Source organism: Bos javanicus, chromosome 18, assembly GCF_032452875.1.
Source record: "Bos javanicus breed banteng chromosome 18, ARS-OSU_banteng_1.0, whole genome shotgun sequence".
NCBI classification, from domain to species: Eukaryota; Metazoa; Chordata; class Mammalia; order Artiodactyla; family Bovidae; genus Bos; species Bos javanicus.
Genome location: NC_083885.1, coordinates 45,640,924 through 45,876,723, shown reverse-complemented (window position 1 = coordinate 45,876,723; position 235,800 = coordinate 45,640,924). Strand labels below are relative to the sequence as shown.

General features: G+C 42.0%; 5 protein-coding genes, 3 long non-coding RNA genes and 2 pseudogenes across 17 annotated transcripts in view; 7 read left to right on the top strand and 3 right to left on the bottom strand.

Annotated features, from left to right (window-relative positions):
* Window positions 1–17,055: 17,055 nt before the first annotated feature.
* Window positions 17,056–18,212, top strand: LOC133230463 (calmodulin-1-like). The gene has a single exon (XM_061387952.1). It carries the CDS (start codon window positions 17,250–17,252, stop codon window positions 17,589–17,591), a length of 342 nt encoding a protein of 113 aa, XP_061243936.1. The 5' UTR covers window positions 17,056–17,249; the 3' UTR covers window positions 17,592–18,212.
* Window positions 18,213–23,355: 5,143 nt separating this feature from the next.
* On the top strand, window positions 23,356–62,722 carry ZNF792 (zinc finger protein 792). 3 transcript variants are annotated; one of them, XR_009730870.1, is made up of 6 exons: window positions 23,361–24,316; window positions 33,422–33,548; window positions 34,274–34,396; window positions 38,527–40,172; window positions 52,738–52,962; window positions 53,401–62,722. XR_009730870.1 is itself a non-coding variant. In XM_061387941.1 (4 exons), the coding sequence occupies exons 1-4, from the start codon at window positions 24,281–24,283 to the stop codon at window positions 39,981–39,983; spliced, it is 1,743 nt and encodes a 580-aa protein (XP_061243925.1). In that variant the 5' UTR covers window positions 23,361–24,280; the 3' UTR covers window positions 39,984–41,552. The 3 variants fall into 3 exon arrangements, 2 of the variants coding, with proteins under 2 accessions (XP_061243926.1, XP_061243925.1); XM_061387941.1 differs by lacking the exons at window positions 52,738–52,962; window positions 53,401–62,722 and having other exon boundaries at window positions 38,527–41,552; XM_061387942.1 differs by lacking the exons at window positions 34,274–34,396; window positions 52,738–52,962; window positions 53,401–62,722 and having other exon boundaries at window positions 23,356–24,316; window positions 38,527–41,552.
* A 10,607-nt stretch (window positions 62,723–73,329) lies between these two features.
* Window positions 73,330–74,737, bottom strand: LOC133230461 (histo-blood group ABO system transferase-like; annotated as a pseudogene).
* A 20,426-nt stretch (window positions 74,738–95,163) lies between these two features.
* LOC133230460 (histo-blood group ABO system transferase-like) lies at window positions 95,164–97,395 on the top strand (annotated as a pseudogene).
* A 4,032-nt stretch (window positions 97,396–101,427) lies between these two features.
* On the bottom strand, window positions 101,428–111,186 carry LOC133230465 (uncharacterized). The gene is made up of 3 exons (XR_009730872.1): window positions 110,855–111,186; window positions 108,557–108,673; window positions 101,428–105,984 (listed from the first exon to the last, which is right to left on the bottom strand). It is a non-coding gene; the product is annotated as an uncharacterized LOC133230465 (long non-coding RNA).
* A 6,128-nt stretch (window positions 111,187–117,314) lies between these two features.
* Window positions 117,315–127,860, top strand: LOC133230464 (uncharacterized). The gene is made up of 3 exons (XR_009730871.1): window positions 117,315–119,222; window positions 119,897–119,947; window positions 121,274–127,860. It is a non-coding gene; the product is annotated as an uncharacterized LOC133230464 (long non-coding RNA).
* Window positions 127,861–132,038: 4,178 nt separating this feature from the next.
* LOC133230462 (zinc finger protein 549-like) lies at window positions 132,039–164,752 on the top strand. Of its 3 annotated transcripts, XM_061387951.1 has the most exons (8): window positions 132,090–132,234; window positions 132,357–132,493; window positions 133,322–133,359; window positions 135,667–135,793; window positions 137,093–137,163; window positions 154,770–154,896; window positions 157,101–157,195; window positions 164,608–164,752. In XM_061387951.1, exons 3-7 carry the CDS (start codon window positions 133,327–133,329, stop codon window positions 157,181–157,183), a joined length of 441 nt encoding a protein of 146 aa, XP_061243935.1. In that variant the 5' UTR covers window positions 132,090–132,234; window positions 132,357–132,493; window positions 133,322–133,326; the 3' UTR covers window positions 157,184–157,195; window positions 164,608–164,752. The 3 variants fall into 3 exon arrangements, with proteins under 3 accessions (XP_061243932.1, XP_061243934.1, XP_061243935.1); XM_061387948.1 differs by lacking the exon at window positions 132,357–132,493 and having other exon boundaries at window positions 132,039–132,136; XM_061387950.1 differs by lacking the exon at window positions 132,357–132,493 and having other exon boundaries at window positions 132,066–132,234.
* A 13,273-nt stretch (window positions 164,753–178,025) lies between these two features.
* ZNF599 (zinc finger protein 599) lies at window positions 178,026–204,872 on the top strand. Of its 3 annotated transcripts, none has more exons than XR_009730869.1 (5): window positions 178,026–178,523; window positions 180,709–180,835; window positions 182,250–182,345; window positions 190,905–192,492; window positions 204,231–204,872. XR_009730869.1 is itself a non-coding variant. In XM_061387940.1 (4 exons), exons 1-4 carry the CDS (start codon window positions 178,506–178,508, stop codon window positions 192,428–192,430), a joined length of 1,767 nt encoding a protein of 588 aa, XP_061243924.1. In that variant the 5' UTR covers window positions 178,026–178,505; the 3' UTR covers window positions 192,431–196,228. The 3 variants fall into 3 exon arrangements, 1 of the variants encoding a protein (XP_061243924.1); XR_009730868.1 differs by lacking the exon at window positions 204,231–204,872 and adding an exon at window positions 195,917–196,228; XM_061387940.1 differs by lacking the exon at window positions 204,231–204,872 and having other exon boundaries at window positions 190,905–196,228.
* Window positions 204,873–208,200: 3,328 nt separating this feature from the next.
* Window positions 208,201–219,591, bottom strand: LOC133230458 (zinc finger protein 181). Of its 4 annotated transcripts, none has more exons than XM_061387944.1 (5): window positions 218,677–219,585; window positions 217,733–217,808; window positions 211,760–211,880; window positions 211,403–211,501; window positions 208,201–210,416 (listed from the first exon to the last, which is right to left on the bottom strand). In XM_061387944.1, the coding sequence occupies exons 2-5, from the start codon at window positions 217,739–217,741 to the stop codon at window positions 208,930–208,932; spliced, it is 1,716 nt and encodes a 571-aa protein (XP_061243928.1). In that variant the 5' UTR covers window positions 217,742–217,808; window positions 218,677–219,585; the 3' UTR covers window positions 208,201–208,929. The 4 variants fall into 4 exon arrangements, with proteins under 4 accessions (XP_061243928.1, XP_061243927.1, XP_061243929.1 ...); XM_061387943.1 differs by having other exon boundaries at window positions 218,715–219,585; XM_061387945.1 differs by having other exon boundaries at window positions 211,403–211,498; window positions 218,715–219,584.
* An 11,090-nt stretch (window positions 219,592–230,681) lies between these two features.
* The window catches only part of LOC133230466 (uncharacterized), a 16,988-nt gene continuing 11,869 nt past the window's right edge, over window positions 230,682–235,800 (top strand). The window contains exon 1 of the long non-coding RNA XR_009730873.1: window positions 230,682–235,800. This exon is cut by the window's right edge and continues 2,528 nt beyond it. This is a non-coding gene — a long non-coding RNA (uncharacterized LOC133230466).

Genomic DNA, 235,800 nt, shown 5'->3' with positions numbered 1-235,800 from the left:
CTCCTTGCCTTCTCCAGCTTTCGGGGGCTCTCCGCAGTCCTTGGCTTGGAGCTACATTAACACAGTCTTTGATGCCTTCTTCACATGTGTGTCCATTGTGAGGACACTTATTGGATTTAGGGCCCACTGATATGGTCCAAGGAGCTTCCTAAGTAGCTCTAGTGGTCAAGAACCCACCTGCCAATGCAAGAAACTTAAGAGATGTGGGTTCAATCCCTGGGTTGGAGGATTCCCCTGGAGGAGGGCATGGCCACCCACTCCAGCATTCTTGCCTGGAGAACACCATGGACAGAGGAGCCTGGCGGGCTATAGCCAGGGTTGAAAAGAGTAGGACACAACTTATGTGGCTTAGCATGCACATATGATCCAAGATAATCTCATCTCAAGATCCTTAATTATATCTGCAAAGACTCTTTCTTCAAACAAGGTCACACTCACAGGGTCTGGGGGTTAGGCTGTGGATATATCTTTTGGGGAGACTGCCATTCAACCCACCATATCACCCAAGAAAAAAGACTGCAAATATCCACTAAAAGACATGTATTGAGTTGGCCAAAAAGTTCATTCAGATTTTCTCCTAAGATGTTACAGAATACCTGAACAAACTTTTGACCAACCCAACACAAGAATGACGATGACATCATTTGACATTGTTCATAATAGCCCAAAACCTGAAACCACCCAAATGTCCAACAACAATAGAATGATCAAATAAAGTGTGATAGAGTCATGACATGGAATACTATACGAGAATGAAAATGAGCCAACTATCAATGCAAGCATCAGCGAGGAGGCATTTCCATGAATATGATGTTCAATAAAATTTGTATCCTACTGTTGTGTGAAAATTGTATAAATCTTAATTATGTTGAATCGGTCCACAGTGACTTTCAGGTCTGGGTGTCTTTCTACTTTTCTATATATTCTTTCTATTGATTTTTGAGCATTTGATATTGAAACTCCAACTAAAAATCTTAATTTATCTACTTAGAAAACGAATTGTAATATGTGAAAATTGCTCAGTCATGTCCAACTCTTTGCGACCCCATGGACTATATAGTCCATGGAATTCTCCAGGCCAGAATACTGGAGTAGGTAGCCTTTCCCTTCTCCAGGGGATCTTCCCAACCCAGGGATCAAACCCAGGTCTCCTGCAGTGCAGGCAGATGCATCAGGGGAGCCACAAGGGAAGCCCAAGAATACTGGAGTGGATAACCTATCCCTTCTCCAGGGGATCTTCCCGACCCAGGAATCAAACGGGGATCTCCTGAATTGTAGGTGGATTCTTTACCAACTGAGCTATCAGGGAAGCCCATTGTAATATATAGTGGAACTATATGTAACTTTGTTCTGTTATTTGTCAAATCTCCTGTAACTGTGTTACCATACTTTCAAATAAAAAATAAAATTTTTTAAGTATATAAAAAATATGAAGTTAAAGAACAGGCAAAGCTAATCCATGGTGCTAGAGGTTGGAATGGTGCTGGCTTCTTTGGGGTAATGACTGGGAGGGCACAAGGGCACTTCTGAGGTGTTGGACGTATTCTATGTTCTCATATGCATGGTGATGGTATACATGTGAAAAATTACTGATACCATACATATAAGACCTAAACATATGAGAGATACAATGAGAAATAAGTTCTTTGTATTGAAGAAACATAGTGAAATCATTATCGTATTGCTAACACACATTAAGAATTTACTCTATACCTGGTGAACTATCAAAAATGAGAAGTAATATAAATCAGTGGGCATCAGGTAGGAGATAATCAAAAATTCCAGAATGACGAAACAAACCCTCCGCTTGGGGGAGGAGAATGGAGAAGGAAAAACAAAGACAAAACCCCCAGAAACACTCCCAGTGAGGAAAGAGAGGTCAGAAGTTGGATTTTGCCACACCCTGAAGCCACCAATAATTTTTTTTTCAGTCACACAGAGAGGCATGCAGGATTTTAGTTTCCCCACCAGGGATTGAATGTGTGTCCCCTGCAATGGAAGCATGGAGTCTTAACCACTGGACCACCATGAAGTCCCTGGCTATTGCCACATCCTGGAAATAGCACTTAGAAAATCAGAGAAGTTTTCTAATTGTGACTCATTCTACAAATTTCAGCATATCTGTTCACACCCCGCCCCCCCACCGTCGCTCAGTTTTCCACTACTGTTAATCGACTCTAACAACACAGATGTGTACTGTGAAAATGAAAGAACGCATGTAAAGTGTACTGGACTGTAAAGTTCTATGTAAATAGGGAAGAAAAAATATTTCAAAAAGTCCGTCCTAACACTGCCAAGTTCCTTTAACCTCCAGGCAGCTTCTTTCTTGAAGTTGGGCTCACCTGTTTCACCACCAGTGGAGAGATCTGCCCAGCTTACCATAGCAATTGTGGAGGGTGCTTCACTGAGCACACACTCGCAGAGGGGAAATGACACACGTGCTGCTCTCAAGAAGTCCCTGGTGGAGATTAGGAGGCACCATCATCAATCAGGGAGCACCCTTCAGGGAATATCTTCACCAAGCATGGCAGGGGCGGGGGGTAGAATTTCTGCCTGAGAAGCTGATGGTTTGACCTGGGTCTCTGAAGCACTTTGAAAATAAGGGCCTCATCCTGGGAGATCCCCAAGGCTGGTTATGTCCTTCTCCAACGTCTACACCCAGGTGGACTACACTGCATGCCCAGGGTTCTTAAGAGTGTGGAATGCGCTGCAGCAATTCTCAACCTTGGCTGCGCATTGAAATCCTCAGGGAACTTTCACCAGTCCAGACCCCAGGACCGGTATAACCAGAATTCCTGGGGTGGGAGGAGGGTGATGGTACCTCTCCATTAAAGGGTTTTTAAAGCTTCTGGGGTGATTTCAACATGCAGCTGAGGTTGAGAAGCACTGAACTGGAGTGCCTCTCAAACTTCAATGTGAACACAATTTGCCTGACAGAATGCAGATTTTGATTTAGTGGGTCTGAATTTGGGGCCTGAGCTGCTGACTTTCTATCAAGTTCCCAGATGCTGCTGGAATCTGTATCAAGGCGACAGAAAGAAGCCGGAACGCAGGCCCCCGCCTTACCCACTACCCGCTTCCATGCCCCAGGAACTGTGATTCTTGCGCCATCTGGTGGTCAGAACTCCCCTAGCAGCACCTAGGAAGAGAAGACCAGATGATGTTTGAAACCTGCGTAACAGATACAATTTCTGCAGTTCTACACATTCTTCCCCAGAGCCCAGCCACTGACATTTTCATTTCAGCCTTGTAATAACTTGAATACAAACTGCTTAGACTACTCACCCTGGACTCCCGGCTTACAAAACTGTGAAGTAATAAATAGGTATTGTTTAAGCTGCTAAATTTGTGGTAATATGTTAGCCGCAATACAAAAATAATACAGAGAATTTTATAGGCTTTGCAATAACAGGCCAAATGAGAAACCCAAGCCCACAGTTATGCACAATGCCTATTTTCTATTCCAGGCCAATGGATCCGCTCTTTCCTTTCTTTTTAAAATTTATTTTGTTTATTTGTGAAAGAGTCACAAAGTCACACATGACTTGGGGACTGAACAACAATTTATCTGGAGGCACAGGGTCATAGTTGCAACATGTGGGATGTTTTACTTGGGACATACAGGATCTTTAGTTGTGGTATATGGGATCTAGTTCCATGACCAGGGATTGAACCCAGGCCTCTGCACTGGGAGCTCAGAGTCTTAGCCACTGGACAAACAGGGAAGTTCCCAGATGGACTCGTTCTTAACCAATACAATGGCAGAAGAGGCAGAAAGGACTGTACTTCTCATTTATCATGGTTATACCTGCTGCCTTCTTTCTCCATGACTGCACACTTCTTTCCACCTTATGATGTGTGTTTTCACTGACACTCATGAAACTCTAGGATGGGCCAGGGGGCTAGCTTGCTCTCTGTGGCAGATTGCATTTTTCCAAAGATGAATTCCATCCTAAGTGCACTGCTTATGATAAGATCTTGAGGCTCCTCCATCACGATATAGGATCTAAGCTCCCTCTCCTTGAAGCTAGCAGACTTAAGACTAGGGTGGGAGTGGTACTAGGTGACTTTCGAGGCTAAGTCATAGAAGGTGATGTACCCGCCTGGCTTGTTCTCTCAGGGTGTTCATCTTTGGAGCCCAGGCACCATGCTGTGAGGAAGCCCAAGCAGCCACCTGGAAGGGCCCCCTCTAGGTGTCCTGGCCACTGCCCCAGCTGACAGCCAGCATCAGTTGCAGACATGTCAGTAAGAGAGCCTTCAGAAGACTCCAGCTCCCTTTTTTTTTTTATTTTGGCCATCCCCATGGGCTTCCCAGGTGGTGCTAGTGGTAAAGAACCCGCCTACCAATGCAGGAGACTTAAGAGACTAGGGTTCGATCCCTGGGTCAGGAGGATCCCCTGGGGGAGGGCATGGCAACCCACTCCACTATTCTTGCCTGGAGAATCTCACGGACAGAGGAGCCTGGCGGGCTACAGTCCATGGGGTCGCAAAGAGTCAGACATGACTGAAGCAACTTGGCATGCACGTGTGGCAGTGAAAGCACAGAGTCCTATCCACTGGACTGCCAGGGGAGTCCCTTCAGCTCCCTATCTTCAAGTCACTCCAGACATGAACTGCTCCCACTGAGACCTGGGAGCAAAATTAATGTTGCTTTAAATCACTGAACTTTAGCTTATTGTTACTGAGCAATAGGTGACTGAAACGCCCTCAGACTCTCACTCGAGGACAATATGCTGAATTTGACTGGATGTCAGGTTGGGGATGAGGACCCTTTGGCTTTGATTAACCATAGGTAAGTTACCTATTTTCCATTAGTTACTATTTTAATCATGTTTAATTTTTAAAATGTTTTTGTTTATTTGGCTGCACTGGGTCTTTGTTGTGGTGTTCAGGCCTCTCTAGTTGCAGTGTCTGGGGGCTTCTGTCTAGTTCCAGTGTTCAGGCTTCTCTTGTTGCAGAGCATGGGCTCTAGAGCACATGGGCTTCAGTACTTGTGACTCAACGGCTTAGCCGCCCCGCAGCATGTTGGGATCTTAGTTTCCCAACCAGGGGTAGAACCTGTGTCCCCTGCACTGGAAGGTGGATTTTTAACCACTAGACCACCAGATAAGTCCCTGAAGTGAAAGTCGCTGAGTCATGTCCAACTCTTTACAACCCCATGGACTATACAGTCCATGGAATTCTCTAGGCCAGAATACTGGAGGGCGTAGCCTTTCCATTCTCCAGGGGATCTTCCCAACTCAGGGTTCGAACCCAGGTCTCCTGCATTGCAGGTGGATTCTTTACCAGCTGAGCCACAAGGGAAGTCCAAGAATACTGGAGTGGGTAGCCTATTCCTTCTCCAGGGGATCTTCCCAACCCAGGAATTGAACTGGGGTCTCCTGCATTGCAGGTGGATTCTTTACCAACTAAGCTATCAGGGAAGCTGTCAGAGAAGTCCTTGTTAGTTACTATTTTTAAAAGGCAGTCTCATGATAAATTAAGTTCAGTGCTTATAGACTATTAGGAAATCAGCCCTAAATTTTTTCAGAGAAGTTGGCATTTTTATGACTTTTCCTCTCTGCTATTTAATTCATTTAAAATGCTGTGGCCTCGTGTCACTTTTCAGCATGTGGAGGGACTAATGGTCCCTCCACAGACCATGGCCAGGGCCGGCATTAGCCCAGGTGTGGCCTCTCCTGGGGACTCACAGACCTCAACTTAAATCTGGAGCTGAGGGGAGTTGAGGAGGGGGGATGCTCTGATACCTCACCTCTTGGTCGCCACCCAGTGCCTTCATCACAGAGGAACCTGACACCTCCCTAGCCTCCCACCCCCTGCTCATCTTGTCTTAGCTTGGAATCAGGTCGGGTGCAAGCAAGAAGCAGTGCCAGGTTGGTCAGCCCCCACCCACCACCCACCCCCGACCACACGCTGTGGTGAAGGTTCTCAGTGGTCCCCAGGACTCAGCCATCCCGGGGCATCTTTCCTGGCTGAATTTTACAAATGATACTGCAATGATCTTTTAAAATGAAAAGTAGCAAATTAAAGTGATTTTATTGTTTCCAAAAAAAAAAAAAAAGCTGTGTTCTTAAATATTCCTCAAGAATAGTCTAGGCCCAGAGGGAAGTATAGTTTTAGATATTTTTATGCAAGTATTTCCCCACTTGTGGGAGGCAGACTTTCTTCAAGGGCCTCCAATGACCCCTACCTCCTGTTACTGGTGCACTTGTGTAATCTCCTTCTTTGAGTGTGGGCCTGATTTCATGACTTGCTTGCCAAGAGAATATGGCAAAGCTGACGGAATGATTAGGTTACAAAAGACTGTGACTTCTTTCTTAGTAGCAGACTCTCCAATGGCCCCCTTGGCTTGCATACACTGATGACGCATGCTGCTGGGGTGGGGAAGAGGAGGACCTGAGGGCAGCCTCTGGTCAACCGCCTGTGAGGAAAGACATGAACTTGCAAGTGTCTCCTTCCCGGTTGAGCCATGAGGTGAGGCACCAGGTGGCTGGCACCTTGATTGCAGCCTCGAGAGAGACCCTGAGGAGGGGCCCCAGCTAAGCCCTTAACTGGACGCCTGACCCACAGAAACTGGGAGATAATAGGTGTATGTTGCTCTAAGCTGCTAAGTTGAGGGATAACTTGTTATGCAGCCACTGGTAACAAATAGCCGCTCATGTGTCATTTCTTTATCGGGATCCCCAGTCACGTGCAAGCTGAACGTGTGCCTGTGCTGCCTCACCTCCCCGCCCCCGACACACACAACAGGGCTCTCAGCCCAGTGTGCCAGCCTGTGTTCAAGTGAAGGCAGTATTTCTGTCCCACACTGGTTTCTGGCTTCTTTCTTGGTACCGGTGTCTATGTTTGCTGAGCCTCAGTTCAGTTTAGTCCAATCACTCAGTGGTGTCCGACTCTTTGCGACCTCATGGACTGCAGCATGCCAGGTTTCCCTGTCCATCACCAACTGCTGGAGCTTACTCAAACTCAAGTCTGTTGAGTCAGTGATGCCATCCAACCATCTCATCATCTTTCGTCCCCTTCTTCTCCTGCCTTGAATATTTCCCAGCATCAAGGTCTTTTCCAATGAGTCAGTTTTTCGCATCAGGTGGCCAAAGTATTGGAGTTTCAGCTTCAGCATCAGTCCTTCCAATTAACATTCAGGACTGATTTCCTTTAGGATTGACTGGTTTGATCTCTGGTTTGCTGAGACCAACTTGGAGCAACTGACTGGGTGCACCACCCCTCCAAATCTCCTCCCGGGGGGCCTGGGTCAGATTCTGTCTGAAACAGGTAAGGCCTCAGACACAGGCTCCACCCTGAATACTGCGAATTGAGTCTTCTCCCTCTGGACCAGGCAGAGCTCAGGCTCTGCAAAGCCTGTGGTTTCCTCAGGATATTGACTCTTCCTGTGGCAGGAAGAACCACTTCCTCTGAGTCATGAACTTTCTCTCTTTCGAGTTCCTGCCTCTTCTTCTCTGGCCCCTCAGGCCAGATGTCACTTTAGCTTCTCAATGTTGCTCCCTGAGGAGAGGTCTTACCCAGTACAATTGATGGAGGAATTGATGTAGGAGATAGATGAGCTCCAGGTTAGACATTTACAACTGGCCTCCTGAAATGTACATTTCATGGGGCACCAGGAAGTGGGCTTTGGGCTGGATACTTAACAACTGTTTGCATTTCTTGAGCCAAGAGATAGGTGGGCTCCAGTTAAGGCATTTACAATTAGCCTCCGGTTTGCCCTCTGAAATGGAAGTAACAGCAGAAACAGGGTAAATAGCCAGTGTTTGTCTCTTGTAAACATCTTAAGGTAATAGTCATGGCAATAGACAAGGTATCAGTCATGGCAAGGACAAAGAGGGGCAAAACTCTGTTTGAGTAAAGGATTAATGGATCTCTGCTCCCCCCTCTTTTGGGACAAGGGAGACACTACACATGCACAGCAAGGCTCCTTGTGGGTCAAACATCAGGGAATAATTCCAGGCCATAATGAGTCTTGTTCCTCCCAGAAGCCTTCACTTCGAGATCCATCTTGGCTGAAGGGTGTGTGCCCACTCCAGGGACACGTCAGTTGTGGAAAATAATTTCCCTGAAGGAGGAAGAACTGTCCTATATAAATGACTTAACCACCTCTTTACTGTGCTCCACCTCACTAGGGGGGGACTCCCACACTCTTTCTCTCCGGGTGTGTATCTCTGCCTTGCTTCTATGTTAGCTAAACAAACTGCTTCTCTATGTGCTCTCCTACTTGTTATTCTGCTAGTGCTGCCCCGGTGGCTCAGCTGGAGGCCAGAAGCCAGAGGAGTCACAGGAATATGCCTGCAATACAGGAGTCACAGGAGACACTGATTTCTGGGTTGTGAAGATCCCCTGGCCACCCACTCCAGTATTCTTGCCTGGAGAATCCCATGGACACAGGAGCCTGGCAGGCTATAGTCCATATTGTCACAAAGAGTTGGACACGACTGAAATGACTGAGCACACATGCACGCATCAGCATTTACAGTTTCTCCCTCCATGATAAATGTATTTTTCACTAGGGGCAAAGATCTAGGCATAATATCTTCTAGCCTCTAGCCCTTGCAGGTCTGGTGGCTAAGATTCCTGGTTCTCATCCAGGCTACCCAGGTTCTATTCCCGGGCAGGGAATTAAGATCTTGCTTTATGCCACTGCTCACTAGTTGCCTCGCCAAGATCACAACTCTTTTATTTTTTTAATTCAATTTTAATTTTATATTGGAGTATGTTGTTGCTGTTCAGTCACTAAGTCATGTCGGGCTCTTTGGGATCCCAAGGACACATCAGAATTCAAAGTGCGTGCTATCAATTATCCTGGCTTTGCCCAACCTCAGCAACGTGTAAGACTGATAATGAAATAAATCATGATAAACCTAAAAAACAAATTCATGAGTAGAATACACATTCTTTTCAAGCTTCCAAACAACCAAGATAGATCACATCCTGGGTCATAAAACAGAGCTTAAAAATTTTAAAGACTCAAATTTAAAAAGAAATCATGCAGTGTATGCCCTCAGACCACAACAGAATTTAACTAGAAGTCATCAACAGAATTTAACTAGAAGTCATCAACAGAAACATAGTTGGAAAATCCTGAAATAATTAGAGATTAAACAATGCAATTTCAAAAACATGCAGATAAGAAAGGATATCTCAAGAGAAACTAAAATATATTTTAAACTAAAGAAAACAGAAATACATCAAAATCTGTGGGATGCATTGACTGTTTTTTTTGGAAACAATAAAATCACTTTAATTTGCTACTTTTCATTTTGAAAGATCATTACAGTATCATTTGTAAAATTCAGCCAGGAAAGATGCCCCAGGATGGCTGAGTCCTGGGGACCACTGAGAACCGTCACCACAGTGTGTGGTCGGGGGTGGGTGGTGGGTGGGGGCTGACCAACCTGGCACTGCTTCTTGCTTGCACCTGACCTGATCCCTAGGGATGGTGGGGAGAAACCACACCTCCGTTTTTTTTCTAATGTATAGATTCAATGTTATAAAATTTTAAGCACTGTCCTTCATTATCTCCTTGAGTTTGCTCAAACTCGTGTCCATTGAGTCAATGATGCCATCCAACCATCCAACCATCTCATCCTCTCTTGCCCCCTTCTTCTGCTCTCAGTGTTTCCCAGCATCAGTGTCTCTTCCCATCAGGTGGCCAAGTATTGGAGCTTCAGCATCAGTCCTTCCGATGAAAATTCAGGGTTGATTTCCTTTAGGATTGACTAGTCCCTTGCTGTCCAAGGGACTCTCAAGAGTCTTCTCTATGCTATAATTCAAAAGTATCAATTCTTCAGTGCTCAGCCTTCTTCATGGTCCAACTCTCACATCTGTACATGACTACTGGAAAAACCACAACTTTGACTATTGGAGTATATTATAGATGATTTACAAAGTTGTGTTAGTTTCAGCTGTACAGCAAAGTGATTCAGATATGCATATAACCATTCTTTTTCAGATTCTTTTCCATATAGGTTATTATAGAATATTGAGTAGAGTTCCGAGCTATACAGTAGGTTCTTGTTGATTATCTATTTTATATATAGTCATGTGTATGTGTTAATCCCAATACCCTAATTTATCCCTCCTCTGACTGAAGATTTTTTTGGCCCCGCCCATAGCATGTGGGATCTTAGTTCCCCAGTAAGGGATGGAATCCATGCCCTCTGCAGTGGAAGAGCATGGAGTCTTAATCTCTGGACCACCAGGGAATTCCCTGATTGAGGAATAGTTGATTGGAGCAGGCCCGAGGGCAGGAGGAGCAGAAGTGGATTTCTGGGCTGAGTTTTACTGGGAGAAGAACAACTTGCAGCAAAACATGAAACTGGGGCCACTTGAGTATTTCTGCCTGATCGCCCTTTGCCCTCTCTCTGGTCCCACATCTATGTACTTATAGTGTGTGACAACACAAGTTGTGTTCCCTACCTTCATACCCCTGATCTTTCGTTTTGTCATCACACATCACATTTTCAGTTTGGATTCTGTAAACCAGAATCAAGCACAGCAGACCCAGAGAAACAGATTTGCTTTGGTTCTCAAATACTAGAGGAAAGAATATTTTCCCAGGACTTTTGGGTTCACATGTGTGATGGTTTTAAGAACCAGACATAGGTGTTTTCTGTATTCTGGAGCTAGGCATACTTTAGTTACCAACTATTTACCATCCCATATTATGAAAAAGGATTCAGCAAGACTAGGTAGGTAACCACACTGACACAGTATTCAGACAGTTGCAGTCAGAGCCGGGGTGTCTTCCCTGCTAGAGGCTCTTACCTGAAGAGATAGGATGCCAGCAGTTTGCTCATCTTCTGAGAAGTTTCAGTGCTTGTTGCTCCACAGGGAAATAAGAGAAATGGGAGGCATGCGGTACATAGGTCTTTGAGATGCAATAAAGCACCACAGGCAATGGAAAAGAATGGTTTCAGGGGAAGACATGTTTAAGAACCTGAGTGCTCATTTTTTTCACCCATTCAACAAATATTTATTGAGTATTACTATGTTTTAGACACTATCTGAGGCCGTGGAGCTACAGAGGAGGAGAAGACATACAGAGCCCTCATCACAAATCAGGATCCATTCCAGATGACACAAAGACCTAACCATAAGGCACAGAAACCATAAAATACCATAAGTATGGAAGAGCATTTTTAAAAATTAATCTCAGCTTTGGGGTAGTCTTTGTATGATGTGATAAAAAATTTAAATGTTCACGTTTTTAAAAAGAGTGAAATAATGCTATCTGAAGCAACGTGGATGGGCCACATCAACCCTTGCTCTGAGATGATTACTGGAAGATCCATGAGCATTCTGTACACATACCATTTTGGTCAGTTCAGACTTTCTTAACTATTAAAATGAACTCATTAAGTTATCCATTTACTGATACTTGTCACCAAATTAATGATGCTTTTCCGCCTGTCCTCCCATCTAAACTAGCTCACACATAGAAAGATTTGAGTCTCTGGAAATGGCACTATCAAAGATTAACCTTGAGGAACTTCCCTTGGTGGTCGAGTGGCTAAGACTCTGTGCTCCAGATGCAGGGGACCCGGATTCAATCCCTGGTTAAGGAACTATTACTAGATCCCACATGCTGCAACTAAGACCCAGCACAGCCAAATAAAAAATACTTAAAAAACCAACAAAAACCCAAAGGTTATTCTTAAATGTCATTGAAAGGGTTCATATCTGTAAGTTTCAGTTCCCCTACTTGCAAACAACAGTGCTGTAAATCAGATCCTTTACTACAGTTTTCTTGGAATATCCTCTGTCCACAATCACTCTTGTAAACTCCAAGAGAGCTCTGATTTATTTGTAATTAATAATAGGCTTTATGTTTTTTAGAATAGTTTTAGATTTACAGGAAAAAATGAGCAGGTAGTACGGAAGATTTCTCTATACTTCTTCCCTGCACACATAACATCTTAGATTATATGGTATGCTTGTTACAGTGAATGAGCCATTATTGATACACTATTACTAACTGAAGCCCATGGTTTACTCAGATTTCCTGTTTTTAATCCAATGCACTTTTTGTGTATCAGACTCCTATCCAGAATACCATATTACATTTAGTTGTCGTGTCTCCCTAGGCTCTTCTTAGCCATGACAATAACTCACTTCTGTTGTTTTTGATGACCTTAACAGTTTTGAGTAGTACTGGTCAAGTGTAGTGTAGGGTGTGCCTCTGTGAGAATTTATCTTGTGATTTTCTCATGATTAAACTGAGTTGATGGGATTTGGGGAAGAAGAACACAGAGATAAAGGGTCATTTTCCCCACATCATACCAAAGGTATTGTGCTATTATGTAAGAAATACATTTGGTCTTTGTCTCTGGTTCCTGTAAAAAGCTTCCAAAGCCCTTGGAATTTCCTGAGTGATGGAATTATCTTTGTTATTCATCAGTTCAGTTCAGTTCATTCCAGTCGCTCAGTCGTGTTTGACTCTTTGTGACCCTATGGACTGCAGCCAGGCCTCCCTGTCCATCACCAACTCCCGGAGTTTACTCAAACTCATGTCCATTTAGTCGGTGATGCCATCCAACTATCTCATCCTCTGTGGTCCCCTTCTCCTTCCACCTTCAGTCTTTCCCAGCATCAGGGTCTTTCCACACGAGTCAGCATTTAGCATCAGGTGGCCAAAGTATTGGAGTTTCAGCTTTAGCATCAGTCCTTCCAATGAATATTCAGGACTGATTTCCTTTAGGATGGACTGGTTGGATCTTCTTGTTGTCCACGGGACTCTCAAGAGTCTTCTCCAACACCACAGTTCGAAAGCATCAATTCTTCGGCACTCAGCTTTCTTTATAGTCCAACTCTCATATCCATACATGACTACTGGAAAAACCATAGCCTTGACTAGACAGACCTTTGTTGGCAAAGTAAAGTCTCTGCTTTTTAATATGCTGTCTAGGTTGGTCATAACTTTCCTTCCAAGGAGTAAGCATCTTTTAATTTCATGGCTGCAGTCACCATCTGCAGTGATTTTGGAGCTAAGGAGACCCTTTTGAGCACACCTGAGCTTCTGCTAACAAGGTGACTTAAGGTAAGTTCCCTACAAAGGCTTAGGATGGTACTGATCACCAGAAAGATAAGTGGTTTAAGGCTGGAACTTTCAGCTCCATCCATCAACCTCTGGGAAGGAAAAATGAGGGGAAATCGTGGTGGCTTGGAGGGTACAGACTAAACTCTATAAAAACTCTTGAACAACAATATTTGATGAAATTCCAGGTTGGTGAACTCATCCCCATGCCAGGAAGGTGTCACATTCCAGTTTCATAGGAACAGAAGCTCCTGCATTTGGGACACTTCCAGACCTCACTCTGTGTATCTCTTCATCTGACTGTTCATCTGTAGCCTTTCTAATAGCCTTTGTGATAAACTGGGACACATAAGTAAGTTTCCCAGGTGCCACTAGTGGTAAAGAACCCACCTGTTAATGCAGGACACATGAGGAATGTGGGTTCAATCCCTGGTTCAGGAAGATCCCCTGGAGGAGGGCATGGCAACCTACTCTAGTATTCTTGCCTGGAGAATCCCATGGACAGAGGAGACTGGCGGTCTACAGTCCATGTGTCCAAAGAGTCAGACACAACTGAAGCAACTTGGGACACATCAGTAAATGTGTGAGTTCCATGAGCCATTCTAACAGATGCTCAAATCCAAGTAGGGAGTTGTAACTTCTGACTTATAGTCAGCTGGTTAGAAGCACAGGAGACAATTTGGACACACAAATTGGTGTCTGAAGTGGGGGCACTCTTGTAAATCTGAAGCCTTAACCTGTGGGATTTGATGCTATCTCCAGGTAGACAGTGTCAGAATTGAGCGAAATGTGTAGAGCACCCAATCAGAGTCTGCTGAGAACTGGGAAAAGGCTTGGTGGTGTTGGAAAACACACACCAGAACTCAAAGTGCATGCTATCAACTATCCTGGCTTTGCCCAACCTCAGCAACGTGTAAGACTGATAATGAAATAAATCATGATAAACCTAAAAAACAAATTCATGAGTAGAATACACATTCTTTTCAAGCTTCCAAACAACCAAGATAGATCACATCCTGGGTCATAAAACAGAGCTTAAAAATGTTAAAGACTCAAATTTAAAAAGAAATCATGCAGTGTATGCCCTCAGACCACAACAGAATTTAACTAGAAGTCATCAACAGAAACATAGTTGGAAAATCCTGAAATAATTAGAGATTAAACAATGCAATTTCAAATAACATGCAGATAAGAAAGCATATCTCAAGAGAAACTAAAATACATTTTGAACTAAATGAAAACAGAAATACATCAAAATTTGTGGGATGCATTGAAGGCAGTGCTTAAAATTTTATAACATTGAATCTATACATTAGAAAAAAACAAATACTTAAAAGTCAGTTTAGCTTTCACCCTAGGGGTTGAAAAAACAAATCAAAAGCAAAGTAAGCAGAAGAATGGGACCTCCCCAGTGGTCCAGTGGTTAAGAATCTGTCTACCAATGCAGGGTATACAGGTTTGATCCCTAGTTCAGGAAGATCCCACACACCACATAGCAGCTCAACTTGTGTACCACACTACTGGGCCCACGGGTCTGCATGCCTGGAGCCTGTGCTCCACAACAAGAGAAATCTGCACACCACAGTGAAGACCCAGTGAAGCCAAATAAATAAAATAATTTTTTTTAATAGGAGGGAAATTCAAGAGGGAGAGGATATGGGTATACCTATGGCTGATTAATGTTGTTGTATGGCAGAAAGCAACACAACACTGTAAAGCAATTATCCTCCAATTAAATATATTTTTTAAAAAAGAAATGACTGTGTCTGGCTTAAAAAAAAAGTAAAGTAAGCAGAAAAAAAAAAAAAAATAAAAACCAGAGCAGAAATCAGTGAAATTGAAAACAAAATTAATAGACAAAATCAACAAAACTAAAAGCTGACTCTTTTGAAAAGATTGACAAAATTGATAGCCAGGCAAACTTTATTAGTCTGCTCATGTTGCCGTACCAAAATAACACAGAGTGAGTGACCTAAAGAACAGAAATGTATTTTCTCAGTTCAGAACAGAGTTTATTTTCTCAGAACTAAGAGAAAGTTATTTTCTTTTAGCTTTGGAGGCTAAAAGTCCAAGATCAAGGTGCCATCAGAGTTGGTTTCTGGTGAGACTTCCTTTCCCGACTTGTAGATGGCTTCCTCCTTGCTGTTTTCTCACGTGGTATTTCTTCCATGTGCTTGTGGAAAGAAAGTTATCTCTGGTGTCTCTTTCTCTTCTAATAAGAACACTGATCCTATCAGGTTAGGGCTCCACTTATGTGACCTCATTTAATCTTAATTATCTCCCTAACAGCCCTATCTCTCAATACAGTCACTTTGGGGTCTAGAGCTTCAACATATAAATTTTGGGTGCAGGGGGACACCATTCTGTCCATCAAAATAAACAAACTGAAAAAAAAAAAAAAAGACACAGATTACTAATTCAGAAATGAAGGAGAGACTATTCACTACTGATCCCATGGTCATTATAAGGATCATAAAGGAATATTATGAACAACTCTGTGCCCATGAAAATTTGATAACCTATATGAAATGGACCAGTTCCTTGAAAGATATAATCTTTTAAAACTTTCAAAACTCACACCATGGGCTGTGTAACTTAGATAACTCAATTAGATCTACAACTATTAAAGAAACTGAATCAATAATTGATAACCTTTCAGACTTCCATAGTAGTCCAGTGGTTAGGAACCTGCCTGCCAGTGTAAGGGACTCAGGTTTGATCCCTGGTCTGGGAAGATTCCACATGCCTTGGAGCAACTAAGCCCATGCTCCACAACATGAGAAGCCCTTGCACCGCAATTAGAGAGCAGCGCCCCTCCTCACTGCAACTAGAGAAAGCCTGAGCCAACAAAGACCCAGCACAATCAAAAATAAATACGCTAAAGAAAATTTTTAAAAGTAATAATCTTTCAAAACAGAAAATAACAAAAATAAAAAGCAAATCTAGATGCACTCACTGCTGAATTCTACCAAACATTTAAGGAAGAAATTATACCAGTTCTCTAAAATTTCTTCCATTAGATAGAGGTAGAGGGAATATCTCCTAACTCATCCTAAGGGTTAGCTTTACCTTAATGTCAAAACCAGACAAAGACATTACAAAACCAATTATAGACCAATACTATGAAAACAGATATAAAACTTCTTATAAAAATTATCAAATGGGATGCAACAATATATAAAAAAAATTATATGCATAGTCAAGAGGGTCATACACTGCTGGATCACTACTGGAAAATTAATATAGTCAATCTCATCAACAGGTTAAAGGAGAAACATCACATGAACATATCAATAGATGCAAAAAATGCATTTGATAAAAATCTAACACCCATTCATGATTTTTAAAAAATCTCAGCAATCTAGGAACAGAGAGGAATTTCCTCAATTTGATAAATAACATCTTAAACATAGCTTTACCTTAACGTCAAAACTTAAAGCTGGGGCTTCCCTGGTGGTCCAGTGATTAAGAATCTGCCTTGCAATCCAGGAGACGTCAGCAGACACTGGTTCGATCCCTGATCCAGGCAGATCCCACATGCTACAGGGTACCTAAACCTGTGTGCCACAACTCCTGAAACCCACGTGCCCTAGAGTCTGTGCTCTGCAACAAGAAAAGCCACCACAATGAGGGCCTATGCACCACAATTAGAGAGTAGCCTCCACTCTCCAAAACTAGAGAAAGCCCTTGTGCAGCAATAAAGACCCAACACAGCCAAAAATAAATAAATGAAAAAAAAATTTTTTTTAACTTAGCAAATTAAAAAAAAACACCCCCCAAACCCTATAGCTAACAACTTACTTAATGGTGAGAAAATAGATTCCTTCACACTAAGACAGGAGTAAGGTAAAGATGTCCCCTCACATCAATCCTAGCAAGGCACATGGTTAATACACAAAATATACAAAAATAAATTGCTTTCCTATAAACGTCATGGGGTCGCAAAGAATTGGACACGACTGAGCAACTGAAATGAACTGAAACTAGAAATGAACAATTGGAATTTTAAGTTAAAATGAATACCATTGAGTCCGAGTGGAGCGAGCGAGCTGAGTGGTTGTGTGATTGCGTCCCGGAGACCGGTAGCGCTTGCAGCATGGCTGACCAACTGACTGAATAGCAGATTGCAGAATTCAAAGAAGCTTTTTCACTATTTGACAAGGATGGTGATGGAACTATAACAACAAAGGAATTGGGAACTGTAATGAGGTCTCTTGGGCAGAATCCCACAGAAGCAGAGTTACAGGACATGATTAATGAAGTAGATGCTGATGGTAATGGCACAATTGACTTCCCGGAATTTCTGACAATGATGGCAAGAAAAATGAAAGATACAGACAGTGAAGAAGAAATTAGAGAAGCATTCCATGTATTTGATAAGGATGGTAATGGCTATATTAGTGCAGCAGCGCTCCACCGTGTGATGACAAACCTTGGAGAGAAGCTAACAGATGAAAAGGTTGATGAAATGATCAGGGAAGCAGATATTGATGGTGATGGTCAAGTAAACTATGAAGAGTTTGTACCAATGATGACAGCAAAGTGAAGACATTGTACAGAATGTGTTAAATTCCTTGTACAAAATTGTTTATTTGCCTTTTCTTTGTTTGTAACTTATCTGTAAAAGGTTTCCCCCTACTGTCAAAAAAAAAAATGCATGTATAGTAATTAGGACTTCATTCCTCCATGTTTTCTTCCCTTATCTTACTGTCATTGTCCTGAAACCTTATTTTAGAAAATTGATCAAGTAACATGTTGCATGTGGCTTACTCTGGATATATCTAAGCCCTTCTGCACATCTAAACTTAGATGGAGTTGGTCAAATGAGGGAACATCTGGGTTATGCCTTTTTTTTTTTTTTGAGTAGTTTTTTTTAGGAACTGTCAGCATTTTGTTGTTGAAGTGTGGAGTTGTAACTCTGCGTGGACTACGGACAGTCAACAGTATGTACTTAAAAGTTGCACTATTGCAAAACGGGTGTTTTATCCAGGTACTCGTACACTGTTTTTTTGTACTGCTGGTCCTATACCAGAAACATTTTCTTTTATTGTTAACTTGCTTTTTAAACTTTGTTTTAGCCACTTAAAGAAAATCTGCTTATGGCACAATTTGCCTCAAATCCATTCCAAGTTGTATATTTGTTTTCCAATAAAAAAATTACAATTTACCCCCCCCAAATAAAATGAATACCATTTAATTAGCACCAAGAAAAATGAAATAGATAAGATATCAATCTAGCAAAATATGTACAAGATCTACATGAGGAAAACTACAAAACTCTGATGAAAGAAATCAAAGAAGAAATAAACAAATGTAGAGCTACTCCATGTTCATGGATAGGAAGACTCAATTTTGTCAAGATGTCAGTTCTTCCCAGCTTGATATATAGATTTGAAATTGCACATCTCAGATTGGGACATTAACTCACTGTCTTTTAATTGATATCACACACCTGGTCTCAGGACTTAGTGAAGCTCAGGTTCTGTATATCTCATCACAGAAAGAATTCAGTGAGAGATAAAGTGATAGGTAAGAAGTGGATTTATTTAGAGAGATACACATTCCAAAGACAGAATGCAGTCATCTCAAAAGGTGAGAATGGCTTTGGGAGGAACACACTCCATAGACAGAGTGTGAGCCATCTCAGAAAGCAAGAGGCCCTCAAATGTGGGGTGACTAGTTAGTGCATAAAGGCTGGGTAATTTCATAGGCTTATGAGAGGAAATGAGTTGACAAGTCCAACCAATGGACATGAGTTTGAGCAAGCTCCAGAAGTTGGTGATGAACAATGAAGCCTGGCGTGCTGCAGTCCAAGGGGTCGCAAAGAGTTGGACATGACAGAGTGACTGAATTGAATGAGTGAGAGGATTATTCCACCTCTCTGGAAATAATCCTTTCTGGGAGAAGGGGTAAAGATATCCAGGAATTGGGCCACCTCCCACTTTTTGATCTTTTACAGTCAGTCTTGGAACTGTCACAGTGTTGTTGCTCAGTCGCTAAGTCATGTTTGACACTTTGTGACCCCACGGACTGCAGCATTCCAGGATTCCCTGTCCTTCACTATCTCCACAAGTTTGCTCAAACTCATGTCCATTGAGTTGGTGATGCCATCCAACCATCTCATCTTCTGTCACCCCCTTTTCCTCCTGCCCTCAATCTTTCCCAGCATCAGGGTCTTTTCTAATGAGTTGGCTCTTCGCATCAGGTGGCCAAAGTATTGGAGCTTCAGCTTCAGCATCAGTCCTTCCAATAAATATTCAGGTTGATTTCCTTTGGATTGACTGGTTTGATCTTGTTGTCCAAGGGACTCTCAGGAATCTTCTCCACACCACAATTCAAAAGTATCAGTTCTTCAGTGCTCAGCCTTCTTTATGGTCCAACTCTCACATCCGTACATGACTACTGGAAAAACAAAGCTTCCACTCCATGGACCTTTGTTGGCAAAGTGATGTCTGTTTTTAATACGCTGTCTAGGTTTGGCATAGCTTTTCTTCCAAGGAGCAAGTGTCTTTTAATTTCAAGGCTACAGTCACCATTTGCAGTGATTTTGGAGCCCAAGAATATAAAATCTGTCACTGTTTCCACTTTTCCCCCATCTATTTGCTATAAAGTGATAGGACCAGATGCCATAATCTTAGTTTTTTGAATGTTGAGTTTTAAGCCAGCTTTTTCAGTCTCCTCTTTTACCCCCATCAAGAGGCTCTTTAGTTCCTCTTTATTTTCTGCCATTAGGGTGGTATCATCTGCACATCTGAGATTATTGATATTTCTCCTGGCAATCTTGATTCCAGGTTGGAATCCATCCAGCCTGGCATTTTGCATGATGTACTCTGAATATAAGTTAAATAAGTAGGGTGATAATATACAGCCTTGATGAACTCCTTTCTCAATATTGGCTCATGTTCCATGTCCAGTTCCAACTGTTCCTTCTTGACTTGCATGCTGGTTTCTCAGGAGACCAGTAAGGTGGTCTAGTATTCCCATTTCTTTAAAAATTTTCCAATTTGTTGGGATCCACGCAAAGGCTTTAGCATAATCAATGAAGCAGAAGTAGATGTTTTCTGGCATTCCCTTGCTTTTTCCATGATCTAGTGGGTGTTGGCATTTTGATTTCTTGTTCCTCTGCCTTTTCTTTTCTTTTTTTCCTCTGCCTTTTCTAAATCCAGCTTGGACATCTGGAAATTCTCAGTTCATGTACTGCTGAAGCCTAGTTTGAAACATTTTTAGTATACCTTTGCTAACATGTGAAATGAGTGCAATTATATTGTAGTTTGGACATTCTTTGGCATTGCCTTTCTTTGGGATTGAAATGAAAACTGACTTTTCCAGTATTGTGGCCACTGCTGAGTTTTTAAAATTTGCTGACATAGTAAGTGCAGCACTTTGATAGCATCATCTTTTAGGATTTGAAACAGCTCAGCTGGAATTCTATCACCTCTATTAGCTTTGTCTACAGTAATGCTTTCTAAGGCCCCCTTGACTTCACACTCTAGGACATCTGGCTCTGTGTTGAGTGACCACACCATCATGGTTATCCAGGTAATTAAGACTTTTTTTTTTTTGTATATTTCCTCTGTGTATTCTTGCTACCTCTTCTTAATCTCTTCTCAGTTGTGGATGTGTCTGGTGGTGAAAGTAAAGTCCAATGCTGTAAAGAACAATATTGCATAGGAACCTGGAATGTTAAGTCCAGGAATCAAGGTAAATTGAGCATGGTCAAGCAGGAGGTTGCAAGGGTGAACACTGGCATTTTAGGAATCAGTGAACTAAAATGGATGGAAATGGAAGAATTTAATTCAGATGACCATATATCTACTACTCAGGGCAAGAATCCCTTAGAAGAAATGGAGTAGCCTTCATAACCAACAAAAGAGTCTAAAATGCAGTACCTGGGTGCAATCTCAAAAATGACAGAATGATCTTGGTTCGTTTCCAAGGCAAACCATTCAACATCATAGTAATCCAAGTCTGTGCCCCATCATTAATGCCAAAGAAGCTGAAGTTGAATGGTTCTATGAAGACCTACAACACCTTCTAGGATTAACACCAAAAAAAGATGTTCTTTTCATGATAGTGGATTGGAATGCAAACCTAGGAAGTCTAGAAACACCTGGAATAACAAGCAAGTTTCACTTTGGGGTACAAAATGAAGGAAGGCAAAGTCTAACAGAATTTTGACAAGAGAACACACTGATCATAGCAAACACCCTCTTCCAATATCACAAGAGACGACTTTACATATGGACATCACCAGATAGTCAATACCAAAATCAGATTGATTATATTCTTTGCAGCCAAAGATGGAGAAGCTCTATATAGTCAGCAAAAACAAGACCTGGAGCTGACTGTGGCTCAGATTATCAGCTCCTTTATTGCAAAATTCAGGCTTAAATTGAGGGATTTAAGGTCATTCAGGTATGTCCCAGATCGAGTCCCTTATGATTATATAATGGAGGTGACAGGCATATTCAAGGGATTAGATCTGGTAGATAGAGTGCCTGAAGAAATATGGAGAGGTTCATAACATTGTACAGGATGAGGCAACCAAAACCATCCCCAAGAAAAAGAAATGCAACAAGGCAAAATGGTTGTCTGAGGGGACTTTACAAATAGCTGAGAAAAGAAAGAGAAAGGAAGACAGCCTTCAGAATGGGAGAAAATAATAGCAAATGAAGCAACTGACAAATAATCTCAAAAATATACAAGCAACTCCTACAGCTCAAATCCAGAAAAATAAATGACCCAATCAAAAAATGGGCCAAAGAACTAAATAGACATTTCTCCAAAGAAGACATACAGATGGCTAACAAACACATGAAAAGATGCTCAACATCACTCATTATCAGAGAAATGCAAATCAAAACCACTATGAGGTACCATTTCATGCCAGTCAGAATGGCTGCGATCCAAAAGTCCACAAGCAATAAATGCTGTAGAGGGTGTGGAGAAGGGGGAACCCTCTTGCACTGTTGGTGGGAATGCAAACTAGTACAGCCACTATGGAGAACAGTGTGGAGATTCCTTAAAAAACTGGAAATAGAACTGCCTTATGATCCAGCAATCCCACTGCTGGGCATACACACTGACGAAACCAGAAGGGAAAGAGACACGTGTACCCTAATGTTCATCGAAGCACTGTTTATAATAGCCAGGACATGGAAGCAACCTAGATGTCCATCAGCAGATGAATGGATAAGAAAGCTGTGGTACATATACACAATGGAGTATTACTCAGCCATTAAAAAGAATAGATTTGAATCAGTTCTAATGAGGTGGATGAAACTGGAGCCTACTATACAGAGTGAAGTAAGCCAGAAAGAAAAACACCAATGCAGTATACTAATGCATATATATGGAATTTAGAAAGATGGTAACAATAACCCTGTGTACGAGACAGCAAAAGAGACATTGATGTATAGATCAGTCTTATGGACTCTGTGGGAGAGGGAGAGGGTGGGGAGATTTGGGAGAATGGCATTGAAACATGTATAATATCATGTATGAAACGAGTTGCCAGTCCAGGTTCGACGCACGACACTGGATGCTTGGGGCTGGTGCACTGGGACGACCCAGAGGGAGGGTATGGGGAGGGAGGAGGGAGGAGGGTTCAGGATGGGGAACACAGGTATACCTGTGGCGGGTTCATTTCGATATTTGGCAAAACCAATACAATATTGTAAAGTTTAAGAATAAAATTAAAAAAAAAAAAAAAAGAAAGAGAAAGGAAAGGCAATGCAGAAAGGGAAAGATACATCCAACTGAATGCAGAGTTTCAGAGAATGGCAAGGAGAGATAAGAAAGCCTTCTTTAGTGAACAATGCCAAGAAATACAGGAAAACAATAGAATGGGAAAGACTAGAAATCAAGGTATAGATTGCTGACCGAGAACTTGCATTTTTAATGAATTCCTAGGTGATACTGATGTTACCATTTTGGGAAGCACTGAATTGAAGCAACTTTAAATATTAGTGTTGTAGGAAGGGGGACCCCTTCCAGGGCCTGAAACTGGGCTCTTGTCTAATACTTGGAAATGAATTGTCTGAGGAGACACATGTGCTGACAAAGCAAGAGACTTTATTGGGAAAGGGCACCCGGGTGGCGAGCAGCAGGGTAAGGGAACCCAGGAGAACTGCTCTGCCACGTGGCTCCCAGTCTCAGGTTTTATGGTGATGGGATTAGTCTCCGGTTGGTCTTTGGCCAATCATTCTAATTCAGAGTCTTTCCTGGTGACTCAGCCAAGATGGATGCTAGTGAGAGGGATTCTGGGAAGTGGACGGACAAGAGGTGTCTCCTTTAGACCTTTCCCGAACTCTTCCTGTTGGCGGTGGCTTATTAGTTCCGTATTCCTTATCAAGATCTCCTGTCCTAAAACAACTCATGCAAATTGTTACTATGGTGCCTGGCCAGGGTGGGCGGTTTCAATCAGTGTGCTTCCCTTAACATTAGTACACAAAGAACCCGTATATTAGATATTATCTTTATTATTTAAAGTGAATCTAGGTCCCGGGGAGCCTGCAGGATCAAGAGACCAGCCTACACCCACACAGGCAAGTGTGGGTCTCAAATTACAGACTTCTGAGGGCAGGCGGCACTTGGCCCCAGGCAGTCCCAGAGGTCTGGAGACCGTCCCTTAAGGAGGAAAAGCTCGCGGTGCCTCCCGGCCAATGTCAACCACTAGCGTAAGGTCCGCTCTCCTCCCCAGCCCACCTCCCTCCCGCTCCTCCCTGCGGCGCCTGACCCACCCTGCCGGATGCAGGACAGAAAACACTGTCCGGGAGGCTATGCCGGTGCATCACCGGCTGGCGCTGGGCCAATGACAGCCCGGGAGAGTGTCGTTTCTTCCGGTCGGGGCGGTGGGGGCCGGAACTTCCTGCGTTTCTGCCCAGCTAGCCGTTTCCCCGGGCTGGGTCGGTGCGCCCCGAGCCGTGGGTCCGGGACTGGGGGTGGGGCTGGGCGGGTACCGCTTCCCAGGCGGTTTTCGGGAACGGGAGGGGGAAGGACAGGGAGGCCTTGACCCTTCTCTGCGCTTTTGAACTATCAGTGACCCCCTGGAACGCGGCGTCCGCCAGGGTCCCGCCGCGCCGCGCTCTCCGCGGCACCCGACTCTAGGCGCACTTGACCCGGAGGAGACTGAAGTCCCACCTCGCCCGGGGCCAGGCGCCGTGTCGCTACGCAGAGCCCGCGACACCCGCCTCGGTCATCCGCCTCTGAGGGCTCCTGCGTCCAGGGGCTGCGATGGCGGCGGCTGCGGCGCTGATGGACACAGCGCAGGTGAGTGGAGGGGCTTCAGGCCCGCAGCCGCTCAGCCCTTCATCCTCACGTACTCGCAGCCGGGGGATCAAAGATGGGCATTGCTCTACAACTTGACGTCTTTTTCATCTCTCTGCTTTTGAGTATGGGCTCCTGAGGGTTTGAGAGGGAGCGAGTGGTCACTTGCAGCCTCGGGTCCTGAATCCAGGGCAGGGGTCATAGAGAGCGGGTCCCATTTCTGAACTCTAGTGGATGAGGTGGGAAACGGTTTCCTAGGCAATAGGAACCAGCGGTGTGCAAGTACAGGATGGAGCTGGGAGTGTTCAGAGAGCAGGTGGGCTGAAGTCAGCCTGGAATGGCCGGCTGAGAAGCCTGGCGTCTATTCTGAGAGTGTTGGGAGCCACAGAAGCCACAGAGCAGAGGAGGAAGGTGATGTGATTTACATCCTAACAGGGTCACCTGGATGCCAAGTGGAAAACTGACTGTGGGCTGAGGGTGAAGGTGGGGAGAGCAACCAGTAGCTGCTGCAATACTGCTGGCCAGGTGAGGAGGGCAGGTGATTGCAGGTAGAAGAAGCGATTGGATTCTAGGTAGGTCTTCTAAGTGAGGCTGACCAGATTTTCTGAGGTGGAAACTGAGAAAGAAAAGCAGCGACTCGATGGATTTGGTGTTAGCAGCTGGAAGGATGGATGAACCATCAACTGAGAAGGGAACTTGTTTGTAGGAGGAATTTTCACTGGAAATAGCAGAAGTTACATTTGGGCCATGTTCTGATGTTCCAGGGACCCCTGAGTGGAGTTGAAGCTTGAGCAGCTAGACACACAGTTATGGTGTTTGGGGGAGGCTTAGTTTAGGTTAAGAGACACTGAATATATAAAGGGACATTGGCAGACTATACATAAAATAGAACTCTGACCCACAACCTGCGGCAACCTGGCCAGGAAACAAACCCCCTTATCTACAATAAACAACCCAGGAAGCCATTCTGCTGTAAGTTAGACTTGCAGGAACCCAGATTGCTATCTCTAGTGACAATCCAGGGAGTTAATAATGTCTATAACAGTTGGCCTCAAATAACCAGGACGTAATAACTGACAACTGCTCTCGTTTTTGTTCCAACTTAAGACCAACCAGAAATAGCCAAATATGCACCTCTAACTGGTCACCTAGGATGCTCTGCTTCTAGTTAGTTTGCCTACAGCTTTCGCAGGCCAACAGGGCTTACCTGAAGCCTTCCTTTTTTTTTTTTTCCCACTTATAAAGCTGTCCCATTCCTCTGCCTGCCTTTGAGTCTCTGCCAACATAGGTGGTTGGGAGATGGGGATTGACACATATGCACTATTGATCCTATATATAAAATTGATAACTAATGAGAATCTACTGTATAGCACTGGGAACTCTACTCAGTGCTCTGTAGTGACCTAAATGGAAAGGAAATCCAAATAAGAGGGGATATATGTATACATATAGCTGATTTACTTTGTTGTATGGTGGAAACTAAACATTGTAAAGCAACTATATATCAATAAAATTATTTTTAACAAAAATATTTAAAAATAAAGGGAACACACATGAATTTAAAAAAAAAAAATCAAAACTTAAGTGGCTAACTCCCTTTCTATAACAAACTCAGAATAAATAGCCTTTAGCTTTCTTGTTTGGTTGGTCTTTATTGTCACAGTGAGAAACACCAGGGACTTCCCTGGAAGTTCAGTGGTTAGGATTCCAGGCTTTCACTGCAGGGGGCATGGGTTTGATCCCTGGTCCAGGAACTAAGATCCCACAAACTGCACTGAGTGCTTAGTCACTCAGTCATGTCTGATTCTTTTTCGACCCCCATGGACCGTAGCCCGCCAGACTCCTCTGTCCAGGGGATTTTTTCCAGACAAGAATACTGGAGTGGGTTGCCATTTCCTCCTCCAGGGGCTCTTCCCAACCTAGAGACTGAACCCACATCTCCTGTGTCTCCAGCATTGTAGGCTAATTCTTTACTGCTGAGCCATTGGCAAAACCTGTGTGACAAAACAAAAACAAAAACATCCAAAATGTGGCATCTGGTGTGTGGACAAGGGTGTAACTGTGTGTCTGATTTGGAGGGTGGCAGTGACCTTAGGGGGAAGGAGGGAGGAGAGTGGAGCCTGAGAACTGGGCATCTTGCTTCGGTACGTTGGCTGGCTTGTTTGGCATCATAGAGGCAGTTGAGGGAGAGTTAGTGTTTGTGGTAGTAGCTGGGTGGGGAGAGGGGGTCTGTGTGTAGGGAAAAGTGTGTCTGGCAGCTGGCCAAATTTTCCTGGGGGCCTAGGTACGAAAGGAGGTCTGAGGCTTGATGATGATGGAAGTAGCGCTCAGTGAGGCCTCGGCTGGTGCTCGTTTGGCCATCTGCATTCTCACCAGGCTTTTGTGGACCCTCGAGGGAACCATGGGATTTTCAGTCAGGCTGGAGAACCAAGGGGCAGATGGGGCAAGCTGGGAGAGCTATTAGACCCTGGTGGGTGGGGGCAGGAGGACTGGCTTTGAATAAGTGATGGTGAAGGGATAGAATGTGCCATACAGAGAAGCGAGGGGTCTGCTGTAGTCCCGGGTAGCTTGGATTGAAGCTAGGATCATGGCCAGGTCGGGAGGCCTTCACCTCAAGGGTGGATGTTGCCCTTGGCAGTGGGAGTCATAGAAGGTCTGGGGCAGGTTGGGATCGTAGTTGTATTTGCCTAGAATTCTCTGGATGCTGTCAGGGAGGGGGAAATTTCTTTCTCTACCTCTTGTTTGAGTTCTCGTGGATGCACTAATAAAAATAATTAGCATAAGGCACATTAACAGGAGAAAAATACATTTTAATGTAAGTGAAGTCAGAAATGGGACCTAAAAAGTGGCCAAAGTCAGCATCTTTTACTTATTAGACAAACAATACCTTTGTGAGTAATCAACTGGACAAAGGAACTTAGATTTTGGGTGCCCAATTATGAAGAATCTAAACAAAGTTTGGGCTTCAGGTAGTAAATTAAAGAAGTAACAAGGTTTACTTATATAGGTTTCTTGGTCCAAATTCCCTCCCTTTGGCAATAAAGGTGTGCTTTACCTCCAGATACAGGGGGTGCACTTTTAAATAGTTTTTTTTTTTTTTTAATATCTTGGCCCAGTTTATTTTACGTATTTATTTATTTATTTTACTTTTTGGCCATGTGTGACATGTGGGATCTTAGTTCCCTGACCAGGGGTCAAACCTGCGCCCCCTGCAGTGGAAGTGCAGAGTCTTAACCGTTGGACCTCCAGGGAGTGCACTTTTTACGTAGAAATTAATTTTCTGTTTTCAGGGAGACAGAAATGTGGGTCACAGTATCCCGCTTGTGTTGGCTGTTTCTTCAGTAATTTTAATTCAAAATAATCAGTAGGCCGTTGAGGCACATTTTGGGGAGGCCTACGCTAGACCCCTAGAGAAGGCAATGGCAACCCATTCCAGTACTCTTGCCTGGAAAATCCCACGGACGGAGGAGCCTGGTAGGCTGCAGACCATGGGGTTGTAAAGAGTCGGACACGACTGAAGTGACTTAGCAGCTTAGCAGCAGCACTCTAGGCCCCAGTAGTTCCCTCTCTGGAACTTCCTCTGTGGAAAGAGAACAGGTAAGAGGAGTTCTCCAGCTTACTGAGGGCTTCCCAGGTGGTGCTAATGTTAAAGAATCCACCTGCTAATGTAGGAGACATAAGAGAGGTGGGTTCAGTTGCTGGGTGGGGAAGAGCCGCTGGAGTAGAAAATGGCACTCCACACCAGTATTCTTGCCTTGAGAATTCCATTGACAGAGGAGACTGTCAGCCCATGGGATCACAAAGAGCTGGACACGACTGAGCGTCTGAGTACCAGTTCATTGAAGCAGATTGTTAGTTCTGAGAAGAGGTCAGTTCAGGAAAACAATTATACTTCATTTCAGGAGGCAGTGATGCAGATGGGCTCCAGAAGCTAGGCCTATGGTAAAAGCGATCAGGTAATGAGACATTTCTAGGAAAACGAAAACAAAAGGTTAGTGTTTGGAGCCAATTATAAACCAGTTTCTGACATCAGGATGCAGTCAAGAAGATTGCTAGATGTCAGGGTCGAAGCATCTTTTGCAGTTTGAAATGTCTCTGATGTCACCAGGTGTTCAAGAATACTTTCTAAGTGGCTCATACAGCAGCAAGCATGAAGATTGTAATATGAGCTGTTGTGGCAATTTCTCTGAAATTTCTATCAAGTTGTCTAGCTTCAATTTTCAAGGCATCAGGAAAAGGGCAGTTTTAGTTCTCAGTTATTCCAGGTCAAAAGGGTGGGAGAAAATGGGAAACATTAACGAGTTGTAGCCAGATATTGGATGAAATTAGAACACTTCAGGATCTAGTCCAGATTTCAAGTAAACAGCAAAACCTCAATGAAACTGCTGCTGCTGCTGCTAAGTCGCTTCAGTCGTGTCCGACTCTGTGCGACCCCATAGACAGCAACCCACCAGGCTCCCCCGTCCCTGGGATTCTCCAGGCAAGAACACTGGAGTGGGCTGCCATTTCCTTCTCCAATGCATGAAAGTGAAAAGTGAAAGTGAAGTCGCTCAGTCGTGCCCGACTCTTAGCAACCCCATGGACTGCAGCCTACCAGGCTCCTCCATCCATGGGATTTTCCAGGCAAGAGTACTGGAGTGGGGTGCCATTGCCTTCTCGTCAATGAAACTAACAGTACTAAAATCATACATACAAGGGTTCAATTTAGAACCAGGGTTTAATCCCCGGTCAGGGAACTAAGATCCTGCAAGCTATGGTGCAGCTAAAAAGAAAAATAATGAAATAAAGTCAAGTTCTTTCAAATTGTTTGATCGTATCTGAGTCTGTGTGTATTTCTCAAATATGACTTTCCAGTCAAAGGCCTTGATAAGATAACCAATATTTCTAATTGTGTTCTATTTTAAGGAGAACAGAGTCTTATTGAACTTTTCCAAATGTAATTATATTGTTAAGAAAATAAGAATACTCATGAGAGTTTCTGAATTCTGGAGCAATCAGGTGGGGAGAAAAAAATGTTTCATTTTTGCTTACAAAGGTATGCTGTGCCATGTTTAGTCACTTAGTCGTGTCTGACTCTTTGCGACCCTGTGGACTGTAGCCAGCCAGGCTCCTCTTTCTATGGATATTCTCCTGGCAAAAATACTGGAGTGGGTTGCCATTTCCTTCTCCAGGGGATCTTCCCAACCCAGGGAGGAACCCAGGTCTCCCGCATTGCAGGAGGATTCTTTACCATCTGAGCCACTAGGGAAGCCCAAGAATACTGGAGTGGGTAGCCTATCCCTTTTCCAGGGGAACTTTCTGACCCAGGAATAGAACCAGGATCTCCTGCACTGCAGGTGGATTCTTTACCAGCTGAGCTACCAAGAAGTACGATTCACCAAACTGCTGTAAATCTTTTTAAAATAATTCCTTGCATTTGGAAAACAAAAGATTAAAAAAAAGTAATATTGTATTTTAAACAAAAAGTCATAAAAACTATAATCATATTCATTAGTTCATTCAATTCCATGTAATTAATTTTTGTTCCTCTTTGTGTCCAGTTCTTCCATTAGTTCTGTTGACTTTGCCTGATGATTAAGCGTGAGGGTAACAGTGATATTCCAAGGAGTTTGTGAGATTTTTGTTAAGGCTTGAATGATTTGCCCAGTGAGGTGGGTGCCTTGATCACTGGAGATTATGTAAGTTATACCCCAAATAGAAAATACATTATAAAAAATTGTTTCTTTGCCCCTGTGGTGTCATCAGTCTTGTAGCAAGGGAAGGCTTCAACCCATCTGGAAAGCATACATGTAATAATAAGAACATTCTGATAAACCATACTTAGTGGCAGTTGAATGATGTCCAGCTGCAGGTGCTCAAAGGGTCCACAGAGAAGAGGTCTGAGGCACCTGGGGCAAAAATAGTTTTTCCCAGGGTTATGGACCTGAAAGGTCAGACATCACTGATAGGGTGTTTTTTCAGTTTTATAGAGTTCTCCCTGCCAATGTCTATTTAAATGCACCTTAAATGCATGATGGTGAGTGAAGGAATGCAGGGGGAAAAAATGAGATTTGCCAGGGAGCTGGGGAGAACTAAGTAGCCATCTTGGTTTTCCCATAGCTCTGACTGTTTGTTTAGTTTGCAACTATTGTTTACCTATTTTAATTTCTCTTATTCAGTAGCATACTGTTGCCTTGGTACAAGGATATCAGGATGGCAAAAGTCTGGCAAGAAGGGGTCAGGATTTTTGCAGAAGCAGAATGGATTTTGTTCACATGTGCCACAGTCTTTATAAATTCTGTTGCTACTGCCTTCGCTTGAAGGTCAGTTAGGGCATTTCTCTGATACTTGGGTTCAATTCCTTTAGTCTGAGCCTCCATCTTGATGACAGATAACATTTTATGCCAGGACATATATGACTTCAGGAATTTCACCTAATTTCTGGAACACTTAGAACACGTACCTATATAGACACAACATAAAGAAGATGATAACAGTTTCCACATAATTTAACGTATCAAATATAGCTGATTAATATCTTTTTATAAGGAGAAAGAATAAATCTTTGAGGTATTTTAGATATATATCTAAAAACTATCTCATCTCTCAAAGTCCTAAATCAAAAAGATTTCATTTACAATTTGATTTGAGGGAAGTTTGTCAAAAGTATTTTTAAAAATTGGACTTTGTCAAATAGATCTTCACAGCAATGCTTCGTTATCCATTCAACGAAACTTAACAATTAAAACCTTCGGCAAATATAAATGATTATGTAGTTCTGAGCAAAATTTAGCTCTTTTAATAGCAATAGATTTACTCAATGAATCAAAGAACTGATAAAGACAACAGAACATAAGTAATTATTTTGACAAGACAGAAGATCTTTGGTGTTTTCCTAAGTATATTATTTAAAGGTAAAGAAAAGCCTTTCATAATCTCTGATTATCAAGAGCAGACCAACAGGAAAACAAAACTTTGTTCTTTTAATAGAAAACCAAATTCCAATTTTTACTGTTTTACTTTGATATTAAAACTTATTTGTTTAAATCCATTCCAATCTTATTCAGTCATGACCACATATAAAATTCCTTTCTAAAGACTCCTTTATGCACAATCCTACAGAATTTCATTTTAGTTTATCCCTTGTTTTCTTTCCCATTTAGAAGAAACTAGCTTTAGGACAAAATTACTTTCATTTTCCTTAACAAAAACACCTCCACACCTTATTTTTTCTCTTCCCCAAACACATTCTATTTCTATTATTGTATCTGGCAGCTTTAACCACATATTTAATTGGAATCCTCAATCCTTTGAAATCTTAATTTTTTAGTGAAAATAAAGAAGTAAACAGCTGTAAACTTTATTAACATTTTGTGGCTTGGCAAATTTATAAGTACATTGTATAATTTCTAGAAACATATGCTATTTCATAGTACAGTCTTTCAATAAAGCACAAGATATATTCACCAGAGCCAAACATACTTAATCTCTCTGTAATGAGAGGCCAAAAGTACATATAAACTTAGACTTTAGCAATTAATGTTTCAGTACTTTATCTTACTTGGAAATGATCTAGGCATCCAACAAATTCCCATCATTTAATTTAACATAGCAAAACATAGGGTATAACTTACCAAATGGATTTATGGAGTTATTTAAGTGGACATACTGTAACACAATTATTGTTTAAAAATCTACCTAAAAACTGATCACATTTACATCTATTTTATATATTTATTTTTCCTGTCAAGTTGCATGGTTTACAGGATCTTAGTTCCCTGATCAAGGATTGGCCTGGGCCATGGCAACAAATCCTAATGACTGGGTCGCCAGGGAATTCCCTAATTTATTTGTTTTTAACAATCATACTTAGATTACTCATAAAAATTTCATAAGACTTTAAAATAATCATTATTCTAAGTTTGTTTGTTTGGTGACAAACTTTGCAACAGAGGCAATGAGCCCATTTGACTAATAAACCCAGGTAGAACAAGTTGTTTACATTATATTTAATGTTAAATTTGAGATATTCCTGTATTAATTTAACCAACAAGTTTAAAAGTAGCTCTTATTTACTAAAGATTATCCTAAATATATGAACTTGAAAGATATTTGTTTTTTTTATTACATATTTGAGAATTTTTATATAAGTGCTTATTTTTATAAGCCAATTAAATAAAGGCCTTTTAGAAATTAATTTTGGCAGTGCCATCAGAGGTAGCATACACATATGGACTTACAGACAGACACAACCAAAGAACTCATAGTTCTCATTTTAAAACTTTAATCATGAATCAAGTACAACATAAAACTTACGCATGTGTGCTCAGTCTATTAGTCATGTCTGACTCTTAGCAACTCCATGGACTGGGGCCTGCCAGGTTCCTCTGTCCATGGAATTTTCCAGGCAAGAATACTGAAAAGGGTTACCATTTCTTACTCCAGGGGATCTTCTCGATCCAGGGATCAAACCCAAGAGACTCTTGAGTCTCCTGCATTGGCAGGTGAATTCTTTACCACTGCACCACCGGGGAAGCATATAAAATTTGCTAGTTTATAAGTAACAGTTGGAATAAATTAGATTATTTGCTCGGATTGTGTCCTTTGAGGAGAAGACAAATAAGATATGTATTTGCCTTTGGCAAACAATTTTAAGGAGGCTGTGACTTAGAGTTTCAGCAAGAGAGGCTTTTTAGCAGTTGGGGTTTTAAAAAGTCTCTCTCTCTCTCTCTCTTCAATTTCAAGTTTTACTAATTGAGCTAATCTAGGCTCAGGCTCAGTGGGCTGTGTTTACATTCAAAAAACATGATAAGGTTTATAACTTGAAGAGACAGAAAAAGAAAATATGCTTTCTCCTAGGAGTTTTGGAGTATCTTTGTCTATTATCATATGCCTTAGGGTAATTATTAGGGGCCCTGCATTTCAGACCCAGAGCTCAACTGGTATCTCTTTGCCTACTTGCCTGTGGGTATTGCTGTGGACTGACACAGCAGTCATAGAACGTGTGGAACCAGGGTCTGAGATCTCCTCTGTGTTGGGGAGCTGGGGAGAAGGGTGAACAGTGAACAGAGAGGGAATCCTGAGGAAAGAAGCTGATCATGGAATGAACTGTCCCCATCATCATGGCAGGGCTGTGTGACCTTTGAGGACGTGACCATTTACTTCTCCCCGGAGGAGTGGGGACTCCTTGATGAGGCTCAGAGACTCCTGTACTGTGATGTGATGCTGGAGAACTTTGCATTGATCGCTTCCCTTGGTAAGGCTTTTATACCCACCCAGGTGTCCTGAGCTCATCTCCGCCCATTCCCTTTTCCCAAGAGGTGGTTCTTTCCTTCCCACAGCTGCGCTGTGGGCATTGCTTCCTCCCCTCCCCACTGCCTTTGTTTTTTGGGCTATGATGGGTCTTCGTTGAAATGTGCAGGCTTCTCTATTTGCAGTGAGTGGGTTTCTCTAGTTGTGGTGTGCAGCATGTGGGTTCTTAGTTCCCCGACCAAGAATTGAACCCAAGTCCCCTGCATTGGGAAGTAGATTCTTAACCACTGGACCACCAGGGAAGTCCTCCCACCTCTTCAGGTATATGTGCTGTGGATCCAGAGCTGAACTGTGTGCAGGGTCCCATGCTCTCCCCAAGCAGCCTCAACACCTACTGTCTCAAAGCCTGCTGGGGAAGGGTCCTAGAAGGAGGAGTCTTGCAGTCAGCCCAGCAGATCCTGTCTGACTCAGCCACGGATCTCCTGGATGATTGTTCAGATCTCTGACAGTTCTGTTTGGCTCCTTTGCTTTAGCTAACATTGCCTAAGGCCTGACCGCCAGGAACTCTAGGCACTTATGTGGTCACTGTTTGCCATGACCACTGGGATGTTCCTGCCAAATCTCCCTTGTGTGTTCCTTTTGTAATTATGTTTCCTTTCCTGTGTTCTATTGTGGGATAATTCACCTGGGCAAAGTGCTGGTCCCTTATCTGCCCCATCTTCCCCCTAGGACTTGCATCTTTCAGGTCTCACATAGTTGCCCAGCTGGAGATGGGGGCAGAGCCCTGGGTGCCTGACCAAGTGGACATGACTTCAGCCATGGCAAGAGGGGTGTATAGAGGGCTTGGCTCAGGTAAGTGTGGGTGGGGGAGCATGTGACGTCACTACTGTCTTCAAATCATACCTGACACTTTTCTTGTGTTCATCATTCTTTTGGTGCCAAGCCAATGGGCTTATATCTTTTCTACCTTGCCTTTCCTATTTTTGGTATGTTGACCACTGGTCATTTCTTCTCTGATTGGGGCCTCTGTCTGTGCCCCTCACTGTTTCCACAACTCCCTCTGCAGCACTCTTAAGCATGGGCTTGCACTTCATGTGTCATGAGATGAGCACATTTCCTATGATAGTCCTTGAACACCAGTCAACCAGTTGTAATCAGGTTTTCCCAGATCTGGACATACCCTTCTGCACAGCCCACACAGGTTATCAGCAGCTGGAGCCCCCAAGAAAAGCCTTTGTTGAGAACAGAGCTGAAGACCTGCCTTTCCATCTGACACTGTGCCCATCTTTGTGTCCTGGCTCCTGGTATCAGTTCAGTTCAGTTCAGTCGCTCAGTTGTGTCTGACGCTTTGTGACCCCATGAATTGCAGCACGCCAGGCCTCCCTGTCCATCACCAACTCCCGGAGTTCACTCAAACTCAGGTCCATCGAGTTGGTGATGCCATCCAGCCATCTCATCCTCTGTCGTCCCCTTTTCCTCCTGCTCCCAATCCCTCCCAGCATCAGAGTCTTTTCCAATGAGTCAACTCTTCACATGAGGTGGCCAAAGTACTGGAGTTTCAGTTTTAGCATCATTCCTTCCAAAGAACACCTAGGGCTGATCTCCTTTAGAATGGACTGGTTGGATCTTCTTGCAGTCCAAGGGACTCTCAAGAGTCTTCTCCAACACCACAGTTCAAAAGCATCAATTCTTTGGCGCTCAGCTTTCTTCACAGTCCCAACTCTCACATCCGTACACGACCACTGGAAAAACCATAGCCTTGACTAGACGGACCTTTGTTGGCAAAGTAATGTTTCTGCTTTTGAATATGCTATCTAGGTTGGTCATAACTTTCATTCCAAGCAGTAAGCGTCTTTTAATTTCATGGCTGCAGTCACCATCTGCAGTGATTTTGGAGCCCCCCAAAATAAAGTCTGACACTGTTTCCACTGTTTCCCCACCTATTTCCCATGAAGTGATGGGACTAGATGCCATGATCTTCATTTTCTGAATGTTGAGCTTTAAGCCAACTTTTTCATTCTCCACTTTCACTTTCATCAAGAGGCTTTTGAGTTCCTCTTCACTTTCTGCCATAAGGGTGGTGTCATCTGCATATCTGAGGTTATTGATATTTCTCCCGGCAATCTTGATTCCAGCTTGTGCTTCTTCCAGTCCAGCGTTTCTCATGATGTACTCTGCATATAAGTTAAATAAGCAGGGTGACAAATACAGCCTTGACGTACTCCTTTTCCCATTTGGAACCAGTCTGTTGTTCCATGTCCAGTTCTAACTGTTGCTTCTTGACCTGCTTATAGGTTTCTCAAGAGGCAGGTCAGGTGGTCTGGTATTCCCATCTCTTTCAGAATTTTCCACAGTTTATTGTGATCCACACAGTCAAAGGCTTTGGCATAGTCAATAAAGCAGAAATAGATAATCTTCTGGAACGCTCTTGCTTTTTCGATGATCCAGCAGATGTTGGCAATTTGGTCTCTGATTCCTCTGCCTTTTCTAAAACCAGCTTGAATATCTGGAAGTTCACGGTTCATGTATTGCTGAAGCCTGGCTTGGAGAATTTTGAGCATTACTTTACTAGCGTGTGAGATGAGTGCAATTGTGCAGTAGTTTGAGCATTCTTTGGCATTGCCTTTCTTTGGGATTGGAATGAAAACTGACCTTTTCCAGTCTTGTGGCCACTGCTGAGTTTTCCAAATTTGTTGGCATACTGAGTGTAGCACTTTCACAGCATCATCTTTCAGGGTTTGAAATAGCTCAACTGGACTTCCATCACCTCCACTAGCTTTGTTTGTAGTGATGCTTTCTAAGGCCCACTTGACTTCACATTCCAGGATGTCTGGCTCTAGGTGAGTGATCACACCATTGTGATCATCTGGGTCATGAAGATCTTTTTTGTACAGTTCTTCTGTGTATTCTTGCCACCTCTTCTTAATATCTTCTGCTTCTGTTAGGTTCCTACTATTTCTGTCCTTTATCGAGCCAATCTTTGCATGAAATGTTCCCTTGGTATCTCTAATTTTCTTCAAGAGATCTCTAGTCTTTCCCATTCTGTTGTTTTCCTCTATTTCTTTGCATTGATAGCTGAGAAAGGCTTTCTTATCTCTTCTTGCTATTCTTTGGAACTCTGCATTCAGATGCTGATATCTTTCCTTTTTTCCTTTGCTTTTCACTTCTCTTCTTTTCACAGCTATTTGTTAGGCCTCCCCAGACAGCCATTTTGCTTTTTTGCATTTCTTTTCCATGGAGATGGTCTTGATCCCTGTCTCCTGTACAATGTCACGAACCTCCATCCATAGTTCTTCAGGCACTCTATCTATCAGATCTAGTCCCTTAAATCTATTTCTCACTTCCACTGTATAATCATAAGGGATTTCATTTAGGTCATACCTGAATGGTCTAGTGGTTTTCCCTACTTTCTTCAACTTCAGTCTGAATTTGGCAATAAGGAGCTCATGATCTGAGCCACATTCAGCTCCTGGTCTTGTTTTTGTTGACTTCTCCATCTTTGGCTGCAAAGAATATAATCAATCTGATTTTGGTGTTGACCATCTGGTGATGTCCATGTGTAGAGTCTCTTCTTGTGTTGTTGGAAGAGGGTGTTTGCTATGACCAGTGCCTTCTCTTGGCAAAACTCTATTAGCCTTTGCCCTGCTTCATTCCGTATTCCAAGGCCAAATCTGCCTGTTACTCCAGGTGTTTCTTGACTTCCTACTTTTGCATTCCAGGCCCCTATAATGAAAAGGACACCTTTTTTGGGTGTTAGTTCTAAAAGGTCTTGTAGATCTTCATAGAACCGTTCAACTTCAGCTTCTTCAGCATTCCTGGTTGGGACATAGACTTGGATTACTGTGATATTGAAAGGTTTGCCTTGGAAACGAACAGAGATCATTCTGTCATTTTTGAAATTGCATCCAAGTACTGCATTTCGGACTCTTTTGTTGACTATGATGGCAACTCCATTTCTCCTGAGGGATTCCTGCCCACAGTAGTAGATATAATGGTCATCTGAGTTAAATTCACCCATTCCACTCCATTTTAATTTGCTGATGCCTAGAATGTCAACATTCACTCTTGCCATCTCCTGTTTGACCCTTTCCAATTTGCCTTGATTCATGGACCTGACATTCCAGGTTCCTATGCAATATTGCTCTTTACAGCATCAGACCTTGCTTCTATCACCAGTCCCATCCACAGCTGGGTATTGTTTTTGCTTTGGCTCCATCCCTTCATTCTTTCTGGAGTTATTTCTCCACTGATCTCCGGTATCATATTGGGCACCTACCGACCTGGGGAGTTCCTCTTTCAGTATCCTATCATTTTGCCTTTTCATACTGTTCATGGGGTTCTCAAGGCAAGAATACTGAAGTGCTTTGCCATTCCCTTCTCCAGTGGACCACATTCTGTCAGACCTCTCCACCATGCCCCACCCGTCTTGGCTGGCCCCACAGGGCGTGGCTTAGTTTCATTGCATTAGACAAGGCTGTTGTCCTAGTGTGATTAGATTGACTAGTTTTCTGTGATTATGGTTTCAGTGTGTCTGCCCTCTGATGCCCTCTTGCAACACCTACAGTCTTACTTGGGTTTCTTTTACCTTGGACGTGGGGTATCTCTTCACGGCTGCTCCAGCAATGCGCAGCCGCTGCTCCTTACCTTGGATGAGGGGTATCTCCTCACTGCCACCCCTCCTGACCTTGAACGTGGAGTAGCTCCTCTAGGCATTCTTGCACCCGCGCAGCCACTGCTGCATGGATGTGGGATTGCTGTTCTCGGCAGCCGTCCCTGACCTCGGGCTTCTGGTATGGCCTCCCTTATTTCATGAGCTTACCGGCCCAGGACTGCTGGGAAGACCATTCCTTATTTTGACCTTAGGCCTCTCATCTTGCCAACAGTCCCATGGACTCATTCCTGGGTCAGACTTGCATTTGTGATTGGATTGTTTCCTTCCATGAAAATTAACATGAATATCACCAGCATTTCTCTACTTTCAGATTTTTACTGTGGAACAGAGAGTGAGGAATCACCTGCTGAGCTCAGTGTTTCTGTAGAAGTGTCACAGAACATGAACTCCAAGGCAGTTTCATCCACCCAGAAGGGCTACCCCTGTAACCTGTGTGGCCTCCACTTGAAAGACATTCTATATCTGGCTAAACATCGGGCAACACATTCCAAGCAGAAACCACATGTGCATGAGGCACATAGGAAAGAATTGAAGTTCAACGCCCACTTTCACCAGCCACAGATGCAGCAGAATGTGGACAAGTCTATTGGAAGGAATGAAGGCAGGGCCTTGCTTGTGAAAAGCTTCAGATATGACACATCAAAGAAATCTTTCACATTCAGGGAGGATGGGAAGGCCTCTGTGGCCAGATGTGGTTTACTCCAGCATCAGGTCACTACCAGTGTGGGGGAGCCAGAGCAGAGCTCTGAAAGTGTGGTGGATTTTCCCACTGTGCAACTCCATAAGAAGCACAGTGAATTTGAGAATGCTCTCAGTGACAAACTTTCGCTTGTTCAGCAGAGAACCCACACTGGAGAAAGGTCTTATGAGTGCAACAAATGTGGGATATTTTTCAGCTGTGCTTCTGGCCTCTTTCAACACCAGAGAGATCATAATCGAGGAAAGCCTTATGAGTGTGGCGAATGTGGGAAATTCTTCAGCCAGCACTCCAGTCTCATCAAACATCAGAGAGTTCACACTGGTGAAAGCCCTCACGTGTGCAGCGAGTGTGGCAAATTCTTTAGTCGAAGTTCTAATCTTATTCAACATAAGAGGGTTCACACTGGAGAAAAGCCTTATGAATGCAGTGAGTGTGGGAAGTTCTTCAGGCAACGCTCGAACCTTATTCATCATAAGAGGATTCATACTGGTAAAAGTGCTCATGAGTGCAGTGAGTGTGGAAAATCCTTCAACTGCAACTCCAGCCTAATTAAACACTGGAGAGTTCATACTGGAGAAAAACCTTACAAGTGCAATGAATGTGGGAAATTCTTTAGCCGCTTTGATGGACTTGTTCAACATCAGATAGTTCATACAGGTGAACGACCGTACAGATGCAGCGTATGTGGGAAAGCCTTCCGCCGGAGCTCTGACCTCATGAATCATCAGCGAGTCCACACTGGTGAAAGACCTTATGAGTGCAGTGAATGTGGGAAAACCTTCAGACGAAGTTCTAATCTGAGGCAGCATCGGAAAGTTCACAAACCAGATAAGACATATAAATGCAATGAATGTGGAAAAGCCTTCAGCCAAAGGTCTACTCTCATCCAGCATCAGAAAATTCACGCTAGAGAAAAGAGTACAAAGGATGTTCTCCCTCCTTCTTCAGCACAACAGCACCTCCTAGAGATGAACTCTGAGAGTGGTCTTTATGAAGGAGCTGTCAGCCAGAAGTTAAACCTTGTTCATCCAAATATCTATGCTGGAGAGATTCCCAATGGATGCTAAATAAATTGGAAGCTTTCTGGAGAAAGCGTACATTTTCTGATCCCAAATTTTGTCAGAGTTTTTGTCACTGCTAGTATCTGTGGAAGAAGTCATCTCAGCTCTACCCACTGGTAGGTCTCCAGAGTGTGTGCCAGCCACTTCCTGTTCTCAGAGAAGACAGGCCTCTGTTTCCTCTTTTGAGAGGGAATTGTGAGTAGCCTGAGGCCATAGGAAGATGTCTTCCCTTCCACTGACTGCTTTAGCTGTGATCATGACCCATCTTTGCCATGAAGACCTGATCTGGGTCCTACTGGCAGCTTGCAGAGGTTTCCCTTTTCCAAGGACATTGTTGATCTTGTATGATGCTCATGATGGATTCATCCAGCTTCCACATTATCCATCCTTGACTCTACATTGCTCTGGTTTGGGTGATAAGGGCCTTATTGATAAAATCACCTTTAATCTCCTGTATTCTGACAACTGTGTGGAGTGGGTTGAGAACAGGATGAAGGTCTTGCAAACCAAACAAGTCTCCAAATTTATTGCCTCAGTGAAGAGTGGGATGGCAGAGAACAGTTCTCAGTCCAGAGTTGGCCTCATTTGTGTTGCTACCTGAGGTCTCCTAGGGAAGATTATAGGGCTTGATCGGCCTAATGTTGTGACCTGAAGGGCATGACTTTTTGTAGATCAGAGATTACCTTGAGGAAGGGAAGGTTGTGCAACTGCCAGTGTATCTGGAAGCAGCCTGATTTAGCCCCCCCCCCGCCCTTTTTTTTTCCCTGAGGATGGCTTCTATTCCTTAGCACTGTCTAGTAGACATTGTTTACCTGGCCTCTGCCAAGGAGTCATATGCCTTTGATGTCTAAAATCCAGTATAAGTCACCTACTGTAAGACTTACTGGGTCCAATTGGCAGATTAGAGGGAATGTATCTTATAAAATTGCATCCACAAATGTTCCCTTAAATGTAACTATGCAGGATTCAGGACTTGAAGAAATTCTCAGGACCTCCAGACCTCTGTCCTATGACTAAGGCCACTGGCAGAGGAAATCAGCTAAAGGTTTTGTGGATTATTGCAGGCTGTCTGCATTATTCATGTCAAAACCAGTGTTGTGTTGGCAGAGAAATAGGGACTAAGAGAAGGTATATCTTGTAACCCAGGGAGGAGGCATTTGCAACACAGCCAACTATTTTTGGTGCCAACACATGAGGAGAGAGGGAATATGGGGGTGCCAAATCTTAAATTTTCTAAAATGAGTGGGAGAGCAGATTTTTACTTGCAACAATTTCTTTTAATGCTTTGTTGAGATATAATTTCTATGCAATAATTGGCTGTACATATTTAATGTGTACACTTTGATAAGTTTTAATATATGTGTACACTCAGGAAACGAACACCACAACCATAATAATGAACCCATCCGTCACCCACATGGCTACCTCGTGCCCCTTGACAATCCATCCTTGCCTTCCCCAGAGAACTGTTAGCTACATCCCAAGGAAACCACTGATTTACCTTTTATTCACTGTGAATTTGGTTGCCTTTCCTAGAATTTTGTACAATTGGAAACATAAAGTATTTATACTCTGTTTTTGGTCTGTTTTCTTTCATACAGCATAATCATCTTGAGAATCATCCATTCTGTGAATATGAAGAGTTCATTCCTTTTACTGCTGAGTAATCCTCTCCTGGGAACTTCCCAGGTGGTAGAATTGGTAAAGAATTCACCTGCAATGCAAGAGATGTGGGTTTGATCCCAGGGTCAGGAAGATCCCCTAGAGTAGGAAAAAGCAACCCACTCCAGTATTCTTGCCTGGAAAATTACATGGATAGTGGAGCTTGGCAGCCTGCCATCCATGGGGTTGCAAAGAATTGTACATGACTGAGTATACACACACACACACACACACACACACTTCTCTGATGAATGAATACCTTAACTTTTGGTTTTTTAATTAAAAATATCTGATAAAATCTTAAACATTGTTAGGTATACAGTTTAATGGTATCAAGTATAGTCACATTGTGCAACTATCACTACTATTCATCTCCAGAATTCTTTTCATTTTGTAAAACTGAAACTATATTCATTAAACAATAACTTCTTATCCCCCCACCCATTCCCCAAGCCCCTAAAAACCAATATCTAACTTTATGTAATGGAATTTGACTACTCTGGTTACCTAATATAAATGGAGCTATATATTATTTGTCTTTTTGTGACTGGATTATTTCACTCAGCATAATGTCCTCAAGGTTCATCCATGTTATAGCATGTGTCAGAATTACTTTCCTTTTAAACTGAATAATATACCATTGTATGTATATGTCATATTTTGTTTATTCATTCATCCTTTAATAGATACTTGTTTCCACCTTTTAGTTATTGCAACTAATGCTGTTATGAACATGGGTGTTCATAACACCTGCTTTGAAACCTGCTTTCTATTTTGGGTATATACCTGAAAGTGGAATTACTGGATCATATAGTAATTACATTTTTAATTTTTTGAGGAATCTCCATAATGTTTCCCACAGTGTCTATACCATTTTACATTTTCAACAAGGGTTCTAATTTTTGCACATCTCTACTGACACTTGTTTTTTCTTTTTAAATAATGTCTATCCTGATGAGAATGAGGTGGTATTTCATTGTCATTTTGATTTGTATTTCTGTTAATGAGTCATGTGTTTCTTGGTCATTTGTATATCTTCTTTAGAAAAATGTCATTTCAAGTCCTTTCCACTTTTTGAATAGGATTGTTTGTGTTTTGTTGTTATTGAATTTTAGGAGGGCTCTATATATGCTGGCTATTAATTTATTAGGTATGTGATTTGCATATAATTTCTCCCATTCTCTGGGTTACCTTATTACTCAGTTGATAGTGTCCTTTAATGCACAAAAGTTTTTAATTCTCATGAAATTCAGTTTGTCCTTTTGTTGTTGTCTATGCCTTTGGTGTCATATCCAGGAAATCATTGCCAAATTCAATGTTACGAATCTTTTGCCCCATGTTTCCTTCTAAGAGTTTTATAGTTTTGGGTCTTACTTACATTCAGGTCTTTGATCAACTTTGAGTTAATTTTTGTGTAAGGTGTTAGGTAAGGGTCCAGCTTCATTGTTTTGCAGGTGGATATTCAAGTTTTCCTATTGGTTGATCTTGTCAAAAATTATTTGACCATATATTGGAGGGCTTATTTCTGGACTCTATTCTATTCCATTAATCTGTACTTTTATCTTTACACCAATAACTCAGTATTTTCATTAATGTGGTTTTGTATTACAGTAAGTTTTGAAATTGGAAAATGTTGAGTCCTCCAATATTGATATTCTTTTTCTTTAAAAAACTTTCTTTTCCTAATTGGCAGTGCTGGGTTTTCATTGGTACACCTGGGTTTTCTCTAGTTGTGGCGAGTGGGTGCTCTGGTTTTGTTGCGTGGGATTCTCATTACAGTGGTTTCACTTGTTGTGGAGCATGGGCTCTAGGGTGCATGGGCTTCAGTAGTGCAGCTTGTGGGTTCTAGAGTGCAGGCTCAGTAGTTGTGGTGCAGGGGGTTAGTTGCTCTGAGGCATGTGTGATCTTCCTGGACCAGGAACAGGAATCTGTGTTCCCTGCATTGGCAGGCGATTTTAAACCACTGGACCACCAGGGAAGTCCTTTGATATCCTTTATCAAGAATGTTTTAGCTGTGTCCCTTGAGAATCCATATGAATTTTTGTATAGATTTTTGTTTTCCAAAAAAAAAAAAAAAGGGTTACTGGGTTTTTGATTGGGATTCATGAAATCTTTAGATTGCGTTGGGTAGAATCAACATCTTAACAACAATCAGTCATCCAGTCCATGAACATGGGTTATGTGTGGCTGCTAAGTTGTTTCAGTCGTGTCCGACTCTTCAACCCCGTGGACTAGCCCACCAGACTCTTCTGTCCACAGGATTCTCCAGACCAGAATACTGGAGTGTGTTGCCATGCCCTCCTCCAGGGGATCTTGACCCAGGGATTGAATCCACATCTCTTATGTTTCCTGCATTGCTAGGCAGGTTCTTTACCACTAGCGCCACCTAGGAAGCCTGAACGTGGGATGTTTCTATTTATTTATGTCTTTAATTTTTTTCAACGATGTTTTATATAGTAGAGTTTATGTAGTAAAGTTTTTACCTCCTTGGCTAATTCCTAAGTGTTTTATTCCTATTGATGCTATTGTAAAAACCTGTTTTCATCATTTCTACTCATTGTTAGTATACAGAAATGTAACTGAGTTTTCAGCATTGGTTTTGTACCCTATTTTGTTGACTTAATTTACTCTAACGGTAATTTTGTGGAGTCTTGAGGGTTTTCTAGATTTAAGATTATTTCATCTGTAAAAAAAGATAATTTTACTTATTCCTCTCCAGTTTGGATGCCTTTTATCTCTCTTTCTGGCCTGATTGCTCTGGCTAGAACTTCCAGTACTATGTTGAATAGAAGTGGTGACAGTGGGCATTCTTTCCTTATTCCTGTTTGAAAAGCTGTTAGTTCTTCACTGTCGAGTATGATGTTAGCTGTGGGTTTCACATATATATCTTTTATTATGTTGAGGTAGTTTTCTTCTATTCTTAACTTGTTGAGTGTTTTTATTGTGAAATATTGTTGAATTTTGTCAAATACTTTTTCTGTGGCAAGTAGATGATCATGTTGTTTTCCCCCTTTATCTTATTAATGTGATGTGAGATAATTTTCATACGTTGAATGAACCTTGCATTCCAGGGATAAATCCCACTTGAACATGGTGTTTAGTCCTTTTAGTATGTTCCTGAATTCTTGTCTGCTAGTATTTTGTTAAGGATATTTGAATCAGTGTTCATAAGAAATATTGGTCTGTACTTTTTGTTCTGTATCTTTTTCTGGCTTTCTATCAAGACAAATGAATTAGTGTTCTCTTTCAAGCTTTTGGAAATTTTTGACAAGGATTGGTGTTAACTTTTCCTTAAATGCTCAGTAAAATTCACCAATAAAGCTTCAGGTTCACAGCTTTGTGTGTTGTTGGGAGATTTTTGATCACTCATTCATTTTGCTTAGTGCTTAAGAGTTTTATTCAGATATTCTCTTTTTTCATGACTCTGTCTTGATGGATTTTGTGTTTCCATTTGATTTATTTGATTTATCTTTATTTTATTTATCTTTAAATATTACTATTTCTTTCTTTATAGCTTTTAGTTTAGTTTCTTATTCTAGTTCCTTAAGTTGTACAGTTGGGTTATTGATTTGAGATCTTTCTTCTTTTTAATACATGTTTTAAAGCTGTAAACTTCCTTCTTAATACTGCTTTTGCTGCACCTCATAAGTTTTGGTGTGGTATGGTTTTGTTTTCTTTCATCTCTAACTACTTTCTAATATTCTCTGTGATGTCTTCGTTGTTCCATTGATTGTTTAAGGGTGTATTGTTTAATTTCCACAAATTTGTGAATTTTTCAATTTGCCTTTTATTATCGATTTCTACCATCATCTGGTTGAGATTGGAGCAAACACTTTGTGTGATACCTACCTTTTAAAATCAACTAAGCCTTAATTTGTGGCATAACATGATCTATTATGGAGCTGTCCCATGTGCACTTGAGAAGAATGTGTTTTCTGCTGTTCAGTACAATATCATGTACATTTCTATTAGAGTTAATTGGTTTATTATGTCATCAAGTCTTCTGTTTCTTTATTGATTATTTTTGTCTGGTTCTATCCATTACTGAGAGTAGGTATTCAAGTCTCCAGGTATTATTGTAGAACTCTTTTGATTCTGTCATTTTTTTGCTTTGCATATTATCTTGATGTATTATTAGGTGCTTAAATGTTTATAATTGTTTTATCTTCTTGCTGTTTAGAACCATTTATTGCCATGTGAAGTCTGCTTTGGCTTTTGTAACCTTTTTTTCCCCTATAAAGTCTGTTTTGTTTGCTATTAGTATAGTTATTCTTACTCTCTTTAGTTATTATTTGCTTGGAATATGTTTTTCCATCCTTTCATTCTCAATGTACTATAGTTGGTTCATTTTAAAAAAATCCATTCTGTCAATCTCTATCTTTTGATTGTATAGTTTAATTTATTTACATTTAAAGTAATTACTGATGAAAGATTTACTTCTGTCATTTGCTATTAGTTTTCTATATGCCATATAGCTTTTTCTTGGTCCCCCATTTCTTGTATGACTGTCTTTTTAAATTTTAATGTGAATTATTTTAATTCCCTCATTTCATTTTACATATATTCTATAGCTATCTTCTTTGTAGTTATCATGTGGTTACCATCCTAAAGTTATAACACTATAATTTGAATTTATACCAGCCTAACTTCAATAACATATAAGAACTCTGCTTCTATACAGTTCCATCTCCAACCTTTTCAGTTACTGATGTCACAAAATTACATCTTTATATTTTGTATATACAAAAACATAGACTAATAATTGTTCTTTTTAATGCATTAGTTTCTCAAATGTACAAATTTTTAACTGGAGTTACAGACCAAAGTTACAATAATAGTAGTTTAAAAAATTGCCAATGTATGTACCTTTACCAGAGATCTTTATTTCTTCATATAGCTTTGAGGTATTCTAATGTCCCTTTATTTCAACCTGAAGGGTTCCCTTCAGCATTTCTTGCCAGGCATGGCTAGTGGTAACAAACTCCCTTAGCTTTTTTTAATTTAGGAATTTATTAATCTTCGCTCCCTTCTGAAAGACAATTTTGTCAGATATAGGATTCTTGATTAACAGGTTTCTTTCCTTCAGCAATTTGAACATAACATGCCCATTGCCTTCAGGCTTCCAAGTCTTCTGATGAAAAAACTCTTGTGTATAATCTTATTGTGTATCTTTTGAATGTGACAAGTCACTTCTCTATCATTTCTTTCAAGGTTCTTCATCTCTGTTTTGACTGTGGTTTCTTTTTCTTTTTGGCTGTGCTCATCTTTGTTGTGGTGCTAGGGCTTTCTCTTCTTGCAACGCATGGGCTCTAGAAGGCGTGCGTTCAGTAGGTTTGGTCCGGAGGTTTGTGGGATCTTAATTCCTCGACTAGGGATTGAATCCCAGCTCTCAGCAGTGAGAGCTTGGAGTCTTCACCACTTGACCACAAGGGAATTCCTGAAAGCAGTTCACTGTAGTGATCAAAGGGCAATCTTTCACCATGGTAAATGACATAGATGAAAGATCAAAAGCTAAGATTATATTTAATGGTAAAGAACTATATGTTTTCTTCCTAAGATTAGACAAGAGCCAAGATGTCCATGCTCATCCCTTCTATTCTACAGTATACTAAATGCCCTAGGAAATGCAGTAAAAGAAGGAAATTCAGACTAGACAGGAAGTAGTAAAAGTATCTTTATTCACAAATGACATGGTTTTGTATGCATAAAATTCTAAGAAGTCTAAAAAACCTATTAGAACTCCAGTGATATCATAGGAAAGAAAGTCAATATGCAGGAAAATTATATATATAATTTTCCAGTTATTCAGCAATAGAATTTATCATAATATTAAAAATTATGATATACTTAAGGCTAAGTTTAACAAAATATGTAGAAAACCTGAACACTGAATATTATAAGACATTGCTAAGAAAAATTAAAGGCCTAAATAAAAGGAGATATGTTTATGGACTTGTGGACCTAACAGTGTTAACATATGAATTACCTCCATATTGATCTATAGATTCAGTGCATTCCATGTTATAATCCTTAAATCCATTGTGCCCTATAGAAATTGACAAGCTAATTTTAAAATGTGTAAAAAGGACCTTCAACAAAGCAATTTGAGATGAGCAGCAATTAATATTTTTTGGTATTAGAAGAATAAGAAACACATGGTACCATGGCATTGGGGAGTTTTCTGAGATATGAGTTTATATTTTGCTAATTTTGAACAAAGCAACTCAATAGAGAAAGGTAATCTCTTCAAGAAATGGCCCCAGAATAAATGAATATTCCTTCTTTTAACAGATATATTGGTTGCATACACTATGACAATTATTGCACAAGTGGTAGGGATAAAGAAGTGAGCTATCAAATTCTGGCTTTTAATCCTGGTTTCCTGTAGGCATTATTTTTCTAATTAATTTTGTTATTTTAAAATTAATGTTCCAATTACAGCTCTTTCTTCATAGAAAAAGTTTTGATACATAGGTATCTCATTATTATTCTTTCCTGAATAGGCTACCATTTCAAATTTAGACATACATACATGTGATCACTTCCCAAATGGAGATGTTAAAAATATCCCTATTCAGATCACTAATTACAAAACAGGAGCTGTATGATAGAAAACTCCAGCAGTGACTACCTCGACCAATTCCAATTAGTATTACTAATTACTATTAGTAATTTAGCGATTAGTATTACTAATTATGGGAAACTCTGATAGGAGGTGTTTGCAAATATATGCAGTATTACCTTAGAAGTGTTCTTCAGAATCCACTGAAATCTTTTAAACTTACAATATAGGAAAAACCTGGGGTTGAGGAAAAAGTTAAATGACAGAGTGAGGAAGCAAATCTAGAAAGTGAGGCATTTGGTAAACAACTTCCTTCAAGAAAAAGGTGGGGTTTAAGTGCAAAAGATTAATATTCAGGGGCAAAGTCTACAGCTTCTTCTTCAGTTCAGTTCAGTTGCTCAGTCGTGTCCGACTCTTTGCGACCCCATGAATCGCAGCACGCCAGGCCTCCCTGTCCATCACCAACTCCCGAAGTTCACTCAAACTCACGTCCATCGAGTCAGTGATGCCATCCAGCCATCTCATCCTCTGTTTTCCCCTTCTCCTTCTGCCCCCAATCCCTCCCAGCATCAGGGTCTTTTCCAATGAGTCAACTCTTCGCATGAGGTGGCCAAAGTATTGGAGTTTCAGCTTCAGCATCAGTCCTTCCAATGAACACCCAGGGCTGATCTCCTTTAGGATGGACTGGTTGGATCTCCTTGCAGTCCAAGGGACCCTCAAGAGTCTTCTCCATCACCACAGTTCAAAAGCATCAATTCTTCGGCGCTCAGTTTCTTCAGTCATGTCCAACTCTTCATGACCCCAAGGACTGCAGCATGCCATGCTTCCTTGTCCATCACCAACTCCCGGAGCTTACCCAAACTCATGTCCTTAGAGTCAGTGATGCCATCCAACCATATCATCCTCTGTTGTCCTCTTCTCCTGCCTTCAATCTTTCCCAGCACCAGGGCCTTTTTCCAATGAGTCAGTTCTTCGTATCAGGTGGCCAAAATATTGGAGTTTCTGCTCCAGTGTCAGTCTTTCCAATGAATATTCAGGACTGATTTCCTTTAGGATGGACTGGTTGGATCTCCTTGCAGTCCAAGGAACTCTCAAGAGTCTTTTCCAACTGGTTTTTAAAAATTAAGATGAATTACCTGACGTTCCAAATGATTTAAAAGCAATTGGAAGGCTTTTTAATTCACTTATTCAATCGTATTAGAACATGTCATAAATGCTGTCAATATTATGAGCATTAATAATGTTTCCCACTTTTCTCTGAATTGGCCACCAGTATGATGATGATATTCTGATAATTTAAACACAGGAATGACAAGTGAAGGCTTTCTTACCTTTTCTGAATTAAATATCATGAATTGTCTAATAAAAGATGAGAATATTTTCTAAAAGCCTACCAACATATTTTATATTCAAAAGATTCTCACCAGCACAAATTCTCTGATGTTAAACAACGTTTGAACCATACATGAAGGACTTTCTAAATTCCTTAAATTCTTAGGGTTTGATAGCCATGTGGTTTCTCTGATGTGCTCTAGGGCCTTTATGTCTAAAGGCCTTTATGTCTAAAAGTCTTCCTGTATTTTTTACATTTAAAAGGTTTCTCAACAGTGTGTATCCTCTGATATTCAGTAAGGAATGAATTAAGTCTAAAAGTCTTTCCACATTTCCTTACATTCAAAGGGTTTCTCACCTGTATGAATGCTCTGATGTCCAATAAGTTGTCCATACACAGTAAAGGCTTTGTCACATTTGTTACATTCATAAGATTTCTCACCAGTATGAATTCTCTGATGTTGAACAAGGTAAGAGTCAGAACTAAAGGCCTTCCCACATTCCTTACACCCATAGGGTCTCTCACCAGTATGGATTCTATGTTGTACAATGTATGAGGCATGACTAAAAGTTTTGCACATGCTTTACATTCATAGGGTCATTAGTGTGAATTTTCTGATGTTGTATAAGATGTACATGTACTCTAAAGGCCTTTCCACATTCCTGACACTCAGAGGGTTTCTCACTAGTATAAACCTTCTGATGTACAGTAAGTTGATAACAACTAATAAAAACCTTGCCACACACCTGACATTCATAGAGTTTCTCGCCTGTATGAATTCTCTAATGCTGAACCAGCTAAGCCAGTACTAAAGGCCTTACCACCCTCCTTACACTCATAAGGTTTCTCACCTGTATGAAGCCTTTCATGTTGAACAAGGTATGAGGCTTGACTAAGGGCTTTTCCACATTCTTTGCATTCATAGGGCTTAACTCCTGGATGAATTCCCTGATGTGCATTAAGAAATGAACTAAGTCTAAAGGCCTTTCCACATTCCTTGCATTCAAAGGGTTTCTTATCAGTGTGAATACTCTGATGTCAAGTAAGCTGTCCATAAACAGTAAAGGCCTTCCCACATTCCTTACACTCATAGGGTTTCTCACTTATATGAATTCTCTGATGTTTAATAAGGGGGAGGGGGGAGCTAGTGCTAAAGGTGTTCCCACATTCTTTACATTTATAGGGTTTTTCACAATATGAATTCGCTGATGTTGAACAAGGTATAAGAAGGTACTAAAGGCCTTTTCACATTCTTTACAGACAAAAGGTTTTTCCAGTGTGAATCCTCTGATGCCAAATAAGTTTTCATGCACTATGAAAGTTTTCCTTTCATTCCTTACATTCACAGGGCTTCTCACAGTTACGGTTCTTTGATGTTGAACAAGGTATGAGCTATTATAAAAAGCTTTCCCATATTCCCCACATTCATAGCGTTTCTCACTAGTATGCAGACTCTGATGTACAGTAAATTGATGGCAACTGCTAAAGGTCATCCCACATTCCTTACATGCATTTGGTTTCTCACCAGTACGAGTTCTTCCATGCTTAACAAAGGCTGAAGTGAAGTGAAGTCGCTCAGTTGTGTCTGATTCTTTGCAACCCCATGGACTGTAGCCTACCACACTTCTCCATCTATGGAATTTTCCAGGCAAGAGTACTGGAGTGGGTTGCCATTTCCTTCTCCAGAGGATCTTCCCAACCCAGGGATCGAACCTGGGTCTCCCACATTGTAGGCAGACACTTTACCATCTGAGCCACCAGGGAAGTAAAGCTTTCCCACATTCCTTACATTTTTAGGATTTCTCACCAACATGCAACCTCTGATGTACAGTGAGCTGATTTCTTTTGCTAAAGTTTTCTCCACATTCTTTACACTGGTAGATTTTTCCACTAGAACATGTTCTGTCATGTTGAACATGCATTGAGACTTGACAAAAACTCTCCCCATATTCCTGACATTCACTTCATTTCTCTCTATTAAAATTTCTCTGATGCAGAGCAAAAGATGCACATTTTTTCATAGGTGTGAATTTCTTTATAGCTGATTATTTCATCCTTCAATGAAAAAATCTGAAAGAAAACAAAAACTTCCCAAATATTTTATTTTCCTATGTGAGAAAAATTGGATTTCAATGGAAGGAACAAATTGAAAAGAGTGTCCATTAAAAATGGGTAACCTAGATAATATTAAAATACTGTTATGCAAATTTTAAAAAAGGTCAAAGAGGAATGCAGAGATGAATGAGAGTATGTAAAATAGAAAGGCTGGTGATTAGCAACAAAGGTTTCATTTCTGATACTTAGATATGGATAAGAATCTCTAAAAGAGCCTGTTAAAAAACTGATACTCAAGCACCATCGCAGACCCCATGAATCAAAACATGCAGGGAACATTCCTGGGCACTAATTTTTTTTTTTAACATTTCAAACAGGTTTCTGGTATAGATGAAATTTCACCCCCCACCCCCTTTTATACTTGACACTTAGAATAGAATCCACATATCTTTCCATTAATAATATGGTCCCTGCTTACCTATCAGGCCTCATATCAAGTCATAATTCCCTTTGTTCCCTATTTACCTCACTTGCCCCTTTCAGCACCTAGAATGTGTCACAAATTTTCTCATCTTTGGTTCCATCTGCTGGTGGCTTCAACTCCCCCAAACCCTTTGGCACATGTTGTTTTCAGACTGGATCTTTCTCATCCTATATATGGTGGTGGTGATTTAGTTGCTGAGTTGTGTCCAACTCTTATGATCCCATGGGCTGTAGCCTGCCATGTTCCTCTGTCCATGGGATTCTCCAGGAAAGGATACTGGAGTGGGTTGCCATTTCCTTCTCTAGGGGATCTTCCTGACCCAGGGATAGTTTAAGGTAAAGCATCACTTCATCAGGAATACTGAAAACTGCTAACCTTGTCTAAGGATGTCCATGCTTTTCTGTTCTAATGCTTCATTCTTGTCATTCCTACCTGTTTCAGTTACACAATTATTTCTCTTTGTTATGATTTTTATTTCCCCCAAACCTCCCTCTAGTAGGTAGTATTAAGGCCTTCATGACCTTTGCTTTCATCATGCCTATGAAGATACTGCATCACATGGAAAAAGGTATATAATCAAGTTTACCCCATTAGCTGATATATCACAAGGTGATGATCCTGGATTCTCTGGGAAAGCCCTTCAAAGAGCTTTCTCTTGTCTCAGGAAAGAAGGGGAATCAGAGACATTCAAAGTGAGAGGACGAGACCTTGCCGGCTGTTGGCTTGAAGACAGAGGGGGCCACATGGAAAGCTGAGAAAAGAAATTCTGCCCAATAACCAGAAAGAGGTTGAAAGAGGACTCCATGTGCTAAAGAACTGCAGCCACAGCTGGTACTTTGTTTAGCCATCACATGCTGAACTTCTGACCTGCAGAACTACGTGATAATAAGTAAGTGTAGTTTTAAGCTACTAGTTTCTGGTAGTTTGTCACATAGTGGTAGAGAGATAATATACTTCCCAAGAGCAAGCCCAACCCCTGTTTCATTCAGCACTGAGTGGACAGATAATGCTCTAGCATGAAGTAGGAACTGATTACAAAACAACAACAAAAAAATACCTAGACTGAAGAAATGAATTAGGATATTATTAAAACATACTATTATAAAAATAATTAACTGATAATCTATTAATATGAAATAGGGAATCCTTGAAAAAATAAACAGTTTATGAATGAGGCAGGGAAAATACAAGGTGAGCCTGAGAAAGTAAGGAAAATTTCAAAGATTCATGGCTTGGCCAAGAATCAGAGAAGACAACATGGAGCTCTGTGTGGCAGATACAATAACAAAGGGAGCATACATGATTATTTTGAATTATACATTCTTAGGTGGCTGCGCGGGTGCAGGAGGGCCGAGAGGAGCTACTCCATGTTCAAGGTCAGGAGGGGCAACGGTGAGGAGATACCCCTCGTCCAAGGTAAGGAGCAATGGTGGCCCTTTGCTGGAGCAGCCGTGAAGAGATACCCCACGTCCAAGGTAAGAGAAACCCAAGTAAGACGGTAGGTGTTGCGAGAGGGCATCAGAGGGCAGACACACTGAAACCATACTCACAGAAAACTAGTCAATCTAATCACACGGACCACAGCCTTGTCTAACTCAATGAAACTAAGCCATGCCGTGTGGGGCCACCCAAGACGGGCAGGTCATGGTGGAGAGGTCTAACAGAATGTGGTCCACTGGAGAAAGGGAATGGCAAAGCACTTCACTATTCTTGCCTTGAGAACCCCATGAAGAGTGTGGAAAGGCAAAATGATAGGATACTGAAAGAGGAACTCCCCAGGTCAGAGGGTGCCCAATATGCTACTGGAGATGAGTGGAGAAATAACTCCAGAAAGAATGAAGGGATGGAGCCAAAGCAAAAACAATACCCAGTTGTGGATGGGACTGGCGATAGAAGCAAGGTCTGATGCTGTAAAGAACAATATTGCATACGAACCTGGAATCTTAGGTCCATGAATCAAGGCAAATTGGAAGTGGTCAAACAGGAGATGGCACGAGTGAATGTTGACATTCTAGAAATCAGTGAACTAAAATGGACTGGAATGGGTGAATTTAACCCAGATGATCATTATATCTACTACTGCGGGCAAGAATCCCTTAGAAGAAATGGAGTAGCCATCATGGTCAACAAAAGAGTCCGAAATGCAGTACTTGGATGCAATCTCAAAAATGACAGAATGATCTCTGTTGGTTTCCAAGGCAAACCATTCAATATCACAGTAATCTAAGTCTATGTCCTAACCAGGAACGCTGAAGAAGCTGAAGTTGAATGGTTCTATGAAGACCTACAAGACCTTTTAGAACTAACACCCAAAAAAGATGTCCTTTTCATTATCGGTTCAGTTCAGTTCAGTTCAGTCGCTCAGTCGTGTCCGACTCTTTGCAACCTCATGAATCGCAGCACGCCAGGCCTCCCTGTCCATCACTAACTCCCGGAGTTCACTCAGACTCACGTCCATCAAGTCAGTGATGCCATCCAGCCATCTCATCCTCTGTCATCCCCTTCTCCCCCTGCCCCCCAATCCCTCCCAGCATCAGAGTCTTTTCCAATGAGTCAACTCTTCGCATGAGGTGGCCAAAGTACTGGAGTTTCAGCTTTAGCATCATTCCTTCCAAAGAAATCCCAGGGCTGATCTCCTTCAGAATGGACTGGTTGGATCTCCTTGCAGTCCAAGGGACTCTCAAGAGTCTTCACCAACACCACAGTTCAAAAGCATCAATTCTTTGGCGCTCAGCCTCTTCACAGTCCAACTTTCACATCCATACATGACCACAGGAAAAACCATAGCCTTGACTAGACTGACCTTTGTTGGCAAAGTAATGTCTCTGCTTTTAAATATGCGATCTTGGTTGGTCATAACTTTCCTTCCAAGGAGTAAGCGTCTTTTAATTTCATGGCTGCAGTCACCATCTGCAGTGATTTTGGAGCCCCCCAAAATAAAGTCTGGCACTGTTTCTGCATCTATTTCCCATGAAGTGATGGGACCAGATGCCATGATCTTCGTTTTCTGAATGTTGAGCTTTAAGCCAACTTTTTCACTCTCCTCTTTCACTTTCATCAAGAGGCTTTTTAGTTCCTCTTCACTTTCTGCCATAAGAGTGGTGTCATCAGCATATCTGAGGTTATTGATATTTCTCCCGGCAATCTTGATTCCAGCTTGTGCTTCTTCCAGCCCAGCGTTTCTCATGATGTACTCTGCATAGAAGTTAAATAATCAGGGTGACAATATACAGCCTTGGCATACTCCTTTTCCTATTTGGAACCAGTTTGTTGTTCCATGTCCATTTTCTAACTGTTGCTTCCTGAAGTGCATACAGATTTCTCAAGAGGCAGGTCAGGTGGTCTGGTATTCCCATGTCTTTCAGAATTTTCCACAGTTTATTGTGATCCACATAGGGGACTGGAATGCAAAAGTAGCAAGTCAAGAAACACCTGGAATAACAGGCAATATTGGCCTTGGAATACGGAATGAAGCAGGGCAAAGGCTAATAGAGTTTTGCCAAGAGAACGCACTGGTCATAGCAAACACCCTCTTCCAACAACACAAGAGAAGACTCTACACATGGACATCACCAGATGGTCAACACCGAAATCAGATTGATTGTATTCTTTGCAGCCAAAGATGGAGAAGTCAACAAAAACAAGACCAGGAGCTGAATGTGGCTCAGATCATGAACTCCTTATTGCCAAATTCAGACTTAAATTGAAGAAAGTAGGGAAAACCACTAGACCATTCAGGTATGACCTAAATGAAATCCCTTATGATTATACAGTGGAAGTGAGAAATAGATTTAAGGGACTAGATTTGATAGATAGAGTGCCTGATGAACTATGGATGGAGGTTCATGACATTGTACAGGAGTCAGGGATCAAGAGCATCCCCATGGAAAAGAAATGCAAAAAAGCAAAATGGCTGTTTGGGGAGGCCTTACAAATAGCTGTGAAATGAAGAGAAGCAAAAAGCAAAGGAGAAAAGGAAAGATATCAGCATCTGAATGCAGAGTTCCAAAGAATAGCAAGAAGAAATAAGAAAGCCTTCCTCAGAGATCAATGCAAAGAAATAGAAGAAAGCAACAGAATGGGAAAGACTAGAGATCTCTTGAAGAAAATTAGAGATACCAAGGGAACATTTCATGCTCACTTGGCAACCAGCATCTGTAAGCTGCCAGCCTTTCCCCTAGGTCTCTGTCTCCGGAGGCGGAGGCTGGAGCCACTCTGATCCTCCCAACACAGGGAGCCCCTGGTAGCAGGAGGGCAAGAGCTGTAAAGCTCCTGGGGCAACCAGCGTCCGCTCAGGCAGCCCTGGAGGCCGCAGAGGGTGGGGGGCTGAGGTGGAGAGGAGGGACCAGAGCAGCAGGGGCCTAAGACCCCTCAGCGTCTTCCTTTCAGGCAGCTGCTATAAAGGACATGTTTTTCCTTCCTCTCCTCCTTATACAGTAGTTCAGAGCTCCCTACGCTACCTCCTCCCTGGCCATATCCAGCCCCTCTCCATGCCCTGGTGCCAGGGAAAGGTATGAGCCAGCAGCATTACCATCTGGGCACTGAAGCTTTCTGAGGTGAAACCTGGGACGCTGCTTTCCACAGAATCTTTTCCTGGTAACCATGTTCTCTTTTCCTTCCTTCAAATTTGGTAAAACAGCATATAAGCCTTATACTTATTTTCTAGGTGGTATAGATGATAGCAGCAGCCCAGAATTTTTTTTTAATTATTATGATTACTTTTTTAATTTAAATTTATTTATTTTAATTAGAGGCTAATTACTTTACAATATTGTATTGGTTTTGCCATACATCAACATTAATCTGCCATGGGTGTACACGTGTTCCCAATCCTGACCCCCCCCCCCCCCATACCATCCCTCTAGTTCATCCCAGTGCACCAGCCCCAAGCTTCCTGTATCCTGAAGCAGCCCAGAATTTGAACCCAGTCCATCTGATTCTAGAGCTCCTGAATTTAACCACCTGTGTTGTGGCACCTCATCATGCCAGCATCACTTACAATTAAAAAAATTAGTCTTTATGGTACTTATTGCAAAATTCAGGCTTAAATTGAGGACACTAGGGAAAACCACTAGGCCATTCAGGTATGACCTAAATCAAATCCCTTATGATTATACAGTGGAGGTGACAAATAGATTCAGGGGATTAGATCTGGTAGATAGAGTGCCTGAAAAACTCCGCACAGAGGTTTATAACATTGTACAAGAGGCAGTGACCAAAATCACCCCAAAGGAAAAGAAATGCAGCAAGGCAAAATGGTTGTCTGAGGAGGCTTTACAGACAGCTGAGAAAACAAGAGAAGCAAAAGGCAAAGGAAAAAGGGGAAAATATACCCAACTAATGCAGAGTTCCAGAGAATAGCCAGGAGAGATAAGAAAGCCTTCTTAAGCAAACAATGCAAAGAAATAGAGGAAAACAGTAGAATGAGAATGACTAGAGATCTCTTTAGGAAAACTGCTGATACCAAAGGAACATTTCATGCAAATATGGGCATGATAAAGGACAGAAACCACAAGGACCTAACAGAAGCAGAAGAGATTAAGAAGAGGTGTCAAGAATACACAGAAGAATTATACAAAAAATATCTTCATGACCCAGATAACCATGATAGTATGATGTCTCACCTAGAGCCAGACATCTTGGAATGTGAAGTCAAATAAGCTTTAAGCATTACTAACTACTAACAAAGCTAGTGGAGGTAATGGAATTCCAGCTGAGCTATTTCAAATCCTAAAAGATGATGCTATGAAAGTGCTGCACTCAATATGCCAGCAAATTTGGAAAACTCAGCAGTGGCCTCAATACTGGAAAAGGTCAGTTTTCATTCCAATTCCAAAGAAAGGCAATGCCAAAGAATGTTCAAACTACTGCACATTTGTGCTCATTTTACATGACAGCAAGGTAATACTCAAAATCCTTCAAGCTAGGCTTTAATGTATATGAACCAAGAAGTTCCAAATGTCCAAGCTGGTTTTAGAAAAGGCAGAGGAACCAGAGATCAAATTACCAACATCCAATGGATCATAGAAAAAGCAAGGGGATTTCAGGAAAACATCTATTCCTGCTTCATTGAGTATGCTAAAATCTTTGATTGTGTGGATCACAACAAACTGGAAAATTCTTAGAGATGAGAATGCCAGACCACCTTACCTGTCTCCCAACAAACCTGTATGCAGGTCAAGAAGCAATAGTTAAAACCAGACATGGAACAATGGACTGGTTCAAAATTGGGAAAGGAGTACATCAAGGCTGTATGTTGTCACCCTGCTTATTTAACTTATATGCAGAGAACACCATGCAAAATGCTGGGCTGGATGAAGCTCAAGCTGGAATCAAGATTCCCAGGAGAAATATCAATAACCTCAGATAGGCAGATGATACCACTCTAATGGAAGAAAGCAAAAAAGAACTAAAGAGCCTCTTGATGAAGTGGAAAGAGGAGAGTGAAAAAGCTGGCTTAAAACTCAACATTCAAAAAACCAAGATCATGGCATCTGGTCTCACCACTTCATGACAAATAGATGGGGAAAAAATAGAAACAGTGAGAGACTTTATTTTTGGGGACTCCAAAATCCCTGCAGATGATGACTGCAGCCATGAAATTAAAAGATGCTCCTTCGAAGAAAAGCTATGACAAACCTAGACAGCATATTAAAAAGCAGAGACAACATTTTGCCAACAAACGTCTGTGTAGTCAAAGCTATGGTAGTCATGTACAGATGTGAGAGTTGTACCATAAAGAAGACTTAGCACCGAAGAATTGATGCTTTTGAGTTGTGGTGCTGGGAAAGATTCTTGAGAGTCCCTTGGACAGCCAGGAGATCAAACCAGTCAATCCTAAAGGAAATCAACCCTGAATATTCATTGGAAATACTGATGCTGAAGCTGAAGCTCCAATACTTTGGCCACCTGATGAAAGAGCTGACTCATTTGAGAAAACCCTGTTGCTGGGAAAGATTGAAGGCGGGAGGAGAAGGGGACGACAGAGGATGAGATGGTTGGATGGCATCACTGACTCAATGGACATGAGTTTGAGTAAACTCTGGGAGTTGGTGATGGACAGGGAGGCCTGGCATGCTGCAGTCCATGTGGTTGCAAAGAGTTGGATGCAACTGAGCATGAACATGTGCAAACATATGATCTCATATATTCTTCTTTTAGGTTGTAATTAGCTGATCTTTACTACAAACATTGCTGAGAGAAAAGTTTTGCTGTTCTTCAGTTGCTAAATCAAGTCCGACTCTTTGAGACCCCATGGACTGCAGCACACCAGACTTCCCTGTCCTTCACTACCTCCCAGAGTTTGCTCAAACTTATGTCCATTGAGTCAAAGATGTTATCTAACCATCTCATCCTCTGTTTCCCACTTCTCCTCCTGCCCTCAATTGTTTACAGCATTTGCCGTTTCCTTCTCCAGGGGATCTTCTGGACCTAGGGATCGAACTTGGGTCTCCCACATTGCAGGCAGATTCTTTACCGTCTGAGCCATGAGGAAATCCCAAGTTTGCTGAGAGTTCTGATTTCAAATGGGTGTCAGAGTTTGTCCAGTGCTGCTTCTGCATCTATGGATCTGATCATTTGATTTTTCTTTTTTAGCCTGTTGATGTGATGGATTGTATTACTTGATTTCCATCTTGCTGCTGGACTGGTTGTTGCCATCTCTCCCGTCACAACCTCTGCTGTGGCTGCTCTGCTGCCACCTCCTTTGCTCTGTCACCTGCTCCATGGTCCAGTCTACCCACTTTTGGGTGCACAGATGGATGGATTGCTCAGATGTCCTGGTATGCTGGGCAGAAGCATTTTTTCCTCAGTTTTAGAGATCTGATGAGTTGTAAATCAAAGGGGAGAGAAAAAAAGAACGGCTCTCACAATCATGATGCTGATGTCACTCCTTTAAATGTTGAACCAGCCTTCCATGACTGGGCTAAATCCCACTTGGTCATGGTGTGTAATACTTTATATGCATGTTAAGTTGCTTCAGTCATGTCCAGCTCTTTGCGATGGCTTGGAGTGTAGCCCTCCAGGCTCCTCTGTCCATGGGACTCTCCAAGAAAGAGTACTGGAGTGGGTTGCCGTGTGCTCCTCCAAGGGATTTTCCCGATCCAGGAATCGAACCTGCATCTCACGTCTTCTGCATTGGCAGGTGCTTCTGCACTAGCACCACCCAGGACGTCCAGTACTTTATATACACTGTTGAGTGTGGTTTGCTTATAGTTTGTTGAGGATTTTTAGGTCTATGTTCATGAGACACTGTTCTGAAATTTTCTTGTCATAGGTGTCTGATTTTGGTGTTAGGGATGCTGGCATCAGAGAGTGGGTTGAGGAAGTCTTTTCTCTGCTTCTGTCCTCTAAAATAGATTGTAGAGAATTGATATAATTTCTTCCTTAAATGTCTGGTAGAATTCCAAGTGAACCCATTTGGGCTTCAGGCTTTGTGTTTTGGAAACTAACTATTGAATTCATTTCCTGAAGAGATGTAGGCTTATTCAAATGGTCTGTTTCTTCTTGTATGAATTTTGGCAAACTGTGTCTCTTGAATAATTGGTCCGTTTCATTTAGCTTATCACATTTGTGGGCATAGATTTGTTTATGGTATTCGTTTATTATCCTTTTAATGACCATGTAATCTTAACAATGTTTCCTCTTTCATTTCTGGTATGTCTCTGGGGAGGCCTCCTTCTGAATGGGTCTCCATAGAATTGTTAACTTTTCAGACTTGTTCACACTGAGCTTCCAGAAGCTTGTCAATGAGAGTTCAGGTTTTCCTTCTCAGGCACTGGTTCCCACAGTGGTTTCTGCTCCCAAGTCTTTGTTCTGGTAAGCTGTGACTCCTTGGGTTCACCTGTCTCTCCAGTCTTAGGGGTAACAGTTTGCCCTGTGTGCTCACCTCTTTCCCAGATCGGAGAAGAGTTGTTGATTGTTCAGTCTGTTTAGCTCTTTCCCTGTTAGGACAGAGTGGCAACCCTTAAATGTGGAACTTGAAGTCTCCTTGTCTTTTTCTTCTTCTTCTTCTTTTTTTAATATTCCATAGTCTGGCCATCCAGGCATGGACTATGGTTATTTTATTATTTTGCTGCACCAAATGGCTTGTAGGATCTTAGTTCCCCAACCATAGATCAAACTTGGGCCATCAGCAGTAAAAGTGCGGAGTCCCAAACACCCAACCACGACAGAATTTCCTTGTCTTCGTTTTTGGAAGGAGATTCTGAAGAATTGCTTATCAATTCTAAGTTTTATCTGCTCTTTATCTGTCCTTATCTGCTCCCACATCCCTAATAAGTCCTTCAGCTTTAACATATAGTCTTTGTCTTTCCTTCTGTATTGTAAATTCCTTTGGGGCAAGAGATGTCTTTAAACTCTGTATCATTCGGCCCTAGCAGAATGTTTAGTGTAGAATCATCACTGGATAAATGTTTAACAAAACATATAACAGCTGAGGAAAATGTTAGTGTTTTTCTTTTTCTCCCAGCTTTAGATAGCTCTTATAACACATAAATTGTCTTAGACAAGAAATATTTCAAGAAATAAGTCTAGTGGAGACAGCAGGATTATACAGTCAGCCAGATCTGGGTGTCGTTGTTCAGTCGCTCAGTCGTGTCTGACTCTTTGTGACCCCATGGACTGCAGCACGTCAGGCTTCCCTGTGAAATTATTACTATTGGGATTTGCTATTTTAGGCCTTTAGAGTAATGCCAGAAACCAATTATTTTTCCAAATTGGTCTTTTCCAGTTATTTCCTTGAAAGAAGGAACTTTTCTTGGAGCATGGAAACATTTCCAGTATAATATGTGATATCCTAAACCTAAAACTGCATTGCTTACATGTCGGGAGCCGCGTTAGGCATTACTGACAAAATGGAGGCACAGCCCCAGACCCCTCTCCTCATTCTGCAGGCACGGCCCCAGGATGAAGGAGTTAGGCCCAGTAATTCTGACTTGTCTTTTCCTCTCCTCGGCTGAGTTGACCGAAAAGGAATATTAAGGTGCTTATTGTTCTTGAGAGGAGCATGAGAAGGCACAAAGCCTTCTGCAGCTGTGCTCAGAAAATAATTCATAAAGTTAATCATTGACATTTGTTCAAGGACTTTTACAAAAGAGTGTTCCAGGATGAGCACATAGACTGTAGCTTGAGGCCATGGGAGGGATTGCTATTTGAAGCCTATTTGTGAGGAGAATGTTTATGGCAAAGGAGTTTGCTGAATTTAGGGCTTAGAAATAATTAAAACAGTTAGAAGTTAAAGTTAAAGATTTAAGGAATGTTGTAAAGTTAGCATATTTTACTATAGCTTATAGAAGTTAGGAATTTTTAGAGATACTATAGCTAGAAGCCTTTTTAAGAGATAGTGAGCTCAGGATGTTAGGGGCAAACAGGATTTAGGAAGATAAGTAGTGAACTGAGGAATGTAGCATAAGTTACTATGTAATCACAAGTTAACTATAGGACATGTTAGAGGAGGTAGATAATAGATGATAAGGCTGATTCCGAGAGAATCACTGAAGCAGGAACTCTGAAGAGCAACAGTGATTTATGGAGATAATAAATCTGGGAGAGGGGGAACTGAAATGTCAAACCTCTGGCCTAATGTTTTTGTAAAAGTATAAAAGATAATCTTAAACTTGAAATAAACAGGCAGTCCAAAAGAAAACTGAGAGGCTGCCTCATTTTTCTCACGAACACTGTTTGTCTTTTCAGGTTGAATCCCTGGCTGCTGGGGTTGGACTTCGGCACTTACAGAGTGGCTGTGAGAGCCTAGATGCCACATCCATCCTCTCTGGTAGAGTTATGAATACGTGGGGATGAATTGCCTAAGTCTAAATGAAAGAGAAAGACACAGTTGAGACATTTGATTATCTTTAGAAGGCCAGAATTGTTAAGTGTGTTCCCCTGAAATACGCTTCAGTGTGATTTCACACATCAGTGAAATCAGAGGCTTGGATGCCGTGTCTGAAGAGGTGCTGGTTATTGGACTGAGGTGACTGTAGAATCAGTGGTAGGTGAGCCAGAAAAGACAAGGGACACTGGGGAGAGTGGCCCCTTCTGCTGCCCATATAGATCCCCAGCTAAACAATGGTTCCTGCCCCAAAGGGAAGGTTGAAAGTTCAGGTAGGGATGCAGACCATAAAAGCAGGTGGGCAAGTGGTGACTGGCCTTTGCAGGGCATATCTGCTCCATACTGGGATAGACCTGGTAAAATGCCAGGGAGCTCACACAGGATCCTGATGGGACCTGAAAATGAAAGCTTGGGAAGGCAGAGTGGTGTCCATGTCAGTTACACCAAAGTCCAAAGGCCCCTGAAAGGTCTAGGCTGCAGACGGGCTGACGGATAGAGGAAGTGATTGCAGAAGCAGTGATGGGCTGGCTGACAAAGTCTGGGACGCTCATGAAAGGGATTTGAAGAGAAGTCTGTAAAGAGGGAGGAGAATCCACCTACCTAGGTGAAGGTGATTCAGTTCTACAGAAGGTAAGCTTTGAGGAGAGAAGGGAGGTTCCAGGCGGTATGGTGAGAGCAGAAGATCCTGTGAAACTATGACTGAGGGACTGGATTGCTGATAGCATCTATTCATTCTCGTTAGTACATGGAACCCCAAATATGGTTGGAATCTGAAGTGAGGAACAGCAGCAACAGCAGAAGGAAAGTTTGAAATTGTACATCTCATTTCATGACTGATATTTGGTGTGGGGGATAGGCATGGGAGCAGACAGGTCAGTCAAATCAGTGGTTACTAATGGGGTAGTCTCTGGAATCTGCAAGGGGAGAGTGGCCAGTGGCAATGGAACTACAGTCCCTGGCAACTACCAGGGCAAAGGAACAGGCAGGTTGAGTGGCGCCGCTATCAGTGGTGGCCTCAGTTTTATCCTCTAACCTATGGTTTTGTTGGTGCTGCGTTCTTCTCCAAGCTCAGGTCTTCAGCAATGACCATACACTGGAAGGTAGGATGCAGGGCCTCTCACTTGATCCCACGACATGGGTAGTAGCAGCAGCGGTGGCAGCAGTAGTGGCATTGCTGTGTTCTGTTTACAGAGCCCACAACTGACAGGGGTGGGTGGAGAATTTCTCCTTGACAACGTATCTGAAAGCCCTCCTCTCTGAGTCTACTTTGACTTCGGTAAGGCTGAAGAACTGATTCAGTTGTCTTCATCAAACTCTTTCTCAACCACTCCAGCTGTAGGAAGCAGACTGTGGCTGGGCCAGACAGGCTGGCTGCACTTGGATCATTCTTGCAAAGAGGCCAGACACCTCCAGTAGGGCTGTGTGAGCTGCTGATGGTAGGTCCTTTGGGAAATGAGCTCATAAAGCTGCCAGTGATATCTTACCTAAGCTCTCTTCTTGAAATAGAAGTTTCCCTTCAGAGGCTCAGGACTGCTCCCAAATACGTGACAACTTGTCACCAGGAGCCTAGGTCCTGGTGGTATACTTTCATTGCTGTAAGGACCCCTTTTCTGAAAGTCCTGCATTTTGGAAACTTTGTGACTCCTTCCTCCTTAGATATTCCCTTCTTTCACATTTCCAGTGTCTTCAGCTCAGTCTTCTCTAAGTCAGGATTTGGAGGGTGATTGGATAGCCCAGAAGGAGAGTAAGTTTGTGCCCCTGAGGGAGAATATTGACCATTTCTCAGTGGCTAGACTCTTTGAGATACAGCAGACACCAGAGGCTTCTTCAGAGAGCACTCTCCCACCCAATTCAGGACCCTCAGAGAGGAGCACTCAGGCTGTCTCTCTGATACTGCCTCTTAAGTAACATGGAGGGGCAGAGGCACTGGATCCATATAGAACTGCCTAGGAAAAGGGCCAGGTGAGAGACAGGGCAGTGGGATTCCTTCAGCCAGAAGGGAAACACAGATGTAACCAGGGGTGGGGAAGGGGCCGGAGTGAAGCTTGTTGAGCAGGTTGCCCACAAGGGGCAGTTCGTGCACTGTCTGATCCCGGGAGTGTAGAGTTGCGACTTGGGAGAGTTCTCTTAGCGACCTGCTCCTCCAACGTAAAGCATGCAGTGTTTGGTCTGATGCTTGAGACACAGCACTGGAACATGTGAGAGAGAAAGAGCACCAGCTGGGCACACACCAGCCAACAGCATAAGGAAAAAGTGCCAAAGGCAAAGAATGAGGCCCAGAGGCCAAACCCCAGCAGGACCTTCTAGCGCTTTCTGACTTTCTGCTGCTGGTTATGAGTGTTTGGTTTGACAAGATTGTTCAGTACTGTGACTTCCAAGAGCCTGCATACCTGTCATCCCTAGGTACGTGTCCCCGCGTCAAGGGCAGCAGAGGCCGCCTGTGCCTGAAGGTCCACCAGCCCTTTCTCTGTCATCACTAGTGGGCGGAGTCTGCTCAAAGCCAGAGCAGGAGAGGAGCCTAGATCCTGCCAGTGTGGGGGCCTTGTTTGTGGGAGGATGGGGCAGAGAGACCAAGGTTGGGGAGATGGGGGTGGGAGGGCAGGATGCTCAGTCCTAGCCTTGTCTCATGTGGTTACTGTGTACCCAGACATTGTGGGACGGCTACAGCAGGGCACATGCTGAGATGTGTGTGTGTCAGGGGAGGGGGGGGCGGGGCGGTGAATTTACCCCAGCCTCTTCCTTTTGGATGCCCCCAGTTGACTCCTGCAACCCCGCCTGCCCACTCTGTGATGGTAGGTCAAGGCTCTGAATACTGCCTCCTCCAGAGGCCACTCCAGCTCCACTCCAGCTCCTGGAGTCAGGTGTGCCTTTTCTGTGGCCACCCTGGAGAGGCAAGAGTCATGAGGCTCACCAGCTGGACTATGAAGGTTTCTCATGCAGAAATGTGGCTGTTGCACAACACATTCTCTCCTGGCAGGCAGTTTCTCTTAGTTTTACAAATTTGGTAAAACAGCATTTAAGCCTTAGATTGTTTTGCAAGTCACACAGGTGGTTAGTAGCTCAGCCAGAATTTGAGCTCAGGCTGTCGGATTCCAGAGCTCACAAACTTAAGCACCAGCCTGTGGTACCTCCTCTGCAGGTACGCATCATATATTTCCATTTTTGATACTTAACGTACAGTTACATCCCTGTAATGAACACTGTCACTGCCTATAACAAAGTCTTCTTGGGTTCACCTCATATGTCAGTCATTGGCCACACTGAGCTCCAGTCTCTCAGATGTAGGACAGCTACTGTCAGTTGGTAACATAGCCGCATGATGCAGTTGTCTTTTATATGAGCCTGGCATCAAACTCTACAACTGTGAGAGATCTTCTCCCATGTGCATGGACACCGGGCACACCAAGTGGGTGGTGGACCCACCCTGGCTACCTACAAGCCTTAATACCCCAAGGGAACCAGTCACTTATAATTTATGATTCCATATGCTAGCTTTCAGGGTCTTAACTGAGATGAACAACTTAACTAATTTTTCTAGTCCACAAGAGTATGGTTGGTATAACCTTCCCTATACTTCAGCTCAGTTCAGTTCAGTCGTTCAGTCATGTCCAACTCTTTGCAACCCCATGAATCACAGCACGCTAGACCTCCCTGTCCATCACCAACTCCCAGAGTTCACTCAAACTCATGTCCATCGAGTCGGTGATGCCATCCAGCCATCTCATCCTCTGTTGTCCCCTTCTCCTCCTGCCCCCAATCCCTCCCAGCATCAGGACCTTTTCCAATGAGTCAACTCTTCACATGAGGTGGCCAAAGTATTGGAGTTTCAGCTTCAGCATCAGTCCTTCCAATGAACACCCAGGACTGATCTCCTTTAGGATGGACTGGTTGGATCTCCTTGCAATCCAAGGGACTCTCAAGAGTCATCTCCAACACCACAGTTCGAAAGCATCAATTCTTTGGCGCTCAGCTTTCTTCACAGTCCAACTCTCACATCCATACATGACCACTGGAAAAACCATAGCCTTGACTAGACGGACCTTTGTTGGCAAAGTAATGTCTCTGCTTTTGAATATGCTATCTAAGTTGGTCATAACTTTCCTTCCAAGGAGTAAGCGTCTTTTAATTTCATGGCTGCAGTCACCATCTGCAGTGATTTTGGAGCCCCCAAAAATAAAGTCTGACACTGTTTCCACTGTTTCTGCATCTATTTCCCATGAAGTGATGGGACCAGATGCCATGATCTTCGTTTTCTGAATGTTGAGCTTTAAGCCAACTTTTTCACTCTTTTCTTTCACTTTCATCAAGAGGCTTTTTAGTTCCTACGAAGGTCTTTTAAAATACTTATTTTGCTGCACAGGGTCTTAGTTGTGGCATGTGGACCTTAATTCCCCAACCAGGGATTGAAACCAGGCCCCCTGCATTGGGAGCATGGAATCTTAGCCACTTGACCACCAGGGAAGTCCCTCCCTATATTTAGGTCTTTTGAAAACATTTTCTCTCAGATATTTTGTAGCAGGGTTCCATAAATTACAGCTTGTGGGTCAAATTTGATCCACAGCATATTTTGTTGTCCCCATGAGCTTAAAATGGTATTAACATTTTAAAAACATTGTGAAAACAAAGTAAAACAGAGGAATGTGCAACAGAGACCATACATAAACTGCAAAGCCTATACTAATTCCTATTTGGTCCTTTAGAGCAAAAGATTGCCAACCCCTGTTTTGTATTAATGGTTTTGGGTGCATAGGTCTTGTACAGTGTTTGCTAATTTGTACTTTAGTACTTCATGAGGTCTTAAAAATGCTGTTGTAAATGGTATCTTTTCAATTTTAGCTTTCAATTGTTTAGTGTTAGCATAGAGAATATAGAATTGGCTTATATATTGATTTTTGTATGCTGGAAACTTGTTAAAATCACTCTGTACTTCTGGTAGTATCTTTGTAGATTTCTCATGATTTTCTACATACACATTCATGACTTCTGTGAATAAAGAGAGTTTTTAAAATCTTTTAAGTCTGTATTTTATTACCTTTATGTTTTTTTCTGACACCTAGTAAAATATCAAATATTGATGGAGAACAATGGACATGCTTTCCAGGTCCCAGATCTTAAGGGAAAAGTTTTCAATATGCTGTTAGCTGGGCTCTTTGTATATTTGCTTCATCACATGAAGGAAATTCCTCCAATGTATGTCTGGCTGAGAGATTTTTTTTGATAGGGATTGGTATTACTCTGGATACACATTTGAAATAATAATATGGCTTCTTCCTCCTTATTCTCCTAATATGGTGAATTACACTGACTGGTTTTTGAATGTTAAACCAACCTTGATTCCTGAGACAAACCTCATCCAAAGGGCTGGTCATGCTAGATCACCCTCTTGTATTTGATTGGATTTGATTTCCTAAAATTTCATTGAAGATTTTATGCCTATGTTCCTGAGAAATACTAATTTTTACATTTCTGTATTATGTTTTCATTTTAGGGTAATGCTGTCTTCATTGAATAAGTTAGGAAAAATCTCTTCATTTTCAGAGTTTGTGTAACATTGGAAAAATATCTTAACTTTGTAATAGAATTCATGGTAAAACCCTACAGAAGTGAAATTTTCTTCATGGAAAAGTGCTCATAGTCACTTGTTACCCCTACAGTGACTGTACAATCCATAGTAGTGATGCCTCCACTTATGCCTAGTGGTGTAAGTGATAATTAGTGATCACTTCCATTTTCTCCTTTCATTTCCTGGTCAGTCTTTCTAGAAGTTTGTCAGTTTTGTTAATCTTTTCAAAGTCCATTTTTTTGGTGTTCATTTTTCCCTACTGTATATTTTCTATTATCATTTCTTTAGTTCTGTCTACTTCAGATTTATTTTTCTATTGCTATACTCTTAAAATGGAAGAATAATTCACTGCCTTACAATGTTTTAAAAAATTTTGTAGCCCTATTTAGTGTGAAAAAAGCCCAACACTTCCTGACAGACAAAACTATTCTATTTAGCTGTTGATGAGGCAGAGCGCGGGCAGCTGTGACAGTGCACAGATTCCCACGTCTGAGGTCAGGGGCAGAAGCCGGGAGGACCCCATGCTCGAGGGGTGGCGGCTGAGAGGAGCTACCCCAAGTCCAAGGAGTGGCGGCTGTGCAGGTGCCGGAGGGCCTAAAAGAGCTATTCCATGTTCAAGGTCGGGAGGGGCAGCGGTGAGGAGATACCCCTCGTCCAAGGTAAGGAGCAGCGGCTGCACTTTGCTGAAGCAGCCTTGAAGAGATACCCCATGTCCAAGGTAAGAGAAATCCAGGTAAGACGGTAGGTGTTGCAAGACGGCATCAGAGGGCATACACACTGAAACCATAATCACAGAAAACTAGTCAATCTAATCACACTAGGAACACAGCCTTGTCTAACTCAATGAAACTAAGCCATGCCCTGTGGGGCCACCCAAGACAGGCGGGCATGGTGGAGAGGTCTGACACAATGTGTCCACTAGAGAAGGGAATGGCAAACGACTTCAGTATTCTTGCCTTGAGAATCCCATGAACAGTATGAAAAGGCAAAATGATAGGATACTGAAAGAGGAACTCCCCAGGTCACTAGGTGCCCAATATGCTACTGGAGATGAGTGGAGAAATAACTCAAGAAAGAATGAAGGGATGGAGCCAAAGCAAAAACAATAACCAGTTGAGGATGTGACTGGTGATAGAAGCAAGATCTGATGCTGTAAAGAGCAATATTGCATAGGAACCTGGAATGTCAGGTCCATGAATCAAGGCAAATTGGAAGTGGTCAAACAAGAGATGGCAAGAGTGAATGTTGACATTCTAGGAATCAAAAAACTTAAATGGAGTGGAATGGGTGAATTTAACTCAGATGAGCATTATATCTACTACTGTGGGCAGGAATCCCTCAGAAGAAATGGAGTAGCCATCAACAAAAGAGTCCAAAAATGCAGTACTTGGATGCAATCTCAAAAATGACAGAATGATCTCTGTTCGTTTCCAAGGCAAATCATTCAATATCACAGTAATCCATGTTTGTGTCCCAACCAGGAACGCTGAAGAAGCTGAAGTTGAACGGCTATATGAAGACCTATAAGACCTTTTAGAACTAACACCCAAAAAAGATGTCCTTTTCATTATAGGGGATTGAAATGCAAAAGTAGGAAGTCAAGAAACACCTGGAGTAACAGGCAAATTTGGCTTTGGAATACGGAATGAAGCAGGGCAAAGACTAATAGAGTTTTGCCAAGAAAATGCCCTGGTCATAGCAAACACCCTCTTCCAACAACACAGGAGAAGACTGTACACATGGACATCACCAGATGGTCAACACCGAAATCAGATTGATTATATTATTTGCAGCCAAAGATGGAGAAGCTCTATACAGTCAGCAAAAACAAGACCAGGAGCTGACTGTGGCTCAGATCATGAACTTATTGCCAAATTCAGACTTAAGTTGAAGAAAGTAGGGAAAACCACTAGACCATTCAGGTATGACCTAAATGAAATTCCTTATGATTATACAGTGGAAGTGAGAAATAGATTTAAGGGACTAGATAGAGTGCCTGATAAACTATGGATGGAGGTTTGTGACATTGTACAGGAGACAGGGATCAAAACCATCCCCATGGAAAAGAAATGCAAAAAAGCAAAATGCCTGTCTGAGGAGGCCTTACAAATAGCTGTGAAAAGAAGAGAAGCAAAAAGCAAAGGAGAAAAGGAAAGATATAAACATCTGAATGCAGAGTTCCAAAGAATAGCAAGGAGAGATAAGAAAGCCTTCCTCAGTGATCAATGCAAAGAAATAGAGGGCAACAACAGAATGGGAAAGATTAGAGATCTCTTCAAGAAAATTAGAGATACCAAGGGAACATTTCATGCAAAAATGGGCTCGATAAAGGACAGAAATGGTATGGACCTAACAGAAGCAGAAGATATTAAGAAGAGGTGGCAAGAATACACAGAAGAACTGTACAAAAAAGATCTTCACGACCCAGATAATCACGATGGTGTGATCACACACCTAGAGCCAGACATCCTGGAATGTGAAGTCAAGTGGGCCTTAGAAAGCATCACTGAGAACAAAGCTCGTGGAGGTGATGTAATTCCAGTGGAGCTATTTCAAATGCTGGAAGATGATGCTGTGAAAGTGCTGCACTCAATATGCCAGCAAATTTGGAAAACTCAGCAGTGGCCACAGGACTGGAAAAGGTCAGTTTTCATTCCAATCCCAAAGAAAGGCAATGCCAAAGAATGCTCAAACTACCACACAATGGCACTCATCTCACACGCTTGTAAAGTAATGCTCAAAATTCTCCAAGCCAGGCTTCAGCAATACATGAACAATGAACTTCCAGATGTTCAAACTGGTTTTAGAAAAGGCAGAGGAACCAGAGACCAAATTGCCAACATCCGCTGGATCATTGAAAAAGCAAGAGAGTTCCAGAAAAACATCTATTTCTGTTTTATTGACTATGCCAAAGCCTTTGACTGTGTGGATCACAGTAAACTGGAAAATTCTTCAAGAGATGGGAATACCAGACCATCTGACCTGCCTCTTGAGAAATCTATATGCAGGTCAGGAAGCAACAGTTAGAACTGGACATGAAACAACAGACTGGTTCCAAATAGGAAAAGGAGTTCGTCAAGGCTGTATAATGTCTCCCTGCTTATTTAACTTCTATGCAGAGTACATCATGAGAAACGCTGGGCTGGAAGAAGCACAAGCTGGAATCAAGATTGCTGGGAGAAATATCAATAACATCAGATATGCAGATGACACTACTCTTATGGCAGAAAGTGAAGAGGAACTAAAAAGCTTCTTGATGAAAGTGAAAGAGGAGAGTGAAAAAGTTGGCTTAAAGCTCAACATTCAGAAAACAAAGATCATGGCATCTGGTCCCATCACTTCATGGGAAATAGATGCAGAAACAGTGGAAACAGTGTCAGACTTTATATTTTTGGGCTCCAAAATCACTGCAGATGGTGACTGCAGCCATGAAATTAAAAGACGCTTACTCCTTGGAAGAAAAGTTATGACCAACCTAGATAGCATATTGAAAAGCAGAGATATTACTTTGCCAACAAAGGTCAGTCTAGTCAAGGCTATGGTTTTTCCTGTGGTCATGTATGGATGTGAGAGTTGGACTGTGAAGAAAGCTGAGTGCCGAAGAATTGATGCTTTTGAACTGTGGTGTTGGAGAAGACTCTTGAGAGTCCCTTGGACTGCAAGGAGATCCAACCAGTCCATTCTGAAGGAGATCAGCCATGGGTGTTCTTTGGAAGGAACGATGCTAAAGCTGAAACTCCAGTACTTTGGCCACCTCATGCAAAGAGTTGACTCATTGGAAAAGACTCTGATGCTGGGAGGGATTGGGGGCAGAGGGAGAAGGGGACGACAGAGGATGAGATGGCTGGATGGCATCGCTGACTCAATGAACGTGAGTCTGAGTGAACTCTGGGAGTTGGTGATGGACAGACAGGGAGGCCTGGCATGCTGCAATTCATGGGGTTGCAGAGAGTTGGAAACGACTGAGCGACTGAACTGAACTCAACTGATTGATGAGGCACATTCTCTGCATCTGTTATTTGAGATTTATAATTGCAAGCAAAGAAACATAATCCTGCCAATTTAAGTAGGAAGATAACTTATTGGAAACCTATCAGAATCCCTGGAAAGCTAGAGAACTGAATTCAGCAAATACGAATGAGGGAGGCCAGACAGCCAAAGCATGCTAAAAAACTACTTGTTGGATCTCTACTGTCCTTGCTTCTCTGGGGCAAAGTCTGGGGCAAGTCTGGCGCAGAGGTATCTGGTTGTCAAATATAGGTCAAGTGCCTACATCCACACCAAAGCAGAACCGGGACATGATGAATGACACTCACTTTTTAAAAGAAAAGGATAGTACTGTGATGGTATTTTATTTGGACTAAACTGTGAAATCACTGATTGTTGAAATTAAAGTTTTCTAGTGGTAAAACACATAGGTTGCTAAGTGCCAGGAAAGAGGATCTTGATTTTGGCATTGTGTTCTCCTCCTACCTCACACTACAACTTATTTTCAACTTCTGAGAATTGTTAGTCGCTCAGTTGTATCCGACTCTTTGCGACCCCATGGACTGTAGCCTGCCAGGTTTCTCTGTCCATGGGATTCTCCAGGCAAAAATACTGGAGTTGGTTGCCATTCCCTTTTCCAGGGGATCTTCCCAACCTAGGGGTCAAACCCAGGTCTCCCGCAATGCAGGTAGATTCTTTACCGTCTGAGCCACAGGGAAGCCCAGAAGAGGAAGGAATTTGGCTTAAAGCTGAAGACTTTCTTGCATCTGCTTGGCTGAGGCTGAGGCAAGTCCTGTGAGCCTCTTTGTCACAGCAAACAGGAGACTGTGTGCCTGGGGCCACCTTCCTTGTTCTGGAGAAGATGTCATCTCTGATCCCTTGTTTGGCAGGATAGACTGAGATTGCCTGCCTCCTCCTTCCTGAAGGGTGTTAGGAGTACACTGTGAGAAGCTAAAGATGGGGGCGGCTCTGGGAACTTACCTTAACCCAGGAACCAGGCCAGCCAAAACCGTGGTTGGTAGTGGGAGGGAGGGAGAGGGGACGGCGCTGGGCCTGAATACATTTGGGGAGGTGGTGCTAGGCTTCAACCAGACAGTAAAAGGAAGCAGAGTTACACCTTTTCTGCTAAAACTGGTTTTAATGAAGGATGGCGCCAAGAGGAATACTGAGGCTAGATGAGTACGGCCCCTCTCTGAGCCATTCCTGGAAGCTTTGCTCATCAGTTTTTCTTCTTCGTGACCCTAAATCTATACCAATGTACAGCGTAGACCAAATTCTGCACCTGATTTGACTCCAAATAATTGAGTATTTGACTATCCCACATGTACTCAGGGGAAAGGACCTTGGTGGGTTTGTGATAAAGCAGGTATTTGTTCAGGTGGCTCTCATCATTTCATGTGGCCTCGATGTGATTGGCCTGGTCAACCATCATCGCCTCATGGCAGGCCTTGGCAAGTCTGTAAACCTCTGGCATGGACTCCCCAAATAAGGCCCCTATGTAATAAAAGTCCTCCTTATCTTCAGGAATATGGGCCTGTGATGGAGGCCGGCGTTCATATTCAAAGTATTTCCGAGTCAATCCATGGAAGCCAGGATGGAGGATGCTGAACAAGGAGGACAGGATCTCCACGCCCACATCATCACTAAACTTCATGTCCACATTTGCACACACAAGATAATCCACTTCCTGGTGGAAGCGCTACTCAATAAAATTGCTGATCACCTTCATGCGGTGTGTGGAAATCTTCTGCCAGTGGGCATACCTCTGGACCTTGAAGATGACCATCTGCCATCCTCTCTGAAGGCGAATGAGAGGAACGTAGTCTGGCCAATCAGTGAAGATATAGTAGTTCACCCTGTGTCCCACCATAAAGTACATCTCTGCCATCTCCAGGAAGAGCTTCAGGTGGAAAATGTATTTTTTTTACAACAAACACAGTTAATCCAATGGTGATGTTCTGAAGCCGGAACTGCTCATTTAGGATGTCAATGTTGAAAGTCCCATTCCAGATGATGGGAGCCAGCCAGGGGGTCATAAGAAGGACATCTTTCGTAGGTGGTACAAGCACATCTGGTGGGGAATACACCATCCTTGATAATCTTACATTTTGTGGTGTGTGGTGTTCTTTAATAGTTATGCTTGCCTCAGTTGGGATGTTTTCCAGTTTCTGGTTTCTGGGGTTCAAGTAACAATAGCCAAGAAAGGCTATGATGAAAACTGTTAGAAGAAAGTTCACTCAATGAAACAAGCAGCATTTTTGTGTCCCAGCCAATATTTATAGTACCTGAGCCATGCCTGCACGGCAGAAGAATGTCACCTCTTGTCTTCTCCACCATACGGGGGCACTCATCTCTCCTGACCTTCCACCCTCAGTGTTCTCCCCAGGGCAGGGTGAGGCGGAAAGGCCCCCACTCCCTGCTCACTCCTCCAGCAGCGCAGTCTCCCTTGAGGCCTGACACCAGTGCAAGGGGGCACCTTGACCCAAGGGCATTTTTTGGGGTGCCCTGTGGAGAAAGATGGGATCCTGGCAGGACCTTTATAGACTCAGTTTCTGTCTGAGGTGCTGTCAGAGTAACCAGGTAGCAGGAATTAGTCTACGGACTGCTGGAACTTAATGACCTGTAGAAGTCTGGGCATGTGAAGCAGATTCAGGGCACTGGCTCAAGGCAGTTCATTGAGTAGGTCAAGGACAGAGATTGTGATGAAAGCGGGGCAGAACAGTAGCCACCAGAGTGCCTGGCCAGGGGGTCAGGGCTTGTGCACTGGCTTACCATTGACACTTACTGTCCATGAGCTAAGCACCGGGTTTCCTAAAGTCTATTAAGTCAAGATCAGACTGTCTTCATGATCACATCCACATAGGCTAACATGGGCCAGCCTTTGGGAGGCCTGACTTGGGACCCACGATTCAGGTGGAGAGGAAAGACGACCTATAGATCAAGGATTGTTTTCCTTTATCCTCTTTATAATGACTTAAAATCCATTGAGTATTTACTTCTTTTTTGATACCTACCTTCCATTAGTGTTAGGATTAGACTACTAAGCTTTATGCACATTATCTTGTTTAATCCTTTCAAGTCTAGAGGATAGATGCTACGTTATCCTCATTGTACAGATGGAGAAATAGGCTCAGGGAGGTGGGTCTTGGTCCACAAATACAAAGCAGCTGTACTCCAAAATATCCTGCATTTTTACCCTCTGACTCATTTGTGCCTTCTCTGAGGTTTCCTTTATTGAGGTGGTTTTTGTTTGTTTTGTTTTTTGTCGGGTTCTTTTGGTTTTCTTCCTTAGGGTTTACATGCAGCTGTCCCTCAGACTTAAGGCCTGAAGACAGTGAAGAGAGGCTAAGACAGTGCTCTGTGCTAACTCAGGGCTCAACACATTACCATTTCACACACCTCCTCCCTCTGATATCCTAGGCAGCTCCAAATATATACCTCCCAGAAAACGAAGCTTCAGACACAGACCCCTCTTACCACACTGTGGAACCAACCACAGGTTAAAAAAAAAAAAAAAAAAAAAGGTCTCATGGCCAGTGAGGAGTACCTGCCACCTGACCATGGAATGGGCTGGTGCTCCTATATTGTTCTGTGATACCTTGCTCCCACCTTCCTTCAGAAGTGGGTGGCTGGGACTTCCTTGGTTGTCCGGTGGTTAAGAATCCACCTTCCAGTGCAGAGGATATTGGTTCAGTCCCTGGTCCAGGAAGACTCCTCATGCCACGTGGCAATTGAGCCCAAGCTCCTCAACTAGTGGAGCCCACGTGCCTAAAGCCTGTCCTCCACAAGAGATGACACCTCAACAAGAAACTTGTGTGCCCCAACTAGAGAGTAGCCCCCACTTGATGCAACTAGAGAAAGCCAAGGCTCAGCAAATGAAGACTCAGTGCAGCCAAAAATAAATAATTTGAAAAAATTTTAAAAGAGAAGTAGCTCGTTGGAGATGGGAGTTGTCCAGGCATTATGAAGTCTTCTCAGTAGAGTTATGAGCATATTGGGAGGAAGAGTGTTCTGATTAATGTCTTTTAATGGAGTCATCTCTTTATGATATAGATTGTGCCTTTTGCTTTGCTGTGCATAAAGATATAGCAGATTCCTGATGAGCACTCCTAGCTGGAGGGCCCTCCCTAGGAAGTTTCAAAGAGGGTGCAGTGTGGCTTGTTTTTTTTATCCCTTGAGGCTTTGAAAAGTTGTTGTTGAACCACAACCTCTGGGCTCTGGGGGAGAAGAATTCAATCCAGGGCCAGAGACAAGGCTTGACCGCTCAGAGCTTTTGTGTAATAAAGTTTTATTAAAGTACAAGTGAGATGGAGAAAGCTTTTGACATAGACATCAGAAGGGGGCAGAAAGAATACCCCTCCTGCTAGTCTTTAGCTGGAAGTTATATAGCTACTAGCAGTCTGCTAATTAAAGGAAGGAAATGTCTCAAAACTCAAAACTCAGAGAATGGCACCAGGCCCTTCACCCACAAGATGCATTTTGAGATTATCTTGGCACCAGGTGAGTCGTCCTGGGCCATAAAACAACTGACATGAATCTTGAAGAAAAGCAGATTCCCATACAAATACATAGTTTCATTAACATAGATTAAGAGAACAATGTATGAGTATAACATACTGGTTTGTCAAGTCAGTTCTGAGCCTTTAGGCGAATCCACTTGAAGACAGAGCCTGGGGTAACATTAACATAGATTAAGACAAACTTTCCATAAGAAAAATGCATTGATTAGCTCAAAGTTTAAGAATAGTTAAGTTCAGGTGGAACGAGGTGTCATGGCAACATAGAATTTTAAGAGAAACCTCTATCTTTTTTTAGAAGAAAAATTTGCAAAAGATCTTTCCAAAGATAATGTGCCACAGATCTTTTGTTTATTGTTTTCTGTAATGAGGATTCATTGCTGTTTAAAAAAACGTGTAATTGACTTGTTCGTCTTCAGATTCTTTACTTTTCATTAGAGGATCGAGCTGTAAAAAAAAAAAAAAAAAATTAATAAAAATTTAGAGAAGTCAAAAAAAATAAAATAAAATCTGTATACAGAAGGGGAAAAATATATATATATACATATATATATATATATATATATATATATACACACACCACTAGTTTGTTTCCTCCTGCCGCTTAAGAGAGAGATTAAAAAAATGTTTGACACTTGCAGCCTATTTCTTTCGTTTGGAGACCCCTGGCCTTCCTGCCTGTTACCCTCTCAGCTTCACCAGGTTTACTAACCTCCTTTCTGAATAAAAGGTACTGAAGTGCTTTTGTGTTAATGGAGTCATCCTTGCAGGCATCCCAAGGAAACCACTTGACTGAAGAGAAGTAGTCAGCCATGTCCACATATCTGACTGGAGGATTCCAGCAATAAAGCCTTGCAGTTCATTAGGAGAGAGCTTATTCCATGAACTGGAGTTCCAGCATTCTGGAGAGGTATGAGGTACAGTGGGGTACAGTCTCCACCTGTGATTTTTGACAGGGGCTGGGTTTGAATGTCCTCAGGATGCTGTCTCACCTCTGAACTAGGTGGTGGTCTTATGGCATTGGGAGGAAGACAACACAGCAGCTTGAGTGTCTGCGCGTTTCTGTAGACCATGATCTACAGTCACAAGCATTATCTACCATATTTCAGCCTCCTAGCAACCTTGAGAGATGAGAGTAAAACCTAGCGTTATAGATAAGGAAACTGAGGTTCAGTGTGTTACAGTGTATGCTAAAGTCATACAGATGCTGGTCAGCAGAATCTGCTCCCACTGCCCATTGCTGGGGAGACAGGCTTGGCTAATTCACCATGTGCCTGTGTACATATTACAGTCACTTTCCTCTGAATTCCTCTGAATCCTATCTAAGGAATGGGAACAATGCCCCACCCCTTACACATTAAATATAATTATTTTAAATGAAAATGCCACTATCTGAAGTATTTAGGGACTTGATTTTTTCCCTTTTCTTCTGTTGATTCTTGTTCATGGTGCCTTACTTCATTCTGTGTTTTGTGTTTTAAGTTTTTCTGAGCTCCTGCCATTGGAGAATTCCTTGGTAATTCTTGGAGATTTCTCTTGAGGCTGGATTGAGAGAGATTTCTTCCAGATTTTATACATATGCTTCTGTCAGGTGCTTCCAAAACCAGCATCATCTTAAAATGAATTCTTAGCTTGAGCTTTTTTTTTTTGGGGGGGGGGGGCGGGTTCCTCTCAGTTAATTTATATTCAGATTCCAAATTCATCTGAAGTCCTACTGATTGAATTTCAAGGGAAATGTTTTCCACTACACTTATTATTACTTATGAAACAAAAGATTGGGGAGTTTTTTGTCTCTTATTTTCTTCATTTTATTCTTAGATTAAGGGTATTGCATGTTGGGATTAGAATTTTATTAGATTTTTATGTTGTTGGATTTTCTACCCTTGATGAGGCCCTAAGATGTCTGGTGCTGCCCATACCCCATTAGTTAATGCAAACTAAAGGTCAGTTTCCCTGAAGCTTGACAAATTCCTCCTTGGAAGAAGTTATCCTACCTCTGTGGGTTCCTGCTTTCTTTAGATTTTGGCTTCCTTCCTATACTTCTTATCTTTTTGCAAACTCAGTGATGTACTCAAAACATGGAGAATCTAAATTATTAGCTAAACTAATAGTTAAACTAGATTAATAGTTTTCAGTGGGAATGATATTCAAGGTAACCAGATAATCATAGTGCTGAAATCCAAATTCAGCACTGAATACTCATGTTTTCACTGTAGATAAGCATAACTTTGTGACTAACACTAGTTTTCTTCCAAGAGTAATTTTATTTTTTATCTTACTGAGCTATTATAATATTGACTATAAACAGTGATGCCAACAACTTACTTTGTTTCTGATTTCAAAAGGACTGCTAACATTTTACCATTAAGTATGAAGTCTGATATAGCTTTTAAATTAATTTATATTTTGTGGTAAAAAACATGTAATGTAAAATTTCCCATATTAACTACTTGTAAGTGTACTGTTTGGTAATGCTGCTGCTGCTGCTGCTAAGTCGCTTCAGTCGTGTCCAACTCTGTGCGACCCCATAGACGGCAGCCCACCAGGCTCCTCCGTCCCTGGGATTCTCCAGGCAAGAACACTGGAGTGGGTTGCCATTTCCTTCTCCAATGCATGAAAGTGAAAAGTGAAAGTGAAGTCGCTCAGTCGTGTCCGACTCTTAGCGACCCCATGGACTGCAGCCTACCAGGCTCCTCCATCCATGGGATTTTCCAGGCAAGAGTACTGGAGTGGGGTGCCATTACCTTGGTAATGCTAAGTCTATTCAAACTATTGTGAAACAGATCTCTATAACTTTTTCATCATATAAAACCAAAATTCTATCCATTGAACAATAAATTCTGATTTCTCCCTCCTTTTGGTCCCCAGATAGCACCATTCTATATTCTGTTTCTATGAGTTTGACTATTGGGTTCATAAAGACTGGGAGAGATGACTGTTTTTTTCATTGCCCAAATTTCAACAGAAGGTCACAAAGCATACAAAGAAAATACAGATCCTCGAATTACCTTACAAAGAATTTAAAATAACCACCTTAAAGGTGTTCAATGAATGAAAAGAGAACACAGAAAATTAAATGACATCAGAAAAATCATGCATGAAAAAACAAGAATATCAACAAAGAGAAACTCTAAAAAAGAACTATCAGTAATTCTGGAGCTGAAAAATACAATAACTACAATGAAAAATTCACTAGGGAATTTCAACTGCAAACTTGATAAAGCAGAAGAAAGAATTTGTGAACTTGAAACAAGTCATTTGAAATTATCAAGTCAGGGGAACAAAAGAAAAAACAGTGAAGAAAATAATTGCCTAAGGGATTTAAAAGATACCATCAAGTGGAACAATACATGCATTATGGGAGTCCTAGAAGAAGAAAAGAGAAATAAAGGGGCAGAGAGACTATCTGAAGAAATTTGCTAAAAACTTTCCAAATCTAGGGAAGAAAATAGACATATAAATTCAAGGAGCTCAGCAAATTCCAAGTAGAGTTAATTCCAAAATATATGCACCAACATACATTATAACAAAACTGTCAAAAATCATAGACAAAGAGAGAATCTTCAAAGCAGTATGAAAAAAAGTGACTTGTCATGTACATAGGAGCTGCCATAAGATTATCAGTGGATGATGAGAGAAATCAAAGATGACACAAATAGATGAAAAATATACCATGTTCGTGGATTGGAAGAATCAACATAGTGAAATTAAGTATACTACCCAAATCAATCTACAGATTCAACGCAATCCCTATCAAAGCTACCAATGGTATTTTTCACAGAACTAGAACAAATAACTTCACAATTTGTATGGAAATACAAAAAACCTCGAATAGCCAAAGCAATCTTGAGAAAGAAGAATGGAACTGAAGGAATCAACCTGCCTGACTTTGGACTATACTACAAAGATAAGAAAGCCTTCCTCAGTGATCAATGCAAAGAAATAGAGGAAGCAACAGAATGGGAAAGACTAGAGATCTCGTCAAGAAAATTAGAGATACCAAGGGAACATTTCATGCAAAAATGGGCTCGATAAAGGACAGAAATGGTATGGACCTAACAGAGGCAAAAGATATTAAGAAGAGGTGGCAAGAATACACAGAAGAACTGTACAAAAAGATCTTCACGACCCAGATAATCATGATGGTGTGATCACACACCTAGAGCCAGATATCCTGGAATGTGAAGTCAAGTGGGCCTTAGAAAGCATCACTATGAACAAAACTAGTGGAGGTGATGGAAGTCCAGTGGAGCTATTTCAAATCCTGAAAGATGATGCTGTGAAAGTGCTGCACTCAATATGCCAGCAAATTTGTAAAACTCAGCAGTGGCCACAGGACTGGAAAAGGTCAGTTTTCATTCCAATCCCAAAGAAAGGCAATGCCAAAGAAAGCTCAAACTACCACACAATTGCACTCATCTCACACGCTAATAAAGTAATGCTCAAAATTCTCCAAGCCAGGCTTCAGCAATATGTGAACCGTGAACTTCCAGATGTTCAAGCTGGTTTTAGAAAAGGCAGAGGAACCAGAGATCAAATTGCCAACATCCGCTGGATCATCAAAAAAGCAAGAGAGTTCCAGAAAAACATCTATTTCTGCTTTATTGACTATGCCAAAGCCATTAACTGTGTGGATCACAATAAACTGTGGAAAATTCTGAAAGAGATGGGAATACCAGACCACCTGACCTGCCTCTTGAGAAACCTATATGCAGGTCAGGAAGCAACAGTTAGAACTGGACATGGAACAACAGACTGGTTCCAAATAAGAAAAGGAGTACGTCAAGGCTGTATAATGTCACCCTGCTTATTTAACTTATATGCAGAGTACATCATGAGAAATGCTGGGATGGAAGAAGCAGAAGCTGGAATCAAGATTGCCGGGAGAAATATCAATAACATCAGATATGCAGATGACACCACCCTTATGGCAGAAAGTGAAGAGGAACTAAAAAGCTTCTTGATGAAAGTGAAAGAGGAGAGTGAAAAAGTTGGCTTAAAGCTCAACATTCAGAAAACGAAGATCATGGCATCTGGTCCCATCACTTCATGGGAAATAGATGCAGAAACAGTGGAAACAGTGTCAGACTTTATTTTTCTGGGCTCCAAAATCACTGCAGATGGTGACTGCAGCCATGAAATTAAAAGACACTTACTCCTTGGAAGGAAAGTTATGACCAACCTAGATAGCATATTCAAAAGCAGAGACATTACTTTGCCAACAAAGGTCCGTACAGTCAAGGCTATGGTTTTTTCAGTGGTCATGTATGGATGTGAGAGTTGGACTGTGAAGAAAGCTGAGCGCCAAAGAATTGATGCTTTTGAACTGTGGTGTTGGAGAAGACTCTTGAGAGTCCCTTGGACTACAAGGAGATCCAACCAGTCCATTCTAAAGGAGATTGGTCCTAGGTGTTCTTTGGAAGGACTGATGTTGAAGCTGAAACTCCAGTACTTTGGCCACCTCATGCAAAGAGTTGACTCATTGGAAAAAATTCTGATGCTGGGAGGGATTGGGGGCAGGAGCAGAGGGGACAACAGAGGATGAGATGGCTGGATGGCATCACTGACTCGATGGACGTGAGTTTGAGTGAACTCTGGGAGTTGGTGATGGACAGGGAGGCCTGGCGTGCTGCAATTCAAGGGGTCGCAAAGAGTCGGACACGACTGAGCAACTGAACTGAATACTATGGTACTGGCACAAGACAGAAATATACATCAATGGAACAAAATATAAAGCCCAGAGATAAATTCATGCACCTATGGACACCTTATCTTTGACAAAGGAGGCAAAAAAATACAATGGAGAAAAGACAATATGTGTAACAAGTGGTGCTGGGAAAACTGATCAATCACCTATAAAAGAATGAAACTAGAACGCTTTCTAACACCATACACAAAAATAAACTCAAAATGGATTAAAGATCTAAATGTAAGACTAAAAAATATAAAATCTTAGAGGAAAACATAGGCAGAACACTCTCTGACATAAATCACAGCAAGATACTCTATGACCCACCTCTCAGAGTAATGGAAATAAAAACAAAAATAAACACTTGGGACCTAATTAAACTTAAAAGCTTTCACACAACGAAGGAAACTATAAACAAGGTGAAAAGGCTGGCTTCAGAATGGGAGAAAATAATAGCAAATGAAACAACTGACAAAGAATTAATCTCCAAAATTACAAGCAGCTCATGCAGCTAAATAGCAGAAAAATAAACAACTCAATCAAAAAGTGGGCCAAAAAGCTAAACAGACATTTCTCCAAAGAAGACATACAGATGGATAATAAACACATGAAAAGATGCTCAACATCACTCATCATCAGAGAAATACAAATCAAAACCACAATGAAGTACCATTTCACACTGGTCAGAATGGCTGCGATTCAAAAGTCTACAAGCAATAAATGCTGGAGAGGATGTGGAGAAAAGGGAACCCTCTTACACTGTTGGTGGAAATGCAAAATAGTACAGCCACTATGGAGAACAGTGTGGAGATTCCTTAAAAAACTGGAAATAGAACCTCCATACAACCCAGCAATCCCACTGCTGGGCACACACACCAAGGAAACCAGAATTGAAAAAGACATGTGTACCCCAGTGTCCAATGCAGCACTGTTTTCAATAGCTAGAACATGGAAGCAACCTAGATGTCCATCGGCAGACAAATGGATAAGGAAGTTGTGGTATATATACACAATGGACCATTACTCAGCTATAAAAAAGAAAGCATTTGAGTCATTTCTAATGAGGTGGATGAAACTGGAATCTATTGTACAGAGTGAAGTAAGTCAGAATGAGAAACACCAATACTGTATATTAACACATATATATGGAATTTAGAAAGATGGTAATGATGACCCTATATGCAGGACAGCGAAAGAGACACAGATGTAAAGAACAGACTTTTGGACTCTGTGGGGAAAGATGGGGGGGGGGGTGATTTGAGAGAATAGCATTGAAATATGTATATTACCATGTGTAAAATAGATGACCAGTGCAAGTTTGATGCATGAAGCAGGGCACTCAAAGCCAGTGCACTGGGACAACCCAGAGGGATGGGATGGGGAGGGAGGTGGGGGGGGCAGTTCAGGATGGTGGGGGGACACATGTACACCCATGGATAATTCACGTTGATGTATGGCAAAAACCACCACAATATTTTAAAGAAATTAGCCTCCAATTAAAATAAATAAATTAATTTTTAAAAAAGATTATCAGTGAAAGTCTCAGCAAAAATCTTTCAGATGAGAAGGAAGTGGGATGATATATTCAAAGTGCTGAATAAGAAAATAAACAAAAAAAACCTGCCAACACAAAAGTTATATCCAGAAAAACTGTCCTTCAAAACTGAAGGAAAAACTTAGGTGTCATTGATAAACAAAAGCTGAGGAAGTAAATCACACTGGACCCGAACTAAAGAAAAGTAAAGGGGATGTCTTTAAATTGAAAAGAAAGTTGATCACACAGCAATAGAAAACCATACGAAAACATAAAGCTTTCTGATAAATAATAACTCAGACAAATATAGTCTTTTAGTATTATAATGACATGTAAACAACTTTTAATTTTGGTACAGAATTTAAGGGACAAAAGCATAAAAAACTAAACTTATATTAATAAATATACACTATAAAATATATAATTGTGACTGCAATAACATAAAATGGGGGTGGAGAAGCAAAGGAGTAAAGTTTTTGTGTTCCACTGAGATTGTTATCATTTCAAAATAGATTGTTATAACTTTAAAATGCTCGTCTTATCCCTATGGTAGCGAAAAAGAGAGTATCTACAAAAGATACTTGAAAGGAAACAAGAAGGGAATGAAAGCATGTCACAACAACAACAACAAAAAATCAATGAAATACAAAAGAAGACACTAAGAGAAGAACACAGGGAAAAAATGGATGGAGATTAACAAAATGGTAATTAAATTCTGTATGAGTAACTAAGTGTAAATGGATCTAACACTCCAATCAGAAGATACAGATTGGCTGAATGAGTTTAAAAATAAAACAAACAATCCAACTATATGCTGCCTACAAGACTCTCTTTAGGTCTAAGGAAACATGTAAACTGAAAGTGAAATATTGCAAAAATATTCTATACATATAACCATAGAGAGCAGGGTGGCCACACTGTATAACACAAAATAGGTTTTAAATAATAACAACATGGAGAACAGTGGAGAGAGAACTCCAGAAAGAATGAAGAGACAGAGCCAAAGCAAAAACAACACCCAGTTGTGGATGTGATTGGTGATGGAAGCAAAGTCTGAAGCTGTAAAGAACAATATTGCATAGGAACCTGGAATGTTAGGTCCATGAATCAAGGTGAACTGGAAGTGGTCAAGCAGGGGATGGCAAGAGTGAACATCGACATTTTAGGAATCCCTGAACTAAATGGACTGGAATGGATGAATTTAACTCAGATGACCATTATATCTACTACTGTGGGCAAGAATCCCTGAAAAGAAATAGAGTGTCCCTCATAGCCAACAAAAGAGTCCAAAATACAGTACTTGGGTGCAATCTCAAAAATGACAGAATGATCTCTGTTCGTTTCCAAGGCAAAGCATTCAATATCACAGTAATCCAAGTCTGTGATACTGTGATATCACAGTATATACTGTGTATCACAGTATACTGTATACTATATCACAGTATATATTGTACATATACTGTGATACTGCCCTGACCAGTAATGCTGAAGAAGCTGAAGTTGAACGGTTCTATGAAGACCTACAAGACCTTCTAGAACTAACAGCCAAAAAGATGTCCTTTTCATTATAGGGGACTGGAATGCAAAAGTAGGAAGTCAAGAGATACTTGGAGTAACAGGCAAATTTGGCCTTGGAGTACAGAATGAAGCAGGGCAAAGGTGAATAGAGTTTTGCCAAGAGAACGCATTGGTCATAGCAAACACCCTCTTCCAACAACACAAGAGAAGACTCTACACATGGACATCACCAGATAGTCAATACTGAAATCAGATTGATTATATTCTTTGCAGCCAAAGATAGAGAAGCTCTATACAGTCAGCAAAAGCAAGACTGGGAGCTGACTGTGGCTCAGATCAACTCCTTATTGCCAAATTCAGACTGAAATTGAACAAAGTAGGGAAAACCACTATACCATTCAGGTATGACCTAAATCAAATCCCTTACGATTATACAGTGGAAGTGAGAAATAGATTCAAGGGTTTAGATCTAATAGAGTGCCTGAAGAACTATGGATGGAGGTTTGTGACATTGTATAGGAGGCAGTGATCAAGACCATTCCCAAGAAAAAGAAATGCAAAAGGCAAAATAGTTGTCTGAGGAGGCCTTATAAATAGCTGAGAAAAGAAGAGAAGTTAAAGGCAAAGGAGAAAAGGAAAGATATACCCATTTGGATGCAGAATTCCAAAGAATAGCAAGGAGAGATCAGAAGTCTTCCTCAGCAATCAATGCAAAGAAATAGAGGAAAACAATAGAATGGGAAAGACTAGAGATCTCTTCAAGAAAATTAGAGATATCAAGGGAACATTTCATGCAACGATGGGCACAATAAAGGATAGAAATGGTGTGGACCTAACAGAAGCAGAAGATATTAAGAAGAGGTGGCAAGAATACTCAGAAGAACTATACAAAAAAGATCTTCATGACCCAGATAACCACGATGGTGTGATCACACACCTAGAGCCAGACATCCTGGAATGTGAAGTCAAGTGGGGCTTAGAAAGCATTACTAATAACAAAGCTAGTGGAGGTGATGGAATTCCAGTGGAGCTATTTCAAATCCTAAAAGATGATCTTGTGAAAGTGCTGCACTCAATATGCCAGCAAATTTGGAAAATTCAGCAGTGGCCACAGGACTGGAAAAGGTTGGTTTTCATTCCAATCCCAAAGAAAGGCAATGCCAAAGAATGCTCAAACTACCACACCATTGCACTCAGCTCATATGCTAGCAAATTAATGCTCAAAATTCTCCAAGCCAGGCTTCAACTGTACATGAACCATGAACTTGCAGATGTTCAAAGTGGATTTAGAAAAGGCAGAGGAACCAGAGATCAAATTGCCAACATCCTCTGGATCATAGAAAAAGTAAGTGAGTTCCAGAAAAATATATACTTCTGCTTTATTGACTATGCCAAAGCCTTTAACCGTGTGGATCACAACAAACTGGAACACTCTTAAAGAGATGGGAATATCAGACCACCTTAGCTGCCTCCTGAGAAATCTGTATGCAGGTCAGGAAGCAACAGCTAGAACTGGACATGGAACAACAGATTGGTTCCAAATTGGGAAAGGAGTACATCAAGCCTGTATATTGTCACCCTGCTTATTTAACTTATATGCAGAGAACATCATTCGAAATGCTGGACTGGATGAAGCACAAGATGGAATCAACCTTGCCAGGAGAAATATCAATAACCTCAGATATGCAGATAACACCACCCTTATGGCAGAAAGTGAAGAAGAACTAAAGAGCCTCTTGAGGTTGAAAGAGGTCAGTGAAAAAGTTGGCTTAAAACTCAACATTCAGAAAACTAAGATCATGGTGTCCAATCCCATCACTACATGGAAAATAGATGGGGAAACAATGGAAACAGTAACAGATAGTGGAGACAAAAAATAACATAAGGATTAGAAAGTCAACTTACTAGGAAGATATAGCAAATATAAATATGTATGTATCTAATATAAGAGGTCTCTAACGTGAGACGACAGACAGAAATGAAGAGAGAAATAGTAATGCAGTCATCGTGAAAGTGTTAGTTGCTCAGTTGTGTCTGACTCTTTGCAATCCTATGGATTGTAGCCCACCAGGCTCCTCTATCCACAGAATTCTCCAGGCAAGAATACTGGAGTGGGTTGCCATTTCTTCCTCCAGGACATCTTCCTAACCCAGGGATTGAACCTGCATCTCCTGAGTCTCCTGCATTGGTAGGAGGATTCTTTACCTTTGAGGCAGCCAGGAAGCCCAAATCAACAGCTAGGGATTGGGCAAAATAACTTGCTTGGACCTCTGGATATTAGTCAAAGATCTATAGCAACCAAGTGAATGCCCTATCAAGAAAAAGTCACTCTCTGGGAATTCCCTGGTGGTCCAATGGTTAGGACTCTGTGCTCCCATCTGTGCTCCATTGCAGGGAGCACAGAGTTCGATTCCTGGTCGGGGTAGGAAGTTTTGTGCCATCTGCTTCTGACTCTTATACCATCTCCTCCCCAGCACATCGCGATGCACTTTAAGGAAGTGATGGTCAGTTCCCAGTTCCCTTGTGTGATGCACAGAGAGTAGAGTGGATCAAATAAGCAACATTCGAACCTATCTGGGAATTGCCTGACAGACTATTTTCTGGGTCACCTAACTCAGACCTCATACAGTCAAAAATGGCATAGCTAATACTTCAGGCTAGAAGAAGCATAGGGAATCAGTGGGCATGGCTTGTGAAAACCACAGGGACTGCACACCTTCAAACACTTAGGGCAAGAGAGTATTAATTGATGGATACAGTAGAATAGATAAGAACCCAAGAAGAAGCAGGAGCGAGAATCTGAGGGAAATTAAGACATTGAGATGCAGCTATGTATATGGAGCAATCAGACAAAAAGCATACAGCCGAGCCCAGAGAGGGTGCAGGCTTTGAAAAGGTCTGAGAAAACCTTAAATTTTTATACCAGGCTGATTGGAGGTCTTACCCAATACCTGACAAACTGCCAACACAAAGGGAGGTGACTATTTTTACAAATTAACGTTTTTCAACAAAAGATTACAAGGCATATATAAAAAATGACAAAACACAGCTCATTCAAAGGAACAATTTAAATCTCCAGAAACAGTCCCTAAAGAAATACAGGCATCAGGCTAACTATAAAAAAGACTTTATAACAATCATTTAAAAAAAAATAGAAGAGCTAAAAGAAAGACACAAAAAATTAAAGTATATTTTTTAAATAAAATATACACATAATTGGAGTACCAAGAAAGTATAAAAAAAGACCTAAACAAAGTCTTGAGTTAAAAAATAAAGGCATTGAGAAAACGCACAAATGGTTTAATAGTAGACTCCTTTCTAAGGCGGAGAAGGCAATGGCACCCCACTCCAGTACTCTTGCCTGGAAAATCCCATAGACGGAGGAGCCTGGTAGGCTGCAGTCCATGGGGTCGCTAAGAGTCGGACATGACTGAGCGACTTCACTTTCACTTTTCGCTTTCATGCATTGGAGAAGGAAATGGCAACCCACTCCAGTGTTCTTGCCTGGAGAATCCCAGGGGCAGCAGAGCCTGGTGGGCTGCCCTCTGTCTATGGGGTCGCACAGAGTCGGACACGACTGAAGCGATTTAGCAGCAGCAGCAGCAGCCTTTTTAAGGAAATAAAGAATCAGCAAACTTGAAGATAGATAATTTGGAATGAATAAGTCTGAGTTATAAAAAGAAATTTTAAAAAATTTAAGAAGAAATTAAAAAAGAAAATTTAAGTGAACAGAGCCTAAAGGTCTAATGGGACTCTGTCAAGTGGAATCGTGTACACATTATGGAAGTCCTAGAAGGAAACAAGAAAAGGACAGAGGGCTCATTTGAAGAAATAATGGCTAAAAACTTACTAAATGTGATGGAAGTCCTAATCTACAAATTCAAAAAGCTCAACATATTCCAAATAGGGTAAACCTAAAGAGAATCACACTGTCATTATAATCAATTGTCACATATTATAATCAATCACACATTATAATTAAGTTGGTAAAAGACAAAGAATTTTGAAAGCAGCAAGACAAAAGAAATTTTTCTTGTACAAGGGATCATTAATAAAATTACAAGAGAATTTCTCAGGAGAAACCTATCCAGCAAGACTGTCCTTCAAAAATGAGAAATAAACACATTCCAAAATAAAGAGAAACTGAGAAAGTTCATTACCACTAGATCTGCTGTATGAGTAATGCTAAAGGGGGTCCTTAAAGTTGAAATATAAGAATGTAAGACTACCTAGAAGACATAAAAAATATAAGGTTCTTCTATAATGATGAACAGACAAATATAAAAGCCAGTATTATTAAAATGAGTGAGTGAGTGAAGTCGCTCAGTCGTGTCCGACTCTTTGCAACCCCGTGGACTGTAGCACCCCAGGCTTCTCCGTCCATGGGATTCTCCAGGCAAGAATACTGGAGTGATTTGCCATTTCCTTCTCCATTAAAATATTAAATATTAAAATCTCTCTTATTAAAATATTAGATTATAATGCCAGCTTTATTTATTTATGTATTGAAGTGCAATTCATTTACAAAGTTTTATTAATTTCAGGTACACAAAAGAGTGATTCAATATTTTTATAGATCATGCTTCATTTAAAGTTATGAAATATTAGTTATATGTCTGTCCTATAACATAACTTCATTTTATCCTATGTATTTTATACCTAATAGTGTGTACCTCTTAATTCCCCTTCCCCTATCTTGCCCCTCCCCACAAACCTCTCTAGACCAGTAACCACTATAAAGTTGCTTCTGTTTTGTTATATTCGTTTTATTTTTTATATTCCACACAGCAAAGACAGTGTTTGGCTTTCTCTAACTTAAGTCACTAAGTCTAATACTCTTCAGGTATATCCATGATGTTCCAAACGATAAAATTTCATTCTTCCTTATAGCTCATGTGTGATTGTTATATTTTTCTTATCTATTCGTCTGCTGATGGGCCTGGTTGTCCATATCTTGGCTATTGTAAATAATGTTATGAACGTTGGGGTGCATATATCTTTTTGAATCACTGTTTTTATTTTCTTAGAATATACTCAAGAGTGGAATTGCTGGATCATATGATAATTCTGTTTTTATTTTTTAAGGAACATCCATACTGTTTTCCATAGTGGCTGTACCAATTTACGTTCTCACCAATATTGTTTTCTTCACTGTACAAAAGCTTTTAAGTTTAATTAGGTCCCCTTTGTTTATTTTTGCTTTTCTTTCCCTTGCCTGAGGAAACAGATCTGAAAAAAAAAAATGTTACTAAGACTTAGGTCAAATAGTATACTGCCTATGTTGGCAGGTAAGTATTGGAGTCACATTCATTAAAACAGCTCCAAATAGTAGCAGATGCTTCTTGTAGTTTATCAGATCATACCTCTTTAGTCTATCAATTCAAGGAAAACATCCCCGTTAACCTTGGGTGATGGGATGGTTGTAGGAGGGTTAGATGCCCAGTATCCCTAAAAGATGATGCTGTTATTATGCTGCACTCAATATGGCAGCAAATTTGGAAAACCTAGCAGTGGCCACAGGATGGGAAAAGGTAAGTTTTCATTCCAGTCTCAAGGAAAGGAAATACCAAAGAATGTACAAATTAACAAACAATTGCACTCATTTCACATGCTAGCAATACTATGCTCAAAATCCTTCAGTCTAGGCTTCAGCAGTATGTGAACCAAGAACTTCCAGATGTACAAACTGGGTTTAGAAAAGGCAGAGGAACCAGAGATCAAATTGCCAATGTCTGCTGGATCACAGAAAAAGCAAGAGAGTTCCAGAAAAACATCTACTTCTGTATTACCGAGTAGGCTAAAGTCTTTGACTGTGTGGATCACAACGAACTCTGGGAAATTCTTAGAGATGAGAATACATACCACCTTACCTATCTCCTGAGAAACCTGTATTCAGGTTAAGAAGCAACAGTTAGAACCAGACCTGGGACAACAGACTGGTTCAAAATTGGGACGACAAGGCTGTTTATGGTCATCGGACTTAGCAACTGAACAACAAAAATCTCCCTCATGGCACACATTGCGCCCAACCACTAGGTGGCAGTACAGCCACACCTCTTCTCATTCCTCTTGAATAAGACAGAAGCTCAGTAATGTGTTTACATCAATGTGTTCACTGCTTGTTTAACACAGTGACTTGACCAAGCCCTTCCTTTCAAACTCCACCCTTACCGAATGCCCCAGTCACATGAACCAAACTCTCAGTGACAAATTAACATACCACACACCTCTATTAATAGATCCCATCCTTGATGTGTCATCCTCTGTGCATTTCTCTTACTTTAGGACTCTTCCTTGGTATGCAGAGCTAATATAAATCCTGCTCTTCTGCAAGATTTAAGTCCCAACCCATCAACCTACTCCCATGTGCCATCACCAACTAGGCTACCAAGGCAAAAAGCATTATGGTTGGCAATGCAGCCATAACACAATTATTGGACCAATAACACATGATAGAACTTTTAACGTATTAATCCTGTAAATGAAAAGTATGAATAAATATTATGGGCTATTTGAGCCCAGGAACGTTTTTTAAGCATGGATATTTTGGACCAAGGACCATTTGGTATACAACAGAGATGCTCATGGACACTTTCAACAGGTCCCACTTCTGGGTATATATCTAAAGGAAATAAAAATAGGATCTTAAAGAGCAACCTCTATTCATGTTGCAGCATTATTCACAGTAGCCACAAAAAACAGCATAAATTGCTCATTACTGTATGAATGGATAAAGAAGATGTGATACACACACACACACACACACACACACACACACACATAATGGGATGTTATTCAGCCATGAAAAAGGGTAGTAGGGTAAAGAAACAGGGGTTTGAACAATGACAGTGGCCAGCGGTAATGGCTTGAACAAGATCCAGGTACTTGTGTTGAACAGGCTGGAGTCAGGGAGGTTATAGCCTAGGGCCTGACACATGGGCCAGTGGTGCCATGGAGACAGGAAAGCCTGGAGGTTCTCAAGCTCGTGCCCTGGCAGATCTGTTAAGTAGTCAGGACCTACTTAAGTGGTCAAAAGCTACACTGAGTCTCTCTCCCTGGTTCTATGCCATTGGTGACTACTCCATCCTCTCTACGTCTTCATCTGTAATGTTCTTTAACCTCCAGGATTCCCAGAGAAGTGCTATGAACAAACTCATGGATTCCCTCTTCCACCGCCCTGGGATAAGCATATTTCCCAGACAGTCACCAAAGCCACAAATACAGGGCTAGACCCACAAGCACATGAAGCCCATGCTCCTTATGACTAGAGAGTGTCATAACTAGACAGACTTAGAGACACTACAGAGTGTCATTTCCTCATCAAAGCAGTTGTTCAGTCTTCTGGCATTCACAACATCACAGTGTTGTCTACAGGTCTGCCACTACATCAGCATTATGACTAGGCATGACAATCAAGATCGTACTAACATTCTTATGCACACTGGGCAAATGTCACAATCTGGATCACAAAGGCAATGTGTCAGTCCCTTAAAAGACACTTATTAAAATTCACTCATCTTTGCCTCCTAAAATGCTAAGAACAACCCTGAGAAGGTTTCAGAAACCATGGCTCCAGCCACCTACTTCTATGGGAAGGCAGAAACAAGGTATCACAGAGTAGCACAAGAACACCAGGCAGCTTCAGGGTGCAGACGGCAGATGATCCCTACCCACCATGGGACTTTTATACCCACTGTTAGTCTCATAGCAGGCGGGCAGGAGTGTGTTTTAGAGGAGACATATGCTTGGAGCAGCCTAGGACTGCAAAGCAAAGTACATGTGTTGGCAACACGAGAAGCCAAGAGTCAAAAATGGCATTGGATCAGGTTCCCATACCCATCTTAAGGACTCTGCCTCAACTGCTATTGGAAGCATATGGGAGAGACCCAAAGGCACTTGACTGAGAAAAGAGCCCAGAAAAAGGAAACTGCAAAGAACACACACAAATGAAGCCATGGATCAGAACACAGAGTAGCTAAGAACCCAATCCTGGAGTCTGGCTACTTAGCTGGCTTCAGCACTTAGCAGCGGGTCATGCGGTCATGGGCTAGTTACCCACCTCTCTGAACTTGTCTTACCATCTGGACCATGAGGATAATGTAGCATCCACCTCCCAGGATCACTGTAAGGAGTCAGCAATATAATGTACACAAACTTCAGCAGCATAATCCTAACTGTAACACAAGACCTAGGATCTCCATAGTAAATGTCCAGCGTAATTTTAAATGATTATTAGAGTGATTATTAGAGTAAATCAAGGCTGTATATTGTCACCCTGCTTATTTAACTTATATGCAGAGTACATTAGGCAAAATGCCAGGCTGGATGAATCACAATTTGGAATCAAGATTGCTGGGAGAAGTATCAACAACCTCAGATATGTAGATGATACCACTCTAATGGCAGAAAGTGAAGAGGAACTTAAAGAGCCTCTAGATGAGGGTGAGAGTGCAGAGTTAAAAAGCTGGCTTAAGACTAAACATTCAAAAAACTAAGATCATGTTATCTGGTCCCATCATTTCATGGCAAATAGAAGGGGAAAAAAGTGGAAATGGTGACAGATTTTATTTTCTTAGCCTCCAAAATCACTGTGGATAGTGACTGTAGCCATTAAATTAAAAGACACTTGCTCCTTGGAAGAAAAGCCATGACAAACCTAGACAGTGTATTAAAAAGCAAAGACATCACTTTGCTGACAAAGGTCTATATAGTCAAAGCGCTGGTTTTTCCACTAGTCATGTATGGATGTGAGAATTGGACTGTAAAGAAGGCTGAGTGCCAAAGAATTGATGCTTTCTAACTGTGGTGCTGAAGAAGACTCTTGAGAGTCCCTTGGACTGCAAGGAGATACAACCAGTCAATCCTAAAGGAAATCAACTCTGAATATTCATTGGAAGGACTGATGCTGAAGCTGAAGCTCTAATACTTTGGCCACCTGATGCGAAGAGTGGACTCATTGGAAAAGACCCTGATGCTGAGAAAGGTTGAGGGCAGGAGGAGAAGGAGGTGACAGAGAATGAGATGGTTGGATGGCATCACCAGTTCAATGGACATGAGTTTGGGAAAACTCCGAGAGATAGTGAAGGGCAGGGAAGCCTGGTGTGCTTCAGTCCATGGGGTTGCAAAGAGTCAGACACGACTTACCGACAGAACAACAAAGAGTAATACAGGAAAACAATCCTTGATCTAAAGATCTTTTATCTCTTCCACTACAATTACCATATAAAGCCTCCTGAATGATTGCCCACAACAGCCTGTATGCATGTGACCTTGAAGACAGTCTGTTCTCAACTTTATTGACTTTTCAGGAAATTAGTGCTTATGTAAATTTCTCACAGTCAGTAAGTATCAAGAGAAGGCCAGAGCACAAGCCCTCTGAGGTCCTGGTCAGGTCCTCTGGTGGCTGCTGCCCTGATCTGCTTTCATCACAATCTCTGTCCTTGACCTGCTCAGTGGCTGCCCTTCGGCTAGTCTCCTGAGCCTGTTTCAGGAGCCCTGCCTTTTCTCCTACAAGCTGGCCTGGAAGTTCTAGTAGACAGTTGACCGAATCCTACCACCTGGTTACTTTGACATGATCTTATATCAAACTTGAATTTATCAAGATTCTGCCAGTCCAGAAGTCTTACTCAGTTTGGTGGTCCTAAACACCCAACTCCCAGGAGCCCCTGGCAGGTAGAATCTCAAAAGGACCAGGCAACATAAGCACCTTGTGGTCAATGCATTCTGCCTTCCTGTGCCCGGGAGAGACCGCTGTGAGTGGAAGAGTGAGAAGGGGCAGCTTCTCAGCAGCATTTGGTGATCCTGGCTTTAACAGTCTGAAGTGGAGGCATGGCCCGGCTGGTCAAGACATTGTCAAAGAACCCAATATGTTACTTACTTCATCGAATGAACTTTCTTCTTTTAATAGCTCTTGCCTTGGCCTTCTTTGGCTATTGTTACCCGAATCCAAGAAGCCAGACGTTGGAAAGCATCCTAACCTGGGCAAGCAAGGTTCTTAGAAAAACCCATGGTGAACAAGGTGTAAGATTATCAAACATGTTGAATCTCCAGCCAGATGTTCTAACACCCCCTAGGAAAGATGTTCTTCCTGTGACCCCCCTGCCTGGCTCCCATCATCTGGGACAGGGCTTTCAACACTGACATCCTGAATGAACAGTTCCAGCTTCAGAATATCACCATTGGATTAACTGTGTTTGTTGTAAAAAAATACATTTCCACCTGAAGCTGTTCCTGAAGACGGCAGAGATGTACTTCATGGTGGGACACAGGGTGAACTACTATATCTTCACTCACTGGCCAGACTATGTTCCTCGCATTCCCCTTCAGAAAGGACGGCAGATTGTCATTCTCAAGGTCCAGAGCTGTGCCAACTGGCAGGAGATCTCTATGCACCGTATGGAGGGGATCAGAAATTTTACTGAGCAGCGCTTCTACGAGGAGGTGAATTACCTTATATGTGCAAATGTGGACATGAAGTTTAGTGATCATGTGGGCATGGAGATCCTCTCCTCCTTGTTTGGCACCCTCCATTCTGACTTCTATGAGCTTAGTCAAGAAAATTTCCCCTATGAATTTCCCCTATGAACACCGGCCTCAGTCACAGGCCCATATTCCTGATGATGAGGGGGACTTTTATTACATAGGGGCCTTATTTGTGGGGTCCATGCCAGAGGTTTACAAACCCACCAAGGCCTGCCAGGAGATGATGGTGGTCGACCAGGCCAATCACATAGAGGCCATGCGAAATGATGAAAGCCACCTGAACAAATACCTGCTTTACCACAAACCCACCAAGATCGTCTCCCCTGAGTACATGTGGACTGAACAGAAATCAAAGGGTATCTGGGATGAGCAAAAGCCAGGCTTGCCTTACAACATAAAGAGGATTAGATTTAAAACTGTCAATTTAAAATTGCCACAAAATCAGGACTTACCAAAGGAAGCTTCCAGAAAGGACTCAGAGAGAGGCGATGGCCAGGCAGTCATCTTCCTCCGGACATTAAATTAAAACCAGTTTTATGAGAAAGGGTGTAACTCTACTTCCTCCCCCCCACCCCTTTTTTTGAGAGAAACTGCTAATGCCTCTCACAGTCCCCTGCAAATTCAGACAGGCCTGTCCTCTCTCCCCAACTCTTCATATACCAAACACACACATTTAGGCTGGCCTGATTCCAGAACTCAAGCACAGTTCTTGAGTTGGCACCACCTTTAGCTTCTGTGTGCTCCTGGCACCCTTCAGGATGGAGGAGGCCGAGGTCGGAGGCTGGGGTGGGGGGAGTGGGGAGTCTTAGCCTGCTCTGGTGTTTCAGGGATCAGAGATGAGATTTTTTTCCAGGACAAGTAAAAATGCTCCTAGACACAAAGGCTCTTGTTTGTGTCTAGACAGGAGTATGTTGTGGTCTGTGCGTGAGTTGGAAAAGAATTTCCAGATGTGAGGCAGAATGAAAGGAGAATAAAGTTTATTAGAGTCGGAGACACAGAAGAGTGGGCCAGCTCAAAGGAGAGCTGAACCCTTTTGCAGGCTAGCAGCCAATTTTTATGGCCTCAAGACAGAGAAAATTCCTATTGGAATGGTGGCATTAGGTGATTGGTTAGGATGCTATAAGGTGGGTAATATGGTAGGCATTTACCTAGTATGAGGTCAGGGAACTGGCTGGTTTAGATCCAGAGGCTCATGGCAATGGTTGCTATGGGGCTTGGTCAGTTCCAGAGATTTTTATCCTGTAACCTTTGTATAGGGCTCCAGACACCCCTCTTTGGCTACTGCCCTGGTCCTGACCTCATGGTTACTCTTGGATACGGGCCAGCAACTTTTTCTCAAGATCTCCCACTTTCAGTCTAATTACCACCCTATGTCCACTCTACCCTAAGCTGCCTTTGGGAACCTTTTATCTTTTTAAATGGGGTTCCCCCCAAATGTTTTAATTTCTTTTATAATGAGAGCTGATTTCTACTGTATACTTTGTTGCATTTTCTTTTTTAAAGAAAAAGAAGAGAGTGAAGTCGCTCAATGGTGCTCAACTCTTTGCAACCCCATGGACTGTAGCCTTCCAGGCTCCTCTGTTCATGGGCTTCTCCAGGCAAGAATACTGGAGAGGGCTGCCATTTACTTCTCCATGGGATCTTGACCCAGGGATCAAACCAGGCCTCCCGCATTGCAGGCAGACTCTTTACCACCTAAGCCACCAGGGAACCCTTTAAAAAAACACAGTGTATAATTGCATTACAATGTTGTGTTAGTTTCTGCTGCATAATGGAGTGAATCAGCTACATGTATACATATACCCCTTCCCTTTTGGACCCCCTCCCACCTCTGGGAACCTTTTAAAGCCCTGGCTCTAGGTTCAAAAGCCTCCATGTCTACCATCACATTCAGATAAAGCCCTAACTGCTCAACCTGCCAAGCCACTCCAAATCTGTTTCCTGTAGACAGGAGACTTGATAGGAGACTGGCCCCAGGTTTCCCAAATACTCCACTCAAATGCACTTCCAAGCCTTTGCACACCATGGTCCCTCTGCCTGTAACATTATTTCACTTTAATCACATCCAAGTATCTGAAACGGGGGACACCCCCTGCCCCCCAGGACACTCCCACCCCCACCACCACGTGTCAAGTCCTGCAGAAACGGCCTGACTTGAAAGTGAAGGGGCAGGCACCACCCATTTGGGTCTTTAGGATTCAGAGGTGGCAGTTCCCATGGGTGAAGTTTTGGAGAATGCAATTTATGCAATTTACATCAGGGAAAACACCACCAGCCACGCCCATTGGCAGAGCTGAGCGGGGAGGGGCGGGTCACCAGGCCTGGGTGCTCAGCCAAACTCTCATCCCCGCCTGCCTCAGCCAAGCAGCCACCACAAGCAGCACTCTCACCAAGTCCTGAGGTTCTGAAACCACCTCTGTCAGCGGGGACACATTCATTTTCATACCTCCAGTTCACTTTATCTTGGGCCCCACAAAGAATGCTCAAACTACCACACAATTGCACTCATCTCACACTCTAGTGAAGTAATGCTTGAAATTCTCCAAGCCAGCCTTCAGCAATACATGAACCATGAACTTCTAGATGTTCAAGGTGGTTTTAGAAAAGGCAGAGGAACCAGAGATCAAATTGCCAACATTCGCTGGATCATCAAAACAGCAAGAGAGTTCCACAAAAAAACATCTATTTCTGCTTTACTGACTATGCCAAAGCCTTTGATTGTGTGGATCACGATAAACCGTGGAAAATTCTGAGAGATGGGAATACCAGACCACCTGACCTGCCTCTTGAGAAACCTGTATGCAGGTCAGGAAGCAACAGTTAGAACTGGACATGGAACAACAGACTGGTTTCAAATAGGAAAAGGAGTACGTCAAGGCTGTATACTGTCACCCTGCTTATTTAACTTCTGTGCAGAGTACATCATGAGAAACGTTGGGCTGGAAGAAGCACAAGCTGGAATCAAGATTGCCGGGAGAAATATGAGTAACCTCAGATATGCAGATGACACCACCCTTATGCAGAAAGTGAAGTACTAAAGAGCCTCTTGATGAAAGTGAAAGAGGAGAGGGAAAAAGTTGGCTTAAAGCTCAACATTCAGAAAACGAAGATCATGGCATCCGGTCCCATCACTTCATGGCAGTTAGTGAAGTGAAGCAGTGGAAACAGTGTCAGACTTTATTTTTTTGGGCTCCAAAATCACTGCAGATGGTGATTGTAGCCATGAAATTAAAAGACGCTTACTCCTTGGAAGGAAAGTTATGACCAACCTAGACAGCATATTAAAAAGCAGAGACACTACTTTGTCAACAAAGGTCCATCTAGTCAAGGCTATGGTTTTTCCAGTAGTCGTGTATGGATGTCAGAGTTGGACTACAAAGAAAGCTGAGTACCGAAGAATTGATGCTTTCGAACTGTGGTGTTGGAGAAGACTCTTGAGAGTCCCTTGGACTGCAAGGAGATCCAACCGGTCCATCCTAAGAGAGATCAGTCCTGGGTGTTCATTGGAAGGACTGATGCTAAAGCTGAAACTCCAATATTTTGGCCACCTGATGCGAAGAACTGACTCATTTGAAAAGACCCTGATGTTGGGAAAGATTGAGGGCAGGAGGGGAAGGGGATGACAGAGGATGAGATATTTGGATGGCATCACCGACTTGATGGACAAGAGTTTGAGCAAGCTCTTGGAGTTGGTAATGGGCAGGGAAGCCTGGTGTGCTGCAGTCCATGGGGCTGCAAAGAGTCAGACACGACTGAGCAACTGGACTAAGCTGAGACTAAAGCTTAGAGTTCAATTTTGTAAGCCTCAATTTATTTGGTCAATGACAAGAGAGAAAGAGCTCCAGACAATGTCAGGAAAACATTTTTAATTTAAGCACACCAAATTAAAACTTGTGGGATGCAGCCCAAGCAGTACTTAAGGGAATGTTGCTGATTTAACTGCTCATATGAAAAAGGAAGTGAGCTTGAAAAACAAGGATTTAATTTTCAATTCTAAGATTAGAGACAAGGAGAACAAATTAAATCCAAACTATAAATAAATAATAAAGGAGTAGAAATAGAAAGTATACCTTAGAGAAAATTAACAAAATGGATTTTTAAAAATATTAATAAAATTGATAAAACTCCAGCAAGTTGGATCAAGAAATAAAAAGGGAAAAAAATCAAATGGCCAGTATGAGGAATAAAGAAGGGAGCTTCACTACAGTTTTGACAGATGTTGCTTCAGTCATGTTCGACTCTGTGCGACCCCATAGATGGCAGCCCAACAGGATCCCCCGCCCCTGGGATTCTCCAGGCAAGAATACTGGAGTGGGTTGCCATTTCCTTCTCCAAAAGGATAACAAGTGACCTTAAACTCCTTTTGTTGATGAAAATTGCAGATCCAGATTAATTTTATTAAACATGTAGGGATGATACTTTCAGTTCAGTTCAGTTGCTAAGTCGTGTCCGACTCTTTGTGACCCCATGAATTGCAGCACGCCAGGCCTCCCTGTCCATCACCATTTCCCAGAGTTCACTCAAACTCACGTCCATCGAGTCGGTGATGCCATCCAGACATCTCATCCTCTGTTGTCCCCTTTTCCTCCTGCCCCCAATCCCTCCCAGCATCAGAGTCTTTTCCAATCAGTCAACTCTTCTCATCAGGTGGCCAAAGTACTGGAGTTTCAGCTTTAACATCAGATACTTTACCAGTGTTATATAAACTCTTTCAGAGAGTATAGGAGTAAACATTTTCTACTCATTCTACAAGGCAAACATGACACTAATATCAAAGCCCAACAGTAAAGAAATTAACAGTTTAATATCCCTCATGAACACAGACATTAAAAATCTTTAACAAAACTTTAAAATTGAATCCAACCAGAGAGCAAAGGTTGATCTAGGGGTACCAGTGGGATTTGTCCCAGGTATGCAAGGTTGGTTTAACACTCAAAAACCAATCAAAGCAATTCATCATATTAAGAAAATAAAGAAGGAAAGTCATGTGATTATCTTAAAACTGTGGGCAAGGTAATTGACAAAATACAAGGGCCTCTTCAGAAAAATCTTTTGACAAAATAAGAATTGGAGGAAATTTCCTTTAAGTGATAAAATGCCTCTGTTAATATAACAGATTTCATTTAATAGCACACTGAACACTTTCCTCTAAGACCAAGAAAATGATGTCTCTTTTTTCAATATTTTAGGTTGTAGCAAATGAAGACGGTAAGCAAAATAAAGGCATACAAAGTAAAGAGGAGGAAATAGAACTATCTTTATTCATTGACAACATGATTGTGTAAATACAAAATCCTAAGGACTCTGCAAAGAATCTACTAGAAGTAAAGAATAAATTTAGTAAGGTTCCCACATACAAGGTAAATACACAAAAATCAATTGTATTTTCTGCTAATGAATGACTGAAAATTAAAATTTAAAAGTAAAATTTATGATACCTTATAAAATGCTTAGGAATTAGCCAATGTTGTATAATACCTATACACTACAAAAGAGTTGTTGGCAAATTTTTCTGTAAAGAGCCAGATAGTAAATATTACAGGCTTTACAGGTTACATCTTGTTGTATTTTCTTCTGTTTTTATTTATTTTTTAAATTTAGTAACTGTTAATACTATTTTAAGCTCACTGGCATTACACACCCACATTTTACATCCACAAAAACAGGCTGTGGACAAAACATGGCTCATGGGCTATCATTTGTCACCTCCTACTACAAAACATTCTGAAAGAAAATTTAAAAGTCCTAAATATAAAGAAAATATGTACCAATCTGGTAGAGTGGAAAAATTAATATTGGTAAGTTATCAATTCTGATCATGACCCTTAAAGTGAATCTATAGGATTATTATAAGAGATACTGTGTCCTTGAGTAATAAGACTTTTCACCCAAGGTGAATCCTGCAATAAATCTGTCCTGCACCCAGGAGAAGACAGCTCACAGCTGCTTAGTTTGCTGCATGACTCACTTGGCAGAGAGATGCCTGAGGGGTAATTCTGACAATTTCTGCTCTCTGTCCTCTCTGTTCTCTCCTTCTCCCAGAAGATTCTGAAGATACTAGAGCCCACTGTGGCCTGTGGGTACCTTGAGTCTGAATTGGTTGAGTTGAACCAATTCAGACCTCCTACTATGCATTGCATGTGCTCATCAGAGGTGTGCCATGGTGCTGAGTCTCCTAAGGACTATAAAAATGGTCACCCACAATGCCTACATGAAGAGGAGGCACCACAGTCAAGTGGATAACGCATGAGCTCTGGAATCAGACTGAGTTCAAATCCTGGCTTCTCCACTAACATGCATGTGAGCTGAGGAAGGTTCTAAGGGTTAAATGCTGTTTGCAATCTGTAAAGTATACGAAAAGAATTGAAGAGAATTTGCCTGCCTGGAAAGTTATGTTGCAGGGTGCAGTGTCTATCTGGTCAGGTCAGGTCTGGGTGCCCCATCTCAGAAAACTCCCCAGCTCAGGATGCTGGGGACTTGCTCCTTTCCAAGGTGGCCACAGAGAAGGCATGCCTGCTCCTGGACTTGGAACAGTGATAGAGAGGTCCCCCAAGGAGGCACATCTGGTAGCCCTGAGCTACTAGCATGAAAAGTGGAGAGTGTGGAGTAAACTGTGGTGGGTGGTGACCACCTGAAAGGAAGAGGCTGGGACAGAAGCTGCTCATCCTTTCCTCTGCACCTTAGCACCCATTCTCTTGCAGCTATCCCAGGCCTCCTGGACAATGACTGGAACAGAGCTGAACCCTGGTCCCCCAAACCCCCTTTCTTTTACCCTGACTCCTTCCTGCAAGCCAGTCCTGACCCTGGCAGGATCCAGGTTGCTCTGGCACTTTGGCCTCTGGCTTTGGCAGGCTCTGCTCGGCAGTGACCATGGGGAAAGGGCTGAGGGACTCATAGGGACTGGTTGCTGAGCCTTGGTGTGGAGGAACCTGCACACCTGGGGGTGACAGTTGTGTAGGCTCTGGGAGTTCACAGTCCTGAATAGTCCTCCAGACCACAGGGCACATGTGGTGCCAAATACTTGCAAAGGGCTGCTTTGAAGAGTTAAAACACTCCTCTGGGACTGGGCAGCTGGGCTTCGCCCTCTGCCCTCTCGTGCTTTTCCATCACTCCCCTTTGCTGGAGGGCCCTTTCTCTGTCAATGCATTTCAGCACTATGTCACAAGCACCAGGCTGATCTGTGCACACCGTACCTTGGAGGAGCTGGTAGTGAGGAGAGCTCAAGTTGCGTACTAAACTCTCAGGTTCAACTGCCCTCCATGGGCAACTTCCTCAGCAAGTTTCACTCCTTCCTGTGCCAGCCCAGCTCGCCCTCCCCATTCCCGCTTTGGGCAGGGATCTCTCTGGAGCACCTGTGCCCTTCCTCCACCCTGTTCCCAGCAGGTTCTACCCAGATCTAGGGTTGTTACCTCCTCAAGTTTTCTATCACCCTGAAGAGGTGTTACCCAGTCCAGTAGGCTCGGGGCTCCTCTCCAAGATCTTTCCCTTGGGATCCTGGTGGCAGTGGTCTGTGGTGGTTTAGTTGCCAAGTCATGTCCAACTCTTGTGACCCCATGGACTGGAACCTGCCAAACTCCTCTGTCCATGGGATTCTCCAGGCAGGACTACTGAAGTGGGTTGCCATTTCCTTCTCCAGTGGATCTTCCTGATCCAGGAATTGAACCTGGGTCTCCTGCTTTGCAGATTCTTTTTTTTTTAACTTTTATTTATTGGGCTGCATGGGGAGTCTTCTGTCTTCCCTGTGGCATGCAGGATCTTCAGTTGCAGCATGTGGGATCTAGTTCCCTGACCAGGGATTGAACCCAGGCCCCCTGCATTGGAACTCGGAGTCTTAGCCTCTGGACCACCAGGGAAGTCTCTGCAGACAGATTCTTTACCGAATGAGCTGTGTCCTGGTAAGACTCTCCAAGTGACAGTATTGTGTGCTTACAGTTCAAAGATGTGTAGCCACTCGAGAATAGTAAAGAGCCCTCCTCCAGGGCCAGAGGGACTCCCCTTGCTTTTCTCCCTGAGCAGGCCTGCCTGTATGAGGCCTGGGCCATCCAATCCATCCCTAGATCCTTGCCTAAAGGAGATCAGGTTGATGGCACTAGGAGCTCATGGAAAAGGGACAGCATAGGAGGATGATCAAACAGTGATCAAAAGGCAGACTGTCAGGAAGGAGCCACCACAACAGGGGGAATATCCTGTCAGCATCTAGACCCCTTTGGGTGGTGGCAGTTTTGGGGTCACTGTGTTCATCCCAAACGCCAGTACCATGTCTGGGGCAGGCACCCAGCTTTGGAACTAGGCTTGGGAGAACACCCAGCACTACAGCTCACACTGTATAGGCTTAGACTTGCTACCTGTCAGCCTACAGCACCTGCCACTGAGTTTACAGCGACCAGGTTGTATGGAGTGAAAACTGTCCTAGGAGACCTTTCCTTCCTGCCTACAGTCAGAGCACCTGAGGCCCACTCTGCCCAGTGCACCTGTTCCTACTGAAGGAGACAGCAGCCCTGAGAACAAACTCACTTCTGAGGCATGGCTGCTCCTGCTGAAGTCTGGGTCACCTGGGTGCTGGGCTGCTGGAACACAGCAGATGCAGTAGGAGGGGCCGGCATCATAACAGTGCTTGGGAGATGCCTCGGTTCCCACCCACAGTCAGACCACCTGGGACACACCTGACCAGAGGACATCCGTGGTGCTGAAAGGTCCAAAACCACACCTGTGTCAGAGGCCCTTTTGTTCCCCTACAGTCAGAGCACCTGGTCACTACCAGAACACACGTGTCCCAACAAGCAAGGACAGCACAATACCTATGATGGAGGATGATCAAATAAATGGCCGAAAGGCAGGACTATCAGAGGGTGGGGCACCCCATCAGCATCTAAGCCCCTTTAGGTAGTGGTAGTTTTGGGGTCTTTGTACCTGTCCCCAGACCCACTTCCATCTTTGAGGCACCTGGTTCTCTTCCCACAAATGGACAGAGCATTTGGGGCCCATTGAGCCAATAAACACTTCCAGCCTTCTGTGAGACACCCAGGGGAGCCTGGCTGTTACTATCAGAGGGGCTGGCACTAAACCTGTGGCTGGAGATACTGCTGTTCATGAATCCAGTCAGAGCACGAGCGGCTTTCCAGTCCTGAGTATAGGTGCTGCAGTGGGAGGAAACAGCATCATACCTGTGTTTAGAAACACTTCTGGTTCCACCAGTATTCAGGGCACCTAAGGTACTGATGGCCAGAGCATGTCTGTTACAGCCAGAAGGGACAATACTGTACATTTTAAGGAAGATTCTTCTATTCTCGCCTTCAGTCAGAACACCTGGGGCCTAGCCAGCCAGGGTACCCACTTTTGACTTTGTAGGAGCTGACACCACTGAGAAAATACCCATAATTCAGGCACACTTGTTCCTACCTAAATGTGCCTCTGAGGTGGGCAGAGTCAACAGCGGCCTGCCTTTGAGGCTTCCTCGTCACCTGCCCAGGTCTTCACTGGAGATGCAAAGTGTTGAATCACCAACCTATTCATTTTCTTCTAGTGAAAGAGCCAGGAATTCAACAACCAAGAGGCCAAAGCTTCCTGTGGAAAAGGCAGCAGACGACCACTGTCCACCATGAGCAAACCTCCCTCTGCTGGGAAGAGGCTCAGCACAGACCATGCCAGTGATGACGACACATGGAACCGCCGGCTCTTTTTCCTCCTACAGAAAGCTGGAGGCTCATTGCCTCCAGGTGCTTTTGTACAAGCCGTAAGGTATGGATTCAGATGAGCCAGGTCAGAGGTCAATTCTGGCTTGAGAAGTTCACTGGGGAGAGGAGAGAGAGATTTGTAAGTTTCAACTATGCTGCATTTCATTCTTAGCCTGGAATACCCAAGCCCTGGGCCAGTTTTCCTCTAGTCTTGATATTGGTGAGACAATCCCTTCCCCTGCTGCCTACAGATGTCCCCTTTCCCTTTACCCATTTTGCTTCATGGTTCTTTCACTTTTCTTTCCAGATTAAATATATAAAGCCTTCTTTTAAAACTTATTTTTTTAAAAGGAGTATAATTGCTTTACAATGTTGTGTTAGTTTCTGTTGTGCAAGTACGTGAATCAATTATAAGTGTGTACTTATCCTCTCCCTCTTGTGCCTCCCTCCCCCCACCCCCATCCCACCACTCCAGGTCATCACAGAGCACCAGGCTGCGTAAAGCCTTCTTCATATTAATTTATCCCCATGTCTACGAGCCTTTGTTCTTTGACCAGTCCGTGGAAGAACTGACCTGTATGAGTGGCAACAGGTGGAGCCTGACTTAACTTTTTCAAGTTTTCTAGGTCTCAGCAAATATAGCGACATTTACGACTTAATGTGCCGACTTCTGAAGTCCCAAGGGGAAGACAGGGTGCCTCACCCTTGCTTCTTTCCTCTTTTCCCTAACATCTGGCCTGTTTGCCAGCTCATCCCCACTGTGCAAAGCACATTTTACAATTCTAGTCTTTTTAAAACGTTTGAATATCTCTTTTGTATCGTTTTCTTTAAATTAGACTTAGGTCAGGCATTCTACCACATTCACACTGCTCAGAGAGGATGGGCTTGGCATCTGCCGTCCTGGGCCTGGAATGGAAGAAGGAATTCATGCCACTCTGTAATTACTGAAAATGTTAAGTCTAGGATAAAATATGTGACTCATCAATGATTTTCGGTCACTGGAACTATGGAAACAAACTAGGGAGGAATTCATAGACGGGGAAGATAAGAATGGAGAATATACAGGGATGATGCAATTCTCAGTGCATATGGTTGAGATCGTTGGCTCTGTGCATGGGGGTGACATCCTCACCTCAGATCATCACAAAAAACAGATTCTAGAAGGATCCAAGATACCAGATACTAAAAGTGAAGTTATGAATGTTTTAGGACAAAATGTAAGAGACCCTGATTATAGCCTTGGGATATGAAGGAGTTCCTTTTTAAAATAGTTTTTCAATTTTTAATTGAAGGATAATTGTTTTACAGTATTGTGTTGGTTTCTGCCATACAACAGCAAGAATCAGCCACGGGTGTATGTATGTCCCCTCTCTCTTGAACCTCCCTCCCACCTCCCACCCAACCCTCTAGTTTGTCACAGAGCACTAACTTGAGATCCCTGTCTTATACACAAATTCCCACCAGTGATCTATTTCACATATGCTAGTGTATATGTTTCCATGTTACTCTGTCCAGGAGTTCTTTTTAAATTTTTTTAAAAATGTATTTATTTATTTTTTTTGGTGATGTAAGCAGCATATGGGATGTTAGTTCCCTGACCAGGGATCAAACCTGAGCCCCTTGCACTGTAACCTCAGAGCCTTAACCACTGCACCACTTCAGGGAAGTCCTGAAGGAGTTCTTAAGAACAAAAAGATCATAAAATAAACCAAGAAATAAAATTTAACCAAAACAAAAACCTTTTATTTAAAAACCATGTGTTGTTGTTGTTTAGTGGCTAAGTTGTATCTAACTCTTTTATGATCCTCTGTCCATGGGATTTCCCAGGCAAGTATACTGGAGTGGGTTGCTATTTCCTTCTCCAGGGGTTCTTCTCAACCCAGGGATCCAACCTGCGTCTCCTGCATTGGCAGGTGGATTCTTTACCACTGAGCCACTAGGGAAGCCCTTTAAAAACCATACACAAAACTAAAGGACATGGTACATAAGTTATATCTTTAAAAAGTTATGACAAAAGTCAATGTAATTCATCATGCTCAGAAATTAAAGGAGGAAAGCCATGCAATCATCTCAATAGCTGTGGACAAATTAACTGACTCAGTTTAACATTCCTTTAAAAAAATCTTTTAACAAAGTTGGAATTTGGAGTGAATTTCCTTCCTATGGTAATGTGTACATCAAAACAAAACACAACAACCTCAGCTAACAGCATACTGCTCACACTTCCCCAGAGACCAGAACTGGAAAATGGTGTTCATTGTCTACTACATTTTACTGGAGGTTGTGGCAAATGTCGCATGTAAGAAAAGTAAATAAAATCATACAGATTAAAAAATAAGAAGTAAAATTGCCTTAGATTCAGAGAAGTCATGATTGTTTACATAGAAAATCTTATGGAATCTAAAAAGAAACCAGAGGAAGAAAGGAGTGAATTTAGCAAAGCTCTGGCATAGAAGATATATACATATATAAAACATTTTTTTCTGCCTACTACCATATGCCAGTACATGTATGTGTTTGTTTATCTGTGTGTATATGAGTGTACATGGGCTAGTGGAGTGGAAAACTAATATTGGTAAACTGTCAATTCTGATCATGACTCTGAAAGCTGGTCTATTCTGTTATTCACAGAGATATTGGTACCCTTTGGGCATAAGACTTTTCAGCCAGGGTGAACCTTGCACCCACCTTATATGCATCTCCTGTTCTTGCACCTGGGAGAAAAATCACTCACAGACAGCTGTGTGATCTGCAGCAAGATGGCAAGACTCAATCACCTGATGGTGCTATGTTGACAACTGGTGCCTGCAAATGTAAAGGTAAGGAAGAGAAATTCAAGGACATGCAGATTAAAACAGAAGAAATTAAAATGACTTTAATTCTATGAATGCAATTCATAGAAAACCTTCTTGTGGGTGTAGAAAATCCTAAAGAATCAAAGAAGAAGCTATCAGTAGTCAAAAGGGAATTTACCCCAGGTCTCAGCATGCAAATCAATATATTTTTAAACGTATTTTCTATATACCATCAAAGAACTACCGAAAGCTAAAATTGAAAGGATATAGTATTTGAAAATCTCATAAATTTCTTAAAGATAAATTAACAAAATCTCTGCAAGATCTAGTTACAGAAAACTACAAAACAGCAGTTGCAAATTTTCTCTTCAAGGGCCAGATAGTGAATATTATAGGTTTTGTGGAACTGATGGTCTCTTTTAAATATTCTTTCATTTTTTAAAACTCTTTAAAAATGTTAGCACAATACTTAGTCATTGGCCTTATTAAAACAAACGGGGGCCTAATTGAGCCTATAGGTCATAGCTTGTGGACACTGCTACAAAACATCGCAGAGAGGAATATATATATGCATACGACTTCCCTGGTTGCTCAGACGGTAAAGCTTCTGTCTACAATGCGGGAGACCGGGGTTCGATCCCTGGGTTGGGAAGATCCCCTGGAGGAGGAATGGCAATCCACTCCAGGACTACTGCCTGGAAAATCCCATGGACAGAGGAGCCTGGTAGGCTACAGTCCATGGGGTCTCAAAGAGTCAGACACAACTGAGCGACTTCACTCTCTCTCTCTCTCTCTCTCTATATATATATATAAAGACACACACACACACACACATATATATATATCACATGGTGCTATGCTGTGCTTAGTCACTCAGTCATGTTTGACTCTTTGCGACCCCATGGACTGCAGCATGCCAGGCTCCTCTGTCCGTGGGGATTGTCCAGGAAGGAATACTGAAGTGAGTTACCATGCCCTCCTCCAGGGAAGCTTCCTAACCCAGGTCCCCACACTGCAGATGGATTCTTCATTGAGCCACCAGGGAAGCCCTCATGTATCATGGTACTCTACTGTAAAAATTAATATTGATAAATTATAAATTTTGGCCAGAACCCTGAACAACAAGAGATACTGGTACCCTTAGGGCACAAGGCTTTTAGGGCAAGATGGACCCTTGACCCACCTCATGTACCATCTCCTATCCTTGGCCTTAGAAGAAGACAGGTCATGGAGATCATCACTGTTTGCAGAGCAAACACTTAGAAATGTCCTAAGGAAAGGTGCCAACAACAATGATGCCAACTCTACATCTTCTGGGGAGACCGAGGCCCCCTTGTAGCTAATGGTGACATCTGAGTTGAACTAAAAGAAAGACTTTCTAGTAAACTCTGTGTGTGTGTGTGTATTCAGTCATGTCTGACTCCTTGATACCCCCATGGACTGTAGCCCGCCAGGCTCCTCTGTCCATGGGATTTTCCAGGCAAGAGTACTGGAACAGGTTGCCATTTCCTGCTCCAGGGGATCTTCCCCGCCCAGGGATCGAACCTGTGTCTCTTGGGTCTCCTGCATTGGCAGGTGGATTCTTTACAACTGAACCACCTGGGAAGGCCAGTAGACAGTGTGTGTGCTCATTACATTAATAAGTGTGCCATGGGGCTAAGATTCCTATAGGTTATGAAAAAAATGGTTACCCAGTAGGCCTCCATGATGAGAGGGCACCACAGTCTGGCCACTCCACCTGTGTGAGTGAATAAAGTTATAGAACTAAATGCTGTTTTACTAAATTTGTAAAAATAAGCAAAGAAACCCTTCTTCCCAGAAAGGAATGATGTGTCATTCAGGCAGGTCAGAACTCAGTTCCTCACCTCAGACACCCAGAAAGCCTAGATGGTGAGGCTCCAGGCTCAAGTCTCTCCAGGGCAGCTTCAGAGAAGTTGCCTGACTTGAGGATTTTGGGAGCTGACTTCAGAGGAGGGAAGAGAACAGGGTGCAGGACAAGGAGAGCAAAATGATGACATCAGTGGCAACTGCCAAAAAGAAAAAGGCTCCAGCTTCTTGTGCCCTATGGCACTCTGGTGTCTCCTTCCTCAGCACCTGTCCTGCAGAAGCCTCCCTGGCCCTCTGGGTGGGTAGTCACCCTAGGAGACAGCGCAGCCCTCCTACCCTCCATCATCGGGCTTCTCATACTCACCTATCCCAGTGAGCTGGGTCGCCATCTGGATCTGGGCTGCTCCTCAGACTCGGGGGCAGCTTCTGTCTTCCCCGGTGACCCCGGAGAAAGAGCTGCAGGAAGCTCCGCCACTGACTACAGAAGCCACTGTCCCCAGACCAGGCGCTATGGGCCTGCAGACCCGCGCACCGACGCAGGATGAACGGACGCTGGCCTGAACGGTTCTTAGGCTTCCTCCCGGCGCACTGGCACGTCTGAGTCTGCGCACCCGCAACACTTCGTACCTGCGTGGAGTTCCAGAGGGGCAGAGGCCCGTTGGGGTTGGGCCGTTGGACCTCGCCCTTTGCCCTCTGTCGCTCCTTCACGCCCTTCTCTCGCGCACCTTCCTCTGTCACGTGTCCCAGGGGTGTTACCCTCGTTGTCGAGTAATCGGAAGCCAGGAGACCTCTCTGAGCTTCCCAGCCCGCTCGGAGGATCCCTCAGCGCGCAGACTTCTCTTCATCGGCAACTTCCTCAACTAGCTCCACACCCCGTTCCCCACTCTGATGTCCCGCCCCCGCATCCCCTTGTCTGGTCTGAATAAATCTCCTCCACCTGGGCTGTTGACTGAGATTATCACCCCAGTTTGACATCACAGCTAAGAGGCTAAGCTAAGACCTGATCTGGCAGGCTCAGTGCTCCTCTCTGTGGATCCGTACCTCAGTGTGGTGTGTGTGTGTCTGTTCTTCTGGTCTCAGAAGCTATCACTGTCTGCTTGCTCTTCCAAGATGTTCCTCCACTCAGGAACATTGAAGACTCCTCCTGCAGGGTGCAAAATAGCTCTTGAGCAGGCCTCTGTGAAGCCTGGGCCATCCAGTCAGCCCTAGATCTCTGCCTGAAGGAAACTGAACTGAACGCCCTACAAAAGGAAGGGCGGAGGAGGACACAAAATAGCATAGGACAGATGATCAGAGAAGGGCTCCCGCCCTGGCTCAAAGCAGTGGGAGTGTACCAGCACCATGCAGGGCCCTGGAGACCAAGAGGGTCTTCACCTGCTTCTGGTAGAGTCCTGGGCTTCCTAAAGGAAACCTCTATACCCAGAGCCTGGAAGACAAGTTGAGTAAGAAAGTGAAGACAGGGACTTCCCTGCTCATCTAATGGTTAAGAATCCACCTTGCAATGCAGAGACTGCGAGTTTGATCCCTGGTCAGAGAACTGAGAACCAACATGTCATGAGGCAAACTCAGCAGCATGCTGCAACTGCTGAGCCCAGGCTCCAAAATGAAAGATCCTGCATGATGTAAGGAGGATCCTGCATGCCTCAACTAAGACCAGATGCAGCCATATAAGAAAAAAAAAGTGGAAACACCGTCTATGGGTCCATCACCAGAGGCCATCTCCAGCTCTTACAGCCCTGCTGAAGACTTTATCTGTCTTTGGAGGACTGATCTGGGTGCAGCAGGACTGTCTGGCCCACTCTCATCCTGCCCCTGCTGCCAAAGAGGTCAGCAAAGAAAGAGCTTGATGAAGGCTTTACACCCAGACGTCCAGGCTCTCTTAAGTCAGAGAAGATACAGGGAAGAAAGCTTCCAGATGCTCCATCCAAAAAAACCTCTCTACTCATAGCTGCCAGTTTTAGGCTCTGTACACAAAAATTCCCAACCCCTGCTGCTGCCACTGCCACTGTCTTTGGAAGAAGGAGTGCTCTCTCTCCCTCCCAGGTTCCCTGCATACTAATTGGTGAGGCCCTAGGCTTTTAGGAGAAAGCTGAGCTCCAGTAGAACCACATGGTGTCTGGAGATAAATCTGAGGCCACTGCAGACTGTACTGCCACCCAGCCTGCCTGTTCTCTCTTCCTTTCAGTGGCAACTGCAGACACTCCTGCCATTGGTCATTTTCACCTCACAGATTCTAGCTATTGCCTTATTATGAGACACTGACCTACTGTCCCAACTGCCAGGCTTCCACCTGTCTGCCCCTGTACCTGTCTTCACACAAAATACTGATCATGAAATGAGATGCCTAAACCCTAACTCTCATTTTACTTGTCCTGCTGAATCTCTTTTCCCTTAAGGATAATAATTTAAAATAATAATAATAAGACAAACCACTTGCTATAAAATGGACAAACCATTTGAACAATCTCTTTCCAAAAGGTGATTCACAAATATTCAATAAACCCTTTAAAAAATTGCTCAACACCATTAGTCATCAGGAAAATTAAAATTAAACCACAGTTAGAGATACCATTACACAACCATCAGAAAGGATAAAGGTAACAAGTTGAATACCTCCAAATGTGCTCAGGGGTGTGAAGCAGCTGAAACCCTTCTCACTTCTAATCAGAATATAAAATGGTACAACCACTTTGAAAAAAAAGTCATGCAGTTTCTCATGAAACTAAACATACATCTATTTTGACACCATAATTTCACATCTAATAATTTAACCAAAAGAAATGAAAAAGGGTGTACACAAAAATGCTTGCACTTTTGCAAAGAGCTTTATTTTTAATAAAATCTGGAAATACCTCTGGTGCCAATCCACAACAGGATAGAAAAGCAAATCACAAAGAATTCATACTGCTCAACTATCAAGGAAAGAACTCCTGATAACAGGCAACAAACAACAGGGATGAATCAAAATAACAGTTTACTAAATGGAAGATCATGGTATCTGGTCCCATCACTTCATGGGAAATAGATGGGGAAACAGTGGAAACAGTGTCAGACTTTATTTTTTGGGGCTCCAAAATCACTGCAGATGGTGACTGCAGTCATGAAATTAAAAGACGCTTACTCCTTGGAAGAAGAGTTATGACCATATAGCATGTTGAAAAGCATAGACATTACTTTGCCAACAAAGGTCTGTCTAGTCAAGGCTATGGTTTTTCCAGTGGTCACATATGGATGTGAGAGTTGGACTGTGAAGAACGCTGAGCGCCGAAGAATGGATGCTTTTGAACTGTGGTGTTGGAGAAGACTCTTGAGAGTCCCTTGGACTGCAAGGAGATCCAACCAGTCCATTCTGAATGAGATCAGCCCTGGGATTTCTTTGGAAGGAATGATGCTAAAGCTGAAACTCCAATACTTTGGCCACCTCATACGAAGAGTTGACTCACTGGAAAAGACTCTGATGCTGGGAGGGATTGGAGGCAGGAGGAGAAGGAGACGACAGAGGATGAGATGGCTGGATGGCATCACCGACTCGATGGATGTGAGTCTGAGTGAACTCCGGGAGTTGGTGATGGACAGGGAGGCCCGGCATGCTGCGATTCATGGGGTCTCAAAGAGTCGGACAAGACTGAGTGACTGAACTGAACTGAAATGGAAGAAGCCTTACATGAGTCCATACTGCATGTCCCCATTCATGTGGAAATCTAGAGCAGCTAAAACTAACTTATATTGGAGCAATTTTTGAAGAACTAGGGTGGGAGGGGTTGACTGAATCCAGAGACACAGCAGTGAGCAGATTGGGGAACTGCCAGCCATGAGGAGCCAGGATAGCCCACCCATGAGTGATCCTCCCCAAGGGCTGAACTGCTCTTTCTCTGTGCTGACCTGCCTGCTGATAGGGGAGGGGTGTGTGTGTGTGTGTGTCTGATTGACCTGGCTGAGATCAGATTCCTGAAGTCTAGACATGGGTCCTAGGAGTTTCGGGTCTCATGGCCCATGAAGTTTTTATTAGAGGATGTTGGCATGGCTCTTAAAAGAGCCTGTGGCTCTTGCCTGTATAGTCGTTCACCAAGTCTTTCATCCACTCAAGATTGCTTGCTGATTTGCTTCTTTCTTACCTTGTTTTCCCCTGCTTTCCATCTTCCTATTCTCTACTACACCTCTACATTAACATTATTAACTTCATTGCTCAATAATTTTTTAATGTTTGAAAACTTTTGTAACAGTTATGAAGAAAATTTAGCTTTCTCTACCACAACAATGGTGGATTTCATCTGTGTAGTAAAAATCTACTCATAAAACAATGACTTTAGGATGATACTTCTTACTCTTGCTTCAATTTTTTCCAGTTAAGTCTTTGAGGTAAAATGTATGTAAAATAAAATGTAGTTATTTTAAATATAGAGTATGGTAAGTTTTGACAAATATATTCACTGGGGTAAATAACAGGGTATTTAAGAAACAGATCTAGTAATGTTTCATCTTCTTAAAAATTCTCTTTTGCTCTTTTGCTGTCAGTCCCTCCACCTATCTAGCTTGATCTGATTTCTGACATTATAGTTAGTTTTTCCATTTCCATTTCATACAAATGGAAGCATACCTTAGGGTAGCCTTCTGTGTTCCTCTCTTTTGGGTCAGTATAATGATTTTTAGATCAATCTAAGTTGTTACCTAAGTCCATCATTCATTCCATTTTATTTTGTTCTGGTGACTCATTGTATGGATATACCAGAGTTTGTTTATCCATTTTCCTGGGAGGAGGGACCAACTGCCACAGGAGTCTGTGAGGAGTCCCAGCCCTGGCATCACAAAGCAGATTATAGAAAGGAAAGTTGGGAGGCCCACAATAATAACTAAATAATTAACACGACAACTTTAGAGCTTTCTTGTAACCTTGTTTTTGTGAGGTGTTTTCCTTTGCATTATTTTGTGTTTGGTTTGCACAAAAAATTCAATTTAGGAATTTCCCCTTTGATCTGGAGGTTGTTCCTGAGTGTTTAAAAATTTCCAACTGTGTGGATCACAACAAACTGTGGAAAATTCTTAAAGTGCTGGGAATACCAGACCACCTTATCTGCCTCCTGAGAAACCTGTATGCAGGTCAAGAAGCAACAGTTAGATCTGGACATGGAACAACAGACTAGCTCAAAATTGGGAAGGGAGTATGTCAAGGCTGTATATTGTCACCCTGCCTATTTAACTTATATATACAGAGTACATCATGCCAAATACGAGGTTGGATGAATCACAAGCTGGAATCAAGATGGCTGGCAGAACTATAAACAACCTCAGGTATTCAGATGACACCACTCTAAAGGCAGAAAGTAAAGAGAACTAAAGAGCCTCTTGATGAGGGTGTAAGAGGAGAGTGAAAAAGCTGGCTTAAAACTCAACATTCAAAAAACCAAGATCATGGCATCTGGTCCCATCACTTCATGGCAAATAGAAGGGGAAAAAGTGGAAGCAGTGACAGATTTTGTGTTCTTGGGCTCCAAAATCTCTGTAGAAGGTGACTGCAGCCATGAAATTAAAAGACACTTGCTTCTTGGAAGAAAAGCTATGACAAACCTAGACAGTGTATTAAAAAGAAGAGATATCACTTTGCTGACAAATGTCTGTCTAGTCAAAGCTATGGTAGTCATGTACAGATGTCAGAGTTAGACCTTAAAGAAGGCTGAGTGTGGAAGAATTGATGCTGTTGAAATACGGTGCTGGAGAAGACTCTTCAGAGTCCCTTGAACAGCAAGGAGATCAAAGCAGTCAATCCTAAAGGAAATCAATCCTGAATATTCATTGGAAGGACTGATGCTAAAGCTGAAGCTCCTGATACTTTAGCCACCTGATGGGAAGAGCCAACTCACTGGAAAAGACCCTGATGCTGGGAAAGATTAAGGGCAGGAGGTGAAGGGGGCAACAGAGAATGAGGGGCTTGGATAGCACCACCATCACCAAAAAAACAAAACAGTAGCAGTGACAGCAATAGAGGCATGGGGATTTTTGTTTACAGAGCTAACGACTGGCAGATGTGGGAGAAAAGTTCCTTCTTAACAAAGCATCTGGAAGCTTTACTCCCTGTGTCTTCTTCTGACTTCAGGGAGGTGGGAGAGCTGGGTGGCCTTCACCAAACTTTTTAAAATATCTGTTTAGCAGCATGAGCAGGATGCATGTGTGCTCAGTTGTGTCCGACTCTTTACAACCCCATGAACTGTAGCTCACCAGGCTCCTCTTTCCATGGGATTATTCCAGCAAGAATACTGAAGTGGGTTGCCATTCCCTTCTTCAGGGAATCTTCCCGACACAGGAATTGAAAAAGCATCTCCTGAGTATCCTGGGTTGCAGGCAGATTCTTTACCACTAAGCCACCTGGGAAGCTGAGAGCAGGCCAAACAACCCTGCTACATTCAAGACTGTTACTGACTAGGGTTCTTGGCCTTCTTCAACCAATAGAAATTGACTAGAGGCCAGACAAGTAATTCAGGCAAGGCTCTACCGGGGCTACCACTGTAGCAGAGTGGAGTGAGAACAAATAGCAGGTCCCCTTGCTTGCTTGCTCCCTGAATTTGTTCCTTATACGGGGTGCAGGGGACCTGGGTTCAATCCTTGGGTGGGGAAGATTCCCTGGAGAAGGGAATGGCTACCCACTCCAGTATTCTTGCCTAGAGAATTCCACGGACAGAGGAGTGTGGCAGGCTGCAGTCCATGGGGTCGCAAAGGACACGACTGAGCAACTAACACTTTCAGTTTCACTGGAAGTACCCTGCTTTTGCTACTGACTCCCTGCTTCTGTTCCAGGCTCTTCAAAAGTGGTGAATTTTCTAGGCACTCTTTTTGTCTTTTGCCGCGAATTTGTCCCAAAGGTGCATGCATGAAGTTGTTTTTAGTCCCATACTGTTTCTTTGTATTTTGCTGCTTGAAGAGAGCTGTGTCTAAGTTCAAGCATTTCAGCAAAGAGTCCCAGGTCCTAGCCTGTCTCAAGATCAGTCCTCTAAAGGAGAGGTGAAGCCTCCAGCAGGGCTATAAGAGCTAGGGATGGCATGACCTTTGGTGATGGGCTCTCTTACTCAGTGTCTTCTGGGCACTGGAAATGGAGGTTTCTCTTAAGGGGTGCAGGACTCTACCAGAGAGAAATGGTCTCCAGTCTCCAAGGACTTAGATGCTGATGGTACTCCTCCTGCTTTGGGGCGGGGACGCTTCTCTCACCAAGCTTCTCTGTCATTTTTCATTCTCCTCCTTATACACCCCTTTCCTCCCCTATCCCTGGGATCTCAGGTCAGTCTCATTTGGACAAGGTCTGGAAGGGTAACTGGATTGCAAAGACTTCACCTGCTCAGGTGGCAAACAGGAGAGGATTTGCGCCTTTCTGGAAGGATCTTTATCCCTCCCGTGTGACTGAACATGTGGGTGGTGCAAGTGGACAGCGGCTGCTTCTTCCGAGAGTCCGGACCCGGAGAAAAGGGCCCCAGGGAGGAGCACTGAGGCTGTGGAATCGGACACGGCCTCCTAGGGGCGATGAAACACCAAGAGGTGAAGACCTGAAGTTGCCATAGAGGAATCTGCAAGCAGAGCCGAGGTGAGAGACAGGGACGCGGTGTGGGTGGGGGTTGATCCAGGCCAGATGGGAAACACCGGTGAGCCGTGAGCGGAGGCGGGGAGCGAGGCTGGCTAAAGAAGTTGCCCTGAAGAGCACTGTGGCTGCCGGCCAATCCTTGGAGTGGAATAAAGAACTGCGAGAGGTTTCCTAGCTTCAGACCCCTCCGCGGCCAGGCACGCGCCCAATGCTTATGAGATACCACTGGAAAGCGTGACAGCGGCGCGCGAGTAGAGCGCGCGCGCGAGCCGAGCGCACACGAGCCATGGGCTCGCAGAAAAGATGACAAAGGGCAAACGGCGAGGCCAACGGCCCCAACGGGACTCTCCGTCGCGTCAGAGTTCCAGTACGTGCTTGCAGGTCTCTGGTACTAGATGTACCCCGGCGCTATATAGGGACTGTTCAGGACTGTGGATGCTCCGACGCCAGCAGAACTGGGTCTGCCCACCTACCCGGGGCCCGGGGTTCGCAGCCTCAGCGACTGGCCAGGCGCATCACTGCCTCTGGATCTTCCAGCTCTTTCCCTCCGGGTAGCTGGAGGGCAGTGTCAGCTCCGAGCTAGAGTCCTGGAGCCGCCCAGACCCTCCTGGAGTCGGGGACCAGGCTCACTGGGAGGGCTAGGTATAGGTGCCCGGATTGGGAGGGGGAAAGGGCCGCGTTGTCTCCTGGGTGACTGATGAAAGCAGGGGGCAGGGGAGGCTGCCGCAGAGCAAGTGCTGAGGCGTTGAGAGACACTGGACAGAGCAGCACCGGGCGAGAGCCCCCGATCCCCAGCCTCCTCATTGCAGTCAACCGCCACAGAAAACCCCAGTTTATGTCAACGTCCCACACACCGCCCCCAAGCTTGCCCCCCACCCACAAGCAGGTAGCTTGGGGCTCAGGACACCACCAACCTCTAGGAACCTCTGTATGTATATGTATGTTAGTCACTCAGTCATGTCTGACTCTGCCACCCTGTGGACCAGTAGCCAGCCAGGCTCCTTTCCATGGAATTCTCCAGGCAAGAATACTTGAGTGGGTAGCCATTTCCTTCTCCGGGAGTCTTCCCCACCCAGGGATCGAACCTGAGTCTCCTGTGGATTCTTTACAGTCTTTCCCCACCAGGGAAGCCCTAGGAACCTCTGCAGTGCCTCTCCAAACCCTGAAGGTGAGCACCTATGTGGCCACCCTGGAAAGGTGCCAGCCTAGAGTAGCACCAGCTGGGCTGGGATGGTTTCTGAGGTAGCAACCAGGTATTCTGACCTGCCGGGATGCCACACTCCACACCAGCCCTCCCTGGAGGGCAGGGTCTCTTATTTTTACAAATTGGATAACACTATTTAAATCCTAGAACTTTCTTCAGCTCACATAGATGGCAGTAACCCTGGTAGGACTTCACACAAGCTGACTAATTCTATAGATCATAATACCAACCATCAGACTAGCATGCCTCCTTGTCATGTACATGTCATGTATTACTTTTCACTTTTTAAAATACTTTTCTGAGACTTATTTATTTTTGGTTGGACTGTGAGGCATGTGGGATCTTAATTTGCTGACCAGGGATTGAACCTGTACACCCTGCATTGGAAGGCAGAGTTGTAACCACTGGACTGCTGGGGATATCCATATATTATTTTTTAAGTAGTCCTTTGGATGCTTAGCACTATGATTCACCTGTAACAAGTACATGCACTGCCCACTAGGAGGTCAGATTTGGTTCAACTTGTGAGTGAACCATTGGCTACACTGGGCCTCAGTCTCCTCAGATGATGTAGTGAGGGACTACTAATTGTCAGTGCCTCCCCATGGCAAATTATTTCTTCTAATTGACTCTTGCAGGAAATCATGCAGCTGTCTGGGAGTTATCTTCTTCCAGGAGATGCACATTAGGTAGGTACAGGATCTACTTGTCTTAAAAACCCTTATGTCCCAAGGGCACCAATATTTCTTACAATAATTCCATAGACTAGGTTTCAGAGTCTTTGTCAAAATTGGCAACTTACCAATATTAACTTTTCCAGGGCACAAGGATGGTATATGTCTCCATATATTTAGGTCTTTTTTCTTTCCTCTCAGCAACATTTTGTACTAGGGGCTCACACCAAGGCCGTTGGGCCAATTCAACACATAGCCTGTTTTGATAAGAGCTAAGGATCGTGTCAAAATTTTAAAGAGTTTTAATACACACAGAGAGGAGATTATGTGACAGAGAACATGTGATCCATGAAGCCTATAATATTTACTATCTGGACTTTTAAGAAAAAGTTTGCAACCACTGTTTCATAGTTTTCTGTCTATAGCTCTTCCACGGTTGTTGTTTAGCCACTCAGTCGTGTCTGACTCTGCAACCCCATGGACTGTAGCCCACCAGGCTCCTCCGTCCATGGGGATTCTCCAGGCCAGAATACTGGAGTGGGTTGCCATGCCCTTCTCCAGGGGGATCTTCCCAACCCAGGGATGGAACCCCAGTCTCCCACATTGCAGGCAGATTCTTTATTGTCTGAGCCAGACATGTATATGATCTTGTATACTGAGACCTTGCTAAAATCACCTCACTTTTGTAGTTTCTTTGTGGATTTCTTAGGATTTTCTACATACCCAACAATGTTTACTATGAATGAAGCTAGTTTCACTCATGCTTTAATCTCCATGCCTTTTATTTTTCTTTCTTACCTTCACATTTGCAGAGGCCAACAGCTGTCAGCATAGTACCTTCAGGCATTTTTTTTTTTTCTAATTAAGACATGCAGCCGACTCTGTGAGTGATCTTCTCCCAGGTACTTGGACAGGAGACACACATCAGGTAGCTATGGGGTGTAGCGCAGGATCATTGCAGGCAGTTTCTTTACCATCTGAGCCACCAGGGAAGCCTGGATATATATGAATACATATAACTGATTCACATTGTTGTACAGCAGAAACCAACACAACCTTGTAAAGCAATTATAGTCCAATTTTTAAAAAAAAGAGCAAAAACACCTGAGCTGAGAACCAATTAACAAGAACAATTTATGTATAACATTATATCTGGGAAAGAAAGATAACAACCCATTGAAGCCAATGGGTAAGAGGAAAGGGGGACAGTTGTAAGTAGCAATGGCTGTCCTGTCAGTTCCAAGACTAGAGGAAAACTGACCTAGAGCTTAAGTCTTCCAGGCTAACAGTTGAAACCAGTATTGCATAGTTGATACATACAGATCTGTCTCTTCTTTCTAGAGTGGAACTTCTCAAGCCAGTGTGCTGACTTGTAACAAGTACACCTGGATCCACAAACCTTTGATATAGACACAGACATCACCCTGAGATGTCTGGCCTCTAGCTGGTTCTCGGAGAACACAGAATAGGTTATGTTTGTTTGACATAACTAGAAGGACTGAGACTGTTCCCGGCAAAGCAAGATCCATTTATGGGGAACAGAGTTCACCTGCCATTCTAGAGGAAACTTTCACTTCCTAGTTGCTGAGATCCTAGTTCTTGCACGAGAAGAAATGGCTTTGTCCACCACACTTCTGTTCCCAGAGATCCCTGGGTAGGTGATTAAGATGCCCCATAGGCAAGACGACTGCTTGCTGGATCCACCAAAGAGGCACATTTGATCTGGTCAAAGGTAGGTGAAAAAAAGGCCTGAAACTGGTATCTTCTCAGTGATTTCAGCTCCTACAAAGTCAAAGAGGGTACCCTGGCTGGATAGACCCCTGGTATTCTGACTGAGGGCAAGACTAGAGGTGTCTTTCTGAAGGTGTATGATGTTGTCCCATCTGATTGCAACAGATATGCTCTGGTCAGGAGTATACCACCCTCTCCCCCCACATGCCGCCACAGCTCTGAATGATGATGGAACTAGAAGTGTGTCCAAATGCAGGTGTGGTGCTGTCTCCTCCCATTGCACCACCTATACCCTGGACTCATGCACCCCAGATGCTCTGACTGTATTCATGGACAGTGGTTTCTTCAGCTACAGATGTGGCACCAGCCCCTCACATTGCAATGGATATTTCGTGGCCATTGGCCCTGAGGTATCTGACAGAAGGCGTGAAGAGAAGTACCTCTGGGTACGTGTTTCCTCTCAGTGGTGCAGGCTTCTCCAGGAGTAACAGGTTTGCTCTAGCCCTATGGGTCTGAAGCACTCTGACCAGACACAGTAAGAGAAGGCTGACTGCATCACAGTTACTGTTCTGGCCTCTTCCGTTGCAACGCCTGTGTTCTCATTGTAGGGAAATGTAGGGCCTCCAAATACAGGCAAGGTGCTGACCCCACCCACTGCAACTGATGTACTTTGGCTGCATGGTTTCTGGGTGATTTGAACGCAGGAAGGAGGCTGATACATGCTCCTTCTCAGTGATGCTATCTCCTCTAACAAGAACAGGGGTGCTTTGGCTGGGTGAGTCCCAGGTGGTCTGACTTTAGGCAAAAAAGAAAAGTGTCACCCAGGAAAGTTTTGGTTTTAGTAGTGCTGGCCTCTCTAATTGGAACAGAGGTGTTATAGGCTGGCAAAACCCTGTTGTTCAGGTCCTAAGCCTTCCCCCAACAAGAGTGGTGGTGCTCAGCTCTGTCCTAAAGCTGAGTGCTTCAGACATGGAGCTGGGGCCTGGGGCAAACACAATGACCCCTGAGCTGTCATTACCCGAAGGAGCTGTATGTGCCATGAATAGATTTGAGTCTGGAGTGGTGTTAACTAAAGGTGAGCTGTGCCTGGTGCTGGGCATCCTGCTGATGGCTTGGGGCAAGAAGTAGCAGGTGGGCAAATGGGGAAAAACACGAGATGTACCAACAAAGGCTGGCTGGGTGTTGACAGTGATGCCAAAGATGAACATAGGGATGTCATATATGCAAAAACTGAGTTAAGTCCCCATGGGGTACTTGGGCTGCAGTAGAGGTTAAGTTTTGAACTTGTAATGGGATTTCTATGTTTCCTAAAAGGGAAGTGATATCAAAACTGTTCAGGGGGCAGTCTGTCAGGAGGAGCCTGGAAAGGGGGCATTGTAGCCATACCAATTTAATCAGAGTCAAAGGTGGGCTTGGATGCCCAGTTGGCTGACTCCTTGTCTGCTGAAAGAGCAACTGCAAAAGCAGTGATGGATAGGCTAGTAAAGTCAGAGCCAATGGGGAGAGGGACTCCCTGCTGTAGCCTGTCAGGGACTTCAGATGTGAACGAGGTGACTCCTGAGCTAAAGGAAAGGTTCAAAGTTGGGGACAGGGGTCCTGGCGGAAATGCAGGTGGACTGGTAGAGGCTAGAACCTGTTCCACACTGGGTTGGGCCTGGTCAAATGGGAGGGAGCTGACACTGGATCCTGGGGGCAACCAGGAGATAAAAGCCTGGAAGAGGAGAGCTGTGTCCTTGTTGGTTATACAATCCCAGAGCAGGCTGAGTTTGCAGACTGGCTGACTCCAGCAGAGGAAGTGATGAAGCAATGAGTGGCTGGCCAGTGGAGTGAGGGAGGAACATGGTCAACTGGGTGACAGCTAGTCTGGAACAGGAGTTGGCAAGGGGAAGGGCAGAACCATGCTAAGAACGTTACCCTTGGAAAGCACTGTGCTTGCTGTCTGATCCTGGGGGTGCAGGACTCAGTTTGGAGCTGCCTGCTAGATACTTGCCCTACCAAGCCAAACCATGCATTGTTTGCCTTGATGCTGTGACACAGCATTGAAATGGGTAACTGAGTGGGGTCATGCCAGCAGAGGATGGGGAAAAGGTGCCAGAGGGCAAAGGGCAGGACCCAGTGGCCCTTCCCTTGTCCCTTTGAGATTCCCATTCCTGGTTGCAGTTGTTTGGGACCAGATGCCCTCTGTGCTAAGTGGGAACTGCTCAGGACTACTGATGCTTGATGCCAGTAGAACGGGGACCACCAGGGCATGGGGTCTTCAGCCTCCTCAGCACTTGACCTGGGACAGTAGTCACTGCCTCTGGGTCTGCTGGCCTTTTCTCTGTGAATCATAGGAAGGCAGAGCCTGTGTAGAGCCAAGTGCTGGAGCAACCTGGATCTTGCAAAAGTGGGGCCTGGCTTACTTGAGGTCAGTGTAAGAGATACAGTGATGGACAAGACAGGGGTGGGCTCTGTTTCCTGCGGATACTGCAGGACCCAGGTGGCCCAGGATGGCTGTAGCAGGGCACGTGCTAAGTTGGGGAAGGAGTGACCAAGCAGCATGGGGTGCAATAAACTCCAGTCTCTACCTTTCAGTTGGCCACCACTAACCACACAGTTTACCTCCACACCCTCCCAGTCTCATGCTAGTAGCTCAGGGCTACCAGATATCACCCCTTTCTGGGACCTCTCTAGATGTGCCACCTCCATGGTCACCCTGGAAAGCTACAAGTCCCTAGCATCCCCAGCTGGGGAGTTTTCTGAGCTGGGGCTATAGCACCCAGACCTGACCTGACCAGATGCTACACCCCACAACATCCTTTCCAGGTAGTCAGGTTCTCAATTCTTTTTGTACAGTTTACAAATTAAAACAGCATTTAACCCTTAGAACCTTCCTCAGGTCACACGCATGGTAGCAGAGAAGCCAGGATTTGAACTCTGTCTGATTCCAGAGAGACGGTGGTGCCTCATCTTCATGTAGGCATCATGAGTGACCATTTTTATAGTCTTCAGGGGACTCAGCACCATGGCACACCTCTGATGAGCACATGCAATGCACAGTAGGAGGTCTGAATTGGTTCAACTCATAAGACACCCACTGGCCACCTCTTCTCTGCTCTTCTCAGATGTAGGACAGAGATCAACAATTGTCAGCATAATCCCATCAGGCCTTGTCTTCTGTTTGAGTCCTTTGGCCAACCACATAGTTATCTGTGAGCGATCTTCTCTCACATGCAAGGACAAGATGCACAGCAGTTTAAAAGTTTTATGTTTCAAGGCATAATCTCTTGAAATTTGTGATAACTCCACGGCCCTGCTTTGCTCTGGGACAAAGGAAATCCTTCCAATTGCTACTTTCCTGAGAGATTTTTTTTTTTTTTTTGCAAGGGATGTTAAACTTTGTCAGTCACTTCACACATATTTGAGATATTCACTTGGCTTTTCTCCTTTATTCTCTTAAGATGGTAAATTACACTGATTTTAAATACTAAACTAACCTTGCATTCCTGCTACAAATTTCATTTGGCCATGGTAGATCATCTTTTCATTTTTGGTTACATTTGATTTCCAAAAATGTTAAAAGACTTTTTATATCTATGTTCATAATGTACATTAATCTGTATGTTTTGTTACTGTGTTTTAGTATTAGTCTAATGCTAACCTCATTGAGTTAGGAAAAGCTGCCCCTTTCCCTATTTTCTGAGAGTTTATGTAACACTGGTAAAATATCTTCCTTATATATTTGATGAAATTCACCAGGAAAATTATCTGGACCTGTAAGTTTCTTCCTGGAAGAATAATCACTTGTTATGCTTTTAATCCTCTAGATCGGTAGCTATGCCCCCCCTTTTCTTCCTTGATGTTGGTAATTTGAATTTTCTTTTTATATCTTGATCAATTTTAGTAAATATTTATAAATTTTATTAATCTTCAAAAAAATCCAGCTTTTGCTTGTTAATTTTCTCTAGGTTTTCTTCTACTTTTATATTTGTTATTTCTTTATTTCTACTTTGGATTTAACTTGATTTTCTGTTTTTAAAATGGAAAATTAAATAATTGTTTTTAGATCTTATTTTTAATATAAATACTTAAAGTTTCAACATTCCCAGGACTTTTCTGGTGGTCCAGCAGTTAAGACTCTGCATTTCCAATGCAGGGGGTGCAGGTTCCCTGTTTTGGGGAACTGAGATCCCACAGGCTGCATGGGTGGCCAAAAAAAAAAAAGCTGCAACATTCCCTTAAGCACTGCTCTAGCCACACTCCACAAATTTTGATATGCTGTTTTAAATTATCATTCATTTCTAATTTCCTAATTTTCCTTGTTATTTCTTTGATCCATTGGTTATGTAAAAGCATATCTTGCTTGATTTATAAAGGATTTTCTGGATATGTTAGCTTTCGGTTTCTACTTTCATTCCATTGTATGTATTCTGTCTTTTGAAATTTGCTGACTTATTTTTTCACCCACCTTTGTGAACATTCTATCTTTACTTGAAAAAGAATGTATGTTCAGGTAATGTTGATGAATTGTTTATATAAGCCATTAAGTCAAGATAAAATTTTTGTACTTTTTTTTTGTCCACTTTTTTTTTTTTTTTGGAGAAGCAGCAGAACAGATCTTTATTCAACACTGTTAGCACGAGGCCAATCCTGGAGCCCCCTTGTGTTGGAAATTTCAATAATCCTTTAGTGCTCAATGGAAATCTTACTCCAAGAGCAAATTGTCCACTTGTTATAACTGTTCATGAGAAAGAAATGTTAGCATCTCCAATTATGGTTGTAATTTGTATATCATCCTTTGGTTTGGCCAGTTCTTGCCTTATTATATTTTGAAGCTCTGCTATTAAGTTCATAAATATTTAAGATATTTATATCTTCCTTATTAAGATATAAACAGCTATAAAAATACATTTTGTAAACTGGAGAGTTTGTAAAATGCTATAAAAATACATTTTTATATGCATCAGAATTCATGGACAGAAACTTTCACAGTAGCATCATTATGATTACTGGTAACTGAAAGCAATACAAAGGTGCATCAGCAGTAGAATGGATAGTTATTTGCTTGCTCAACAGCAGTGAAAATGGATGATACACAGATACATGGAATAACATGGACAAAGCTTACAAGCATTTATTTTGAAGAAGATATAGGGCCAAACAGAGGACATAATACATGATTCCAGTCATACAATGATCAAAAACAGCTACAACCAAATTCTATTTTGGGGACTCATAAACTGTAGGAAAAACTATTCAAAAGTCAGATAATACTGACTTTTAAGATTAGGATATTGGCTTCCTCTTGGTGTTGGGGGAGGACCCCATGGTGACTTGGATGGACCACTCAGGACAGTGAAGCTCAGTTGCTTTAGTTGTGTCCAACTCTTTGTGACCCTGTGGACTGCAGCCCACCAGGCTCCTTTGTCCATGGGATTCTCCGGGCAAGAATATTGGAGTGGGTTGCCATGCCCTCCTCCAGGGGATCTTCCTGACCTGGGGATCGAACCCACAACTCTTGCTTCTCCTGCATTGCAGGCAGATTCTTTACCCACTGAATCACCTGGGAAGCCCAGTCAGGACAATGGGTACTGCTGATATTCTTTTATATTGCCTTTAGTGCTAGTTAGTTACATAGGTGTCAACTTCAGAAAGATTCATTAAAATCTAAATATTTTAAAATTTCCTATGTGCATGTCACATTTCCCTAGGTTATGGGTGAAACTGTGTTTCTCCAAAATTCATATGTTGAAGCTCTAACCCCTAGTGTCTCAGAATGTTTGGAGATATGTTTGGAGATAGGGCTTTTAAAGAGATAATTAAGGTAAAATGAGGTCATATGGGTGGGCCCTAATCCAATATGACTGGCGTCCTTATAAGAAGAGGAGATTGGGACACAGACAACACGGACTGAAGGACAACCATGTGAGGACACAGCAAGCCAAGGAGAGAGGCCAATCTGCCAATAGCTTAATATTGGACTTCCAGGCTCCAGAACTGTGAGAAAATAAATTTGTGTTGGTTAAACCACCCAATCTGTGGTACTTTATCATAGCAGCTCTAGCAAACTAATGCACAGACAGTAAGTCCCCTACATATGAACCTTCAAGTTGCAAACTTTCAAAGACGCGAATGTGCATGCCAGCCTCTTATGCCAACTGTTGTACAGAAACTACTGTACTTCTCAAGGTACTGTAAGATTAAAAATGTTTCCTTTATTTTTTGTGCTTGTTTATTTTTTATGTACGTATTTGTGTGAAAAGTATTATAAACCTATTACAGTATAGTACTATCTAGCCGATTGTGTTAGTTAGGTACGTAGGCTAACTTTGTTGGATTTATGAACAAATTAGACTTATCAATGAGCTCTTGGAATAGAACTCATTCATATGTAGAAGACTTTAAGGGAAAGATTGGTATGAATATAAATGTGGTTCTTAACCTTAAATGCAACCACTCTATGAAAACAAATAAAAGATGTAAATTTTAATGCAGCTTAAAAAATACCTGACTTAATGCAATGAAAACAGGGAGAAAAATAGTTGTGTGAATGAAATATTGATTAAAAAACAAAAGGTTGTATAAGATCTGGTGAGAACAGTTGCTGGGGGCTGAGTGCTGAATGGAGATTGCAGAGACCTACAGTGTGCAATTCATTTGAATCCTGACCAGCCAGTGGGGAGAGACCTCCTCTCTGAACACCCTGAGCATTCCATGGAGACCCCAGAGAGACCACTTAGAAGTAACACTGTGCCTTAGCATGCATGCCCTTTCTCCAGAGGGCCAGCAGCTGACAGTTGCTGGTAGAAGGGTTCTGAGTGACTAGCTGCAGGCACATCAGACCCACAGAAGACTTTAAGGTTCTTTTCAACTTTCCCTATCAGTTCTTGTGGATAACCTGCTAGTAGGGGTACCGACAGGCCCCTGAGAGGGCGCTGAGCCCTCTCAAGGGTGCCCTCCCAGGATAGGGCGCCATCCCAAGTCCCTGGCTCCTCTGGGCACCAGGCCTAACTCGCCCAGTGCTAGTCTCCATAGCTGAGCTCCCAGCACTCCCTCAAGAGCTGCGTCCTGAGACTAAATCTTGACCTTTGGCTCCAGAGGTTGAGTCTCCACATCTCCCTTAACAGGCCAAATGCTCCAGGCTAGCTCCTAGACCGAATCCCGACCTTGACCAGCGGCTGCCAGGAGGCGACTGAGGAGCGGCCAGCCGGCCAGAGACAGCCATCCCGCCTCGTGACTTTTCCAACAGGTTCTAGCAGTGAATTTCGATCTAAGACTCCAGAGAAAAGCAGAAAAGTATTAGAAAGGGACTTCCGACGCCCAGGCCCAAGCAGGGTCAGGTCAGAGCGGCGGAAGACCTTCCCGGGGGACCCGTGACAGCCTGGCCAGTCCCTGCCAGTAGAGGGCGCCCCCGAGCGCGTATCGAGCGGCCCCTTCGCCCTCACACCTGTCCGCACAACCTCGGGAAACCTGGCCAGGACCGCAGGGCGCAGCCGCAGTGAGGTGATGCGACGTCCCTGCCAGGCTCCTGGACGTGGAGATGGGGACCACAACGGAACACGAAACCAGTAGGCCAGACCCGGATCCATCTGAGCGCTGAGACCCGAAAGGCGTCCCAACCAGCCTCCCCCACTCTCTCAAACCGCGTTCCCCACCCCTTGGAGGTCGGAGAACACCCGCCATTCATAGGACCTCCTGTTTCATGGCTTTGGCAGAGCGGTCCAGCGGATTTAAGCCACCGTCGCAAAACCCCAACCACGGCTAACCTCACCGCTTCTGGGCAGCCATGGTGCATACTGGTAATGACACGAGGCAGCTTTTAAAAGGAGGAGGCGGCTTGTGGCGCACAAGGTGTCCGTAAGGAGATTTTGGGAGTTAAATAGAGGTAGCTTTAGGTTGACCAAGATAAATGGAGAAACGCGAACTGCAAATCAGCATTCAAAGTATAACTTTATTTTTACTAAGAAAAACAATGTGTATAGGAATGTATCTGAACGTACATACACATGCATAGAGCAAGACTTACATGTGAAGATTCCGTTCTAAAAGGACAATAGAAACTTGCAAACATTGCTCCAGAAGCTAAAATTATCAGACTTTTCACTTTGTATTTTAGAAATGTGTATAGGGTTGACATTTTATATGTTAAAGTATTAGGAAAAATAACATTCATAAACGCATTTTGCAACCTCAGTTCAAAACTCCTGTGCCTTTAGAAGTGATTCCTGTTAGTAGCAAAAAACAAACAAAAACCGCATGATTCTCATTCATAGGAATCACAGCAGAAGGACACAATGTTATTAAACTTGCATGAAATTACCCAAAGCCCCTTTAAGGCAGATTTTTGGACTTTAACCCTAGAATGTCTGATTCAGTAGGTCTAGGTTCAAATAACTGAGAGTTTGCACTTCCTTAAGTATTCTCATGTGGGACTTCCCTTGTGGCTCATTGGTAAAGAATCTGCCTGCCAGTGCAGGAGACACAGGTTTGATCCCTGGTCTGGGAAGATCCAACAAGCCTCAGAGCAAGTAAGCTCCTCCATCACAACTACTGAGCTTGTGCTCTAGAGCCCAGGGAATCACAACTACTGAAGCCTGAGTGTCCTAGTGCCTGTTTGAAGCAACAAAAGAAGCCACCTCAATGAGAAGCCTGTGCACTTCAATAAGGAGTAGCCCCTGCTCTCCACAACTAGAGGAAAAACTCAAGAAGCAGTGAAGATCCAGCACAGCCCAAAACTATTAAATAAATAAAATAATAATTTTAAAAATCCGTAAAAAAAAGCGTTATCATGTGATGCTCTTGCTGCTGGTTCACAGATCAAACTCAGAGAAGCGGTGTTCTAGGAAAGGCAATGCTGCCTCATGCCCCAGACAACAGGGCTGGAAGTTTGCAGACTCCACAGGGTAGATCCCAGTGTTCTCACTGACATCCCTGGAGGTCTCAGCAGTGAGCAAAACAGAGAAATGTCCCTCTGGAGGTCCTAGTCCCTCCACTGCTAAGGAATCCAGTGAGGAAGCCCCAGGATGCAGGTAACCACAAACCCCCACCAGGCTCCACCCACTGAAGCCCCCAAAACATTTGTTTCTTCTGCCTGGAACTGCCTGAAACAATAAACCCAACAGGACTCATTCCTCACCTCCTTCAAGTGTTTACTCAGTTATCTTCTTACTAAGGAGATCTCCCTTACTGCACAAATCTGCATAAAAACAAAACCCTGAGTTGTTAAAAACCAAATTTAAAAAATCCCCGTTGGTGTCAAAAGGTCCTATTCCTAAAAACTAGCAGGTGGAGGAGGTGGGAGAGGGGTGTGGCCAGGCTGGTGGCTTCAGTCCTGCTCCTCCTTGTGGTAATGTTACAGACTACCTCCCTACTTCTCAGCACATAAACACTCCTCTCCATTCTGCCTACTACATTCTACTTATATAATTTAGTATTTCTTCTCTGTCTTTTAAAAAAAATTATGTATTTGTTTAGCTGTGTCTGGTCTTAGTTGCAGCATGTGCAATCTTAGCAGAGCTCAGGTTTCTCTAGTTGTGGCACATGGGTTGCAGAGTGTGTGGGCCTGAGGCATGTGGGATCTTAGTTCCCCAACCAGGAATCAAACCCATGTCCACCACATTGGAAAGTGGATTCTTAACCACTGGATCCCCAGGGAAGTCCTCAAGTACTTCTTTCCTGTTGTCTGTCTGTCTTCCTTGAATATAATATAAGCTCCGTTGAAGGCAAGAGTTTTTGTCTCAATTGTTTCATGATGTCTTCCATGCACCTACAATACATCTTCAGTGAACATTTGTTAGATCAGTGAATAAACATAACACTATAGATCCCTGTTCACTTTCACTATTCTGGTAACTCTACATGTTCTCTTTACAATATTTTCAAGAATGAAAAAGAATCACTTTTGGAAATACCATCCTCAGTGTGGCTACTTCTTTGAAGGGCCTCCAAACATCCCCTTGCATTTGACTTGATCTGGCTTTTTTCCCTTTAGTTCCTGACAGAACATACTGAAATGCACAGAACTGATTAACACTTTAGGCTACATGCATTTGAAGAGCAACAAGTTAAGTTTATTAGCTTCCAGCTACGTGTGGAAGCACTCTGAGTCTCAGTGACACCATGGAATGATCATTTGGATTTGCAATCTTTGGAGCATCGGAAAAAACGCTTAGCCTCTAAGAGTATGCTGACCTCGATGAACTGTGAAATAATCTTTATCAACACTTTGGTGATCGACTGCAGACAACACTGCTCACAAATCCATGTGCCTTTCTTTTGAGACAAAGCAAAGCGCCTTTTCCACCGCCTCGAATGGATGGGACACACGGTCTTCGCTGCGTGCGGAGAGGTGACTATATTACCCAGAGTGCTCTGTGCTGAACAGCGGCAGTGCTGACCCAATGAAGGCGCGGGAGAGGGGAGAGCCATGTTTGGCAAAAGATAGGGGCGGGACTTCCGGTCTCTCTTTGTGGCGGTCGTTTTGGCTGGCTTGGGGTAGGTTCACCAGCTCCATAGCTCCTGATCGCTGAGTCGGGTCTGAGGCAACCAGATACTGAAAGGTCGAGAAAAACTGTTGTCCTTAATGCACAGAGGTGAATCTAAGGCTTGGAGTGGGGGCCACCTGGGAGGACCTCACGTTAGGGCTGGGCTGGAAGGGGTGAGGTTGGAGTTCTCACACTGGTCACCTGTCATAACCGTCCCTGTTCACCCACAGGCTCAGATCACAGAGGCCTCACTGATGGACCTGGCATGAGTTGGTGCTGAGATCTTCAGGCCCTCACTTGAACCACTCCCACTTTTGAATCCTAAAGCCCCACATATGGGGAGCACGGTCGAATTACCACAGCCTAGGTCAGAGGGTCCAGTACCTGCAGGGGTGTGAGAAGGGAGGGCCCATTTCCGAAAGTCAGTGTGATGAGATGTGGGAGTGTTACAAGCAGAGAGATTGCGTATGCAAAAACCTGGAGGAGCTTCTGGTCCAGGACTATTGGGGAAACCTGGGCTTCATGTCCTGTCTGTACAGAACAGAGTGTGACTGGGGAGTGGACCTTGGAATGGCAGGTGGAGGAGGTGTACTTGGGTTCTTATGGTGCTTGGAACCATGGAGGGTTGTGAACAGAGAAGGAACACAGTTTGAGTTAGAGTTTTTAAAGTTTTCTCCCAACTGGAAAAGGGGTGATGAGGACAGTGAGTCATCTGAAGGTTGAGCCCTTCTCCAAAGTCACACAGTTGGTAAGAGGTATTACTGAAGACTAGGATACAGAAGTTAACAATAAGGCTTTCCTGGTGGCTCAGTGGTAAACAATCCACCTGCCAATGCAGGAGACCACAGGTTCAATCCCTGATCCAGGAAGTTACCACATGCCTCAGAGCAACTAAGCCCATTTGCTGCAACTTTTTGAGCCTGTGCTTTGGAGCCCCTGTTCTGCAACAAGAGAAGCCACCACAATGAGAAACCCTTGCTCTGCAATGAAGAGTAGCCCCTGCTCTCTGCAACTAGAGAAAAGTCCACACAGCAGGAAGACCCAGCACAGCCAAAAATAAATAGAATTTTAGAAAAGAAGTTAACAGTAAGCCCAGGTCACTTGGCCCCAGAACTAGGCAAGGGTACAATGGAGGTTTGAGCCCATGGAGCCCTTCCATGGTGATTTGCTTCTCACAGCCTCCCTCTTCCCACAGGTTCCATGGCCACAGAAGTGCTTAAGGACCCTAGCGAGGTGAGTGGGATCTCACCAGTCCCAACTTCCTCACACAAAACACACAGGTTCTCTGAGACTGTGATGCTCTAGGGTGCAGACTGTCACTCTCCTAGCCCTTTGGCCTGGGGACTCTTGAGAAACCCCAAGCCCTAGGTCATTGTTTATGTGAAATAGTTTCTATGTCTGGCAACCAAGGGAATGAGGTGGGGCAGGTTATTCCAGGCACAAGTAGCAGTATGTCCAAATTCTTGAAGGTAACGTTGAGCTGGGAGTGTTCAAAGAACCACATTTCTCTTTCCTCTGGTGATCAGGAAAGAAACATTCAGACCTGAAATGGCAGCCTGAGAAGTTGAATGTTTTCCTGGAGAGGATAGGAGCAATGATATAGGAACAAGGAGGTTATGTGACTCAGGTCTTAGAAGGCTCTATCAGACTGCAGAGTGAAGAACAGATTTAGGGGAGTGAGGGAGGAAGAAGGAAGACCAGGGATGATGTTACTATAGTAGTCCAGATGAGTATTGGTGGTAACTGGACAGTCTGGTGGCCATGAAAGTAGGAGAAGTGGTTGGATTCTGGATCTGTTTTTTTTTTTTTTTTTTTAGTATATGAGTGAGTGAGTGAGAGGGATGTGTTAGTCACTCATTTGTGTTCGACTCTTCGACCCCATGGACCATATAGCCACCCCACCCCACCCCCCAGGCTCCTCTGTCCATAGAATTCTTCAGGCAAGAATACTGAAGTGAGTAGCCATTCCCTTCTCCAGGGCATCTTCCTGACCCAGAGACTGAAGCCAGGTCTCCTGCATTGCAGGCAGATTCTTTACTCTCTGAGCAACCAGGGAAGCCTCTTTAATGTATGACTGACTGGATGTTCTAATGTTAAAGATGAGAGAGAAAAAGGTAGGAGTTGGGGATTACTCTGAGGTTTTGGAAGGAAGAAAAAGAAAGCTGGCAGTAATTTTCAATGGGAATATCAGGAGTTTTTTGCTTTATTTTTTGGTGGGAGGCAAGCCATGTTAAGAATCTGAGATGTTTCAGAAAATACTGCTTGAAGGTATTAAACTGGCAGTTGGACATAAATATCTGAAACTCTGGGGAATGATTCAAGGTGGAGACATCAAAATGGTGGTGGTTACTCTGTGTATCCAAGATGAGGTGGAGATGTGGGTCACATCTGAGAGGAGGTTATGGTGGTAATGCTATTAGCAGGCCAGGAAAGGGAAGGTGGTGCCCTAGGACTGGGTCTCTTGTTTGCGTACCTGGTTAGGGTAACGTGCAATCACAAGCACTGTTGAGGGAGAGAACTGGCCATGAAAGGGGGCTTGGGAAGAGGATGGTCTGGCAGGTGGCCAAGGCTTCCAAGGGAAGAGTAGACATTGAAACGATGTAGAAGCCTAGATATAACTGAGGAAACATGACGCTAAGGCTGAGGCTGATTCATATGCTCAGGTCTATGGACTTACTAGGATTTTGGGTGACCCTGGAGTGTTTCAGTCAGGCTGGTGGATTCAGTTAGGGGAAAATGTGGTTGTTTCATTGAGTCACTAAGCTGTAGGAGGAGAGCCATGAGGTTGGGCTTTGAATGAGTGTTAGGTTGAGAGAAGGGGATTGTGACTAACAAGGGGACAGTAAGTGCCACACGGAAGTGGAAGAGGACCAGTGGGATCTGAATGCATGTGGCTCTGAATGGCTGAGGGTGACACAAGCAATAAGCCAGGAAGTGAGGATGGGATAGCAGGATTCAAGGCTGCCCCTGGCAGTGGGAGCCAATGAGGGTCTGGAGTAGTGCTGAATCCTGTTTGCATTTGCATAATCTTGACACCATGAGGTAAGTAACACATGGGGAAACCAGGGAAAGGTTTACAGGATGGGACAGAGAGGTGCTGGTGGTGGCAGTAGGGTCTGGAGATAGAAGAGAGGTACAGTCTAAAGTATGATATGCACATGAAGAAGTATGAAGTGATGTCACCAGTGTCTGGGTAATAGGGACTGAAGGATGAAAGGTGGGCCCAAGTTTGGTTGTGCTTGGGAGGCACCATCTTGGAGACTTCCCAGGAATTGCCTGGCAGGACAGGTGGAGCCCTGCATGGGAGGCCTGGATCTTAACGGCATCCTTGTGCCCACCTGCCTAATGTTGCTGAGGGCTAGACACAGTAACTAATGGGACCACTAGGAGGGAACAGACACAAATGGCACCAGGGTCTGATAACTTATCTGAGTTGTGGAGCTGGGGAGAAGTATGAGCATGAATACATATGGGGGGATCTGGATTGGGGATCCTTGACCGAGAAGCTGTTCATGATTTCCTCTCTCCTCATCATGGCAGGGCAGCATAACCTTTGAGGATGTGGCAGTGTACTTTTCCTCGGAGGAATGGGCTCTCCTTGATGAGGCCCAGAAACTCCTATACTGCGATGTGATGCTGGAGAACTTTGCACTTATGGCCTCTCTAGGTAAGACCCTCATACCTGCCCCAGTATATTTTCCTTTTCCCCATGGACAGATCAAATCTTTCTCACATCAGGACTACAGGCACTGCTTCCTTCCCCAGTTCCCTGGCTAGGTGCTCTGGTTGCTAGGACTCAGCTGTCTGCAGTGTCCTGTCTTTTTCTCACTCAGTCCCAGTACCTGCTGCCCCAAAGCCTTTCAGGGATGGAGTCAGAAGTCTCTCGGTTAGCCTTTGGATCCCACCTTGCTTTACCTTTCTCTGGCCAGGTGTCACCTCTGCCCTAGGTTCTACTCCCTTCCTCTAGCTTATGTATCCTCGTTTCTGCCTATGCTAGGAATTGTAGTCACGGATATGGTCACCACTTACGTGGCCCATAGGCTATTCTTGCAAGATCCTCCTCCGAGGTTGATTTTGATAATGTTGAGTTTTCTTTCCTATGTCTGTCACTCTGAGTTGCTCTAGGCCAGTGCTGGCCACTCACCTGTCCAGTCTTTTCCTTAGAGCTTGTATCATCCAGGCACTATATTTACATGGGGGGTCAGGGGAGACCTATCGATGCTTCTCAGGGTGGGCATGACTCCAGCACCACAAAATAGGCTCAGAGGGTCCCTGGCAGTATTGAGTAGCAAGTGAGGGGGCATGATCTCAGGACTGTGTGTTCAGTTCATACCATGATTCTGTTCTGTTTCCTCTACATTTTGGTGCCAGTACCAGTGGCCACACTTTATTTCTACCTTTCCTCCTCCATTCTTGACACTTTGCTAACTTGTCATTCCTACACTGACTGTCTGTCAGGGTGAATCCTAATTCTCACAATGGATTCCACCCATTCTTCTCCACTGCTTTTCTCACAGTGTTCTCCATCACTGCCCCACACATATTGTGTTGTGAGATGTGCACATATCTCTAAATAGTCTTTGGACAAGAACTACTCTGATGCCTTTGGATTTTCTTGGGCCCAGACACATCCTTCTGCATAGCTCTCCTGTGTCATCAGCAGGGAAGTGCTAGAAACCATTCCAAGTAAGCTGTAGACCTGCATCTCCTCTTTATGCTGTACCCTACCCTTTCTCTTGCACTTGGTTCTTCACCGTGTCCTTTATGTCCCCCATGCTGTGACCTTCAGAGGACCACTGCTGCACAGCAGCTGCTTCCTCAACCTGAACCCAACTCCCTCCTCCTGACAACAATCCTGTGGACGCATGTGCACTCAGTCATTAGTGTGTCGGATGCACTTTTGTAATGGAGGTTGCTCCTTCCCACCAGAGTCAGCTGTCCTTCAGCTGTATTTCTTTGTTTCCAGGTTATTGGCATGGCGGGGAAGACGAGGAGGCACCTTCTGGGCAGAGTGGTTCTGTAGAAGGAATGTCACAGGTGAGGACTCCCAAAGCAGGTCCCTTTCCCTATGAAGCCCACTCCTGTGAGATATGTGTCTCTGTCTTAAAAGACATTTTGCACTTGGCTGAGAAAAGGAGCACACATCCCAAGCAAAAGCCGTTTACTTATGGGGCATGTGGGAAACCATTCTTTTAGTATAAACCTTCACCAGAAGCAGCACAGTAGAGAAAAATTTTCAGAAGGGATGTGGCAGGGCCTTGTTTGTGAAGAGCTACAAACTCCATATACCAAAGAATTCCTTTACCTGAAACAAAGTTGGGAAGTGCTTCCTGGTCAGTTCAAGCTTCCTGTAGCACCAGTCTGCTTACGACAGAAGAAGCCATGCAGCAGCACCGAGTGTGGGGTGACCATTCATAGTAGGAAAATTCATTAGAAGTGTGACGGATGTAGGGAAGCCTTCAACCACAAATACCAGAGACTCCACAAAAAGGAAAAAGTACTTAAACTTTCCACAAATGTGGTAAAATCTTCAGCTGCAAATACAGACCTGTTCTCACCAATGAATTTACACTGAAGAAAGACCTTATTAATGCAGTGAATATGGGAAATTCTTTATCTAGCTTTCTTGAACATCAGAGATTTCATCCTGGAGAAAGACCTTCTGAATGCAATGGGTATGGGAGAGCCTCTAGGAAAGCTTCAACCTCATTAAATATTGGATAGTTCCCATTAGAGGAAGATCTTATCAGTGTAGAGAATGTGGGGAATTCTTTAGCTGAAGCACCCACCTTATTTAGCACTGGAGACTGTACACTAGGAAAAAGCCTCATGAAGTAGAGAAACTTTCAGTTCAAGGTCTGCTCTGATTTATCACTGAAAGCTTTCCTGAAGAGAAAACTTTAGGCCAAAAGTCTATCCTTATTTAGCAAGAGAAAATCCAAGGGGGAGAAAATAGCAAGGGGGAAAGGTGTTACAAGTGCCATGAATGTGGGAAAGTCTTCAGTCAAAGGTCTTCTCTGATTCAGCACCAAATATTCAGTCATATAGGCCTTATGAGTACAGTGAATTAAGAAAGTCTTCATCCAAAGATCTAACCTCATTCAACACCAGCAAAGTCCACACTACAGAGAGACCTTATGAGTGTAGTGAACATAGGAAAGCCTTCAGGTGATAGTTTAACCTCATTGAAAAGCAGGAAATTCACACAAAGAGTCACCATAGACATAGAGGGATGGTGCAGTCTATTTGCTCAATATAACAACACTGGAGGAGAGCCTTTGTGATGAAGACATCTGCCTAATGTTGAACCTTTTATATACGAACGTCCACAATGAGGAGATTCTCCATAAGTTACAAATTTGTGGCAAGCTTTCTTGTGCTTTCTGACCTATCCAAGGCTCTTACCAGATATGTTTTTGCATGTTTCTGTTGTAGAAGCCATCTTACCTTTACACCTGGCAGGTCCCCACAGTGGCCAGTTTCAAGATGCCAAAATGATGTCACTGAACGTGGAATAAGAAGAGATGCACAGTAGCTCATCATTGTATTTTTTTTCCACCATACTGGTAGAATTTTCATAAGTAAATCCAAGAGCATACATAATAGTAAAATGACTAGGAAAGACAAGTTTTGAGTATTTAGTACCTTTGGTTTTTTAACAGCTTTATTGAGGTATGATTCACTTAAAATAAACTGCACAAAGACTGTACAATTTGATGTTTTTGATATATGCTTACACTCCTGAAACCAAAATATTTCCTCCTACTCTTTTTAATCTATCTTATTAACATAAAATTATTATTGCAAGGACATAATCTTCCTTTTGTAATAGATATTTTTCATATATATATATATATATATATATATATACACACACACACACACACACATACACACATGTACATATAACTGGAGAGAACTGTTATGAAGCTCCATGAACTATTCCTCAGTCTTCCATTATTTATCATTTCATGGCCATTCTTTTTTTTAATTAATTAATTTTAATTGGAGGCTAGTTACTTTACAATATTGTGGTGGTTTTGGCCATATATTGACATGAACCAGCCATAGATGTACCTGTGTTCCCCCCCGACCTGAACCCCCCTCCCACCTCCCAGTGCACTGGCTTTGAGTGCCCTGTTTCATGCATCAAACTTGGACTGGTCATCTGTTTCGCATATGGTAATATACATGTTTCAATGCTGTTCTCCCAAATCATCCCACCCTCACTGTCTCCCGCAGAGTCCAAAAGTCTGTTCTTGACATCTGTGTCTCTTTTGCTGTCTTGCATATAGGGTTGTCATTACCATCTTTCTAAATTACATATATATGCATTAATATACTGTATTGGTGTTTCTCATTCTGACTTACTTCACTGTGTATAATAGGCTCTAGTTTCATACACCTCATTAGAACTGACTCAAATGTGTTCTTTTTTATAGCTGAGTAATATTCCATTGTATATTTGTATCACAACTTTCTTATCCATTCATCTGCCAATGGACATCTAGGTTACTTCCATGTCCTAGCTATTGTAAACAGTGCTGCGATGAACATTGGTGTACACGTGTCTCTTTCAATTCTGGTTTCCTCAGTGTGTATGCCCACCAGTGGGATTGCTGGGTCATATGGCAGTTCTATTTTCAGTTTTTAAAGGAATCTGCACACTGTTCTCCATAGTGGCTGTACCAGTTTGCATTCCCACCAACAGTGTAAGAGGGTTCCCTTTTCTCCACACCCTCTCCAGCATTTATTGTTTGTAGACTTTTGGATGGCAGTCATTCTGACCAGCATGAGATGGTACCTCACTGTGGTTTTGATTTGCATTTCTCTGATAATGAGTGATGTTGAGCATCTTTTCATGTATTTGCTTGTTCATGGCCATGCTTGAGTCATCTATACCCATGCTTATTACTGAGTTATTTATAAGCACACACATCATGTCATTTAATCGTAATCTCTTCAGGATGCATCTCTAGGGACTTCCCTGGTGGTCCAGTGATTAAGAGTCCACATTCCAGTGCAGGGGATGCAGGTTTGATCCCTGGTTGGGGAGCTAATACTCCACACGCTGCAGGGAATCTAAGCCAGCACACCACAACTAGAGAGTTCATGCACCACAACTAGAGAAGCTAGTGTGCCACAACTACTGAACCCTTGCACTCTAGACCTGTGCTCCACAATAAGAGAAGCCTATGTACCACAACAAGAGAAAGCCCATGCACCACAACAGAGCCTATGCACCACAACAAGATGCATTTCTAAAATGTAAGGGCTATATCACACAAAATAAAAATACTTTAAAATCTTATATGTTATCAGTACTCAGTTTTCTCAGTTGTTTCCAAAATATGTTTGTTTTTAAGGTGATGAAGTGTAATCAGTATCTAAAACATACCCATATTACTTTTAATAGGTATGTTTCATAAGTCTGGCACATTTAGTACCTGAAATATTTGTGTTTCTAGACTGTGCTTCAGTGTGCTAGCAAAATATACTGTCATACCACATTTCCAGGTGTGATACTGCAGCAGAGCCAAAAGTCATACACATATATTTGGGGTCATGCGTGATGGGTTTGTGATATGCCTGAGTACAACCTTGGAATCCTTGGGACACTGTATGACAGGTGCTGGATGTTAACACTCTTCAAAACAGACAGGACCCAGACACAATTACCATACTGGTAGAGGAAAGATGTGTGACAGACATCAGACACATTCAACTGACATGTAAAATGTACCAGTGACCTATGAGACAGGATGGAAGTACTGACACATGACAGCAAGTATGATGACACAGATACTCCATGGAGACAGGCATATGATAGGAATGCCACATGCTGTGATCACACTGTTCCCATAGATTGATAAGACAGGAACCCCCTAGCTTGGAGAGAACAAAACTTCCTCCATCCCTGAAGATTTGATGATGCACTGATGGGGGTTATAACAGGGAACCAGGACTTCCCTGGTGGTACAGTGGATAAGAATCCAGCTGCCAAGACAGGGACATGGGTTCAATCCCTGGTCCAGGAAAATTCCACATGCCTCAGGGAAACTAAGCCCATGCACCACAACTACTGAGCCCAGGTGCTGCAACTACTGAAGCCCTTACACCTAGAGGCTGTCCACCACAACAAGAGAAGTCATTGCAACGAGGAGCCTGTGCACCACCACAAAGAGTAGCCCCTACTCACTGCAACTAGTGAAAGCTTTCAAGCAGCAACAAAGACCTAGTCCAGCAAAAAATTTTAAAAAAGAAAGAAGGAACCATGGTGCACATCATGGCACAACCCAGAGACTCACCCATATTTGAAGACTGAATGTGAGCATAATAGGACACATGGTGGGAAGAGAATAGCTTGAACCAGGTAGCAGAAGCCTTTACTTTGAAATGCCATCTGAGAAGGCCTGGAAGTAGCAATCTGATCAGGGCAATAGGGCAGGGATGTCACAGGTTTTCCTGGAGAGGTCAGTCTACATTCAGCCAGTTTGGGAATCATCGGTCAAAGGTGGTTCTAGGATAGAGGCAAGGAAGTTTTTACAGATTAAAAGTCATCGTTGGGCATTTTGCATCCTACCCAGAAGGATAAGTATGAGCACTAAGGGGTAAAGTCACGTACAACAAGGTAGGTGAAGGAACCAACACATGTCAGGGCCACATCAAAAATTCTCAGTCCTTCAAAGTCTCTCCCAGCATCCACAGTGTTAACAGTGATAATGAGAAGTGACTGCTGGGTATTGAGACCTGTGGGGTAAGGTTCCCTGAACTAGCATTTGGGGGATGACCAATAGGACTTTAGAAATGAATCATTGCATGTGACAGTAAGAGCAAAGAATGCATTTGGGTGACGTCAGTGGCCCTGTTAGGAATGTCCTGGAGGTGGTGACACCATTCACGGAAATAGTTTTCAAGTGAGGGTAGAAAGTTTTCAGAAAGACTCATAGAAGAGGGGCTAGAGAGCCCTAGCTGGAGATGTTGCAATATGACTAGTTAATGGTCTGAGGCTCAGCAGATAATCTGAATAGGAAAGGAATCTGGGAGTCCCAGCCTCGATGGGAAGCAAACAGGTCCTGGGGAAGAGAAGCAAATGTGTTCATAGCTCAGGGACCCTCCTGGGACTCTGGGTTTCCCACTCCCTCTAAATTATGCTCTTCCCTCCATTCCAACCCACTTGGACCCAAGCCTGGTGAGCAGTGGGCATGCAATTGGCTGCATGGCCAGCTGACACCTGAGTGTCACTCTTGTATCCTAGGTAAGGAGCAGCCTCATCTAATCCCTGAGATTAGGTCCATTTCTGCACCACAGCTGCAATCACATTCTCTGTCCTCCATGCCCCTGGCCCGTGTGTTCCCCATATTTCTCCCAGTCCCCTGTCCTCTGTGCTGCCTCAGCCCCCTCATTTTGCTGGACCCCCTCATCCCCAGGGTACCAGAGAGAGAAATGGGCCTCCTCAGAATCCTCCGACTACACAGTCTGCTGGGGATGAGCTGCAGAGAAGAGCATAAGCAGTAGTCTGGAAAACACAGTGTAGATTCTGGCTGTGCCCCTTTCCTGGCCTGTGATCTTGAAAAGTTCCCCTCTTTGTACTTGGCCTCCACTTCCTCAGGTCTAAATGGGAATAGTAACTCTTCCCCTGGGGTGAGGAGACCAGAGAGGTCATGAATGCGACGTGTGTTGTGTGTTCTCCCATGGCAGGTGTCAGCCCACCTCAGATGCCTTTTCTGTGAGGGATGTGATGACAGCTCTACTCCTTTGCTCATGTCCTTAGAAATATGCTTAGGGGTGGCTGAAATAAATATGAGAACAACAGATAATTGAAATGCTTCACATGCTTATTCTGAGGAGTCATGGAATTTACACACGCAGACCATGGACCAGAGAGACCTGGCTTCAGTATTGCCTCTGCTAAGCAGAGTAAGGACACAGGATAACTTGCTAAGGTTGTAATATGGAAAAGATGCTGGATGTTTATCCCAGAACTGTGGAGGATTGATAAAAGTAGCACAGACAACATATAAAAACAGATGGGTAATATAATCAGAGAGATGGAAATGCTGAAAATCAAAAGGAAATGCCCCAAATAAAAAACATCGTAACAGATAACAATACCTTTCATGGGCTCATCAGTAGGCTGGGCATAGCTGAAGAAAGAATCAATGAGCTTGAAGATATGTTAATAGAAATTTCCCAAATGGAACTGCAAAAAGAGTAAAGAATGAAAATGCAGAATGAAACATCCAAGAGCTATGAAACAATTATCAAAGATGTAAATGACACCTAGTGGAAATACCAGAAGGGGAAGAGAGAGGAGCAGAAGAAATACTTCAAATAAAGGGCTGAGAATTTTCCAAAATTAATGATGTACACTAAACCACAGATCCAGGAAGCTCAGAAACCCTGTAGCAAGATAAATACTAAACAATCTACACCTAGGCATGTCACATTCGAACTGTAGAAAATCCATTTTAAAAAGAATAGGATTTTTCATAAAAAATTTTAGCAATTTATCTTTATTCATAAACTAAAAAACAAACTATAAACATAAGGAAAAATCTCAGAAATGACAGTGCTGAAAAATAAAGCAGGAAAGGAGGGTTTGAAGTGTTTGAGCTGAGGGTAGTTTTCAATATAAACAGAGGAATGAATTTTAAGTTTCTTGGAGAAGGTGTCATTTGAGCAAACATTTTAAGAGGAGAGAGTGGTTTATTTTCCTCCCCTATTATTACATTGGTTTGGATCTCTCAATACCAGGAGACAGACTACTTATTTTTATTAATGCTTTTGCTTTTAATTCTTTTATCTAGCATTGTTATACCAGCTAATTTGTGAGTGTGTTTGTGTGCAAGGAGTGATTACAACTTACCTAAATATCTCCTGCCATTATTTTAATTTCACCCTGTCTTGTTTGTTTCTCATGTCTTCATTTTTGGTTGATTTAAAAATATCAAATGGCTTTCTTTTTCTTCAAACCTGTTAGGCACCATCGCTTCATGACTGAGTTAATGTGTTTGACTTAACGATGATTGCTTTTTAATGGAATTTATTTCTATCACATGGTATATGTGAGTGTCTATGTCTTTGTGTAGGTGGGTATGTGTGCTTTTTGTACCGTTTTTTCTTTGTTTTTAGAAAACTAGACACAATGTTTTAAGTTGATTATGCTTATATGTATTATACGAATAGCCAATATTTCTAATATCTAAAATAGTTCTGTTTCTCTATTACAGTTTCAAAAGGATGTTAGCATATTTCAATAACAAGTGAACACTGCCCTTTTATCCTTGTAACTATTATCTGGAATTTTAATACTTTCTTTTGAAACTTAAAAAATTCCTTATTATTAATTATTCTACTCAACAGTGCATTACACTTACCACATTGGTTTCTGTATTGTTTCTTTACATTGAGTTCACTCTCTGTTTTTGGTGTTTTTGTTAGTAGTTTTTAAATTCAGGTAGTTTTGGGGCTAAGCTTTGAGGTTGAGTATTTACTTGCCTCTACTCTTAAATCAATTGACATCACTTTGAAAAAGAATATTTTTTCCAGTTAATTTCCTTGAGCATTTTGAATTCTTTTTTCATTGTGTGGTGATTTCACTTATTGAAGAAGATGTCAGCTCCTAAGCATTTAAAAAATAAATCAGGTATTGTCTTCTTCATCGAATTTCTTTTAATATTTACTTCTTATATATTCTGCAGCTTCAACATTATAGTCTCAATACATTTTTTGTGTTTCTGTGCTTATCTACATATGTATGTATGTATCTCCTTATTTCTACTCAACCATCCATCCAACTATCCATCCCTCAACCTTTCTATCTTTCCTGGTCAACACTGGGCATTCACTTTCAAATAGAAGATTTGTGTCTTCCTTCAATTCTAAATAATTCATGGGAATCATTTTTCAAACATCAACTAACAACTTCCATTCTCTTTTTCTAGCACTCCCAACAGTCACATGTCACATATTTTCAATCTGATTTTTTGTGTCTCTGTAATGTTCCTTTCTTATTTTAACTGCATCTGTCCTACATTTGGGGAATCATCCTCTACTATCTTCCAATTTACTCATCTACTTATTTCCAACTTAGGCATTTTTCTACCTATTCAGTTTATTGCATCTCAGTAACTTCATGAGAAATAGATGGGGAAACAGTGGAAACAGTGTCAGACTTTATTTTTTGGGGCTCCCAAATCACTGCAGATGGTGACCGCAGCCATGAAATTAAAAGAAGCTTACTCCTTTGAAGAAAAGTTATGACCAACCTAGATAGCATATTCAAAAGCAGAGACATTACTTTGCCAACAAAGGTCCGTCTAGTCAAGGCTATGGTTTTTCCAATGGTCATGTATGGGTGTGAGATTTGGACTGTGAAGAACGCTGAGCACCAAAGAATTGATGCTTTGAACTGTGGTGTTGGAGAAGACTCTTGAGAGTCCCTTGGACTGCAAGGAGATCCAACCAGTCCATTCTGAAGGAGATCAGCCCTGGGATTTCTTTGGAAGGAATAATGCTAAAGCTGAAACTCCAGTATTTTGGCCACCTCATACGAAGAGTTGAATCATTGGAAAAGACTCTGATGCTGGGAGGGATTGGGGGCAGGGGGAGAAGGGGACGACAGAGGATGAGATGGCTGGATGGCATCACTGACTCGATGGACGTGAGTCTGAGTGAACTCCGGGAGTTGGTGATGGACGGGGAGGCCTGGCGTGCTGCGATTCATGGGGTCGCAAAGAGTCGGACATGACTGAGCGACTGAATTGAACTGATTGACTGAGTAATGATATTTTCTTTCCCAGAGATTTCTTTGCCTCTTTTCAAATGCACCTATTATTATTTCACTTCTATTTATTGTAATTCATTATGTCTTGTTCCTGCAGTTGTTTATAAATTCTAGTTCTTTGTGAAATTTTTCAGTCAAAAAATTATTAAAATTCTGTTAGAACTGAAAAAAAAAAAAAAGAATAGGATAAGAATTACACTGGAAACTGTGCATATAAGAAATGACTGGAGTGAAATGTCTAAGAAAGAAAAAACACATTAATAACTTTGTTCAAAATAATTTTTAAAATGTATTGGGTATTTATAACACATAGGTAAGTGGGAAAATGTTAGCAGTGTCATAAGGGATTAGATAGAGGATTTGAGAATACTCTGTTACAAGGTACCTGCACTACCCATGAACTAATATAGTGTAATTTAAGAATGGATTTAGATTAGAAGGAAATATATATTGTAAACTCTGAGGAAATCACTAAAATTTTTTTAAAGAAATATCATCAACATGTTAAGAGAGGAGAGAAAATAGAATGATATAAAATGATCAGTTAAAATCAAAGAATAAAGAGGAAATAAAAAAGAAAGTACAACAAACAAAACAGTTATAAACATGTTTTTAATCAAGCTATATCAATAATTAAATGTGAATGTCCTAAATACACGAACTATAGACTCAGAAACTGAAGATTGGATAAAAAAAAACAAGATCCAGTTGTATACTATCTATAAAAAACACACTGTAAATATAAAGACTCTGATAGATAAAAAGTTAAGGGATAAAGATATACCATGCTATCACTAATCAAAAGAAAGCAGGAGTTGCTGTATTAAATCAGACTTCAGAACAAGGCAATTTTCTTTAGAGGGGTATTACATAATGATAATGGAGGCAAATCTCTAAGAAGATATAAATAATCCTTACTCTGGATTTTACTAGCAACAGAGGTTCAAACTATGTGAGGTAAGGAACATTTAAACTCAACTATAAGAAAACAACACAGTTGAAAAATGGGCCAAAGATCTGAACAAAGAAGGTATAGATAGAGCAAACAAGCATATAAAAAGATGCGCATCATATGTCAGTAGGGAATTGCAAACTAAATATTAATAAGGTACCCATACACATCTTTTAGACTGAATACATGGTTTAAACCTGATAATACCAAAGTTTGGCAAGTACATAGAGCAACAGGGACTCTCATTCATTGCTACTGGGAAAGCAAAATGGTATAGCCAATTTTATGGGTTCCCCAACTCATATGTTGAAGCCCCAACTCCCAATGTGACTGTATTTGGAGATAGGGCCTTTAAGGAGCTAAATAATTAAAGTTAAGTGAGGACAGAAGAGTAGAGCACTATTCCCATAGGACTGGTGTCCACATTAGATGAGGAAGAGACATCACATCTCTTTCTCTCTCCCTCCTTCTGTGCTCACACAGAGGAAGGCCATGTGAGCACAGGGTAAGAAGGCGGTCATCTGAAGCCAGGAAGAGAGTGCTTACAGAAACTGAATTTTCTGACATCCTGATCTTGAATTTCTAGCCCCCAGGGCTGTGAGAAAATAAATTTTTGTTCTTTAAGCCACTCAGTCTGCGGTATTTTGATATGGTAGCCCAAGCAGACTGATGCAGCCACTTTTCAAGACAGTTTGCAGTTTCTTAAAATGTTGCAATAGTCTTGCCATACAACCCAGCAGTCACGCTATGTATTTACTGTACTGAGTTGAAAACTTAAGTCCACACAAAAACTTGCATGTGAATGTTTATTGTGGCTTTAGTCATAATTTCCCCAAGCCAAAAGTAAATAAGATGCCATTCTGTATGTGACTGAACTAAAATAACAACAATAATAATGCACACATGCAAAATGAACAAACAAAACTGCAGTACATACATACAATGGAATTTGGTGTTTTTTTTTTTTTTTAAAGGAGTTATCAAGGCACAGCAGACATGGAGGTATTTGTCTGTTTTTTTTCACTAATACCATTCATGTTGTTGCAAATGACAGGATCAGATTCTTTTTATGGCTGAGTAGTATTCCATTATATTCTTTATCCATTCACCCATTGATGAACACTTAGGTTGTTTTCATGGCTTGGCTATTGTCCATAATGCTGCCATGAACATATGGGTGCATTTATCTTTTCAAATTAGTGTTTTTGTTTTTTTCACATAAATACCCAAAAGTGGAACAGCTGGGTTATATGGTACCTTTGTTTTTAAGGGGAATCCACATACTGTTGAGAGGATTAACAGTCAGGTAGGAAGGCCAAAGGTCCCCAAGCGGCATGAGGAAATAAACTGCAAGTGGCTGATTTTTTTTTTTTTTCTTCTCTCTACAAAATTAAAGGAGGCTTCTTTTAATTCTGTTTAATTCTGTTGTCATGACGACACGTGATTCTGCCGGAGCTTAACCTTGAGGGGCTACTGGCTCAACAAACCAATGTGTTTTTCTTACAGAAATGTTTTTCTTAAGCTATGTTAATGAAATTATGTATTTGCTTTGGAATCTGCCTTTCTTCAGATCGGTTCTGCCTAAGACTAACCTTTTTCGTAAACCTTGAGCTGAAAATGGCTCAGCAAAATGTTTTCTTAAGTTATGTTAATGAAACTATGTATTTGCTTGGAAATCTGTCTTTCTTCGAGATTCACGCAAGACTCACGTCAGTTGTTTTATGGCTGGAGATGACTCCGCTTGTGCCATTCTATCTCAAAATGCATGTTGTGGGAGAGGGGCGTGGTGCAACTCTCTCAGTCTTGAAGCATTTCTTTTATGTGATTAGCAACTTGCTAACAGGTATATAATGTCTTGCTAAAAACTAGCAAAGGGATATCTTTTCTGCCCCCTTCTGATGTCTGTGTCAGAAGCTTTCTCTATCTCTTTTATATTTTAATAAAACTTTGCTACACAAAAGCTCCGAGTGATCAAACCTTGTCTCTGGCCTGGGGTCAAAATCCTCTCCTCTGGAGGTCACAAATCCCAGCATAGCTCACAGCTCATGGCCACAACCTTTTCTGTTGTCCGTAGTGGCTACATAGTGGCTCACTAACAGTGTACAAGGATTTCTCTTTCTCCACATCCTCTTTAACATTTGTTATTTCTTGTCTTTTCAATAATAGCCATTCTAACAGTGTAAGTGGAGAAGGCAATGGCACCCTACTCCAGTACTCTTGCCTGGAAAATCCCATGGACGGAGGAGCCTGGTAGGCTACAGTCCATGGGGTCGCTAAGAGTTGGACACGACTGAGTGACTTCACTTTCACTTTTCACTTTCATGCATTGGAGAAGGAAATGGCAACCCACTTCAGTGTTCTTGCCTAGAGAATCCCAGGGATGGGGGAGCCTGGTGAGCTGCCGTCTATGGGGTTGCACAGAGTCGGACACGACTGAAGCGACTTAGCAGCAGCAGCAGCGACAGTGTAAGATGATGTCTCGTGCTTTTGATTTACGTTTTCCTTATAATTAGTGATGTACATCTTTTCATGTGCCTGTCGGCCATCTGTTTGTCCTTTTTAGAAGAATATTCATATCCTCTGCCCATGTTTTAATTGGGTTGTTTGTTTTCCTGTTGTTGACGTGTATGAATTCTTTACATATTTTGGATGTTAACCCTTTATCAGATCACTGTATGATTTCACTTGTATGTGGACTCTAAAAACAAGCAAATGAACAAAATAAAAGTCAAGTGCAGAAATAAGATTAGTAGCACAGGGGAATGGGGATGTGAAATGGGCAAAATGATTAAAGAGAGTCAGCTGTATGGTCATTAATGGCAACTGGACTTGTGGTGGTGATCACTTTGCAGTTTGTACAGATATTGGATTATAATGCTGTACACCTGAAGCTTATTATTACTATTTTTTAAAGAACCACCTGGAGAGCTTGCTAACACAGAGATTGCTGAGCTCCATCACCAAAGTTTCGGCTTCAATAGGCCTGGGGTGGGAACCAAGAAATTACATTTCAAACAAGTTCCTGTGTTATGCTGATGCTTTTGGCTCAGGACCACACTTTGAGCATGGCTTCTGTAAGCCAAGCTATTTGCATATTTTCTGCACAGATTGTAGTGTTGAGTGAATATGATGCACTAATAATGCAACACCAGGACAAAACAAAACAAAATTCAGCTTGTTTTGCTACACTTTTACTCTAAATAACATCTACTGTCTCTTATGATGACAAGATTTGTGTTCTTTCCCTGAGAGAGATTTAAGAGGCATAACGATTAAATGTAATTTTTGGACTTGTTTGGATGATGAACTGAACAAATTGACCATACACCCATCCTTGATATAATCAGGCAATTTTAAGTATGGACTGAGTATTTATTAGGAATCTTTTTTATTTTTTAGGTATAATAATGGTATTGTGGTTGTATTTTTAAATGTTCTTACTTATAGAGATGCATACAATTTTCCTTAAACTGCTCCAACCAGGGTGAAAATGGAGATGACAGATGAAACAAGGGTAGCCAAAATTAGGATAAATGTTGAAACTGAGTGATGCGTACATGGGGACTCATTAAATTCTGTTCTTTTTGTAAAATTGTGACCCCATGGACTGCAGCCCACCAGGTTCCTCCATCCATGGATTTTCCAGGAAGGAATACTGGATTGGTTTGCCATTTCTTTCTCCAGATAATCTTCTGGACCCAGGGATTGAACCTGGGTCTCCAGGGAAGCCCATGTAATATTTTCCTATATGCAGGTTGCTAAGTGGAAGAAGCTGTTCTGAAAAGACAACTTTATGATTCTAATTCTGTGACATTTGGTAAAAGACAGAACTATAGATACAGTAAGGTCAGTGATTGCAGGGAGTTGAGGGGAAGGTGGGAGGGATGAATATATAAAGCACAGGGGATTTTTATAGCTATGAATCTATTCTCTGTTATACTGTCATATATTTGTCAAAACCTGTAGAATTGTACAGCACAAAGAGTAAACCTTAATGTGTGCAAACTAAAATAACAATTTAGCAGATTGAGGGATCTCAGAAAATAATACAGAGTGCAATCAGAGAATCTATGTTATGAATTATGACACAACCTCATGGGAGGAAATGGGGGAAAGGTGCTGACCTAAGTAAGTGTGGACATGAGTGAGATTATAAGAGTAAAGACAAAATGAACTGCAAATACGCACTTCAGATGATAGAGTTGTTCCCACAGGAGTACAGGTTAACATTTCCAATACTGCTATATATATATGTACTGGAATTGAGCTATTAAGTAAATGGGTGCTGAATGGTAGGAGCCAGGAGTGTCACTGTTTCAGCAGGAATTTACAGATGGACAAAGGAAGGAGATTAGGATGATCCATGATCTGTGTGGTAGTGGTTTACAGTGGAGACATCAGTAAGAACTCGTGTTTAATTTAATATAGATATAGATGGTGTGTACAGATACAGATTAGTATGTACACATATTTCGTTGTTTTGTTAGCTGAGAGCGCCTAAGCAATGACATCCCAGTAACAATTAGAACACCTAGTAGCCAGATCTTGATTCTAATACAATTCTCTAATAAAATGAATCAAGGCTTCTTGGGAGAAATGGCTGAATCTAGGACTGGGGCAAGATGCATGGAGCTCCTAGTAGTGCCAGAAAGTAAGGAAGTACTCCAAAAACCTCCATAATTATGGGAACATATCAAAGAGACACAGGAAACCAACTGAAAGAGCTCCCATTAGCTAGAGAGGGAACAATCTGAGCAATTATATATATATATATAATTTTATCAAATTTTCCTCTATTTCTTTGCATTTTTCACTTAAGAAGGCTTTCTTATCTCTCCTTGCTGTTCTCAGGAACTCTGCATTCAGTTGGGTATATCTTTCTTTTTCTCCTTTGCCTTTCTTAATGACCTGGATAACCACAATGGTGTGGTCACTCATCTAGAACCAGACATCCTGGAGTGTGAAGTCAAGTGGGCCTTAGGAAGCATCACTAATAACAAAGCTAGTGGAGGTGATGGAATTCCAGCTGAGCTATTTCAAATCATAAAAGATAATGCTGTTAAAGTGCTGCACTCAATATGTCAGCAAACTTGGAAAACTCAGCAGTGGCCCCAGGACTGGAAGAGGTCAGTTTTCATTCCAATCCCAAAGAAGGGAAATACCAAAGAATGTTCAGACTACTGTACAGTTGTGCTTATCTCACATGCTGGCAAGATAATGCTCAAAATCCTTCAAGCTAAGCTTCAGAAGTACATGAACCAAGAACTTCCAGATGTACAATCTGGATTTAGCAAAGGCAGACGAACCAGAGATCGAATTGCCAACATCTGTTGGATCTTAGAAAAAGCAAGAGAATTCCAGAAAAGCATTTAATTCTGCTTTATTCAGTTTGTTGTGACAGTGTAGATCACAATAAACTATAGAAAATTCTTAAAGAGATGGGACTACCAGACCACCTGACCTGCCTCCTGAGAAACCTGTATGCAGGTCAAGAAGCAAAAGTTAGAACCGGACATGAAACAATGGACTGGTTCAGTCCGGTTTTAAATTGGGAAGGGAGTATGTCAAGGCTGCATATTGTCACTATGCTTATTAACTTATATGCAGAATACATCATGTGGAATGCTGGGCTGGATGAATCACAGGCTAAAATCAAGACTGTCAGGAGAAATATCAACAACCTCAGATATGCATATGATACCACTCTAATGGTAGAAAGCAAAGAGGAACTAAAGAGCCTCTTGATGAGGGTGAAAGAGGAGAGTGAAAAATCTGGCTTAAAACTCAACATTCAAAAGCCTAAAATTATGGCATCTGGTCCCACCACTTCATGGCAAATAGATGGGGGAAAAGTGGAAACAGTGACAGACTTTATTTTCTTGGGCTCCAAAATTACTGTGGACAGTGACTGCAGCCATTAAATTAAAGACACTTGCTCCTTGGAAGAAAAGCTATGACAAACCTAGACAGTGTATATAAAAAGCAGAGGCATCACCTTGCTGACAAAGGCCCATATAGTCAAAGCTATTGTTTTTCCAGTAGTCATACATGGATTTGAGAATTGGACTGTAAAGAAGGCTGAGTGCCAAAGAATTGATGCTTTCAAACTGCGGTGTTGGAGAAAACTGTTAAAAGAGTCCCTTGGACTGCAAGGAGATCAAACTAGTCAATTCTAAAGGAAATCAACCCTGAATATTCATTGGAAGGACTGATGCTGAAGCTCCAGTACTTTGGCCACCTGATCTGAAGAGCCTATTCATTGGAAAAGACCCCAGTGTTGGGAAAGATTGAGAGCAGGAGGAGCAGGGGGTGACAGAGTATGAGATGGTTGGATGGCATCACTGCCTTAATGGACATAAGTTTGAGCAAACTCCAGGAGATAGTGAAGGACAGAGAAGCCTGTCATGCTGCAATCCATGGGCTTCCTAAGAGTTGGACATGATTTAGCAACTAAACAACAATGAACAACAATATACATACAATTATACCTCAAAGTACAAAGGTATATTAATATATTTATATAAATAGATTATTGAATAAGTTAATAAATGGGGAATAAAAGACAAATCCTCAGTGCTGAAGAATTTCAAAAATCTTGGTAGATATTCCACACTAAAGGAGAGGAAATATCACTTCCCTAGAGAGTACAGTATGGACAGTAGGGAAAACAGTAACTACAGTGGAGAACCCTGACAAACACTGCTTCAGCCAAGTAATCAGTCAAGTTCAACAGGCAGTCATAAATCATGTTGATAGTTTGCATCCTTCTGTGATCTTCGCCCTCCATCCATAAGGCCATGAGAATAATCCCACAATCATGAGAAAAACAATTAAGTTCCAGTAGAGAGGCATCGTACAACATACCTGACCAATACTCCTCAAAACTCTCAAGATCATCTAAAACAAGCATAGTTTCTGAGAAATTGTCACAACCAAGAGGAGCCTGAGATACTAATGCAGTGTGGTGTCTTGGATGGGGTTCTAGAACAGAAAAATGACATTAGATAAATACTAAGATAGAATGAACTATGGACTTTAGTTAGTAATAATATATCAACATTGGTTCATTAATTGTAACAAATGTTCCAACTAATTTAAGATGTCAATAATAGGGGAAACTGGGGAGGGAGGTGGTAAATATGGGAATTTTCTATTATCTGCTGACTTTTTCTGTAAGTCTGATATGGTTCTAAGAAGTATAATTATTACTAATTACAAAAAAAAGAAGAAAGAAACTTCCATACTCTTCAACACACACACAAACACACATATTGAGTCCTTACATAAGCCATTCACTCCAGTGTTTACATTTGCAATATTTTTTCTTTAATTCTCACAACAGCCTTGTGAAGTGGGAACTATTACTATATTTATGGGTAAGTTGAGGCTCAAAGAAATGAAGTTCTTTCCCCAAGATCATGTATCGGCAAACTTTTGTTTCTAGAGGCTGGACTTAAAACCTAGGAATCTGGGTCCAGACCTGGGACCTTAGATACTTTAATACAGCACGTGAAGCCGTCAGCATGGTGCTGACACACAGTGAGGACCAGTGAGGCTCAGCTGCTGCCACCGTTACTGCTGGAATTTTTATCTTATTTTCCCATGCTCTGACATGCCAGAGCATTTGCTGTCTGCCCCTTATAGTCCTATGGACTTGCCTGAAACTTGTGTCGTTCTCCAACATCTTCCCCCCATGGACGGCTTTTCTCTCTGACGCATCTGCATTACGTCCAAAGGCAGCTTCTGCCTCCACGTTGAACACAGAGCAGAGCTTGGCTCACTAGTGTGCTTGGTGTTTAAAGCCTTGAGTCTCTCTGCAACTTTAGCAGTGACCGAGAAATAGGTTCTAATCTCATCCCAAAGTTTCAAAGTCAATGTGGCTGTCTGTGTTTGACTTTCCAGATACTGATGCTCTTCAAGTATTTGGCCATGACCTTCACTTGGGAGGAGTGGGGGCAATTGGATCTGGCACAGAGAACCCTGTATTGGGAGGTGATGCTGGAGACTTGTGGACTCCTGGTCTCACTGGGTAAGGCCCACCTCCCTCCTGTGTTTGGAACCCACAGCCTCTTTCCTCATTTTACCCTCTCACTTCAGTCCTGACTGGTAGACAAGGCCTCTGAAGTCTACCCTCCCTCCCTCCCACCCATAACTCCTGCTGCATTTCTGTTCTACCTCCTCTTTCCTGGTCTCCTTTTGTCTAGCCAGGCACCACAAAGGACTAAACCAAGCCCATCCTCACTCCAATACCTAGCCCAGGCTGGCCTCACTCTGAGGCCCTTATTCCAGATTCTCACTGGAACAAAACTGAATGGTCAAGCTTTGTTGGGTTAGGTGTCCCCATAACTCAGTAAGCAGGGGCTGGAGATAAGGGGCTATTTCCCAAGAGTCCACAAGTCAGGCAAGCCACGCCTGCACATAACATTGAGTAGAGTTCCATGTGCTATACAATAGGTCCTTGTTGGTTATCCATTTTGAATATAGCAGTAGGTACATGACTTTCCCAAACTCCCTAACTATCCCTTCCCCATGGCAACCATAAGTTCATTTTCTAAGACTGTGAGTCTCCTTCTGTTTTGTAAGTAAGTTCATTTGTATCATTTCTTTTTAGATCCCACATATAAGAGATGTTATACAATATCTCTGAGTGCGAAGTCTTTGATGCCTCCTCTAACTGTGGCTAATTTTCCTTTTAACACAAGGAGTAACCCCCGACTCAAAATTCCTGGCAGGACACAAAAGTTATGGAACTCATAACATTATTTTGTTTTCATTGTTATATTTTGATGCTACCTATTCATGAAAAAGACTAGTTTTGCCATTTACACGTGATACAAGATTCCCCTTCTGAAGAAGTCAATTGACATAAACAAAATATGGGTCAACTTTTTAACAAAAGCAGTTGTTAATAGTGGACACAACTAATTCTCCCGGAGCACTCACAACACTTGTCAGGCCCTGTCCCTGAAAAGATGCTCTCTACCCCACTAACTTAATTCTCATAGTACCTTTTGCTCACTCTGAACCCAATTCCCTCCCCTCCAGGAAGCTGCTACCCAAAGACAACTGTAACAGTTTTTAGCATGAATTATTACTTGAACATGTTTATTTAATTGAGGTATAATTATATTCAAGAAAATGTGTCATCTCCAGTGTCTAACTCAATTGTATTAATATATTTTTCTGTATACTCACCCATATGACTTCCACCTAGATCAAGTTGTGGAGTATTTTTCACCCCAAAGCAGGTTTTCCCCACTGCCTCTCAGTTGGTTCCCCACCAAAGACACTACTCTTTAGGGTCAGACTTGGCATTGCTGACCTCCACACCAAGATGTTGGATTGACCTGTTCTGGATCATTACATAAGTGGAATCACACAGTGTGCATTGCTTTGTGTCCAGGGTCTTTCACTCAACGTGCTTTTTGTGAGATTCATAGTATAAGGATTAATTTCTGACCTGAGACTGTTGATGCAAATGTCTTCTGGTTTATACGGAGTCCCTTTGCCTCACTTTACACCATCACAAATCATAACTTCCGAATAGCAAAACTTTCAACATTTTCCAAATAAAACTGAAAGCGGTCAGACAGTCAGGCATCAGTTGACTTATACAGTGCTTTACAGTTCTCCCTAGGTACCCGAATCACTTGGAGAGCTTTTAAACATTCACATCCAGGCTTCTTCCCCAGAAATTTGGTTCCATTTGGATAATGATCAAAACCAGGCATCCCCAGTTGGTTCTGATACCCAGGGCGGTTGGAACACTGACTTAGGTTAATGAGAAAATAACTCCCAAGAAAAGGGTGTCACCTTTCTGGGGTCCTGTGGCTGTGTGTAAAGTGAAGGGGCCTCTTGAATTGGCTCCTGTGGGATGGAGATCAAGGGGAATGGGTGTTAGGTAGATAGCTATCACTACCCTCTGCAGCATTTTGGTCCAAGGATGGTGTTTGTACTCTTGGTTTCCAAGTCAGCAGTTTCTTTACATGTGTGGGAGCAAGCTCATTCCAAGCTCTCATCCTTGAATATCATACTGAATAGAGAGGACCATTTGTACCTTTCCCCTGGAGAAGGGAATGGCAACCTTTTACAGTATTCTGGCCTGGAGAATTCCATAGACAGAGGAACCTGGCAGGCTACAGTCCATGGGCTCACAAAGAGTTGGACACAACTGAGTGCCTAACAGTTTTGTACATTTACTTGAACACTGCTGTCCTGTTTTTCCATGATCAGGGTATCCTGTTCCCAAACCAGAACTGACCCATCTGCTGGAGAATGAGCAAAATCTATGCGTGGTGAAGAGAGGCTTCTCCTAAGTTCCTGTTCAGGTGAGTGACCAATGGTCAGCAGGTGAGGGGGTCTATAGAGGGTCACTGGGAAGCCTCTTATTGTGACCTGCCTGGGGGCCTGGCGGCCATGGAGTCCTGTGACCTGTTACACACTTATTATTACACTCTTATTACTTGAGGAGGACTAGGTTGTATTTTCATTCCAATCCCAAAGAAAGGCAGTGCCAAAGAATGCTCAAACTACCACACAGTTGCACTCATCTCACACGCTAGTAAAGTAATGCTCAAAATTCTCCAAGCCAGGGTTCAACAGTACATGAACCATAAACGTCCAGATGTTCAAGCTGGATTTAGAAAAGGCAGAGGAACCATAGATCAAATTGCCAACATCCGTTGGATTATTGAAAAAGCAAGACAGTTCCAGAAAAACATCTGTTTCTGCTTTATTGACTATGCCAAAGCCTTTGACTATGTTCAGTTCAGTTCAGTTGCTAAGTCATGTCTGACTCTTTGCGACCCCATGAATTGCAGCATGCCAGGCCTCCCTGTCCATCACCAACTCCTGGAGTTCACTCAAATTTATGTCTATCGAGTCGGTGATGCCATCCAGCCATCTCATCCTCTGTTGTCCTCTTCTCCTCCTGCCCCCAATCCCTCCCAGCATCAGGGTCTTTTCCAATGAGTCAACTCTTTGCATAAGGTGGTCCAATACTTGGAGTTTCAGCTTTAGCATCAGTCCTTCCAGTGAACACCCAGGACTGATTTCCTGTAGAATGGACTGGTTGGATCTCCTTGCAGTCCAAGGGACTCTCAAGAGTCTTCTCCAACACCACAGTTCAAAAGCATCCATTCTTTGGCGCTCAGCTTTCTTCACAGTCCAACTCTCACATCCATACATGACCACTGGAAAAACCGTAGCCTTGACTAGACAGACCTTTGTTGAAAAAGTAATGTCTCTGCTTTTGAATATGCTATCTAGGTTGACCATAACTTTCCTTCCAAGGAGTAAGAGTCTTTTAATTTCATGGCTGCAATCACCATCCACAGTGATTTTGGAGCCCAGGAAAATAAAGTCTAACATTGTTTCCACTGTTTCCCTATCTATTTCCCATGAAGTGATGGGACCAGATGCCATGATCTTCGTTTTCTGAATGTTGAGCTTTAAGCCAACTTTTTCACTCTCCTCTTTCACTTTCATCAAGAGGCTTTTTAGTTCCCCTTCACTTTCTGCCATAAGGGTGGTGTCATCTGCATATCTGAGGTTATTGATATTTCTCCCGGCAATCTTGATTCCAGCTTCTGCTTCTTCCAGCCCAGTGTTTCTCATGATGTACTCTGCGTATAAGTTAAATAAGCAGGGTGACAGTATACAGCCTTGACACTCTCCTTTCCCGATTTGGAACAGTCTGTTGTTCCACATTCAGTTCTACCTATTGCTTCTTGACCTGCATACAGATTTCTCAGGAGGCAAGTCAGGTGGTCTGGTATTTCCATCTCTTTCAGAATATTCCACAGTTTGTGGTGATCCACACAGTCGAAAGTTTTGGCATAGTCAATAAAGCAGAAATAGATGTTTTTCTGAAACTCTCTTGCTTTTTTGATGATCCAACAGACGTTGGCAATTTGATCTCAGGTTAATCTGTCTTTTCTAAATCCAGCTTGAACATTTGGAATTTCATGGTTCACTTACTGTTGAAGCTTGGCTTAGAGAATTTTAAGCATTACTTTACTAGCATGTGAGATGAGTGCAATTGTGCAGTAGTTTGAGCATTCTTTGGCATTGCCTTCCTTTGCGATTGGAATGAAAACTGACCTTTTCCAGTCCTGTGGCCACTGCTGCCTTTTCCAAATTTGCTGGCATGTTGAGTGCAGCACTTTCACAGCATCATCTTTCAGGATTTGAAATACCTCAACTGGAATTCTATCACCTCCACTAGCTTTGTTATTAGTAATGCTTCCTAAGGCCCACTTGACTTTGCATTCCAGGATGTCTGGCTCTAGGTGTGTGATCACACCATCTGGGTCATGAAGATCTTTTTTGTATAGTTTTTCTGTGTATTCTTGCCACCTCTTCTTAATGTCTTCTGCTTCTTTTAGGTCCATACCATTTCTGTCCTTTATTTTGCCCATCTTTGCATGAAAAGTTCCCTTGGTATCTCTAATTTTCTTGAAGAGATCTCTAGTCTTTCCCATTCTATTGTTTTCCTCTATTTCTGTGCACTGATCACTGAGGAAGGCTTTCTTATCTCTCCTTGCTATTGTTTGGAACTCTGCATTCAAATGGGTATATCTTTCCTTTTCTCCTTTGCCTTTAACTTCTCTTCTTTTCATAGCTATTTGTAAGGCCTCCTCAGACAACCATTTTGCCTTTTTACATTTCTTTTTCTTGGGGATGGTCTTGATCCCTGCCACCTGTACAACGTCATGAACTTCTGTCCATAGTTCTTCAGGCACTCTATCAGATCTTGAATCTACTTATCACTTCCACTGTATAATCATAAGGGATTTGATTTAGGTCATACCTGAATAGTCTAGTGGTTTTCCTTACTTTCTTCAATTTAAGTCTGAATTTGGCAATAAGGAGTTCATGATCTGAGCCACAGTCAGCTCCCAGTCTTGCTTTTGCTGACTAGAGAGCTTCTCTATCTTTGGCTGCAAAGAATATAATCAATCTGATTTCAGTGTTGACCATCTGGTGATGTCCATGTGTAGAGTCTTCTCTTGTGTTGTTGGAAGAGGGTGTTTGCTATGACCAGTGCGTTCCCTTGGCAAAATTCTGTTAGCCTTTGCCCTGTTTCATTCTGTACTCCAAGGCCAAATTTGCCTGTTACTCCAGGTATTTCTTGACTTCCTACTTTTGCATTCCAGTCCCGTATAAGGAAAAGGACATATTTTTTGGGTGTTAGTTCTAGAAGGTCTTTTAGGTCTTCATAGAACCATTCAACTTCAGCTTCTTCAGCATTACTGGTGATATTAAATTGTTTGCCTTAGAAACAGAGATCATTCTGTTGTTTTTAGATTGCATCCAAGTGCTACATTTTGGACTCTTTTGTTGACTGTGATGGCTACTCCATATCTTCTAAGGGACTCCTGCCCACAGTAGTAGATATAATGGTTATCTGAGTTAAATTCACCCATTCCAGTCCATCTTAGTTCACTGATTCTTAAAATGCCTATGTTCACTCTTGCCATCTCCTGTTTGACCACTTCCAGTTTGCCTTGATTCATGGACGTAACATTCCAGGTTCCTATGCAATATTGCTCTTTACAGCATTGGACTTTATGTCCATCACCAGTCACATCCACAACTGGGTGTTGTTTTTGCTTTGCCTCCGTCTCTTCATTCTTTCTGGAGTTATTTCTCCACTGATCTCCTGCAGCATATTGGGTATCTACCAACCTGGGGAGATCATCTTTCAGTGTCCTATCTTTTTGCCTTTTCATACTGTTCATGGGGTTCTCAAGGCAAGAATGCTATAACAGGGCCCCCACAAAAGCACGAGACTCCATTTTCCTCAGCAGGAGTGATGTACAGCCCAGCAGAGGAAGGATATTCTAGAGTTGGTTCCTCTATTATTCAGTTCTCTCATTCAGTCTTCACATCTGTCTTCAAAGGACTCTGATGTGTTCTTGCTGGTATGATGAGCAAGAGTCATCCTTCATCCACATTACCACACACTGTGTCCTTGACACATCACATGGGAGTAAATACACATGGGTGACTAAGACTGGGCTCTTGAGCAAGAGGAAAACTCACTGTATAGCGTTGGAAACATGCATGAAAACAGGTACTGTAAAACTACTCTGCTGCTACAATAGAAACCTGTCCAGGGCCTCCAAGGGCATAAAGAAGAGTAGGCTCAAAACTGGGGTCTTGGAGGAAGATGTACAGCGGAAAGAGCAGTCTAGTTGCTGGTGGCTAAGAGCCTGGATACTGTGTATAGATTGCTCTGCTAGCACTTCCAAGTTATTCTCATCACCAGACTTGGACAAGTCTCTTCTCCCCAGGCCTTAGCATCCTTGTCTGTAAACATGGGTCAATAAATTGTAAAGTGCAATAAGGAAAGCAGACACTAAAGAATGGTTTCATGCAGACTTCTTAGTAGGCACTGAAGCTGGGTCCAAAAGATAGGGAATAGTATTCCTGTGAAAGAAAATAGCATGGGCCAAGATCTTGAGGCCGCAAGGGCTGGGCCAATGAGGCTAGAGTAGGAGGCAGAGATTGATGCACAGAGTTTTGAAGGCAAAGTGAAAAGTGTAGATTTTATCCTAATTGCTTACGGAGGTTGTGGGAGGGTTTCACTAGGACAAAGACACAATCTGATTTGTCTTTAAATCCCCCTCTAACTAGTGTGAGGGGCTTCCCTGGTGGCTCAGCAGTAAAGAATCCGCCTGCCAATGCAGGAGACACAGGTTCCATCCCTGGGTTGGAAAGATCCCCTGGAGAAGGAAATGGCAATCGACTCAAGTATTCTTGACGTGGAAGTCCCATGGATAGAAGAGCCTGGCAGGCTACAGTCCACGGGTTCATATAAGAGTCAGACATGACTAAGTGACTAAACAACAACTACTAATGTGTGAGGAATGTACTCGGTAGAGTCAAGAACTGAGACAGGGGATGTGGCGAAGCTGCCATATAATCCAGGAGTGTGTTGACAGTGGACTGACCCAGGACTCTAGTGTTAAGCTGGAGGGTAGACTATGACCGGGGTCATGTTAGGAAGCAGAGCTAACAGGATGTATGGATGATTGGGATAAGGGGGTGAGCCCCAGGGGATGATTTTTCTCATCTCTGAAAAAGCCAGTGCATACATGGGATTGCAGGGCATGTCCTGTTCTTGTGTTTATATTTTTTGATCAGTACACAGTAATCTGCTGGAGCCAAAGGCTGCCATTTCTGAGGCTTGGAAAAGGTGAGATTCTTCCCTGTCTCCATGAGGGTTACTCAGGCAGTTCATTTTTCTATGGCCTCATTTCTCTGACACAGAGGGACCCTGGCTCAGCCCAGATTAGATGATACTGGGAAGGAGATCGTGTGGGTGTTGGGCAGAACTGCAGCTCCATGGGGCACATTCCCAGCCACTTACCAAATATTACCAAAGGCAACACAAGGATCTCTGGGCCTTGATCTCCTTCTCTGTAAACTGGGCAGATTCACCTCTCCAGACTGCTTTGTAGGTTAAAGGACACAGCATCTGTACATGTATGTATGCTTGATATATGAACATGTTTTTAAAAGGGCAGATATTTTTGTAATTATGATCATACACCTTTTCCAACCCCCATCTCTCCCACTGCTGACCTAGTGATTTTCTGAATAAAAGCATATGTACTACAGTTTCCCATGGACATCTCAGCTGGCTTTAGGCCTTGGTCGTGACCCTCATGACCTTCAATATAAGATCTTGGCACCCCACCAGCCAAACCTAGGACATCCCTGCTCAATGTCTGGCTCCTTTCCACTGGTGGTGACTGAGGATGGCATGGAATTAGTTGTGCTAGGAAAGTTATGACCAACCTAGATAGCATATTCAAAAGCAGAGACATTACTTTGCCAAAAAAGGTTCGTCTAGTCAAGGCTATGGTTTTTCCTGTGGTCATGTATGGATCTAAGAGTTGGACTGTGAAGAAGGCTGAGCGCCGAAGAATTGATGCTTATGAACTGTGGTGTTGGAGAAGACTCTTGAGAGTCCCTTGGACTGCAGGGAGATCCAACCAGTCCATTCTGAAGGAGATCAGCCCCGGGATTTCTTTGGAAGGAATGATGCTAAAGCTGAAACTCCAGTACTTTGGCCACCTCATGCGAGGAGTTGACTCACTGGAAAAGACCCTGATGCTGGGAGGGATTGGGGGCAAGAGGAGAAGGGGATGACAGAGAATGAGATGGCTGGATGGCATCACTGACTTGATGGACGTGAGTCTGAGTGAACTCTGGGAGTTGGTGATGGACAGGGAGGCCTGGCATGCTGCGATTCATGGGGTCGCAGAGTCGGACACGACTGAATGACTGATCTGATCTGATCTGATCTGAATGAAAATTAAATTCCTCATATAAGGTATTTTGGTCTCAATAAAGGTCACTGACTGCTAATTTGTAAAGCCCAGATGAGTGAGTGAGATTCGCTCAGTTGTGTCTGACTCTTTGCAATCCCATGGGCTATAGCCCAACAGGCTCCTTTGTCCATGGAATTCTCCAGGCAAGATTACTGGAGTGGATAGCCATTCCCTTTTCCAAGGGGACTTCCCAATCCAGGGATTGAACCTGGGTCTCCTGCATTGCAGGCAGATTCTTTACCATCCAAGCCACCCGGGAAGCATCAGATCAGATCAGATCAATCGCTCAGTCATGTCCGACTCTTTGCGACCCCATGAATCGCAGCATGCCAGGCCTCCCTGTCCATCACCAACTCCCGGAGTTCACTCAGACTCACGTCCATCGAGTCAGTGATGCCATCCAGCCATCTCATCCTCTGTCGTCCCCTTCTCCTCTTGCCCCCAATCCCTCCCAGCATCAGGGTCTTTTCCAGTGAGTCAACTCCTCGCATGAGGTGGCCAAAGTACTGGAGTTTCAGCTTTAGCATCATTCCTTCCAAAGAAATCCCAGGGCTGATCTCCTTCAGAATGGACTGGTTGGATCTCCTTGCAGTCCAAGGGACTCTCAAGAGTCTTCTCCAACACCACAGTTCAAAAGCATCAATTCTTCGGCGCTCAGCTTTCTTCACAGTCCAATTCTCACATCCATACATGACCACTGAAAAAACCATAGCCTTGACTAGATGGACCTTTGTTGGCAAAGTAATGTCTCTGCTTTTGAATATGTTATCTAGGTTGGTCATAACTTTCCTTCCAAGGAGTAAGCGTCTTTTAATTTCATGGCTGCAGTTACCATCTGCAGTGATTTTGGAGCCCAGAAAAATAAAGTCTGACACTGTTTCCACTGTTTCCCCATCTATTTCCCATGAAGTGATGGGACCGGATAGCATAGTGACAGCTAATTTGAACATCTCTCGTATATTCACTTAATGTTAATGTATTTTACTTTAACTATATTCTTTTATTATGCAAATTTCTTTGACTCACTGTTCTTTAGGTGGTCATTTTTTAAAATTTTGACTGATTACTTATTTACAGTCCAAATTTTCTTTCTTCTAGTTTGAATTGTATATTGTGATTCCTAGTATTAAGCTAACAAACACTTATTTAACAAAACAGAAAAAAGAGTTTCAAACACCTTACCTCCCTCCTCCACAATATTGAGAGACTTAGAACATCAACCAGTTTGTCCCATCTCAGTATGTACATGTTATTAAAAATAAAATATTAATATTAGTTTTCAGTTGAGTATATATTTATGTTATTGAGGCTGCACATGGTAATGTTGTCATTCTGACTTCATAATGGAATATTATTCGTGTTTTACACAGATAATGAGCTTTTTTTTAAATCCACAGATGCATCTCTCTTTTGAAGCCTCATTTCTTCTATCATCACAGATCTTTCACCTGGGATCACTTTTCATCATCATTAAATAGAAGATCCTTAAAAAAAAATTTTGTTTTATGCAGGTTAATTCTACATTAAATTTCTCATTTGTGATGTGAAGTAGTTTATTCTATACTCTTACTCCAAAGACACTATCAATGTGTTTAGTAAGTTAGATGAGCAGTTATTTCGTCAGCAATTTGAATAGGTCCCTTTCATTGTGTCCCTGAACCTGGAGGAAAGCCTCCAGGTCTGAGGTTAGGTTGGGAACAGAAATTCTATCATTGATGGAGGCAGTGATTGAATGGGCTTTGGGATTGTCACATAAAAAGGTTGAGAGTGTTGAGCACGTGGGAGAAATAATATAACAGATAATCTGGTGGCCAAATTGATTGATCGTGCTAGAAACTGACTAGGTGCTCAGCAATCCCTTTTTCTCTCCCCAGACGTACACTTAATTTGTGCTCACCTGTGGATGGCAGGTGCAGGTGATGAAGTGATTAAGTCTTGATGAGGGCAGTCCCTGGTGACTGAGTCACCAGTCTGCTGCTGCTGCTGCTAAGTCGCTTCAGTCATGTCCGACTCTGTGCGACCCCATAGTCTTGGACCTGGGTGTGGCTTCTCTGAGATCCAGAGGGGAGGCAGGAACAGGGTGAAATTCCTGAGAATTAGAGGTGAACAATGTCTTGTCAACTGCCATCACCTTCTTGAAATCATGTCAGTTCTCTTCAGCTTTGGCCTAAGGGCAGTTTGACGTGATGTTCTCAGGTGTTCAATCATTTGGCTTGTCAGAATCGTCTGTTAGGCAATAGGCCTGCCTATAGTTATGAAACCCTTCTTCATGATCTATTTTCAAGAATAAAAAGTTTTAGAGGGGTTGAGAGGAAGACTCAAGAGAGAGGGAATATATGTAAATATATGACTGATTCATGTTGTTGTACAGCAGAACCTAACATAACATTATAAAGTAATTATACTCCAATTAAAAAAAAAAAGAATAAAATTTTAAAGGAGCCAAATGGTGCAATGTTGAGTCTGGTGTTTCAGAGACCCCTTGAGTGGAGGTTATGAATAGGCAGAACTAGACACACAATTTAGGGTGTGCTGGGGAGGCTTGCAGGTTATAAGCATCTGAAACATCGCATCTGGTGTATGGATGAGTGTGGAACTGTGGGTTAGATTTAGGAGGTGAAATTTTCTGGTCATGGTGGCAACAAAAATGCAAGGAAAGAAAGGAGAGAGTGGGACCCGAGGTCTGTTTTATCTTGCCTGGGCCAATGTGTGAGGATGGTGGGCATCACAAGGGCAGTAGAGGAAATATAGTGGCCTTGAGGGGTGTTTGTAGGAAGATCAGGGTCTGGCAGGTGGCCAAATATTCCAGGGGGACGTAGATTTTATTTCATTTTTTTAACTTTTTATTTTATATTGGAGTATAGCCCATTAGCAATGTTGTGATAGTTTCAGGCGGAAAACAAAGGGACTCAGCCATACATATACATGTATCCATTCTCCCCCAAACTCCCCTCCCATCCAGCCTGCCACATAACATAGAGCAGAGTTCCCTGTGTTATTATACAGTCAATCCCTGCTGATTATCCATTTTAAATATAGCAGTATGTACATGTCCATCCCAAACTCCCTAACTATCCCTTCCCACCATCCTTCCCCCAAGGGAGAGTGGATTTTTGGATGCTGGGGTTTAGCAGGAATGGAAATAAGACTACAGTAAGGCCTGGCCTGATGCTTATTCACCCCTCTGTGAACATACTGGGCTTTTAACCTGGTGACCATCGGTGATGAAGGGACAGATTGTGCAACTCAGATGAGAAAAGTATTGAGGACATCAGACATTTGTGTGTAGTTATGACTGAGGTTGCAGTTATGAAATCAAGAACAGAGCCTAGAGGGAAGCCAATAGAGCAGGACTGAATGCTGCCCTTGCTAGTAGGTTTAATCATGTCTCCTCTAAAAGATATGCTGAAGCGCTAACATACAGCACCTCAGGATGTGATCTTACTTTTTTTTTATAGAGGTAATTAAGCTAAAAGGAGGTTGTCAGACTGGATCTTAATCCAATATGACTGGTGTCCTCAGAAAAGGGGGAAAATGGACACAGAGACATATGCTCACAAAGAGAAAATGATGTGAAGACACACAGAAGATGGCCAGGTGACTGGAGCTGTAAATACATCTACAAGCCAAGGAATACCAGGGACAGCCAGAAGCTAGACAAATAAGGAAGGATTCTCCCCTAGAGCCATCAGAGAGCATGGTCCTGCCAACTCTGTGATTTCAGACTTCTCACCTGCGGACCTGGGAGATAATAAATTTCTATTGTTCAGTGTATGGTACTCTGTTACAGCAGCACTAGGAAGCTAATACAGAAGGTCTGGGCCAGATGAGATCCTGGTTACATTTGCCAAATGCTCTCTGAATGCCATGTGCAGAGTGACTTGTGGGGAGTCTATGGAGAAGGCTAGGGTATGGGCCAGGAGTTGGGTAGCAGTGGTGTTGGGGGTTCATGTGGGTTCTAGAGTTGTGAGAGAAGTGTAGTCTTAAGAGTGATATCCATGTGGGGAGGAAGTGTTAACTGGTGACTCCAGGGCCCTAGTGTTGGGGATCAAGGAAGAAGACTGAGTTATGTTCTCAGTGACACCAGGAGATGGGGTTGTACTCATCATGTTTTTTTATTTTCTGTATTCATGAGGCTTTGATGTCTTAGAGGCCTTGCTGATTCTGGAGAGACTACCCCTCCTAGAGCTAGCTAGTTCCTAGAGGCAGTAAACAAGTTACCTGTGAGCAACTCCTTGATATGCACACCAACAGTCTAAGTCCATACCCCCACCTCCTTTTATCAGGCTCCTGCAGCCTGAGACACTATCCCCCTGTCCTCAGTGGCCCCAGGGCCAAGTGCTGGACAACTAGACACCACTTAGCCTACTCCCTCCTGCAAAAACCACAGTGGTCTCTGGTCTGTTTTCTCCTCACTCTTTCTGCCTCTTGACCAACCCTGGTGCCTCCCCATGTGGCCCTGCATGACTTGCCATGCTCCTTCCTCTTGGGAACTGTAAGTCATAAACTTCTCTTTCAAAGAAAGTTTTCTCCATGTCTGTCATTTTACCACACCTGATTAAAACAAACCCCAGGTAACATCTTAAAATACCCTGCCTATCAGGCCCAGAGCTTTGTTGCTGTCTGTCTTCCTGCCTGTCTGTCTCTACTGTGGGTTAACAGTCACTGGTATATGAGTTGAGAGTGAGCACGAGTGTCTGGTAGCTCCTCTGAATTGGGAAGTTGGGAAAGAGGTTGAGCACGGGATGGATGTGTGGGAGGATGGACTGTGACCTGCTGCTCATGGAATCAATTGCTCCCACACAAAGGGCTGTGTGACCTTTGAGGATAGTGCCGTTTCATTTTCCCTGGGGGCAGTGGGGATAGCTTGATAAGGCTGAGAATCCTGTACTGTGAAGTGGTGCTGGACAACTCTGCACTTAACAGCCTCACTGTGTGAAACCTTCACATCTACCCTGGTGACCTGAGCTGGTTTCTGCCTGTCCCCTTCTCCCACAGCTGGAGCATGGGCACCTCCTCCTTTTCTGGCATATGTGCCAGTATTCCAGGGGCAAGCCTATGTACTACTTTAAGCAGTCCAGTCCTCTGTCAGCCCCAAAACTGCCATCCTGAAGTCCTGCAGATAAGGGGCCAAGAGTCATTAGTCTTGAGATCAACCCAGTGGATCCCATTCCCTCCTCAGATGGTTGTTCAGTTTTGGAACAGTTATGTAATTTGGGTTCAGCCCCCCTTTTCAGTGGATATTTCCTGGGTTCTGACTGTGACAGTAATTATAGGCATTGACATAGATACTGCTTGGCTGGGACCACTAGATTGTTCCCACAAGACATTCCTCATAGAGATTTGTTTGTTTTGTTTTGTTTCATTTAGATTTTCTTTCCTGTAGTCTGTGGTAGAGTAGTTCACAGGGGCAATTTCACCTGCCATGTCTTTCCCTTAGAACTCGCCACATCTTCTAGGTCCCCAACTGCAGTCAAGGGAAGAGCTCTGTGTGCCTGAGCAGAGCAGACATTACTACCACTGTGAGAAGAGGTTCTCAGAGGGGGTACAGCCTTGCTAAGTGGGACCTGGGGGACAGCATAACATCAGGACTAAGTTCACATCACTCCAGAACTCTGTCCCCTGTTCACCATTGTTTGTGCTCCAACGCTGATGGCCGTACCTCTTCTATATCATTCCTTCTCCATTCTTGAAACTTGGCCACTTGTTACTTCTATGCTGGGCTGTGGATGCTTGGTTGCAGTCTCCACGTCTCACTCTCTCCACTACTTACTCCTCAGGACTCTCCAACATCAGCCTACGATTAATGTGTTGTATGTATGATAAACCTAGACAGCTTATTAAAAAGCAGAGATATCACATCACTTTTCCAACAAAGGTCCGTATAGTCAAGGCTATAGTTTTTCCAATAGTCATGTATGGAGGTGAGAGTTGGAGCGTAAAGAAGGCTGAGCGCACAAAAAATGACGCTTTCGAACTGTGGTGTTGGAGAAGACTCTTGAGAGTCCCTTGCACTGCAAGGAGATCAAACCAGTAAAGGAAATTAAATATTCATTAGAAGGACTGATGCTAAAGCAGAAGCTCCAATACTTCAGCCACCTGATGGGAAGAAGTGGAAAAGACCTCTTTTGCTGGGAAACACTGAAGACAAAAGGAGAAGAGGGCAGCAGAGGATGAGATGGCTAGATAGCATCACTGACTCAGTGGACATGAATTTGAGCAAACTCCAGGAGATAGTGGAGGACAGAGGAGCCTAGCATGCTTCAGTCCATGGGGGTGCAAAGAGTAGGACATGATTTACCAACTGAAGAATGATGCACATTTCTATTAATAGTCCTTGAATACCAGCAACTCAGCTCTAATCAGATTTTTCTGGGCTTGGACACATTGTTCTGCACAGGGTTTGTGTGTTACCAGCTGCCAAGATCCTGCTAAAAAAACATTCACAGAGAAGTAAGTTAAGACCCTGCCTTTCCATCCACTTCCATGCTCCATCCTCAGATCCTTTACTTTGGTGAGGATGTGGCACTGTTAAAGCTGAACTCTAGATTCTATGACCTCTAGAGGCTGACTAGTGCACAGCATCCCTTCCTTACTCTGACCTCAATGCCTTCATCTTCCCAACAAGCCCATGCAGTCATTCTTGGGTCAGGCATACATTTGTGATGGGCTGTTTCCTCCCATCAAAGTTAACAAGAATTTCTCCAGCCTTTTCTCAGCTTTCAGTGTTTTGGCATGGAGTGGAGAGTGAGGAGTGTCTGAACACAGTAGGAGTGTCGCATGTTAGGAATCCCACTCAGCAGACCTACCTCTGTATATGCATGACCTACTCTTGAAAAACATTTTGCACCTGGCTGGATACAAAAGCACACACCCAGGGCAGAGACCACACACTGGTCTGATAAGTGGAGAGTGTTCTGATTTAGTGCAAACCCTCACCAGCAACAGATGCAGCAGAATGTCAAGAAGTCCATCAGAGGACTTCCCTGGTGGCACGCTGGATAAGAATCTGCCTGCCAATGCAGGGAACATGGGTTTGATCCCTGGTCTGGGAAGATTCCACACGCTGCGGAGCAGCTAAGCCCATGCACTACAACTATTGAGCATGTGCTCTAGAGTCTGCATGCTGCAACTATTGCAGCCCATGTGCCTAGAGCCTGTGCTCTGCAATAAGAGAAGCCAGTACAATGAGAAGCCTGGGCACCACAACTAGAGAGTAGCCCCGCTCACTGCAACTAGAGAAAATCCACGCTCAGCAACAAAGACCCAGTAGAGCCAAAAATAGTAAGTAAATAAACAAGAATACTTTTAAAAAAGAAGTCCACCAGAAGGGAGAGGGCAAAGCCTCCCTTTTAAAGAACTACACAGACAACACATCAGGGAAGTTGTTCAGATGCAGGAAGGTTGGGAAGGACTGCTTGGTCATGTCAGGCTTTCTCCAGCATCAAGTCATTCACAGGGGAATGACCTGCTGGAGGGGAGGAGAGCAGCCTTACAGCAGCACCAGGTGTGCTGCAGCTTTTCCTGCTGTGCAAAGGCATTACAAGTGAAGTGAATTTGGAAAAGCCTTCAGCTACAATTTTACACTTGGTCAGTACTAGAGAATCTGTATTGGATAAAGGACTTATGAGGGGGATAGTGAGGGGAATTCTTTATACAGACCTCCACTCTTATTGTGCATCAAGAAGTTGACACTGAAGAGTTGAGAAATGAGTGCCGTGAAAGTGGAGAAGCAAACCTTACATTTCAGAAGTAAACTCTTCTTTGTCTTGACGCATAATCCTTTTCATAAATAGCTGGATTCGATTTGCTAAAATCTTACTGGGATTTCTGCATGTATGCTCATAAGGGATGTTGATATGCATTTTTCTTGTAATGCCTCAGTCTGGTTGTGGTATCAAATAATGCTAAGTTCTCATAATATATTGAGTAAACATTCCCTACTCTTCCAGTTTTTGGAAAAGTTTCTGTAGTATTGGTATTACTTCTTCAGTGAAGCCATTTAAGCCTGCAATTTGCTTTGTAAGAATGTTTCTAAATAGAAACTTAATTTCTATAATAGAAATGGGGCTAAATAGGTTAACTATTATTATTAACTGAGCTTTCATGGCTTGTGTGTGTGTGTATGTTTTTAATTGTCATTTCCATAAAGTTTTTCAATTAATGCCATAAAGGAAAGTTCACTATATTCCCACATTAACATTTAATATACATACAATCTGTAGTGCTATTATATTGTTCTTGACTTCATAATTTGTGTATTCTCTATTTCTTGATAAAATTTGGCTAGAGCTTAATCATATTTTATTTATCTTAAGGCTTTTGGGTTCAGTGATTTTCCCTACTTTTTTGATTTGTTTCATTGGTTTCCATCTTCATGTTTATTATATCCTTTTCCTGGTTTCTCTGTGTTTCTCTTCTTTTTCTGATTTTGTAATATGAAGACTAAGATCCATGATTTAAGACCTTTCATTTTTTTTTTAAATGTGTTAATGTTATACATTACTCTTTCAGTTCAGTTCAGTTGCTCAGTCGTGTCCGACTCTTTGCGACCCCATGAATTGCAGCACACCAGGCCTCCCTGTCCATCACAAACTCCCAGAGTTCACCCAGACTCATGTCCATCGAGTCAGTGATGCCATCCAGCCATCTCATCCTCTGTCGTCCCCTTCCCTCCTGCCCCCAATCTCTCCCAGCATCAGAGTCTTTTCCAATGAGTCAACTCTTTGCATGAGGTGGTCAAAGTACTGGAGCTTCAGCTTTAGCATCATTCCCTCCAAAGAACACCCAGGGCTGATCTCCTTCAGAATGGACTGGTTGGATCTCCTTGCAGTCAAAGGGACTCTCAAGAGTCTTCTCCAACACCACAGTTCAAAAGCATCAATTCTTCGGCGCTCAGCTTTCTTCACAGCCCAACTCTCACATCCATACATGACCACTGGAAAAACCATAGCCTTGACCAGACGGACCTTTGTTGGCAAAGTAATGTCTCTGCTTTTGAATATGCTATTTAGGTTGGTCATAACTTTTCTTCCAAGGAGTAAGCGTCTTTTAATTTCATGGCTGCAGTCACTATCTGCAGTGATTTTGGAGCCCAGGAAAATAAAGTCTGACACTGTTTCCACTGTTTCCCCATCTATTTCCCATGAAGTGATGGACAGATGCCATGATCTTCGTTTTCTGAATGTTGAGCTTTAAGCCAACTTTTTCCCTCTCCTCTTTCACTTTCATCAAGAGGCTTTTTAGTTCCTCTTCACTTTCTGCCATAAGGGTGGTGTCATCTGCATATCTGAGGTTATTGATATTTCTCCCGGCAATCTTGATTCCAGCTTGTGCTTCTTCCAGCCCAGCATTTCTCATGATGTACTCTGCATATAAGTTAAATAAGCAGGGTGACAATATACAGCCTTGACGTACTCCTTTTCCTATTTGGAACCTGTTGTTCCATGTTCCAGTCTGTTGTTCCATGTCAAGTTCTAACTGTTGCTTCCTGATCTGCATACAAATTTCTCAAGAGTCAGGTCAGGTGGTCTGGTATTCCCATCTCTTTCAGAATTTTCCACAGTTTATTATGATCCACACAGTCAAAGGCTTTGGCATAGTCAATAAAGCAGAAATAGATGTTTTTCTGGAATTCTCTTGCCTTTTCCATGATCCAGCAGATGTTGGCAATTTGGTTTCTGGTTCCTCTGCCTTTTCTAAAACCAGCTTGAACATCTGGAAGTTCACGGTTCACATATTGCTGAAGCCTGGCTTGGAGAAATTTGAGCATTACTTTACTAGCATGTGAGATGAGTGCAATTGTGCAGTAGTTTGAGCATTCTTTGGCACTGCCTTTCTTTGGGATTAGAATGAAAACTGACCTTTTCCAGTCCTGTGGCCACTGCTGAGTTTTCCAAATTTGCTGGCATATTGAGTGCAGCACTTTCACAGCATCATCTTTCAGGATTTGAAATAGCTCAACTGCAATTCCATCATCTCCACTAGCTTTGTTTGTAGTGATGCTTTTAAGGCCCACTTGACTTCACATTCTAGGATATCTGGCTCTAGGTGAGTGATCACACCATTGTGATTATCTGGGTCTTGAAGATCTTTTTTGTACAGGTCTTCTGTGTATTCTTGCCACCTCTTCTTAATATCTTCTGCTTCTGTTAGGTCCTTTCTATCCTTTATCGAGCCCATCTTTACATGAAATGTTCCCTTGGTATCTCTAATTTTCTTGACGAGATCCCTAGTCTTTCCCATTCTGTTGTTTTCCTCTATTTCTTTGCACTGATTACTGAGGAAGGCTTTCTTATCTCTTCTTGCTATTCTTTGGAACTGTGCATTCAGATGCTTATATCTTTCCTTTTCTCCTTTGCTTTTCACTTCTCTTCTTTTCACAGCTATTTGTAAGGCCTCCCCAGACAGCCATTTTGCTTTTTTGCATTTCTTTTCCATGGAGATGGTCTTGATCCCTGTCTCCTATACAATGTCATGAATCCTTTAAATACTGTTTTATCTGCCTCTGACAAATTTTGATATGTTGCGTCTTCATTTCCACTCAGTTCAAAATACTTTGACAGGACAAATGTCTTTAAAATGGATGAAGTCTCAATTTTCAGCCTTTTCCCTCTTGTACTGTGTGATTATATCTAGGGATGCTTCATCTAGGCTTCACCATTTTCTCTATTTCTTTATAAACCTTTCATAGTTTTCCAAGTTGATCCACATTGTAGAATTCTTTGTATTATTCCTTTTTATAGCTGAATAATATTCCATTGTATGTTTATAGCACAATTTGTTTATCCATCCATTGATAAAAATTTTAATTGTTTCCACCTTTTGTTTATCAAGAATAGTGTTGCTATTAACATTATGTGCAAGTATTTGTTGAAATACTTGTTTTCAATTCTCTAAAGTATCTACACAGCTGTGGAATCATATGCCACGTGATAGTTCTACACCTAACTTTTTGAGGAACCACCAAACTTTTTTCACAGAAGCAGATCCATTTTATATTCCCACCATCAATGTACTGATTTTTGCATGTTGTTATTGTTCCCTGAAACTTTTCTGAATACATGTAGTTTTTCTGGTAGATTCTATGGTACTTTCTGTATTTAGAATTGAAAGGTTGTTGCTGAACCATGAAAGATGCCGGGATTCTTGGCCTCTGGAAAAGAATTCAATCTGGGGCCAGAGACAAGGCTTGATCGCTCAGAGCTTTTGTGTAATAAAGTTTTATTAAAGTATAAAGGGGATAGAGAAAGCTTCTGACATAGACATCAGAAGGGGACAGAAAGAATACTCGCCTACTAGTCTTTCGCTGGATGTTATATAGTTACTGATGCTAAGTCGCTTCAGTTGTGTCCGACTCTGTGCAACCCCATAGATGGCAGCCTACCAGGTTCCCCCGTCCCTGGGATTCTCCAGGCAAGAACACTGGAGTGGGTTGCCATTTCCTTCTCCAATGCGTGAAAGTGAAAAGTGAAAGTGAAGTCTCTCAGTCGTGTCTGACTCTTAGAGACCCCGTGGACTGCAGCCTACCAGACTCCTCTGTCCATGAGATTTTCCAGGCAAGGGTACTGGAATGGGGTGCCATTGCCTTCTTACTAGCAGTCTGTTAATGAAAGAAAGGAATGTCTTAAAACTCAGAGAATGGCATCAGGCCCCTCACCCACAAGATGTATTTTGGGATAATCTTGGCACCAGGCAATAAGTCATCCCGGGCCGTAAAACATTGACTTGAATCTTGTAGAAAAGCAGATTACCATATAAACAGTTTCGTTTACAGAGATTAGGAGAACAATGTCTGAGTATAACAAACTGGTTTGTCAAGTCAGTTCTGAGCCTAAATCTGAGCTTTTAGGCTGAACGGACTTGAAGACAGAGTCTGAGGTAAATGCATAGTACATTAACATAGCTTAAGACAAACATTTCCGTAAGAAAAATATATTGGTTCACTCAAAATTTGAGAAAAGTTAAGTTCAGGTGGAACCAGGTGTCATTATGGCAACACAGTATTTTAAGAGAAACCTCTTTTAAAATTTGTATAGAGAAGGGAAAAAATATATCACTAGTTTGTTTCCTCCTGCTGCTTAAGAGAGAGATTTTAAAAAATGTCTGACACTTGCAGCCTATTTCCTCCGTTTGGAGACCCCTGGCCTTCCTACCTGTTATCGTCTCAGAATCATGTCATCTGTGAATAGAGGCAGTTTTACTTTTTCCTTTGCAAATGTAATGCTTTTTCTTTCTTCTTCTTTTTGCCTCTGGCTGAAACTTCTAGTACAGTGTGGAATGGTAGTGGTTAGAGCAAGTATTCTTGTTTTGTTCCTGATATTGCAGGGAAAGCTTTCAATCTTTCATTATCAAGTATAATTTTAACAGTGGCTTTTTCAAGAATGCCGTTTATCACACTGAGAAAAATGCTCTCTATTTCTAGTTTTATGAATGTTTTATTACTATTATTGTTATTATAAAAGTGTGTTGGACTTTATCAAATGCATTTTCTTTGTCAACTGAGATTATCATGTCTTTTTTCTCTTAATTTTATTAATGTGTTCTATTACTTGATTTTCTTATATTGAACCATTCTTGCATTCCTGGGATAAATCCACGATTACATATAATCCTTTAAAAAATTGAAATGATGGAGGAATGGTTTCCTAATATTTTGTTGAAGATTTTTCTATCTGTAAGTGTTAGGGATATTGATCTGTTATTTCCTCATAATATCACTTTTCAGTGTCCTTTTTGGTAAAAGTAGGACAATGAGCATTAAGGTATAAGGCCAGGAAGGACAGCAGAGTAAACAGAAGCTGGTATCATGCAGACCCCAGCTGGATGGAATAGTTCCATCAGGTTCAAGGTGTGGAAGCAGCATTTCTGATGAAGGAACTAGATGTGCCAAAAACCCAAGTTGAAAAGAACTTGATCTACTGAAGAAATCAAGTGAAGTCAATGTGACTGAAAATGACAACAAAAGCTCTCAAGTACTTATCATTTTGGGCTTCCCAGGTGGCACTAATGACAAAGAACCCTCCTGCCAATGCAGGTAGATGTAAGAGACACAGGTTCAACCCCTGGGTGGGGAAGATTCCCTGGAGGGGAGCATGGCAACCCACACCAATATTCTTGTTTGGAGAATCCTATGGACAGAGGAGTCTGGCAAGCTATGGGTCCATAAGGGTCTCAAAGAGTCAGACATGACTGAAGCAATTTAGCACACATTTATTATTATGTCCCAGGTCTAGTGCTAAGCACTTTTTAGTTATCTCTTCTGACATAGGTAATTTTGTCTCATTCACTGGAGAGTCCGGTTCTCAACTGTGTTGGAGCATTAAAACCTCTTACAGGGCTTAGGCACAGGTACGTGGGCCTCACTCAAGAGTATGTGATTCAGTAGCTCTGAAGTGGGGCCTGATGATATGTAACAAATTCCAGGTAATGCTGATGTGGTCTATGAATTGGAAACCACGGATTAGGGGAATCTTCACTTTTCATCATAAATCCTGGCTCAGAGAGGTGAAATGCTGGGCAGGAGTACATTGCATAAGGTCAAGGAATAGGGCATGTGTCAGAGCCCTTTAAGTGGGGGGGGGGGCATTGCCTGAAGGGCCAAGGAAATCAGTGTGCCTTGCCTTCAAGAGGAAGTGAGGCTGTGCCCTCCTTTGGAACCTTGTTCAGTGGCTCAGTCATGTCTGACTCTTTGTGACCCCATGGATTGCAGCATGCCAGGCTTCCCTGTCCTTCACCATCTCCCAGAGTTTGCTCAAACTCATGTCCGTGGAGTTGGTGATGACATCCCACCATTTTGTTCTCTGTCAACCCCTTCTCCTCCTGCCTTCAATCTTTCCTAGCATCAGGGTCTTTTCCAATGAGTTGGCTCTCCCCATCAGTGGCCAAAGTCCTGAAGCTTCAGCTTCAGCATCTGTCCTTCCAATGAATATTCAGGGTTGATTTGATCTCTTTGCAGTCCAAAGGACTCTCAAGAGTCTTCCGCCACACCACAGTTCAAAAGCATCAATTCTTTGGTGCTTGGCCTTCTTTATGGTCCAACGCTCACATCCCATACATGACTACTGGAAAAAACATAGCTTTGACTATAGGGACCTCTGTTGGCAAAATGATATCTCTACTTTTTATATACGCTGTCTAGATTTGGAGATGGAGAAGGAAATGGCACCCCACTCCAGTATTCTTGCCTGGAAAATCCCATGGACCGAGGAGCCTGGTAGGCTACTGTCCGTGGGGTCGCTAAGAGTTGGACACGACTGAGCGACTTCACTTTCACTCTTCACTTTCATGCAGTGGAGAAGGAAATGGAAACCCACTCCAGTGTTCTTGCCTTGAGAATCCCAGGGACGGGGAAGCCTGGTTGGGCTGCTGTCTATGGGGTCGCACAGAGTCGGACACAACTGAAGCGACTTAGCAGCAGCAGCAGCAGCAGCAGCAGCAGCAGCTTTGGAGAAAGAAATGGCAACCCACTCCAGTGTTCTTGCCTGGAGAATCCCAAGGACTGGGGAGCCTGGCGGACTGCTCTCTGTGGGGTCTCATAGAGTCGGACACGACTGAAGTGACTTAGCAGCAGCAGCAGCAGCAGCAGCAGGTTTGTCTTAATTTTTCTTTCAAGGAGCAAGTGTTATTTAATTTCATGGCTGCAGTCACCACCCGCAGTGATTTTGGAGCCCGAGAAAATAAAGTCTGTCACTGCTTCCCCTCTTTCCCCTTCTATTTGCCATGAAGTGATAGGACCAGATGCCATGGAACCTTAAGACACAGTTTCCATAGAAAACCGGAAGTGAGCTCCTTGGTTCACCAGGATGAAGTCAGAAACTACATTACCCAGAAGGTAGTGTCTCCAATGACGGCCTTGGGCGCTGAGCCAATGACGTAAAGCGGAGGCGGGCGCTGGTGGCAGCTTGGGCGGGACTTCTTGGTCTAGTATTAGGATGTCGTTTACAAGCGGTCTGTCTAGCTTTATGGGTTTCCTTCCCTGGAACATTAAACATTGACCGCTCCACGGAAAAAGGTCTTCTGTACCGAGCAAAGAGCCGTGAGGAGACAAGAACCCACCACCACACTTTTGTGTGAACAGTGACCCCGCTTGGAACGGGTTGTCAGCCGAGCATTCGAGCTCCGAGCCCTCCGTCCCCACAGCTCCCAGAGGCGGCTCCCTGGGCCTTATACGCATTCCACACCGCGGACATTCAGGTCCCAGATACTTCCGTGCAGGGCTGGCCTCAGGTCGGCTGAGCCCGCTCTACCTGCTTTTGTCACCGCTTCCCGCCGTCCCGCTCTGCCCACGGGTCCCATGGCGGCGCCGGCGCTGGTGAGTGGAGGGTGCCCAAGTGCGCTGGGGTCGCGGTCCGCATAGTGCCACTCTGTGATATAGGGAATCCCGGGCCTCTCCACCTTTCCGTCTTAATACGCTCGGATCTGGAGGTTCGGTGAGAATGGGGTGTGGGAACGACAGTGCTCATCAGTTTCAACCCAGGGTTCTGAATCCAGGCCAAGTGTTGTAAAGAGAGGCACCCATAATTGGCTCTAAGCTTATGGATTCACGGCCCTTGGCCTCTATTCCCTCGGGTCTAAAATTGAAGTGTTAACAACTTTTGTCTCTTGGTCGGAGGAACTGGAGAGGATATGCTTGTGACATGTGTCCTTGAGTGCTCAGCACAACCCAGAGAGCATCACTCTGGATATTGTTTACGGGGAAGAACTCTCCTGGTCCTGCTGTTACCTCAGGCTTACCCCAGGTGGAGTTTGACCCTCAGACATCCCTGCCTCCGGCCTCAGCGCAGCTGTGAACTGGGAGACAGAGGAGACAGCCTGGAGAGCAGAAGTGGGGTGGGAGCAGTGTTTCTGGAATTGGCTGCTCCTCTAATTGGAGAAGGCAATGGCACCCCACTCCAGTACTTCTGCCTGGAAAATCCCATGGACGGAGGAGCCTGGTAGGCTGCAGTCCATGGGGTCGCTGAGAGTCAGACAGAACTGAGCGACTTCACTTTCACTTTTCACTTTCATGCATTGGAGAAGGAAATGGCAACCCACTCCAGTGTTCTTGCCTGGAGAATCCCAGGGTCGGCGGAGCCTGGTGGGCTGCCGTCTATGGGGTTGCACAGAGTCGGACACGACTGAAGTGACTTAGCAGCAGCAGCAGCAGCAGCAGCAGCAGCTAATAGGAGTAGAAGTTCCCTGGACAGACCAGAAGACAAGCCTGTCACCGGATTTCTCTTTGTAGGTAACATCTGGGTACAAGTCCATTGGCTTGCCACTGACGGTATCCATTTCCCCAACACATTTACTTATATTTCAAAAGTGAATCCATTACAATTTTCATTAATGACAGTGCATAGGAATGTTGTGTCTCAAGGGATGTAAACACATGGACAGGCCCTAAGTTATTCTTCGGCACACCACTTTGTTTGCTGTGAACAAAGCTCTGATCACCTTCAGAACTTTGCTTGTTTATCCATTTTTCCTGGCTTGCTCCCTAATTCATTCCAGCCTTATTCCACATCTGCTCGGAGAGGTTTTCCTGATTGCCCCATCTAAAGTCTCCTGTAATCTCTGTAGTCATCTTATTTTTCTTCATTTCGGAGCCCCTAAGGCCATATGACTTTATCTTGCTTATTTATTTAGTTCCTTGTCAGGTATGTGGGAGTTCCTGTCCCCAGGCTTAGAAGAATGCAGGACCTGTACCAAGTGTTCAGTAAGTGGTTGATGAATGAAAGAGTCTACCTTCTGGAGCTGCCATGATACCTAGATCAAATCTAAATCCCCTATCATGGCTGGACCACAGGGACCTGGGTTCAAATCTTTTCCTTTCTCATTAGACATGTTACTCTGGGCAGCTTGACTTTGAGCCCCCATTTGCTGATTGTGAAATGGAGACAGTGATGGTGTTTACCTTATGGGCTGTGAGACGAATAATGAAATTCACAAATACACATTAAGCACTGACAAGTGCTGGGCACTGCACTTGTTTGCTTTATGAACATTTTCACTTTAATCTCTGCAAAAACCTGGTGAAGTTGGAACTATTGTTGTATTGATGTGGAAATTGAGGCTCGAAGAAATTAGCATGTTTTGGTTCAAAAGGTTGGATTTAAATCCCAAGAAGTCTAGGTACAGACCTAGATACTTTTAGTTGCTTTAACACAGCATCTAAAGCCCTGAGGTGCAGGCATAGAGGGCAGACCAGTGAGGCTCAGCTGCCACTGCTCTTAACCTTGCTTGGATTACAGCAACGGACTCACAGTCCACACAAGATTACTTTTGTTTTGCATCAGTCTCCAGTGGATTCCCATATAGGTGGCTTTTCTCTCTCACACTATTTGTATTCCGTCTACAGCACTGTCTACCTCCCTCTTAAACCCAGCACAGAGCTGGGTTCTCAGGAGATACTCAGGGATTCAGGCCTTGGGTCTCTCTGAGTTTCTGTCACTAACCAAGCAGTAGGCTCTAATTTAATAGCTATACAGTCACCCCACCATCTCTGTTTGACTTTGCAGGCATTGATATCATTTGAAGATGTGGCCATAACCTTCACTGGGGAGGAATGGAGACATCTAGACCTGGCCCAGAGGACCTTGTACCAGGAGGTGATGCTGGAGACTTGTGGCCTCCTGGTCTCACTGGGTAAGGCTTTACCTCACATGTGGTACCGAGCCTCTTACATTCCACCCTCTCTCTGAGCATGATCAGTTAAGAAGACCTAAGGAACCTGCCTTTGCTTCTCCCTCCAGCCTCAGCCTGTTCTGGTCTGACCGCCTTATGATTATTTTTATCATTTTAGTAGTAACCCTTTCACTTAGCCCCAGTGAACTAATATCTTTAAAGTGTGTAGAATAGAACTGGGAACTTAGAAAGTGTCATATAGGTATTTGTTATGTATAATAAATATACAAAATTATACAAATTACATACAAATATAATCATATACAAATTGTACAATAAACTTATACAAAATAATAAATCCCAAATATTCTTCCATCTAAAGCTTAGTTGGCCACTTTATCCAGAAATGGTTACCTCTAACTGGGCTTTCCCTGCCTCGTGTCCATATAGTCTCTCCCAGGAGATCAGTCTTCAGTGAAGTAATTACAGTGTTTTGTGACAATTGTGAATAGTAATTGAAAGGAGGCATCTGGGGAATAGTATTCCATAAGCATACTCCCTGACTGGGCAGGGAGCTCAGGTCCAGCAGAGACAAAGAAGATCTGGTTCACCTTTTCCCCTGCCTCCTCACTGACCTTGGTGCCAGATATAGAGCAGACCTCAGTGAACATTTGCTAAGTGACAGCTGGGTGCACTCTGGCTTGCAGTACAGGATTTTCTAATCAGAGTTTCTGTGGTCCTGCTGCCTAAGTCATTGACTTCTCTTCAGAATCCTCCTATCTTTAAACCTTCACATTTGGCAAAATATATTTGGCTGTAATGTGCCAGAAAACCATATCATACAAGTTTCACCCTGAAAAAAGTTTATTACTTCACCTAATGAGAAGCCCTGTGGTGGTGCTGGCTCCTGGGTTCGTACCTCCCAATCCAATTCTCTGTTTGTCTGCTTTCTCTCTTTGGTCCAGGTCATCAGGCCAGCATCCCTGAAGTGGCCACAGGATGGTGTAGCAACAAATAGGGTTGCAAGTCCCCACATTCAGCCCTATCTTCCCAAACTGGATTTTTCTTCAGAATGGGTAGCAGTTTTAGGTCATGGCCTTCCTCAGACAACTGACTATCAGTTGATTTAGTCTAGTGTTTTCAGCCATCCTTGGGCACCAGAATCACCTGGTGAGGTTTGAAAACAACCAGTACTGTCTTTATGCCCAGAGATTTGGTTTAATTTGTTCTGTGTTTAGAACCAGGTGTGTCTAAGTAGTTCTGAAGCATGGGAAGGTTGAATCTTGCTAATTTAATTAGGGAAAGACTTCTGGAAGGAGGTGTCCCCTTTGGGGTTTCATAGTGGTATGTTCAAGGTGTTCACTCCTGTATACGTGAGATTTTCCCTTTTGTCTCTACCTGTATACCCATGCCCCATTTATTTCTCCATGTACAGGGCATCCTGTTCCCAAAGCAGAGCTGATTCACCTACTGGAGTATGGGCCAGAACTGTGGACAGTAAAGAGAGGCCTCTCCAGAAACACCTGTACAGGTGAGTGGCTTGGCAGCTGGCAGACTGCCGGGGAGTGACTGGCATTCTGCCAGTCAGCCCCATTGAGTGGGCAGTGCCCCTTTCCATGGGCAGTTTCTTTCTGTGGATTTCTGGGGGTCTTGGGTGATCATGGAGTCCTTTTAACTGTGTTTCCTCTGTCTTCCCAATCCCATCACACTCTTTGCCTTTACTGGGGTTGAAATGTGCTATCCTGAGTAAGAGACAGGCTCTATACTTGGCCATTCAGAAGCATCAGGACCCTGGGGAAGTTGCATGATCTTCCTGTGCCTTTGACATACAAGTTAGGCTAAGTGGATGCTGCCTGCTGTAAGAGATAAACTCCAAAATCTTGGTGGCTCAGCAAGACTTGTTTTTCTCATTTGTGCCATGGTATAATGTATTCTTGCCTGGAGAATCGCAGGGACAGGGGAGCCTGGTGGGCTGCTGTCTATGGGGTCGCACAGAGTCGGACACGACTGAAGCGACTTAGCAGCAGCAGAGAGTTCTGAACAAGAGTCTGTTTGATGTCTGACTGTTGGCAACTTTCAGCTCCCATGTCCACCTTTCCTTTCTGCCCTACCTGTGGGCAAACTGCTTTTAAAAAAGTCTACACCTTCCTTGGCACCTACATGGCATTCCAAGATGCAATCCCAGGCCCACCCTGTCACCACAGTAAAAACCAGGACCACTCACTCCCATTTTCTCAGACCACACAAGCCCTGCCTGGGTTCTACCCTACCTAATAGAAAATAAACTACCACAGAAAATAAAAAGAAAGATGAATAAAAGTAAAAGCTGGACTGTAGAGAAATAAACTTCTGCCAAGACTGAAAAAACAAAGATGCATATAAAAATAAAAAATGATATAAAGGAAAATAACTTAATGAACAGCAGTGCTGTGTTTTAAAAATTAATATAGTATATTTGATAATTTAGCTAGAGTGGATAAATACCTGGAAAAGTAGGAAAATCCCAAATTGGGGCAAGAAAAGTAGACAACTTGAATAAAGAAGTAGCCATCAAAGACATTAAAGCAGTTTTCAAAGATCTCTTCTTCAAAAAAAGCCTCAGGCCCAGATGGTTTTATCTTGCCTTTTGCCAAATATTCAAAGAACAAATAATCCCTACTGTAGGAGAGAATAAAAAGATAAGCTGCTCAACCTCACTGTCAAATGGATAATGATAATACATGGGGAAAAAAGGGCATTTCTATATAAGCACATCCTAGTACTAAACCTAACAGTATTAAAAGAAATAGTACATCATGAATACTGTGTGTTTAATCCAAAAATGTAAGGTTATTTTCACACCTGAAGCTCACTGTAGGTGTTATGACATCAGTGGACTGAAAAGATGAGAAATTATCTTCCTTCATCAATGACTTACTGAACGCCTCTCTGTGCTGGTTGCCATTCTGTGAAGTGTGCGGATAGCTTCTTGAATCTGTGAATTAGGCCAACACATCACAGACTGACGGCAGACTGTGTTCTACAGCAGAAAATCTAAATACAAAGAACATGTGACTACATGTTGTACAAAGACTTAAGTTCAATGGGAATGGGAGGGTTGGGGAGGTGAAGGGGGGAAATTGAATTCATAGTAGAAATGCTGTGTCAGAGGATGTACAGGTTTGTAAGGCATCCAATATATACATATTGCCACATCAACCTCAATAAAGGTGTAATTTTAACTGTATCATGTTTTCAAGCTGTAAAACTGTTTTTATAGTGAAATCAGAAATTGTTCCACTGAGAGTCTGTAATATCTCTTAGTTCCCTTTCTGTGTTTAGATGGCAAAGGCATATAAAGTCATGAAAGACTGTGTACAATATGATATATACCTGATGTCTTATTTTAATAGTTATCAATTGAAATTGAAACTCCTACCCAGATATCTTTAGTCGATGAAGCATCAGGTGAGGTACTAAATATTAAATATCGTATTTCTAAAAATTATTATGCTTTCACTTTTCACCTTCATGCATTGGAGAAGGAAATGGCAACCCACTCCAGTGTTCTTGCCTGGAGAATCCCAGGGACGGGGAGCCTGGTGGCTGCCATCTATGGGGTCACACAGAGTCGGATACAACTGAAGTGACTTAGCATAGCATAGCATAGCATAGCGTAATGTGGTCAGGATTCCCAAGTGACACAGTTGTAAAGAATCTGTGTGCTAATGCAGAAGACACGTGAGATGCGGGTTTGATCCCCGGGTTGGGAAGATCCCCTGGAGTAGGAAATGACAGCCTGTTCCAGTATTCTTGCCTGGAAAATTCCATGGGCAGAAGAGCCTGGTGGAGTATAGTTCATAGGGTTGCAAAGAGTCAGACATGATTGAGCGACTGAGCACATACATACATAATGTGAGTCTGTAGGCAAATTCTGTACCACATATCTATTTAGGGACCAGGGGTATTCTGTTGTCAGTATGTGGCTGTAAGATTGCCCTGACATCATCCAACTGGCCAAAAGGAATAGGAGAGAAGGGGAGTAGTCATACCCACTTGCTCACATAGTCACTTCCATTCACCTTCCATTGCCTGACCCAAAGTAAGTGACTTAACAATATTCATGTATTATTACTCATAATGAATAGTGACTAATGGTATCTCAAACTACCTTCTGGATTCAGAAAAGAGTCATTTATTTTTCTGCAGATTACTATCTCCAACTCTAATTTGCATCTCACTCTTTTTCACCTCTATTCAATCATTTATCTGTACTGTACATCCCTGCAGGCATCCATGCTTCCATTTGTAAATGAGATATTCTGAAGCAGTCCCTAGCCTTGTCATCCTCTTGCTCACCTGTCTTGTAAAATCTTAAGAGGGTGTTTGCCTTTGTCAGCCCCACATCAAATGTGTGGCTAGCACCAATGTAGATTTGTGATCGCTCCCCTGTTGGGTTCCCTCAGGTTGCTCAGCGAGCCAGTGAGTATCTCTGGCCAGCCCCTCCTCAGTCCACTGAGTCTGTCTCAAATCTTCACCCCTTTCTGCAGTTCTACATCTTCACTTGGAGGTTTCAAAGGCACTTCATACTCATCATGCCTAAGAAGGATCTCAAGATCTTGCCCACTCCTCTCATCTCTCCATTTCAGTCAATGGTCTTGCTGTTCAAGAAGTTGAGAAAACCAAAACCAAACTTGAACAACACCTCAATCTTCATTATGCCCATGAGGCAGCCATTCCTGAATCTTGATCATATTTCATCATATGTTTCTCCTGAATCTGTCACCTCCACCAGTTCCATGAGTTCCATCATTATCACCCTAGCCCAGGTTGCAATCATCTTTTGCCTCATGATGCTAACATAGGCCCCCCATGATCAGCTCTATGTCTCACATCCACTCCCCTGTCCACTTTTACCTTATTCCAAACATCACCACCTCCCCAGTCATTGAGATCTCAACATATGACCCAGTTCATTCAGAAAATAAAGGCGGTTCCCTTGTTTTTCTTGCTTTTTAATCCTTACTGACTTATCCCTGCAGCTTCCTTCTCACCTCTACAGAAGAGTTCTCATCCCTGGCCATGGGTAATCCCCCTAGCAGAGTCTAGGTCATACCTTCACCTACCTTCTCAGGTGTCTTAGTTATCTATTGCCAGATCGCAATGAGTGAGTAAAAATCACTCATTTAATATTAAAATATCACTCACTTATTATCTCATCTGTGGATCAGAAATCTAGGCACAGCTTAGCTTGATACCCTGCAAAGCTGTAGTTGTAGACAGTTTACAACACATCAGCTTACTTCTTCCGATCAAGTAATTTTGTAAGAGATTCCAGCAAGAGAGGTTCCACACATATACTTTATCTGTTACATCTTACATTCTACTGCCTTTGTTATATTCTAGTCTTTAGAAGTAAATTTTGCTAGGATTCAGCATGCGTGCCTGCTAAGTTACTTCAGTTGTGTCCAGCTCTTTGTGACCCCATGGATTATAGCCCACCAGGCCCCTCTGTCCATGGGATTTTCCAGGAAAAATATTGGAGCAGGTTGCCATTTCCTTCTCCAGGGGATCTTCCTGACTCAGGACTGAATCCATGTTTCTTATGTCTTCTGTATTGGTAGGCGGGTTCATTACCACTAGTGCCACCTGGGAAGCCCAGGATTCAGGCAGAGGGTATCAAAACTGTGGGAATACCATGAGGAAGGGATTATGGGAAACCATACAGGAGTCTGCCCACTGCATCAGAGAACATGCTTCTTCATTTATTTCCTCCCTCTTCTATATCTCCATCTTCTCTCTGCTCAATAGAAAAAACATGCTGAAGTTTCTTGCAATTGTGGGAAACATTAAAAAAAAAAAAAATGCTCTTGGCTCTCCAACAACATCCAAAAGTTGTTGACTCTATTTCAGCTGAACAACCAAGCTTTTTAGAGGACTTTTCTCATTCTCAGAAGAGACATTTACACAGACCTCTCCTTTACTAGTCAATATTTCCTTGAATTTTTGTACTGAGGTGTAATTTATACATAGTGAATGTATAAATCTTAAAGGTCCATCATTATGAAATTTTACATATATATAAACCAGCGTATCCACTGCAAGTGTCAAGAACTGCAGTGTTTCCAGCACCTCTCAGGCTTTTTGTGCTTCCCTCCTTGTTAATATCCCCTTCTACAAAATTAACCAGTATTTAGACTCTGTCACCATAGATTTAGGTTTTTTTTAAAAAATATTCATTTATTTATTTATTTGGCTGCACCAGGTCTTAGTTGCGGTATGTGGACTCTTTTAGTTATGGCATGCAAACTCTTAGTTGCAGCATAGGGGGTCTAGTCCCCTGACCAGGTGTTGAACCCAGGCCCCCTGCATTGCAAGCTTGGAGTCTTAGCTACAGACCACCAAGGAAGTCCCATAGATTAGTTTTGAAGGTTTATAAATGGAACCCCACAGTGCACAATATGGCCCTGCCTGTCTTCTTTTGATAATCATGGCTCTGGAATTTATCCATGTGGTTGCTTTTATTTGGAGTTAGTTTCTCACTGTGCAATAGCTCAGTGAATTAATAGATTACACATAACCTGTGTTCCTGTTGATGGACATTTGACTTTTCAGAATATTATGGAGAATGCTGCTATGAATATTCTTAGCCATATTTTTTGTTGCCTATAAGCACACATTTCTGTTGGGAGTATACATATGAGTAGACTAGCTGGATCATGGTGTAGTTATATGATTAGCTTTAAAAGAAACTACCAGTCAGTTTCAGAGTGACTGCACCATGTCACATTCCCACCAGCTATATGTAAGATCCCTCATTGCTTCACATTCTTGTGAGCGGATGGTATCTGCCCCTTTACTCTTTGAGGCCCAGTAGTGGTATTTCTCAGCACTGGAGTACTAACAAAATGTTCTCACAGGTTATTGCTGACATTCTGATTAACCAATGTAACAACTATAATAATGATAAGAGATAGTGGTCTACAATTTACAGAACATTTGCCATGTGCTTTTTCTCATGTCACCTTGTTATGAACTAAACACCTGTGTCCTCCCAAAATCTGTATGTTGAATCCCTAGTGCCCCAGTGTGATGATCCTGGCCCTTTGGGTGGTGATTGGGTTTAGATGAGGTCATGAGAATGGGGCACCCATGATGGGATTAGTGTTCGTATACGAAGACAGGGACCACAGCCTTTCCTTAGTGTGGTGTGTGATGGTGGGGAAGAGAGGGAGAAGTCTTTGGTGTCTCTTATAAGGATCTGATCCTCTCAGGTCCCTACTTTTTTGACCTCACTTAACCTTAATTATTTCTGTAAAGGCCAGGCCCTACCTCCAAATACATTGGCAGTTAGGGCTTCAATACATGAATTTTGGGGAACACAAAAATTCAGTCCATCACAGAATTTGTCTTTTGAATAAATAAAGAGCTATTCAGATAGTCTGTTTTTTCTTGTGTCAGTTTTGGTAATTTGAGTCTTTTAAGGAATTTATCTACTTCATCTAATTATTCTATCCATTACTTTTTAAGATTGTTTCATCTCAAAATGGTACATTTTATGTTATGTTTATTTTACCACAATTAAAAATTGCTAAAAAATAAGTTTAAGATACATACATATCATTTTTATAATGCCATGAAAAACTGACATTCTCAAAAAAAATTGTTTCATTGTACTCCTGTGTATATTTTGCTTTTTTATTTGAACATTATAAAAGTATCTGTTTATGTTATCTTATAGGATTTGTACTTTTCTTTCAATAGTACATTACTGAGATTCATGATGCATGTAACTATAGTTCGGTTTCCCTGATGGCTCAGCAGTAAAGAACCTGCTTGCCAGTGCAGGAGACACAGGTTTGGAAGATCCCTTGCCTGGGTCAGGAAGATCCTCTGGAGAAGGAAACGGCAACCCACTCCAGTATTCTTAGCTGGGAAATCCCATGGACAGAAGAGCCGGGCGGGCTACGGTCCATGGTGTTGCAAAGAGGCAAGACACAGCTTAGTAACTGAGCATGCACACAGCTATAGTTCACTCATTTTTTTTCTCCAATAGTCGTTTATGTAACACCATGTATTCATCCATTTTCATGGAAATTTTCTTGTTTCTAATTTTTTCTACCCATACACAGTGGAGCCATGAAAATTCACATGTGTGTATTCTCACAAACAAGTGTAGGAATTTCTCTTAGAATATGCCTAGGACTGGAATTTGGGATTATAAATTAAACAAAAGGAGAACTTTACTAGATGATGCCCTGTTGTGTTCTAACATGATTATTTATACCCACTTACACTTCACTTCCTCTGTATGAACAATTCCATGGATCTCCAGCACTTGAAAGGTGTTTTCAATCAGATGAATATAAAATAGTCTCTCGTTGTGGTCTTAATTTGCCCATGAGTACCTCTTCATATGTTGATTAGTCAATACATAGCTTCTGTGAAATGTCAGTTCATAGCATGGTTCAGTTTTCATTTTGGGTGTGAAGTGTTGAAGTCTTCAGCTGTAATTGTAATTTTGGGTATTTCTCCTTTCAGCTCAGTTTTTAGTTTGTATGTTTTGAGGCTCTGATATTTGGTACATACAGATTTAGGGTTATTATGTCTTCCTGGTGGCTTGATCTTTTTGTCATTATATAATGTCCCTTTTGGTCCCATTTTCTTTGCTCTGTCATCTATGTTATCTGGTGTTAATGTAGGTCTGATGTTAACATAGCCATTTTTCTTGGATTGACTTTTAAAACATTAGTCATGTTGATTGGTCTTTTATAGTGAATGCTTCTGTATCTTGTTTTTGAATTCTTCCTTTTCCCCAAGATCTAAAAGATAGTCATTGTCACTATTTACTAAATGTTTTTAATCTTTAGCTTCTGACAATAAGTCTTAATCAATCTGGAATTAATTTTTTGCTTTGTGCAAGGTAGAAATACAACTTCATTTTCCTTCATTGTGGCAAATGATTTTTCTACATCCATTTATTAAATAGTCTTTTCTTATTCCCACTAGCCTCTATGCTACTTCTGTCATATATCAAAATTGTGTGAATCCTCATGTGTTGAGCAAATTCCATATACACATTTCAGAGCTCCTAACTCTGTTTTTACCTTTGACACTTTGACAGCTTATGTTATATCTAGGCTGCATCACACTACTTTGTTATATATGATTTCATTATTATCCTGATTCCTCAAAGAGCAAGTCCTTTTGCTTTATTCTTCTTCAGAGATATCCTGGTCTCTGTTCTTTTATATAAATTCCACAATCAGCTTGCCCATAACCATGAAAAACCCTATTGGGATTTATCCCAAGTTGTATTAAATTTATAATGAATTTGAGGGAAATTGGAAACTTTATATTATGAATCTCTTTTCAAATAAATCTTTATTGATGTGATATGTTTTCTAGTTATCTAAATGTTATCCATTTCAGTCTGTTCACTGAGTCTTTACTCAGGTATAGTAGACTGAATATGTCCACCCAATTGCTTATCTCTGACTCCCCACAACTTCTGCACAGTCCAGAATCCTAAGATTTTGTTTCTCCTCTGTTTCTGCCTCCCTCTCCACCATCCTGTCATTCTTTTCTTTTTGCCTGGCATTCAGCATTCTCTTAAGGCCCTGACCCTTTGAACTTTCAGTTGTCTAATACAGTTTTTCTCCTAATTCCTCTGTCAGGGAATTCCTACTCACCTTTGGAAATAAACTTATGTAGCACCTTGTCCTTGTAGCCTCCACTGACCTCTTTCTGTCTGCCATCTGGGCCAAGTTAGGTTCACCTTCTCTGTGCTGTCATAGCAGCATGAGATATTGGAACACAGTCATTATCATTACTCTGCCCACCCTTCCCCACTCTGGACAGTGAGGTGGAGTCTCCACTACAGATTTTCTGTTCCCTGCTGCTGCTTTTCTCCTTGGGTTACCTTTTAAAGATGTCAAGAGCCCAAGGATTAGTAAAGAAAGAGATTTTAAACTAGGGTTTAAGAGATGTAAAAATGCCATAGATGGTAGAAGCTTTATTTTCATCTTCATTCTTCCACTAAAGTGGTCACTTATTTTGTTCTGTGTTGACATCACTAATAGGCACTTTTGTCATATTGGATTTCCTTCAGGTGAAAAAGCAAACCCCAAGACCACAGAGCTTACTGCTTCTCAGCTGGCCCTCACTGAGGAAGCCCCTTTTGAGGAACAAGTGACACATGGCACCTCAAGGGATTCCTGGCTGGGGCAAGCAAGGTATCAGGAAAAACTGTCAGAAATGCAAGAAGGGAACTGGAGGCCAGGAGCAGACCCCTACAAGGAGACATGCCTGAGGAAGTTGAGCCATAAACATGATGACTTTGAGACAGGTGATAGTCTTTGTTTAGGGATTTTACAGGAGCAAGTCAGTATACAAGATGCTCTGCATGAATGTGATTCCCAAGAACCAGGAAGAGACCTGGTTGTTGATGCAAGGAATAACCTCTATAAATGCAAGGAATGTGGAAAAGATTTTAGCAAGAATTGGGCCCTTACTCGGCATCAACAGATTCACGCTGGAGTGAAGCCTTATGAATGCAGTGAATGTGGGAAAGCCTCTCGTTATATGGCAGACTTCATTCGACATATGAGGTTTCATACTGGGGAAAAGCCGTACAAGTGTATTGAGTGTGGGAAGGCCTTCAAACGCAGGTCTTACCTCACAGAGCACCAGCGTATTCATAGTGGAGATAAACCCTATGAGTGCAAAGAATGTGGTAAAGCTTTCACCCATCGCTCCTCTTTCACCCAGCATAATATGACTCACACTAGAGAAAAGCCCTTTTTGTGCAAGGAATGTGGGAAAGCCTTTTACTACAGCTCCTCCTTTACTCAACACATGAGGATTCACACTGGAAAGAAACTCTATGAGTGCAGCAAATGTGGAAAGGCCTTCACTCGCCGGTCCACTTTTATCCAGCATAATATGACCCACACGGGAGAAAAACCCTTTTTGTGCAAAGAATGTGGAAAAGCTTTCTGCCTCAACTCATCCTTCACTCAACATATGAGGATTCACACTGGAGAGAAACCCTATGAGTGCAGTGAGTGTGGAAAAGCCTTTACTCATAGATCTACTTTCATCCGGCATAAGAGGGCACATACTGGAGAGAAGCCCTTTGAGTGCAAAGAATGTGGGAAATCGTTTTGTGACAGCTCTTCCTTAATTCAACACGTGAGGATTCACACTGGTGAGAGACCCTATGAATGCAGTGAATGTGGAAAGGCCTTTACACACCATTATATTTTTATCAGACACAATAGGACCCATAGTGGGAAAAAACCTTTGGAGTGTAAAGAATGTACAAAAGCCTTTTACTATAGCTCTTCCTTTACTCGACACATGAGGATTCACACCGGGGAAAAGCCTTATGTATGCAGAGAATGTGGAAAGGCCTTCACCCAGTCTGCAAATTTTGTTCGGCATAATAGGATCCACACTGGAGAAAAGCCCTATGAGTGCAAAGAATGCGAGAAGGCCTTTTGTGACAACTTTGCCTTAACTCAACATGTGAGAACTCACACTGGAGAGAAACCCTTTGAATGTGGTGAATGTGGAAAGGCCTTCAGCCACAGTTCATCCTTCACTCACCATCAAAAGATTCACACCAGAGTTTAGAAGATGGAGGAAGGCCTTGTACAAGTTTGCTCACTTCAGGCAATTTAGGTGAACTCATACAGGTGAAGTACCTTTCCTTTTGAATATAACTATTCAGGGGTCTTTTGGCCAGAGAAATATCTTACTCAGTGTCAGAAGAGAAACACTAATTATCATCTCTGTGAAAGCTTTCTATGGCAGGTCATCTGAAGGGTCATACTAGAAATTGACACTGGCTACAGCTTTACACTACATCTGAGAATCCATAAGGGAGACTCAGTGGTTGTCATGCATTTGGGGAAAATGTCAGTAACAGTTCTTCCTATGTTTATTATAAATCCATCTCAAGAGCATTTAACGAGATGTAGAAGAGAGGAAAGAGAAATGCATGTGTGTCTTTTTTCCAATCTCCCTGCCGAGCTTATGACAATTTGTCATTTGTGTAGCGGCAGGGGAGGGGCTGAAAGGGGAGAGATCTAAGGCCTCATCCCCTTTATGTATTTTTTTATATTCACAGTCAGGAGAGTTGGACCATTGGGATGTTAGCTCTGCTAACGTTTATTGCAAGTTATTTGTTACAAAACATTGACATGTAACATGTCAATGTCATGTCTACCATTGAGCATAAGGCCTGAGTCTTGAAATACATATACATACATCATATGCAATCAGTTCTTGTTATTCACGGTAGTTATAGTCTATAGTTCAGTTCAGTTCAGTCGGTCAGTCGTGTCCGACTCTCTGCGACCCCATGAATTGCAGCACGCCAGGCCTCCCTGTCCCATCACCAACTCCCGGAGTTCATTCAAACTCACGTCCATCGAGTCCGTGATGCCATCCAGCCATCTCATCCTCTGTCGTCCCCTTCTCCTCCTGCCCCCAATCCCTCCCAGCATCAGAGTCTTTTCCAATGAGTCAACTCTTCACATGAGGTGGCCAAAGTACTGGAGTTTCAGCTTTAGCATCATTCCTTCCAAAGAAATCCCAGGGCTGATCTCCTTCAGAATGGACTTCTTCAACACCACAGTTCAAAAGCATCAATTCTTCGGTGCACAGCTTTCTTCACAGTCCAACTCTCACATCCATACATGACTACTAGAAAAACCATAGCCTTGACTAGACGGACATTTGTTGGCAAAGTAATGTCTCTGCTTTTTAATATGCTATCTAGGTTGGTCATAACTTTCCTTCCAAGGAGTAAGCGTCTTTTAATTTCGTGGCTGCAATCACCATCTGCCGTGATTTTGGAGCCCAGAAAAATAAATTCTGATACTGTTTCCACTGTTTCCCCATCTATTTCCCATGAAGTGATGGGACCAGATGCCATGATCTTCGTTTTCTGAATGTTGAGCTTTAAGCCAACTTTTTCACTCTCCTCTTTCACTTTCATCAAGAGGCTTTTTAGTTCCTCTTCACTTTCTGCCATAAGGGTGGTGTCATCTGCATTTCTGAGGTTATTGATATTTCTCCTCTATAAGTTCACCATAAACACTGAATTAGTGAATACTGAACCATTGCATCTAGTGGCAATACAGATTTAGGTACCTGTGAGCATCTGTTCACATTTTTGTCAACCGATCAATACATAATCCTCTATGGAATTTTTTTTTTTTCTGTTTTAGAACACCTTATTTAATAAATGTTTCTGAGAAGTTACATCCAATATTTCATTGTATAAAAAATACTTCAATGACATCATTTTTGTATATTCTGTTGTTACTGTACTGCTTTTACTCTTTTCACTCCAACATACACAAACAATACATATATGCAGTACTCTTATACAGTAAACACATAAACACTGTATAGTACACTATGTTGTACAGTAGATCATGCAAATAAAGTTCTAGAAAAAAAGATTTGGAGAAGGCAATGGCACCCTACTCCAGTACTCTTGCCTGGAAAATCCCATGGATGGAGGAGCCTGGAAGGCTGTAGTCCATGGGGTTGCTGACTGAGTGACTTCACTTTCACACATTGGAGAAGGAAATGGCAACCCACTCCAGTGTTCTTGCCTGGAGAATCCCAGGGATGGGGAAGCCTGGTGGGCTGCCATCTATGGGGTTGCACAGAGTCGGACATGACTGAAGTAACTTAGCAGTAGCAGAAAAAAAAGATTAAACTTAATTAAATATTAACATTAAGACTCTAATTTTGATAGAACTGCAGGATGTGTGATAGGGCAGTGCACTGAAGTGGGTAAATCTCTTGACCTTGGATTGACCCAGGACAACCAAAGGAGAGGACGATGCTTTGTTTTGCCTTCTCTTCCAGGTCTTAGTTGGTGGTTTCTACTTACTTCTCTGCCAAAGTTTCTTCCACATCTTCCATCATATCATTTGAAGTCTTTTTTACTTATATGCTTTGTGATATGCATTATGTGTTTGACACTGTCCTTTATATTTTCTGTAATACCTTTAAGTCTGAAAAATTTCAGGCAGTCTAGCCAAACATTTTCCCAACAGTTAATGATAGTAGTCTGCTTATTAATTATCCCAGGTTGTGCCAACACAGTGACAGTGCATATACTGACAGACACCCAGTAGTCCATCCTCGTGGTTTCTTTGTTGGTGTTGAGAGTTTTGCTAAAAAGCTCCCTTAGGTTGTGCTTTTATTATGCTCTGATTGAATGGTTGGATAACATAGAATTTAGGGGCATGAAAAGAACATCTAGGTTGGAGTGGGCATTTTCAGCTTCTTCATGGCAATGGATTGGGCATTATCCAAAATTAATTAAACCTTGGAGGCAAGGTTTTTGCACTGGAAATAGCATTCAGTTTCTTGGATGAGCAGTTGTGGAACAAGTCCCAGAATGTTTCTGCTATCACTCAAACTTTTTTATTCCACCTACAATGGACTGTCATATGGTTCAGATTTTTCTTTTCAAGTCTGGACATGGGGCTCTTGACAACACTAGGGGTTTTGTACTTAGTTGCCCTTGGCATTCACACAATAGCACAATTGTGTGTAATACTTGAATAATTCAAAGTCAGGCTTTGAAAGCCATTTGCATTATATAGCTTCATTTGCCAACAGCCTTGTAAGCAAGCCTGTCTCATTAACATTTAAATCTGTTCTTCTATATAGCATTTATTATTTGTTGACATTTTAGTGATAGCCACTGTGACAGGTGTGAGATGTTACCACATTGTATTTTTTATTTGCATTTCTCTAATAATTAGCAGTGAAGTGAAGTGAAAGTTGCTCAGTCATGTCAGACTCTTTACTACCCCATGGACTATACAGTCCATGGAATTCTCTAGGCCAGAATACTGGAGTGGGTAGACTTTCCCTTTTCCAGTGGATCTTCCCAACCCAGGGATCAAACCCAGGTCTCCCTCATTGCAGATGGATTCTTTACCAGCTGAGCCACAAGGGAAGCCCAATAATTAGCAGTGATGAGCATCTTTTTGTGTTTTGTGCCTGTTTAAAAAAATTTTTTTTATTGGGGTATAATTGCTTCATCTGTGCCTTGTTTTAAGTGATTGATTTTTCTTCTCATTTTAGGTTATATTTTCCTGCTTCTGTGTGTCACTGTTTATTTTTAATTGGATGTCAGACATTGTGATTTGGAAATATTTTTGTATTTCTGTAAGTATTTTAGTAGGGACACTGACATTCTTACCAAAAAAGTTACATAAATTGACAACTCTGGCAATGCCTATGAAAGGTGAAATCCTCAGAAGGGCCATCAAGATCTCTCTTATTTCTCTGCATTTTGGTGCCTGTGGGTCTGTCCTCATACATGTCTCTTAGGTGTTCAAGTGATCACTGTGATCAGCTTTTATGTTTTAATAAAATGAAACTTTATTAAGGTTACCTTATCTGTACAATTACAAATAATAATCTCTATCCTTCCTTCTTCTATTTCTGTTGGTCTGATATGTGGAAGTATAACTGGATTGCCTGTAGCACCAAGCTGTCAGTTCTGTCTTTAACCAGGTACTACCTGGGAGTCTACATCTGGCCTAGGGGTGTGGGTTAAGGCTCCCCAAAGGGTTTTTTATGTTTGTTTGTTTGTTTTAATATGAATCAGTTTCCACCATGGGAAATCTGTGCAGTTTTACACAGATTCTGAAATCTCTGGTTCTGGGCTCCTGTGGAGAAACTGGAAGACCTTGCAGTACAAGCTGGATGCCTGCAACACTAACTCCTGGAGGTGGAATCCACTCTTCAGTGTACCATAGCCATGCCCAGCATTTGTTCCCTTTTTAATGACCCGTCTGTCCCCGGGGCATTGGGAGGGTGCCCGTTTGTTCTTAGGAAATCCAAACCCCTATTATATCCAGAAAGATGTCTTAGGCTCCATTTCCTCCCCTCTCTGTTGTGAATGCTCTCCCAGCCATCCCAAACTAGCTCTACCCAACAGACCTTCTTTCCCTCCCTAAAGCCCGGTCTGTCCAGTTATCAGGACTTTGTTCAGATATTCCTCTCTGCCAGGTCCTGAGAATTTTTTTTCTCATAGATTTCCAGGTGATGCTGAAGTTGCTGGTCAAGGGGCCACATATTGTAAACTACTGATTCATTCACTTATTTAAAAATTCAGATATTCTCTGAACATTTCTGGTGTCTATGTCTTGAGTCTTATTTTATTGCCTTAATTCCCATAATATTTACAACCAGGAAACGGGTTGTAATTTTCCATATCAATTACAAAATTTAAACCATTACATAATATAACAAACTAAGGTCAACAAATGATTGTAAACTTAATTATTTTCTCATATAAATACTAATTATTGAGTAATCCCTGTATGAGACTATTATTCTTACAAAGAAAAATTTAAAGGAGAAATAAAATTATAAACAATGAAGCAATTCTTTACAAATTGGAACCTGCCACCCTTCCAGAAAGTTAGATTTTTCTCAATGTAATCTGTGAGCACTTAGAAACTTTGTGTAATTTCCATTAACTTGTCTACTAGTGGGCCCTAATAGAGATAGGTTAGCTCAGTTCCAAAAGTATCTCTTTTGGAGATAAAAGCTAGCAGTTATGGTTTGTGGCAGTCTGAAAATCACCCTGAAATATACATGATCTTACATGGGATTTAGATAATTTGCTTAGGATTCTCCTTGTTGCCATACTTCTGTTAGAATCAAAGACGTAGCATCTAATTTCACAAGAATAAGAAAGGCTAACTATGTATTATATATTGGGGTTTTTTCTTTCATTTTTTATTGCAGGATATAATAAATTTTTATGATTTTTAACCATTTTAAAATATACAATTTAATAGTATTAAGTACATTCACAAGGTTGTACATCCACTAGCACTATCCATTTCCAGAAGCTTTTCATCATCCCAAACAATAACTCTATCAATTAAACAGTAACTCCCACCTTGCCCTAAGTCCTTGGTAACCTATTTCTACTTTATTTCTCTATGAATTTGCTTATTCTAGGTATCTCATATAAATGGAATCATACAATATTTGCCTTTTTTGTGTACGGCTTAATCTCATTTAGCATAATGTTTCCAAGGTGCATCTATTGTAGCCTGTTTAGAATTCCATTCCTTTGAAGGTTGAAAAATATTTCATTATATGTACATGCCATATTTTGTTTATTCATTAATCTATTAATGAAAATTTGGGTTGTTTTCTGCCTTTATGGCTATTGCAGATAATACTGGTATGAACATCTGTGAACGATTATCTGAATCCTTAGCAATTGAGTCCTGCTTTCAAGTATTTTGAATATATATTTGGAATTGACAGAAAATATTCTATATATAACTTTCTGAGGAACCACCATAGTTTTTCCCATGATGGTTTTACCATTTTACATTCCCATAAGCAATGCAATGGGTTTCAATTTCTCCACAACCTCACCAACACTTGTTTGCCTCCCGTGCCCTTTTTTCTACTATAGCCATCCTGGTAGTGGTTTTGTATTTAATCTTAGTCAAAAAGCCAAGAAGCAATTTATTATGGGTTTCATTTGCACTTCCCTAATGACTAATTCGGAGAAGGCAATGGCAAACCACTCCAGTACTCTTGCCTGGCAGATCCCATGGATGGAGGAGCCTGGTAGGCTGCAGTCCATGGGGTTGCTAGGAGTAAAAGGACACGACTGAGTGACTTCACTTTAACTTTTCACTTTCACGCACTGGAGAAGGAAATGGCAACCCACTCCAGTGTTCTTGCCTGGAGAATCCCAGGGACAGGGGAGCCTGGTGGGCTGCCATCTATGGGGTTGCACAGAGTTGGACATGACTGAAGCGACTTAGCAGCAGCAGCAGCAATGACTAATTATGCCAACCATTTTTCCATGGTTAGTTGTTTATATATATATTTTGGAGAAGTGTCTATCACTAGTATTCTGAGTATGTCTGCATCCATATTCACAAGGGATATTGGTCTATAGTTTTTTGTTTCTGTTTTTTTCCTTGTAGTGTCTTTGTCTGATTTTGGTGTCAGGGCAATTCTGGCACCATAGAATGAAATAGTATTTCCTCTTCTGCAGTTTATTCAAAGATTGTCTTTTCCCCTTGAATGGTCTTATCATCTGTGTTGAAAATTGACTGTATATATGAGGTTTTATTTCTGGGCTGTCTCTTCTATTTCTTTGGTCTGTATGTCTGTCCTTATGTTAGTGCCAGACTTTTTTTTTTTTCCATGTGTACTGAGTTATCACTTCTTTTTATTTATTTATTTTTGGTTGCTCTGGGTCTTCATTGCTGTGCATGGGCTTTCTCTAGTTGTGGTGAGTTGGGGCTACTCTTCATTACTCTGCACAGGCTTCTCATTGTGGTGATTCCTCTTGTTGTGAAGCACAGGCTCTAGGGCACGCAGGTCTCAGTAGTTGTGGCGCACGTGAGTTCAGTAGTTGTGGCTTGTGGGCTGTAGAATGTGGACTGTAGAGTGTGGGCTCAGCAGTTGTGGTTGCAGGGGCTTAGTTTCTCTGTGTCATGTGGAATCTTCCCAGACCAGGGATCCAACCAGTGTCCCCTGCATTGACAGGCAGATTTCCTATCCACTGTATCACCAGGGAATTCTGTTAAGTTTTGAAGGTTTTTTTTTTTTTAATATAAATTTATTTATTTTAATTGGAGGCTAATTACTTTACAATATTGTATTGGTTTTGCCATACATCAACATGAATTTGCCACGGGTATACATGTTTTTAAAGGATTGTTTTTAGTTCTTTGGGGCCCTTTGAAATTCCATATGAATTTGGGAATTCTTTCCCATTTCTGCAAAAATGGGCTTTTGATAAAAATTGCATTAAATCTGTGTTATCTTTTGGGTAATATTGATATCTTAACAATGTTAAGACTTCCTATTTTATTTTGAACATGAGACATCTTTCCATTTATTTAGGTCTTTATTTTCATTCAACTATTTTTTTTTTCCCCAGCATTCAAATCTTTTACCTTCTTGGTTAGAGTTATTACTAAGTATCTTATTCTTGTAGGTGGTTGTAAAATACAAGGAGCTTCCTAATTTTCTTTTGGGGTTGTTCATTGCTGTTCTATAAATACACTAATGATTCTGGGGTGTTAGTTTTCCCTGCAACTTTGTTGAATTCATTTATTAGCTTTATTAGTCATTGTGAATTCTTTGGGATTTTTAATGTATAGGATCATGTCATCTGCAAAAAGAAAAAAAAGAGAGAGATCATTTTACAACTTCCTTTCCACTTTAGATGACTTTTTTTCCCCCTTGTCTTATAGCTCTGGGTAGAACTTCAAGTACAATGCTTAATAGTAACTGTGAAAGCAGGTATCCTTCCTTGTGTTTTTCTGGTCTTAGGGGGAAAGCTTTCAGTCTTTCACCTTTGAGTATGATTTTTAGCTGTAGGTTTTTCACAAATAACTTTATCATGTTGAGGAAATTTTCCTCTATTTTGAGTTTTCTGAGCATTTTCATCATGAAAGGTTATTGGGTTTTCCAGATGTCTTCTCTACATAAATCATGATGAGTAAGTGTTTTTTTCCCATTCATTTTATTAATGGGAAGGATTACATTGATTAATTTTCTTATGTTGAACCACCCTTGCATTGCTGAGGTAAATTCCATTTGCTCATGGTGAGTAAACCTTTTAATATGCTATTGGATTTAATTTGCTAATATTTTGTTGAGGATTTTTGCATCTGTATTCATAAAGGATATTCATCTGTAATTATCTTTCCCTGTGATGTCTTTATCTGTCTTTGGTATCAGAATAATACTGGCCTCATAGAACAAGTTAAGGAGGGTTTCCCTTCTTCAGTTCTTTTGTTTTGTTTTGTTTTTGTTTTTTGAAGTTTAAGAAGGACTGGTGTTAATTCTTCATTTAAATCTTGGTAGAATTCACTGGTGTAGCAGTCTGGTTCAAAGCTTTCTTTGTCAGGATGTTTTTGATTATGATTCAATCTCTTTACTTCTTATAGGTCTGTGGAAATCTTGTATTTCTTCTTGAGTCAGTTTAATTTCTTTTGCAAGGAATTTTTCCATTTTTTCATATTTATCTAATATGTTGGTATATAATTGTTCATATTTTGTCCTATAATTCTTTTTTATCTCTGTAAGGTTGGTGGTAATATCTCCATTTTCATTTCTGATTTTAGTTATTTGTATTTTCTGTCAGTTTTGGTAAAGGTTTATCAGTTTTGTTGAACTTTTCAAAGAGCCAATATTTGGTTTTGTTGATTTTCTCTTTTGTTTTTCTACTTTCTATTTGGTTTATCTCCACCCTATTTTTTGTTATTTTCTTCCTTCTGTAGCTTTTGGTTTCAGTTCAGTTCAGTCGCTCAGTCGTGTCCGACTCTTTGTGACCCCATGAATTGCAGCATGCCAGGCCTCCCTGTCCATCACCAACTCCCGGAGTTCACCCAGACTTACATCCATCGAGTAGGTGATGCCATCCAGCCATCTCATCCTCTGTCATCCCCTTCTCCTCCTGCCCCCAATCCTTCCCAGAATCAGAGTCTTTTCCAATGAGTCAACTCTTCGCATGAGGTGGCCAAAGTTTGTCTTTTTTATAGTTCCTGAAGGCAGAAGTTAGGTTATTGATTTTTGATTGCTTTTTTATGTAGGCGATTACTGCTACAAATTTCCCTCCTAGCACTGTTTTTGCTCTGTACCTTAAATGTTGGTATGTTGTGTTTTCATTTTCATTAGTCTTTAAGTATTTTCTGATTTAATTTCTGCTTTCTTCTTTGACCCATGGATTGTTGTCTTAGTGCACTCAAACTGCTGTACAAAATACAAAAGATTGGGTAGCTTATAAGCAAATTTATTTTTCACAGTTCTTGATGCTGAAAGCCTGAGGTCAGGGTGCCCGGATTGTCAGACTCTCTTTCTGGTTGCAGACTTCTCAATGAGTCCTCTAGTGGCAAAATGGGCTAGAGAGTTGTTGTTCCATCACTGCATTGTTGCAGCACGCCAAGCTTCCCTGTCTTTCACTAACTCCTGGAGTTTGCTCAAATTCATGTCCATTAAGTTGGTGATGCCATCCAATCATCTCATCTTCTGCTGCCCCCTTCTCCTCCTGGCCTCAATCTTTTGCAGCATCTGAGTCTTTTCTAGTGAGTCAGCTCTATGCATCAGGTGGCCAAAGAATTGGAACTTCAGCTTCAGCATCAGTCCTTCCAATGAACATTCAAGGTTGATTTCCTTTAGGACTGACTGATTTGATATCCTTGCTGTCCAAGGGACTCTCAAGAGTCTTTTCCAGCACCCCAGTTTGAAAGTATCAATTCTTTAGTGCTCAGCCTTCTGTACGGTCCAACTCTCACATCCATACATGACTACTGGAAAAACCATAGCTTTGATTATACAGACTTTTGTTGGCAAAGTAACATCTTTGCTTTTTAATACACTATGTTTGTCATAGCTTATCTTCCAAGGAGCAAACATTTTTTAATTTCATGGCTGCAGTCACCATCTGCAGTGATTTTGGAGTCTAAGAAAATAAAGTCTGTCACTGTTTCCATTGTTTCCCCATCTATTTGTCATGGAGTAATGGGACTGGATACCATGATCTTAGTTTTTTTAATGTTGAGTTTTAAGCCAGCTTTTTCTCTCCTTTCATTTTCATCAGGCTTCTGTGGTGGCTCAGACAGTAAAGAATCTGCAGTGCAGGAGGCCCAGGTTTGATCCCTGGGTTGGGAAGATCCCCTGGAGAAGGAAACGGCAACCCACTCCAGTATTCTTGCCTGGAAAATTCCATGGACAGAGGATTCTGGTGGGTACAGTCCATGGGGTTGCAAAGAGTTGGACACGACTGGGTGACTAACACACTTCACTTTCATCAAGAGGCTCTTTAGTTCCTCTTCATTTTCTGCCATTAGGGTGGTGTTGTCTGCATATCTGAGGTTATTGATATTTCTCCCAGGAATCTTGATTCTAGCTTGTGCTTCATCCAGCCCAGCATTTCGCATGATGTACTCTGTATATAAGTTAAATAAGTAGAGTGACAATATGCAGCCTTGACATACACTTTTCCCAATTTTGAATGAGTTTATTGTTGCTTCTAATTGTGCTTCTTGACCTGCTTACAGATTTCTCAGGAGGCAGGTAAGGTGGTCTGGTATTCCTGTCTCTTAAAGAATTTTCTTCAGTCTGTTGTGATCTACATAGTCACAACAAACTGAATGAAGCAGAAGTAGATGTTTTTCTGGAATTTTCTTGCTTTTTCTATGATGCAACAGATGTTGGCAATTTGATCTCTGGTTCCTCTGCCTTTCCTAAATCCAGCTTGTACATCTGGAAGTTCTCGGTTCACATACCATTGAAGCGTAGCTTGAAGGATTTTGAGCATTGCCTTGCTAGCATGTGAAATGAGTGCAACTGTGTGGTAAGTTTGAACATTCTTTGGCATTGCCCTTCTTTGGATTGGAATGAAGAAACCTTTTCCAGTCCTGTGGCCACTGATGACTTTTCCAAATTTGCTGGCATATTGAGTGCAGCACTTTAACAGCATCATCTTTTAGGATTTGAAATAGCTCAGCTGGAATTCCATCACCTCCACTAGCTTTGTTCTTAGTGATTCTTCCTAAGGCCCACTTGACTTCACGTTCCAGGATGTCTGCCTCTAGGTGAGTGATCACATCATCATGGTTATCTGGGTCATTAAGACCCTTTTTTGTACAGTTCTTCAGTGTACTCTTGCCACCTCTTCTTAATATCTTCTGTAAGATCTCATTTATAAGAGAACTAATCTGATTCATGAGGGTTCCACCCCTCTGACCTAAGCACCTCCCCAAAGCCCCACCTCCTAACACCATCCAATTGGCTAGTAGGATTTCATCATATGAATTTTCAGGACATAGCAGTTGTTTAAGAGTGTGCACTTTAATTTCCATTTGTGATTTTTCCAGTTTTCCTTATTCATTTCTAATTTCATCCTGTTGCAGTCACTTAAGTTACTTTGTGTGATGATACAATAATTTAGGGAGAATGTTTCATGTTCATTTGAGAAGAATGTATATTTTGCAGTTTTCAGGTAGAGTGTCACTTCTCTGTTAGATTTTTTAAATTGATTTGTTCAAGTCCTCTGTTTCTTTACTTATCTTCTGTGTGGTTGATCGATCCATTACTGAAAGTAGGGTATTGAAATCTCCCACTCTCTGTCTTTTGACTGGTGAGTTTAATCCGTTTACATTTAATTACTGGATCGGAGGAACTTCTGTCAATTTGTTCATCATTTTCAAATGCCTTATAACTTCTTTACCCCTCATTTTCTTCATTATTGTCTGAGGAATTGTTGTCAGACACTACAATGAACTTTGTAAGGTAGACATTAGTCTCTCTGGCTGGAATATATTGGAGACATTCTAGGCTGAATGAATCAAAGGGAATACTTGGTTAAGGGAATATTTTTTTGTTCAAGGAGGCATGAGAAGATCTGTGTGATTGCCAGAAGAATTTTGGTCTTCTGAGACACAATACTGCCAAGGAGGTAACTGCATGCCTTTCACTAGATCTACAAATTCAGCCTATGTTCCTGAGATGTGTGACTCTGGGATATTTGCTAATACTGCCTGAGTCTCAGGTTGCTGACTGTGTCATAAAAATGATTATAATATTTATATAATAGTCTGTGGGAGGATTAATAAAAGTAAGAAAAACACACTGAATGACTTACATGTGCCAGGCACTCCATTGTTTGCTTTATGCGTAAATTCTCAAAACCATCTGATAAAATGGAAACTATTTCTGTTTGGGTGCAGAAGTCAAAACTTGAGAAGTAAATTTCCTTAGATTAATGGAAAGCAAGTGCCAGTATCAATAGGCTGATTCAAACTTGGAAATTTGGGTCTAGAACTGGGAAATTTAATTGCTTGAATGCTGCAAAGTCCTTAGCATACAGTGCAGGTATACAGTGCACTATACATAGCCATGAAACTAACCACTGCTGATAACAATGTTGTTTGTTGCCATTAAATTTTTCCTGGTTAATCTCTAATGCCAGAGCTTACTTTCTGTGTCTCTCAAGCCACACAACTTTGTCATTGTCTTTCATCAGTGAAATCATAGACATAGACATAGAATTAAAAGACAGTGTGTGACTCTTCTTTGGTGTCAAACACAAAGCTAGCCTCCCACAAAGTGCTGTGATATGTGCCTTAGTTCTTTCAGGATCTTTATGAATGACTGCACAAGTGTCTCTAGCAACATCTGACAAGCCCAAGGTTATTGAAACTACTCTCACTTTCCAGGCATCAATGATCTTCAATAACATGGAAGGTCCATCTAGTCAAAGCTATGGTTTTTCCACTAGTCGTGTATGGATGTGACAAGTGGACCATAAAGTTGAGCACCAAAGAACTGATGCTTTTGAACTGTAGTGTTGGAGAAGACTCTCGAGAGTCCCTTGGACTACAAGAAGATCAAACCTGTCCATCCTAAGGGAAATCAGTCCAAAATATCCACTGGAAGGACTGATGCTGAAGCTGAAACTCCAATACTGTGGCCACCTGATGCAAAGAATTGACTCATTGGAAAAGACCCTGGTGCTGGGAAAGACTGAAGGCAGGAGAAGGGGATGACAGAGGATGAGATGGTTGGATGGCATCACTGACTCGATGGACATGAGTTTGAGCAAGCTCTGGGAGTTGGTGATGGACAAGAAAGCCTAGTGTGCTGCAGTCCATGGGGTCACAGTCAGACATGACTGAGCTGAACTGAACTGAACCTCCATTCAGGAACAGTGAAGGCAGTTGCACTCAACCCAGAGGACCTTGTACTGAGAGGTCATGCTCAAGTCCTTTAGGCTTCTGATACCGGGTAAAGCCTTACTCTACTCCATACAGGGATCTGAAGACTCTTTCATTCTGCTCTTTCTCCAAAACACATGTGTAGTATACCCTCCCAACTACCTGTAGCCATGCTGTGTTCTTGTCTCCTCAGGGTATTTTGGATAATAAATATATTCTCCTGCAAGATGGTTCAGTTACCAAAGGAAGATTTGTTGGAAGGAAATGGGAGTGTCTTGTAAAAGCCACCAAAAGGTGAATCAATAAGTAAGTTGTGACAAGTGATTATGAAAACCCACTAGAAGATGTGACATTTGAGACCAGAATAATGCAGTCATGTGAAGAAAATGATGAAATCAATAGCTAATATTTAAATGCTTTTGAGGTACAAAGCATTTTATACCAATTAACCTACTTAATCTTCATCATAATCCTGAGATATCATTTTACAGACAAAATAATTTTACATTTGGCACAGCAAGGTAAATTGTCCAAGGCTGTACAAAGTCAATATACACACAACTTGGATTTATACCCAGGTAACATGACTCCAGAGCCTATGCTCTTCATACACACACACTTTTGAGCTCTTAAATTGTATGGAACATGTCTTATTTACCTTGACTGCAGTAGATGCTCAAGAAATGGTTGAGTAAGACTGAGCATGATTCTCCACTAGTGATATTATAACATCAGGACGATCTCGGCTCAAATCTTATTGTAACAAGGTATATACTCTTATTGCTTCCTTAAAACCTTCGCTATCTTTAAGTCTCTGGCTTTCTTTTCCTTGTTCAGTATCACTGTGAAGGCACTTTAAGAATTGCAAAATATTATGATATGTATGCTCATGCTTTTTAAATGAAAAAGTATGAGTATCTGGATGAATCTTATAACAAAGTAAGATGGCATGAACCTGTATGTAGTGAAAGCAAATAAAATCTGGGAGATTAAAGGACTGGTTCATCTTTTTGGCATCAGTGCTTGGGAGAATAGAGGGCAGAGCATGGGAGAAACAAAAAGCTACTGCCACTATCTTACAACTAAATATACATGTAGGGGCCAGTCCATCCATAATTATAAATGTTCTTATCCTTGTTTGATACCATCCTGTGCTCCTTTAATTATAAACCTCTCAAAGATCCTTCAACATTACATAGAATGTCAAAATCCTATTAACTCATCAGAGGAAATATAAATCTCTGCTTAATATTAAAAATCCCATTCCAAACCCACTATATCTGCTGAGAATTGATATGGAATGTGCCTTCACCTATTGGCTTTCCATTAAAGTAGCACATACCAGAGTAGGTGAGTATTTTATTTAAAGTTGAAAACCCTATTATTCATCCCAAACCAGACTTGTATCAATGATATAATATCCTTTCTTAAAATTTGTTACTTACAACTATCAAATGCCATAGAGAATAAAACCAGAAACATAAATTGCATTTAAATGCCGTTTACTTCCAACAGTGTCTGTAAAATCCCAGTCACTGATCTCTGTAACCTCTCCAGTCACAAGAAATTGTGAAGCCAGTAAGTCTATTCCATTTAGAATATTTGAAGCCACCCTGCTTAGAAACTATATTTATCTGTCAAGCTTCAGTGTAAAAAACAAAAATGCTCTTAAACATTTCCAGAAGCTATGATGCAGGATACTAGTGCTATCAAAATTGGTGAGCAGGCTGCAGAAGTTGTGGGAATGGCTCTGGATTATTCAATTCCAACCCTCCATAACAATGATCAAGGGATAGGGAAATAACTGATGCTTTATTAGTATTGCTGCCAGCAGTAATAATACCTAAGCCACAAAACTAGAAACTAGACACTACATAATGCATTTCAGCTGCATCAAACATGATAGAACTTGCTGGTCTGCTTTGCCTAGAATGATCCTTGAGAGCACATGTGCCTTACCTACAGTTGTCCTTTATCGGCAAGGGACTGGCTCCAGGACCAACATACTCCCTCACCTCCACAGATACCAAAACCTGTAGGTGCTCCAGGTCCCTTAAATAAAATGGCATAGTTGCTATAACCTAGGCACATCTTCCTGTATACTTTTAAATCATCACCTAATATGATGTATTCCCTGAGCCCCTACAAAAGCCAATACAATGTCAATAGTTGTAAACGTAATGTGAATGATATGTAAATAATTGCCTACAGCTGGTAAGTCCCAAGTTTTCTTTTTAGATGAAACCTTTTCAAAAAACACTTTCAACTGTGAGTGGTTGAATCTACAGATGCAGAATCTGCAGTTATGGATGGTCACTGTAATTAGGACTCATCCTTTAGGATTTGGACTAAAAAGCACATCCACTCTGCTCTAATCCCTCACTGTATGTAATTTCTTGGTTGGGTTCTCACAGCACATGTAAAAATTAAAATGCATCATTTAAGTCAACAGGAAATGCACTGTATATTAACCTCACCAAAATAGTCGCATTCTTAGTACAGAGATCAGGCCACTTTTTTCTAGGTTTGCTGGTCTTCCACCGAAGGCTATACAGGAAAGCTGATCCTCATTTGTCAAGAGAAAAGTAGTGGAAAACTCTTAAGAAATATCAGTGTGTCAAAGGAGTTCAACATATACAAAACCACTTTATTAGAGATGAAAAATTTTATTCATACCACTTTTTACTTCTATTGCAATGTTCATTTATTACATTTACTGGATTCACTGAGTGACTATGTATCTTCACATGCCCATTAGCTATTTTTTATGTACGACCTGGAGTAAAATGCATGCTGCTACTTTATGATATGCATGTTGATTTATGCTTGTTTGCTCTCCTGTAGAACTGTTTACAAATTAGCATCATTGCAAAGAAAGACTTACACATACTTCCTACATCCTTCAGGTGGTTCTAGCATTAATCTTCTGATGCCTGCAAGCTTAGTGAACTAACACTTTGCTACATTCCTTACATAAACTTTCTCTTCAGTGTGAGTTCTCTGATGTAAAGAATGAAGGATGTATTTTAACTGAAGGACTTCCCAAAATTTCTATATTCGTACTGCTTTTCTTCTGTATGTGTGTAATGTTTCTTAAGAGATTCATGTTTGCCTAATGTCTTTCCCAACTTGTTACATGTAAAGGGTTTTTCTCCAGTGTGGATTTACTTATGTCAACTAAGGGATTAATGCTGGCTAGTCTTTCCCACACTTATTGCCATCATAGTCTCTCTACAGTGTGAATTGTGATAAACAATAAGGCTTATATCATTGCTAGAGACTTTCCCATATTCATTACATTTTCTCCAGTATAGACTTTCTGATTTTGAATCCAAGAAGATCTACAGCTACAGTATAGTATGATGAACACTGCCTTTATGCAGTTTCTCTATTATGTGATCTTTCATACACACAGTGACTCATATGGCCTAAAGACTTTTCCACACTTATTGTATTACTGGGTTTCTCTCCATTATGTACTCGCTGATGGGCAGTAAGATTTGAGCCTTTGCTAAATGCCTTCCCACATTCATTACATTTATACGGCTTTTCTCCAGTATGAATTCTCTGATGTACAGTAAGGTTTGAACTACAGCTGAAGGTCTTCCCACATTTAATGCATTCATAGGGTTTCTCTCCAGTATGAATTCTGTGATGTTGAAACAGAGATGACCTGTGACTGAAGGCTTTCCCACATATACTGCATTCATATGGTTTCAATCTAGTGTGGTTTCTCAAATGCATATTCAATGATTCAGGTTGGTTAAAGGATTTCCCACATTTTTGACATTCAAAGGGCTTTTCTTCAGTATGAATACTCTGATGCTGAATAAGAAATGAGAGGCTGCTAAAGACTTTCAGACATTTGTTACATTCAAATTGTTTCTCAATAGCATGAATTCTTTGATGTCGAGTAAGGTGTGAGCTACAGCAAAAGGCTTTTCCACATTCTCTACATTCATAAGGTTTCTCTCCAGTATGAATTTTCTGATGGTGAATGAGAGATGACCTGTGAATGAATGCCTTCCCACATATTCGACATTCATAGAGTTTTTCTTGAGTATGAATTCTCAGATGTTCAATGAGATGTGAAACGCGACTAAACGCCTTTCCACAGTTCATACATTCATATGGTTTCTCTCCAGTGTGAGTGCTTTGATGATTAGTAAGTGATGAGACATGGCTAAAGGCTTTTCCACATTCAATACATTTGTAAGGTTTCTCTCCACTGTGACTTATTTGATGTCGAGTAAGGGATGAGCCATGGCTAAAAGTCTTCCCACATTCATGACATTCATAGGGTTTCTCTCCTGTATGAATTCTCCAGTGCCGATTAAGGATTGATTGTTTGCCAAAGGCTTTCCCACATTCACTGCATGTATAGATTTTCTCTTTATTCAAAGTCTGGTGAAGGGTAAGAGATTTGCTTTGGCTGAAGGCTGCTACACTTTCATTAGAATTCAGAAGTTTCTTTCCATCATTGATATTCTCATTTTTTATAACTGAATTTGCTGGTAAACTCTTCTTAAGTATATCACATTTATGTGACTTCCCTTCAGCAGAAATTCTCTGTGGTTCAGAAAAAACAGACTTTAAATGGAAAATGCTTTTAAATGCATTACATTTGTAAACACTTTCCCCAATGGGACTTTCTCTAAAGGTGAGGGTCACTGGTCTGAAATGCTCTACTTGATTTTCATACTTCCCCTCGAACTTTTTGATATAATACAAGTCCTTGTTAAAATTTGAAAATTCATGATTTTGTTGTATAGTTTTTTCCTTTAATACCATTTGGGGTAAATCTTCATCATAAATATCCTCCTTCATTGATAATTCTTTGTTTTCCCATCTTGTTTTACAATCTGTAATATATCAAAAGAGCAAAACACTGCTTTATCTGAACTTCTTGAAAGGAAACTTCTATGTTAGAAACAGGAGAATTGGATAAAAAATAAAGTCATTCTCCCCAGTGCCAAGAAAACACATAGCTCTGACAACTCTCATATATTCAATGATTTCTGAACAAAGTTAAAATGGAGCACAGAGAATACAAACAGCTCACAGAGGCAAGAACGGAGTGTAATAAGGGAAATGAATTAATACATAGACAGTCTGTGGGGAAAAAAAATGAAACTATCAAAGAAAATGCAAAAGGCATTCTGGATCCCAAGCCAACATTTTGTGTCTATACTTATATGAACGACTACATTTTATCTTAGCCTTGGTTCTCCAAACTTTGATTAATCTCAATTGCTGTCAGATTAGTATGCTTAATATGGAGAATGTACAGCACTGCACTAAATAGCTACAATGACAACAAAATAATGTAAATACTCTTTATGGCTCAGAAAGATTTAAGCTTTGTGAGTTTAGGTAGGATCTGTGTGAACTCATAATATTTATTGACAGAAAATACTGTTAGAAACCTTCTTATATATCCCTTACTTCCTTTAGCATTTATGTTCACTCTTGATCTTTGAAGTTCTGCCTCAGGGGTAAAGTGATTTTCCATTTAGTTGACAGCTTTTTTAGCCTAAAACCATTTGTATATTTTTCCTTACATGGACATATAAAAGAATAATTTGCCTTATTTCACTTCAAATAAATAACAATTTGGATTACAATGATGGCAAAACCCTCCATTTTTGATCAGATGAGTAATACAGAAAGATAATAATTTAGGGTAGAGGAATTGTCATTTAGAAATCTAAGCATCCCTCAAAACGTAAGATTTTGTTACGTCTGGAATCTCTGATAACAGTATCCCTAAAATACACTAAAATGCCTCTATACTTTACACAAGCATCTTTAACCAAAGATCTCTGTTTCCTGATTCACCACGACTTACCTGGAAATGTATCTTTTGACAGCTTTTCCTCCACCATACAAGGTTCTTTGCCATCCTCCAATAAAGCAATCACATATGGCTTAGGTATGGAAAGACCTGCTTGCAGGGAAAATATTAGAAAAAAACACTGTTTAAATTGTGGTCTACATGGAGAGACCATCACCATAAAAGGGACCAAAGAAAGATCTGAAGGATGTTCACTGAAATGGGATGATAAGCTTCAGGCAGGACACAACAAACTATACATGTCCTTAGGACTGTGAAACAAAAATTCAGACATTTACTAAAGAGGATCTCTAGCAATTCACAGTGGCAGATGGAAGATCTCCATTGAGGGGGAGGAAAAGATATGCTTACCTAGGGATACCAGGTTCTCATAATTCTGGACCATCACATCCTTGTATAAATTCCTTTGAGTAGAATTGAGCCATCTCCACTCTTCATGAGAGAAGTCTATGGCCACATCACTAAATGTCACCTGAAACAGCAAACACATTTAGGCTCAACCATAGCCCAGGCCTCTTCTGTCACTGATTAAAGGGTAAAATTACCCTGGTGTGGAAGAAAGGGAAAAAGATTCCAGCAGTTGTCACAATGATCAAGAATCTGATCTAAGTAATAATTGGATAACTATGTGCTTGGCACTGTTATACAATAAGGGTAAGAGACAAATATAAGAACTCTGCTTCAGGAAAGTAGGGAACAGAATTATAAAATTTTTAAAATTCAGCATTCAACATTTGACAGCATTTAGTCAAGTGCTTAGTTTTGTTTTTCATAGCTTATGTGCCAAGTAATAAAACATGAATTAAGTTTAAAAAAAAGAATCCAATACGCTCAAAAAAAGACATCTTTATATTAAAGATAAACACATAATCATATATATAACCACTTTATAAACAAAAAGCAAAAACATTTATGGTATATAATTAACCCTTATAATCTATAATTAAAATAATTTGAGACTCCTGAGCAAAAGGACTGAAGGATGCTTTCATGCCTTGTGGTAGTCCTTGAACAGAACCTTAAAGGAAGAGCAAAGAAAAAATAAGACACATCCTAAGGAAAATATCCTATGAAGAAAACACATTTCTTGCCAACAGTACTCATTCATGGTATTATTTAAAGTGGAAAAATTTTAGAAAAAGTTTAAATGTTCAATCATAACTTATTGGCTAGTCAAATTAAAATATGTGAAAAAACATATATACATTTGTTGTTGTTTAGCTCCTAAGTTGTGTCCAACCCTTTTGTGACTCCCATGGACTGCAGCCCCCCAGGCTTCTCGGTCCAAGGGCTTTCCTTTTTTTTTTTCCTGTCCATGGCAAGAATATGGAGCTGGTTGAATTTCCTTCAGTGCATTTAAAATGTCATTATTACTACCTTTCATTGGTGAAACAGACATTGTTTGGCTACTGTAAATTTTTCATTCCAACTATAGATTCAATACTATATTACTTCATTTGGATGTTTGGTTTTAAAGAGAGAATTTACCTTTGTCTGGTGTTGGGGAAATTAAAAACCAATCAAATCTACTGAGCTGAAAAATCCTCTCTATCGTGTAAAAAGAGAACAGTTTTATTACTGAGAAAGCATTAAACCAGACTGTAATGTACTTCATAATAATAATAGCTAATAATTAATGAGACTGCAAGGACAGAAAGACATCTCACCCTTTTATAAAGTCAGTCAGATACAATCCATTACAGGGTCGTACAGAGTCGGACATGACTAAAGAGACTTAGCATGCATGCAAAAGGGCCTTGGAGATATCACTTTGCAATTACATGTGAATTTAGGATGAACTATTGCAACACATAATTCATCCTAAATTCACCTGGTAATTGGGGTAGCCCTCTGTGTTAGGTGCCTTTACTCCAAAGAAAAAATTTAAAACTCATTATCTTTATGACAAGCAGGTAGTTAGAACCTGGAGCCAGAAGTCTAGGCTAAACTCCCATACAGATAGGGAGACAGAAGTGCATCTTCCTTCATGTTTTCATTTCTTCTTTTTTTTTTTTTTTAATTTTATTTTATTTTTAAACTTTACATAATTGTATTAGTTTTGCCAAATATCAAAATGAATCCGCCACAGGTACACATGTGTTCCCCATCCTGAACCCTCCTCCCTCCTCCCTCCCCATACCATCCCTCTGGGTCGTCCCAGTGCACCAGCCCCAAGCATCCAGTGTCATGCGTCGAACCTGGACTGGCAACTCGTTTCTTACATGATATTTTACATGTTTCAATGTCATTCTCCCAAATCTTCCCACCCTCTCCCTCTCCCACAGAGTCCATAAGACTGTTCTATACATCAGTGTCTCTTTTGCTGTCTCGTACACAGGGTTATTGTTACCATCTTTCTAAATTCCATATATATGCGTTAGTATACTGTATTTATGTTTTTCCTTCTGGCTTACTTCACTCTGTATAATAGGCTCCAGCTTCATCCACCTCATTAGAACTGATTCAAATGTATTCTTTTTAATGGCTGAGTAATACTCCATTGTGTATATGTACCACAGCTTTCTTATCCATTCCTCTGCTGATGGATTTCAAAGGGATGTCTCCAAGGCCCTTGCACAGGCATGCTAAGTCGCTTCAGTCATGTCCAACTCTGTGCAACCCTATGGACCATAGCCTGCCAGGTTTCTCTGTCCATGGGATTCTCCAAGCAAGAATACTTGAGTGGGTTGCCATGCCCTCCTCCCAGGGGATTTTCCCAACTCAGGAATCAAACCCACATCTCTTATGTCTCCTGCATTGGCAGGCAGGTTGTTTACCACTAGTGCCACCAATGCCCTTAAGAAGACTTTAATGCTCTGTAAAATTGGCAGAGGCTTATTTAGTTTTGAAAAGATTTATAAACATCTCAAAGGGACAGGGGAAAGGATACAGAGTTACATATTTTTCTCAAGGAAACACTCTTAAGAAAAGGAAAGGGGAGAAGGTCTCCCTTTGGCACCAGGGGAAATTATTTTTCCCATCTGTATTTGCTCTTAGCTAGGTATGAGGGTTATACTAGCCTTATCACATGAACTGAGAAAATGTCCATCTTTTCCTGTTTTCCACAGTGATCTTTAAAATGATCAGCTTTTACAAATCTTACCTGATAAGCCAAACTGAAAAGTCAACACTATATTAAATGAATAAAACACCATGTTTTTGGAAGCAAACTAGATGTCCATCAGCAGATGAATGGATAAGAAAGCTGTGGTACATATACACAATGGAATATTACTCAGCCATTAAAAAGAATAGATTTGAATCAGTTCTAATGAGGTGGATGAAACTGGAGCCTATTATACAGAGTGAAGTAAGCCAGAAAGAAAAACACCAATACAGTATACTAATGCATATATATGGAATTTAGAAAGATGGTAACAATAACCCTGTATACGAGACAGCAAAAGAGACACTGATGTATAGAACAGTCTTTTGGACTCTGTGGGAGAGGGAGAGGGTGGGATGATTTGGGAGAATGGCACTGAAACATGTATAATATCATATATGAAACGAGTTGCCAGTCCAGGTTCGATGCACAATACTGGATGCTTGGGGCTGGTGCACTGGGACGACCCAGAGGGATGGTATGGGGAGGGAGGAGGGAGGAGGGTTCAGGATGGGGAACACACGTATACCTGTGGCGGATTCATGTTGATATTTGGCAAAACCAATACAATATTGTAAAGTTAAAAAAGAAAAAAAAACCAAAACACCATGTTTTATTCTACCAATGCAAAGACATTTCATATTTTAAGTTTTGATATTAATCAATATCATAATATTAATAGTCCAAAGAAGAAACCCCACATACTCTAGCATATTCTTTGATCTTTATTTAAATCAAAGTTTCTCAGTCTTGGCACTACTGACATTTTAAGCTGAACAACTCTTTGCTGTGGGGGCTGTCCTGAGAATTTTAGCATGTTGAATAGCATCCCTAGCCTCGACCCTTCAGATACTAGTAGCAACTCCCCTTAACCACTCCCTACCCCCATTTTAACAGCTGAAAATGTCTCTGCTGCTGCTGCTGCTGCTAAGTCGCTTCAGTCGTGTCCGACTCTGTGCGACCCCATAGACGGCAGCCCACCAGGCTCCCCTGTCCCTGGGATTTTCCAGGCAAGAGTACTGGAGTGGGGTGCCATTGCCTTCTCCGGAAAATGTGTCTTATGAATGGGATTAAGGGGAACAAAGTCAACCCTGTTTGAAAACCATTGCTGCACAAAATTTTTGCATTTTCTTGAAAGGCTCTCTTAGGCCTCTCTACCTATACTCAAGGTGTTCTCTCAGTTTGGTATAACTCCACTTCCACCTCTGCCTCCCTGGTATTATGGGCCACCTAGACAACTCCAGGAAGGGATGCTTCAACTCTCTCTTCCCCTTCAGTGTCCCAGCAACCTGGGATGCTAATTCACCTCTGTCCCTAGAACTTAGATATTAAATAAATACCTTAATTTTTATGATTTACTTTTATACCAGTCCTGTATTGTTCAATATAGTAGCCACTGTATTTGGCTATAAAATTTAATTAAAATTAAATTTAAATAAAAATTCAGTTCCTTGGTCACTCCAGTTATGATTCAAGTGCTTAACAGTCATAAGGGGCTGGTGGCTGCCACAATGGACAGGACACAAATAGGATACTTCCCCCACTATAGAAAGTTCTCTTTGACAGTACTGCATGAGATCATGAAATCTTGTGTACCAATGACAGAAACCTATGTAAGAATCTCCTAACAGTTATTTGTTAAGTGTTTAGAAAATAAGTCAATGAATGATTTTGGCAATTAGTTCACTTTAGCTTTTACCTAAAAAAAAAAAACAAAAAAACAACTTATTTCAATTCCAATTGTCTAACATTCCCAACATGCATATCTGCCACTCATACCTTCTCCTATACAGGTTTCATTTCCACTCCATGATTCTTTCCCATCATTTTCTCATCACTCCTTCATTCAACAACTGTTTACCAAGTATCTGGCTATACCAGATACCACTCTGGCTACTAAAGATAAAACAGTCAACAAAAAATATCCTTTCCAGTAGGAAGAGATAAACAATGAGCATATGCATATAGCAAACACAGAGTGTATCAGCTAGGAGTGATGTGTGTGCATGCATGCTCAGTCATGTCTGATTCTTTGAGACCCTATAGACTATAGCCCACCAGGCTCCTCTGTCCATGGGATTTCCCAGGCAGAAACACTGGAGTGGGTTGCCATTTCCTCCAGGGAATCTTCCCAACCCAGGGGTCAAACTATGACTCCTGTGTCTCCTGCATTGGCAGGTGGGTTCTTTACTGCTGAGCCATCAGGAGAGTGCTATGAAAAACAACACAATGATGGAGGAGTAGAAGTGATAGTCGAGAGAAGGTGACTACAATTAGTCGAGAGAAGGTGACTACAATTTTACATAGGTGTTCAGGGAAGTTTTACTGAGAAAGTAACTACAAAGCAAAGATACAAAGGAGGTCAGAATGCAAGCTTGTATATATCTAGGTAAAGAATATTCCATGCAGATGGTACAGCAACTTCCAAGGCCTGGAAGCAGGTAGCCAGTGTGGCTGGAGCTCCCAGAAAACAAAGAAACAGATGGAAGATGAAATCAGGGAAGTAATAAGACAGCCTAACTGTGCAAAGTTTTTTGTCACTACACAATTCTGACTTCTGAGTTAGGGTCACCAAAGAGTTTTAAGCTGAGGAATGACAGGATTTTATATAACAAGAGGATCACTGTGACAGCTGTATTGTGAAGACTGAAGAGGGTCAAGGGCAGAAGCAGGAATTCCAGCAAGGTGACAATTGCAATAACCTAAGTGGCTTGGACCAGGGAGGCAGTGGTAGTGGTAGTGATGTGGTAACCAATGGTCAGATTGTGTAGATATACTATGTATATTTTAGATCTAACTACAGTGTCTGAATGTGAATTTTAAGAGAAAGGGAGGTCTCAAGGATGACTCCAAACATCTCTTGACTTGAATAACTGAAAAGACTGACATATACCATTAATAGACACCACATGATACAACTTAAACAACCATAAAGTAAATACCTAAAATTCCAAACTTGAATTCTGAATCATAATTTTAAAAAAGTTTTGCTCAAGACTCTTCAGAGGCTTCTAGCAGAAAGCTGATAGAAAAGAAGAGCACTGAGAGAAAATACTTTGGAGTTTTGCAGGCTCCATGCTTTGTTTTAATGAAAGGAATCAAAGATCCAATCCCTAAGTGAACTTTGTGAGGTGGGAACTGGTAGGAGAGGCAAAGCAAACACTCAAGAGTCCTGGTAAGTAGGTGTTTTAGGAAGATTTGGGGACAAATCAACTTACCTGAAACATGACTTTGCAATTTCCAATAGTCAACACAGTCCTCTTTCCAGGTTCTCTTCTTATAGAAGGGCAGTGCCTGAAAAGGCAGATCAAAACAGGAAAAAGCAGTCATGACAAATCAGGTGTATCTCGCAATCTTGCAGCTCAGGACACACCTGCATGGAGGATCCCACTGGGAATCACTTTCTAGGGTTCCAACCTTTCCCTGAATTAACAATGTGTTCCTTGGCAAGAGGTAACCAGGTGGCATCTACGTGTACATCAACTATCATATATACATGAGAGTGTGAGTGTGTGTGTGTATGTGCGCGCTCAGTCGTGTCCAACTCTGGGACCCCATGGACTGTAGCCCGCCAGGCTCTTCTGTCTATGTAAATTTTCAGGCAAGAATACTGGAGCAGGTTGCCATTTCCTTCTCTAGGGGATCTTCCCTATCCAGGGATCGAAGTTAGGCGGGGGGTGTCTCCTGCGTTTCCTGCATTGGCAGGTGGATTCTTTACCGCTGAGCCACCTGGGCAGCCCGTATATAAATGACCGACTCATAAAACAACAGTAATAATAATGTTAAATACGAGCTCTTTCGATCTTTACCACTATGCATGGTGGGCATTCACATTATTCCAGATTTCTTTTTTAGATAAACGATGAGAAAAACTGAAACTCGGCAACACTGAAGCAATTTAGGGTTTACACAATTTTTTTTTTCTTTCAGTGCGTATAACGCACACTCACTCTCCCATTTCCTTTTTTACAACAGCTCTTAGAGGTAAGCGCCATCCTTACTCCCCTTTTACAAAGCAGGACAGAGGCCCAGAGGAGCCAGGGGCCTGCCTGGGCTCACACCGCGGGGTAGACGCTGGGACCTGAGAAGTTATGGCGGTCGTACCCAGCGCCCGCCACCCTCCCCGCACCCACACTTGCCTGACCCCTCAGCAGACCCTCACCAGCACCGAAGCCGTCCACTGCGGGCACCTCCGCGTACCTGACGCGCCGCGTAGCTGTAGCGAACAAAGGCCGCTTGCCTCGCCCGAACGGTGCTGCCCAGAGTCCTGCGCGATTCCAGGACCTTGAATACTGCTGCTGGGTCGGAGACAAACGCCGGGCAGCCCCAGGCGTAGCACCGGGCCGGACGGCACTTCTCAGACTCCTCCGCTTCAAGGAGAAAAGTTGCCGGTGAGTCGCACGGTTGCCTTCCGGAAAACTACACTTCCCAGGAGGCTCAGCGGTCGCGCGATCTCGGAGCACCGCGAGACCACGGGCTGGGCTTTGTGAGAAATTACACCGCCTAAAGACTCCACTGGGATCGACCCCCTCGGAAGGATGCAGACAACAGTCGTCTGTGGCGAACTCCGCTTCCCGAAACCAACGGCAGCGTCTACAAGCGCTGTGAAGATAATGAGAGCCCAAACCGGGAACCTATGTTTCCCCGAAGATTACGAGGCCGTGAAACGTCTTTTGGGTCATTTCTGTGCTCGCACAGACGTTTTCCTCCTTGAACAAGGGCAGGCTTGCTGGTGCGGGACAAGAAGTGGCCTCTGCCAACCGAAGATCTGTCATTCAAAACTTTGCTGCCACTCTGCTCGGCTTGTACTGCTCTTGAGTATTTAGCTTCCACTTGTCCAGGACTGTATTTCCTAAAATACCCTGTATCCGAGCTGTCACAACATGAGCTGAACGGGGACCAATTGCACTTCCCGGAAGTTCGTGGGGTCACGTCGTCGCTCGGACACTGACTACCGCGGTGATGTGCATTACATGTCCTCGAAGGACTCAGGATTATCGGATTCAAGTGAGGGTTTTGAGGATAAACACCCTCAATCGTGGGAAAAACCACTCCTCTGACCCTCCTTTGTCTTTGAGACTTTGCCCAGCCCACCCACACGGGCTCTGGACAGATGTATCAAGGCCAGAGCATTCTACTCTTGGTATTAACTTGGGTTGTTGCCTTTATTTTCTTTTTTAATTAAATTCATTTTACCTGTTTTCTTTTAATTATAAATAGCACGAGAGAATTTTCTCATGCTTTTTATGAAATTCTTTGCCTTTTCTCCTGCTTGGGATTGTTGAGCAGATTGAATCTGTTAAGTGGCAACTTCCCGTCCTCAGAAAAATTTCCTTCTCCATATATTGGGCTCTTCTCCATTCTTTCTCCTCTTCTTGTGAATTCCAGTTAGTTGTTAGGTAGATTTTTCCACTCTATTTTCCTCTAATTTCCATTTTTCTGTCTCTGTATTGCAGTCTGAATGATTTATTATTTATCTAACATTTATAATTCCCTTTCCAGTGGATTTTTTGTTCTCAATTTTCCAAAAATTTTTGTAACACAGTAGGCACAGTTGATTCATAATATGATAATACCAATATTGAAGATATGTGTTTTAAGTCACTTCGGTCGTGTCTGACTCTTTGCAACCTTATGGACTGTAGCTCACCAGGCTCCTCTGTCCATGGGATTCTCTAGGCAAGAATACTGGAGTGGGTTGCCATGCCTTCCTCCAGGGGATCTTTCTGACCCAGGGATCAAACTTGCAACTCTATGTCTCCTGGCAGGTGCATTCATTACCACTAGAACCATCTAGGAAATCTGAAGATCTTAGGAATCTTTGTAAAATTTTAAATTTATGTACTCAGTTCATGCTGTTTCCTTTTTTGGTTGGTTACTTTTGTGTGCCACTTAGTCCCTGAAAAGAGATTTTACTGGTCTCCCCAGTATCCTTGAATGAAAGTGACTCTCTTTTCTACAGATTATATAGTTTGATTTTCAGACAAGATCTGGGATTACTACCACTCTGGAAACACTTTAAAACATAAAGTCTCTACTCCGTCCTTTCAGAAAATCTTACATAGGAATTCATTGTTGCTGCTTTTCCTTACAAGTTTTTTGGAAGAATTGTGAAGACTTCTCATTATGGGTCCTCAGATATTTGAGACATAAGTTCATGGGGAAGCAGGGTTAACATTAAAGACCAGATGTGATTAGGGAGCAGAGGTGAGAAGAACTTTATATGTAGGGCTAGTCCTGATTCAATAGCAATTTATGACCAGTACTTAAAAGAACAAATTACTTCAAAGCTAAACTGCTAAAGTGTGAATGCTACATGGTTTGAATTTTTGATAGGAAGGATAGAGGCACTCTGATGAGTAGAGACTAAGGAGGAGAAATTCAGGGGCAGATGGAGTGGGGACTTAGGCATAGGTAAACCAGTTTAAAACAAATATGCCAGTCACTTGAGAAAGAAAATGGGGCTGAGAGAGATCAATAAGGAAACAGGAAAACACTTCACATGCCATACTGAACCCATTCCCTTCTACTAACCCTAAGTTGCCTTTATTCCCTTTTATATTAGGCAATATTTACAATAAATTATTTTGCTATTAGAATTTATCTATTTAAGGGCACATTTTAGAATATGAACTGGGAGAAGAAAAAGTTCTGCTCCCTTCCATTTTTCTTGCTCACAAAGATACACATGTTAATTCAGTGCTCACATTTATGCAACATTAAGCCTTTAAACGGTGGCTCAGCTGGTAAAGAATCCGCCTGCAGTGTGAAGACGTGGGTCCCATCCCTGGGTTGGGAAAATCCTTTAGAAAAGGGAACGGCTACCCACTCCAGTATTCTGGCCTGGAGAATTCCATGGACTGTATATTCATGGGGTCACAAAGAATCGAACATGACTGAGCGACTTTCACTTTCAAGCCTTTAAACAGGCTTCCCAGATGGCACTCAGTGGTTAAAGAACCCTCCTGCCAATGCAGGAGACACAAGAGTTGTGGTTTTGATTACTGAGTCAGGAAGATCCCCAGGTGGACAGAATGGCAACGCACTCCAACGCTCTTGCCTGCCTGGAGAATCCCATGGACAGAGGAGTTTGGAGGGGTACAGTCCATGGAGTCACAAAGAGTTGGACACAACTGAAACGATTTAGCACATGCATACCAGCCTTTAAATAAAGACTTTTGCCTAGAGGTTCCTCCTCATACCTCACTGCTGTTCTATCTTGTCTTCTAGATTCTTGCTGTATTTTCACTTTCTCAAATGGGTCATTTCTCCCAGTCTTTCTACAGGTGCCATCTAGTCCCTCTATATACCATCCTGTTTTAATTATTCACCCAACACTCACCAGTTTTTGTTTCTCATGGTAATTCACCAGTTTGTTTATTATTTGACAGCAGCACTTGACTGAAACTTACTGAAACAAAGTATAGGTCTCTTTTCAACACTGCATTTCCAACATGAAGATCCATGCTGGAGTACTGAAGGTACTTTATAAGGAAGGAAGGAAGGGAAACAAAGAAAGACAAAGATAGGAAAACATCTTATATGCTTTATCACTTTCCACTCTACCCAGTCTTCCCATCCTCCCTACTCTAAACTGCTTTTACACTTCTGTAGGTTTGTCTATTCTGGGAACTTAATGTAACTGCAATCATTTATTTTCCATTTGTTCCCATACGTTGATCCCTTTTACCAGTTTTATCCTCCCTCCCCACTGTGCCTTCTCCTCTGGTACTACTACTATGTTCTCTAAGTATCTATGTATTTGTTTTTGGTTTTTATTAGTTTTTTTTTAATTCCACATATGAGTGAAGTCATAGAATATTTGTCTTTTCTCTGTCTGACACTTTTCACTTAGCATAATACTCCCAGGGTCCATCCATGTTGTTCCAAATGAGAAGATCTCATCTTTATTATAGCTGAGTAGTATTAGTATACCATTATGTGTGTGTGTGTGTGTATCTTACATCTTCTTTATCCATTCATCCTTTTATAGGTACTTAGACTGTTTCCACAGTCTTGGCTATTGTAAGTAATGCTGCAATGAACATGGGGGTTCATATATTTCTCTGAATAGTGTTCTCACATTCTTTGGATAAATATACATAAGTGAGATAGATGAATCATACAGTAGTACTCTAGTTAACAAAAGAGTTTAAAATGCAGTACTTGTGTGCAATCTCAAAAATGACAACATGCTCTCAGTTCGTTTCCAAGGCAAATCATTCAACATCATGTAATCCAAGTCTATGCCCCAACCACTCATGCCAAACAAGCTAAAGTTGAACAGTTCTAAGAAGACCTACAAGACCTTCTAGAACTAACACCAAAAAAAAAAAACAAACAAAAAAAACGATGTCCTTTTCATCACAGGGGACTGGAATGTGAAAGTCAGAAGAAAAACAGGCAAGTTTGGCCTTGGAGTTCAAAATGAAGCAGATTAAAGGCTAACATAGTTTTGCCAAGAGAATGCACTGGTCGCAGAAAACACCCACTTCCAACAACACAAGAGATGACTCTACACCTGGACATCACTGGATGGTCAATACTGAAATCAGATTGATTATATTCTTTGCAGCAGAAGATGGAGAAGCTCTATACAATCAGCAAAAACAAGACAGGGCCTGAGTGTGACTCCGATCATGAACTCCTTATTACTAAGTTCAGACTTAAATTGAAGAAAGTGGAGAAAACCACTAGGCCATTCAGGTATGACCTAAATCAAATCCTTACAATTATGCGGTAGAAGTGATAAATAGATTCTAGGGTAAACAGAGTGCCTGAAGAGCTATGGAAAGAGGTTTGTAACACTGTATGAAAGCAGTGATCAAAACCATCCCCAATAAAAAGAAATGCAAAAAGATAAGATGGTTGTCTGAGGAGACCTTACAAATAGCTGAGAAAAGAAGAGAAGCAAAAGGCAAATGAGAAAACGGAAGATATACCCATCTGAATCAGTCAGTTCAGGCCCTCAGTTGTGTCTGACTCTTTGTAACTCCATAGACTGAAGCATGCCAGGCTTCTCTGTTCTTCAGTAACTCCCAGAGCTTGCTCAGACTCATGTCCATCAAGTCAGTGATGCCATCCAACCATTTCATCTTCTGTCGTCCTGTTCTCCTCCTGCCTTCAATCCTTCCCAGCATCAGGGTCTTTTCCAATGAGTTAGTTCTTCACATCAGGTGGCCAAAGTGTTGGAGCTTCAGCTTCAGCATCAGTCCTTCCAATGAATATTAAGGACTGATTTCCTTTAGGATCGACTGGTTTGATCTTCGTGTAGTGCAAGGGACTCTCAAGAGTCCTCTCCAATACCACAGTTCAAAAGCATCAATTCTTCGGTGCTCAGCTTTCTTTATAGTTTATCTCACATCTGTCATGACTACCGGAAAAAACCAAAGCTTTGACTAGATGGACCTTTGTCAGCAAAGTAATGTCTCTGCATTTTAATATGCCATCTAGGTTGGCCATAGCTTTTCTTCCAAGGAGTAAGCATCTTTTCATTTCATAGCTGCTGCAGTCATCATCTGCAGTGATTTTGGAGCCCAATAAAATAAAGTCTGTCACTGTTTCCATTTCCCCATCTATTTCCCATGAAGTGATGGGACCAGATGCCATAATCTTAGTTTTTTGAATGTTGAGTTTTAAACCAGTTTTTTCACTCTCCTCTTTCACTTTCATCAAGAGGTTCTTTAGTTCCTCTTCACTTTCTACCATAAGTGTGATGTCATCTGCATATCTGAGGTTATTGATATTCTCCCAGCAACCTTGATTCTAGCTTGTACTTCATCCAGCCCGGCATTTCCCATAATGTACTCTGCACATAAGTTAAATAAACAGGGTCACAATATACAGCCTTGATGTACTCCTTAACCAATTTTGAACCAGTCCATTGTTCCATGTCCAGTTCTAACTGTTTCTTCTTGACCTGCATATAGTTTTCTCAGGAGACAGGTAAGGAGGCCTGGTATTCCCATTTCTTTAAGATTTTTCCACAGTTTGTTGTGATCCACACAGTCAAAGGCTTTAGCATAATCAATGAAGCATAAATGTCTAACTCTTTGTGACTCCATGAACTGTAGTCCACCAGGCTCTTCTGTCCATGGAATTCTCTATACAAGGATGTTAGAGTGGGTGGCCATTTCCTTCTCCAGGGGATCTTCCTAACCCAGGGATCAAACCCGGGCCTCCTGCATTGCAGGCAGATTCTTTACCATCTTAGTCACCAGAGAAGCCCACCCATCTGAATGCAGAGTTCCAAAGAATAGTAAGGAGAGATAAGAAAGGCTTCCTAAGTGAACAATGCAAAGAAGTAGAGGAAAACAATTGAATGGGAAAGACTAGAGATCTCTTCAAGAAAATTAGAGATACAAGGGCACATTTCATGCAAAGATGGGCACAATAAAGGACAGAAACAGCATGGACCTACCAGAAGCAGAAGATATTAAGAAGATGTGGCAAGAATACACAGAAGAACTATACAAAAAAGATCTTCATGACCTGGATAACCACAATGGTGTGATCACTCACCTAGAGGCAGACATCCTGGAGTGTGAAGTCAAGTGGGCCTTAGGAAGCATCACTATAAACAAAGCTAGTGGAAGTGATGGAATTCCAGCTGAGCTATTTCAAATCCTAAAAGATGATGCTGTTAAGTGCTGCACTCAGTGTGCTTAGTCACTCAGTTGTGTCTGACTCTTTGCGACCCCATGGACTGTAGCCCATGAGGCTCCTCTGTCCATGGTGGTTCTCCAGGCAAAATACTTGAGTGGGTTGCCATGACTTCCTCCAGGGGATCTTCCCAGCCCAGGGATCAAACCCAGGTATCTCACATTGCAGGCGAATTCTTTACTGGCTGAGCCACGAGGGAAGCCCAAGAAAACTGGAGTGAGTAGCCTATCCCTTCTCCAGGGGATCTTCCTGACCCAAGAATCGAACTGGTGTCTCTTACATTGCAGGTGGGTTCTTTACAAGCTGAGATACCAGGAAAGGCCCTGATCATGCATAACTCATTCATTTTTCATACCTTCTTTTTTTCAATATGCTAGCAAAGTTGGAAAAGTCAGCAGTGATTACTGCTTCCCAGGTGGCTTTCCAGGTGATGCTAGTGGTAAAGAACCCACCTCCCAATGCAGGAGATGTAAGAGTCACAGGTTTGATCCCCCAGTCAGAAAGATACCCTTGAGAAAGAAATAGCAACCCACTCCAGTGTTCTTCACTAGAGAATCCAATTAACAGAGGTGCCTGGTGGGCTACGGTCCATGGGGTTGCAATGGTTGGACACGACTGAAGCGACTTAACACGCACCCATGCAGTGATCACAGGACTGAAAAAGGTCAGCTTTCATTCCAATCCCAAAGAAGGGCAATGCCAAAGAATGTTCAAAGTATTGTTCAGTTGTACTCATTTTACATGCTAGCAAGGTAATGCGCAAAATCCTTCAAGCTAGGTTTCAACAGTATGTTAACTGAGAATTTCCAGATCTACAAGCTGGATTTAGAAAAGGCAGAGTAACCAGAGATCAAATTGCCAACATCCATTGCATCATAGAAAAGCAAGGGAATTTCATAAAAACATCTACTTCTGCTTCATTGCCTACACTAAGGCCTTTGAGTGTGTAGATCACAGCAAACTATGGAAAATTCTAAAAAATTTCTTAAAACCAGACCACTTTACCTTGCTCCCGAGAAACCTGTATGCAGGTCAAGAGGCAACAGTTAGAACCAGACATGGGACAATGGATGGGTTCAAAATTGGGAAAGGAGAACGTCAAGGCTGCATATTGTCACCCTGCTTATTTAATTTATATGCAGAGTACATCATGTGAAATACCGGGCTGGATGAAGCACAAGCAGGAATTGAGATTGCCAGGAGAAATATCAATTACCTCAGAAATGCAGATGACATCACCTTAATGGCAGAAAGTGAAAAGGAACTAAAGAGCCTCTTGATGAAAGTGAAAGAGGAGAGTGAAAAAGCTGGCCTTAAAACTCAACATTCAAAAAACTAAGATCATGGCATCTGGTCCCACCATTTCAGATGCAAATAGATGGGGAAATGGAAACAGTGACAGACTTTATTTTCTTGGGCTCCAAAACCACTGTGGATTGTGACTGTAGCCATGAAATTTGGAAGAAAAGCTATGACAAACTTAGACAGTGTATTAAAAAGCAGGGCATTACTTTGCCTACAAAGGTGCATATAGTCAAAGCTATGTTTTTTTCTGAAAGTCATCTATAGATGTGAGAGTTGGACCATAAAGAAAGCTGAGCACGAAAGTATTGATGATTTTGACCTGCAGTGTTGGGGACAACTCTTGAGAGTCCCTTGGACTGCAAGGAAATCAAACAAGTTAATCCTAAAGGAAATCAACCCTGAATATTCATTGGAAGGACTGATGCTGAAGCTGAAGTTCCTATACATTGGCCACCTGATGCAAATAACTGACTCATTGGAAAAGACCCTGATGCTGGGAAAGATTGAGGTCAAGGAGAAAGGCACGACAGAGGATGAGATGGTTGGATGGCATCACTGATTCAATGGACATGAGTTTGAATAAACTGGGAGATGGTGAAGGACAGGGAAGACTGGTGTGCTGCAGTCCATGGGGTTGCAAAGACTCAAGACAGGACTAAGTGACTGAACAACAGCAGCAATTTATTCTGAGGAATGTCTGTGCTGTTTTCTATAGTTGCTGGAGCAATTTAAATTCCTACAAAATGTGCTAAAGTGTGCCCTGTTTTCCACATCCTCACCAATACTTGTCATTTCTTGTGTTTCTGGTAATAGTCATTCTGACAGATATGAGGTGATATCTCATTGTGGTTTTGACTTGCATTTTCCTAGTGATTACTGATGCTGAACATCTTTTTATGTGCCTGTTGGCCATCTGTATGTCATCTTTGGAAAAATGTCTAATCAACTCCTCTGCCCAATTTTTGAGTTGTCTTGGGGATTTTATTGTTTTTGAGTTTTATGAGTTATTTATGTATTTTGGATATTAGCCTCTTTTTGGATATATCATTTGCAAATATCTTCTACCATTCAGTAGATTGTCTTATAGTTTTATTTATGGTTTCTTTTCTGTGAGAAAGCTTTTTAGTTTGATGTAGCCCCAGTTGTTTACCCTTTTGCTTTTATTTTCCTTGCCTGAGGAAACATAGAAAAAATATTGCTAAGACCAACTGTAAAAAAAGCATACTGCCTATGTTTCATTTTAGAAGTTTTATGGTTTCAGTCTTTAATCCATTTTGAATTTATTTTTCATATGTTGTAAGAAAGTAGACCAGTTTGATTCTTTCACATGGTAGCTGTCCAGTTTTCCTAACACCACTTGTTGAAGAGTCTATCTTTTCCCTATAGTATATTCCTGCTTCTATCATTCATTAATTGCCCTTATAAGTGTGGGTTCATTTCCAGGCTCTTTATCATGTTTCACTGATCTATGTGTCTGTTTTTGTGCCAGGATCATACTGTTTAGATTACTGCAGTATTGTAGTATAGTTGGATATCAGGAAGTTTGATACCTTCAGCTTCTGTCTTCATAAGATTGTTTTGGCTATTTGAGTTCTTTTGTGTTTCCATACAAATTTTAGAATATTTTCTAGTTCTGTGAAAAATACCATTGGTATTTTGATAGGGTTGCATTATATCTGTATATTGCCTTGGGTAGTATGGAAATTTTAACAATCTCATATCTTCCAATCCATTCAGTTCAGTTCAGTCGCTCAGTCGTGTCCAACTCTTTGCGACCCCATGAATTGTAGCACGCCAGTCCTCCCTATCCATCACCAACTCCCGGAGTTCACTCAGACTCATGTCCATCGAGTCGGTGATGCCATCCAGCCATCTCATCCTGTCGTCCCCTTCTCCTCCTGCTCCCAATCCCTCCCAGCATCAGAGTCTTTTCGAATGAGTCAACTCTTCACATGAGGTGGCCAAAGTACTGGAGTTTCAGCTTTAGCCTTGTTCCTTCCAAAGAACACCCAGGGCTGATCTCCTTCAGAATGGACTGGTTGGATCTCCTTGCAGTCCAAGGGATTCTCAAGAGTCTTCTCCAACATCACAGTTCAAAAGCATCCATTCTTCGGCGCTCAGCTTTCTTCACAGTCCAAATCTCACATCCATACATGACCACTGGAAAAACCATAGCGTTGACTAGACGGACCTTTGTTGGCAAAGTAATGTCTCCATCTGCATTTCTGAATTTCAACAGTGTCTTATTGTTTTCTGAGTACATGTATTTTACCTCCTTAGCTATATTTATTCCCAGGTAGTTTATTCTTTTTCATGCGATTGTGAATGGCATTGTTTTTTAAATTTCTCTTTTTGATAGTTCATTATTAGTATATACAAGCACAACATTTATATATATATTAATTTTGTATCCTACAAGCTTACCAAATTAATTGAGAAGTCCTAGTAGTATTTTGGTGGACTATTTAGGATTTTCTATGTATAGTATTGTGTCTACAGTTACAATTTTACTTCTTTGTTTTCAATTTGGAGGCCTTTTATCTATTTTTCTTGTCTGATTGTTATGGCTAGAACTTCCAATACTGTGTTGAATAAAAGTAGTGAGAGTGAGTATCCTTGTCTTGTTTCAGGTTTTAGAGAACGTACTTTCAGATTTTCACCATTGAATATGATGTTAGCTGTGGATTTTTCATATGTGGCCTATATTATGTAGAGGTGTGTGTACTCCAGTGTTCTTACCTGGAGAATCCCAGGGACGGGGGAGCCTGGTGGGCTGGCTTCTATGGGGTTGCACAGAGTCGGACATGACTGAAGCGACTTAGCAGCAGCAGCAGCATGTTTACTCTATATCCACTTTGTTGAGAGCTTTTATCAGAAATTTATGTTGAATTTTGTCAAAAATTTTTTCTGCATCTATTGAAATGATTGTGTGGCTTTTATTCTTCAGTTTGCTAATGTGTTGTATCATATTGATTGATCTGTGGATATTGAATCATCCTTGCATCCCTAGGATAAATCCCGGTGATCATGGTTTGATCCTTTAATATATTATTGGATTCCAGTTGCTAATATTTTGTTGAGGATTTTGCTTGTGTGTTCATCAGTGATACTTGCCTGTAATTTTCTCTTTTTTTTGGTGATATCTTCATCTAGTTTTGGTATCAGGATGATGCTGGTGTAACAGAATGAATTTGGGGGTGTTCCTCCCTCTGAATTTTTTTGGAATAGTTTAAGAAGGATAGGTGTTAACTATCTTCTAAATGTTTGGTAGAATTCAACTGTGATCTAAACTTCTGTTTGTTGAGAGCTGTTTTATTACTGATTCAGTCTCATTACTGGTAATTGGTTTCTTTCTGATTCAATCTTGGGAAATTGTAGATTTGTAAGAATTTGTCCATTTCTTCTGGGTTGCCCACTTTATTGGCATATAATTTAAATTTTAGTATCTAAATATAGACATGTATATACCTGTAGTAAACTCTTATGACCCTTTGTATTTCTGTGGTATCATTTGTAATTTCTCATGTTCACTTCTGGTTTTATTTATTTGTGCCCTCTGTTATTTTTTTTATGAGACTGGCTAACAGTTTACCATTTTTTGCTACCTTTTCAAAGGATCAACTCTTAGTTACAATGATCTGTTCTATTGTGGGTTTTTAAAAGTCTCTATTTCATTTATTTCTGCTCTGAGATGTATGATTTCTTTCCTTCTTTAACTCTGTGTTTTGTTTGTTTTTCTTTTTCTAATTCCACCAGATGTAAGTTTAGGCTGTTTATTTGAGATCCTCTTATTTCCTGATATAAGTTTGTATCATTATAAACTTCCCTCTTGGAACTCCATTTGTTGTGTCTCAAAGATTTTGGATTATTGTGTTTTCATTTTCCTTCTTTCCGGTATTATTTTAATTTCTTCTTTGATTCTTCAGTGACCTATTGGTATTTAGTAGCATACTTTTTAGTGTTCATTTGTGTTTTTTTGCAATTTTTTTTTTTTTTTAGTTACAGTTGATTTCTTTGGGTTGATCCTGTTTGGACCCTCTGTGCTACCTGGACCTGGATGTCTGTTTCTTTTCCCATGGTAGGGAAGTTTTTGGCTATGATATCTTTACATATGTGCTCTGCCACTTTCTCTCTTTCTTTTCCTTCTGGGACTCCTCTAATGAGAATGTTAGTATGCTTGATGTTGTTCAAGAGGTCTCTTAAACTGTCCTCATTTCTTTTTATTCTCGTTTCATTTTCTGTTCAGCATCACTGATTTACACTTTTCTGTTTTCCAGCTCATTGATCTATTTCTCTATATATTTAGTCTACTGTTTACTCCTTCTGGTGTATTTTTAAAAATATTTATTTGGTCATTCTAGGTCTTAGTTGTGGCATGTAGAATCTAGTCCCCTGACCAGGGATTGAACTTGGACCCCCTTCACTGGGACCACAGAGTCTTAGCCCTTGGACACCAGGGAATTTCCGATTCCTTCTAGTGTATTTTTAATATTAGTTGTATTTTTCATCTCTGCTTGGTTCTTCTTTATATTTAACTTTGTTGGTGATTTAGTCACTAAGTTGTGTCTAATTCTTGTGACCCCAAGGGCTGTAGCCTCCCAGGTTTCTCTGTTCATGGGATTCCCCAGGCAAGAATACTGGAGTGAGTTGCCATTTCCTTCTCAAGGGGATCTTCCTGACCCAGGGATTGAACCCAGGTCTCCTGTATTGCAGGCAGACTCTTTACCAACTGAGTTACAAGGGAAGCCCCTAACTTTGTTAAAGCCTCCTAACTTCTCACTCTGTTCATCCAACCTTCCCCCCAGTTCTTTAAACATGTTTACCACCATTACTTTGAACTCTCTATCAAGTAGATTACCTAGATCTACTTCAGTAATTTCTTCTAGGGTTTCATCTTCTACCTTCTGTCATTTTGCTGTTTGTTTTCCACATAACTTAAAGAAAACAAAGATGTAATTATCCCTAATTTCCTGCATTACTGTATTCCTTTGTATTTTGTCAATTTTTTTTTTTATAGTGAATCATCTACATTCTTGGGATTCCCTGGTGGCTCAAATGGCAAAGAATCTGCCCACAATACAGGAGACCTGGGTTTGATCTTTGGGTTGGGAAGATGTCCTGGAGGAAGGCATAGCAACCCACTCTAGTATTCTTGCCTGGACTCATTTTTGTTATATATATTTTCTAGCTGTTTTGTTGTGGGTACTATGGGATTACATTTAACATATTAAAGTCATTAAATTCTAATTTGAATTTATCCAGCTTAACCAATAACATACAAGACTCTTCTCCTTTAAAACTTCATCCCACATCTGGTATTTGGTATCACAAGATTACATCTTTATACATTGTGTGACTAAAAATATAAACTAATAACTCTTTAAAGTACACTAGTATCTTAAGATATGTAGAATACAAAAGGCAGTGTTATAAACCAAAGTTATAATAGTACTAGTTTTAGTCAAAAAATTTAAAAAGTGATGTAGAAAACAAAAAGTGGAGTTAGACATTGCTATTATAGTAATACTAGACTTTATAATTTCCCATGTATTTACCTTTATTGTGATCTTTATTTTTTCAAGTGGCTTCAAGTTACTGTCTAATTTCCCTTTATTTCACATGTGGGATTGCCTTGAACATTTCTCACAGGACAGGTCTAGTAACAGGCTCCCACAGTTTTGACTTATGTAGGAAGATCTTATTTCCTTGCTCACTTTTGAAGGAACATTTTGCTGAATAGAGGATTCTTGGTTGATGGTGTGGGAGTATTGTTAGTTTGTTTTGTTTTGGTACTTCAGTGTATTGGTTCACTGTCTTCTGGCGCTCAAAATTTCTAAAGAGAAATAGGCTGATGATACTATTGTTGATCCCTCGCATGTGATAAGTTAAAATTCCCTCTTTTGTCTTTGACTTTCACAAGTTTTCTTATATACTGTATCTTGTAATGGGTCTCCTTCCTTTATCTTACTTGAAGTTTGTTGAACTCCTGGGATATTTATATTTATGTCTTTCATCAAATAAGGGAATACTTCAGCCACTGTTTCTTCAGATATTCTCTGCACCCCTTTCTCTCTCTCTTTTTCAGGGAATCCCACAATGTGTGTTAGTGTTCTTAGTGGTAACTGACAGTTCTCTTTGACTCTTTTTTTCCCCTCATAGTTTTGTTGTTGTTGTTGAACCCTGGACATTTAAAATCTCATAATCTGGTAATGCTGGAATCATACTCTCCCCTTTTGTCAGAGCTTGTTGTTTTTGTTTATTTTATTTTGATTCTTTAGGCTATCTCTGTGGATAGGATCACCTGAGGTTTTAAACTTTCAGTCTTCTCAGGTCTTTACTGGACCTGTACTTTTCCCCCATCACATACAATCACTTACTAATTTTTCCCAAACATGAAAGCTGGTTTTCACTGTCCTAATCCTTGATTTCTAGCTCCCAAAATGAGAAAGTAAGAAACATAAGGAGAATGAGACCGGGAGCTGACTGTGGCTCAGATCACGAACTCCTTATTGTCAAATTCAGACTTAAATTGAAAAAAGTAGGAAAACCACTAGACTATTCAGGTATGACATAAATCAACTCCTTTATGATTATACAGTGGAAATGAGAAATAGACTTAAGGGACTAGATCTGGTAGACAGAATGCCAGATGAACTATGGATGGAGATTCATGACATTCTACAGGAGGCAGGGATCAAGACCATCCCCAAGAAAAAGAAATGCAAAAAAGCAAAACGGCTGTCGGAGGAAGGCTTACAAATAGCTGTGAAAAGAAGAGAAGTGAAAAGCAAAGGAAAGATATACCCATTTGAATGCATAGTTCCAAAGAATAGCAAGGAGAGATAAGAAAGCCTTTTTCAGTGATCAGTGCAAAGAAATAGAGGAAAACAATAGAATGGGAAAGACTAGAGATCTCTTCTAGAAAATTAGAGATACCAAGGGAACATTTCATACAAAGATGGGCTCAATAAAGGACAGAAATGGTATGGACCTAACAGAAGCAGAAGATATTAAGAAGAGTTGGCAAGAATACACAGAAACTATACAAAAAAGATCTTCATGACCCAGATAATCACGATGGTGTGATCACTCACCTAGGGCCACACATCCTGGAATATGAAGTCAAATGGGCCTCAAGAAGCATCCCTACGAACAAAGCTAGTGGAGGTTGTGGAATTCCAGTTGAGCTATTTCAAATCCTAAAAGATGATGCTATGAAATTGCTGCACTCAATATGCCAGCAAATTTGGAAAACTCAGCAGTGGCCACAGGGCTGGAAAAGGTCAGTTTTCTTTCCAATCCCAAAGAAAGGTAATTATAGAGGATGCTCAACCTACCACACAATTGCACTCATCTCACATGCTAGTAAAGTAAAGCTCAAAATTCTCCAAGCCAGGCTTCAACAGTACTTGAACCATGAACTTCCAGATGTTCAAACTGGTTTTAGAAAAGGCGGAGGAACCAGATATCAAATTGCCAACATCTGTCAGATCATCGAAAAAGTAAGAGAGTTTCAGAAAAACATCTATTTCTGCTTTATTGACTATGCCGAAGCCTTTGACTGTGTGGATCACAATAAACTGTGGAAAATTCTGAAAGAGATGGGAATACCAGACCCCCTGACCTGCCTCTTGAGAAATCTATATGCATGTCAGGAAGCGACAGTTAGAACTGGACATGGAACAACAGACTGGCTTCAAAGAGGGAAACGAGTACATCAAGGCTGTATATTGTCACCCTGCTTATTTAACTTATATGCAGAGCACATCATGAGAAATGCTGGGCTGGATGAAGCACATGCTGGAATCAAGATTGCTGGGAGAAGTATCGATAATCTCAGACATGCAGATGACACCACTCTTATGGCAGAAAGTGAAGAAGAACTAAAGAGCCTCTTGATGAAAGTGAAAGAGGAGAGTGAAAAAGTTGGTTAAAGCTCAACATTCAGAAAACAATATCATGGCATCTGGTCCCGTCACTTTATGGCAAATAGATGAGGAAACAGTGGAAACAGTGGCTGACTTTATTTTTGGGGCTCCAAAATCACTGTACGTAGTGACTGCAGCCATGAAATTAAAAGATGCTTACTCCTTGGAAGGAAAGTTATGACCAACCTAGACAGCATGTTAGAAAGCAGAGACATTACTTTGCCAACAAAGGTCCATCTAGTCAAGGCTATGGTTTTTCCAGTAATCATGTATGAATGTGAGAGTTGGACTATAAAGAAAGCTGAGTGCCGAAGAACTGATGCTTTTGTACTGTGGTGTTGGAGAAGACTCTTGAGAGTCCCTTGGACTGCAAGGAGGTCCAACCAGTCCATCCTAAAGAAAATCAGTCCTGAATATTCATTGGAAGGACTGATGTTGAAGCTGAAACTCCAATACTTTGGCCACCTGATGTGAAGAACTGACTCACTGGAAAAGACCCTGATGCTGGGAAAGATTGAAGGTGGGAGGAGAAGGGGACGACAGAGGATGAGATGACTGGATGGAATCACTGACTCGATGGACATGAGTTTGAGCAAGTCTGGGACTTGGTGATGGACAGGGAGGCCTGGTGTGCTGCAGTCCATTGGCTCACAAAGAGTCAGACACAACTGAGCTACTGAACTGAAGGAGGAGAAAATGATTCTAGCCCTTTACATCCTCCCAGAAGTCACATCCGCAAGAGTGGGAGGGTATCAACAATGAAGAGAGGTGCAGTAACAATGGTAACACTCTTCAGCTTGTTCCAGGAACACATGTATAGCTGCCTGTCACAGGCCTGGAGGTGGTAGATTGGTAGCAGCTACTGTGTGAGGGCTGAAATTGACTTACATTAACCACAGTTTACTGCTCAAGTTTTCTTGTGGAATTTGCAAGCATTCAGTAGACTACAAGAGTTCCAAAATAGTTACATCAGACAGATTCTGCTGAAACTGTTGACTACACGGGCAGGCAGCTAGAATCCTGGTGCTTCCTACTTCATGTACACCTACATAAGCTCTTTTTAAAAGCAGATCATTAATTCATATTTTCTACTTGAAAAATTATTTCCCTTCACTCCTTGACTCAGCGTTTGTTCTACTACCTTTTTGACACCTTCACTTATTCTCTTTTTCCCCATTTTGTCTACCATATTTTACATAATATTTAATTTCATAATTTTTTTCATTTTTCCTGCCTGTTGTTATCAAATAGAATGTAAATATCATGAGGGTAGGTTTCTTTGTGTCTCTTGTTTCCTTTGTCTCCCATATATGGATGAAATTACCAAAAATTACATTATTTACTCACTGAACATTTGTTCAGTTCAGTTCAGTTGCTCAGTTGTGTCCGAC

Coding starts and splice junctions, on each gene's coding strand:
- ZNF792 (XM_061387941.1), top strand. CDS start 24,281: ATGGCGGCGGCTGCGGCGCTGATGGACACAGCGCAG. Junction 24,317..33,421: donor CGCTGATGGACACAGCGCAG/GTGAGTGGAGGG, acceptor TCATCATGGCAG/GGCTGTGTGACCTTTGAGGA. Junction 34,397..38,526: donor GTATAGAGGGCTTGGCTCAG/GTAAGTGTGGGT, acceptor CTCTACTTTCAG/ATTTTTACTGTGGAACAGAG.
- LOC133230458 (XM_061387944.1), bottom strand. Junction 211,502..211,759: donor TGAGAACCTGGTATCCCTAG/GTAAGCATATCT, acceptor TTTCCCTGCAAG/CAGGTCTTTCCATACCTAAG. Junction 210,417..211,402: donor GTCAAAAGATACATTTCCAG/GTAAGTCGTGGT, acceptor GATATATTACAG/ATTGTAAAACAAGATGGGAA.
- LOC133230463 (XM_061387952.1), top strand. CDS start 17,250: ATGAGGTCTCTTGGGCAGAATCCCACAGAAGCAGAGTTACAGGACATG.
- LOC133230462 (XM_061387948.1), top strand. CDS start 132,043: ATGAAGGCGCGGGAGAGGGGAGAGCCATGTTTGGCAAAAGATAGGGGC. Junction 132,137..133,321: donor GTCGTTTTGGCTGGCTTGGG/GTAGGTTCACCA, acceptor CTCTTCCCACAG/GTTCCATGGCCACAGAAGTG. Junction 137,164..154,769: donor CTGTAGAAGGAATGTCACAG/GTGAGGACTCCC, acceptor TTGACTTTCCAG/ATACTGATGCTCTTCAAGTA.
- ZNF599 (XM_061387940.1), top strand. Junction 180,836..182,249: donor TGGCCTCCTGGTCTCACTGG/GTAAGGCTTTAC, acceptor CTCCATGTACAG/GGCATCCTGTTCCCAAAGCA. Junction 182,346..190,904: donor CTCCAGAAACACCTGTACAG/GTGAGTGGCTTG, acceptor GATTTCCTTCAG/GTGAAAAAGCAAACCCCAAG.